Source organism: Siniperca chuatsi, linkage group LG18, assembly GCF_020085105.1.
Source record: "Siniperca chuatsi isolate FFG_IHB_CAS linkage group LG18, ASM2008510v1, whole genome shotgun sequence".
Taxonomy (NCBI): Eukaryota; Metazoa; Chordata; class Actinopteri; order Centrarchiformes; family Sinipercidae; genus Siniperca; species Siniperca chuatsi.
The window spans coordinates 4418936-4679041 of NC_058059.1; the positions used below are offsets into that span (position 1 = coordinate 4418936).

General features: G+C 39.3%; 12 protein-coding genes and 1 long non-coding RNA gene across 17 annotated transcripts; 6 read left to right on the forward strand and 7 right to left on the reverse strand.

Annotated features, from left to right (window-relative positions):
* Positions 1-25196: 25196 nt before the first annotated feature.
* On the forward strand, positions 25197-70331 carry LOC122865752 (synaptic vesicle glycoprotein 2C-like). Its single transcript, XM_044174588.1, has 13 exons — positions 25197-25379; positions 34836-35750; positions 45116-45296; positions 49411-49562; positions 58164-58297; positions 58859-58948; positions 59035-59145; positions 59245-59333; positions 61638-61802; positions 62813-62946; positions 65103-65306; positions 65466-65625; positions 66604-70331. Exons 2-13 carry the CDS (start codon positions 35144-35146, stop codon positions 66785-66787), a joined length of 2211 nt encoding a protein of 736 aa, XP_044030523.1. The 5' UTR covers positions 25197-25379; positions 34836-35143; the 3' UTR covers positions 66788-70331.
* Positions 70332-71796: 1465 nt separating this feature from the next.
* Positions 71797-82945, reverse strand: LOC122865406 (proteinase-activated receptor 3). The gene is made up of 3 exons (XM_044173783.1): positions 82737-82945; positions 74075-74284; positions 71797-73279 (listed from the first exon to the last, which is right to left on the reverse strand). The coding sequence occupies exons 2-3, from the start codon at positions 74139-74141 to the stop codon at positions 72210-72212; spliced, it is 1137 nt and encodes a 378-aa protein (XP_044029718.1). The 5' UTR covers positions 74142-74284; positions 82737-82945; the 3' UTR covers positions 71797-72209.
* A 2729-nt stretch (positions 82946-85674) lies between these two features.
* Positions 85675-90369, forward strand: LOC122865403 (proteinase-activated receptor 1-like). The gene is made up of 2 exons (XM_044173781.1): positions 85675-85980; positions 87498-90369. The coding sequence occupies exons 1-2, from the start codon at positions 85881-85883 to the stop codon at positions 88754-88756; spliced, it is 1359 nt and encodes a 452-aa protein (XP_044029716.1). The 5' UTR covers positions 85675-85880; the 3' UTR covers positions 88757-90369.
* Positions 90370-91416: 1047 nt separating this feature from the next.
* Positions 91417-94037, forward strand: LOC122865405 (proteinase-activated receptor 2-like). The gene is made up of 2 exons (XM_044173782.1): positions 91417-91626; positions 92020-94037. The coding sequence occupies exons 1-2, from the start codon at positions 91563-91565 to the stop codon at positions 93090-93092; spliced, it is 1137 nt and encodes a 378-aa protein (XP_044029717.1). The 5' UTR covers positions 91417-91562; the 3' UTR covers positions 93093-94037.
* Positions 94038-95889: 1852 nt separating this feature from the next.
* On the forward strand, positions 95890-98649 carry f2rl1.2 (coagulation factor II (thrombin) receptor-like 1, tandem duplicate 2). The gene is made up of 2 exons (XM_044174659.1): positions 95890-96127; positions 96782-98649. Exons 1-2 carry the CDS (start codon positions 95905-95907, stop codon positions 97870-97872), a joined length of 1314 nt encoding a protein of 437 aa, XP_044030594.1. The 5' UTR covers positions 95890-95904; the 3' UTR covers positions 97873-98649.
* A 2859-nt stretch (positions 98650-101508) lies between these two features.
* Positions 101509-102988, reverse strand: ch25hl2 (cholesterol 25-hydroxylase like 2). Its single transcript, XM_044174660.1, has one exon. It carries the CDS (start codon positions 102847-102849, stop codon positions 101950-101952), a length of 900 nt encoding a protein of 299 aa, XP_044030595.1. The 5' UTR covers positions 102850-102988; the 3' UTR covers positions 101509-101949.
* Positions 102989-110908: 7920 nt separating this feature from the next.
* s100z (S100 calcium binding protein Z) lies at positions 110909-115462 on the forward strand. Its single transcript, XM_044174970.1, has 3 exons — positions 110909-111004; positions 111122-111292; positions 114316-115462. The coding sequence occupies exons 2-3, from the start codon at positions 111152-111154 to the stop codon at positions 114469-114471; spliced, it is 297 nt and encodes a 98-aa protein (XP_044030905.1). The 5' UTR covers positions 110909-111004; positions 111122-111151; the 3' UTR covers positions 114472-115462.
* An 8166-nt stretch (positions 115463-123628) lies between these two features.
* Positions 123629-128443, reverse strand: LOC122865940 (corticotropin releasing hormone binding protein). Its single transcript, XM_044174990.1, has 7 exons — positions 128308-128443; positions 128114-128207; positions 127434-127591; positions 126703-126913; positions 125825-125970; positions 124483-124600; positions 123629-124396 (listed from the first exon to the last, which is right to left on the reverse strand). Exons 1-7 carry the CDS (start codon positions 128395-128397, stop codon positions 124242-124244), a joined length of 972 nt encoding a protein of 323 aa, XP_044030925.1. The 5' UTR covers positions 128398-128443; the 3' UTR covers positions 123629-124241.
* Positions 128444-139562: 11119 nt separating this feature from the next.
* pde8b (phosphodiesterase 8B) lies at positions 139563-193265 on the forward strand. 3 transcript variants are annotated; one of them, XM_044174045.1, is made up of 22 exons: positions 139563-139777; positions 160082-160138; positions 167805-167995; positions 170406-170465; positions 171451-171508; positions 171788-171876; positions 171996-172074; positions 172704-172844; positions 172932-173020; positions 173104-173158; positions 176366-176417; positions 177095-177172; positions 177825-177901; positions 180858-181022; positions 182215-182260; positions 183948-184077; positions 184743-184941; positions 185132-185349; positions 185511-185649; positions 186314-186481; positions 186716-186845; positions 189818-193265. In XM_044174045.1, the coding sequence occupies exons 1-22, from the start codon at positions 139724-139726 to the stop codon at positions 189925-189927; spliced, it is 2385 nt and encodes a 794-aa protein (XP_044029980.1). In that variant the 5' UTR covers positions 139563-139723; the 3' UTR covers positions 189928-193265. The 3 variants fall into 3 exon arrangements, with proteins under 3 accessions (XP_044029980.1, XP_044029979.1, XP_044029981.1); XM_044174044.1 differs by lacking the exon at positions 139563-139777 and adding an exon at positions 145819-146628; XM_044174046.1 differs by lacking the exon at positions 139563-139777 and adding an exon at positions 159585-159974.
* LOC122865517 lies at positions 183923-189795 on the reverse strand. Its single transcript, XR_006375492.1, has 5 exons — positions 188036-189795; positions 185068-185306; positions 184756-184920; positions 184231-184262; positions 183923-184064 (listed from the first exon to the last, which is right to left on the reverse strand). It is a non-coding gene; the product is annotated as an uncharacterized LOC122865517 (long non-coding RNA).
* wdr41 (WD repeat domain 41) lies at positions 193141-204073 on the reverse strand. Its single transcript, XM_044174047.1, has 13 exons — positions 203627-204073; positions 202740-202855; positions 201859-201907; positions 201639-201767; positions 201462-201524; positions 199373-199484; positions 199171-199233; positions 198956-199060; positions 198634-198818; positions 198412-198533; positions 196852-196937; positions 194580-194713; positions 193141-194491 (listed from the first exon to the last, which is right to left on the reverse strand). Exons 1-13 carry the CDS (start codon positions 203672-203674, stop codon positions 194351-194353), a joined length of 1353 nt encoding a protein of 450 aa, XP_044029982.1. The 5' UTR covers positions 203675-204073; the 3' UTR covers positions 193141-194350.
* Positions 204074-214966: 10893 nt separating this feature from the next.
* On the reverse strand, positions 214967-219882 carry otpa (orthopedia homeobox a). 3 transcript variants are annotated; one of them, XM_044174217.1, is made up of 3 exons: positions 219670-219882; positions 218707-219167; positions 214967-216371 (listed from the first exon to the last, which is right to left on the reverse strand). In XM_044174217.1, the coding sequence occupies exons 1-3, from the start codon at positions 219704-219706 to the stop codon at positions 215850-215852; spliced, it is 1020 nt and encodes a 339-aa protein (XP_044030152.1). In that variant the 5' UTR covers positions 219707-219882; the 3' UTR covers positions 214967-215849. The 3 variants fall into 3 exon arrangements, with proteins under 3 accessions (XP_044030152.1, XP_044030153.1, XP_044030156.1); XM_044174218.1 differs by having other exon boundaries at positions 218707-219119; positions 219631-219878; XM_044174221.1 differs by having other exon boundaries at positions 218707-219119; positions 219670-219873.
* A 4969-nt stretch (positions 219883-224851) lies between these two features.
* On the reverse strand, positions 224852-238381 carry tbca (tubulin cofactor a). Its single transcript, XM_044174222.1, has 4 exons — positions 238216-238381; positions 230735-230840; positions 228428-228514; positions 224852-225817 (listed from the first exon to the last, which is right to left on the reverse strand). Exons 1-4 carry the CDS (start codon positions 238266-238268, stop codon positions 225737-225739), a joined length of 327 nt encoding a protein of 108 aa, XP_044030157.1. The 5' UTR covers positions 238269-238381; the 3' UTR covers positions 224852-225736.
* Positions 238382-260106: the final 21725 nt, after the last annotated feature.

Below are 260106 nucleotides of genomic sequence, written 5' to 3' on the forward strand. Positions count from 1 at the left end.
TTGCTTAATTGCTACTCCCCTATGAGCCAGAGTGCAGCCTCAGATCCTAAGGCAGGGCTCTGCTGGCTGTTCCTGAGTCCCGGCTCAAGACTAAAGGTGATCAGGCTTTTGCAGTCAGTGCTCCTCAGCTTTGGCACTCCTCACACCTGCCTGAGGATCTGAGGCTGTAGAATCAGTGACATCTTTTAAATCTCTTCACAAAACTTATCTAAAAGCTTTTTTATTAATGCTAGCACATTAATGCTTATTATTATTGTTTTTATTTTGTATTATTCTTTATTTTATTTATTTTAATTGTTTGATTTGATTTGCCTCATTGCAGTCCTGAAATGTTTCCTTGTTTGTGGTAATTTCTTTAAACACAAATATATTCCATTTAGGAATAACTTTGTCACCATGTGCATTTTTACAAGACAGGTAATAATGCAAGACCTGCCTTAAGGCTTGTGTCATTTGAGTTGATATTGTGCTTTAGAGCTGTATATTCCCAAACAAATTTGCAGTTAATCAAATTACCAAAAATAACTGACTGGGGGCCTTGGGACAGCTGCCCGCTTTGCCCAGTTGGTAATCCGGACCCGCTCAATTTGTTACATGCAATTAAAATATTTCCTCATTACATAGTGATTCTTTTTAGCCTTAAAGCCCCTGAAAACTTGGTTTATGTCTTATGTATTTCTCTATAACATTTAACATTCATGACTAAATAAGCAACAGTGAAAGTTAAAGTTTGGAAAACAACACTACTAGAAAGAAGCTGATTGAGAAAATAGGTTTTCAGGGCCTTTAAAAGCTGTGTATGTTTCACACTTTTCGTTAGTGTGCACCACATTTTGATAAGATTTCGTCCTAAGGAAGAGTAAATTACTCTAACTGATTTAGAGATCATCGGTTTTATTTACACCAGGGGGAGTATTTTTTAATTAGATCATTATAATGTGGGCCTCTAGAGCCCCAGCAGCACCCCTGTGAGTCTCCAGAGTCACTTTAACAACCAGCAAAGACTGCAGTCAGGATCAGCACTTAGTATAGACATTTATGAGGCCTGTCCACTGGAACATTAGCGAGTATATGTGAAGTCAAATTATAAGAAGGTTTCTTTTGCAGGGCAAAGCCAGAGATATTATCCATTGAAAAATCTACTGATGCACACATACATCAGAATAAATTACCACTTTGCTAACATATATTTTTTTTGTTTGTTTTTCGGTTGTCTTACTGTTTATGATGTCAATGTGGCAATGTGTAAAGTATAAAAGTTAACTACAGCATCAGTCATTTTATCATGAGTTCAGCCAGGGCTCAAAGTAATGAGTAAGAATTTCATGTTTCCATTATTTTGTAAAATAAACAGCTCAATAAAGAGACATAATAAAATAAATAAAGTGGCTTAGGGATGGAGAGGGGGTGGGGGGGGAGTACAGAAGGCATTATACTCAGTTTAACACATCATAATACTAAGTGACATAACAAATTCATTCATGAAGAATGTTCCCTCTCTCCGTCTCCTTTCCTCTTTTGACATAATCCTGCACCAGGCCTGTACTTATGCTAACCATGAGTCATGTGATAATCCTTGTGCGATTGAGCACAAAGACACAAACCTCTCACACAGCAGACACACGCCTTGTCTCCTGACATTCAAACACCAGTGTTTCAGTGAGTTACAGGAGAGGAGAGGAGCTTTTAGCCATGTCATGGGTTTTGTGAGTCTGATGCAGTTCCATGAAATCATGAGACCTGGAAACGAAGAAACCACAAGACTTCTATTAGCTTCGCAATCCAACTCCTCTCTTCCATTAAAAGGAAAAGTTGAAGTGGCAGGAAACTGCAGGTCAGTTAACAGATTTTTGAAAGCTGTAGCCACAACAATATAGTGAACTCATTAATCCAACTTGATAGAAAATGTATCCAAGAACTTTATTAGTGATTTCTGGAAATAATGTCTGTTTGACTGAATATTTCTTTCTTCAAAGCATTTATTTTCAAGCTCTACCAGTCATCAGATGTGATAAACACACTCTACAGGAGAGGGAAGTACAGTGTAGTAAAAGGCAAGGCCCTTATCTCTCAGACTTTACTAGTGAAATCAGCTCTGGTTTAGCACGGCAGTCCCTGAAAGTCCCTGAAAATCCTGACAGTCACTCTGCAACATGGTGGTACTGCCTGGGGAAGGGCTTGTACATAACCTGTTGTTTGAGTGGATAGGATTTAAGCAGTTGATTTAATCATGGTGACATACAAATTGTCCCTGACTTAGTGGATCTGTGATTCATTTAGAGGCCAGGAGTCAAGGACCATGACTCAGGCAGGGCTGATCAAGCGGTAATGTGATTAAATCACATCCTCGTTCGAGCCGCATATTCCTCATGGGTCAGCAGCTCCAAGTGGGTATAAGGGAAAGAAGCAGCTGGCCCACCAGGATGGATTATTTTACTTCATATTAGTGTTACACACTTGGACAGGAATATAACTGCACAAAAGTGCAAGTTCAGGGAAAGTATTAATTTGTCTGCTGTTTAAAAACAGGCAGCCATTCTGATTACAGCAGTTAATTTAAGTCTCAGAGTGGTGCGTATTTCAAAAGATATTTATTAGTAATGGGCTATTCTACACAAGCTGCATGTGGACGTGACTGCCGAGCAGTAGTGTCAGGGAGGACAGTCTCAGGAAAAGCCTTGCATAAGAAACCTCAGTAAAGGTTGGAACAGATTGTGACCTGCCTCAGTCTGCCAGCTTGCTGTGCCCTCTGCTGGTGGCGCCAGTGCTGTTAGAAACATACTGTAGACAATAATAAAGTTGTGTGTGTGTGACATAGGTGGAAAGTAACATTTACTCGAGTACTGTACTTAATTACAATTCTGAGGTACTTTTACTTTACTTTACAATTGTATGCTACTTTAGCCTTCTACTTCAATACATTGCAGAGGGAAATATTTTACTTTTTACTCCACTACATTTATCTGAAAGCTGGAGTTACTCGTTACTTTACAGGTTAAGATTTTACAAACAAAACACGTGATCACTTTATAAAATATGATTCTCCACCAACTGTAACATTAAAATGCTGCTTAAATGTCAAAGTATCAGTAATAATATTTCAATAATATGCTACAGTATATATAATAATATAACTCTCTGAAAGGGATCATTCTGCCCAACAAGTACTTTTACTTTAATACTTTAAGTACATTTTGCTGTTAATACTTTTGTACTTTTACTTAAGTGAAATCTTGAGTGTAAGACTTTTACTTGTAACAGACTATTTTTACAGAGCGATATTGCTAGTTTTTCTTAAGTAAAAGATACGAGTACTTCTTCAACCACTTGTGTGTGTGTGTGTGGTTTTATCTCATTAAGGTGCAACAGCTGTGACACTAACCCTGACACCATGACAACCCTTACTAGATGACTTGGAAAGAGTTGCCAGGAGACCAGGAAGAAGTGTTAAAATGTTTGCAGGCTGCATGTCATGTGCACGTGTGTGGCTTCATTGGAGGGAACCAAATGCTACCCAGTTTGACAGCAAAGCATTTCGTAAACATCCTGCATTTTCAACATATACACTGTAATAGTTAATCTGCTGGTAATGGATAAATCTTAGTGTAGTTAAAGCTGAATTCCTTGTTGATATTTTGTGACATGTTGTGAATATGGTTTTAAATTTCACTACAAAAATAAAAAGTAAAACATGAAAATAAAATAGGTCAAAGTTTTGTACTTTTACCTTAAGTTTACAGAACCGTCTGAGTCTAACCCCAGTGTAATTTCTTCTAAAAAGTTCAGCATTTAGTCACAGTAAATATACAGCAAGTGTCAATTATTATTTAACAATAATAATAATAATAATGCTAACTTTATTTATACAGCACCTTTGAAAAAACAAGTTTCAAAATGATATACAGTAAAAAAACAACAAAAAACAGTGACAGGAGATAGGAAATGGCACCCTCTGGTGGCCGAGGCCAGTACATACAATATAAACCTTTATCCTGCTGCAATAAAAAAAATAAAATCCCATCATTTTTAAGTCTCAAGCATACTGTCAGCTACTTTATACAAGAGGCGTCTTACACCTCTTCGATGCTTGACGTTTATTTCTTATTTGGTATGCAATGCCTACACTGTCTACACTGAAATCAAGCAGGTTGGTTCTGTAGTCAAATGTCATAAACGGTCATATATGGACCAGGGGTGAAAGATTGAAGTTCTCACCGGGACAGGACCTGTAGTGAATCTTTTAGTGGTACGGAGTAGTGGACCGTACCGGCCTAGTTTCACCCCTGATTGAGTATAATTCTTCAATTAAACGCATGACTGTCCATGGAGCACTGTGAGGTAAGAATAAAGAGATAAACTATATAAAGAAATGAGCGGTTTCAATGGTTTTGGCTGAGAAACAAGAACATTTAGAAATTTCAAAGTGTGCCCAGCCAGATAGATCAGTGTGGACTCATGCATTATGGATGTTGTCTAGCCAGTTTTTGTCCTTGCTGTTCTCTTGTCTAGACAGATGAGAAATATTTGCCTTGAGTGGCTCCAATTTCCTCCTCAGAAACAGAATGGGAGCACCGTTGAATATGATTTCAGTTGTTGCAGTAGGCCCTACATCTTCTAAATTCACACACACCGGCTCAAGAACGTGTGTTGGACTGGTCAGGTAAGTCTGAAGAGTTGAGATTAAAGATTAAATTAATATAACATACTATTTTTTTTTAAACCAATAGTGTTTTTTTAATCTTATGAATTAGTTAATCTACTTCTTCATGTTATATTTGGTATTATTATTTTGTAATTTGATGTTGAACCTCAACATTGAAATCCTTGTATATAAAATCTGCCAAAATGTATGCTAACAATATAGTGCAGTATGACCAAGTAAGAATCAAGTAAAGCATTGGCAGAAAATCAACTTAAGAAACCTTTGCATGATACAGTTTTTCACCCACATTGACAGATTAACCAAACTCTCAGAGACATGGCAGAAGTTGATTCCAATTTTGAGATTTTTGATTATAAATCATATTTTTAGTATGTTTTAGATATATACTATTATGATCATCATAAACTTCCATCATTCTACATAGACAAAACACAGATTTTCTCGCTCAAAACTGGAATTAAATGAACAGATTTCCAATACGTTATCATTTCTACTAAAGGTGTGAAGTGGAATGATTTCTTGCGCCTCCACAGAACACATTTGTTGTATTTTAACACAAAAGAATTAAGTACCAAAATGTGACAAGCATTATGTTAGGTTGCTTGTAATATCACTGAATCCACTCTATACTTTCAGCACTTTGTTCTTCTATAATCAGATTTATCATGTCCACACTGTGTTCCCCTCATGACTCTTTCATAACTCCAAGGTTAACTGGTGTCTGTGTGACTGAATCAAATATAGTATGTCAATGTCATTGTTTTACGGTGATCCAGTCCATACATGTTGTCAGTAGAAATGTCGGTGGATAAATGATTTGTCAGTGTGACGACATGAACTTTAAAAAGGTTAATTTGATTAGGCCTGCGCATATTAATGTTATTAAACTAGTGTGATTTCAACACTGTACATGCTCTGTTTCTTGCAATGGGTATTGTGTAATCTTAGTATCATTGTTCAGGCTTCTCAAAGCTCAACTGAAGAGAGTCCTTCAAGTATATACAGTGTATCAAGGACTCTATGAAAATGACAAATCAAGTGGATGATATTTCCCTTACTGAGCATTTTCAGACAGATAACCAATAGTCTCTAAGATTTTCTTTAGAGACTACTTCAGCCCACATGAAGAGAGGAAAGATGTCTGCAGACAGCATATTTATCACACAAATGCAGACATCCCAGCTCATTGGGTTTCACTGCTTGTGCTCTTTAGTTATGAGTCGAAAAGATATCAGATGAGCAGTGAACGAATCCGTTTTTCTGGAGTTTCTTTTTCGTCTTGACTGCAGTGCTGCAAATTGAAAAATTAAACTGTATATTCAATAGTGCTATACTTCAATTATGTGAACTCTCATCTCCAGTAAGGCATGATAAAAAAATGTTGGGTCAACCTGCACATTATGTTTATGAACCAGAAACCTCTGTAGAAATAGTGGTTTTGTCTCGATAGCAACAGAAATGTTCATAGAAAGTTATAATAATAATATACTTTATTTATAAAGCACCTTTCATACAAAACATGCAGCTCAACGTGCTTTACATTTAAAAAGGAATAACAAATTAAATTGAAAAGAAAGCAGGAAAAGATAAGGTGCTTCGCGTTGCAGAGAAAGCAAGCCATTTGAAAGATCAAAGAAGGACATTTAACGGCATAAAAGGTCATTAAAAACAGCAGGTGGGACTCCACGTGAAGTGGTGCTAGAAAAAGGCAAGGTTAAAGATATATGTTTTTAAGTGCCGTTTAAAAATGGCTGCCTCTCTAATATCTTTAGATAGGCTGTTCCCCAAGTTGGGAGCATAGCTGAATGGAGCTGCATCTCCAGTTTTCTTTTTGGTGGGGTTTTGAGTAACTAAAAAACCAGCAGTAGAGGATCTAAGGGCTTGTGAAGGAACATAAAACAACAGGGAATCTGTAATGTAGGCTGGTCCTAAGCTGTTGAGAGTTTTGCACACTAGTAGAAGGACTTTAAAATCAATTCTAGAAGCTACAGGGAGCCAGTGCAGTATAGCAACGACTGGAGTGATCTCAATAGCTAGTCTACTGCAATAGTCTAGTCTACTTGAGATGAAAATGTGAATTAATTTGCTGGGTCAGAAATGGCAGTACCGTGGCAATGTTTCTGAGATGAAAGAATGCCCTCTTGTTTACATGGGACATAAAACTTAAGTCGGAGTCTAAAATAACAGCCAGACTTGTTACTTCAGGTTCGATCCAGGGAGTCAGATTACTAAACTACTACTTTAAACAGCTCATCCCTTGTCGATTTGGGGCCAGCTATGAACTTCTGTCTTATCCTCATTTAGTTTAAGAAAGTTATTATTCATCCATTTATTTATTTCTGACAGGCAGGCAGTGAGGGAGCTTGAAGGCATCTACATCACTTGGCTCAAAAGATATGTACAATTGTGTATCATCAGCGTAGCTATAGAAGCTAATATTATGTTCCCTGATGATATCACCTAGAGGAAGCATGTAAAGTGAGAACAACAGAGCGGCAAGGCAGCTCCATTGTGCAACACCAAAGGTTATGTCATGTTTCATTGACACATGGTCCCCAAGACGAACATAACATTTTCATCCTGTAATGTATGTTCGGAGACATTTGGAGAGGCCAACCCAGTTCTCAAGGGGGTTTAAGAGAATTTCATGGTCAAATGCTACTGTGTCAAATGCTGCACTTAAATCTAAGAGAACCAGAACCAAAACCTTACTGGCATCAGCAGCAAGTCTCAAATCACTAACTATCTTTGTGAGAGCAGTCTCTATGCTATGATTAGCTCTGAAACCTGATTGAAATTTCTCTAGAATATTGTTTTTATTTAGAAAGTTATTTATCTGGTGGAAAACAACTTTTTCTAAGTATCTTGCTTAAAAATGGAAGGTTTGATATGGGCCTGTAATTGCTTAGAATACCACAGTCTAGGCTTCTTCAGCAGAGGTTTCATGACAGCAGTTTTGAAAGCCTCAGGGCAAACTGCAGTTTCAAGGGAAGTGTTTATAATATTCAGGACAGAGTTTGAGATTCTATTGAAAACACTCTTAAAGAGTGGAGAAGGTTGAGATAACAGGACGACGGTTTGCTCAGAGTAACGATCTTACAAAGTTCTGGGGTTGAGGTGCTGGTGGATTTCCTCATGGTTGCCTGCCTTTCACGAGGTTGAGTGCAGGGGTTGCCGGCAGTTTTAGCAATGCCAGCTCTGATGGTTGTGATTTTATTGCTAAAGAAAGTTGTAAATTCCTCACATCTAGGGCGAGGCTTGGCTTAGAAGGTCAGGTTAGAGAGAGTTGTCTGTTGGATTGGCGAGCTATACTGTTAGTGTGCTATTGATACTGAAAATAGGACAGTGGTGTGGCTCTGTGAGTAACTTCATAATCTACTAGAATAAGCCCACATCACAGGGAGAACAACTACAGAACCCCTTTGTATCCAGTATGATCAGTAGAAGGCAGTGTGGTATTTAGGTTAAGAAGACTAAATGATCCCTTTTCACGCTCTTTTCTCATCTTTTCACCTGTTTGACATGATGAGGAAGTGCAGAAGCAGAAACAATACCAGTAGGTGTTCAGGCTACAGTTCATATTATTTGTGACATTTTGAGACATCATAACTTCGACTTGAAACATTGCAACTGGTAACATTTTCTTTACATTTAGCATTTTATTTATTAAGTTTTTTATAAAAATAAAAATAAAGCTTTAGTTAGCAACTTGTTTATATAAAATAAAATACAAAATACAGCTGGCAAACACTGACTGTATAGGAGCTGTATCAGCTGAAATAGAGGGATTGAATGTGTTCACAGAAAACCAACAACACTGTCAGAAGTAGAAGAAGTTTGACACCCAGTCTGTGTATGAGATTATGTGCTTGTACTATATCAATATATTGCGGTCCAGATATACTATATATAAAGAGAAAAAAATCTCTGTAATTGGCATGTAACACTGAATATGTATCGGAAGACTTTTGTCATCTTATTAATACAACTTAAATATTAGGTTTTACAAGTTAAATCACTGATTTTTCAGTCTTGCAGAGCAAATGAAGAGTACAGTAGACACTGTGAATTTAAGATGGTGAGAATGCAGTTATGCCAATAATAGTAAAACCTTGGTTTCAAAGAAACAAACAAAAAAACCTTATGTCAGGTTGCCTTATAGAAATAGTTGACATTTTGAAATACTCTCTCACCTTTAGGCCACCACTACCTACTAATAACAATAAAAATAATAAAGTTTCGACCACTTATCAAAATCAGCAATAACAAAGTGCTGATAATGTCAATTGTGAAATGGGTTTCTGGCTCTGGTGTTCAGCAATGCATAGCAGGCACTGTTATGCTGATAATTATATTATGTTCTTTAAATGTAGGGAACTGAAGTCCAGTCTCTTTTCTCATGCGAACATAACAGAGCAATAGCAATTTCTGCATATTAAACTTAACTTTTAAGACTACTTTTTAGGTCTCTGCATACTGTATACTGTATGTCTGGGTGAAGCAGTGGGTACAGGGAGGGAGGAAAACATTTTTAGTACATTTTTCACAGTATGCCTGCTCATGTGTGTGTCCTCCCTCCATCCCTGTTTTAAAGACAACAGAGCAGAACGCCGGCGAGCGGCAGCCTGAAAAACAGCTCATTTGTCAGTGACACGGGAATGCTTTGACCTTCCCAAGACAGGGAGGCTTTGCCAACTCAGCGGTTTCTCTTTCTAGCCGAATTACAGTCGTCATCCGCATGCGCGACAATGACTCCCCTCATACACAGCAGAGAAGCACAGCACACAACAAGCAGTACAATAATCATGAGCTGTGGCAAAGCAGGTGGTCTGGGAAGAATAATACTTTCTATGGATATTGCTGGAAAATAAACTTAAAGCAGGCAAAGCTGATACTTACACTCCCCAAAAACTGGACAGTTGCATAGGTAAAAACATTAACATCTAGGACTGTAGGGCCACCTTCGGTCTTCAGAACAGTTTCAATTGTCCTGAACTGTGAATAGCCAAGACATTGGATTTTTAATAACTAGAAAAGGCTTCAGTTATTTTTTAGATAAAAAAAGAAGTCTGTTGTGCTATCGAGACTCCAGAACATTTCAGTAATGACTTAATGATGTTTAGTGGAGAGGACATAGAGAGCAGTCCTGCCTTTGAAGACACTCTTGACTTTCGTTGACAGTGTGAATGGAGGAATTGTCATTTTGAAATATTGGAAAATGATGATGATGATCCAGGATTGCAGCTGTGTAAAATACATGGACTTTCAATGTCTATTACAAAAACACATGATTATACAGAACTATGAATAAACAACCAGTAGGCTACACTGCTGCACTGTCCTCAGATATAATGTTCCTCCTCGTCTGTCTCTGTTAATTTCCATGGTTTGTTTATTTTTACCCTGCTAATAAAACTATAGAGTTAAGTGCTATGAGCTCTACTTGCTCACTGATAACACTGTAATCACTGCTGCTGATCTAATTGCTCTTTTGTGGCACATGTACTAAAAATATATTTTTCTTATTATTGATTATTCGACTCTTGCTGCTTTTGCACCATTTCCTGGGTCACTGTCAATAATGATAAAACAAACAAAAATCTCAAGTGTGCAATGCATGAACAAACCAAAAAGAAATAGGCCTGCACCCAGACACTTTCACATTTAAACATTGGAATTTATTTATTTATTTAATATTACCAAAGGTATAAAGTAGACCTTTATACATAGCAGACATTTTCACCTGTCATAGCAAGAAAAGCACAGGTGTAACTAATAACATTAATGATGGATCTCCTCCACTCAAGTGTCCCAATACGTCATGCCAGTGAGGCAGCGTGCACAAGAGGGCCCTGGAACTGTCAGACAAATGTAATGCAGCCACCGTTAATGTAATTAATTACACCTGTGTTGACAAGTCAAAATGTCTGCCATGAGAAAAGCCTAATGGGACAGACCCCCAGTCTCTCTCAGATTTTTGTAGTCAAGCACAGGTGGGATAGAGACTAATAACATTAACATTTAAGCACTTTGAGAAGCCATGCAAGTGAGACATGATGCACAATATCAGACCCTGCTGGCCAAAACAGATTCATGTCAAAATGTGAAAAAGGGTTTTCTAGTGTGAAGAAGGTCTATTGACTAATAATAGCACAGCTAATTAGTGAGCTTCAGAGGTGCTGGTAGGTGGATTTACCTTTTGACAGAGTTTCCCCCTGTTTACAGTCTTTCTCAAGCAATTTCTTTAAACATATAATTGATTTATAGCTAATAATGTTGACCTTTTTATAATGTAAAGTTAATTTTAGTCGGAGGTTAAAGGTCACATGCATGTGGGTCACGTGAAGAATTATTTATGAGCTTGCTTTAATGTAGCTCACAGGAGTACTGCCTACATAAGATGGAGCACTGTTGTAGACATGAAGTGTTCCTCGCTCATTCTATATTCTGAGAGAAGACTTACTATAGATTTTCTCCGAAAAACAGTGTTCTTACTGCTGTCGCTGTCTCTGTAGATGACACAGGCTGTGAACATTAATAAGAACAGTCATTCACATGCCTGTGTACAAGTCTCGACAGCACACTGGTCTTAAGGAAACTTGTAGGAAAACTGTCTGAAATGTATTATAACAATGATCTTAGTTTTGACTCCTGTCATTAATGCTTCTATGCCCAAAATGACTTGCCTACTGATTCTCTCCCATCGTCAGTCACTGAATCAGTCACAGGAGTGTGTACTGGAGATGCCTCTTAACCTTCAGAGGACCGCTGGCAGTTCATCAGAGGAGAGGAGGACTTCTGAGTTGGAGCTGCTGAAAATGATGTCTGAATTTACAGATCCACAGTTCACATGCAGTCATACAAAAAAAGGAAATAAGAGAGATTTTACAAATTTAGAGTCCCACAGTTTCCGTTTCTCAATGATGCATGTACAGTGTATCTACAGTATGTCTGTATGTATGTCTGACTGTGTGCTGTGCTCACTCAGTATAGCCTAGGAGACACTATGAGATATGCTGTACAGGCTTTTCTTCAGTCTGAAGAAAGACCTTTTCAGTTCTTAATTAAATTACATAGAGGACAAAGACAAATAGCCTGAGGGGCAGAAGCTGACTCTTTCACGACAGTTTGCTGGACTGTTACCAGAATGGTCATAAATCCAGTTACTGTTTATAGCCTGGTTTTGGGATAACTGTGTACTACTATCCTGCAGTATGTGTCTAAGTGTGAGGAAAACTTTACAGAAATCCCTGTCTGCCACAGTGCTACAATGTCCACATGTCCTTCTCTGACCATATCCACTCCACTCTAAAGCACATATAATCATTGCTCATGACATTACATTTAATTTTTAGAAACATTGTTTGCCTAATTGATGCTATGAATTATCTGCTTTTGTACTTTCCTTCTACAAGGTTTGTATTTTCAAAAATATGGCTCAAAAATAGAAAATGGGAAATTGAAGGTAGTTATAAATTAGATGACATGCTCCAAACAACGTTCAGACATCTGAATGTTTGGTTATATAATTGACAGCTTTTTACATGATTCTTTACATTTGAAGAAAAAAGACAGCATTTTAACGTTTTGTTTTGTTGTTCATTTTAATATGCCTCTAGTTTAAGCAGTTTAAGCTTAAGTGGTTGGCTGAGAAGGCGGCAAAACTTTTTGCTGTTGCTGCTTACCTTGCTAGACTTATAAATTATGGTTTTCAATGATGCACACCAGCGCCATTATATATATATATATTTTTTTTGTCCACTTGGGGGCAGCGGAGCAAGCCATAAACACAACACTGACATACAGTATAATTACTTTAAAAGTTAATATGGCGAGTGTGTTAGCAAACAGTTGCCTATTTACACATCCAGCACATACGGTGCAACATCGGCATTGATTTGGGGTCGTGTCTCTGGCAACCTGACGAATGCGACCTCTCCTTTTAGCTCCTCTTTTGGTCTCAACCAACTCCTGAGAAAAATACCGGACTCTTGCTAAATTCTGCACTATGTTCACTAGCTAGTTGCTAACTTTGTCTGTCTGCTGTTTGGTGAATTTTTCAGAGCTTTTTCACTTTAAACAGCTGCCTGCTGCATCTGAAAATGAGGTAGATGAGAAAACAGAAAAGGTGCAGTTTGTAAAACCAAGAGATGTGAAATGGTAAAGTGGATAATGGCTCACAAAGCTGCTGAACTGGTTATTTTATTGTGGGAACCAACTGTGTTAATGTAGACATTTTGTTTTCGAGCAGATAGCAGGCATTTCTAGCACCTACTGGATATGATTAGAAGGATCAAAAATACTCAATAGAGCTGAAAAGGATGCTACTTTTAGTGTCTTTTCTCCCATACTCTGCAGTAACTGGAGGTCTGCCAGATTGTGCTGGGCCAGTAGTGGCTGCAGTGCGTCTGGAAGCACATTATCTGTACACTAACTACAGCAAAAGTAGCCCAGATGGATATGACAAACTAGTATGCAAACCAATAGGACAAAGCAGTGCCCTCTCCTCCTGCCTTGCACTAATGGCTGCTTGTTTTGGAAGTAATGAAGAGAGGGATTCATTTATGGATTTAACCTGTCAGATCAATCCAGATGAAAAGTGCTGAACTAAGAATATACTGCAGAGGCCAGATTCACCACCCGAGGAATTCCCAGCTGTGAGTCATACGATGGTTTATTGTTGTGTGAGACATGCGGGTGTGGGAGGGAAAGCCGCCTTGCAGGAATCTCTGATTCCCTTCACTGCTCATCTAGATCATTTTTTGAAAGAGGGATCCTCAGTGTAATGCAAATCAGCTCTGATCAATGTCAGTGAAGATATGATGTCAGAAAACAAAGACGGCTCACAATATTTCCATCTCATACATCTTTCTCCCATTTTCCACATGTCTGGCTGTGCATTTCTGAGTCTCATACAAGCTTTTTCTAACTGCCATGATTTTGTTTCTTCCTTTTTTCCTTTCCTTCCTTTGCTTGCAAGTATAAACAAAACTGTCTCCTTCTGCAATTCTCGGCCGCACTTTGAAATCTTTGAAAGGTTCATGCTGTCATGAATATTTACAAGTATTCAATTTCACATTTATTAGACAATAGTGCAACATAATTACACAACAGGTTTCAACATGTAAGACATCTTTATCAATGCATTTGTCAAAACTATATGTATACAGTTTATTCCCTGTGCCTTTACCTTATTGCTAAAACTGTGACATTGTTGAGTAGAAATTATCGCTTGAGGATCACATTTGCAATACATCAAGTAGAGTAAATAGTACCTCCTTTCTTAAACCTCCCTGTCGAAAACAGATGTGTCGTAGAAGAGTTTATGGATCCGATTAGTTACATGACAGTATATTTGATTTAAAGACAATTAAAAAAAAAAAAAAGACAAGACATGGCATGATGTTGCCTCAGCTGTTGAAGGACATTGTAAATACAGCCTTCTTGGGGTATTGTGCATTGACTAGTGGACCATGTAGAAATGCACTCCTGGTCTGAATAGCCCAGCTGCTACTTGTGCACATAGATCACGTATCCCTTCCATTTCTGGCCTGAACACACCCTTCAGCATTTAAGGACGACCCCCCAGCTCATTGCCTTTGTGGAACTTTAGGGAACTTTCTAACTACTTCAGTGACCTCTGCCAACACTTTATTTTAGTAGACGTAATGGCTTCCTGAGAACAGGATGAAATACAAAAAAGAGCAGAGAACACTGCACAATGAGAACGTGTCTATCAGCTAAGCTTTTATTTTTTTTATCATGATCAGAGAATCACTGCAGAGATATGGCCCACTTCCTGTTGTGTGTGGGTGTCTTCACTGCCAACATTGTCACTGCCATATGGTCTGCAATAAATGAGTGTTCCTGATAGACCTGCAGGAATGTTAATGCTGTAAAGCACATTAGAGCATAGTCTGCAGAGTATAGGATTTTTATTCCAGGATCTCATGTTCAAAGCCACAGGTAAGCTATGAAGTATCACATTTCTGTTGATATATTTTTTTTAAATTATAAAAAAAGCATTTCAAAGATGCTTCCCTTTTGCCTTTGGTGAAAATTGGACCTTGGCAGGTTAACAAACAAACCAGAATTTTGTCCAAGCTCAAACTGGCAGTTGAATAAACTGATAAATGTTCCATTCAGATGAAAAATTGTTTATTGGGGAATATCAGCGTCCATCTGTGTGATGAGGTTCACTGAATGAGTGGGAGCAACATGTTGAGCATTTGGAAATACAGGAGAAATATTGGAGTCGCGAAATCTGTCCAGTTATCCTTCATGTCACTGTGAACTAAGATAGGATGACTCAGCTCCACTGACAGACACTGGCAGACACTCAGTACCTGATGTCAACATGGCAGTCTGCCTCATTTAAAATGCTTGTCATTACTTTTACCAAAGCAGTGCACGATGACCAGAGAAAGGTCAGTCAAAAAACATCCATTCAGACTATCAGATTCAAACACGTTGGTCCAGTGTGTCGGATTTAGTAGCATCTAGTGATCTATAAAGAGAACTGGATACAGCGTTGGAGGTGCGGCTACTAGAGTTTAGGATAACGTCGGTGGCTCTTTCCTGCTCTTTGTCAGATTTGGGGAAGTTTACACGCCACCAACCCCAACCAACTTTAGATAACGTTAACATTTGCCAAACACAACGGTTAGTCCTCCTGCTCAAGCCTTTTGTCTTACAACGTTTAAAATGAAAACATACGAACAAGTGTGTAAGCTAAGCAGACAAATGGATATGTTAGAAAGAAAAAACAGTCTGATCTTACATTTTTCCTTATCATACTGTATTCCTTATAATACTAGGACTAACTACTGGAGCTCTACACTGTAATACAAGAACAATGCTATTTCTTCTACTCAGATGATCAACTGGTGAGGATGCTGACTTTTTTTCCTGGGACTTGTTAGCTTAAGCCTCAGTAATTTAGCGCAAAGTGCATATTGAAGACACCTTTTACAGGGTTCTCGTTTAAAATCGAGTACCAGCATTTTCAACCAACTCATAAAGCTTGTGTTACCTAATTTTGCTATAGCTGGCTACAGCAGATAAAATCTGCCAGCAACCGTCTTCATTTCTGCCGAAAAAATCGACGGTCACTGGCTAGAAATCAGAAGTCTGCTTTTGTCTACCTCTGTCTGAACTCAAGGAACCATTGTTTAAAAAACAATTCAAATTTTAAGTGATAAATCTGCTCGTTATCATTGTAAACTTCATTATGAACCGTGTGAGAATGGAAAGCTTGACAGGCGGTCAATTTCACCTTTGATCCTGAGTCATGAGTCGTCTCTCGGATCACCTTCACAATGCTTCGTTTCTCCAGTGAAATGAGGATTGCTGAATGGTAATGATTCTAGCAATCATATTGACTGTATACTGGCCCTGTCTTCTTCAAAGATGACTCTGCTGTTTTTACATCTAGCTCTTGCTGAGCATCAATGACAGCAGATGAAGTAAAATATCTAACTCACCAGGACATTGGTCAGTGATGCTTGCAAAATATAACTGCAGATTGCTTTTCACCTCTTGTTCCTCTAAGCTGGTGCCATATGACATTGTCAGACTGTGAGGTTGTTAAAAGAGGGGCTGAGTGGCATTGTAATAGGATTAGCCTTGTCATATACAGTTATTTTTGGAAGAGCTCTGCACTGTAACACTGGCCCCTGTGCATTGATTCAATTACATATATGCATAAAAACTCACACCACACACACACAAGGACAAATACACACCTGCTTGCAACCAAATGTGTGTCCATTTATGATATTCACACACCACCACTATAACCACTTTACAAGGGTGGTGGCTTACAGGAAAATGTAAGTAATGGATTGACAAGGGCCTCCCCTCTCCACTTGCTTCCAAATCACAACAAATCAAACGTGAATCCCTGCGAGGAGTGGTCAATACTTCATAGTGCTGCCGTTACTCTGCGCTCCATATTTCACCCAGAGGTATGCAGCCTTCTTGACCAAACTTCCATGAATAATATCTAGCCATAACATTGATTCTATTCAGTTGTTGAACAGGCTATTCAATTATTATTGATATTCAGTAATCGTATTGATTGAAGCTTCTGTGTTGGTGAAGTGAGTATGATCAGTATACAGATTAAGGTGTAATAATGTGAGGCAAGGGAACAGTATTTAAAGTCAAAAAGGAAGAAAAGTACAAGGCACTCTTCTGGCAAAATGTTAAAAAGCCTTTATTCAGACGACTATTTCATGGTGAAATTCTAAAAACAGCATCCTTCTACACCTTTAGTAGATACAAGATGATTGCAAACACCTGATAATTGCAGACTCCTGAACAAGAAGCCAATGAACTCACAGGTGACAAAAAAAAGTATGACCACTAGATGGCTCTACAAGATGTATAGAAAGAAAAAGGTATAATAAGAAAAAACTATTAGAACAAAATAAGACAACATGGATGTACAGACAACAAGACAGAAAAAAAATACATATTAACAATATATAACCATTTACAGCAACAGCACCAGACTGCATGCATCAGAACAACAACGAAAAAGGACTGAAATCAGTTTCTTCATTTAGTACTGAAGGGTGTTTGTGCTACTATGTGTATGTTGTTACCCAGCTCTGTTTTAACATGTACAAGCATTGTCTATGTTTTTAGAATTTCACCATGAAATAGTCGTCTGAATAAAGGCTTTTTAACTTTTTGCCCGAAGAGTGCCTTGGACCTTTCTTCCTTTTGGAACTTTTGTGTTCCCTACCAAAGAGCACCTTCTTAAACTTGTTTGAACTTCTGTATTTAAAGCTAAATGGAAATTTGAATCCTCTTCATGTTTTATGTAAGGAAATATAAACTGTAATTATACTGCAGGTATTGTGCGTACTTTTCAAATTTTTAAAAGAGGATAGGATTTTTAGGACGTATTTGTGGAAACACTTCAAGGCCCTTGGTGGTGGTGAATTTGTCAGGAGCTCGCTTATTTTTTCAGAAAGACTGATGAAAGAAATTCTTATTGAGAAATTGCACAAGTTACAGAAGCTAGTGGACCAGAGGTTAGCCTGGACGGGACGTCAGGACTTCAACTTTCTAAAGTCTATGAACTTTGATACAAGAAGATTTTTCAACGAATCCACATAAAATTGGCTATGTAATGTTAGAGATTTAAACTGTCTGTCCTTTTACAGCGTTCAACATTTGGGAGGACCCATTGTGGTATTAATTTTGTATTCCACTTGGAAAGTGAAAGCTAATAAGCTAGCCTTCACTTAGCCTAGCCTTCAACAGGAAGCTGAAGCTTGTAAGTGCAGCTTGCTAATGTCAGCACTTACCACGAGACATTAGTTATAAGTTATTTCCTGCTGAGTCATTGGCAGCTCCTGCACTCAGAGTTGTGTTTGACCCAAATTATAGAAAGGAGAGGGATCTAGTTAGCGTTAGCGGTGTCTCTTTAATCGGTCCAGATGTGGTGATGGCAGACGACCAGACTGTCAAAACTCTCCGTCCTGTAACCTCAGCACACGCAATGTACGGAGTAATGTAAGGAGTGCTGGAATCAGATGGGACTAAGCAATGGCTAACGTCAGCCCACATGTCAGCTGGAACCAAAAATTCACACCCACTGGAGAATAATAATGTAATGGGTACAAGCACTGCTGCAGTTGTAGTTTTTTTTCATGGGAGCTGTAGTTTTTTCTATGCTCACAAAGTAATCATTGTTTATCGTTGCTAAAATCACGAAGGTTTCAATTTCTTATGCCGATTTGTCTTATATGTAAAGTAAACCCCAGGAACGCGCTTTCAGAAAGATCGATGAAAGAGATTGCACTGAGTTACAGAAGCTAGTGGAACTGAGGCTATCCCGGACGTGACTTCTGCTCTCTATACAGTTAGTATGACAGTGTAATCAGATGTGTCTGGAAATGGCAAACAGGGACAATATGTTCTCTAGAAATGCAGAGAAGTCATGCACAGGATCAGTTATGAGACAATGTGATTAAAAAAAAGGCACAAGACTGATGTAAATGGATTTAGCTGGCAAGGCACAACTAAATCAGCTGAAACTGAATGTGTGGAGAAAAAAAAACAAGAACTGGAGGAGGAGAAGAAGAAGAAAGGTGAAACTAAATGGATAATCTAGCGTTCTGGTGGAAAATGTTATGTACAGTAAGAGTGGAAGAGTATGGAAGTTCTTTCTTTCTTTCTACCTCTCCTGCTGTCTCTTCACTCAACCTCTGGCAGACAAGGAGGGGGAAAGCAATTAACATCACTGTCAGTATCCATCTATTATCCTCCATCCTAATGGAAGATGACAAATTATGGAGTGCAATATGGGATGCCATGGCCCACCTCCTACGCCCTCGTGTGTGTGTGTGTGTGTGTGTAGGTTGGTGACAGAGAGAGAGAGAGAAATGGAGAGAATAGGGTAAAGTAGTTACCTCCATTCAACCTGAAAGTGGTTCAGAAACTATAACCAGAATCTAGGCCTGTGCAGCTGGTGTTACTGTATTTACGGCATCAGAAAGGACTCATAAGGGATAGAGAACGACATTAGCTTTCACTTCAGTGGTCACATGACATAAAATGTCATCAGTATCCTGTACAGTAACTTACAGTTACCTTGGGCATGAGCTTGACAGGGAATAAATGTCATAAATGACAGCTGGAGTGATGTGAGGTCTTCCCTGTGAGCTGCAGTATATACTTTGATGCTCTGATATTTTCAACCATTTGAAACTCAAGTACTGTTAATGCAAACTATTTAAATGGTTGGTTCACCCAAATTATTGTGGATTATCCAGAGCTGGAAAGAGATGTTAACCATTTTAGTTCAGCATGTTAACATGCTAACAGCCAATTTGCAATAAACAAACTGGAGCTGTGGCTTAAAATTCTGACCTGATAATTGTGCTAAATCAAAAGTCACAGGGTCACCAAAGTTATTGCAATTCATCTTGAGGGGGATATAAATATGTACACCAAATTTCATGGGAATCCATCCAGTAGCTGTTGCGTTATTTCTGTCTGGACCGGTGTTCAAACTGACCGACCAAACAACCTGGGCAAACAACTCCCCTCCACATAATGACATACGACCAGATGGTTCTGTACCTGAGGGATAAACTGAGTCAGTGTTCATTTCTCTTGCAATAGAAAGGTCTACCTCTACTTTACCTTAGGCACACTGTGGTTCTTGGTGCGGACCACAAATGTTGTTTCTCATCTTGGGGACCATCAACCTCCAGGCCTCCACCCCCTCTTCCCTTCCAGTTTTCTCTCCCTGACTGCTCTACTCTCTCATCTCTTTCCCCATATTTAACATTCAGCATCTCTCCACATAGAGTGTGGACTTCATTCCAGAAGATGTTGCACAAACACTCCTTTTCCCCAACTTTTATGAATTACAATTTGTTAGTCAATTCATCTCTTGTCTGTTCTCACACGAACTCCTACTGGTCCATAGGTCAACTCAGTGAACTGAGTGTGATTACATGTTGCTTTGTCTGATGTGCCCTGGCTATACTGCCACCCACACTTGCCTCATTGCATTAAGTTTCACATGACACTTACTCATGCATGCCCATGACGGCATCTATACACCCCCACACGCATACACACACGTCAGTTCACAAGTAGCAAAAAGGTGGCACACCACCAAAGTAAGCTTTCCATTTTAGGCAAATATCATTGCTGCTATTGCCTTCCTAAGAGCATGAAGAGTGTACTTGCAAATCACTTATATACAAGACAGTAAAGGCAATGACCTAATTCAACAGAGGAGTCCAGATAACAAAACCCAGAAGGGGTGTAAACACTCAGATAGCCAAAGCAAAGGAAGGGACTAACCCACTAAGACCAATAAATCTAACAAAATACAATCTAGTATATAGAACAGGAATACAAAAACACAACTGTTGTATCATGCATCAAAAGTCATTCAATAAGGCCTGTGGGGACCTGTCAATCCAAAACATCTCTCTTTGGAAAAGATATTTTGGAATATGAGACTTACTTTATCAAGGCCGATGAACCCAAGAGAGGATGGTGGGCCATGTTTGGCCTCTATGTAATGCCTGGCCATTGCATAGTCCAGATTTCCTGTTCTGATGGATGTTTTGTGCTCAGAAATACACACTGATGTCGCACAGATGTCATTTGCAGTACTTGTAATTAGTACACAAGCAGTTTGTTAAGAGTAGAGAGCTTCAAAGATGGTACTTTTCTCTTTACTAATCCTCAGTCTTCCATTTGGACTTCCTGTCATGGGAAAAGAAAGTAAAAGAAGACAGAAAGGTTACAGCTCTGAAGCATTTTCCAGCACCATCAGGTTCATGCCATACTGGGTAGTTTGGTCCTTTTAATGCTCAGAAAATAGGCTGTTTCTTTGTGATGCTGTATTTGTACCTGAACAGAGAGGAAACTCTAATTTCTCAGAAGAATGATTTTGGTAAGATGTTATAGTAAGATTATGGTGAGCAGTAAAGTAAAAGGAATTTCTTATACTCAGTGCTTGTCTGATTGCTTTGTACTTGCAGATTTTCTCTTCATCTACAATCATACCACAATATATAGTCTCTTAAAAAGCCCAGTGTCATAATATATAAATATTGTGATTGTAAACGTTTTGCACCTAAGCTTCGGGTAATAAACAGATCCAAAGAGTAAAAAGCACATTAGTTGGTTTCAAAACAGCAAAAGAACAAAATCTCAAACTCTCGTGCCTCTAAATAACCGCTTGCGTAATTTTTTCTCCAAGGAGCAAAATGACTTGACACTTTGGCATTTGCAGGTTTGTAGACAAAAGTATCTGCTCTCTGTGGGGTTTGGAGACTTGACACATAAAATATCACAGGGCGAAGGCAAATCAGGCTGTTGTCATGGAACTTTCCAGGTTAGAGAAAATGAATAGATGTCAAAAATAGCGTTTCCACTGGCTCATTGACTGTATTTATTTTATCTCCCATTATTTTCAGTACAGCTCAGGTGTGATAGAAAGCATAATGGCATTGCTCTATTTTGTTCGCAGACACAGAAATAAACAGTGTCATATTAAGGTGTTATACAGAACCACATTTCAGAAAACACATATTATATGGATCACTGTGACACGACTGGAACATCAAGACACATTTCAAGTAAAGCCACTAAGGACTGATTTTATTAGCAAGAGGCCGCAAATTACTTTTCACACATTGGATAAAACCTGGTGATATCCAGTGATATACAAAAATAAGAATAATCGTTTTGCTTAACTCCTCCTCTCTGTCTTTAAACATGGCCACCTCTCTGAACTGATACCCCTCCTCTCATCCTCCTGCAGTCTACTCCTCTTCTGCAACCCTTTACCCCTGTGTGTTAAGAAATGCTATTAACCTTGCTTTAACCTGCCGGACTATTCCAGAGGCCATTTGTCTTCTTACTTACTCAACAGCATCTCATCCCTCACAAGCTCTTTTATGTAGCTTTATGGGAGGGAGGAGGGGGGGGGGGGGGTGGAAACAGAAGCCAGAGATGAGCCCACTGTGGTGTGTCAGGCTGAATAAGCTGTTATATTCAGCATCTTCTTTATGTGTGTGAAGGGTTAAAATGACTGATGTGTGAGTGTTTTGTGAGTGAAATCGCATTCATTGTTGATATCATCATAACAAAATCAGCATAGCTGATGATTTTAGAAAAGTTTAGTAATGTTAATTGCTACTAGAGTTCGTCCATTAGTTTGTATGAATCAGTCTTGTTCCAAAGTACTTACTCGGTGGTTTGGAAGTTATAGCATAAAGAAGCAATTACCTACCTCTCAAAATACATTTTTCAAAGGTGTGTGTGTGCAAAGTATGAGCGGAGTGGAGTGTGTAATTACAGGGAAAACAAAGCAGTGCATCTGATGCATTCTGAAGCAGACATTGCTAACAACACCCTTTGCTTTTTATGCATGAAATTATGCGCCCACCAGGGCGTATAATTAGAAATCAATTAAACTCCATATCACACATCCAACTAAATTGCTCAAAACAATTTTGCAGTATACTATCTAAGTGCACTCCCCAAAGGCTGTAATATTGAGAGGTTTGGAGAAGATTGCAAAAATGTCAAGTTCATTCATAAGTATTGAACAGGATATGGGGACAGTCATGTGCATGTGTTAGTGCCTATAAAAATGAGAGTTCTTAAAGTGGCACTGGCTATGTTTACAGTAATATTCCTAATCAAAGTATTTGTTTGAATGCTTGTGTAACAGTCAGTTGCCAAAAGATATACACACAATCTTTCTTGTTTTTTTCCACAGATTTGTTGTGAGCAGTTTCACATAGGAACTATTTTCTTTCTACCAACAGTTCCTACAAGAAACTGTTCACAACAAGGTCTATCTCCAAAACTCGGCAACTCACACCAAAGCAATCTAAATGGATAAATAGGGCTACAGATAAGAGGCAAAATATGTATTTTTGATTTTGGTGTTAACTGTCCCTTTAACAATAAAGCTTTGCTTTAGACACAAACACAGTGAGCTCCTCTTTATCTTGCCTCTCTTGCTGCTTTTTCTCCAGAATTATTCTCTGCGTCCACCCACTCACCTACTCACATCCTGCAGGAGCATTTCTTTGATTGATCAAAGACTTTTGGTGAAGGTTCATGAGAAGGAAGAAAAAGAGAAGATAATAGACAAAGAGAGATAATTATGTGAAGAATGATCAGTTTGCATGCCCAGATCATGATTTCTGACATCAAGAACAGAACTCATGTTATGTTAATGCAGCAGCAAATTAGTGCTAGTTGAGTACTTTTGTGTTGTGCATATGTGTGTGTGTGTGCCGGCATGTCCTGATATGAATAAAGTGTGAGTGAGTGTGTTTGGTTTTATTCATTTCAACCCTCAAATTAAACAACAGCTGCTGGATAGAAATGCAAATGTATCTGCATTTTTATTTGACTGAGTAAGAGGGACGTCCTCCCAGGCTTCCTTCCTCGCTCCTTGAGATTTCTCCTGTAATGGTTATTTCTGAGAGCAGAGGAGAGGAGTGCTCATTCACTAGAGTTCATAATGGCCCTTCTCCAGCAAAGCAGAATAGGATAGCTTTTTGGGGATTGCTTGCTCTCGCTGCCCAGACGTCCGCATTGAACTCTTTTAGCCTCAAACTTTTTTGGGATCCGTTTGGCACTGACTGGCACCCTTCAGAAGGCACGAATACAAAGACACTAGATACAGACATGCAAAGAAACATGCACACACATACAATACATACATAGGTTTTATCATTAGCCCATAAGGGCTATATGCTAAAGAAAGGACAAGGGGGAAGTTGGATATTTTAGCAACTGACACACAACCTTTTTATTTAAGTAGCTTTCATTATTACAATGTCTGTACCATGAAAAAGACAACCATCAACTTAAAAACCATTTAAATATATTTGAAAACAAATTCTTGACTGCCTTAAAAGTGTGATTTGGCTGCTACTCAATAGTTTGGTCAAAGACTGTCAGTTGCTTTAAAAAGGTACTCCACCAATCTTTATTGCACGGATAAATGTCAGATTCATGATGGACAGTTTAAAAAAAGATCAACATTGATGCAGCAGAACCAGAGATATCGACTTTCTTTCCCCACACATTCTTCTTCCTGGCACCTACATTCGTGGTAGAAGTAGTATTTCATTCAAACCAGCAGAAAATGTTTTTTGGAGTGTAAACCCCCAAAACCAGCTGGTTTAGAACAGAAACTAGAGCTGAAGCAATTAGTTGATCTGCTTATTAGTCGGCCATCAGAAAAATAATTGGCAAGTATTTGGAGAGAAGATTTTTTTTTCATTTATCAAGCAAAACCGGCAAACCTTTCCTTGTTCCAGCTTCTCAATTGTGAAACTTTAACTTGTCTGATAGCAAATTGAATATATTTAGGTTTTTGGAGTGTTAGTCGGAGAAAACGAGAAGTTTGATGCCATCACTTTGGGCTTAAAGAAATTGTGGGCATTTGTCACTATTTTCTGACACTTTATAGATCAAACGATTAATCGAGGAAGTAGTCAGCAGATTAATCGATAATGGAAATCATCATTAAGTGCAGTCCTACATGAAGAGGACTGATAATCTAGCACATAACATTTCATAGGCTCAGTTGAGTAAATGCAGGTCATTTGAAGTAATAAAATATCGATTATAATCCAATAAACTGTGTGAGATTGTTAAATGAAATCAATAGCAGCCTATATTATTTCATTTAATTAAATTGGACTCTGGGTTTTGGCGGTGTAATTGCAGATCCAGCAACAGTCCGTCATCCCTCAGTAAACTTCTTCCCAAGAGCCACATTTCAGCCCTCACTCGTGCTCTTTGTTCTCATGCTGCGTTTAAACTCAGCAGTCTGTGGTTCTGCCAACCGTCCTGCATCACTGAGCCTTGGCCAGATACTGTTGTACTGTATTATACGGAAATGCTCACTGTTGTCCGTAGGATACAGGCCTGCTATTGATTCCAGTCTGCATATTACTCCTGCACCCCCCCCCCCCCCACACACACACACACACACACTCCCCCCCCCATCACACTCACTCTTCCCACCTCCCCTCAGCCTCTCTCGTCTTCCTTGGACTGCAGCAGAGAAACCGGTGCATCGAAGAAGACAAGAAACAACAAATCTCGGCGCGATGCTTTCAGTCTCTGTGGCTGTGTAGAGAGGGGAATCAGGGAGACTCATCGCGCTCGGTACGATGCATCTGGTCCTCTGTGGATTGTAAGTATTTATTTTCTTTTTAGATGTGCCAAACTACAACTTCCTCTCACTCCGCTGTAACATATATTGTATCTCTATCTGCCTGTTTGGTTCATTTAATATGCAGAATGGAAATAGGACATGTTGGATGCACATGGTGATTAAAAATGCTCTTTTTTGTAATGTCAATAAAATTATGAATAAACTCGCTGTGCGCATGATTGAAGGAAAAGTTGTGGAACTTTCTAAGAGTTATCCAGCATGAGCATCATTAAGTGTGCTTGGAATAACACATTCCCAACACATAAACTATATTTGATCAGAATATGTCTTCTGCTTTTTAATCAGACAATATTCTAAGACACGCACCTGATTCATTTTCATTTATTCTTTTAGCAAAGTTTTTCTTTGCAGCAAAAAAGGACCTTGTGCACAATTTAACCAGCAATTTAGTGACTTGCCAGGTCTTACAGGCATATGTGGTGGTTGTGGTGATGGTGTTGCGGTTGGGGTGTTACCATCCTGACGTGCGCAATGGTCGTGGAAAGATGAGTTGGTACACGAGCACGGCGGAGGTAACCCCGAGCTTTCCCGTCCGCCGAGTGCGCACATGCAGGCATAGTGAATCTGCAGTGAGAGAGAACAGATCCATCCATTACTCAGGATTTAATGCTCGATGCAGTGTGCGGATAGTCATCTAACTGTACAGCGCACTGTGCCGCCGCTTCGCGGGGAGGATTGATTCCCAGGCAGCAGGACAGCCCGAAATCTAATTATGGGACGCGTCTTGCGTCAAAAGACTGATTGATGTTCCTTCCTGTACGTGGTCTGTGGGCTGTGCTCAGCCGGTGGAGCCGCTGTGTAGGCTGCAGTATCGTGAACGGTGCAAGTGGAACAAAGAGGAGGAAAGTGACAGATGAGTTTTGCATAAAGCTGCCCCAGGAGACTGAATGTGAAATTTGATTGGATCAAACATGTAGAAATTCTGACCAGGTGTTTGCTTCAAGGCAGTTCTATGACTGAATAAAGGTTCAGTTTGAATAGATATTTGTCAAAGTCAAGTCAGTAAATTAATGTTTGCCTAGGCCTGTATATAACTCAGTGTTTGCTTTAGCTCAGCAGACCACAATTCAGGCATCTATTCAGTCTATTTAACCATTTTCTATTGTGTGTTATCTCGGCTTCATCTATATTTCATAGGAAACTAAACACAAAAGAGGGTTTGGCTTGCATGGATCTGCACCACATGTCATGGGGGGGCAGAAAGACAGGATGCAATATGTCAGCCAATCACTAGCCTGGAAAGAGGAGAGGGGGTAACATCATCAAGCCCTTCAAATGTGCAACCACACCAAGAAAGATGGTCGCAGAAGACGACAGAAGAGCACATATGGATTTTTAATGGAAACGCAGTTGAGAGAATCCCCCAAAGTTACTGGTGTCGATGATTTTGGATGGCCTTGTATTGCACTTTATCATTTCTCAACTGTCTGCTAAATAGGATTCAGTTTTCAGTTTATACATGCCAGCAAAGGTGAGGATGTGCGATAGAAAAATTAATCCTATTCAGTGAAAATTTGAATAACGTTTGGAAAATTTGCTTATTTGCTTCCTTGCCGAGAGTCAGATGAGAGGATCGATACCAGTCTCATATCTGGTGCTCCACAAAGTCGCTGTTTTGCTGTGTGTTCCGACAGAATGCAAGGCCAACTTAAGAGGCATTTAGGGTTAATGGACAGACGCAATTAGATGCTGATAAATAAATAATAAATACAAAATGTTTCAACTTGAGCGAAAATTTTGCAGCTTTATGAATCTGCTTCATAAACATTTAGAGACGAGAGGAAAAAGGAAAGACACTAGAGGGAAGCAGTTGGTACATTGGCTGTTTTGGGAGAATAAACACAAACAGTCCAGCAGTAAGTTCGCTTCACAGACCTAGGCTAGCTGTTTCCCCCTGTTTACAGTCTTTATGCTGAGCTAAGCTAACAGGCTGCTTATTGTAGCTTCATGTTTACCGTACAGACATGAGAATTATCTTGTCTACTGACTGTCGGCAACAAAGTGAATAAGCACATTTCCCAAAATGTCAAACTATTCCTTGAATTCTGCAAAGAAAACTGCAGGTGTAATATTTTCAGTAAAAATAAATATCAAAGAAAAGAAAAGCACACTTTTCCTTTGAAGTTTATGATTAAGGTTGAGTTCCAAATGAAGAATACACTTATATTGACAAAATATAAGTTTGACAAAAAAACACAGAAAAGACAGGCACACACACACACACACACACACACACACACACACACACACACACACACACACACACACACACACTCTCTCTCTTTCAATCAAATCGTGATTTGGGCATCCACACAGGGACCCCCACAGCAGCTGGCTAAACTCCAGCAGTTGGTAAACCCTCACAGCCATCATTATATACAAGCAATCAGGCAGCTGTGTGTGTGTGTGTGTCTGTGCACATCAGGAGGAGAACCCAAATTAAGTGCTGTGATGTTTGATAGTTCCCTTTGCAGCAGAGCATTTGTGAATATGTGAATTTATGTGTTTTTGCTCTTCATTCGTGTTCAGTGGATCTCTGAGCTCTAAGGCATGATGCTGCTGTATAATGTAGTGTGTGTTCATTACTTTAATCTGAACCCCCACTCTACTCCTCCCCCAGCAGTCATGCTACTTCAACAGCCTCTCGAGGCTGCGTGTTTAAAGTGCTTGCTCATCATCCCGTTTCCCCTTTTTGGAAAAGCAGAGCACATGGTTCCAATGCCTAAAAGTTCATTTTCATCGAAGAAATCAACTTGAGTTTGCTTACAACGTCTCCCAACCTGCAGTCAGTTGTAAAAAGCGGTCACTCTCCGTGTTTTGGCCCGGGCCCAACATGGGACCTCTGCACTACTATTTGCATCACCTGTGTCAGTCTTACGGGAAAACCTATTTTCCAGCACTCGGTTTAGAACTTCAAAACTATGCTCTTGAATTCACAGATGTCTCCTGTCAACTTGGGATGACAAAATGTTTGCCAACAGTGAAGCTTAAAGGCAGAATAAGTAGGATTTTTCAGTTGCTTTTTGCAAACACACTATTCAAAGTTGGCCCCTCCTCCCAATCTCAGCGAGAGAGAGAGAGAGAGAGAGAGCTAGAGAGAGTGAGCGAGCTAGAGAATGAATGAAGAGAGGGAGCGGCGTTGGCGAGATCAAAGAAGTGAATCAGAGAAATAAAACGGTATTTTCTGATTGTTTCACGGAGGTTACGTTCTAAAGCCAAGTCAAGGGGCTTTGCTGAGTGATGAAAGGTAACATTTCTGCAAAATGTACACATTAAAAAGTATTTTTTTATAATTTGCAATGTTTTATGCATTATATTGAAATTCAATTCAAATCCAAAAACAACCCTGCGTTAAAAAAACACAAGAGGCTGTGAAATATGAAATAATCCAGGAAGTCCTGTTTGAGTTATAGATCCATGAGGTTGAAGGCTTATCAGACATCAAAACACTGCACAATATTTTATAATGAGACAGGATTTACAGCTCTGGGACGTTATCACGATGTCAGTAATTTTATCTTTTGTTGCAACAATCGTGAGGGAAACAGTAGAAAGAAATCATTTAAGTTACAAAGTAATCTACTAGGAATGCATGCTTGCAGGTATTTGATTAGCCAACTTGGCGCCTTGCTGGATGACGTTGCGTTGCGGCCAAAGTTGAGACAGGGTCAACTTTTTCGCCTGGCGACCCTGCATTTGTTTTGTCAGAGCCCTCTGTGTTGGCACCCATTCTGCGTCAACCGAGGGAACTCATTTAAATGAATGACGGAGCTGTGTTTTTTCATCTAGGTTTAAAGTCGGTCTGAATAGTTAATTCAAGTGTAAGGCTTGTGCCAACAGACCTAAAGCTGATCAAATTTCTCTTTTAGGATAGAACTCATGTTGCACATCCTGCGTTATTTCTGTCAAAACTTAAACCTCACTTGTGTAGCATCTGCTGAGCTTGGCGTGTAGTTTTATTCACATGATGTGCATTAGCAAATGTTCACTGCAGCCATCTGTGGGCACTGCAGAAAACCTGTAGGGCTCTGCACACACCGCTTGCATTTACATATTGTCAACCAGTATGCCGCATGCAGATACAGGATCTTATCTGTCTGATTTACATGTTAATATTGCTATTCCACACTTCAAAAACACAGCTCAGAGAAAGATTTTTGGAATACAACAATGTTCTGCAGAAAACATTTTCCCCATTTCACCCTGCACAGTATGAGTATGTCTTCCTGGGTCCCAGAGTATGCACCTGCAGAGTGTACGCGTGTGTGTGTGTGTGCATGCATCTACTGTATATGTGTGTGTGTGTGTGTGTGTGTTTCTGTGTGTGCGTTTGCGTGAATGATTAATGAACGTAGCTGGATGGCGTCAGCGGGCCATGACAGCACGACTGCGAGGAAATCATTTCTTCTCTCTCCGTGGACTGCTGATTCAGAGCGCGCAGGATTTTTTTTGCTGATAGCTAAAATCACATCATAAGGGTGCTGTTATAATAACCTCAGTCACAGCATCACAGCGGAAGGCGAGGGGAGTCGCCATCAAAAAGGAAATAAAAACGGCCATAAACAATATTAGCTTGTCTGTTTATGGGGGAAAGGCCAAGGTTGTGGGCTGAAATGTGGTAACTTCTTGTACAACTATATGCATCCCTTACATCAGCAGTATATGTTGTGTGAAAACACCATATAGGCTGCTTCAAAAAAGGACAGGACATTTGGACTGGACTTTTAAGATTTATCTCTGTAGCTCAAACTGCATGAAAAGACTTCTAAATGTCAGCATTAATGACCATTTGCATAAGGAGAACGGTTAGCCTATCATGAATAATGAAATGTCAACACAAGAGGGATATCTTTCATATTCTGCATTTCCATCAAGGCGATGACTTTGAAATTCTTGGCGCACTCAGATGAGAGAGACGAGAGGATGGAGAAAGAGAGAGAGAGAGTGATAGAGAGAGGGAGCAGGAGGAAAGAAAGAGGGAAGAAGTGAAGAGAGATTGACAGTCATAGTGGGGAAACCACAGATCAGCATGGAGGAGGTGAATTGAAACCAGGGATTAAACACAGACCTGGCTGCCTGTTATGTCATTATTCATTTTCCCTCTGTTATAAAAAGTTCTCTCAGTGTTGCAGTGTAGTGAGTTGATTGGCTATTTTCTTCTTGGCCATTTCGTGCAGAAACTCTCAGAGCATATCATGAGGTTTATCACAGAGTTTCGACCTTTAGTCTCAGACGTCAAGCAGGAGCTGCGTCGCTGGAAATGAGTTCGGGGAAGTTTGCAAAGAGGACTGTGCTTAGGTACTCAGAAAACATTCCTATTTCTGTAATATGCTTTTTGAGACTATTTTCAGCAATATAAAAAGTACAAAATCTTAAGCTCTAAATAGGTAACCAGCATTGTTGTGTATGGATATAGGACACAGTGTTACTGTGTATGAGCTCCTCCATCTTACAGCCTACCGTCTTTTTAAAACCATGTATTGCAACAAGTCTTCCTATCTAAACGACAAAACATTTGGTGTATGGTTATGTTTTTCTTTAAACCTGCAATAACTGATTTTGTTGGCCACTTGCTGGCAGCAGAAACAAGTTGTGAACACAACAATATCACACAATATTATCACCTTTTAAGCTGATATAGTCAACTGTTAGCAAACAGTAGCCTATGTACACATCCAGCAGACACACAGCAACATTATCATTCATTTGAAGTTGTGTTTCTGGCAAATTAATGAATGGAAGTCCAATATTCTCTCTCTTTTAGCTCTGTTTTTGGTCTCCACCAGCTACTGAGGGAAATATCTGGCTCTTTAGCTGCTAAATGCACCACTATGTTCACCAGCTGGTCTCTGACTGTGTCTGTCTGTGTTTGCTGCTGAGCAGGTCGTGTACAGTGGGTTTTTAGAGCTTTCCCCCCGAAAACAGCTGCCTGCTGCAGCCGCAAACAACGCTGTGAGAGTGAACTAAAACAGTAAAGTTGCTAAGCTAAACAATGAGCTGACACTCACTATAAAGCTCCGATAAAGCCGAGGGGAGCTGCAGAGTGGGTGATCATTCTCTGTGAGGACAGTGTCATATTGAGCACTGAATGCCCTTTCAGTACACTTATTTGAAATTTTGAGAGGTGATGAAACCAAGTTAGATATAAACATATGAACCCTCAAGCAGCACTCATTGTACTAAAATACTGACTTGAAAAATGACTCACTCTCGCCTTCATGCTTCAACTAAACAGACAAATTTAATTGTAGGAAATGATGCAGTGTAAATCCCGATAATGACAAGTCTTTTAATTTATTGCCCTTAAGCCATAGGATGGTGAGATTTTTCTCGTTGGCCTTGTGTCTAGACGCATCCATGGCCAGGCGGAGTCAGCATCTCATCATCTGGCCGTGCACAAAGTTAGTTAGAACACATTTCCCACTTCATGTCATTGCTGCATTGCACCAGATTTCTTGGGCTGTAGAGCCCCGGCGCATACGTTCAAATGACAGATCCCAACTGATGTTTTATCTAATCCCGCAGAGCAAAGGTGAGCAGAAACACCATACATCAACCTGCCACGATCTATTTGGGCACTTAACCCAGTCTCAACACCTCAGTGTATGCTTTCCACTCCAGGCCCTACAGATACAAATAGAATAGCATGTAAGCCTAATGTGAGCTTAATAAAATGGATTTTATTCTTTTTATTTGCTGATAGACACAATCTTATTGCAAGACTATATGGTTGCATTGTTTCATCTTACCAGTACTGACACTGAGACACTATGATATTGAATGTTACTAGAATACTCATATTTCCTCTTTGGCTAACCGAAACCATAGACAATTGTGCTGAACATGTCAGTTATCTGAATCATTTCACAAATTACATCATTACTGTTTCAGTTAGTCTAGTGTTTGTGTTAGTGTCTTTGATTAGCAGTTTTCATTAATAGCACTGCTGTTCTTCTTGAGATCATCGGTTAAGTTAAAAAGATGCATTAAACAGTAAACACGCAATCCATCATTTGTAGACATTGTTGTAGTCAAGTTTTTTTTACCCTGATCCAGATCCACGTCCTTTAATATTGGGTATATCTCCGATACCGAATACGATCCAATACTTTGCGTAATTTATTTGCTTAAATGTGCACCTGACACTTTGAAATAACATGTGTAACCTTCCAAATATGGCACACCTTATTTTTCATGAGCCCTGGTTTAAAACTATTACTTTTATAAGCTTAAATGATTGATACATGGTATGAACGAAAGTTTATATGGGAAAATGCGACTCCTGAAATTTACGTGAAGCGTTCCGCTAGAGAGAATATGTATCGCTCTGTTGGAGTTGTTGGGACTACTAAGACACTCAGTCCACTCGCAGTTGCACAGTGGTGTTACAACATCAAGTTTTTTTATTTATTTTTTGTTTATTTGCATTAATAATGGAGGATTTAACGTTAGCTAAAATAATGTTAATGCCAGACATTAATAAAAGAAGATGCAGAGTATATTAGATCAGTGTTTTCCAGTCAAATGGCTAGCCATGAAAATGCTACTTCACATGTGTTTTTCATGTGCAGTATATTTCTATTTGTTCTGTCTGTATTCTGTAATTGCCCTGTCAATAACAGTGTTGCTAAAGGGCTTTGGAGTGTAATATGAGGGCCCAAAGCTTTTTGCCCTGCAGCAGTCTTTGGGCCTGGTGACTGCTGGCTGCAGTGTGGCTGGCTGATGTGTTGACAGGACTTCGGTGAGGCCATGGCAGTGTCACAGTAGAGGGAGCCCTAAGGGGAGTCAGTCATACAGAGTGACATGTATTCGAAGCCAAGAAACACGACCCAGAAATGAATTAGCGCCGACAGAATACATGGTCACAAAAGCCACATTTCCAAGAATGTAATATTTCTGAATGCATAATACAAATGAATAAATGATGTTAGGTATAAATAATATTTATTTAATTCAACTTAATACAGTTCTATTTGACTTGACACAAATGTACACTGAATCTAAAAAAAAGGTCTTTGTGTCTTACCACATACAATGCAAGCCTGATATTAGAATGATATAATACAAAACAATGCAATAAGACAACCTAGTGCTGCATAACAATGTATGATTCATATAGTAAGAATTGTGAATTTAAATTCTTCAACAGTAACAAAGTAATAATGACAAAAATGAGGTTTTACTGAGTTATGTGCTGTGCTATGTCTTGGCCGGGTGCAATGACTTTCTGGAGTCACTTGGGGGCAGCGGAAACAACCTGTAAACACAACATTGACATATTATCACCTTTTAAGTTGACATGGCGAACTTGTTAGCAAACAGTTGCTTATTTACGCATCCAGCAGTTACGGAGCAACATTAACATTCATTTGGAGTCGTGTTTCAGGCAAACTGATGAATGTAAGTCCAGTATTCACTCCTTCCTTTTTGCTCTGTTTTTGGTCTCCACCAACTCCTGAGGGAAATATCTGTCTCTTTAACTGCTAAATGCTCCACTATGGTCACCAGCTAGTCTCTAACTGTGTCTGTCTGTGTTGCTGAAACCAGTTGCCCGCTGTGGTCGAAATTTCAGGACCTGGATCAAATGCCTTCTGTCTGATGCTGAGGGTCACTGATGATGTTGCGATCTTTCTGCTTCCACAACTTGTTTTGCTGTGTAGGGCTGAGAGAGGAGCCAGAGATGCACTGATGCATTTTATCACCTTTTGCAAACCACTGCACCATGAAGTCCAAACCAGTGTTGTGGAGGTTGAGGGCACCACCATGACTTTTTTCAGACTGCTGCTGTCATTTCCTGCACAATGCAGAGATGTTACAGAGGTCACCACCGACTGTGGGCCTGTTAATGAGTACAGTAATGACAACAAACTTTTTTTTTTGTATAACGACTGATGTCTACAGTCACTATACTTCAAGGACACAAGTCTTAATTAAATGGAATTCTGTTCTTGGATTGAAGTTCTTGGTTGACAGCTAACAGACTTATTACCATTACAGTGTATAGCTTTTCTCATCATAATGTGTCAAAGATGTGCTTATTCAACTATTTTTGGAGGCTTTAGCTTGTGGTGCTCATGAATTGCATTGCATTATATTCATGGGTGTCTAATATTTTGTCCACACTTATATTATATTATATTATATATATAAACATATTTGTAGTCTTGTTACAAAAATAGGGCAGTTACTTTTTGTTGGATATGATGCAAACATTTGTGGTTCTCCTCTCTTAGTTGAACATTTCCACTTCATTAGTAGATTACAGTTTGTATCAACTTCAATGGGAAATTTGGCTCAGTGTCGAAATGTTCTTTTGAAGTTCTTCGTAGTGTGCCAAGAAATACTGCAGTCAAGTATTTATGACAGGCAGCTTTTAATCAAGCTAAACTTGCTTTTCTCCTTCTCTCCCCACAGGCTGATGGTCTCTTCTACTGAGTTCGGACAGGACTGAAGATCTTTCCAATTTAAAATCAACTTTCTGCATTTCAGCACTGTCTGGCTACTCCCATCCAATGGAATTAGACATCATTACTTAATCATTAGTTTCCTGGCAGCTGGCTTTTCAGCACTAATAAACTGCCTTAAGTCTTGCTCTGTCTGGGAATAGAAGACCAGAAAGAAAGAAAAAATAGGTAGTTTATATTTGTAGCACCTGGTGGAATAAAAGCTCAATAGAGAAATTAAATTAAAAGACTTTTAGTGCAGGCTACCCTAGTGCCAAGATGGATGAAACGCATAACAACAGGACTTCCTTGGTTAAAGGTGCCAAGGACATCGCTAAAGAAGCCAAGAGACAAGCTGCCAAAAATTTCAGCAAAACTGTTGATCGTGCCACAGATGAATATTCAGCTCATCGCAGCTACAACCGTTTCCAGAACGAGGATGAAGAAGAAAACAACTACAATACTTACGCTCAGCAAGATGGTCACTATGCTGACAACGCAGCCAACGACGAGGATGAGGCCTCTAGTGATGCCACGGAGGGCCACGACGATGAAGATGAGATCTACGAGGGGGAGTACCAAGGCGTGCCCGCCCACAATGATGGGAAGCTGCGGGACGGTCAGGTGGCTCTGGGCCAGCCGGTTTCTGACAGCCTAAAGAGCCGCAAAGAGCTGGAAAATGAGAGACAGGCAGATGAGGAGGAGCTTGCCCAGCAGTACGAGCTGATCATGCAGGAGTGTGGCCATGGGAGATTCCAGTGGCAGCTGTTCTTTGTACTTGGGCTGGCGCTCATGTCAGATGGCGTGGAGGTGTTCGTAGTGGGCTTTGTCCTACCCAGTGCTGAGACAGACATGTGTGTTCCCAACTCTGGTGCTGGATGGCTTGGTAAGGATTTGCATCACAGTGAAGTATCCACACTTTTCCAAGTTGTTTGTATTCTTACACAGATACATTACAGACACTACTGTGTCTCACCTGTTGATACTGTGACAGGGGATCACATATATGGAGGCGGGATAAAATGCAGAAGCCTAAAGAGCAACTTAACACCCCTTGAAAATCTTGTTTTTGCTGAACTCCTGTGGTTGAACTCCTCACCTGGCTACAGTGATGTAGAGGCGTACTCCAGTTAGAAAAAAGGTGATGTCATATTTCCTTGCGCCAGTCAGAGTTTAGCAACATTTGAATCAACAAGAGAAGACTGTACTTATGCACAACGGTGCTTTAAGCTAAATGCTAACATCTGCATGCTAACAATGACAATGCTAACGTGCTGATGTTAAGCAGATATAATGCTTACCATGTTCACCCCCTTAGTTTAGCATGTTAGCATGCTAACATTTGCTAATTAGCACAAAACACAAAGTACAGATGGGGCTGACCGACATTGTCATCCCGAGATGACAGCTGTGTTTATGTTGTCAGCCGTGATTGATCAAATCTGATCAAACCGCACCCTCACAAACATCGCTAAACTCTAAGAATGTTTTTCCCCCCTAACTTTAACTTTGATTGTTTCTTATTTAGTCATACATATTTAATGCTATAGACAAATACCTAATATTTGAAATTAAGTTTTCAGGGGCTATAAGAAAGCATCTGACCTGAAAGCCTCAAATTTACAGTAAAAGACACAGTGCAATTGGATTACAGAGTACTTAAAGTGACAACCAAGCACAACATGATGGAAAACAGTAGTGTAGCCTGTTTTCAGTGGTGGAAAGAAGAAGCAGGTTGCAGCCAAAATGTATACTGATTTACTGAGTGGAAGCGTAAAGCACTTCACTTCATCGGGCATGTTCTGAATCTGTATGTGACATAGTCAAGACCCTGACTGTCTTATTGGTAAGTGACGTTGAGAAATCCAGACTTTTAGGTATAGTAAGCCATCTGAAATTCATCTGGCTCTGATTGCAGAAGCCATGAAAGCCATGAAAGTCAACTTTGCGTGCATGGAATTTGATTCTGATTGATGCAGTTAGATGGAAGTAAAATATGAAATATGAAATTTGTTTCCCTGCTAGCAATCTGCTAATGATTTGTGTTGTTTGTGACATGCAGGATTGTGCATGGAGTGGTGGGTGACACTTTCAACTGAAATCTCATTGCTTTAGGAGCTTGCCAATGGGTTGTCATGGCACCAGGTATTTGGATACATGAGTAGGAGGTGCGTTAAGCTGGATGGATCTCTCCCACACTAGGGAAAAGTTGTGTGTTTGTGTGCCACTACTGTGACTGTATGTTTGAATGTGTGTTGTGTGCGATTTGGCTTCATTATTTCTCTTACTAATATCAAAAATATATCAGTGCTGCAAAGCACTGGCCAGTTTTTTCAATATTAGTGTTAAAGTAGAGCATTAGTCACTTGTCATTCCCATACAAAAACAAAAAGACTTTTTTGTGTATGGTTGTATAACCAAAAAGAGAATGCTAACCTTGTTTGTTTTTTGGGAGCAGGATGGTTTATTATTCACTCAGATTTCACCCGTATTCTGACTCATCTCTCAGTGGGAGACAGGAGGGAGAGAATAGAAAGAATGAGTCATTTTACCAACACACTCACACACCGCGTAAATAAAGGATGTGTGTATGTGCTCACTTGTGAGTGCACTTAGAGGAGTAAACCTTACACAATAGAAGTGATTGGTGTTTTTACCACAGTTTCTCAGTTAGCCAGGTCAGTGATTCAGTGGACATCTGGTGGAAAGAGACTAAAAAGAAGTGAGAGAAATAATAAAATAAAGAAAATGATACAGAGATCATCCAGCACAGTCAAATTTTTAGCTCAAATTGCACTGCATGACCTAATGTTCTGAGCATTAAGGGGCTTATTACAATCATTATAATGAGTGCAAAATTCATTCACATTAAATAATTCCTTATTGAAAATAACTGAAGTACAGTGTATGTGCATAGGAACACAACCAGCTAAATTAAATAACATCATAAAGAAACGTTATAACAGCCATCATGACTCTGTAGCAGCAGAGTATCTAAAGTAGCATACTGGTAGATGAGATTCATTTTGGCTGAGTCATGTTCTGTATGTTACAACAACTTACACAAAAATAGATAATGATTAGGTGGAAAAGAGTTTTCCAGCCATGTGCAGCTGAATCAGAAACAATTATTAACACTAACACCTGCCATGAGTAGTCTAACTATCAACCAAACTCAGCAGGCAGCCAGGAATACTATCCACAGGTTAACAAGCGCTGAGTGTAGTCTGACTCTGGTACATGGCGACCCGCAAAGTCCCCAAGTGGTCAACAGCATTTCCAGGAAGTATCGAGGGCAGCGAGTATGTACGAGAGCTGGTAACAGTAGCAGCAGAGTCGAGTCAGGTCGAGTCGAGTATACAGTCCTGCAGTACTGAACGGTCTCAGCAGTGTGCGCATACGGCTACTGTGAGCCCAGACGAGAAAATATGTATCGATCAGTCACCAGCCGCACTGCTTAAAGCAAGCTAAACTGTGTCACAGTAATCAAGTGAGCTTGTCTATTACTACAGCATATTCACTGAACATAAGTTAAAAAAAACCTAGTAATTACCAAACATGATTCACCGGTTAATTAAGCATTGCTTTAATATAAAGTGTTTCCTATACAATACAATACATGACACAAAATAAAAGGGACAAATATCTTCGTGCCTTTACTCAATCTTTTAAAAGGGAACTAAAATGCTGCAATATGATACCTTTTTATTAACATTTTTACTGTATATGTAAATGTAAATAACTCATTCATTCAATAGCATGCATTACTAGCATTTCTCTCCATAATCTACTCCAAATACTGTGCCTTTTACCCAAAATGGCTTTCCCTTTAATATAATATAAAAGGTGAGATGCTATCCAGATATGGGCTGTTCCAATTTTTTTCTCCCTGCTCTGGTCTGTCCTCTCTGTTACCCTCCTGCTGTAATCCCTCTCTTACACTCTCTCTGTCTCATAGCCATGCAGGCGATCTGAAGATATGGGCTGGAGTTAATCTCTGCAGCATTGTGCTTCACTGCAGTTTAGCCATGGTAGACTGGCTCACGTACCTCCCCAGAGAAAGAGAGGGAGAGGGAGAGGGAGGGCGCCGCTTTCATATACTTCCTATCAATGCCCTCCCCTCTCTTTTATGGCATATGGCTTTAATTTGTCTGTGGGTGTTATCCTGCAACGCAGTTAGCATTTTGAGGATGTTCGGTAAAATGCGTGCTTGCTCACGTGAAGCCGTGCTGCAGATCCAGCATAGAGTGAAGACCTCAAGGAGTACATCTGCACGAGGGTCTGCTTGGAGGAGCTTTGTGTAATTGATGCTAATCTTCTTTGCTTTGTGCGGTTACTTTACGTGTACGATCAAAAACAAATCGACAGCTGAAGTTAACACAATGCAGTCAAATTGGCTCTTCTGCAGCCTGAGGTTAGCTAATTAAAAAACTCAGAGACAACAACATTTGGTACCATTTCTTCATTCACTGTCCTCCTCTCTTTCTCCTTCACAACAAAGCACCACCACAGGATCTATTCACCCATTCACTGTCCGGTCAAAGAGGTCACAATTCAATATGGATTTACCATAAAACATTACGTCGTTGTGTGTTTCTTGTAATATTGAGTATTGATTAGAGTGGGAGCGACTAAACAAGGAGCAGAATTCACCTTGTAAGGTCTCTCTGTCAGTATGCTGATGATGATCAAAACTTTTTAAAGGAATATATGAAGTATTTAGGAGACTGACTGATCATCCTGCTGAACAACTTGTGTTTAGTTTTGGATTGGACAAACTGAGTATTGGACAAATTAAAATTCTGACCGCATGGTGGTGTTAGAGTAGTCAGAGGATCACCAACATCATTAGGACACATTGTCTGGGAGCTATGTATGCCTGTACAAAATTTTGTGCCACTCCATGTAAATGTTGAGATATGTCACTGGACAAGTGAAAATTCGAACCTGCTGGTGATCACCAAAGTCAGTCCATCCATGGTGGCTGACTGACCGACCGACTGACATTGTCATTTCTAGAGATACGCTGTTGGTGTGGCTAAAAAAAGTAATATTAACACCAAATAGATGCTAATTAAAAAGCAGCTATACACTGTTTGTTTGTGTCCGGTTTCTCTCTCTTGTGACTTGATTTCCATTTTGGAGTAACCATCTTGAAATAACGCGTGAACAAGTTAAAATAACGTGAGGCCTTCCTGTTCTTTCCATCTTGCATGTGACGCAGCTTGAATGGAAATGCTGTAGCATTAATTCAGTATGAAAGCAACTTGAATGCAACAACTTGGACATATATTGTTTCCATAGATGTTGCGCAATCAGACAACAGTTAAAAATCAATCCCACTGGAAAGAGTTTCAAATACAATTCTGGCTTGGTCAGCTACTATTGATTTGATTACATTTTAAAAAAGAAAAACGTTTCATCACTAAAATTCCTCCATCTAGGAATATTACTTCTCTCTTATATCTCTTCACTAAATTTCCTAAAATTCCTGTGTAATTTTTCTCACAATTGCCACCAAATCTTATTAAAAAAATTTAAAAAGAGGGTCAATAAGGATTCTGTACCCTCCAAACCAGATGTGGGATTGTTTCCAGTCTCCATTCTGCAGCTGAACACAAAATTCCTGACTGATCCTGAACTCATCCTGATCTGCTGATTGGAGTGAAGAATTAATAATTTTGCCTCTATGATAGTTGATTGCAGCCAACCTGGATGGAGCTTTACGTGGTCCAAATTTGTGTGTGGATCAGGTGACTATTCCTCGGTCTGAAGATGTTTTTGATGTTACAGTTTGTTCTCATAGTATGCTGTGAACATGTACAGTAGATGAACTTAAATGAGAGTATTTTGAGTCAACTCCACCATTACGAAAACAAATCAGCAGGTGTTGATGTAATTAATACCCAAGGAATGTGCTTTGCTCCCGGGGGTCTACTCTCCCCCCCTGCTCTCATTCCCTGCTGCAACCCACCTGTCAATCACACCCGGTCCTCTGGGAAACCCGTCTTCTGTTGTAATCCTGAAGCTCTCACATAACGTCCTGAATGTTCCCGCTGAGGAAATTAACGCTTGATTCTACTGACTGCTGTCTGTCTGCCTGCCTGCGCTCTCCTCTCATCCATGCCTGGACACTGCATGGAGGTGTGGAGAAAAACACAGAGCAGAAAGGTGTCACGAGAGAATTACACTTACACATAAGAGCTAATTACTGTAGAAAAAAGCAGCATGCGTGGAGACTGCTGGAGACAACTTAAGAGTTTGCTGAAATAATCCCCCTGGATGCAGAAAGAAGTTGCACAGTGTACCGTTAAAAAGAGCATTGAGACTGCAATACAATGGCTGAGAATGGAATTTAATTTGTGGTGCTTCTAGCTTTTAAGAAATTTCCGAATTGTATGTCTTTGTAGAAACGGTGTCCTAATCACTCTGGATATCTATATTAACAGTTTTAATTCAATTACTTTCTGCTGAGGAAATAGTCTGCAGCAGAGACAGAGATCTCAAAATCTGACCACATATAGCAAAACCATTCTGCATGGCTTGATACCTCCTGGGCTAAGTAGGAAAATATGTTTTTCTCATGGATGGCAATGTTGGTCTGTCGGTCCTCCACTCCAGCCTGAAATATCTCAACAACAACTGGATGGATTGCCATGACATTTTGTACAGACATTCATGGTCCCCAAAAGGGGTATCCTATTGACTTTGACCCCCTGAGTTTTCATCTAGCACCACCAGCAGGTCAAAGTTTTTACTTATCCTGTAAAATATCTCAACAAATACCAGATGGATTGGCACAACATTTTGTACAGACATTCATGGCTCCAAGATGATGTATCCAAATGACTTTATTGATCCAGTGACTTTTCCTATAGCACCACCATGTTTCCCTCAGGATAAATTGTAATCCCTTAACTTTTCCTCTACCGCCATCATCAGGTCAAAATTTCTGTTTACCTAATACTTTGGTTTATGACCAAATACCTGCAAAACTAGTGTTTAAGATTAGATTTTTTTTTTTATATAAAATCATACAGAATAATACCACATATGACTTACAACATATAACTTATATTTAGTTGTTATCCTGCTATTAAAGGACTAATCCGTTTGAGGTTGATAGCAGGTTTAAAAGCTGCTATTGTCCTTATGCTCCACTGCTTTTAACTGAGCCTCTCTAATTTACATAATTTACGTAATCTCCAGGCAAGTGGAGGTTTTAAGGTCTGACCTGAGTTTGAACCCTGTGAATCCAATCTCAGAAAGAGTCATACTGCGACTCCGATGCCCCATCACCACCGCTACCCTCCCCCTTTATTACAGATACAAACCCAGTGTAAGGGGAGCCATAAAACAAATGAGCTGGTGTTACCAGATAGCATCTTCTTGAGTACATGCGTTCAGATGCATTGTCTGTGTGTAGCTACACCAATCAAAAGATGTCACCAGTTTCTGCAGAATGCAGCAGTGTTGATATTCAGTTTGATATTTGTAAGCTAGCGGCAGTGCTGCTTGCTCTTTATATCCTGCAGCCTATAGGAGAGCCTTCTCTGCAGTAGCTGTGAGTAGATAGATCCAGTGGCTGTCACCTGTAATGAATCACTAGCTCTCAGCATCATGTCTGCAGAGCTTGATAAGACCCTCTACTTTCAGCATATCTGTCCCATCACCTCAAACACGGAGGGAGAAAAAACAAAAGAGGAAGAAAAAAAGAAAAGGTTTCCTTTCCTCTGTCTCTCCTTTCTTTCTGGTGCTGCCTGGTCAAACAATCACATCTCCCCTCTGCATGCATTAGCATTTTTATTAGCACGTAGAGAGTAAAGTGGATTATTTACTGGCCTGACAACCCCCACCCCTCTCCACCAACCCTTCCTGCATGCTGCATGTTGCCGGGGACAGGAAGAGAAATGACCCCGACTTCCTGCGGAAAAAAAGCAGCAGCAGGAGACGAATATCTGGACTTTAAAAGCAGGGCTGCGAGGTCATCTACTGCTCTCCCCCACAGTCACTTTATTTTTTCATTTTACCTCAAGAGATATTTGGTTTACAGAAAGCTGTTACTAAAGACATATCAAATTACCATATTAGATACCAGTCAATAGATGAATGAAATTCAAACACATCTCCCATGCAAAGCCAGTATTGCCTGCGCAATCTAACAGCAGCTGTTGTAACTTAATCCTTTTACACTTAAGTTTTATCATGTAATGTGGTTCCACAGTGTTTGTTATCAGATACTGACCCTGCCTACCATGGACTGTCTAAACCCAGACACACTGACTATCAAAGTTAGATGGAAAACTATGCCTTCAGGCCAGTCAAAACACATTCAGGTTGATCTACAGTGTTGAGTTAATCGATTCCATCTCTGCTATTTATATAGACTTACATTTTATGTGACCTCTCAGTGTTCTGTCAATAGCTGGGAAATAACAGAACCAATTTCAGTCTGAGCTCTGTTACTCCACTGATGCACTTGGAAAGCACCACTTAATGCTTCAGCTGATGTTTAGCAGCTGTGTGTGTGTGTTTGCATGCAACTCTATATGCATGTCTGTGTGTGTCCAAGACCAATGCAATGCTAGACCACTAATACCTGCGATGTCATCAGGTGTCATACCAATCTAACAGTACAACAAAAATGTTATCTTTAATAGATTGTAATGTCTTTCATTAATGTGTAATGGACATGTAGCTTTTATATACTGTACAAGTGGCCCAGAGTGCCTGTGCTACAGCTATGCTCCACTAGGTTTACTGTGTTGAAATGTAGAAATTTGGAGGATACTGGCACTTTGAAACTGATCTCCAGCACCTGCATTGAGACAAAGGCAAATCCTTATAACAGAATTACTAAACACACTACAGAATGTACTGTTTTGGTTCACTCTTACCACTCTCATCAGCCTTTTTTTTCAGGCAGGCAGCTGTTTTCAGCGAAAAAATCTATGATAAACCCACTATGCACTACCTGCTGAGCACCAAACAGCAGACAGACAAAGTTAGCAAGTAGTTGGTAAAGAAAGAGGAACATTTAGCTGCTAAACAGCAAGATATTTCCCTCAGGAGTTGGTGGAGACCAAAATAGAGCTAAAAGAGAAATACTGGACTTCATCAGGAGGCCAAAAACACGTCTTCAAATGAATGATAATGTTGATCTGGATGTCAGCTGGATGTGTAAATAGGCAACTGTTTTCTAAGTTTGCCATATAAACTTATGAAGTGATAATATCTATCAGTGATAATAGCTTGTTTCTGCTGCCCCCAAGTGGCCAAAAAAACCCACAAAACAGTTAATGCAGGTTTAAAGGGTAACTACATTGAGACAAATATGCTCTTTCCACGCCCAGCGCAGTCGTGGGTGTCATCATAAGTACAACAGAATACACCTGGCCACACCTAGCTGTGATCACGTGTGTGGTCAGAGGTACAACAAACATACACCTTTCAACCCACAGAAGCCAGTGCAGCTATGGTTTTCCTCCATCCAAGATGTAGTGTGGTTACTCTTTGACTCTACATTAGGTTTAAACACAGAGTGTTTGCAAGCATTCTCATATTTCTTATTCTTGAGTATTTTTTGGTATTTTTGTATTTTGAACCAGGTGTTATTTCAAATAGGCACCTGTGTAGACATGTTTAGAAGGTACTTGGTTGATGTATTTTAAAATGGGAAAATCCTCTAACACATAAATCATGAAGTCTGTCCAATATATTGGCAGTGCTTATCGATCAAAGATATATTGGTATTTGTGTATATGTTGGCTAATAAACAACAAGAAATTGCATTGCACACGTGCTAAATATTTGTTTGAAATACAAAAAAAAAAACTGCATCACCATTACATAATTTATCCACCAGAGAGCACCGTAAACTCTAAAATGTTCCGCTCAGTCAAAGGGATCTTTGTCAAAGATGTTTGTTTCATATTATGTGTTCATGTTGAACAAAAATATCAGTAGTTGTACTTGCCTAAAATAAGCGTAAAAACCCCCCATCAGTATCAGTCGGGCTCTAAATGTAAGTCAGGTTAGGTGCAGCGAGTCCAGTTGCCTGGTTCTCTGACATTTGTTTGAATTTGAATGCTATGCTATGTGTGTTGGGGGAAAGCATGCATGAATGAGTGTGAAAAAAGTGTGATATGTGTTTTATTCACTCAGCAGTTTCACTAAAAAACATTTGACTCCAGATGGTTGAGATCATTTACATCTTTCTCTGCCCCTCTGTCTCTCCCTCTCTGTTTCTAGGTAGCATTGTGTATCTGGGGATGATGTTTGGAGCCTTTTTTTGGGGCGGCCTGTCAGACAGAGTGGGCCGTAAACAGTGCCTGCTGATATCCATGTCTGTCAATGGCTTCTTCGCCTTCCTCTCCTCCTTTGTCCAAGGCTACAGTATGTTCCTCGTGTGCCGCATGGTGTCTGGCTTTGGGTGAGTTCACTCTTCTCTTCTCTTCTTCCTCCTCAATGTGTTTGAGAGACTGAGAGACCCTCTCCAGCCTGATCTGTCCTCCCACCGGTTCCTCTGCTGTCTCCCCACCTCCAAAGTCAAAGCACATGACAAAAGGTTATTTTAACTGCCTGGCACCAGCCCATCCTCGTCCCCTGAGTGTGTGTGTGTGTGTGTGTGTGTGTGTGTGTGTGTGTGTGTGTGTGTGTGGGGAGGGGGCACAGCAAAACAAAAACGTTTGCAGAAATGAGCCGAGCACAGTCAATGAACATCTGTGCGTTTTAGCGCTGGTGTGATCTGCTTGGCTGCCCACATCCTTCATAAATGACACCCTCCCATCTCAGTGATCTGACAACCCTGTTCATATATGACTTATAAAGGTCACCTCTATGTCAAACGTCAAGCTACTGAGCAAGCCAATATACAGTAAAATATATGAAACAAGCACAATTGTGGGACACAGTTTGTACCATTAAATTTTTAATTGGACCAATGGTGACGACTGTTACCAGTACACTCATTTTAATCTTCCTGTTGTGTCAGTAGAGTTACCTGATTTGCACTTAGCTCACTTCTCTTGTGTTTAATTACAGTTGTGTAAGCCTCTTGTTGTATCTTAGTCTAAAAGAACAGCTTCTATCTTAATGACTTTGCGTTACATATTTAATTAGCAGCTTTAGCTTTTATTTCCTAACTTAATTCTCAATCTGTATGCAGGTGGATATTTATGGTGGGGATAAAAGAGATTTATGATTGCACATATACCTGTGGGAATATGTAACATTTTTGTGGAAATCTGCCTGAACAGATTTCTAAGGGAATGCTGGGTTTCCCATCTTTTTTACAACCTCAGTCTGGGAGAAACATGATCCGGCATAAGATTTTCCTTACCTCATAAACTTTGCTACCAGAATCTGTCAACAAAGAGAAAAAGAGAAAAAAAGAAGATTCAAACTGACAATTTGTCAAATCACACAGAATGGGTTTCAGTGGCCTTCTTACAGGAATGACTTAAGCCAAAGTATATGGTAACAAATTATATATTTTATTATATTCATCATTATATTATATCATTAGTCTATGTTAAAATTTTCATTCTTAGAAATCATGTATTTGATCTGAAATCTAAATATTTCCTTCCTAGTCAAACAAATTTGAAATACAGTGGCAGAAAAATCCAAAGTCCAAATTGCAGGAAAACCAGGTTGAGCAGTGATTTGTTTAGGCCTGCTACATTCAGATCTATTGGTTTTTGTAATATGGATATTTTTGTTAAGAAATAGGAAGAATGTGGTTGCTCGGTCTCTTTCCATGTGCCTCACGCTCTAAACGTAGCTCTTAGTGCATAGATGCAGTTAGAAATCAAAATGTCTGCTCAAGTGAGCCAGCTCAGATGCAATATTATGTTGACTTATGGATGTTTTGGATATTTTGTGTGTAAGGGAACAACAAAAACTAGACATATGTTACATAAAGAGCCTCCAAACATAGGGAATTGCCTGCAGAACTTTATATTACAATCTACTGAAGCCATAGACTGTATTATTATTGATTACTTTGTGACCGCCCACTGATGTACGGAGGGGACCTTAAAATATCAGAAGTAGATAATAATGAATACTTCTTTGACACAATCAACTGTATGTTAAAAAAATAGCACTGTTCAAAGGTATTGTACTTTAGTATTCACTACAAGGCTATTGTATCCAATTGTGTTATAATGTACAGAAATGAATCAATATCTTCTTCAACAGGTTAAAAGTGGAATGGATGGAAACCGATCATTCAGCTTTCATAGTGTTTGCACCAAGCTGATATTAAAATATTTCAGCAAAGGTGCGCTCGCCAAAACAGAGCAACTTGTTGCACAGCACAGATCAGACTTTGAAGCTGCTGTAATGAAGATTTTCATGTTAACAACAGGACAAATGTGTAATGCTCATAGTGACAAACACGGCCCGAAAAAAAAAAACCCAACTCTGCAGCTCTTAGCGTCTTTGAGCTCCTTGTTTTGGCTCACTCTCACCACTCTCATCAGCAGGCAACTGTTTTCAGTGAAAAAGCTCTAAAAACTGACTGTATGCTACCTGCCCAGCACCGAACAACAGACAGAAAAAATTAGTTGGTGAACATATGAAGCATTTAGCGGCTAAAGAGTCGGATATTTCCCTCCCTGTGTTTCTTCTAGTTAGCACATTTCTAAACCTGTTAAAACTACTCTGCAGACCCAGAGGCCATCCCCCAGAGAAATAATGTTGAAAAAAAGCTATGTTTTAATCTAAAGCTGTATACTCACACAAACTGAAAATTGTATTGGTTTGTTTTGTAATGCATGCTGAATGGGCTCCAGAACCCCATTAGCTAAATATGAAAGCATAAATACAGTATCCCTTAACACAGTGGTTCCCAACCTAGGGGTCAGGTCCCTCCAAGGGTCACCAGATAAATCTGAGGGGTCGTGTGACACCATTCTGCTACCCAAATCTGTATTCATTTTTTTTTCAATTTTCTTTAATCTTTGCTTTTTGTGAAATATTGCCAGACAGCTATTTAAATGAAACCACGTGAGAAGTTTAGAGTCTCTACTTGAACTGCTAGCCACACAAAGACATCTGAAATGTGACAAGGGGCCGCAACTAGACACTGCTTTTTATAAAGGGTTACAAACCCCAAAAGGTTGGGAACTAGTGGCTTAGCAGGTGTAAGTGATCCACACTTGGAACATCCTTTTAAATTTGCCACTTCGCTGTGGTCCAGCTCGACACTGATCTCTTCTTGTTGAATTCACTAACTTGTCAAATGGTTTGCCATTTGGTTTTTCATCTTCTAATTTGTTTTTGAAACTCTGGAGCTGTTGAACATTGAGGGGGGGTTGAGATCTTCACCCATGTAAGAGGGTCCAGGGAAATCCCCCACCCCCGGAGATTTTTCATTTTCAAATAGGCTTTTAAATGTCTGTTTCACATAAATCTTAAGAGTATACCAAAACAACATGCTCTCCATACCCCAACTAGTGCAGTTGTTAAAATCATTCACTTTGTATAAAAGCACCAAATATGTAAAGTTTCAATATGTTGTTCCAGTATTAGTAAATTCGATATTTATCACTTCCTCATCACATCTTCAGCCATTTGATAGTTATGCCACCATTTAACTGTACTTTATCCCTATTATTCTGTGACAATTATTGAATTACATTAAATCGAGAAAACCAACTACTTTATCATTTTTTAATTAATTAATAATTTACGCCTATGGTCACTGCAGACACAGGGCTCCTGCTGACTCTGCTCACTGATGGTCCAGTTCAGTGCAGCCACACCTCACATCAACAGAATGACATGACATTATTTAACTGTATTAACTTCGGTCGATTGTATATAATGTGAGACAATGTTACTATATCGAAAACAAGAAAGGGAAAAGTGAAGATGCATCAAAGATTAAATTACAGACTTGTAATATCCTATGTGATACAGTATGGTGCTCTTTCATTTTCTTTGGTCAGCAGACAACAACTTGGTTTCATCCAACAAATGTTAAATTCAAATGGACTGTGTCGCTACTTCCTGATTATATGTTTGAAAATAGGTCGAAACAATGTGTTTCATTTAGGAGTCTTTCTTGTGACTTATGATTGAATTTCTTCTGTTCATATTATTTTACACATGGTAGCCTTCTGTCTGAGCCAGGCTCATTTTCAAAGTTATGACAAGAAGAAAATAAATTTCGAAGCATTGGGCAACGAGATACACTGGCAAAATCACATTATTCCTTGATGATGATCTCCTTGAAATGTGTTGAAATCTAACATGCCCAAAGGCTTGTTAGATTTCAACAAATTTTGTTGTCTAACTTATGCACAGTATTTTGTCACATGGGATATTGAGTTGTGTGAATTTGTTCCACATTCACAGTTCATGTGCTCATTTTTTCAAGTGACAAATGGAGAAATGCAACTCTTTACTTTTTCCTAAATGTTTTTCTGTAACCATGAATCTGTTCTGCATGTTCATAAATGTTTGTCATCACATGATTAAAATGAAGTTTGGCGACTGAAGCATACATAGCTAATTACAGCAAACTATATTTGCAGGATTGGTGGAGCAGTACCAATAGTATTCTCGTACTTTGCGGAGGTGTTGGCTCGGGAGAAGAGAGGAGAGCATCTGAGCTGGCTGTGCATGTTCTGGATGATCGGAGGAATTTACGCCTCAGCCATGGCCTGGGCTATTATCCCACACTATGGTGAGTGACAACTCTGCCCTAATGTACCAGTCATAACAATGCCACACTAATGTGAGTGCCAAACAGCACTTTTGAGTCATTAGTGACTTTTTTCCTCATCAGTATTACAGTGATATTCTCCTTATCTTATCAAATGGCCTTAAGTTTTGGAGACTGGATCACAGAATAATAATAACTTTATTTATGAAGCACAAAACAGTGTTTCAAACTGCTTTACAGTAAAACCAGGATAAAACATTTACAGAAGGATAAAAGTTAAAATCGTAACAGTTAAAATGAGAATCAAAACAATTACAACAAATTACAATTGGTTGAAAGAAAACTATAAAGAGATAAAAATGAGTTCTGAGTTTGTTTTTAAAAGAGGTTACTAAAAGAGGCTCTTTCATTGTGACGATTGAGAGGTAAACAGAAATACGGCATTCACGTTGCAAAGTAATCTACCAGGAATGTGCTCTTGCATGTGTTTGATTGGCCGTGGCAGCACCTTGCTGGATGACGCTGCATTATGCTATGATAAAGGTGGAGCATGCGTTTTCTGTTGCTGATCCAACGCAGCAGTTCCATTTAAATCAGTGAGAGGATGCACGCAGTGCTGGATGGAGTAATATGGTCACTCTCCTTGTAGCACATTAAAGGGGCACTCCACCAATTTTACACATGAAGTTCAAGATCAAGTTTCCTCGTCATGGTTAGTACTACTCAGCCTGTGAAAGCAGTTGTATAACGCGTTCTATGGCTCTGGAAGTTTTATTAAGTCAGAGAAAATAACCCTGATGATGTCAAAAAGGTTATTGCGACTTGGCTTTGAGACTACAAATTTATAATAGAAAGCCGTTATAAATTTGGGGCATTGAGTTTGAAAGACATGAGCATTCTCAAAGCAGGGACGATCTAATGAAAGATGCTACTGGGTTACATTATGGGGAATGTAGGATCCAGTTTTTTGGAGCTTAACCTATACTAGAGACTAAAGGTTGGAATATCTCGGCCTCTGCTGCTTCGATTTTGATCAGTCTTTTTTAATCTGTCTGAGTCCCTCAACTTTATGAAAGTGCAATACTAAATCAGTGGAGTACCCCTATAAAATCCTGGCAGCTGTAGTCTGTGGATATATCATCTGCTGAGACCAGAATAAAGTGCATTACAATAATCATGTGTGGAGGAGATAAAAGCATGGATATCTCTAGTTCAGGGAATGAGAGGAACGACCTGATCTTGATTATTTGCCTCAGTTGAATGAAACAAGACTGCACTACTGTAGTCACCTGAGCATCAAATGACAGCTCAGAGTTACAAATTACACCAAGATTACAGGCTTCTAGCTTAATATTTTTAGATAGTGCACCTGGACTAGAAGTTACTGTAATAATGCAGGTACCGGAACCAAAGGGCACAATTATAAGGATCTCCTATTTGGAGTCATTCAAGTGTGGGACATTTTTGAACATCCAGCAATAAAGTATTGGACATAAAGTTCGGGAACAGATAAAAAAAAAGAATGATCAAAGTCAAAACGGCAGAGGCCCTACTATGGATCAAGCACCAAAAAATGCTAGATCCTACATTTCCTATATTGCAACTGGACAGCATCTTTGAGTAGACCCCTCCACCCCCTGCCTTCTAAATGCCCACTTCTTCCAGTTACTAAAGCAGGCTTTCTTTTAAAAATGTTAAGTCTCAAGACCAAGTCAAAGTAACCCTAATGACATCATCAGGGTAATTGTTTCAATCTTTGGAAAGCTACCTCCAGAGCCACAGAGGACATTTATACAACTGTTTTCACAGGCTGAGTAGTACTCCTCGTGAAGAGTAAACTGAACGTCATGTGTAAAATCGGTGGAGTGCCCCTTTAACATCAGCAAGGCAAGAAATAATGGAAGACATGTCAGCAGTGCCAGGCATACAGTTAATGACCAATATACAGAACAGTTCATGCTCCATGTGCAAGAAATGATGGATGAGATATATTTTTTTACACAAAGGACACAGAAACAGATACAGACAATATAAGCTGAAATTGCATAGTGGAAAGTAAGGACAAAATGACTCAATGTACATCTGCTTTCAGCTCCAGCGACCCAGGTTCCAAACTGCAGAAGTTTCCTACTGCCAGGAATCACTCGCATCACTAGTTTAAACTGCAAATAGAGATGACAATGAAGTTTGACTTGGCAGTATGGTTCTATTCTTGATGCTCCCTGCTGTAGTGATGCATATACATCGCAACATGATAGATAACATGCAGGGAGCATTGCAAATAATTTCCTAATCATGGGGCTTCATTTAGAAATCAAGACCCTCCAGGGTACACACAAACACAAAGCAGGTGGCAGTGTAGGTGGAGGCTCTGACAATAGCAGCAAAAGCAACAAAGCATATCAGCCTACATGGTAAATATGCACATGAAAGCCTTTTAAATTGGTCACAAAATCAGTATATTAAGACACACAGGAGTGTGGCAGGCAAGTTGTCAGCTGACATAGCAAAGAAGGATGAAATGTTCAGCCAGAACTATGTCATTTTTTAATTAAACTTTTTACCATCTGCGAAACCTCACAGGACCATACTGTAATCTTTACATAATCTGCATAATCAGTATTTGTGTTCATTTCAAGCAAATGTATGTGACAGTGTTGGAGGTAAAACAAATAAATATATACATACAAGAGGAGGAAAAAAAATTAAAGGTTGGCTGATATAACAGGGAGACCTGGAGGATAACAGAGAAGGGAGGAGGTGTATGTCAGAGGATAAGAACAAAATGAGTAAAATAAAATCAATCTGGTGTGGATGAAGAAAGAGGAGCAGAGAAAGAGATTAGGAGGACAAGGGGGAAGGAGAGGTGGAGAGTGCACTTGATTTATGTGGCCTCTGTCAGGGATAATCGAAAGGTGAAGGGATACAGCAGAGGGCTAAAGGGAGGCGGTGAGAGAAAACAAAGAGAAGGGACAGAGTGAAAAAGTATTAAAGGAAAGAGAGAAAGGATGAGTGAAGAGGAAAGGTTTCTTTGTTTGCCATTTTCAGGGCAATGTTGATCCGATATAATGAAGTTTGCTCTTGGACCCTGGAGAATGACAATTCTCTGAGTGTGTGTATCTATAATGCATGAGCCCCAGGTTGATGAAGAACCTTGACCAAGTGGTATTCTTCTCTAGAATAAAGTCACAAGACCAATACAAACTTCACTACAACATGTAAAGAAAACTAGCTGGTGAAGTGTACACTTCTTCAGTTTGGGCACGAGACCAATAAAGAGAACATCCATGGCTTCCTCTGAGGAAATTTTCAGAAAATATATATATCAAAACATAAATATAAAAAGTTTGATTATCACTTTCTATTAAGTCCCTCATTTAAAATTCTTTAAATCTTTAAGATTTCTGTCGTGCGTGAGTTGGCAACACCCGTGGATAGTGATAGCTAGCACTCGTTGAGCAGCTACTTTGTCAGGAATATAACAGAAGAGCAACTGGTGTATCTGTTTACAGTGCAGCCAAACAGACTCGCGTTGTTTTCATACAGAAGTCAATAAAGGGCCTGTTTTCCATCATGCCATGAACAACTGCGATCTGATTTCATGCTGCACACGGCGCAGGACACAGTAAATCTGGTTACCTTGCTGAGGAGTTGGAGGTGTGCAGCCTGTGGCCTGCAGCTCTTCATCTAACAGCTCATTGTGGCTGCTCCTTCTTGTTCCATTACTCCCTTCAATATTGAAAACTATAGTATAACTATAATTTGAATTATCAGTCAAGAAGCCCCCAAGTTGACTCACATTTTGTCAGTAAAATCACTGCACTTTTTTTTTTTTGGCTGCGTCATTGTACACAGAGCAACGCAGAATAACAGCACGGCAGGCTGTAGACTTTTACAAACCGCGTCTTGGCTCAAAATTAGCAAACTGTGAAGGAAACAGAGGGTAGCGCAATGCAGTTCAGTGTGACATGATTTGTTTCTCTTTGCTGCTCTGACACTCTCAGCTCCGCTGCTGAATGATAGCAAACTCAGCTAAACTCATTTTGAACCAGACGCTGGTACAACCTCCTCTAATGCTGCCCAGTGTGAGTGAGCCTGGCAGGAGAGACGCTTTGTGGTGTGCTAGGGTTTTAGAACTGAACTATAACCAGGACGCACACATTTGATTTCACTGTCACATCACAGAGTCTCACAGGTAAAACATGAGACTCATGTAAAGTAAGTGCAGTAACAGCTGTTACAGCTGTTCAGGAGAGTGAATAGTGAACAATGATGCTGATATCAATGACATAAAATTACAAATTTGTGTATTTGTGTGCCATTTTATGTACTAATATGTACTGATACTCTGATCACATTTTAATCCTGTTCTCATTAACCCCAATTGTTGTTGATTATGTCCTGTTATCTTTGTGACAAGCAATCACTGCAACAACACAAAACATATATTTTCACTTACCTCTTGTGATATCTAGTCACACAGATTTGGTTTTATGTGTTCAGGTTTGACATATCCATCTCTGAAATTTCTGCTCCCACTCCCAATACAATGGAAGTGACTGGAATTTCATGCTGTTGAAAAATTTACATTTAAAAAATTTAGACAGCAGCATCTTTTTTTCTCTGGATAATCCACAGACCTCACTGTCAATAGTTTTCTTGGGGCTATTTCTTTGGTAGAATATAGTTCCAGTGAAAACTCTCCCTACCCTTTACATTAACTATATTAAATTAAGTATTCATTTCAATTATTATTTTCCTTTTGTTGATTATTTTCCTTCAGTAATTACTGGATAAACACCAAAATAAGAAATTATTATTTCATGAGTAAAAAGAATGTGTGTGCACACAGGCTCACAAGCACATGGAGACTGATATTTGTGTCTCTTGCGCCATAACTGGCTCTGAAGCACCTAAAGATATGTTTCCATCTAAAGGGAGATGTGTTAGAGTGCCGGCTGAGGCTCATAATTGAGGTCAATTGATTAGATGCCAGTGTTTTAACAATTTTTTTCACCAAGATGCAGTGGTGTGTGGGTAATAGGTTCCGCCGCAGTGCTCTTTGCATTGACTGGACAAAGGCCAGATAACTGCCTGTGTGTGTGTGTGTGTGTGTGTGTGTGTGTCTGAGTGTGAGTGTCATTTTGTCTCTTTTTAAGGTGTTAAGAATGTGATACAGTAAAAGAACTGGTAAATTCCAACAAAAGAGAATCATGCAGCCATTGTGAGTCTATGTGTGTGTGTTCATGCACACACCTTTGCTTTAAAATGTGTGCCACAGCATTGAACAATGGCCAAGGACAGTGTGTGTGTGTGTGTGTGTGTGTGTGTGTGTTTGTGTGTACTTGTACTTGCTACATAGTGAGGACTGAAACACGTTTTTTACCTACAGAGTGAGGACATTTTTGGAAAGTGAGGACATTCTGGCCGGTCCTCACAACTTCAAAGGACTGTTTGAAGACTTGGTTTTAAGGGTTAGGGTAGAATTAGGTTAGGGTTAGATATTTAGTTGTGATGGTTAAGGTTAGGGGCTAGGGAATGCATTATGTCAATGATGGTCATCACAAAAATAGAAGTACAAGGATGTGTGTGTGTGTGTGTGTGTGTGTGTGGACATGTATTACTCATCACAAATTTTAGGGTGAAGACATGGATTAAGGTTAGGGCTAGGGTTAGGCAAGTAGTGGTTAGGGTTAGGATAAGTCTCAAGGAAATGAATGTAAGTCAATGTAATGTCCTCCGAAGTGGTGGAAACACCATTGTGTGTGTGTGTGTGTGTGTGTGTGTGTGTGTGTGTGTGTGTGTGTGTGTGTGTGTGTGTGTGCTGTGTATGTGTGTCTCAGCCGTGCTCACTTACTGTAGAGTAGGAACATAAATCTCGCTGAGTATCTGAATCAGTCAGCCATCCCCTCCAGTCCATTAAAGCTATAATCCCCCTAATGAGGTTTGTACTGGTACAGGATGGAGCAGCCCCACAGGCCACACACACACACACACACACACACACACACGCTAACATCCTCCAAACACACTTAAAGTGCTCCGTCACATGTTGTTACTCGCGACTTGTTGATGATCTGTGTGCTATGACTATTGCCAGCAATCTAATATATAATGTTCATAGAATTTGCAATAAAGCAAAACATTTTTTCACATGAAGAATAATGGAAAGGCTTGTGGACAATTCTGTAAGCCACTCGTAAACCTTAAGCAGGCATTAGGCTAGAAAGTTCTAGAGGGTGACCCTTTGGAATTAAATCCTGTAGTTTGAATCAGCTTTTTAATATTTTTATATACTTGACTCAGTGGAGGCAGCTAGAATGAGCATATGTCGTTGTGGATATCACCCACAGAGCCATTGTTAATGTTATTAGTAACATCTGTGCTTTTCCTATTTTGACATGTCTGCTGTGAAAAAGGCCTATTATAGCCAAAGTATTGTACTTGCTATGGACACAAAATTTTCATTTCATTATGAGATATTTTTAGCACACTATATAGTGTGGAAATATTACACTTAGAATTTGGAAACACAAATAACATGGCAGAAAGTAAACAAAGTGTGCTAGGTAGCAAATATGGACACATTTCAGACACAGTTTGAGTTTCCTATTCTCTCCCAGTGTAATTCAATTCAATTTCATTTATATAGCACCGTTTCATATTCATTTAATTCATGCAACTGACATTTAAAATCCTTCACTGGACAACAGACATAAACATTTTTAAACTGCTGTAACTCTTATAATTTGAACACAGTGTACATATATTTCATATTAACATATGCATTTGTGTCTGCTACCTTTCACAGTGTAACGTTCTAGGTATATTTGTTTTGAGTTATAACAGTTTAAATGCTTCAGATGTCATTCCTCCATTCAGAAATACAAGTCACTGGTTGACTCAGCACTTTTTAATAGTCTCTCACACACATAGCTCTCTGTCTCTCCCAGTGGCAGTGAGCACCGCTACTGCTACTAATACTGATTAGCGATTCTTGCATTACTTATTGCTATGCTTCATCTGCTGTATGTAGTTCATTTTTTGCCAAATTCATGAAAAAGCAAATGTGGGTCGTTTATTTCGGAGGACCTGGAGGCTCCTTCTCAAAAACTAGCCTCACAGGAACTAAACTAATGAGGCATTCGAGCATTCACGCCTTACCAATTTGTAAAGTTTAAAAACAATCATCAACATACCAGTGATTACCTGGGATACGTTTCATGATACTGAGTTTGGAATATGAGTTCTGATGTTTAACCAATACAACTTCCATTTCTCTGTAATGTTCAATGATTAACAAGATATCAGGCTGCAAAAAAGAACAGACAATATAGTGTATGCCTAGCGTTCATTATTTACATCCTGCAAAGGTTTTTCATCGGTCTATTTGAAGTGAAATTTACCAACTTAATTCAATTCTTTAATTCTTAATAATCAACTGAATTTAACTGATGACAGCATAAACACAAACACCTGGTAAAAAATAACATGGTCAAATGATATTTCCCAGACATACGCACATCTTTTCCAAAACAGTCCAAAACTGTAAGTGTGATTTTTCCCTCCCATGGGCTCGCAATACTATAGAACATTCCCATTAAATTTTGTACTTTTTGTAATGTAATATAATCGGGCGAGTACTTGAGAGGCAGAAATCACAAATTATTAGTATTTCCTGACTTTAGCTGACAAGGATTGATTGAACACTGTATTAAACAAAGGCACATATTGAAATTGTGTCTTTCTTGACTGCTTTTGGATAGACCATCCCAGCCCTTTATGAATAATGCTAGAGATGCAGACTTCTCAGGATCTAAAGCCTGAACACAGCACTTGTCTCTCTCCATGGTGCTGAAAGGTTCAAACCCAATATCTTTTGAGTCTCTCTCAATGGCGGCTAAACATTCAAACTCAGGCTTAAGCCACTGTACCCTATAGCAACTTCAATGAACACCCTAGCAACCAGTTGGAGATGCCCTAACAGTTGCGCCGATCACCCTAGGAACCCTCTGCCACACCCTTCCGCAAAGAGCAACAACCTAGCAATAACCTAAAGTATCTACCAACAATCTAGTGGCCATGTAGTCTCCACCTACAGTAGCAACACCTTAGCGACTAAATATGCTGTCCCAAATATTTAGTAACACCTCAGTAATAACCTAGTTCAAGCATATTTTACTCAGGCAGAAAGCACACCTCTTCTTTGAAGAAATGTGGCCTTTTCTCATTTCTGTTGCAGTTAATAAAAAGATTCGGGTGAGAAAAGGACAGGGTGAAATTGAGAAAGACAACAGGAGAGGGATTAAGGACTATGTATCTACAGATGCGATACTGTGTGCACAGACACTGGGGAAGTAGTTGACCTGCAGGTTAATTCATTTCATTAGCTTGTGGCAGAGAAACATCATGTATGTTTGTCCATCTGTCCAACCTTGAGGGAAAGAAATAAATGAATGAAAACACATTGAAATTACAAGAGCTATAAATTAGTTTTTGTGTGTTCGTTTCATTCAAGTTTGATGTCTTTTCATTTTAGCAGGACTGCACTCTGGCCTGATGCCTTACCACATTATTTCTGACTATATGTGTGTCTTTCTATGCGACTGCTTCTTTGTGCAGGCTGGAGTTTCAGCATGGGTTCAGCCTACCAGTTCCACAGCTGGAGAGTGTTTGTGGTGGTGTGTGCACTGCCGTGTGTCTCTGCAGTGGTAGCTCTCACTTTTATGCCTGAGAGCCCCCGCTTCTACCTGGAGGTAAGAGAGAGACACAGTATATTGTGAAACTGGCAGCCCCATTATTACTCTTAATGACAATGACAGTGATTCTTATGGATATCAGAGAATATCAAAACCTGTGTGGAATAAAATTTGGATGCCTGTGGCGTTGTTGGTGTGGCATTTATGTTTAGATAATATATGCCAAAAAATGTTTATATATCACAAATGCATCTTTGCATTAATGCTGAGGTTTTCAAACAGTGTAGCGCACCTCCCCAGGGGGGTGCAGTAGAGTTGAAGTTGTTATGAAGTGACTTTGAAAACCCCTGCATTAATGTAATTTGCAACTCAAAAGCACATATGACTTGTGCAATTACTATAAATATGCATTGGTCAAATTTGCCCAGAAATATTGAAGCAATGATATGATGAGTCAATGAGTCATGATATGAGGAGAGTATAAATAGAAGTATAAATCCAAGAGACTTACTGGGAAAAAGCTAGTATGGTTGACAGGCTCCACCCACTCGAGGATGAATCGGGAAGATCCTGATGTGTATGCATACATGCGCATAATATTACTTATCTGTCCCTTAGATGGGTAAACATGACGAGGCCTGGATGGTGCTCAAACAAATTCATGACACCAACATGCGAGCCCGTGGGGAGCCTGAGAGAGTCTTCACTGTGAGTACACTCTGGCCTCTACATCTGCATCCTTCCTACTGGTGCAGTGCCATCAGCAGGTGACAGATCAGTGTCTCCCCCTGCAGGTGAACAGGATAAAAATCCCCAAACAGCTGGATGAGCTGGTGGAGATGCAGAATGAGTCAGCCAACCCCGCACTCAAGGTCCTCTTCAAGATCAAGGCTGAACTCAGAGGAGTATGATTGTTTTTTTTTTTGGTTCTGGTTCGTTTTATACAGAATATTTATGGTTGTTACGATTTAAATTGAGTAAAAATATTTTCCCTTTTATAACAGATCTGGTTGACTTTTATGAGATGCTTCAACTACCCAGTGAAAGACAACACTATAAAACTGGCTGCAGTCTGGTTTACTCTGTCTTTTGGGTAAGAGATTTTCTGTGCACAGATTTTCATCTGCAGCACTACTTCTACAGCTCTCTATATTGTGATTCTATGCTTCCATCACATTAAATTAAATGGAGCCCTCTGTAAGACCTAACTGAGTCACCACCACTACTTTCCATTAACAGTTTCAATGAAGTACTTAGCACTGAGGCAGATGCTCTCTCACTTATATCCTCTTGATGAATGTCGGCAGGTTAGATTGGAAAGCGAGACCCTATTTGAGAGAAGGTGTCATGTGGCTTTTTTTCCGCAGGCTGCTTTAATGAATTACAGCACGTACAGTTTTACCCCTTATGGGGTCTATTCTGGTTTCATTTTGTTGATATTGTCTTAATTTTTTGGAATTTTCTTTGTCTTGTCTGTTGTTTTGTGACTCTTGCTTCTTGCTCCAACACAGGAACAGGTTCAGGATTGTTTCCTTTCCTATTTAATTTGACTTCCCAGCTCAAAAATTCGAATAAACTAGCTGCACCGCTGACAACATCTTGCCCTGTTCTCCTCTGGAGATGTACATCTCAGCCATTTACACAATGAGCAGATGTGTCATTTCTCTCTGACTCATGCAACCCCCTGTTTTTAGACATGTACCAACATTTACATACACAAATACACACACACATTTAGCTGCTTTGACACCAGAGTTAATTAAGATGATGTAAAATGCAGTCACAAATTCACTAGTTGGTAGTGCTGCAATAAACTATCAAATTCAGAGAATGAGTGAACAATGAGTGAATGAATATGTTGCTCAGAACCACCTCAGGCATATATGATACTGCGACCATTGCACTGCATGAAAAGAGTCAAATCCAGAGGAGGAAACAGCAGCAAACAACAGACTTCTGGACTTTTGCAGACTTTTTCCCCACCACAAAATGTATGTTGTACTGATCTGAATACATAAGCATGTTTGGGAATATACAGCATTTTCATGTGTGTGTGAAAAACAGTCTTTGAAAAAGGCCTGGTCACACCAGAAAGTGTCACAGTCAAAATAACCTGCACGTCGTAGTGAAATATTTGGTTCAAGAAGCTTAGTGACTGCTCACAGGGCTAGTTGGTAAACTACTGTGGCTGGCTAACTAGCACTATTCAGTCACAATAGCTCTCCGAACTTTTATTTTCTCTATACTGGGTTGTTTACTCCTCTCTGGCATTGTGTTCACCATTGTGCACCATTTCATTCAAGACAGAATTATTGTATAGACTATTCACTAATGATGCAACACAGCTAATAAGCTATGATAGATTCTGCTGTTTTGGACTCCCTGTTCCCTCAAAGATCAGCACTGTCAAGACATCTTGCTATTGGTCACTGGCATGCATTTGTGGTCCAAAGTTGAACTTGAAAAAATTCATGCACATTTACTTCACCCCTGCAAGTAATGATTGATTGATTTCCTTGTAAAATCTTAAAGGTTCTGTAAATGACGCTATTGGTTTTACGTAATAGCGTCCTGAGCAGTGGATGACGTCACACCCCCTCTGCCTGTGTTGTTATCGCAGCCTCTCTGTGCTGTGTTTATACAGCCGCAGCTGCCGCGCGTGCATGTGAGTCTGTGAGGAGAGCTGTTTTTGTCTCATCTAACGCGATGAATTTAGGATTTATTTCGACCAAACCAGAGATGGTGATTGTTGGAACAGTGGAAAGACTAACAAAGACGGTTTTGGTGAGTTTTATTTTGTATAAATTGTGTTTTACGATGATCTGTGAAGTAAAATTACTGTTTTTCTAAATGGAATCTGGTGCATTGAGCACCCATTTGTTTTGATCTGAGATGCTAGTGCTCTAGTGCAACATTTAGTGGCAGTGAATGTCGCTTACAGCTCCTTTAACATTTTAAATGCTGGTGTGACTGGGCCTTAATACCAAAGACCACAGGGGCAACCCTGTCAGGAGAATTTTTCATCATCAGAAGAGATGTGATTGGCTGCTCTGAAACGGAATCCATTCCTTAACTATGAAAATCTTTTCCGTATGGATCCATGTCCTCAGTTGCGATTGCTACATGTTATATTAAGCCTCAGATCATATACTAAAAGTTCAGGACTAGGCTAATCGAACAAATAAACTGAGAACTGAGAAATCATGTCATCAAATGTATCAAAGAGCAAACAAATATAACAACAAATCTAACACTTCACACAAAATCATAGCATCTTCCATTATCAGACGTGGTGATGAATTCAAAGTGACGAGTACCAGAATCAGCTGAACTAGAGTGGCCTATTTCAGTGACCACATGTTACACACTTTACTACAGAAGCTGTTGCTGTGTCCAGGTTCTACGGACTCTCTGTGTGGTTCCCGGATGTCATCAAGCACCTTCAGGCCGATGAGTACGCCTCCAGAGTGAAGATTCACAACAACGAGTGCATTGAAGACTTTACCTTCAACTTCACTCTGGAGAACCAGATCCACAGAAACGGGGTCTTTCTAAATGACAGGTAAACTCTGGGTGCACAAACTGACATCTATTTTCCAGTGAGTTCCAGCCCCCCAGGTTTGACAGACAAAGGGATTCATGATTAAGAAAGGATGAAAATCAGCTGCAATATTATACATTGTGATCCAAACCTGTGAGCCACAGTGTTGTGGTTAAAAGCCTCTTGTCCCGTTGTAGGATAGCAGTACTATTTGTCATTCCGCCAAACAACACACCACTGCCGGTAATATTAATCCTGCCTCCTTTATCTCCCACACCGCCAGGAAATTAAAAGGCTTATCTCTCTCTCTCTCTCTCTCCTTCTTCCTCTATCTCTCTCACCAATACACACACATCTTTTCCTGCTCCTCCTGTTATGATTCTCACTTACACAAGGGCCAGAAAGAAGACACAGCAATATGCTGTTTTTGTTCTTTTCCAACATCATTGGAAACCAGGATGCACGTTTATTAAGAGATTAAATCCAATACCATAAGATGCTGTGTGCAGCAGCATGCAACAGATCATATAGATCAATAACGTGTCATGTCAGTGTGGACATACTAAAGGATGGACATGCTGGTCTTTCATTAAGTAGAGGTGGAAGAAGTACTCATATTTTTTACTTAACAGTAGCAATATCTGCTATAGTCCTGCATTTAAAGTTTTACTTAGATAAAAGTACAAAAGTATTAGCAGCAAAATGTACTTAAAGTATCAAAAGTAAAAGTACTTATCATGCAGAATGGACCCTTTCAGATTGTTACGTCATATATTATATTATTGTATTCTTATTACTGATCAATTATCAGGTTCTGCTGCTTTGAGTATAATCTGTTTTGTTTTAAACTATCCATTTAGCATTTAATAATGAGAAGGGAAATAATTCAGTATCAACACCTTAGCTGTCAGAAATATGTTTCAAATCCCTGTTAATCCTGCTTTAGTGGTTCATTCTTTCGATCCTTTTTATGTACAGTATATTCATTTCCTCCCCTGCCGCCTCCATCGCTTCTCTCTTTCTCTTCCCAGGTTTATCGGTATGAAGTTCAAGGCGGTCACATTCATCGAGTCATCTTTCCTCAACTGCCAGTTTGAAGATGTCTCCTCTGTCGGAACCTTCTTCAAAAACTGTACCTTTGTAGACTCCTTCTTTTACAACACAGGTGAGCGTACACCTGTGAAACTCACTCACATTCAGAGTTCCCTGTACTGAGGTATTTCCTTCCACCCCAGAAAATCCTATTATACCGTAGGTGCCTTACACATAAGTCTCATTCAGTCTCTCTGTCTCTTTCTGACAGTTCATTGTGGGTCCATTGTCCAAGCTTCTGGGGAAGAAAGAATGGGTTTGAGCATTTATGGCTATGGCTTTATGCCACCAAATTACTGCTTAACCTCCCCTGCCCCTGCGCAGATTGCCTTTCTGAACTCAGGCGACTAGTTAACAAAGAAACTGAGTCAGGCTGGGCAGCAGAGCACTGAAAATGGCAATTTCTAACCACACAAACACTCCTGGAGTGATGCTTTTGACCTATCTGATGTTTGAGATGCTTGCAAAAATTTAAGCCACTAAGGTACATAAACATTCTGTGAGCAGCTGAATTTTATCTTCCAAAGTGAGCTTTCACTTGCTGATTCATTCATCATAGCATGTTTTGTTTTGATAAATACATTGGAACTTGAGCCCTGCACGGGCCAAAAACGGCAGCCCTAGCCCAGCCCCAGCCCGAGACCAACACCAATATCACTTTAAACGTTCTCTGATACAGCTCAGTGTGTCGGGGCCAGTTGGGTCCCGACGGGCATGCAGACCTCTAACTGGAACCAAGGCATCTGCATCAGTGTCCGAAACAAACCTTTAATAAATCCAGGCTATGTTATAAATGTGCAATCCAATCATTTTGGGGCTGGCAAAAACACAAGCAGGAAGAAACAGAAAGGCAGGACAGGCATTTTAAATGTTCTGAGAGGAACTGGAGCTGAATCAGACCTTATGGGAGCGCAGGGTGGAAAAATAGTTCCCTCCAGCACTCAGGAAAGCGCTGAACATGGAAACAGTAAGGGCACGTCAGGTTGCCGGTAATGCCCCATGGGAAATAAAGTCTCTTTGCCCCCGGCAACGTGTCTCTGGAGACCAGAGGATAAAGAGAAACAAGGAGGGACAGAATGAGAAAGGGAGGGAGGAGTGTGTCGTGAGAGCAGGGAATGTTTTCTCTTTGCTGCAGCTGCTGAGGTTTATTAATACACCAATTCTATTTAGGGAGAGAGCACGCAGACATTTAAACTGTACACAATATTTGTAGAGTATGTACTATTAGTATCCCATGCATATAGTTGAGAAGGGGGAAACAGCTAGTCTGGCTCTGTCCAAAGTTTAAAAAAAAAATCTGCATACCAGCACATCAGAAGCTTATGAATTAACATGTTATATCTTGTTTGTTTAATCTGTACAAAAACAAAAGTGGAAAAACAATATGTCTTGGTAGTATGATTATTTCTCGGTCGGTGGACAGTTACTTCCTGGAGTCTTTACATCACCACAAAGTTGCCAGGCAACCAGCAGAGACTCCAGGACAGAGCAAGGCTAGCAGGTGAATAAGCACATTTCCCAAAATGTCAAACTGCTCCTTTAAAAATCTCTTTTTACAAACCATGTCTTCTTCAAGATAATAGAATTAGGCTGCCCAAAGACTTGCAACACCGTAGAATGCTCTCTTTAAGATTTTTAACTTTTTTACCTTTAGAGAAAGTACATTCCAAGCCCAAACTGGTTCCTCGTCAGGTACAGAGGTATCAAATTTGATATCAAACTTGATACCTCTGTACCTGATGAAGAACCCAAACTTGAGCCAAAATTGGCTCTTCATCAAATTTGATTGGGCTTTATTGTACTTTAGTGGTGAATTAATCGAATTACCAAAACCATTTGACACGCAGTGAACCTGGGACTTTTGAGTCCCTTGGGAGTCAGGGGCCCTGGGGCAGTTGCCTGCTTTGTTTGGTCAGTTATCTAGCCTTGCACCTCAAAGAACTTAAGAAGAGACTAAAACCATTATTAAAAAATAATAAGACCAAACTAAACCCCCAGAAAAAATTAATTAATTAATGAGATAAACACATCCAGGATTTAATATACCCCATCAGCTGGAGCCAGAACAGAAGACAGAACATTTAGATTCTGCAGCAACGATTTAAACTCACGGAAAGAGATGCGTTTTTGCTATTTTAACTGTAGAAGGTGCCAGGCAGATAAAAACTTATCCTAATGCATTATTAAAACACAGTGTGAAAACTGTGCTCTTGTCTCTCACATTTACAGATATTGACGACACCAAACTAACAAATTCAAGGGTGATCAACAGCTCCTTCCACCACAACAAGACAGGTTGTCAGATGACATTTGATGATGATTATAGTGCCTACTGGGTCTATTTTGTCAACTTCCTGGGAACGCTGGCTGTGCTGCCTGGAAACATTGTCTCTGCCCTCCTCATGGACAAAATAGGACGTCTCAGCATGTTAGGTATGACATAACCATCTCTCTGGTCGTTGAGGACCTGCTCCGACTTTTTGTTTGGGCTACGAATAGCTTCAGTTGGTGTATCTGCAGTGACCTCTGGTGACGTAATTGAGGCTATTTTGTGTCTGAGATGTAAAAGATGTGTCGTGTTGTGTCATGCAGGAGGCTCCATGGTGCTGTCAGGCATCAGCTGCTTCTTCCTTTGGTTTGGCACTAGTGAGTCGATGATGATCTTCATGCTCTGTCTCTACAACGGCCTCAGTATCTCTGCCTGGAACTCCCTGGATGTGGTCACTGCTGAGCTGTACCCAACAGACAGGAGGTGAGTGCTGCACTCACTACATATAGAACTCAGTTACAGCATTAGCTTTAATGAATGTATAAAGTATATATAAAGCATTTTAAACGTATATAGCATTATTACACTTCCCTTATCAGTAATATAACACTAGGGCATCTGTCCTGTATCACTGGACAAACCCATATGTGTATAAAATTTTCATTATATCAATCCAGAACAAAGCTAATAAAAAAGGCAACTTTCACTTTGCTAAATTTGTACTTTGGGTTGACCAAGGAGAAAGATTTTAGTCAAATCATTCATCAACTAGTTTTGAAAAAGCCTACGGCTAACGGTTAGTGAAATCTGAGATTTCGAGATTCAAGTCAAACTCTTTTGAGAAAAAAGTCTACTACTACCACTGCTTCTAAACACATCTGGTTATTTGACCTGATAAATAATGTCATTTAATTTCATTTGATTTCAGTATCCTGAAATCTCTGCTGTTTACTGGTGAAACTTTTAACTTCAGTCTTTCACATCCCTCATCTGACAGACTGCTTTCACCTGTTAAAATGCTGTATTAATTATTATCTATATGAGTATTAAAATCTTGAAGTATTATGACATTGCAAATTTATTCTTGAAATATTTGGACTTAGTTCTCAAAGTCTCAGGTTTGTTTTTTCTCCAAACTCTGGCTCTAATACTGTTGTAAAAGCCAGACAACATCTCATGAGCTCAGTCTTCGATGTGAGATTTAAGCCTGGAAAACATCCAGTCAGATCCAATCCATTGGATCCTCTGAGCCCGGCCAGATACGTTCTGAACATTCTGTATCAGTAAATAAGGAGTGTTAAACAACCACAATGCTTGAACAAGTATTAGAAAACGTTTGTTGTAGATATGAAAATAAAATACTGCAGCATAGTAACTACTTCGAGGCCTCCAGAAATGAAATGACATATACATATATATCTGACTCCCTCTTCTGTGTCTTCCTTGTCTCCTTGTTTTCAGGGGCACAGGCTTTGGCTTCTGTAATGCCATGTGTAAGCTGGCAGCGGTGCTGGGCAACCTGATCTTTGGCTCACTGGTTGGCATCACCAAGGCTATCCCCATCCTGCTGGCATCGTCTGTGTTGGTTGGCGGCGGGCTTGTGGGGCTCCGACTGCCAGACACACGCGCCAATGTCCTCATGTAAACCTCAACACAGAACAGTATGTTGTTTACCAGGTATTTACTCCGTTTACTGAGTAATCATTCATTAATGGAGCATCATTTATTTGAATATCACTGAAACAGGCTTTGCTGTCACCCTTCTTGTATTTATTATTTAATAAATAATGTTGACAATGTTCACAAACTCAAGTACAGGACAAGTGATTATTTTTCGCTTTTTTCGGAGTGAAATACCTGGTAAATAATAAAGGATGCTGAAATGCAATTTAAGTTAACAATGAGCTGTAGATATAAAGAGTTTGAAGACTACAATCAAAGGTTCGAAATGTACCAAGTGTCATGGCTGGTTGCCAAAGCCCTGGGCATTCTTGCAGTATCTCAAGATGAAAAGGCTACTATTCAGAACCAATTAAACAGTTAGAATTATCAGTGGTGATAAAACTCTGTATATCAGCAGCTCATTATCTACCATGGGCTGTTTCACACATGCAAATGCGTGTGTCAAAGCTGCAAAAGGCTTAGACTTCTGACAACCTTCCCTTTCCAAATCCTTCTCAGTCTTGCTCAGATTAAAGGAATAGTTTAACACTTTGGGAAATGTATTCAAAGCTACCACTAGCAACCGGTTAGCTTAGCTTAAAGACTGGAAGCAGGGGGAAACAGCTAGCCTGACTCTGTCCAAAGGTACAGTAACAAAATCCGCCTACCAGCACCTCTACAGCTCTACAACTAATTAACACATTATATCTTGTTCATTAAATACTTTACAAAAAAAGGAAAGTTATATAAACAACAAGTTGTGCTTTTATGAGGGGCTATGTGCTTGGACTATTTCTTGGTCAGGTGAAGTAAGTTTGTGGTGCTGTGCAACAGGCAGAGACTGCCGGTAAAACCACAATTGATTGTTTTCACACTCTTTTTTTGTACGGATTAAACAAGGTGTAACGTGTTAATTAGTGAGCTTTAGAGTTGCTGGTAGCTAGATTTTACCTTTGGACAGAGCCAGACTAGCTGTTTTCCTCTGCTTCCAGTCTTTATGCTAAGCTAAGCTAACTGGCTGCTAGCAGTAGCTTCATATTTATCATACAGACATGAGAGTGGTATCAATCTTCTCATCTAGCTCTCAGCAAGAGAGTAAATAAGTGTGTATAGTTCAACCAAATGTCGAACTATTCCTTACAATACAATACAAATCATTTTGTAACAGTGTGGATGTGATTATGCTTGTATATCTATATATTTAGTCATTTAAGTATGTTATTTATTGCTTCAACAGTGTGCTTTTATGTTTGTAGGCCAAACATTGAAGGTGCTTTTGACCTCAGTTTCTAAACCTGTGATCAGTATTCCACTAATGGTTGATGATGTTCAAGCCTTTTGCTGCAATTTGCAAGAATGACAAGGCCATAGGAAAAAATAATCTCTAACGATATAGTAGTTTAGTCAAAAATGGCAACTTCAGCAGCTACATTTCTAAAGTGAAAAGAAGTTTACATTTTCTGCTTTTTACAGTAAGAGACTTTTGAGATTGGAAACCTTTTGTCTGAATGCTTCCTCTCTCCCTCTCTCGTGTCCGTGTTGTGTGTCGTCTCGTGGTACCGAGCTCCCCATGACGGGCTTTGCAATCCGATCTGTCAAGAAGAATTCATACTCTGCTGTTATATTCTGCTCTTCCCCTTGTTTTTTTCTCTCTCTCTGTCTCACTGTCTTGGTTTCCTCATAGTGTCTCTCATCTAGTCTTGTCCTCTTGCTGCTGCTCCCTCCAAAACTCAAAGGCCTTTCTCAAATGTTGTGCCTCTCTCTCAAATCTTGCTGGAAGCTTTGCTACTCTGTCCTGCTTTTTTTGGTCTATCTCTTGATAATGCTGTGTGTGTGTGTGTGTGTGTGTGTGTGTGTGTATGTGTGTGTATGTGTGTGTGTCTGTGTGTCCAGACAAACCCTTATAAGATACAGTGACCATCTCATATGTAGAAAGCCAAGTTTAGTTTTTTTTTCATGTTTTTTTTTTCTATACCAAGGAACTGGGGTTTTTTGGAGTATTTGAACTATGTGATAAAGTGAAATTAAAAGCCATGCTTAAAGGATCACTTCACCCAAATTTCAAAAAAACATATTTACCAGCCATGCAGATAGTAAATGTGAACCTCATCGGAACACAAGATGAAAAGTCAGGGGATCACCAGAGTCAGTAGGATTCATCCTCTGGACACCATGAATGTCTGGACAAACTTTCATGGCCATTCATCCGATAGTTGTTGAGATATTTCAGTCTGGACCAAAGTGGTGGACCAACCAACCGACATTGCCATCCCTAGAACAATGTCGCTTCTGTGGCTAAAAACTGCAACATGTCACTGGATAATCCACAGAACACACTGTCAACAGTTTTCATATTTCCTTGGTAGAAAGTAGATTCAGTGAAAACTGTTAAGAGTGAGGTCTGTGAATTATCCAGAGTTGTTTCTGAAAAGACACAATGCCGCTGAGTTTTTCAAATTACATTTTTTACTGCTGTGAGCACCACAAACAAAATTCCATTCACCTCCATTGTACTGAGGTAGAGGCAGTAATCTTAGAGACGGATATCTGGGCAAATAAAACTAAAACTATCTACGTGGCTAGATACCACTTGAGCTAAATAAGAAACTCTGGTTTTTGTGATTTGGGTGAACAAACCCTTTAAAACCTCTATTGAATGGGACTCCTGCTGCTACAGTGTCAGTGCTGTGATGTTCAAATGCATTAGGACATTTGTAAAATAAAAACCTGTAACATGGTCTCTTCTGGGTTTGTTCAGTTATACAAACGTACAGTACTGTTTCATTCAGTTACTTTCGAATCAGTTTTATGATGATGATATTTAGTGTCAACATACAGTATGTGATGTTCTAAGGCTTATATCATTTATCTTACTCTTGAAAGCAAATGCGTGCAGTGCATGACCTCCTACATGCAGCTACTTCCTTTTAAGATTACTGTTTCAAGTTATGAATCTGGTTTCCTGTTGAGTATGTTTTATGCTTTATTTCTGTCCGTCTGCATCATCCCTTCCACCAAACACCTCCACCTGTGCTGAACAAACTTACTATACGGCACTGTTTCCAAAAAGAAATCCTGCATGTTTGCTACTGAAGTCCTTCTGTTGTGTGTGCTTCTTCCATTTTGGTGTCTTCGCTGTTCCTCTGTGGGGGGAAACATCATGTCATGTGATTCCTGGGTCAAAGGTGAATGTATCATTCTTGTGTATTGTGAGTTTTGTTGTGGGCAGGTGTTCATTGTACTGTGTTGACTTCTAGTCTGGTCAGATCTGCTGTTGGGAAGGTTTACAGTCAGATGAATCACTATTGTAAAGTCACTGAAGCAGAAATGAAATTGCCGGTGTTGTGACTTTCAGATTTGAAAACCTCTGCTGTCAAATCATATATGGAGGTGTGTGTAAAAAAAAACAAAAAAAACAATTACCTGTCCTTGATATGATTTATTTTGATAAGAAAAGGCTCAAGTGAATGCAGTGTAAAGGTGGATTCCTCTGGTGTCTACATGTTGAATAAAGAGTTTCATTTGAACAGCTGTGGGGCTTTGTTTGTTTTGTTCAGTCTAAGTATGGCTGCATCCACTTACACCAGCAGATGGCACCATTTACACAAACTTAACCAAGACAGGCTTGTAGGTCGGTCAGGTTTTATGAGTTATTCAAAGAATGTAATGGAGCCTCATTTTATAACTAACTTCTGTTTGAGTGTTTTTGAGGCCATTTTAGAGGAAAGGTCACAGAGATTCTTAGTTTTAGTTTAAAATGTGATATCAGTGGTGGTTCTGGCCCATTTGAACACAGCAAGACTGTAACTTTTACTGGACTGTGGCTACAAGTGGAAGGTTACAAGATAATGGTACAAGCTAAAACAAGTAGACAAGAGCCAGTTACATCAATATCTTGCGGTTTGCTAGCATTTGCTAACATTAGCCACCAGGAGCTACAGGTCAAACATAGCATCAAAATCCCTGAGGAAGATTGTGTTAATTCTTCTTTCAAAAGTTACAGTCTCACTTGAAGTCAGAAACTAAGCGTTCATTTTAGCAGTGAAGTTGGTTAGAAGCCAAGTCAGACACGACATCTAAAGAAATAAGGTATAAAATGGGACAATGTGTCATTTTTACCAAGAAAATAAACAAATGCATCCTTGTAATACTATTCCACAGTGGTGTAATACAGCATCCACTACATTCATCAGACAGATTAAGTTATTCTTCAGAATTTTTCATACCCTTCCTGTCCCGTGAAAACCAGGTAATGGTGAATTTTTCTGATAAACTGAAGGATTAAGTGTTGCTCTATGGGTTGACCAACCGACATTGCCATCCCTGGAGCCAAAATCCCAGCGTGGCTATAAAAAAGTTCTGTTTTCACTTACTGCTACAGATACGCACTGTCCTTGTGAATGTCAAGGCTTCATCAGTACTGATGTTCGTGACACCGATTAAATGTGATACTTCATGGTGTCATTGGAGAAATTATCTTTTCTTTCGACAGAATATTAGCCTGCAGAGCTGTGAGGATATAGTGTCAGTAACACTTCAGTAGGGTTACTGCTACCTTAAAAAGTAGTCGATTTTCTTAAACACAGTTCAGACCCTTTATCAGAAATTTTAGTACAATATTAACAAAATCGTACCATTGGCAAATTTAGATTTTAGCCACAGACTTTGCATTTGTTTCCATACCGATAAAGTCATGTACAAATCACTCAGGAACTTTTCGACTTCTATATATATCTGGTGGTGTGTCACCCTACATCCTGTCACAGGCTAAGCAGGAAATACCAATTCTATGAGATAGGAGTAACTGCTGGTAGGTTAATGGTTAATCTTCTTGAGGAGTTGACATGATACGATAAACATAGCTCTAGATTCAGAAATACCTAAATATAAATCTGAAACTACTATATATAGTGAGACTTTACATTGTAGAAATTGTTCATTTAACTTGGCTGTAGGAAGAGATGGTAGACATTAAACACAAAATAGCTTAGACCAAGTTAATTTTATGTTTTAATCAGCAGACATTATAACTTCATATGCAATAGCAGGAATACACAAAGGCTTGGGAGACTTATTTTCTAAAGTCAGTTTCACATTATTCCTTGTCAGCTATACATTTCAAGCGTTTGTGTTATTTTTTCCCTCCAAACTCTACAGAATGAAAATATTAATATCAATATACGCTGCTTCCATCTTTTACATACATAAATATATACAAACATATTTACCATCTATCTTCTTATTCCCTCCCTTTGACTCACTCTATTCTACACATCCTGTTTATCATAAATACAGTCAAGGTCCTTTTGCTTTCTCTTTGGATTCCAGCCACAGAGACAATTTCCCTCTTCATCAGAGGCAAAATCAAAATCAAAACCAGTTTTCTGGTAACATGTAAATCTCTCTTAGTGAGATATGCTCAGGGTTTTGCCTTTAATGTGCCTGAAATAAAGCCCAGACCTTGCAGACTTGGACATTAAGAGAAAGAGGAAGGGGTCTAAACAGGCATGGAGGCAGCACAAACACACCGCCACTTTAAAGTACACGTACAAACTCTCTGTTCCATCCACAATCAGTTGCCCATAATGGAGCAAGTGCAGGGCTCCAGCTGGAGCAAAACACACCAGGAAGATGACAAACACCAGTGAGCTGGTCTTGATGTACATCGCCCAGTCGAGGTGTGATCGGTTGAGCTCACAGACGATTCGGGCGTAGCACACAACCGTGACCACCAGCGGCACCAGGAGGCCAAAGAAGGTTAGAAACAGGTTGTAGTAGAGCAGGAAGATATGGGAGTCATAGTCCAGAGGCAATACGTCATGGCAGGTGATGCGGCCCACCTGAGGGAGCCAATAGCTCTGTTGGATGAGGAACTCTGGGACAACGGCAGCACCAAACACCCCCCATACAGCCAAGCTGACCCAGGCAGCGAACATCCTCTTGGGGAGTCTTTTATACATGAATGGGTGCACTACAGCCAGGTAGCGCTTGATGCTGATGCAGGCCAGCGTCTGGGCCGAGCAGTAGAGGTTGCCATAGAAACAGGCCGTGACCACTCGACAGGCTGCCTCTCCGAGCACCCAGTGGTTTCCATGGAGATGGTAGTGAGCCTTGAAGAAGAGGGAGAGGAGGAGGAAGAGGTTGGAGACAGCCAGGCTAAGGTAAAGGATGGCAGAGGACACCTTCCTAACTTTAGTGGCCATCGTGCACAAGATGGCGACGTTGGCTGGGATCCCGACAGCTATAACCAACATATAAATAATGGGGATGACCCGCGTGCTCAGAGGGCTGCGGAGGTACCGTACTGTGCTGTTGCTTAGTGACTGCAGTGCTGGAGGGGAAGGAGATAAAATGGGAGCCTGTGTCCCATTTAGGACAAGAGAGAAATTTGTCTTGACTGGGACCCCTTTAAATGTTCTGGGCACAGGAACGAAAACCTCAGAGCTGTTCTTGAGCTTTTTTATTCTCATTTCCTCTGCAACAAAAACAAGAAAATGCTAAAGTTAATGATCATTTTATTCTGAAGATTCATTACACGCCAATATATTTTTTAGAATTCAAAACTTCAAATTTATCTCTGAACAATATACTAATTGGACAGCAAATAACAATTATTTTCATTAATGATACTGATATGTATAATATGATTATCTCCTTGTTTAATCAGTTAATAGTTTTGTGTATAAAATGCCGGAAAACAGCAAAACAATTTCCTAAAACCCAAGGTGACGCCTTGAGATACAACCAACAGTCCACAACCCAAACATGTTCAGTCTCATAAGACAAAAAACAGCAAATCCTCACAATTGAGAAGCTGAAACAAAGGAATGTTTGGCTTTTTTGCTTGAAAAATGACTTAAACGATTAATTGATTATCAAAAAAGCTGCCTGTCGATTATCTAAGATCTATAGATTAACTGACCAATCGTTTCAGCTGTAATCCTGATAATGAACCATCTTGTGTTGTAATAATTGGTGTTATATTGAATCAGTGACAGTCACTACTGTGCAAGTTGTAGCTTGTTGTCTGATTCCACATTAACTAAGACATCAAGTCAACCAGAGATCAATTATTTATTTCATTGAGAGCTATCAGAAAAGAATATACAGTTAACACATTAATAATATATAGTTAATAATACAGTTGGCATTATCACTGCAAGTCTTCAAGATAGGTGAATGTTTAAAATAAGTTCATTGTAAAGTAACATGAGAAAATATGATAACAGAAGGCTTATTCTTAAACTAAACTTTGATAAGCATCTCTTACCTTTTTTTTGAAGTGTACCACTTAGACAGAGAACAAAAACGAGGAAAAAGAGAATGCGTTTCCCCATTTTTTCTTATCGTACTCAGATCAAACTTGAGGCAAATCTGACTTCTCTCTGGTGTTGTATACCCTCATTTCCTCACCACTCAGTGTCACCTCTGTCTGCTGCTGCTCTGTGCAAGTACTCAAGTCGAAAACACCTCCCCAAACCTACAAAGTAAAAAAAAAAAAAACCTTGACATCTTCTCTGATGCAACAGGAATGTGGGCTCCCCTTGGTTTCTGTTTTAACATGCACAGTGTGAACTTCTCAACTAATGCCTCCACACATGATCTTAATCTATTGCACCATCATTTGTTTTATGAGGCTCAAAGGTGACATTAGTGAACAACACGTTTATGTATCTTTGCCATAATATAGTGTGTGTTCTTTTTTATTTCATTTAAAAAAAAAACTTTCCCCCTTAAATGTCCCCTTATGTATTACAATATTTATTCTGTACTGTATCTACTTGTTCAGACACTGACTGAAATGTTCAACCTCCAAGTTGCTGTATGCTACATTAAACAGAAATCTACAATCTACATGTCTTCATTGCCATAGATTTCTGCCTGACATGTGGCACATTTGGAAACTGTGGGTGCTTTTTGTCCCAGCAATATGTTGCATGGAGTGATGTGGAGTGAGGTAATGTGCGGAAAAGGGGCCACTGGGAAAGCAAGGAAGTGTCTGTCTGAAAATGATAAGCTTGTCTGAACATGAGCAGTTTTGTTTAGTCTTCACTTCCTCTCTTTTTGTCTTTTCAACATGGAGATGTTTTAGTAAAGACCTGTCATATTTTGGTTCCTAAAAAACAGTCTCTTTCAAAAATACCACATGTATGCACACTAACTTCACTGGTGTGAATTCAAGCTGAAACATGTGCATATTTTTCTAAATTTCCCTACAGCTGTAGGGGTAGATGTCTTTTATGATTAGTTAAATTCAGGTTTTCTGCTTTTTTTTTAATCTTACTTTTCTATTTACAGGAAACTTCTGCTTGAATAATACTGTAACCTTCAGGACATATACAGTTTGTTTATGTATTATTTAAGTATTTTTATTTGCAGATTCCACTGACCATTTTATTATTTCAGCTTTATCTGAGCACTAACCACCAGCTGATCACAGATGTGACCTCTATCTTGTTTTCATCTAATCTGTTTATCAGATATGTGGGAAGAGATGTTTAAAGTATCAACGTCCGTTTGACAGTCATGTGGTATCCACTTTCCACCTGTGATGTCATTGCTGTCATGCAACTAAAGTAACCACAGATGACTCAAACTGAGAACAGATAAATGCATCTGCTCCACACTGCAGTTGAAGTTACCACTGTCACAAATTAAATATAAACATTTTGTCTGTAAGATACAAAAAGAGTCATCCTGGGTCACATGTTCGACGCAACTAATTTGTATTTAGGCAAGGCAAGGGAAGGCAAATTTATTTATATAGCATGTTTCATACCCAAAGGCAACCCAAAGTGCTTTAAAGAGTACACAGGCAGAAGCACAAAAAACTAATAAAAATAACTAGTAAATACAATAGAAGTAAGCAAGAAAAAGCACACAGAATAGAAACAATAAAACAAACAATCAAGAGTCCACAGAATAAAAACAATAAAACAAACTAACAAATAAATTTGATTTAAAAGAAAATGAAATAAAAGCAATGGTAAACAGGTAGATCTTAAGCTTGGATTTGAAAGTAGTCTGCAATGTCTCAAGTTTTAGCTCTTCTGGCAATTTGTTCCACATTTGAGCAGCCTAGAAGCGAAAGGCAGCTTCACCATGTTTAGTTTTGACTGAGAACAACGAGTAATCCAGAACCACCCGACCTGAGTGGTCTGCAAGGGTCATACTGGGTCAGAAGGGCTGATAAGTTTCTTGAAACCTAAACTGTGATTTATGGACAAGCAATATAAATTTGAAGTTGATTCTGTGAGAAACTGGTAGCCAATGTAATGATCTGAGAACTGGAATTATATGTTCAGCCCTTTGGTCCTTGTTACAACCCTGGCAACAGAATTCTGGATCAACTGAAGCTTTCTAATTGCTGTCTTAGACATACCTGTGAACAGTCTATTACAGTAGTCCAATCTGGTAGCGATAAATCCACGTACAGGTTTCTCTAGATCATGTTTTGACATCAAGTCTCTGATCTTTACAATATTTCTAAGGTGGTAGAAGGTTGGTTTTGTTATTGATTTAATGTGACTACTGAAATTTAGGTCTGAATACAGGCTAACACTAAGGTTTCTAGCTTGATTTTTATTCTTCAAGGTGAGCACGGACTTTAAGTCTTTCTTCATTGGCCCCAAAAACAATTACTTCAGTTTTGTCGTCATTTAACTGGAGAACATTTTGGAACATCCAGCTACTAATTTGTGTAATGCTCCGTCCCAGGGAGTCTATTGAACTGTATTCGTTTGGTAACACAGCTAAATATATTTACGTGTCATAGTCTTAGATAATTGAATTTAACGGGAGCATGTAAAGATTAAATAACAGATGTCCGAGAATCGACCCTTGCGGAACACCACATGTTGTTGGGAGACGCTGTGATGTACAGCTACCAGTTGATACAAGATAGTCTCTGTGTTGAAGGTATGACTTGAACCTATTTAGGACCATGTTAGAGAGATCAAACCAGTGTTCAAGTCTGTTTATTAATATATTGTGATCATTGGTATCAAATGGTCCAATAACATGAGGACAGAGACTTTATCAGAATTTAACAATAATTTGGCAGGTTTGATATTGGCCTGTAGTGGTTTAGTACAGATGCATCCAGATTAGTTTTTGCTAGATTGGAGTGCCTTGATTACTACAGTTTTCAGGGCTTTGAGGAAGACCCCGGAAAGCAGTGAATTATTGACAATCTATAAAACATCTGTTGCTAGGCAACTAAAAACCTTTTTAAAAAAAACTCTGAAGGCAGCGAATCAAGACAGCACATGGAGGGTTTGAAATGTCAAACAATTTCTTCAAGAGTTGTGAGGTTTATGATCTCAAAATGAGTCATCTTTACTGGATAAGTTCTAGCTGATTGCTGAGGCATGTTATTTAACTTAAGTGAGGTAGCATTGATAGTTTGAATTTAGAATTTTTTTCTGAGAAAAAAGAAGCACATCCATTACACAACTTCGTAGAATTGAATTCAGGAGGCATTAGTACTTGCGGTAAACAGTGTGAGTCCATTATTATAGTCTCCTTCCTTTCTGTTTAACTTCTTTAAATGGACAGCAATGCATCTGCAGAAAACACCTGTTTCCTGTAGCAATATAGTAATCACATCGTCACTTCATATGAAAGAGGATTAGGGCCACACATGAAAAATGTATTGTTTAAAGTCAGAATTCTGAGAATAAAGTCAGAATTCTTACTCCAAACCAACTCAGAACTCAAACAAATGTTTCACATGTGGTCCTAATCCTCTTCTGTATGCCACAATAATGCTTTATGTTTCTTATTTTCTAAGGAAGCAGAAACTGTTGTACATGCTTTTATCTCCTCCCCTTATTGTAACAGCCTGTTCACTTGTCTTAATCAAAAAACTTTGAAACGGCTGCAGACTGAACAGAACTCAGCTGCTCGGCTGTTAACCAGGACCAAGAAGTACGACCACATCACACCTGTTTTAGCCTCTTTACATTGGCTCCCTGTTTGTTTTAGGATTGATTTTAAGATCTTGTTGATTACTTTTAAGGCTCTTCGTGGCCTGGCTCCAGACTATATTTTAGACCTTGTAATCCCTTATGAACCTTGACGTAGTTTGAGTCTTCGGGCAGGGGTCTTCTCTCTGTTCCTGAGTCCAGGATGGAAACTAAGGGGGACAGAGCTTTTGCCATCAGGGCCCCGAGGCTCTGGAACAACTTGCCTGAAGATATGAGGTTGTCTGAGTCAGCGTCTTCTTTTAAGTTTCTTCTCAAAACACATTTTTATCAGAAAGCATATCCTGACTTTATTTTATTGCTTTTGTGTATTTTATGCATTTTATTTCTTTATGTTTTGTCATTCACTTTGGTATTTTATTTCTCTTGTTGTGAAGCACTTTGTACTTTGTTTTGATAAGTGCTCTATAAATAAAGTTTTATTATTTATTATGAAGTTTATTTTTTATAATTTTTATTTCATTTGGGGTATGAATTTCTGAGATGAAGCACTAATCAAACGTGTAAGGAGAATTCTTTTTAAGCAGTTTTTCAAACAAACTACAAACACTGACATAACTGATATATAGAAGACTATAGCACATGTCCTGCCAGCTGGATTTGCACTTTTGCCCAAGGATGTTATCTTCACACACAGACTGTGAGGCTGTGACCCATTAGAGGTGACTGTGTCTCTGTAATGATTCATTCATCTCCCAAACCTCTTTCAGGTTAATTAAAAAGAACTGCCAGTTCCCCACACGAGGGTGATATTTCCCTTTATTTTAGGACTATTGCATTCCATTGCTTTTTGTACATTTTATGACTGTAGAAGCCACTTAATACTGTCATCAATGTTCCACTTGCTGTCCAAAGCTCCCAAGAATACACTACCAGCTACAACAGCATTTAGATTGCTATGTGGACGAAATTACTCAAGTATTTCTATACTCCCTCAAGACACAGTTGTCAGGGTCATTGCTAGTAATCACAGATGGCTCAGATAAGTGGACAATTTGGATGCATTCCTGTACTGGCCTTTCATGCTTTCTGTAGTAGTCATGTAAACACCATTAAACCTTGTAGTGAATCTGGGCCACATTTGAATGTAAAGCTTCTTGCTTCTTTTCTGTCATCAGAATAATTTTAAAAATTACTCTTACTTATGTTTTTACACACTTATTTAGAGGGGAAAATAGTAGGTATATAATGTTAAAAGGAGGTTAAAGATACACTAATCAATAATTTTGTATTAACAATGAATCAAATGTCTTTGAGTAATGTGAAAGGCTTCTCTCCTGGTGATGAACCCACAGATAATTATCTTATCATAGATAGTTTTCCTCAGCTCTACAGAGCGTTTTAGCATCTTTCTGTTTGTAATGGTTTAACTGTTTTGTTTCACTCTCACCGCTGCTGTCAACCTTGTTTCCAGCTGCAGCTGGCAGCTGTTTTCAGAGAAAAAGATCAGATAGACTAAACAAAATTAAATTAAACTAAACCAAAAGGTAGACACACGCTTTGCAAGTTAGCAACTAGCTGGTGAACATTGTGGAGGATTTAGCAGCTAAAGAGCAAGATATTTCCCTCAGGCGTTAGTGACCAGAAACACGACTCCAAATGAAAGATAAGTTCACTATGTCCACTTAAAAGGTGATGATATGTCAGTGTTGTGCTGATAACTTGTTTCCATTGCCCCCATGGCCAAAAAATGAGTTATAGCAGGTTTTACAAACAATCACTGTCTACTTACAAATGCATATTTAAGTGCCATTAATGCGGTGTCTCACTAGCTTGACCGTGTCTCTATCACCCGCTAACCTTGGTAGTGTTTGCGCAGCTTTCTTACTGCTCTTTTCACTCCACTAAATCTTTCTGTAAAACAATGTAAAGAAAAGTGTGGCTAACAGGTGCCATGTAAATGTTCCAACCCTTGTGCAATACTACCATGGAAGCTGGATTCATTGTGTAATTGTTAGGTCATCAAAGTGAGGGAGAGTGTGAGAAGCGAAGGAAAAGTGATCAATGTTGCAAAGCACTTTGTCATAACAGTGTTGAGTCACTGTTTGAGGTGTGCTTGAATGTCAACTTTGTCTTTGGGTAAGCGTGACATGGAAGTTTTAACTAGTGAGTGTGAGGTATGGGATTTAAAGAAAGGAACAAGAGGATCACCTCCCAAAATTCAAGATAATTAATCAAAAACTCTCAAGTCAGCACTCCTCGCTTTTTCCTAGACTTCAAACAGTGCTGGCATAGTTTAATGTGTATTCATGATCATTATCATGCAAGGAAATTAATCTTCTGCAACACAACCTTAAAGAAGAACAGATGGCATGACTTTGCAGTGACTCTACTAAAAAGAATGGTACTGTTTTTTTTGTCAACGTGTCCCTAGCAACAATGGAAGAAAGTAATTTACTCAACCACAGTACTTATGTACAGTTTTAATGGTATGTTACTTGAGCATTTAGATTTAATGCTATTTTACACTTCTACTCCACTACATTTCAGAGGGATATATTGTACTTTTTATTCCACTACATTCATTTCACAGTGTCATGAATTCTTTCAAGTTTCAGACAAAAAAAGAAAAGAATGTTTAAAGTAAACTATTTTCCAAAAACAATGGAGTGTGAAAATCAGTGCAGGTGGAGGTGGAATACGTGAAGAAATAGTGTAGTGTTCCGCAAGCATAAAAGTCAGTGGGGGAGAAGAGAAAACGTCAGACAACCAGCTTTAAATGGCACCAGCCATTCTCTCATATCTAATGAAAACCATCACTTTGCCTCGTCACTTCCTGAAAGGGGAAGAACTCAGGCGGAACAAATAGAAACCAGACCGAGCAGAGTGAACAGGGCTGTCACATCAGCTATAGTTACTAGCTACTTTACAGGTTTTACATATAAAATATATGATCAGCTTAATCTACCCAATATTATATGAGGTGAAGAAGATGAAAATAACCTACATGGTGAATAGGAATCGTCGCACTGCTTCCCCGCCATGACGCTACGTCCCATGATGCTAACATGGGATTGTCGATCTCATGATTTCCGTGAGATTGACAACCACTGTCTACTCATTCTCCCTCCTCGATTTTCTGTTTTCATCTCTTCCATCTCCTCAATCTTCACTCTTTTACTTAACTACTCTGTTACTTTCTCTGTGCTATATCCATATGATACCTTTTACTTTCGGAACGATAGCGTTTGGGGGTAGCCTGAACCCTGTTCAGCCCTGTTGGTAGTCCTGTTGGCCTGGTCAGAGTTAAACAATGCAATGCGATGCTAGTCATAGGGGACTCCATTACCTGCAACGTTAGATTAGCATCACCAGCCACTGTTTGCTGTCTACCCGGGGACCGGAGATTCCAACATAGAGGCTAATCTGAGGGTGCTGGCATCACGTAGGGACAATCAGGGGACCCAGGCACTGATGCATTGTGGCATTGATGAGATGTACAGTAGGCACACTTCACAGAACCACTGGCTGGCTCGTTATTGTAGTGAGCAGGATTTGGTTGGGTTGACAGTTGGTCCTCTTTCCGGGGCCACACTGACCTGCTGAGAGTGGACAGCCTAAACCCTACTACACCCTAACAGGCGCCACTATTTTATCTAGGAACATAGACAAATGTTTAGGTGAAGTTTCAATTTGCGACTTAGCGCTCGACAGGTCACGGGTGATTAGAGAGCCTGCTAAATATGTAGTTAGTGTGGATTTGGAGTCCACTAGCTTAGTAATATTTGTCCAGCACGGGAAAACTTCAGAGTGCAGAATGATAGCCTGGTTTACAACATCCCTCCCCTGCCATATTAATCATTATTCCCTAAATATGTGAATCATAAGAATGTAATTATTATCCCTACTTCTGGTGGTGGCAAAGTGTCCCACAAAGCACCTGATAAAGTCCTACAAAACAAAATATCTAAGGTAATCACAATTGTATCCCCACTCCATCGCGTGTGCAGGCCACCAAAATGTTTTACTAATAATATAAGGTATCTTAATTAATAACTCATCTACTGGTCGCTCTACAGAATGGGCCTATTACTGAAACTACAGACCCTCAAATTTGTTTTTTATAAATATCAGATCACTGTCTACCAAAGCCATACTGATTTTTAATTTTTACACTGCGGTATTGCTACTTTAACTTAACTAAAGGATCTGAATACTTCTTCCTCCACTGTGTCTAAATAAGTCACTAACTCATTAAAGGCATTAATACAAACATACTTCTGCTTAGCATGTTTGACTGTAGGTTTTCTGCACTGTTGCATTAACCTCTCTAAAGGCCATCCTCACATATATTGTTAGCTCTCTGACTGCACCCCCAATTTAAAATTTAGGTTCATCAGTAGTGACATTTTGGTCCGTGCATACTAAATGTTGAGACACACTGTTGAAGAAGTGCTTTAAAAAGTGCTACTTTTCCATTAGGACCGCAGTTTGCCAGTTGTCTTTTATCTCTAAATATTACTGGTATGATATTACTGGAAGGTTACTGGATTTTAATTTGAATTTAGGCTATATAATACCAGACACCTTCCTCTGTCTGATGGGCCAAAATACACAAAGTTCCTCTTTCAGAAGTGTTTTTATTCTGTCCTACACATACACATATAGACACACTGATGCATCCTATACCTGACTGCTGGTTTTTGTTTTCATAGTTGTAGATCTAATCATACACCAGATGGTAAAATCTGAGATTGTGTATGTGGGTGTCACAGCCTGTCATGTTCTCACCAGCCAGTAGTCACACTCAGTCATTAACCTCACACACCGCACTCCCTCACCCGAGTACTAATTCCCATCACCTGTCACCTATCACACACCTGCACCTAATCATTCACTCCAGTCCCCTATAAAACACAATCCCTCACCACAGTCAGTGTCTGGTCTCGTTTGAATTAAGGATAGAACTCTTTATCCTGCTTCCACAAACGCCACGGCATCACCTACGTCTCAGCAAGACGCCTACTCGACTCCAGTGCCCCGATCCCGGTCCCAACCATCTCCAGCCTCCCGTGTGTGTCGCTCCAGATCCCGGTCCCATGTGTCTCAACTCTGCAGTGTGTGTCTCCTCAACCCCAGAGCTCCTCTATTACCAGCTAAAGGACAATAGCACTATCACCTTCACATTTCCATTGTTTGCAATAAACTTTCTCAGTCTCTTCATGGTGTCTCCGGTCTGCTCTGTCCGTAACAGTGGGAGGGTGATCAGACTCTCTCTCTCTTTCTCTCTCTCTCTGTATATCTTTAACTTCTTCTATAGAATGAATTAAAAAGAACATAAGATGTTGTAATTCAGCCAGTTTATGTCAACCAGACATTTTGTGGATTAAGAGATCCTTGTTAACGAACTCAGACACTTTTTAAACTTTGACCGAGAACACAGCATAATATTGTCTGTGCTTGTCGCATTGTTAACCACCATGTTTTTCTGTTCCTTTTCACAACAGTTTAATATCCTATTGTTGAATTCTGGACGATTCCCAGAGAACGATAAAACATGCTAAAGTGGACACAGAAAACAACATGAATTAAACTTGTGCCCTTGACTTTGCTCTGGACCTAATCTCCCACAGTCTGTATCCTGCCTCCTCCTACGAGAAGGAATGAGCGTATGTAAGTTTAGGAACGCCCAAGCTCAGCACGCTACAGGAACAACATGACCTCTAAAGTGGATATCATGTCCAGCTGCACTTTCTCTCATGGGAAAATTTAAAGCTTTAATCAATATTTCTACATTAACAATGGATGGCATGATGCTTCCTGCCCAGCACCAAACACCTGACGGGCATAGTTAGCAATATGAAGCTACAGCCAGCAGTTGGTTAGCTTAGCTTAGCATAAAGACTGGAAACGGGGAAAAACAGATAGCATGACTGTATTCAAAGGTAACAAAATCCATCTACCAGGACCTCTAAAGCTCTCTAATCTGCTGTTTCCAGTCTAAAATAAGCTAACTGTCTCTAAGCCCCAGCTTCATATTTGTCTTCTCATCTAACTCTTAGCAAAAAAGCAAGTAAGCATATTTCCCAAAACTATTCCTTTAAGACAGAAAAAAAGAGCTTAACGAAAGGATCTGATATCTAAAATGAAGTTTAGTTTGCGTGTTGCATAACAAAATACGAAACAGATCATTGTGACAAATATTTTTGTGAGGAAACAGGTTTAGTCCGGCTGTCTGTGAGCTCAGATACTGAGTCCCAGTGGGTATAAAGCTCAGGATGAATGAGTCAGACGACTCCCAGCCCATCCTGCCCCCATCATCTCTCTGTCAGACACAGTCTTTATAACTACACACCACCCAGGCGCAGACACATGAAGGGAAATGCTCCCATGACTTCAACTTGTTTAATCTTGATCTCTACCAGAAGCAGTGGAAGCTTTCTTGCCATGTTCAAAAATATGTAAGCAAATATGATGTGATCTCCTGGAATGAGAGGCTATTAGTCTGAACAGCTTGTTTACATGAGCACACAAAGAATGTAATTCCCAGAAACAAAAAAGGAAAAAGACATAACGGCCTGTTTCTGTCCTCTGCTGAGAACAACATACACTTTCCAAAGAATGTTTTGATGTAGTTAAATTAAATATAACTACCAAACCCATCACAAAGGGTCAAATGAAGTGTGCACTTCATCATCCAGAATTACAATATGTTCTAAAATATGTTATCTTACTGCCTCTCTGTAGTTCACTAGTCTATCTGATATGTATCTGACTGCTGTAAACAGAGGAAGCACTTTAGCATCTCCAGGGATATGTAGCTTCACGTCAGAAACAAATAATGTTGTGTTTATTTACAATCTGTACTCCTACGTCCCCTGACGATGTGTCGGTGAGTGTTTTTATCCCAAAAGTCCAAAGAAATAATTAGACCGCAAACACTTTAACACTCAAATTTAACTCTTCACATATACAGAAACAACACTGACACTTTCCCCATAAAAACGTATTTATAAAATGTAGTTGCATTCTGCTGTGCGCCCCAGTGCCTGGCTAAGCACTCTATTCAATTCTCTTTTCTTGGTTACATTACTTCAAATTACTGAATGCATGAATGAATGAAAGACGTGGCTGCATGTAGTCAACCTGAGTTTAAATACAAAACACTTCATGTGAAGAAAGTTTTACCAAACAAGAACTATTTCTAAGGTCAGACATATTTCCTCTTTTGAAAGTGATAAATTAATATATGCTTTTGTGTCTTCACTACTAAATTGTATTTCATTAGACTCTTGTCTTGACCAAGGTGCTGTACTGTATCTACGTCCACAGATGGTTCAAAATGCCGCAAAGACAAAGTGCAGGGACACATTACACCAGTGTCGGCCTCTCTCATTGGCTGCTCGTGTTGTTTAGATTCCAATATAAAGTTTTAGTTAGGCTATTACCCATAAGGCACTAATGAGTACATTTTCTGAATGTATGTGTCCATATGGTAACTTTAGTCTATTTGGCTAACCAACTGTCTGTCCGTTTGATAAAATCTCCTTTGTGATAAAATTGGACAACTGAAAGGCTATATTGAACTTTCAGACTAAAATAATGAATGAATGAAGGATGGGATGGAAAGGTAGAGTTAGGTCGCCATTGGCAACCCTACTGTTGCCATGACATCCATGTGGCCCATGACACCATCTCCTAACTTTGAGAACACGTAATTCTAGATTACTGATTGAGCCTGCTTGACTGAAATTGGAAACATAATGTATTGAATAATTCACATTTTCTTTCAGCACAAGGCCTATTAGTTGTCATTTTATTGTCTGTTTCAAAAGTATCACAATTAAAAAAAAAAACAAAAAAAACATTTGCCAGGAAATGGCTATGGTTTTGCTGTGGTTCATTTAGCACATTGGTTTGATTAGAGCTGGCTGCTGCTGTGTGACGGGAAGGTGACATCAGACAGTAGGAATTCCTCTCTGTGTGCAGACTGCAGTTGATTGGTGGACGAGGGCGTTTCGGACCGACTGGACTGTGGGCGGAAACTAAGGACACTTCTCCATTCACTGGATGAGAAATAATCTGGGAAAGGCTCGAGAAACACGGAGAACATAAACGCGGATTAACGATATTTAATACTCTCCTGTTGGTATGGCTTTATTGTTCGGCAGCACTATGTTTTCAATGCGTCCACAAACTTTGCTGCTGGTTCTGGTGTGTGCGCGTGCTGCCTCGGCTGCAGCCAATAACGGTAAGAAGACTTCAAGTCACTTTGTACTGAACTTAAAACAACGTGGATGCGTCATGCACACAGCAGTGTAGTGTTTTTTTTTTATATAGGTAGCCTATCTTACTACAAATATGTGACTTTAATATTATAATTTTAACAATCATAAATTATGGTGGAAAGTGTATGGCATGATGTAATTTACTGTAGGCCACAGGATGATAGCGCTGAAAAGATTATTTGATTATTCGATCGACAGAAAATTAACTATTTTGATGATAAATAAATTGTGTCAGTACATTTTCAAGCAGAAATAGTGAAACAATGTCAAACAGTCTCCGGTTCCAACTTCTCAAGTAGGAGGATTTGTTGATGATGTCACCTTGGGCTCTGGGAAGTTGGGGTGGGCATTTCTTAGACCAAAAACAATCAACAGATTAATCGATAATGAAAATAATCGTTACTTGCCGCCCTATAACATAGTACTTCTGGTACTAATACTATTACTTTGTTAACAATGTGGTATGATCTTCTCTAGTTGCGTCTAACAACTCTGAGCTGCATGGCTGATCTGGTCTATGTGTTACCATTTTACTAACTTGAAATCTTTTAACATTTTATCAAGATCAGCATTATGATTGTGGAATTATATTTATGTCTTATTGCTTACTGCTGCTCTGCATGTCTGCATGTGTGAAAAACTGGTTAGAATAAGTATTGCTCGGCTCTGTTTTGCTGTTTCCAGTTGCTCTGCATGGCTTGTGCTTATTTTGTTGCTGTTGCTATCTTGATGGCGTCTTGTTGTCTTCTGTCTGTAAATTTTAACCATCACTTCACTGCTTTAAAAACATCTCGCCAAAGGACTGCAGTTGAAAATTAGCCAGCTGGCTTACACTGGCACATTTACAGAAATGTTGATTGTGTGTTGTCCTTAAATAAATAAATAAATAAATCAAGTCAAGTATAATATAAAGGGGCTGCAAATAACGATCATTTTCATTATCGATTGATTTTTCGGATTTCAATTAATCATATAGTCTATGTAATGTCGAAAAATTGTGAAAATGTGAAAAAAAAAATGCAATCACAATTTCCCGGATCCCTTCAGATGTCTAGTTTTGTTCAACCCAAAGATAATCAGTTTACAATGTAAAACAGAGAAAAGCAGCAAATCATTTCATTTGAGGAGCTGGAACCGGAGAATATTAATTACATTAATCGATTTATCAAAGTAGTCGTCATTCTTTTTTTCTGACAGTTGGCTAATTGATTTAGGGCTGCAACTACCAATTGCTTTCATTATCTATTAATCTGCTGATCATTTTCTCCATAATAATTAAGAGATATAATAATAATAATAATAATAATAATTTGAGAATCTGGAAATACTAGTTGCCTATTATTTTTCTGTCGATTGATTAATCGACTGATTGTTTGGTCGATTCATTGATTATAGAGCCTAATTGTTTGAGCTCTATAATATAAATATATATAATACATAATATATGTCTCGGCCCTGACACGTTGTTTTCTCTCTCCAGTCTCCACTGCCCGAGGGAAGACCTTTGTCATTTTTGACAATTCAGTCACAGATGAACCAATAGACTATAACCCTAATTCAGATGATGACTTCTCCAAAGTTAACCATTCTACAAGTGGTCGGGGGCGTAATGTAACCAACTCCCATAGGCCGGAAATCACCGAAGAGGCGCTGCTGTTTCTAACGGGCCCTGTGTCCACCGTCCTCATACCTTCCTTCTACACACTGGTCTGCCTCATCAGTGTGCCCATCAACATCTGTGCGCTGCTGGCCTTCGCACGGAAGATCCGACCTAAGAAGCCAGCAGCGATCTATATGCTGAACCTGGCCTGCACTGACCTGCTCTTCGCCATGCTGCTCCCCTTTAAGATCTCCTACCACTTTGGCGGCAACAACTGGATATTCGGCTCGCCCATGTGCCGCGTGGTCACCGCAGCCTTTTACTGGAACATGTATTGCTCTGTTCTCCTCATAGCTTGCATCAGTGTGGACCGGCTTCTTGCTGTAGTCTACCCTATCGACTCCCTGACTTGGAGAAGGCCACGGAACGCAATCATCGCCTGTGTAGCTATGTGGATACTATCCTTTGCTGGTTCGGTGCCCCTCGTCCTCTCCAACCAGACTGTTCACCTTAGAGAGTTGAACATCACCACCTGCCATGATGTCCAGTACTCACATGAGCTAATCTGGAAATACAAGATCTACTTCATCACCCTCTGCTGCGCCCTCTTCTTCCTGCCTCTGCTCATCACAGTGGTGTCCTACACTTGGGTGATCTGGTCGCTGAGCAGGGTCCCACACGGGGTTCCAGGACGCTCACGCAGACGAACAAGAGCAGTGGTGATTGCTTTAACGGTGCTGGTGATGTTTGTGCTGTGTTTCACGCCCACAAACTGTCTACTGCTAGCGCACTACACGCAGTTTAATGAGGGAATAGAGAAGAGCCGAGTGGCCCCTGATGGCTCCTACGTAGTCTATCTGGTGTTTATGTGTTTGGGAAGTCTGAACTGCCTCCTGGATCCTCTGCTCTACTACTTTGGATCATCCCAATGCCAGAGACAACTGTGTAGTATGCTGAGGTGTCAGAAGATTACAGAGCGCAGTAGCATCAGTCATTCATCATCTAATTCATACAGATCCAGCAGAAGAACAATTCTGAAATCCAGCCATACAGAAAGCTCCAAAATAAACACTCCAGTCACCAAAATGGACTCTTTCCAAAAAAGCCTCAACAGCCAATACAACAAACTGCTGGTCTGATAGACTGTCACATTCAGCAGGCATTAATCAGAGTGACTTAACTGAGTCTTACCTGTGATATTAAAGCTAAGAAACAGTAGATATATTTTATTTTGAAGTCCAAGTAACAACAAATAAAGAGCACAAAGTGAATCTGTAAGGTTTTGCCTATTGTATGTATTTTCCTTTCATGATTAGAATGGAGGATAACTGATCCTATCATGCCAACAGAAATAGCTACAAATCTAGGTTTCATAACAACAAACGTGTAGCGACAGACGTGCCTTTTGAGTGAAAAACAGTAAAAACAATGCACGGAAGGAAGTTGAGATGAGATAAGAACATGCTTTCTAGAACAATTCTGGTGAATACTGTGATACTATGAAATGCTTTTATTTTTGCACTGTATGTGTAAGAGCTTATGAGTTGCTGAAAGAGAATCTGTAGCTAATACATTTAATGAAAGGAGATGACTTGCTATTTTGTTTTTTGTTTTTTTTCTGTATATATGTTTACTGAAAAGCTTATTTTCAAGCACTTTCAAGCTGTTAATCATGTTTTACTTTGCACTTATTTTTTTTTTTTTTTACTACTTTTGGTATCTGAATTACTATATTATCATATCATTGTGATAGTGTAATTAAGACACAACTGTAATGGGCCGAGCAAACATCCTACAGTGGCATATTTAGTTTAATGCTGCTCTCTGCTGGTGGGAAATGTGAAGTACTGACAAGTCATTTTACACCATTGTCCGGTTCTTTTCTCCTCCAGCAGGTAGAGCTGCTGTACAGTTCACAAAAGCTAACCTGGAGGATAGACTCTGGCCACCTCTTTCACTGTGTATTGGTCTTGAGAGTTGTGTGATAGTGTAAAGGAACTACTCACTGAATAAATACTTTTTGAATTATTCAATATAAGCTAAAATACCTGGCTGTTCTGTAGTTTATTTCTGATAGTCCACTTACCCCTAACCCTCTACTGCACACATTATGGTTTTGTGTTGCCTCAGGGTAACGTTGTGCTATAAGGGTAGGAAAACACCAAGGAAAATCTGATAGTTTCAGAACATTTATTGAGTGAAATAAATTAGAAATAAGCACTATTTTCATTTGTTTTTATATAGTATTTGTTCAGAACATTTGTATTGTGCAGCAAGCACAATCGTATTGTAACAGATTAATAAAAGATTGTGCAGAAAGTACAATTTTAGGCCATAGCAATGTCCCTGTGTCCATTGCCTGTGAATTTCAGTGGATATGTTCATAAAAAACATTGACCAAGATCCTCTTTTTACATCACAAGTCATTTGACTCCATCGAGCACATTACTACTCTGAGAAGTAGCTTAACTGCACAACCTTGCCCTGAGGCAACAAGGAGAAACCCCCTTTATTATATACATATATACGTTTTTTTTTCTCAAAAACTTATCAAATATGATTTTTTTAGAGGTTCATACACATGTAGCCTACATATTTTAAATGTTAAAAAAAAATAGTGAAAAATTTCTGAGAACCCATCTTCAGATGTCTTGTCCGACCAATAGTCCAAAATCAAAAGATGTTCAAGTATAAGTGATATAAGAAAACTTGACAATGTCTGGTATTTTTTATTAAAACGTGACTGAAATGATTCATTGATTATCAGAATTGTTCCTGATTTATTTTCTACCAATGATCAACTAATTAGTTCAGCTCTACTGCTGCATGTGCCTGACTGTAAACACACAAAACAGTCCAACTGGTAGACCTGACTTGGTTTTTGCTGCTTAAAGCTAGGGTAGTTCATGTGATTCAGAAGCATTTTTTGTTATATTTGTTGAAATTCTCTTTACATCCCGACAGCAATCAATAAATCAAATGCTCTGAAAAAAAGAAATCCGGGTGTCTGTGGCTGTCGCAGGACTGTAATGAGCCCGTCCAATGATTGGCCGGCCTACGCGCCTACCTGCCGCACTCTGCCCCTGCACTCTCTGCGCATGAAGATGTGTTTTGGGGGAGTGGCTTTGGAGGGAGGCCTGAAGGGGGGAGGTGGGATTTTTTTTTTCATGCATTTGCATGACTCATGACACACTGCAAATCTTATTGAAGGTTTTTCATCAGTATTTCTAAGACTTTTTTTCTAACCCTAATGTTCTTTGGGCGGTCAGAAGACTCCTGGCCCTCATTGACAACTAAAAAAAACATACTTAACATTGTTTTATAAAATGAATTAAAATGTTGCACTTAATATAGCATAGTCACATAACATACACACTCACCCTTGTGCATGTTTTCACTTTTGCTGGTGTGACGTAGCTTCTGTTCTGCATTCTTCAAAAGGTCACAAGGACGTCGGACTATGATCGTTAGTATCATTATGATACTTTTGATCAGTTTGATGTTGTGATGTGTAGGCTACACTAAATATATTTTCATTAAGTTTCATAAATTAGTGTCTTCTAAAATAACAGGCCAGTTTACAGTAGATTGGAGGAGATCATTTGTCTAATTTTTGTCTAATAACAATGTTATATGATGTCTAATGTTATCAGACATGATCAGTGAGCGTTCCTGCAGGTCTGCGGAGATTTCATTGATAACCGGGCTCTGAAGTTCTATTCCTGGAGTGCAGATAAAAAGAAACGTCTGTTCCGGGTAGTCCCGACTTCAACCTGAGGTGTGTCTCGGTAAGCTACGCGCGGTCACCTGACTGGGTGACGTCACGCAGGTGTCAAACCCGGCTTCTTGAAAAGGGCATGGCAGTTTAAGCTGCGACGAGGAGAAGCGACGGAGCCGCACCCGCGGACGTTACCTGTGGATTGTTTTTAACCTCCACCTGCAGTCATGACACGATGGTTTCAGCTGTTTCTCCTTTTGTGTTGCGGACAGACTTGCCTGTCGCAGAAAGGTAAGGTTCCCCTCTTCAGTTCCATGTCTGTTGTTTTTATCGTCTTAACGGACAAGATATTCAGCTCAGCTATAGGATCCAAAAAGTGCTTTACTGAACTACATACGTCTAATATAGGCCCTGTTTCTTTGATGTTTCGGGCCTGGTTGCCTTTATATAGGCTGGATTAGTCTTTTAGAATGAGTAAATAATAAAGTTATAATTAAAGTGGATCGTTGTAGTGCAGATGACTCAAGCTCAAAGGCCTAACTACAAGTTGAAAACTGGTCAAAGTGGACAGCTGACAGGAACAGAGACTCCAGTTTCAGAAGTAGGCAGAATTTAGTGTGTTCCTGCATGTAAACCTGTTGTACTTCTGCTTTTCATATGTTTTCATGTGGTGACCTGACACAGAGGACAGAGGCTTCACTGGAACAGAGACCGATGATGGGGTGTGGGTCACCCCCCAAGCCAAAGAAGTCCTGAGCAGTCGTCTTACAACCGTCTTCCTCCCAATCATCTACATCTTCGTGTTTGTTGTGGGGCTGCCCACCAACACCATGGCAATCTGGGTATTCCTCTTCAGGACCAAGAAAAAGCACCCGTCATCGATCTACATGGCCAACTTGGCTCTGGCTGACCTGCTCTTTGTCATCTGGGTCCCCTTAAAAATAGCGTACCACTTCAACGGCAACAACTGGATCTACGGAGAGGGCCTGTGCAAAGTGCTGGTGGCATTTTTCTACGGCAACATGTACTGCTCCATCTCCTTCATCGCCTGTATAAGTGTTCAGCGTTACTGGGCTGTGGTCCACCCACTCGACCAGCAGAGGGACAACCGTGTAGCTGTAGCTGTTGCCGTCTCCGTCGCAGTCTGGGTGGTGGTCTGGCTTCTCACGATCCCTCTCTACCTGTACGATCAAGAGGTCTATGTTACAAACCTCGACATCCTCACCTGCCACGACGTCACCAGGCCCAGTCAGAGGAAAATAGCAGCTGGCTACTTCTTGACGATGGGAACTGTGGGATTTGTGGCTCCCACCGTCGTGTGCATCGTATCCTACGTCCTCATGCTCAAGGCTCTCAGGAACAGCATGGCGGATCCAGCCATCGCCAAGAAGCGACGAAAGGCTGTGGTCTTGATCATCACCGTGTTGGTTATGTTTTTAGTGTGCTTCACCCCCAGTAATGTCATGTTGCTGGTGCACTACATCCTCCTTTTGGGTGAGGTTCACAACAGCTTGTATGGATTTTACATCATCACCCTGTGCTTGGCGAGTCTCAACAGCTCTTTCGACCCTTTTGTCTACTATTTCATCTCTGAGGACTTTAGGGAGCATGTGAAGAACACGTTCCTCTGCAGGAGTGAGAGGACAGTGGAGAGGATGAGGGTCTCCTTCAGTGCTCTGAAGTACTCCAAGAAGAGCAACACATATACATCAGACCCAGGGAACACTCAGAGCACTGACTTGTGTGAGGAAAGTTAGGAGAGTCATCTGTGGCAAAGACCACCTAGAAGCTTTGAGTTAAGTTAAGTTGCTGCTTTTTTATTTTTGTAAAAAAAAAAAAAAAAAAAAAAAAAAAAAAAAAGGGTATCTTTGATAATACAACTTTAATTTAATGCGCTTTGTTTGATGCAGTCTTCTGGAGTTTTATTTGATTTCATTTGAATATGAATGATGAATGGTAATGTTTAATGTGTCTGATATTTTAGCCCACGCTGTCATCTTGAGATGAATTCTTATTTAGCTTTTTGACGTGCCAGACGGCTTTGAGACCCAGACCTAAGATGGGCAACAAATAGGCAGGTTGTATGATACATGATACAAGCTTTACGTATGTATATATCGTGTATATATGTGTTTTGGAAGTAATAATTTTTACTTGTATAACTACATTTTAAAGTTTGTCAATAAAAGTAAATGTCCGACTAACTGTATTTTTCTCCCGACACACTATCTGCAGGTCTTGCAAAGTCTCAAAAAGCATTGAACTAAATTCCCTAAAACAGGTCTTGGATGGTATACACCTATAAACTAAAAGTGGGATTGTTGTGACAGTGGATTCTGCTGTTCAGTCCTTTTTTTTTTTTGTGGAGTTTCAGTCAGCACCGTCAGACCTACTGCTAGCTACAGTAGGAAGCTCATCCTCTCATAATGGGCAAGTGTTGACTTTGGCAAAGACTTAAATGAACTTAAAGAATGAATCATTTTTAATTGGTTAATCCATCCATCCATTTTATGCCGCTTATCTGCATCCAGGTTGAATCAATTTAATTTATTAACTCATTAGGAATTATTGTTATATACTGCTGGGAAGTACTGAAGAAATGTGATATAATAAATCATTCCCTACTGGTTTTCCATCATACTTTGAGAAACAGGTTTTAAATTGGATTCTATGCGATAATAAAATACTTTTTACTATCATAACTTGGTGAACCCTGCAGAATCCTTGTATTTGGTTTTTGACATTTTCTCTCACTTTCTTGTCAGGCGGGCATGTGGAAAGGTCAGGCTGGGTGTTCATTGTTTTCAAAACAATCCTTATTTAACCGTTGCTGTAAATTCAGGTTTGTGTTGGTCTTCCAAAACTACAATGTTCTAAGCCAGAGTATAACACCATTTGATCCCAAATAAGAGATATACAGTAAATGATTTGGTCAGTGAAACTTTTCATTGAAAGATTTTTCATATGTGACTGGCATAATGTCAGTTTCTCTGTCTGACAACAGAAAATATCGCCTGAATTGAAACAAACTATCTCAATGTCAAAATCCACTCCTTTTAATGAAATGGCATTAGAGCGCTGAAGAGATTCATTTTTGCTCCTCTAAACTGAGAACTGAATTTGTCAACATATTAAATGTGCAGTTGAAGTTTGTGCCTCTAATTTGAGGCTCAACAAAACAAGTCAAGAGAGTCGTACAAATTAGTTTCCCTGAAGTGAAACATATCTCACAAAATTAGCCAGATTTTCTAATGTTTTATACTTTTCTAACCTGAAAAAAAAGCTTTCCATACTGAAATCTTTCCTTGTTTAGTCTCCTGCAACTCTGTATTCCTGCCTCAAAGGTCCAAAAGGCTTTCACAGAATTCAGCAGTAGTACTGTACATGGACACATCACTCAGTGACATATTTACATTGCTTTCTTGTCAGCTTCAGCGTTGTTCACTGATCACCTTACATGATAAGAGCAGTTCTGACACAACGGGGGAGGGAGGGAGAGATCACATGCTCTTAAAGCTACCAGAGAGGGTGTCTTTGGTAAAAGACAAATATATGCAAACTGAATACATACCAGAGGATATCTGGTCTAATAACATTTATTTGTTAAACATCTATAATTGTTGTCACCCATAGTGCCATACTGTGTGAGTTCTGTAATAATAACTGATTGTTTTCAAGCAAAAATGCCAATAATTTGATGGTTACAGCTTCTCAAATGTGAGGATTTGGTGCTTTTCTTTGTCTTACATAAAAAATGAACTGAATATGTTTGGGTTTTGGACTGTTGGTCAGACAAAAGACATCTGAAGACGTCCCCTTGGGCTTGAGGAAATTGTGTTGGACATTTTTCACTATTCTATAATGTTTTCAAAAAACCCAACAGTTACTTAAGAAAATAATCTGCATATTTATCAATATTAAAAATAATCATTAGCTGCAGTGTGGAGGTGAAATTGACACAAAATTAGCAAGTGAATTGTCTAAAAGGATCTTCAATTCCAGCCCATAACAACATGACATCGAACACATCAGTGTGCACATTATTTCCACAAACTGTACGTATGTGTAGTACGTATCCAAAATAAAGACTACAGAGAAGAAGAAAAAACCACAGAAATCAACAGTCTAATCTATACTGAACTGGAACACTTCCTTTAGGAGGGGGATTTTACCTCTCTGATAGTATTATTATATATATCTTATTATTATTATTATTATTATATTATTATTATTATAGTAGTAGTATTTGAAATGTAGTATTTATATTAAATACAGCAATCCTTTTTTTAACTGCATGCCACTGTATGTAGAGGAGCAAAAGAACTATGCTGCAGGAAATAGTGAAATAGTTCAAAGCATATTTCCGTCTGTTGCTGCAAGATTTGGATTGCAAATTCAGACCAAAAAAGAAAAATATCCGAATTAAATGAATACCTGTGAGGTATTTTATAAATTCTAAAATTTTGATTCGAAAAATAAAATGCATTATTCAAGGCATTCAAATTCAAAAACTCAAGACCATCTTGTCTCTACTGCCTTGAATTGCCTTGAGCTCCATGGAAACCTCCGATGGGAAAACTAACACAGAGCAGACAAGGCAGGCGGGTCAGACGTGACGTCCGAACAGTTGGTCTCGGGGTGTGTCCTTCCAGCTGCAGGTGTTATTCCACATATAAGAAGTTGTTGACGGTAGACGGTAACAAAGAGCGGGAGAGCGTCGCAGACATGGATTTTACTCGGTTATTGTCGCTGCTGATCCTTTTCTGCTGGTTTTCCGTCTCTGATGCCAAAGGTGAGGTCGCAACCTTTCTGGGTTTCTTGTGTCGAAGAGCGAGGTCGCTAATACCGAGCTGATGAGACACAGTCAGTCTCATCCCAAGAGAGTGTATTAATACACACCTACTCTGTTAATATTTGAATATATTAAGCTAATTGTTTTAAAACATTGTTATCAATTAATTAGAGCGATTTTTTTTGACGGAAGTGATGTTTTTAACCTTGGGTTGTGGTCAGCTGACAAAGACGGAAGTGGTCGAGAAATGTAGGCATAGCTTCTTTTTTACAATTATTTAATAAGAAAATAATATATATCAAGAGTAACTTATACAGATATTGTTTAAGGGCATAGTCTGTCTAACCTCGTGAGATCATTAGCCTACATTGTACTGCTCGAGTTACAATAATAGTGATTATTTTCATTATAGATTCATCTGTCAATAATTTATCTGCAATCTTTTAGCCTGTCAGAAAATAATCGCAGTTATAGTTATATAAAGCAGCAAATCCTCACTTTTGAGAAGCTGGAGGCAGGAAATGTTTAACATTTTTGTTAGACAAATGACTTAAATGATTAATTGATTATCAAAATAGTTGGCAATTAATATTTTGTCCATTTGACCAATCATTTCAGCCCTAATATGTATTTAATTTTGTCATATTTGTTTAGGTAAAGGACGGGGGTTCATCGGGTTTCAGGACCCTGAAAACTCTGGACAAGTTGTTGTGGACCAGGCAACATCTGACACACTGAAGAGTAGCCTCACCACAGTCTTCCTCCCAATTACCTACATCATTGTGTTTGCGGTGGGGCTTCCTGCCAACGGCATGGCCATCTGGGTATTTCTCTTTAGGACCAAGAAGAAGCACCCATCATCGATCTACATGGCCAACCTGGCTCTGTCTGACCTGCTTTTTGTCATTTGGACGCCCCTAAAAATTTCTTACCATTTGAACGGCAACAACTGGATCTACGGAGAGCCGCTGTGCAAAGTCCTCGTGAGCTTCTTCTATGGAAACATGTATTGCTCCATTCTTTTCATCACCTGCCTCAGTGTGCAGAGGTACTGGGTTGTGGTCCACCCTCTGTCCCAGCAGAGGAAGAACAACAAAGTGGCTGTTGGTGTCTGTGTGGTCATCTGGGCTTTCATCTGGCTCACCACTACGCCTCTGTACCTGTATGACCACACCGCCAAACTCAAAGACCCCAACATAACCACGTGCCACGATGTCAACTTTATACAGGACCCCCTCAATCCATTCCCTTCCGTCCAGTTCCCCTACTACTACTTCACATTCATGGGTATGGTTGTGTTCCTCGTCCCTTGTATAGTGATCATTGTGGCCTATGTTCTGTTGCTCAGGGCTCTGGGGAACCGCATGGAGGACAGTACGGCAGCAAAGAACCACCACAAAGCCGTGGTTTTGATTGTGATCGTCCTGGTGACATTCCTGGTGTGTTTCATCCCCAGTAACATCATGCTGGTGGTGCATTACTCTCTACTTAAGGATGGAGTGAAAAATAATGGCTATGGCTTCTACATCTCCACATTATGCCTGGCCAGCCTCAACAGCTGCCTGGACCCGTTTATCTACTACTTTGTGTCTGAGGACTTCAGAAACCACGTGAAGAACACTCTGCTGTGCAGGAGCAGCAGGACTGTGGAGCGGATGAGAGTTTCATTCAGTTCCATGAAATATTCCAGGAAGAGCAAGTCATATGTGTCGGATAGTGGGAACACACAGAGCAGTAGCTGTTAAGCAGATAAAAGAGAGCAAAGAAAGACTCTGATAAGACATCCCGCATCATGCCTGTGCTTGTACTCTGGTGTACTCAAAACCTTACGGCACTGGGAATCAGTAAATAGGTCAGGCGCAACCAGTTTACCTCAACGCATCAGATAACCAAAGATGAATTTTAAATGTGAAGATGACTGTGTTGGGATGGGGGCAGAGTACATTTTAAGATGTATATAACTTCATTATGAACTGTTGTTAAAATGTTAAACATTTTAAATGTGTTAAAATGTGAAACATGAATACATATTTTTATATATATATATATATATATATATATATATATATATATATATATATATATATATATATATATATATAGAGAGAGAGAGAGAGGCCTGTTAAAAACTGACATTTAGTCCTCCCTGGCTTCACACAATGTCCGATAAATGTGTTTTTTGCCAAGATTTTGACTGCCTAGTTCACTGCACTAAAGACCATCTAAAGCAAATGACATCGGTAATAAAATAACCAAATGAACAAGCGTGTATAGTGTAAGTTATGACTTTGATGAAGGTGTCAGTGTAGCTTTAGTCAAATCAATGACAGAAAATGTGTACTTAATATTCATTCCGTTTTTTTTCTTCTTGCCTGCTCAGCACATTCCTGCACCCAGCAAGTTTTATCTTGTCATTTTAAACCACTTGTGCGAAAGTTTTTTTAATTTAGTTTTGAGTTTGAAAGTTATGAGGAAAAAATGTGGTATTGTTGCTAGTTTCTTAAATAAATGATAAAACAACAGGATGCAGTTTCTGTGAAACTCCTTTTTAATATTGCGTAACCAAAGTCCTGTGTCCAGTGAGTCACCGGCCTTGTTTTTATCATACAGCTGGAGAGGGATGTAGATGAGACTCATTGTCATGGATCATTCTCTACACCTTGTGGAAATGTTAGGAAAATTGTGGTGTTTTTATGTTTTACTTTACTGTTGTTACTCAGGGAGGGTGATGCGTGACGAGGCATGTTATGAGGAAGATCTAAACAGGTTGTCCTCCCACTAGTTTCAGTGTCAGACCTTTCACCTATATATGAAAGGCAGAAAACGCCACACAGCTCACTTTCCCGTTTATTTTTATTTACTGATACACCACAGTTAGTGATCTTTTGTAATGGATTTCTCTCTTGATAGTTGATTTTGGTCTTAAATGCAGCCTTTCTCTTTATTTATTTTTTAAACTGGACAACATACTGTCTGAATTTTAGTCATACATTTTATTTTCAGTTAACGTTTCCTGCTTAATACAACATGTATTTTCTTCTAAAAGACAATATGCTGTCAACAAAGGGGGTATTGTGAACCAAAGAGAATGTTCCTGGGTTTTTTATCTATAGATAAGAAGTGAACTGATGTGTTTCAAGCAATAACCCCACCCAAAGAGTTAACCCCCTTCCCCCAGGTACACACACAGACCAGGAATGGTGATAACTTCCTGTTTAATGAGTGGTTGAGGCAGCTCTAGGCTGTTTAAAGAGGTAAATGATTGTTGTGGAGTGTCATCTTACCTTTTGTCAGAACTCTGAGTACAATAGCTTCTTTTCACATGTTGGGGACAGAGCCACTCCCTGGCCATGTTACATTTACAGCTTGTGACCAGGGCAAACAGAAATGTTCAAAAATCACACGTTTGAGCTTTCTAAGAAAAAATTTCAATAAAACACCCTGTGGCTGTCAAGGATAAGTGTTGTTGAAATACCACCAAGAGAAAGGATTATATTTATTTAAGACTGATTATATTTCTGACAGTTTTATAAAACAGAGAAAGGAAAAAGAGTTGAAGGTAATTTAAGACCGTCTAAAACACTGATTTGTAAAAGTTGGGAAATCATTTGTTGTTTAATGATTTGGGTACATCGTGGATTATGCAGGGCGGGACACTTCCTGTAGCAGAATACATGACCACTAATGAAAGGCAGATTACTTAAAGGTGTACATGATACAAGTGTACACACATCCAAAAAAATCTGTTTTCTTGTATGCTAACAAGTTTTCCTCATAATAGCGAACTTGGAACCTTTTCCACACAACATAATAACATCATATTTCTCTGCACAGCTTTGTTATGACAGCCATGAGAGGCGGCGTTGGTATGGCAAGAATGGAAAGTCTTTCATTATTTGTAGGGGCGCACCCATTGTGAAAATCTGCGCCGATGCCAAAGGTTTTTTTGTAGTTGTTTATTTTATTTTTGTTGTTATTTATTCCCCCTTTTGTGCCAGGGAAACAAAGACATCTTCATTATAAAAATAACTGAACTGAAAGTCATTAAGCCCTTCACTACACTATCTTTGAATGATACAAATTTATGAATCAACCTTTAATATAACTTTCTTTCACATGAAAAAGATTCTTTTTTGAAAAATAGCTGCTTCAAAAGCCTTTTTAGCTGCTATACAACAAATACAAATAACCAACACAAAATTTAGCCAGCGCAAAATTGATGCGACACAACAAACATCGGCCACTGCCATCGGTGAATGTCATCCTTTTTGCCAATAGGCCAATAACAGTCAACCGAACGTCGACATATTATTTGGGCTATGATTGTTAAAAATGTACAGACACATTTACAGTAGCTGCACTCCAAAGAGCTCAATGCAAGACATAGTTTCAGTGTTCAATGTTATATCTTGTTTGTTTGACATAAGAGATGCCATTACCAGAAGCAGGGATGAAGTCTGCTTATTTAATTCATACTTAAAATCCCAGTAGTAGAATAATTGTAACAAAGACACACAGTTTTCTGAAATCAGCACGATCTGTTGCAACACTCAGTTCCCTTGTAAAACAGAAACAGGCCAAACCAGTTCTTCTGCCAGTATCATTACAAAGTGACTGACAACAGAGAGAGAGGAGTCACAGAGTGTGGGACTAGATCACCACTACAGGACTATGACACACCACATCTCCTGTGTGATATTAATAGTTATGATACTGCACAAAGGAAAAAGTGTGTATCTTTTGCTCTACTAGCGATTATTCTGTCAAAATAAGTCTGTAGAAGCTGTTGATGACCTCTGCTGGTTTGTTTGTTGAAATGCAAGTAATACCACATATAAGTAAAAAACAATTTTCTACATTTTCAAGTGAAGTGGTCAGTACTTCTTTAGAATTGTATTTGATCTACACAAAACAGCCGCATGACTTTATGTTTTGATTTATTCAGAAAAATCAAATCAGTGGAAAAATCTGTTAAACCTCACAACAATCAATCTCTATTGGTCCCAACATAAGATATTTCAAAGAAAAACTCCTGCTGCTGTGAACAAAAAGACATCCTTGAAATATTGATTTTTTATTTTCACACTTGAAGACTTAATATATTGTCTTTGGGGGAGTTTAATGAAGAACTCTTCCAGTAAGAGCATTTTGTCTCAAAGGGAGGATGATAGATTAGTATTACACCCACGCATCATACTGGGATGCAGCTAAAAGGCTGCTATTCATGCGTGTGAGTGAGCGGGTCAGTGCTGAGGAGGGAGAGAGGGAGAATGTACGTGCTAACGTGTGTGTAATCACTCTGACAGATCGCACCATCTACCATCAGCAAATACGCAATAAGATCTATTTAGTGACATATAAAGAAACAGCTATCAAGTAAGTGGTTTTATTTTTTGCTTTTATTTTTCAAGGTAGCTCAAAACATGTTACACATGTGTGGAAACTGACCTGAGAATACCATGGAGACAACATAACAATACACCAATACATAAGAGAAAATATACTATCATTATACAAGAAACACACATAAAAGATCATTCTTCTCAACAACTTACCAGACAGAAATGTTAGACTGATAATAAAAACTCCTAAATTGTGAAGAATATCCAAGTTCTGTTAGTGAGCAATGGAAGATATCAAAATAGGATGAGTCAATATAATAATATCAAAAAGACAGGAAAGGCAGACAGACAGAAAGGAGATAAACTGGTCTGTAGGAGAGAAGAGAGAAAAAGCAAAGTGTGTTGGAATGAGAGCAGGTGCAAAAAGAGGCAGTTTGAGTAAAAGAGAGAGAGAGTCAATGAGAGATTCATTCAAGCTCATTACTCTTTTCTACCTTTCATCTCGTCTTGCTCTCCCGTGGCAGCGTGGCTGGAGGGAGTTGGCCCAGTGTGGGTGCCCCCCAGCCAGTCCCAGTGAGAGAAGAATGGGGCAAAGTTAGTGTTGGGACGCTGGTGGTGAGCATCGTGCTTGGGTGCACCACCCCAGAGGCCAAAGGGCACCAGGTTATGCATGGACCACGGGAAGTCATAGCCGGAGTGGTCCTCGGTGGAAACGTAGACGTTGAAGACCATGAAGCCCCAAGTTGTGAGGCAGTGGCACTGGAGCAGGATGGGGTCTATTGTAGCCCAAAATCCCACGTTGAATAACTCCCAGCCAGACAGGTACTGGGTGACTAGGCTGAAAGGCTGGTTGTACTGGTGGTGCACGGCATGGAATGTGCGGTATAACCACGGTACCCGGTGGTGCAGCAGATGCCACAGGTAATACTGGAAGTCAAAGACCACCATGCAGCCCAGGATGCCCAGGCAGAAGCTCCAGAAAGTGGGTGCCTCACAGGGCAACGGGGTGGGCGGCCTCCACAGCCACTGGGCGACTGCAGCGGGAAAGATGTAGAGCAGATGGTTGTAGATGGTGACACCCAGGGTAGTCCAGATGTGAGGCCAGGTGACGGGTCTGTCAGGGTGGAGCCTGTAGCGGTTAATGCAGGGCCAGGTGGGAGCCAGCAGATCCAGCACAGTGTAAAGACCAACCAGGAAGAAGTAGGTGGTGACGGAGAGGGCCACGGGAAAGAGAGGGCTCCTCAGGAGGTCGTGGTGGTTCTGGTAGAGGTAGTCCCAAGCGGGCTGCAGGACCAAGCCCCGGGACTGGCCCCCAGTCACGTTGTCCTCATCCGACATCCAGGATAAAGCCTCAGTTCTGAGTAGCCTGTCTGTGCTCATCACTAACGTGGCGTTTCTCTTCCAAAAGAGGACCGATCTGAGAGGATTATTTTCTAACAAGCCCCGGGAGAGGAAAAAGAGGGTCTAAATGAATGGAAAGATCCAATCAGCTTCCTCGTATAGGTTAAGCAACAGCAAATTGTCTGGTAATGTTGTGCCAAATTGGACTGGCGGACTGTCTTAGCCTTTTATGTATGTTCAAGCCCCACCTCCACCCACCCCTGTGTGTTTTAAAAGAAGGCCCTCTGTAAAGGCCCTTTTTCATGGGCACAAGGACCGCAGCCAGAACTCAGGAGCCGGGCCGCCGCAGCTCTCATTTTTGACCCAAATCATGCAGAGAGAGCTTCCGTTTACTTGTGAATCTGACTTTGTCACAAAAAACTAGGGGCGGTCTTGTTTAGCTATTAACATTAACAGAATGGAGACATTAAGTATACCACAGCAAGTCATATACTCACTACTGTATGTTAACAGGCCGGTTTATGTTTCTGTCTTTCTCATTCTCAGATCATCAAGCATACAAACACACACACACACACACACACACACACACACACACACACACACACACATATACCACAGCATGAGCCCTAAAGAGTAATTAATCATAGCAAAAGCTGTCAAATGAGACATGAATTCAAAAGCACTTCCTTTCCGATTCTGGATTGTTGTTGACTTATTGCTCAGTTTGAGTTTCTTTACAGAAAAAAAAGTATTTCATTGTTGAAAACTGAAGTGGAGCAGCGACCACAGCTCTTGTTTCTATGGTGTGACACAATCATTTTGTAGAAAGGGGAGGTTTTAATAAATAACGTGATACCCTGTGCTTCATAGTCAGACATTAGGTCATTTGACTTATCATTTATGTTTGATTAGATTCTATCAGCAGCAGTATGTAGGCTTTCAACACAGACGCCGTGAGAAAGGGGCTATGGCACCAAATGTTTCTTTCGAACAAAAACATAATAAATATATGAGTTTCAAAGTTCGTTCTTAACCTCAGAGAAGCAGTTGAGAAAACAATTTCACCACAAGTTGCATTTTATAGCCATTCTGGAGCTTTCAGTCATATCACACGATCTTCATCAGCAGATGGAGTTTGCCCAGTTTTCATGGAATTGTAGATGTTCATTTGTCATTCATTCATTTTTTTGGAGCATTTAAGGACTTCTTGTCCTTAAAATGGCGGCTCAAAAGCCGAGGTTCAAACTTTATTCTTGACCTTGAATACAGAACATTTTGTTATAATAAATATAACTTCATAATTGGTTGACATTTTTCCAAGGCACATATACAGTTTGTCATGGAGAAGAACAAACACATTTCAGTGTGGACATTAGTGATACACTTTATAAAGAGGATGAATTATAGCAACAGGATGCGAGAAGTGTTGTGTGCAGTGTAAACAGTGTGGACTCACTGCAGGCAACACAAAACGTAGAGCATTAGCAAACACATCCATACTGTCCCAAACAGGACAACTTACAGTGCACAGCTTGCTCACTGAGCAGAGGACAGGACTGACTGGAACTTGCCACACGATCAGCACTCTTTCTGATACCACTCATCAGCCAATAGAGGGCAGTAAAAATCCAGTCTTCACCAAAGACACAGTCGCAGATGACACTGCAATAAAACAATGAATGAGGAGAAATCCAACTGGATTTGAAAAATAATTTTGCTAGCTGCCTAAACTTAATCTGATGTGTCCTCATTTAAGGAAGGATTCTAAAGTTGGGACAAGGTAATGAGCTCAATATAAAAGACGGCAACAGTTTCACCTCACAGTTGGCAGTGATGGGTGAGCAGAAGTATTGTGTCAACACTTCAGCTGATTAAACTTTTTCCTGTACTCTCTGGATGGAATATGTACCGTATAGAAGGCTTCTGTTTCAACCACCAACACTGTTCACAAGTGATTCGATTTGAATGTACTGATGATATTTATCTGAGCAACCACTATATTGGTAACAATTATACCATTCATTAAAATATGTGAAGTGACTGATTCAATATACAAAAGGCCTGTGAAATTCTAGAGGTCAATGATTCATTGGCAACACAGTGAGACTGTAGTGAAGGCTGCAGGCGGTCTGGAGACTCTTATTATCTGCCTCAGGCGTAATGTTTCCCGTGGGACTTTGATATCCCTCTATATCAAACCCAGAGGAAAAACTGTGAAAGTCACAGAAGTCACATTAGCTCGAGGTAGAAGATTTGGCCACCAACCGACTGACTTGTCAGATCCAAAAGTGTCGACCCTTTCAAGAAATAGAGTATGACTATTGGCACATTTTCAAGTACGATAAGAAGAAGTTGCTTCAGTGCCACAATGATCAACTGTTTGAGTGGATACGGACGATCACAAACCATTTTTGGTTCTCTGATACCACTTGCCAGACAAGTCTTGGTAAAATAAATGAGAAGTGGAAATCAGTACTTCACCACATCACCAGCATGCACCACTAGGTGTCTGAGGAGACGATGACAAGGTGTGAGACTACTCCCTTCACTCCCGAGGGAGAGCACACATCCATTGCGCTCCGCTGCCACTGCACGTCCAAGAAACACTGTGCAGGTCCAGAGTGCTCATTTCCTTACTCTCTGTACTTCATTGACTGGTTTTAATGTACTTTTGTTACTCAACACAATAAAGACGGTTTTGTAGTACAGAACAACAATTGTACTGCACATGTCACTCAACAATGAACTCTTGCCACATACAGTACAGTAGTTTGTCTATTTGTTTGTTAATTACTGGATCTCCAGTAGTTGCTAATCTTCCTGTGTTCCACACATTCAAAAATGTCCAAATAAAACATTAATATTAATACAATCATGAAAGCAAGGTCCAAATAAATTAAAATAGATGAAACAAAGCAGCTGATCCTAATACAACACAACCAAATCAATAACAACACAACCATCGTGGTAAGAGCCGTGTTAAAATTTGGGCTAAAATATGTTGTTTTGACTACATTTAGAGAATAAAGACTAATGTCACTGTGGAGAAAAGGCCTTTATCACTCAAAAGTCATCTTTATGTCAGCAGGTAACTAAGTTTGTCAAATTCAGTCACTGAAGTACAGACAGTGAGAAATCCTCCAGCAGCTATTTACACTGATCCTGACAAGGTGAGAGCCACAGCTATGGTAACGCCTGGTCCCTGTCGAAAAGCTACACTTTACTTTAACATTCCCATATTTAGCATTCATAACCAATATACTGTAAATCTTAATAAATGGTTTATAACACACTATAATGTAGTTGTACGCAGATATAAGAACATTTTAAATGTTTATTAATGTATTTGTGTATATACAAAAAAAACAGTTAATGAACAGTAAATGTGGAATTATAAATGTGGCCTTCATCAGTGGATGGAGTTTGCTCAGTTGTCATGGAGAGTGCAGGAGTATTTATAAATAACTTAATATCCTTCATTAAAAATATAAGTAACATAGTAAATATAACTAAATATTTCATATTTATATCAAATATGAAGATATATTTCATATTCTAATAATATAGTTGGAGTTATGCTGTAGTTTTTGAGACATAAATAAACGCTAAAAATGTCCTTTTGTACACTACATCATAATGTGTTAGTTTGTTAATAAGCCATTAATTAATTGTTTATATGGTGCTTAAAATAACTAAGTAGGGAGGGGTGGCTGGGGTTAAAATAAACTGTTACCAAAACTTTTGCATAAACTGCAGTATCTCAAAAAGAATTCACACTAGACAAATGGAAAGACTTCACTAAATACACCACAATGGAAAGGTTTTTCAGGGAAAGTTTTGATACCTGAATATTGCTGCATTACATGCATAATATGTCAACAGTCAGTTAGCAAATATGAGATAGAGCATATAACCTGGAGAAAAGGCAGAGCAGACCTGGTATCAATTCATGTATAAATACTGTATGTCGAGTTTAGATCAACTCCAATACAACAGCAAGTGTAATGTTTCTATTACCTGTATTCATGTTCAACTGTATATGCAACAGAAAAGACAGTTTGAAAAAAAAATAGTAATTGTCAGATATGGATAAAAGTTGTTTCACCAGTTGCTCTCAGCAGTGGAAATATGAGAGGCTGAATTAAAGCTAAAGAAGAAGAAGAGATAGTCATGAAAATAGGCCTTTATTGTTTCTTCCTGAGTACATTTATTTCTCTGTGTAAAGGCTGCTTAAGGCTGTGTGACAGCATGTGTTAACACCGCTGAAGGTATGAAAGGAATAGGAACAGAATCATGTCAGGGCTCATCAACAGGTGCAGGTCTGCATCCACTCAAACAGCCTCTGCGAGAGTGGAAGACAGAGCCTCCATTCAGCCTGGTGCAGAACAGAGGAGTGGAGAGACCTGAGAATACAGTGTGAGACTTCAGCAGGTTTGATCTCACACGTTAGTGAGACAAAAGGAAACAAGAATAACAGCTCTGTGAGGCTTGTTACGACCTCTCGCTTTCTGCCTGCGGTGACTTACCTGTCGTGTCTTGCAGGAGCATGCATGCCAGGAAGGTGGTTAACCTCAAGTGATGGCACCTGTTAAGGCCTCCACCAAGGTCTCTCTCTCTCTCTCTCTCTCTCTCTCTCTCTCTCTCTCTCTCCCAGGCTCCAGATCTCCAGGTTTTGGTTTGGTTTGGTTTGATATTTCGCTGCCTGCAACACAAACACACACACATTCCACTCACCATATGCAGCTGCACACACCATGTTTATCTTTTGGCACTTTAACTGGACTTGTCTCCCCTCCTTGTCACATGCATTGAGCCAGTTTGTGACAGGCTGTACTTGGGTACAGTGAGCTTTGAGCTAAATGCTAACATGTGCATGCTAACATGCTGATGTTTAGTAGGTGTAATGTTTGCCATGCTCACCATCTTAGGTTAACATGTTAGCATTCTAACATTTGCTAATTAGCAGTAAACAAAGTACAGCTGAGGCTGATGGGAATTAAAGTGTCAAAGGGCCAGAAGTACAAGAATAGATACATAGTATAGATAATTATTATTACAGGAGTGCAGAAGGTGAACAGTTGTGTAATGTGATTAACTTATAGTCCAGTAGTTGATTTATACTTTACATTAAAGGTTCATACATGTAGTACTCATCATTTCTGACTGCAGTAACGTTTATCATAAATATATTTTTATGTCTTATTGCAGCAAGACATTTCAAGGCTTAGGTGCAAACAGAATGGAAGCGTCATCTCCTGTTGTCTGGTAGTGACCTTGAAGATGCTGCAGAGGACCTGGAGACATAAAATGATACATCATCTGTCATGTAGGTAGGAGGCAAGCTTTATCCCCTTTAAGACAGTGAGCAGGGCTTTAAAACCCCTTCTAAAAGAAACACGTACCCTCATGTAATTATGGTGGTGTTTTCTCTCAGTTTTGTCTCAAGGTATTTCAGTGTATCTCAAGAAATGATTGTGAGGACTGAAGTCTTGTGTTTTTAAAAAAAATACTGCTTAAGATATATTCAGTGTTGCTGTCAACCTCTAGATGGTAGACATGTATAACTGAGATATATGTAATAAACACGGCAAACAATAGTCTTTTATTTGAATCAGAGACTGACCTGTGATTGTATTTTTTGATAAAATCTAACTAAACTCAGTTTCAGTTTCATAAGACACAATTATTTTAGTATTACAGTCTACAGTATGCATTTTTTGCTACTGTATGTGATGTGAAGGTAACATTCACCGCACTGAAATCAAATCCCATTGGTGTGGTGTCAGTTTGTGTTAAGGATTTTACAGGTCACCTTCCTGCACAACATTCACTATTAGCAGTTGTGAGGGAAACTGTTTCATCACCTTAATAAATGGAAACGTATTTTCTCCGTGGTAGTGGCTGCTAGTGGGAGAAAAGTTGCTGGCACACCTGACAACTAACATCCCTCAGGTGTTGTCTTTGGGGGCTGAGGGCTGAACGGAGTGTTATTTTCCACTGTCAGTCGTGACACTGTGACAGAGGAGGGACAGTCATTTATGAGAGCGACCGTCGGCCACGAAATGACAGAGGATGAAAGCTGCTGTTGCTAAAAATAAACCTTACGATAAAAACATGACGATTTCGAATCACAAGATGAAACTGACAGAATGGTAACCTGCTGGCAAGCAAAGCAAGTCTCCACAGGTTTGATTTATCTCACTGAAATGAAATGAAACCAGTGGTTGCCTGGGAGGCAGGAAAACACGTTAACAAATCATGAAATGCTCTTTGTCAAAATTGTTCCGTAAAGTAAAGTATACACCACTCGAAGTAAATGGGATATGAAGTCCTGGACTTTGTACCCCCGCCATCCACCCGACCACCTCCATAGCACTTCCAACACTTAAAAAAACACATTGCCACCAAACGTAATGCAAGCAGCAATGACGTTTCCTTCAATGCGTATTTTGACCAAAACAAATGAGTGGCATATATGTCATTTCTACCAGACAGGGATGTTTTTCTCATCCTTCTTGTTTGTCTTGGGACTATCCACGAAAGCTGAAATGCCAAAAATGCAATTCAGTGTACATTTACAGTACTTTTAAGTCTTGTATTGCTTTATCTAGTGTGACACATGGACATCTGACACAAGTGATACTGATTTGCTGTTTGGCATAGTCTGATGCATATTCAGTTTACAAAGATAATGTATTTTAATTCCAGACCTGTAAAGCAGTTAACAACTCTGATACTCTTCACTTCTGTATTTTGCCAGGATCATTTGTCTTGTACCAATATTCTGCTAAGATGAAGCGTCATCACTGGTATTGTTGTACTGCTGCATACTTTCATTCTGTTCATGTTCTTGGGTGTGTCATACTAGGAAGAAGGATATTTTATGAAGATAAGAACACATGAACACATTGTGATTCAGACTTCTTACAGGGCGTACTTCAGAGATTTAGTTTGTCACCTTTGTGGGACTTTTGAGAGACAGATTTTTAAAAAGAATGGTCAAAACTGGTGCAGCAGAGGCCAAATAACCAAAGTTTTAGTCCCTGATATGGGTCATGCTGCAAAAATGCTGGATGCTACATTTCCCACAAACTGGATAACATCTTTCCCTTCCCTGTAAACACCCACATCCTTCCAACTCCACGCAGGCTTTTTGTTATACATTTCAAGTCTCAAGGCCAAGTAGAGATAATCCTGATGACATCTCTGTGACATAATCTGGGTTATTTTCTGAGATTTTGCAGTAAAACGTCTCTCCAGAGCAACAGAGGACAATATACTACTCAGAGGCTGAGTAGTACTCCTGGTGCTAGTAAACTGATCTTTCTTTGGAAAGCCCCTTTCCATAGAAAGCAACAGAGAACAGAGAATGTTACCCTGTTATGCTCAAACAATCAGACTATTGTCATGGAGAGTCATATTTTATATATAACATGCGTTTTTTGTATAGTATTGTATGGTAGACTTTCTATTGCCTCTATGGTCTGTTGCTGATCAATTATAAGCCAGTTGAAGTAAACGAAGAGTCAAATGGAAAATGCCATACTAGTATCCAGTATTTTGTTTGAGGAATGTTTCACTCAGTTATGTGACACAAACTGTTTCAGCTTCCTTTCAGTGAATGTTTTCTGTCCACTCATGTAAAAGGAAAACAAAAATCGAAACCTTTAGTGTCCCCTGAGCAAAATACATGACATTAATTTCAGTTAATATTTTCTTTAGAATTAAAGGGCTAAACAAAACAAAATGATGTTACCCGTGCAGTGCCGCACATAAATAAATGCATTTAGAAATGGCTTTAAACGCTAAAAGTCAGATATAAATGAAATAAAATGTGCCTTTAGCATTGTTAGGAACACATTAAACAATTAGATTATCCACATTATTCTTTCTTTAAGATCAATGCAAATAGATTTCTCTGACAGGTCTCAACTTAGAGCTGGAGTCGCTTCAGGGATGTAAGTGATGCAGACACGTGTGAATACCCAGGGGGGCTCCCGGGTTACACAAGTACGTGTTTTGTTTTTCACTTAGCAGCCTTGATTAAAACCTGGAGGTTACCATTGGCGTCTCACCTGTGGAATTAATTATCGCCACAAAGATAGAGAATGGCCCACTTAGCTTCTCCTCATTTCCTCATAAACAAGCTGTGCCGCAGTGTCTCTTCACATTTCTACGAGACTCTAAGAAGGTAAGAACTCTTCTTCCATAGCCAAATACTCAGATGACAAACGTTTCTTACTCTTATGTCAATAATGTTAGTTTTATGATATTAAATGTTAAATAATTAAACCTTTTTAACTTTCAGGAAACTGCAAGTTATCATCCTTCCAGCAGAATGCCGAGCCAGCTCGAGGGCGCGATGGATGCACTGATAACAGTTTTCTACAACTACTCTGGAAATGATGGAGACAAATACAAACTCAACAAGGGCGAGTTAAAGCAACTGTTAAACAGTGAGCTCACTGACTTCCTCATGGTAAAGTAAACATTACAACATTATGATTATGTTGTTGTTCGTTTAGTTAATTTAGTTTATTTAGAGTATTTAAATTGAAGTTGTTACATCGTGAAGCACTTTACTTACTGGGAACATAGAGCGGGACTGTGGGGCTTAAACCCTGAATATTTTCAGCAAAGCCCCGAATCTTTACTGTTTATTGTGTGTGACATTTTTGCACTAAACCCCGATCATAGCTGGGCAGGAACCAATGTGTTTTAAATGGAATGATTGGAGCAATGCGCTGACGGAACAGAAAACAGGGCCCCTCCTCCTCCCCTCTGTAGTCTTTTTGCTCAGCCCCTGTCACTGGAGCATCAGCAAGGAGACTTTCCAGTGGACAGCCTTTATAGCCTTTATGTCCTGACAGCCAGGCCACCAAAATGAAGCAAGAAAAGTAGATACAAAAGCTTAAAGTCTTCACTCAAATTGGTAACTTCACCATAGTATCACAGTTGGCAGCGCTGCTGCTGCGTGCATTCAGCGTCTGATATACTACGACAGCAGCTCAATAAGCAGCTCCTGGACTGAACCTGGTACTGAAGGCCTAGTCAGACGCAGTCTGCCAGTGATGGAGAGATCATAACGTAGTGATCTTGAATTCAAAACATTTACTTTGGCCTCATTTTGGTGAAAAACTGTTACTTTTAACTTCAAATATTATTCCTAAAATTATGATATTACAATCTGTAGCATATATCTCATTAGTGATAAATTAGGAGGCAATAAATATGTTTATGGTAAACAAAAAGGATATGAAGTATATAAGACAAATCAAAGACACACAAAGTACACATGGTACACGTGACACCACGAGAGAGAGGGAGAAAATATGGGAATGTGTTGGTGCACCAAAGTGTGACCTTTACTTCTCCCTTACAAAGCACTTTGAATTGACTTGTTGTTGAAAGGTGCTATACAAATAAACTTGCCTTGTCCTGTATTTCCTCAATTGATCTAGAATGGCCAATAGTAATTATGGTAACTTACTGATTAAGGATCTTTCCTACTGGAAAGATGGATGATGGATGATGCTTTGCTGTTGCCTGACTCACTTAAACATTAAATGAGATGTTTTCAAATGATTTAAGAAAGAGCCTTCTGACCTTGTTTGAGGGTAACTGTTTTCTCATTGATTGCTATCCTGCTGTCAGAGTGTAACTGCTGGTGGCGCTCACATCATAGCACTGTGGGAAATAAAGGATGTGGAGGAGGGGATAGATAAGGTCATTTCAGATAAGCCTCAGCCCCTGAGTCTGTGTGATAGCAGTGTGGACAAGCCTGTGATTTCAGATGATTGAGACCAACACATCAGCGAAACAGCCGAGGTCTGCGAGTCAAACCTCTGATGCCCTCAGATATATTTATTCCTTTTCTCTTCTTGTCCTCCCTCATGCGGATGGGAAGCCTCAGGTGCTCACACATCATCATCAGTGGCCCATATCGCCTCCAAATATAGACACTCCCATGATGTCATCACATCCCCTTGGGCTATAGTCACCTCTGAGAATAGACGCAGCCCCAGCATAACATTTGCCCTCAGTTTCCTCTGACAGAAAACTTTGACACTTGCAAACCAAGGCTTGATAGATTACTGGATGTGTAATATTAAAAAGATGCTCCCCAGACTGAAACTCCAGACAACGGAGGAGAGGGAAGCTGTAAAGGAGCCATGTCTGGAGCCCCTTCGTTTTTTATTTTTCTCTATACTTTTTAATTATTATTTATTATTTCTATTTCAGTTTAGTTTAAATTGGCTCTCAGTTTAGGATTGGTAGTTTTAATTTAGATTGTTATTTAGATTATTTTACAACTTGTTTATTTTATTTAATACATTGTATTTAAGTTTGAAATTGGTAATATGAAACAATTTGACAAAGTTTATTCTTCAAGTGTCACTGTCTCTGAAAACCATGTATCTCCGAATTTGGGGGTTTTAAATTTTTCAGATAAACTGAAGGATTAAGTGTTCCTTTGTGTTAAAAGTGTTAAAATTCTCCTTCTCTTAAAGCTAAATAAACCATATTTTTTAAAACAACGAAATAAAAACTAAATGAAAAACAAGTAAAAGTTTTGGAGATACATGGTGTTCACAGGACAGCAATATAGCTAAATAAACACAAACTTTGCATATAATATGTTATTTTGGGGAATATACATATGGAAGTTTTCCTATTTAAATTTGTTTCTTTTTCATCTAGGTTATTTTTATTTATTTTATTGCCTTTTTTTCAATATATGGTGCCATTTGACTGTGAAACAGGGTTTTGCTGGAGAGCAGAAAGCATGAAAGTCAAATTTTAAAAGTAAATAAAAAATAGGCCTATATATAGTTTTTGTTTACTGATAAGACATGCAGGATTTTGTTCAGCTGTTTGTCTTTTCATGTCTTAGGTCTGTGTGCTGTCAACTTTCACTCTACACAATTTAGCTCTATGCTCAAATATAGCTTTGAGTCTTTTTGACCATTAAAAAATCTACACTGCACAAAAAAATTCAGCAGTACTGTGGTGATATTTTCCTAATAAAATAAATCCCATCTAAGTTTGCCCTTAGTGTGGACTGGATGTTAATTTCAACCTTTGCTAACCTGTTGACTTAAATGAGCGCCTCAACATAAAGATAGCGGTTGCCTCTGAGGTTAGAGGGTGGAAAAGGAAACCACGGCTTGTTTTTTCAGTCCTGTAGGCAATGAGCAAAGCAATAAATGTCGTGTGCAATCAACTGCAGCTCATGGGTCATTTAGCAGCAACATCACTCTGCTCTCCACTGGACACGGATTGCCTTGAGTCAATATTAAGCGTCAATATCAATCAAACGACTGCATGTGTGTTATTCATCCTACATGGACAGACTGATATTTCCTAAATCATCACCTAAATCTAGTATGTGTCCATGTCATACAGGAGAATCATTAAGCAATGAAAGCTACAAAAATATCATTCCCAAGGCTGCTTGTTTGTTGGATTAATATTCTCATAATTTCTGTTTTTTGTTTTCAGTCTCAGAAGGATCCAATGCTGGTGGAGAAAATCATGAATGACCTGGACTCTAACAAAGACAACGAGGTGGATTTCAATGAGTTTGTTGTGTTGGTGGCCGCTCTGACTGTTGCCTGCAATGACTTCTTCCAAGAGCAGAAGAAGAAAGGCAAGTAGATGTGAAAGAAAACCCACTGTAAACTAACTGTAAATCTTTATCAGCAGTTTAAAAATGTTTTAAAATGTCATCACATTAAAAACAGTAAATGTCCCATCAGTTGAATCATTTATATTAGCAATTCCCACTGTGTAGGATTGTGAATGTAATATTTATGAACGTAGACGCTCATAGCTGTCATGTTGTCACAGATTTTAAAAAAAGATGTTGTTTTACCAATTTTCAGCCTGGAGCTGTTAAACAATGACCTTGTGATCTCACATCGAGCCTGTCTGATCCAAATTATAGTCATTTTTTATATCAGAATGATGTTTGCAAGCAGAAAATACAAAGTGCCCTTTTCTTAAATTGTCCATAGTGTTGTCATTGTCTTTTTTTTTTATAGTGTTTGGAGCTGCATTTAATCCCAAACTTGGGTGCATTACAGTAAAAACTCACCTCTCCTAGTTTTGTCTATAAAAGACAGCACAGGACGCTCATTACTGGCGATTCATTCAGTAGCATTAACCTTTAAAAAGACACCCTTGTCATCTCAGAACTTCATCGTCATTTATTTTTTTGTCCCAGTAGACATCCTAGCTGAGGCTGTCCCTGCTCTATTATAAATGTCAAAAGTTAAATATTTCATAATTGTCTTTTGAAGCACAGTCACAGCCTGATGGTGCATTTAGTAGGAAACAATTTTGTCCCTTGTCAGTTTTGCTGTCAGTTTATGTTCCCCAAGGAGAAATACCTTTAACATTTAATGCTTTTAAATGTATTTTGTGTTGCATGAGAAAATCCTGGCGAGTTAGATGTTTCTTCTTTCCTGAGATGTTTAGAAACCTTTTAAAATTCTGACCACAAATCTGTTTTTGAACAATATTTGACTTTGAGCATTCTGTTTTAATATGACAGTTTATATGGCAAAATAAAACACACCTATTGGGTGACATCATGTAAAAACTGAATGAAGCTACAGGAAATAAACAGCACTATATCCCCTGGAAACTGGAACACATGACTTTTTCTTGGAAGTGCCGATGTATTGTCATGTACAGTATGTTTGGGCATGTGTGCATGTGCAGTGGTGGAAGAATATTAGACATCTGAAATGTGACAAGGGGCCCCAAGTAGACACTTGCAAGGGGTCAAAAACAAGAAATTGTAGTGTATTTTTTAAGATCATCAAATATTTTCATGCAAAATCATAATCTAAAAAAACCCAATATAACTGTCAAATAAAAGTAGCAGAGTAAAAAGTACAATATTTCCCTCTGAAATATAGTGGAGTAGACTTATGAAGCAGCATAAAATGGAATTACTCCTCAAAATGTTACTTAAGTGCAGCTTAAATGTACTTTCCACCACTGTGTATGTGTGAGTGTATGTGAGAGCAAGTGTTCTCTCATTCAGCTTTCACTTACTGGACATCTCACAAGGCGGGAGGTTGGGCTTTTGGGAAATGACTGTGTACCGTGTCTCGATGATGCATGGCGATCCCAATACGCACAGGCCACCTGGGTCCAGCAGCATCCGCCAATCACACAGACACGTCTTCCCCTCAAGCAGAAATGCTGATATTCTCACCTTGGGGAGGACGAAAGTGGAGACTCAAGCTGCATTTTCTAAGGGTTTTCCTCTGTACGTCCCTTTTCCCAAAATACCCAACTAGACAGTTCATTTGCGATGACATTCTCAGCTGTGACGTGGAGGAAAATTACTGAAACAAAATACAGTGGAAAGTCTGAAGCTTTTATGCACGCAGATGGTGCTTGCACAGACCCTCACCATTACAATGCAATTTGTCTGTGATTGGCTGTAATCGAGCAGGATAATCACCCTATCTCCTGTGGGAAGATGCCATGCAGTAATTATGTTTTTTGTTCAATTTTTAAAAGGTTGCAATCAATCACAAGTGTCATTTGATCATTTTTAAATGTGGATATTTATATTCTCACTTATAAATGCCCTCCACTTCCACACACACTCTTCAAATTGTTCATGTAACTGTCTCTTCATTTCCTGGGACTGAACGTCACGTTCAGGAACTGGCTTTCAGCAGAGGAGACTTCTCCTACAGATCGTAAAGTTTGAGTCATCTGTCGTGAGTATAATCATGAAGTCCTGTTGGTGTTGGGGAAAATTACTAGCAATTAAGAAATGCTTTGGACAAAAATGCTTGCACCTGAAGTGCACATGCAACTCCTCAGTATCCAGCCGGCAGACATGATGGGAGAGGCAGTGTTGTAAGTTTCAAGCAAATTGCGTTTGACATAAACAAATTATCAGGCTGTTTTTTTACGGTCATATCAGAAAGTGAATATAATGATTGGTCTCTTATTTAGTATAAAATTTATAGTCAAAAGTCTCCTTCATGAAACTGAATCACGAGGAGACCAGAAACTCCGATGGCAGAGAGAAAAGGGGGTGAAGGCTGCTTGAAAAAAAGAAACATGTGACAAATAAGAAAAGATGAAGTTTGTGTATTTTTGACACCTCAGCGAGAAGGAGGATGGGACATCAAGAGGGATGAAAAAGGCTGGGGAGAAAAAGAAGAGCAAAAAGCAGGGAAAAGACTGATGAAGTCCAAAGAAATTATTATGAAAAACCTGCCCCAAACACAAAATACATTGCCTGAAAGAACACATATAGTTATTGATAACATTATGAAATTAATTTAAAAAGAAATAGGCTAGAAAACAGCCTCTGGAGATTTTCTAATGTAATTAAGAAACATACAGATACCACATTTATTATTATTTCTGTATGGTTTGTTTCAGGCACAGAACGATTCTCCTCAGTTTGAGTGTCACTCATCCAAATGTAGCTGCTATCTGCGACGAATGTCTTTATGCCTCAAGCACTTATCTCCCACATGCTGTCCGTTCTCCCGTTTCGTCACTTTGTGCGTCACTGTTTGTGTCATCACTCCTCATTTGGAGTGACCTGTGTGTGTGTGTGTGTGTGTGTGTGTGTGTGTGTGTGTGTAATGGTTTCAGTATTTTCTAAGCCTCAGCTGATGATGAGGAGAGTGAAAATTGAGTGAAAATCAAATGTGATATGGACCTTGTGGATTAAAGTGTTAACAAGGAGTATTCAAGTTTGCTCTGTATTTATAGTGTGTGTGTATCTGTCTGCACTGTTAGTGTGGTTTATATTTTTGTCTGATGTGGCCCACATACTGCACATCTTCACCTTTCAGAACCAGTAAAATGGCTTCACCACTAACAGAACAACAACAATATAAAATAAATGAAATAATAAAGATAGACAAGATAAATCAGACATACAGCATATAAAATAAATATACAAGAAAATCAAAAAGAAATCCAATCCAATCAGAAGCATGCAGATGAAAATAAATGGGAAAAATCAGTGAAAATATTGATATGAAACATTCAGAAAAGATGTTTTTAACTTTTAATATTTATTCCCTTTTAGATTTAAGTTTCAAGTGCATGGGTGTGATGAAGTACAGGAATCAGGACCCAAAGGCAAACAACAGAAACAGGACAAGTATAATAAAAGGAGACTTCACTCAATTGTGCAGCAATTCAGTTTTCTTTAGGAAGGCAGGACACTGACCATCTTAAAATAGCTGTGGATGCAGGCCGGGGTGAGGGATTTGTATGCAGTTGTTAGCCAGGCAGCGCTAATAGCATCCAGGAGCTCACTGATGAATCTCGCAGGGATAATTATAAAGATGTTTAGAGGATACTTGCATTGAGACACTGTCTTGACAGGCTTTGGACACATTTGTTGAGCAAAATGGGAGACAACAAGAGAGCTTTCTATACTTCAACTCAGGAGGCGGTGGCGACATACACTTGTAAAAAAGAAAAAGTATACAAAAATGTAGTTTCACAAAGTATACTTCCATGTGCATTCATGAGTTATGCACTTAAAGTGTGATTTTTGACATACTAACAAGTATTAATATGGTATGTATGTAAGTATGTAATACCATTAAGTGCTATTTTGAAACACTATTTTGTACTGTAAAGACAGTACTTTGTGTACACTTCAATTATATTGCCTAAAAACTTTTGGCCAACCACTAAAATAAATTGAATGTATTAGAAATACTTGTTACATATACTTTAAATATGTAAATAGCTTACCTGGATGAGTATTTTTAGTAAATGGAAGTTATATTTCAAGTATGATTATATTAAGTACAACAAAGTATATTTAAATACAATTAATCATAAATGGTTTCAAAATAGCACAGACAAGTGCACTTGAATGTAGTCGAGTATATTTTAAGTATATAGTCAGTAGTTTAAGTAGAGAAATCATAGCACACTTTTGAGTACAACCAAAATAGTATTTTTACATTTCTTACATAATATTTTAATAATATACATCCTTTTCAGTATGTATAAAGTCCAACAAGTACAACCAATTGTATTTAAAAACACTTACTCCAAGATACTCAAATTATCTTTATTTTTAACAAATTGTTAAGGAACTGAAAAAGAAGAAAGGTCAGATCACTGAAGGTAGATAAGAAGTTTGACACATTAACAATTACACAACAACAATACAATTACATGATATAGTCAGGCTTCAGGCAGCAAGAATAGTTGTGGAATAGTGAAGAAGACATTTAAGAATGCTTTCACAATCACATGGATTATCATTTTATGTCTGAACACCTTTAGTGCTGCTTAGTAACACATGGAGGATGATCCTATTATGAAGCGCAGCACTCGAGGAGCCAGATTTTCTACAGCAGCTTGCTTTAACCTGGGAAACCGTGTGGTCATCCCTCGTGGGATGATGACAACACACACACCCTGTTGGGCAATGTACAGCCTGATCTGTCTCCCACACTGGAAGAAATTAGAAAATGAAATGTAGTTGTTTGATAATATTTATGAATTATAGTCAAGTTACTCACATTTGGGCACAAACAATATAATAATGAACACAATATTTGAAATGTTTGCATTGTTTCATCTGAGATTTCAGACCACCTTCCAAGTGGAAATGTTAAGATATATTTAACAGATTTCAGCCAATATGGGTGTCCAAAGACCCAGAAACCATGACATAAAGACCCTAATGCTGATAAATTTGCATTTGAAGTATTTCTCTTGAAACAAGACTCTACAGCAATGCTAGCCGTTCTGTGAAGCTGTACTTAGACACAGCGGTGCTTTGAGGTAAATGCTAATACACTGATGTTTATCAGGTATAATGTTCACCATGTTCACCCTCTTAGTCTCGCATTTTAGCATGCTAACATTTGCAAATTAGCACTAAACACAAAGTACAGCTGAGGCTGATGGAAATGTTACAGGTGTTTTGTCATAAACCAAAGTACTGACAAATGGAATTGTTTGACATGATGACAAATACGGGATCACCAAAGTGATTGTAATTCATCCTGAGGGGGACATGACTCGTCTGTACCAAATTTCATGGCAAGCTGTCTAATAGTTGAGACATTTCACTAAAAGGCAAAAATGTCAACCTCATGGTGGATTGACCAACTGACAGAGCGACATTGAGGATATTTAAATTAATCTGCAATAAAAACCAACAATCAAGTCATTTCACAAATATATTTGCAAGGAAAAGGAAAATAATTTCCATACAAAAACCGTACCTATAAAAGACATATCAAGAATAGCTTTTCTAAAATATACAGTATATTATTTAAGCAACAAATATTATTGCTTTAGAATTGTTTCACGAATACGAAGGTGTGATGTGTTGAGAGGCACAGCACTCAAAATATTGAGTGTCTGTATCCGGTTTAAGCCCCTGCTGAGTGATTGACAAAGTATTGATTGAGTATTTAACCTCTCAGAAAGGCCAGATTTAAATGTCACGCTTGATTTTCTCAGTCTGTAGCGTAATAGAGGAGTTCAATCAAACTGCCAGTCCAAAACTCACCTCATTTGAGCAACATTTCAACTGTTTTGTTGTATAAAAGAACGTGAAGTGACTGCTGCACAGGGTGGGACCAGGCCTCTACTGACAATTTATAGAAGACATATATTTTATAATATACTGTATATAACAGTCCATAGTAAATAACCTATAGACCATGTTGTCCTAGATAATTCATTTCCTGGAGTAAACGCATCATCAGTCTTGTTCATTAATTTCATCACTGAGCACAGAGGAGATACATAGGAAGCTGCCTTAGAGAGTAACACAGTACAACAGATTTTCAAGCATATGAGCACACAATAACAATATAATATACAATTATGAAATAAAACATACAAGGATCCAAATGTTAGTCAATACAGTACAATATTAAATATAAAATGTGAAACTATCAGGCATGACATAAAATATAAAATACTAATAATAATAGAAATGTTTTGCAGGATAAGTCTGGTGACGTTCGACATTTTTCTTATTGTCAACAAATCCCATCCTACTAACAAGTATTGTATTCAGAGCCTGATATATCTTATTCCTCCGTGCCATAGACCTCCATTGTTGTCCAGAAACACATCAATGAGCCACACTGTTGCACTGGGTGTCATGTTCCTTCCTCATGATAAATGTGGATACTGTAGTTTACTTTAAGTCAGTCATACACTGTCCTGCTCCTGCTGCTGAAAATGCTCACTAGCGCACAAAATATGCCACTGAAAATAGTCTCCAACAAATGCACTATATACACTTGCTTAAGTAAAATTTTTAACAACTACAGTGCCCAGGTAGCCACTTTCGAAAATGAAAGTATATATGTGTGAGCCTTTTTAAAGAGACTTTCCTCCCAAGACGAACAACAGCATCAGTCATTTCAGTAAGTGCCCCAAAACGACATCTGTTTATGTTCAAGTGGCAAAGCCCCCCTAGTGGCTGTAGCAATTATGACGGGAGCAAAGGAGGAAGTCAGGTTACGTTATAGGGAGGAGGTCAGGGTGGATGGATGGGTCAAAAAATACCAGACGTTAACAGTGGAGACAAGTGTTTGTTTCCCGTTTCCAACCGACAGTATGTCCACAATCGCTTCTGATCTTTAACCACGTGTTTATCATTGTAACCATGACGACAAAGCTCCACTAATTTTAACATGGTGGTCATTTTAACCCAAACCATGATCTTTCCATTAAATCTAACCAAACCAACCAACCACAGCATTGTCATATCATAAAACTGATTTAGGAAGGCACAGACAAATGGTGTCCTGCTGATAGATCAGAAAACACTTCAATGCATCGTTCTGGAGGGCATGGACGAACAACACATTTTATCTTTTAATTTGATGGACTTATTGGTTTTTAAAGATTTACATCTTCAGTGGGAATGAATGGGCTTGGTGCCACCAGCAGGCTGGGGAAGTCGGAAGATATTAAGAGATGATCTAACACATTGTTGGTTTTGGTCTTTTCGTGGGATGTGATGACAATAGGAAAAATATAGAAAAATGCCTCATACTATAACATTAAAAAAAAAAGAACTGTCCCACTAGACAGCTATACAGCTGTTTTGTATTCACACCTTCTTTTCCTGTAATATTCTAATTTAAATTAGTGAAAGACCAGTAGAGGTGCTTATCACTACAATATGTATACACACACATACACACATCATCATCACACACTCGTTCATCACCGGCTGTGGCTGCAGCTGTCTGTCAATGATAATACACCTGCAGGCCTTTAATCAATGGCCGCCCCATTGGTTTGTACCATTCAAGCCATTCATTTCAGAGATATCGCCTGCTGTTCTCTCTGTGCGGTTATATACCAGAGACAGTCATCAAAGACAGTGAGATCATCCCACATCTGAAGGGGTGATGAAGTGGTCTCATGGTCGTTCACCAAGACATGAGTCTGTGACTTCTGAATTATTCTTTATAAACAATCATCAACATCAGAAATGTAATGAAATTTAATAGTGGACGGATGTTTATTTGTATATTATTGCAAATAACTGATAGGACTACCTGCATTGTCAGTGATGAGTGACAGCCTGCTGTTTGAAAATGGTGGTGCTGCATGTTGAGCTCTCTAACAGGCAAGGATAATGTCATCTAGAACCAATCTGAAATCATCTCCCTGTTGCGTGTCAGGTGAGTGAACAATGATTTAAGAAATGCCTGACATGCCCATAAAAACATAACCTGTGACTAACTTTGTACTTTGGCACAGTAGTGTTTTGCGTTAAATGCTAACAATTAAACTGCTGGTGGCGCTAGAGGAAAAGTCAGAGGATCACCAACATCAGAAGGATTCATCCTCTGAAGACCATGAATGCCTCTACCATAGACTGTATATAAATATGGACGCCGCTGCTCCACTTCCTCCCACTGTACAAAGTTAAGTCAAAATATCCCGGATACGGGAGCAGCCATCTTGTGCTTTTGACGTCATTTGGAGTCTGCGCAGTAGTGATCGGGGTTGGAGCTGCGGTGTTGAGGTCCCCCCCATACACCCGACTGACTCAATCGCAAGCCGGCTCCAGCTGTCAATCATGATGCGACCCCCCCTTTTCATAGCATCAAATAAGTAATTAAAACCAAACTTATCAGAAAAATGAACACTTGAACATTCATCAGCATGATAAAAACTATCTAAAATATCAGAAACCATCTTTGGGGTACTTTGATTTTTTAGTTTGACTCATATCCCATCCGCTAACATGGAGGGTGCAGGGTTTCTGACCGATACTGCTATACTGCCTAATTCATCACGGATGGACTGATACCACAAACAGACAGTGGCTTTGTCATTCAAACATTTCAAAAGTATCACAGAATGTGCCTTTAAAGTTTGTGTAAGTGTTTTCCCACTACTTTATCACACTACTGGGAAAACAGAAACAGTGCTGTCTGGAAAGGTGGAGCAATAAACACCTCCCATATGTGTTCCTCCACTGAAACTAATGAATTGAAAGTAATTTAATGGAGCAGTGCACAGAACAGGAATAGTTGCAGGAATTTCCTTTGAACACAAAGAGCAAGAAGAGGATATTTATATATCGTGTATATAACTATAGGCCTAAATGTACAGAAAAAAATGTACATGTATTTATCTGAAAAATGGATCAGATCACAAAAGTAAATGGAAATGTAACATAATTGTTTCATGTGGAAGGTCTTGACTGTGTTAGAATGAGCTTTGTTTTGTCACTGGGGCACAAATTAAAACAGGAAACACATTTTGGCACAACTGATGCAAGAGCAAAACCACAGTTGAGTGCTTTGTCATGCGGTATAATTTTATTACAAAAAAGTTTTATACAAATTTAACTGCATAATGGCAATGAACACTTGTATTTATTATATTGAACACTTTACCTATTGCCCTCTGTGTCATCTGTGACAGGAAATGACTCATTCTGTATCATTCAGCAAAATAAACAGAAGGTAACATTCATTTTAGCATCATTCCTTTTCAAGAATGTTGACCATGAACCCATATATAACATAATAACAATATCATAAGTCTTGTCTTGATAAGTACACAGAAATACACAAAGCAAAAATAAAAACAATAGCGGTTCCACCAAACACAAAAGGACACTTCATTAAGCTTTATTTAGCAACAACCAGAATGAATGGGAAAAAATGGGGAGACAAATAAAAAAAACTAACCAATTGAAAGTCCAGTGAATTTGGAGTCTGTAATAACATAATATCACTGTGAATGTATATCTTATTTTTCATACACTTTTATGTTTATGTCTTTGGATTTAAGACATTTTGTCTAATCAGAGGGACCGACCAGATGGATCTCTTGTTTTTAATAAAATAATTTTAAAAATGTTTGCAGTCAAATGATACATTTGTCACTTTATGATCCTGTCAGGATCAGTAATTGAAACAGAAATCTTCCACATTGTTGAGTTTGATTGTCTGCAGCTCCTGGCTGTCCAGTAGCCTGTAGCTGAAAGACACTCGGTTAACAAACTTTCCGCTGGACACCATCCTCACCACTGTGTTATCGCAGCCGATCTTCATGTGGGCTGCAGGGGAAAGGTGAGGAAACATTAAGGCTTAGTTCAACCGGCAGGGTTTGATAATGTGGAAGGAAAGAGATCACTGTACTCACTGGGTCCTGTGAAGGAGATGCAGAGGTCTGTGATGGGCAGCAGCTTCGATGTGTCGATGCCATTTCCTCCCAGAAGCTGCACAAAATCTCCTGATTCTGCACAACCAGGAATGGACCTCTGTGGAAATCAACACATGGCGTTGTAACATGTGGTAAATACTCTCCATCAACAGGATTCAGTGGAGCGACATTCAGTCCATTGACTGGGTAGGATATGCCAGCATCTGTAATAATACTGGTGAGCGCATTGAAAAAGTCAAATCTAATAATGAAACAATAATTGTTTTACATATTAAAGAAAAGATCACACAGATTTTTTCACGCATTAGCTCAGACCGAGTTAATGCGTCACAAAGAGTACAGCTCCAGATGCAGTGGTTTTGTGTGTTTGTATCCTAAGATATCATTTTGTCTGTCTTTGTTTAAATTTTTAGAGCCCTCTTCTATTCAGCTCTTGAAACGGTTTAAAATGACCCATCTTTATACTTTCTTGACAAACGACCTCGTGCAGTCGTTTGAATAATGACTTTGTTCACCAGCTAGTCTCTAACTGTGTCTGTCTGTCGTTTGGTGCTGGGCAGGTAATGTACAGTGGTTTTTAGGGCTTTTCACTAAAAAACAGCTGGTGAGAGCAGTGAGATTGTACCATAACAGTAAAGCTGTGGGCCATAAAACCAAAACAACGAGCTGAAAGAAGAAGCTAAAATGCTCTGTAGAGTTGAGGGGAACTGCAGAGTCGGGTGATAATTCTCTGTGGGTTCTTTACTATGAGCCGTAGTCATGTGATCCATTGTTAATATAAAATTTTAATTTTAGACCTGTTTTGTCATACTGGTATGAGGACTTGTTGCTGTTCTGTTTACTTGTGTACTTCTAAAGCATTAACAGAATTTTTTTTTTAAATTGCGAAAGGAACATGTGAATTAAAGGTCATGATATCAGCAAGAAGGCGCAAGCTGAAGGTAAAGAATATAAATTTGACAGTCTCCTATCAAACAATGGAGCTTAAGGCAAATCACGTGCAATTGAGGTAGCATAAGAACTGTACTTAACGTTAAGGTTTTAGGTTCAGCTCACTCAAATCACAACAACAGCTTCTTTATATCGAAAGTGGGTAATAGTATGTAACTGAGGCAATGTTTCTGGAAAGACATATTGCTGTTGTGTTTTCCTAATGTAATTTTTGGCCGCTTTGAGCACCCTGAACAAATTCCAGTTCATCTCCACTGTACTGGAGTAGTGGCAAAGCCTTGAGAAAAATGTGGTGAGGAGAATAATTAAGAGCTAAGGCAATATTAAAGTGGACATTGTACCGAAATCAGTATTTTATGCATTTGTTCACCTTGGGGAAGTTGTTGAAGTGTCCCAGGCTGAACTCAGAGACGTCGATCTCCACTGGATATATGATGGAGAAGCTGCAGTTCCTGTGCTGCTGCGGGATCACCATTGTGTAACTGCCCTCTGGTGACTGAGAGATGACATTACAGGCTGCAACGAGACAAGAAATGGTAAAAGGAGGGATGTTAAAAGGATTTCCTCGATGGATTCTCAAATGGAAGCAGGTGAAAATACACAGAAGCACAAGCACAGTGACAAGCAAACTCACAAACAGTTTATTGCAAAGGAGTGACAAAAGGTAAAAATAACAAAACAACAATGACAAAATCTAAATGTGATTTAATAATGAGCACCTGTTCTGTGAAGTGGAACAAAACTCATATTTACAAAGTGCTAATTTTATTTCTGATTATTTGAGTTGGTTGATGGAACCAAATGTACAGGTGCTATAGCTGCAAAGGTATTAAACAAATGTGGCTATCTACAAAATTCAAGTCTAGTATCATGAAAGCAAATTAGGTGGTGATTTTTAAAACTGAGGAAATTGATGTGGATATTGAAAAATAATTGCACAGGTTTAATAGAGAAATCATCTTATTTTGGGTTCAATTTGTCCCTTAGATTTAGCTTTTTTGTCTTGTCCTTACATGTCACTGTAGGACAGCACTGGCCATGTGATCCTGGTCCTGATCCAGAAACGTAGTGATGGCAAACTGTCCCCTGTTGGTGCAATTGATGACTAAAAGCCCCCTGCCAGGCTTATATCATCACCACAGACTCACACATGAATCGCTGCACAAATGGACTGAAATGGACTGAAAGCTGCATTTGTGTGCCTCTGTCCATTTTATAGTTAATTTATGAATGTGACAATCTACTCACGGAAAGGATTGATGTGTTTCCTGACTGTCAGGGTGAAGCTGCTGCCAGCGTTGTGAATGCGGAAGAAGACCATGGCCACGTTCTGAGAGGAGCGCACGCTTCTCCTCAGTGATCCCGAGTCACAGTAATCCACATAACGCTCGTACAGAGGTACCGGGTGATCCTGGGAGCTGGGGAACTTTTCTCCTTTCATCACCCAGCCGTCAAACACCTTCATGGGACACATTAACAGTCAAATGTGATTTATGCAGGGTTTGCATTTTGTTTGATCTTGCTCTGCAGGAAACACGCTGAACTTAGTGCTAATGGTTTAGACCATCATGATAAGTTCAGCATGTAGAGAGCATCAGCGTGCCATGGAAGGCCACCTAAAGTAAGCAGGTTATGTACAAATGCCTTATGTTAAAGGAGAGTGTTGCCTAATCAGGAAGTGTTTCTAAGCTTATAAGCAAGTTGACTGACCCCAGTTTGGTGGCATGAAAAGAAGCACGGGCTATAGTACAAAACCAAAACCACATTTTATCACCAGTGATAACTGAATATATACAGAATTATATAATAGACCTAAGAAACTGTTGTTACATGCAGCTAAAAGTCTTTAAATAAATAAAATGTTTTAAGTTCATATTTTAGCTCCACTTACAGGAACTAGATGCTATTGCACACCTGATGGAGATTTTTTTTTTACATGTAAGAGGAGGAAAATGGTTATTTGTGGGACAAGTTGTTACCGTGATGAAGTCCCCTCCCCTGCAGTCGATGTCAACGTTGTCATAATCCACACTGATCACTTCAGTGGGCTCTGCCATGAAGAAAGCAGCACAGCTGAGCTGAGGACGCTCTGCTGTGAAGGTGAACTGACCCTCCACTGCAACCATGTCCAGGCAACCTGAGAGACAATCACATATACGTCTATTTGTACAATTAGAATAGATGAGCATATCATAAACAAAACCACCAGAAAATAGCATGCATAAGATGCATTTTTATTTTGTTTAATTAATACTGTAATTTTCATCATTATTATTATTATTATTATTATTATTATTATTATTATTATCTACTTTATCCACTATTTTGATTCTCTATTCAAATGAATGGTACATGTCATGCCAATAAAACAAACTGAAACTTAAAAACTGAAATATATATACATATATATATAGAGAGAGAGAGAAAGAGAAAGAGAGAGCGAGAGAGAGAGAGAGAGAGAGAGAGAGGAGTCTAAGAAATATCACATGTCCTGTTAAAACTTGACATTTTATAATTTTGTAGCAAAGTACAGTATATTACAGTGTATGTGAGAGATAAATAAATGAATTCACATTTGTTTTTTTTTTATCTTTTTCTTTCTAGTCTTTTTGCAAAATATAATCTATATATAGAGAGAGAGAGATTTCAGATGACTTACGTAAAGGTCGGCGATACATTAATTCCTCAGGTATTTCTCTCTTGAGTTCCGAGTTGAAAAATGAATATAATTCATCTTTTGACATCTCGTTGTTCTGCAGAAGAAACATGTGTGTACACAGTTTAACGGGAACTTATGTGTGACTCTTTACAGAAGTGTATAACAATAAAGTTTAAGTGTGTCCTGACACTTACCTCAATGTATCTGGAGTCTCCCTTGAGGACAGACAGACACAACACCAGAAAGAAGAGCTGCTCTCGGAAAGTGCGCTCCATAACGCGCATCTCTGTCTGCAAGGCGCACCTGAGCGGAGAAAGTCTGAGCTGCTCTGCGACCAGCGCTGCTTTTTATAGGACCAGGTTCTGACATGGTCGCTGTCACCCACCGTGGACCCCCCTCCCTTACCCAACCAATTGCGTATTTGTGACGAGAGAGCAAGGATGGACAAGCAAGTTGAGAGACAGAGAGGGAGAGAGAGAGAGAGAGAGAGAGAGATGGCAGCTGATACCAAAAGACGCTCAAACAACATAAATCAGACGTCGACTTTCCTCAGATTGTCTCAGGTAGCTGCAGTCCTTCCACAGTGCTGGTCGCTGAACAGCTGGTCCATGATGTAAACTTAGTTTAATGTCACTACACACTATTTTCATATTGACCATTTTTCTTTTGCAGGTAAAACTGAACAGATGATTGATTGAATCCAGTGTAGTTCCAGTGCTCATTTGTACTTTTGTTTGTTTACAGGAAAACTTCACAGGGCACCTTTAAGAGATGGGAAGTGATGATGTGTGTGGGAATGTATCATACATTCATAAAACTCTTTGTGTTTATGCATTTTTCTATGAAACTGAATTCCTCCTTCTGTAACCTAGGCTACACAAATTCTACTCTACCACCCATTTCTGACATTTCAATGATTTGCTATAACAAAATAATAATAACAATAATAATAATAATAATATTAATGTGCGAAAGAGGAACAATCTTTTGCCAAAACTGCTCTTTGGTATATCAATAAGTTAGTACTGTATGTCAAAACTGCATATACTGAACACAAAGACACAGTCAGAAGGAGAGCTGAAGATAACACAAAACACACTCACACCTGTAAGTAATGTAGAGTTTCCAGTTCATCTTCAGTCTTTGGACTGTGGGAAGAAACCAGAGTAAATCCATGTAAACATGAGGAGAACATACACGAAGATGAGGAAGAGGAGAGGAGGTGTAGATGGAGGATGGAGATGGAGGATTGTGTGTGAGTATGTGTTTGGATTGAGGTCAGTTTGTCACCTATGAGATTCCCTTGTATCTGTTTGACTGTCTGATAGTAAAACTGGACGATGGGAAGTTTATATATTTACACAACAGCAACGTCTAACTCATGTAACAACCTGCCGTGATTTATACAGCAGTCACTTCACACCTGGAGTACATTCACTAAGCTGCTTTCACGCCTGCCTTGTGTGACGCGGTGCTAACAAACCCTGGAGCCTTCAACGCTGTAGTCTGGCTCATTTCAGGGAGGGCGAGAAAACGCCAGCAAAACCTGGCTGAACGGCAAACAAACACTACCCAGTTTCTGATAGATGGTTCCATGTTTTTGTATCCAGGAGAGGTTAATATGAAATGTGAATAATAAACTGTTTGCCAAATCCAAATTATGCCATAATACCAAACAAAGAACATGCCAAATTGTATACACATAATCAGTTGTTGATTATGAACTGGACAACACAGAGAGTAATTTCTCTCATCATGCAAAATGGATATTGTGATTGAGTTTCTACACATCTGGCTCATCTTTCTAAACTACATTGCAGCATCTGTAAAGCATAATTTGCTTGTTTATGGGCATGAAAACAAAATCAACAGTTCAATTAAATTAACTAACAATGAAATACGTGATTGTTGAAAATGTTTAAGTTACATTCACAGACTTTATTGAGCGTCAAGGACACAGAGTACTCATCTTCCACCTGTCTGAGCTCAGTCCCTAAGGTCTGCAGGTGCCTTAGGCTGTTGCAAAGGTCAATCCATTAAAATGCAGAAATTGGGCTTCGGTGTAATCCACACTCTTGGTGGTGAGTGGTATGAAACAACATGTTTGTGTCTCCAAGATAGGCAGTATATATATATATATATACACTTGACAAGTCGGAGCTTGGAAAATCCATTAAAATATTTTCATACACCTGGTATTGGTATAAAAACGAATGAACTTCTCAGGACTCCTTCAGCTCATAACAGAAAGATTATGTCACTTATATAAACCTATAATTCTTTTTGTCCCCCAAAGTATCACTGTTTAATTCAAAAACTCATTTTCAATTTCTTCCTTATATTGATGCTGGATAGTTCAACTGAATAGAGAGGCAAAGTTCTGCTCCTCTTCCGGTTAGATTCAGTTCGATTGTCTTTTGGTTCTCCACGTATTAAACAATAGGGGGTTTCTTTCACTGGCCTCCTGACAAATTGAAACATGATACTAAGGTTTTCTGTCCAGACTCTAAGTTAAATAAGTATCTATTACTGTACTGGACAGAAATATTTGAGGTTTTCATCATTTTAATCAAGAGAAAATGATCACATGGTTAGCATTTAACTACAGATCCCATGAGTTTTAAGGCCGGGGGAAAGCTTGAAACAAACTACTTTGTACGACCTCTCGTCTGACCACGTCTAAAGCCAAAAGCTGCCCTGAACAACCACACTCAAAGGTGAGGTGAAAAACCATCCATCAGACAGAGGGGTGCAACCCTATTGCCAGACAAGAACACTGATATTGGACGATTCTGCCCTGGATTACATTCAATGGCAACGTTATTACAATTCTCGCTTTCTACAATATTTCCACATGGCAACTTTCTTTCATTCTTTGACCTTAAATGAAGTAAAGCCTGCAAGCTAGTTCAGGCAGCCAGCTTGAGTATGCCACTACACTCATATGGCATACTCTTCTCACTGCAACATACATCCAACGCACCCTTTTTAATCTTAAACTCTGCTCACTCTTGCTGCATGCCTGCTGCCACACCACTCACCTGAAAGCTACACTTGCACTGGTGCCACCACTGCTGCTGTTCATATATAATTTCATAAGTACCACCTCCAGCCCAGCATCCATCTGAGGCAATGTGGCCAGAGCCAAACATGAACACTGTATATATTCTACATTCACATATAATCTATTTCACAGGAGTTGGCTGACTAAACTATGGTTAAGGTTAGGGAAAGATGGCGGTAATGTTAACTAAAGTACTACTACTATGGTTAATGTTGTAATGTGTCAAAACACTTGGTTAATGTCAGGGAAACATTGTGGTTATGATTAATAAAAATGTGTGACAGGTGACAAACTAGTATCCTGTATTCAAGTCAGACTTGTTACACGCCCATCCACTGTCACGACCTCCATACACTTACTCTCTGCCTCGCCATATAAATGCTATTTTCTGCATTGGCACTGAATGTTGGTACTGATGTAAATATGACAGAAGGTTCAAACCAGGCTCGGTTTGATGATCCGACAAGCGCTTCATCCAGCCATAGGCGTACTATTAAAAACTAACCAATCAAATCCATCCAAAGCTTTGAAAAGGGAGCAACAATTGTTTGGAACATGCTGAACATACAAATCAACAGTGTAGAAGTGGTGTATGCTGCAGGAGGTTTAGTATGATTTGAGATGTTTTTTAGTTTAATTCACGGCCATTGAATGTGATTTCAAGCTGACTGTAAGCTACAAACTTTTCAAAGCTACCTTTCAAACCAACAGACGGTGAGCGTTTGACACTCAAAACATAGATTTTCAGTTGAGTAGTCCTTTAAATTTGGCAAATATCATCAAGGCCTTCTTTTCTGACCAAACACTTCTGGGAAAACCAATAAAACCTTATATCTTCGTAAAAGTAGCCTACTGATGTTTATGTTTAAAGTAAGATATTATTGCCTAATCAGATTTTTTATCTTCTCCAAGTGGAGTTTGCAGACTGACCTTTCTGTATCCCCATGTTGACCAAATAAAATTTTAATCTCAGATATGTATGCTGTCTAACAAATCGATTTAGACTTTCCCCTGTTGCGTATACTCCCTTGTGTTATTAGACTTCAATGTTTTAGCATAGCCAATTTTTGACAAATGTCTAATATGATTTACAGATGCTGAAATAAATTGTCTCTTTAAGACTTCCTTCCATTGACATTTTACAGGATGCAGTTAGTAATTAAAGCTGATGACTTACATATAGTGTCATTTACTGCAGCCCTCAGAGAGAGCTGGCTGTGTTGCACTCCACACTTGTGAAAATGTATTCTTTATGGGACTCTAAAATTCAACCAAACTACATGTTCATTTTCAGTGTCATTCATTTTATCCGTCATTAGTGCATAGGCATGAATGTACATCCACTGCATTTATTTTAAATGTTTGCAAATAGTATAGGATGTAGAAACCACTCACCAGGTTAGAGGTGTAATGGCCCCTAAATAGAAAAAGTAAAGCCAACAATTGCTCTGTGTGAAGAGTCACTTTGTTTATTTTTATTAATGGTATGTCACACATGTCTTCCACTATATGTTCCTGTACAACTTGGTGAGATTGGCAGGAACCAAGTGTTTTCCATCACAGAAAATATAGCAGTTTTACGGCTACATTATATTCACTTGTGAGCAACTTATATTTTTTAATTCACAGACAAACTTTTCATTATGCTCACTAATTTGAGCTATTTTGAAATTTGCATACAGTCCTTTCCATTTGAACGCTCATTAAAACTATTTTCTGCCTCTTTGAAGCAATGTGCGTAGGGAGTTTTATTTGGCTTCTCAGTGAATTTGCAGAGAAGCCGGACACTTGAGGGATTCTGTAGCTTTTCATTTAGCCCTGAGAGATCTGACTCAATAGGAGAAGCCATTAAGTACTGGTGATGAAGCTTCATATGCTCCATCAAATCAGATGTTTCCCATTGTGGCCTTTCTGGAAGTTATGTACATTATCTTTTAGTGGAGTGGACTCTGACATAATTAATGTCCACTTTAGCAAATGAGATTTCTTAAATGCGCTTTCACCATTGCAGGCGGAAGTATTCACATCTGCATGAGTTGCAGCTCTTTGAACAAAACTGTCAAGAGTGCCACTCATGCTCGGCTGTACTCTCAATTAGGCAGCTTCATATTATAGTACAAAACTATTCCTTTTTGTGTATTTCTTTCAGGATCATTTCTCTGAAAACATTGTCTTCTTTGAAACGTTTGAGCCAAATATCTTAAAACATGGCTAACTGTGTGTTCTGACAGAACAGAGGGAAATTTTAGACGGAAAGAAGCGAGTGGCCGCAAAGACGTCCAGCGTGGCACAAATTGAGGCGAAGAAGCCTCAGCGGCAGTTATAAATGTTTTAAATTAAGTGAAAAATTCATGCTTGGGGATTTTTTAATCTCAGAAAAGTACAAGAACAAGAGGAATCAAGGAGAAATTTGAGGAAAATATCAAAGAACCAGAGTTCCAGAGACCAGTCAGAGGCTGAGCTGCCACACTAACACACTAAGGTATGCACCCACCACACACGCTAGCTAGCTCACAGCTAATGTCTGTACATTTTGGTATGTTCAATATTTATCTACTCATTTAAACACAAATGGTCAAATTTGTGTGAATAACATGAAACTAAATTCGCTTTTCTTTCTGTCTGAACACACAGCTCCATGCTAGCAGCTCTTTTAGGCTGTAGGCCTTCTGAGCTAAATGCTAATGTTGGCATGCTAACATGCTCGCAATGACAATGATAACATGCAGATGTTTAGCAGGTATACTATTTACCATGTTCACTATCTTAGTTTAATTTGTTAGCATGCTACCGTTTATTAATAAGCACTAAACTGAAAGTACAGCTGAGGCTTAATGTCATTAGAGTATTGGACAAATCCAAATTTTGATCTGATGATGGCGCTAGAGGAAAAGTTAAGGCAACACCAGAGTTGTTACTTCATCCTGAGGAGCACATTTTTCAAAGCAATCAATCCAATAGTTGTTGAAATATTTCAGTCTGAACCAAAGTGATGGGCCGACCAACAGACAGATTGCCATCCACAGAGTCATGCTGCTAGTGTGGCTAAACGAAAAACAAACCAATCTGATAATAGTGATTCATCAGTTATAGCAACTGGAAATCCGGCATCTTGACCCACCTACCCTCCACTGCATCTAACCCTTGCCTCTTTTAGTAAAAGGTCAGGCAGAAAGCCTGGAGCTTTGTGCTACTGACATTTCACCGATGTTTTCAGTTTGACGTGTCCTCCATCTGACATTTTTGAGACTAAAACCTAAGAGATTTATCTGAAAAACAACCAAAACCAAAATGTTGCTTTTCAGATGGCAATGTTTTATTGTCAAAAGTTTATTAAAAATTGAAACAAATAAATGCAGACAACAGATAACAGCACCACACATGCCAATATAAATTCTGAACATGCTGCCTCGCAGGGTCGTGAGCCAAACACTGTGCCTGAGATGCTGTAACTTGACTGTGAGGTTGCTTTGTATCTGCTCCCCCCCGACACAGATAAACAGCTCTCGCATTCAGCAGAAATGACATTTTAATGAAAACTTTTGTAAAATTTAAATTCTTCAGGTGTTTCCAGATGTTCAGTAATAAGAAAATTGCATTTCTTATCACACAATAAACTGTCACGCCTTATTGATAGTCTCCTGTCGATACATTTTGATGCTCAGACTAATACAAAAGGTGGGTGAGGTAAGAAAACAGCAAACAGCTCCAGGTTTGATCATATCATTTTGAGATTTGCTCCGGTGCCATCGCCTTCCATCAATGCTGACGTGCTAGACGTGCAGAGGCCTGCAAGAACAATCTTTGTCTTGACATCCAGCTGCTCTGGTGGATGACAAAAGGTTATTGGATCTTTGTTCAGGATGTGAAAAAAATCAAACTTAGGTTTCATTTCATACATCACATGTCACATAATTACAATAAAACAAGAATCAATTCATTAAAATAATTAAATTATGTAGGAAAGACAACAAAACACATGTCGCACCAATGTTAAGTAAAATAGTATGTTACAGCTAAAGGTCGTCTGCACGTAACAGAGGGCTGATATATTGAATATTCGGCTAAATGTTCAGCTTGTCTGTCTGAAAATTGCTAACAAACAAACCTCTTTTGTGCAAGCCAAAGCAATGCTGCAGTCGATGACATATAAATTATACTAATCAGTGATCAATGTAGTCAGGTTTCGCTCACATTATCAGTTGAAACTTTATTGACCTTGATAGTGTAAAAATAGTCAGGTTCAGCACTAAAAATAATAATAAAAAGAACAGGAAATATGTGGCATGAACAGTAGTAGAAATTAAAGAATAATGCTAATATTATTTCGTCTTTTATTTCTGTTATCATCGACATGTTAGCCACATAAGCTTTACATGTTAGCAGGATAAATTCAGTTGGTTTGGCCTTTTCATTGGATTTGCAACATTTGAGAAAAATGTGATTAGATGTGAGAGAGTCATTAGATGGTACAAAAGCATAATGAATTGTGACTATTTAAACAAAGGGTTACTGGGCTTCCAAGGGTGTGAGGATGTAGATACCTTTAGATCTGGGTCAAAACATAAGGATGGATTGTAATGACTGCACAGTTCAAATTTACTATTATATAACTTATATTTTGTTTTATTTGTAAGGGACCAATTACAACATTAAACATAGATGTTACCATTTGATGTATTGTAATTTTCATCTGCAGTCCCTTGGCAGGTCACGAATAAAACATACACACAGTGACAGAACAGCACTAAAACTGGACAAACAATACAATACAAACACATAATACACAACTACACATAGCAGCACATGACACACACCACAATATACCCTGTGAGCATTGTAAGTAATACCAAATAAAACGGATAAACATTACACTACCATTTTAGTGATCTCCTCATTAGAATCAGCAAAATTATTCTTTCATTGTTATAGTCAGAGTTATTTTAATATATTAATATTTGTTTGAGACAGTCAAGGCTGGTGAAAAGACAATCTTGCAAATGAGTGAGCTCAAATGATTCTACAATAAAGGTTACATGAAGGTATACTCATATATGACAGCCTCATGACCTCAGACACATGCATGTATGGACAAACACGTGCACACACAAACAAGTGTGAAAGCCTCGTTCATGCATCAAAGTGTACCATAAGCAGTCTGTACTGTGTGTGTGTGTGCGTGTGTGTGTGTGTGTGTGTGTGTGTGTGTGTGTGTGTGTGTGTGTAAGACGGATTCAGTTCAGCCATGCATAATTCAGATTTAGGGAAACAAAGGCCTGCTTATGTCATAACAGGGTAAGCTACACATTCTTGCAAGTTGAGCAGAAGAGACTGAAATCCAGCCTCCTGGTAAACAGGATGAGAGCACATTCAGCATATTTAGCTTTTATGTGTCGTCCAAGAAAGGCTTTTACCTTTACCTTTATTTAACACATTTATATATCTGATAAACACACAATTAATGCTAAGCATTCAATTTATTACTTCATAGAAAATGATTTTGCCCATAACGCAGAAAATGTTGCTTTGTTTCCTCTTTATCTGTTTATTAATTTTATTTTATTTACTGTTCAGATTATTGTCTCGTATGAAAAAGTATCATTGCAATAACTCCATTGTTGCATGATCACTGATCAATATGACACACTTTCGTTTAACTAACATGTTTCTTTTCAGTTTTTCTTTGTTGTGATCTGCGTCCGATGCCTCTTTTGTTTGAGAAAACAGGGCCTCACTTTTTCATCAAGACAATTTTCATTTGTCATTTTTTTACTTCCTTCCACACTTTGGCATCCCCTCTTTTTCATACAACTCCTAACAGTTCCTGATCACAATACAGAAGAAGAAAAACTACTGACTAGTTGTAAAAAAGCAAAACAGCCTGAAGCTCAGTCATATGGAGCTGATCTACTGTACTTCTCATGCCCTCTGCTGGCCAGCTGAGGGGTCTGCAAAGGAATTGCATCTTTTTTCAAACTGAGCACTTACAGGCTTTTACACATTTGTTGATCATTAGACCTTTCACACACCCATAGTGTTAAACCTTCTGATTAAACAAATCAAACAAATGAAATACAAGTGCAGAAAATATCTGCCACTTCCTCTAATCAGGAGGCATAAAGTCATAATGCCTTGTCTTTGTAAAAATAAATAAATAAATAATAATAAGTGGTGCACAGGGTTGTGTAGAAGGGCATTGCATAGTAACTGTGCAGATTCATGGAATTGCATTTTATGATATAAACTGTCAAATTAAACAAAAAATATAATAAAGAATTGTTCATCGCATGTGAAAAGAAAGCAGTTCTTTCACAACTGTGTGTGATAAGTAATTTGATGGGTACAGTTTACAGTACAAATAAAGTACAAATGAATTGTTTTCAAGGTCAACAATGAACTGTCAAGCTCAATGGACGAGAAGTCCTAAAAGTGTTCAGCACTGTGTAATGTGGTGTATGTTTACATATGCATGCATCGATAACATACCTGAATCCATGAGTCCAAATCTCAGCAGTGGTGAGAATAGTATTAGATCTTTTACTTGTGTAGAAGTATCAATACTAATAATAATATAATATAATAATAACTAAATGTATTCCATTACAAGTAAAAGTCCTGCATTTAAAGTAAGTAACATAAGTATTATCAGCAAAGTGTACTTTAATTTTCAAAAGTAAAAGTAATCTTTATAGAGCAGAATGGCCCAGGTCTGTGTTATATTTCTGTGTATTATATTACTGGATTATTATTAACTGCAGTTCTTATATATTGTCAGGGTGTTAACCCAACAATGTATAGCTAGAGCAATACATTGTATTTTATATGCTAATTGATATTTTGTATGTAAAACCAACAGTTACAGTCAGTTACAGTCCACCACTGTCACTCAGTGATGGCAAAGGAGAGTTGATTGAGCTACTCACATACATTTACAGTATTCCAAGTACTGTATAGTACAATATCATTAATATAAACGTTTCCTCCTCAAGTCAGCTACACACTTAAATGCTGTGTTATCTTGCAATTTCAAACTGCTGTCTTTCAGGTTACAGTTCTATCATTACATATATTTGTCATCTCTCCCTGACAGGTTTAAAATGCAAACTTAAAGTTGCTACAATTAATCATTTTATATAACAACCATATATAACATGACTACTTGTGAGTGATGAGCCAACAGAGGACTCACTCAGCTCTGAAGTTCCCCTCAGCTCTACGGAGCGTTTCAGCATCTTTCAGCTCTTTGTTTTGATTTTACGACCTACAAATTTACTTTCTGATTCACTTTCACCGCTCTCACTTTCCCACAGAACATAAGTAAAAGTACATTATCAGCAAATCATACTTATGATGCACCCTTTCAGAATCTTCATTATATTTTGCATATTATGTGATTGGATTATTATTACTTATATACTGTGTTGACATGTACTGTAAGCAGCATTTTATGGTTGGAGCTGGTCACGATGGAGCTAATTTTAAATGTGCTGTTTGGTAGTTTAATCCGTAGCAACACATCATATGAGATGACTGTAAATTTTAGATGTAAACTCTCCCGTCAAATTCACGAAAAGGAGTAAGAAGTAGTATTGGTGGAAGGAGTATATTCAAAGTATGAATACCTCAAGGTAAAAATACGCCACTATAAGTAAAAGTCCTGTACTCAAAATTTGACTTAAGTAAAAGTGGCAAAATGTAGTTAAAATATCAAAAGTAAAAGTACTCCTTCGGCAGAATGGCTCCTGATGCATTTTAATGTGGAAATAATTTGTACTGCTTTTAATACAGTTTGGTAGTTTCATCTATAACAATCCATTGGTATGTTTTGTGTGGTAAATGTTGTGGTTTAATAGGTATAATATTTCACTCTAAAACACAGTGGAGCCAAAGTATAGTAGTATAAAGTAGTTTAAATTTGGAAATAATCACGTAAAGTACAATTACCTCACATTTGTACTTTAGTAGTACTTGAGTAAATGTACTTAGTTACATTGCACTACTGCTAATATACAGATATGATCATCTCAAAAAATAAGATGTTACAGATTAAAATTACCAGCAGTATATAAAGTGGTTAAAACTAGCTCCAACTTGACCTGCTACAACATTAAAATGCTGCTTACATGTCAATAATAATAATTGGAGATACATGGTTTTCACTGGACAGGAAGGGTTTGAAAAATCTTAATCTAAAGCTGTAGAAATATAAACTTATATAAAATGCAAATAAACTACAAGTACCGTGAATTTGTACTTGAGTACAGTACTTGAGTAAATGTTCTTCCACCACTGACCGTGAGGACACTAGGGCCGCACGGACACCGAGCCTGGCGGGGCAGCTCAACCAAGAAGGTTGTGAAGTTCAGAGGCCGACATCCAACTAACTGTCCCCCAGTCGGTACCTGTGGGACACCTCCTATCTCGGCAGCTATTAATACGGTTATCAGATAGAGTAACGCATATGTATGTTCAGTCTAAACAATACTGCTTATATTCCCCATTATTTTGATTTCATATTGAAGGACAAAACATCGTGGCTTTAAGATATGAGTGGACTGTCAACAGAGGAATGTGCTGCATTTCCCAATGGACCACGAAAGGTAGGAGCTTACTGCAGTAAATAACGTGCTGCTGCGTGCTTCCAGTGAAAAGCTGCGATATAGGCTACTCATTGAACTTTAATAGAAATAATTATCCAAATAATGTGTGTTTTGTGGAATTATTAGGTTAACACATACACACCCAAACCACTGCCACACTTCGTGCCTGTAACTTAGTAGGCTTACTCATTAATGAGCTAAAAATAAGTAAATAAACTAATAAATAAAAATACAGTTGAGGACGGATTTCAAAGTAGAATAAATGGAAGAGAGTGTTTAGTGATTGCATGAAAAAATATTATATTTTAGAGCTAACTAAGCAAGGTTGTCACCATCACCTTTATATATTGGCCTACTGTTATTTTGTCAGGCTATTCCTACTATATAGCCTAGTCCTAATTGCTGAAAATATATTTGCTTATTCTTTTAGCTCTTTAGACTGACAAATATTTAAAGAAAAGCAAAAACTCTAGAGCTATAACTCTAGAAAAAGCACAAGTGGAGTTGGTTAATATAAATAAAAAAAAGCAGGTCTATGTGCTCTCAATGATGGGAGGAAGGCTATAATGTGTACAACTCTCAAACAGGTTAATTGATATAGCTTATTGTGTGATTATAGCTGCTGACAGCTTGCTGAAATTTGTATTCATGGTTTGACAGGCTGCCAACTAAAATGTTTAAAGTATGTAGAAAGATGTGGGGAAAATTGTGCAGCTGTGAATGTGAACTCTGACATGTATAAGGATATTTTAGGTATATCAGCCTGTCGGCTACAGCTAAGGGCCGGCATTAAACACTCTATGCGGTCGGTTAAGGCCACAACCACTAGGAGGGCCACACTCTCAGTGTGGCTTTCTGTGTTGCTCGTTCCTCACACTTTGTAGGTTGTTAAGTTGACTGACTCGCTCACTTAAAGCAGCTGTATGCAACATTCACTGCCACTAGATCTCACACTCGAGCACCAGCATCTCAGACCAAAACAAATGGGTGCTACGGCCCACCAGACTCCATTGAGAAAAACTGTAATTTTACCTCGCAGATCATCGTAAAACACACTTAAACACACAAACTAAAACCTAGGATCCTTTTTGTTCAACCAGAAACTATTTTTATATGCTCTTGCTCGCCACCAGACTCCCTTGCAGATCATCGTTAACCAAAACCATCTTTGTTAGTCTTTCCACTGTTCCAACAATCACCAACTCTGGTTTGGTCGAAATAAATCCTTAATTCACCGCGTTAGATGTGAAAAAAACAGCTCTCCTCACAGACGAACAGTTTCATAGGGAGGGACTCACATGCACACGCGGCCGGTGCGGCTGTATAAACACAGCACAGAGAGGCTGCGATAACAACATTCAGTTCTACATCCTCCTCCGACGTGACTGCATCTGCAGAGGTCATAACAGAGGTGCCACAGCCTTCTACATCCTCCTCCGACCTGACTGCGTCAGCAGAGGTCATAACAGAGGTGCCACAGCCTTCTACATCCTCCTCCAACGTGACTGCGTCTGAAGAGGTCATAACAGAGGTTACCACAGCCTTCTACATCATCCACTTATATCCCATCTGCCACCTCACAATATCCAGTTGCAGCACAACCGCAAGATCCATTTGACTGGCCATCTTGTATGCAGAGGGCCGTTTCAGGTTGACGCAGCATTCACCTTTCCCTATTATTTATTATTTTGAATACTTTGCAATTGTTAGTAGTTTCTTAACTTCTCAAATTTGTATATATTTTAATATACATTTTTTTCAAATAAAGTAAGAGATTTGTTGTTACTTCATTTGTCCATCTCTATTGTGTGTGTGTGTGTGTGTGTGTGTGTGTGCGCGCGCGCGCATTCATTCAGTTATGAGCAGTGTGTGTGATTTGGTGGTTCGTGGTGTTTTGGGGCCACAAACAAAATCTTGTTTAGGACCGCCAAAATCCTTGGGCCGGCCCTGAGTGCTCTGATCTACAATTTGAGCACCAGTTGAACATGTGTGAGGCCTGCCACCAGGGGGCTGTCTACAGTCTCAACAGGAGCTCATTTAATAATGCTGAGCATGTTAAATAAGATCTATTGTATACAGTATACAGTGCTCTCAAATACAAATAACCCCACAGACAATAGTTTATACTTAAAGACAGTGGTGAAATAAGTATTTGGATACTTTACTTAAGTAAATGTAGCAATACCATACTGTAAAAATACTCCATTACAAGTAAGATTAATGCATTGATGATGCCCCATAAGTAAAAGTACAGAATTAGCTAATTGTACTTGAATTATCAAAAGTAAAAGTACTCAGTGCAAAAGCTCGAATGGCCCCTGTCAATATTACACTATACCATATTATAGGAGTATTATTACTGATGTATATACAGTATGTGTGCTCAGCCTTTTAATGTTGTAGCTGGTTGAGGTGGAGCTAATTTTAACTATTTTATATACTGTTGGGTAGTTATCTGCAACAATGACTCATATTTTATAAGCCAATCATATGTTCTGTATGTAAAATCATAATTTGGAAAGTAATTAGTAACTAAAGCTGTCAGATAAATGTAGTGGAGTAAAAAAGTATAAAGTAGCAGAATATGGATACTCAAGTAGTAAAGTACCTTAGAATTGTATTTAAGTACAGTCCTTGAGTAAATGTACTTCCTGTTACAGCACCAAGAAATATTTTTCTTTTAACAGTGCAGCTCCTTGTGTGGCTTTTTCCTCCTTCACTTTGTACACTGGAGTCATAGAAATTGTTGGGACAACTTTTCCAGCTCTTACTTCTAAAGTGTCCCAAGGGATCCCAGGAAAGTCAGTAAATCAACTCGGACTCTTGATATGATTATGTGGTGCATGTGGCTTAACTGGGGATGAAGTGATTCTGGTGTCACTCACTGAAATTATATGCTTTGCTAATATCCCAACCTGGACACTAGCCAGGCATGCTCATACGTGCAGTGTTAAAGTACTTCTCTTAACTTGTTTCAGGGTAGAAAACATTGCCTAATAAAAGTGTGTATACTTAAATACACGCTTAAATGTGCTGACGGATGGACTGTGTCTATACTGAGAGGCAAATTTCCTAAGTTGTTCCCTGTGATAGAGGAGATATTTAACAGCTCCAAAGTTAGATACCAGATCATTCAAGCACCACTTTATAAAAAAGGGATACTTTCTAAAGGGTTTATACATTTGAACTACATTTATTAATCGTTAATAACTCATTTATTAATGCTTAATAGATAAGTAATAAGCAGGGTGTAGGGGGGAAACGGCTTGATGGCTTATCACAAAGTGAGAAACCCATGACCTTTGTTAACAATTTACTAACATTCATGACTACATGAATACTTAGACAGCAAATACAACATAATTACACAGATTTTTGGGGGGCAGCGGAAACAAACTGTAAACACACCACTGACATATTATTGCCTTTAAGTTGCAATGTGGGGAATGTTTTCTTATTTACTCATCCAGCAGATACGGAGAGTCGTCTTTGCGTCCACCTGACGAATGGAAGTCCAATATTCACTCTCTTTTAGCTCTGTTTTGGTCCACCAACTCCTGAAGAAAACATCTGGCCCTTTAGCTAATGGCTAACTGTGTCTGCTGTTTGGTGCTGAGCAGGTAGTGTACAGAGGGTTTATCAGAGCTTTTAGCTGAAAACAGCTGCCTGCTGCGTCTGAAAATGACACTGATGAGAGCGCTGAGACCAAAACAGTAAAGTAAAAACCAAAACAATGAGCTGGAAGATGCTAAAACGCTCTGTAGAGTCAAGTGACAATTCTCTGTGAGTTTGTCACTACAAGCGAAATCCTTTCACATTCATGTTGCCATGTGATCCATTGCTGATACAAAAACATTAATTATAGCTGCTTTAAAGGGTGAAAAGGAAGCTGGAGCAATGGTGGAGCCAAATGGTGGTCAGTAACCATGGCAACCCAAAATAAGGACTGTTTGGCCTTCAGCTTCACGCAGCGCAGACAAAGCTGAACAAGTCTCAACTAAATACTGGTTTCAGCCTGGCTCCACCGCTGTTCTGGAGGTGGATACACACAAGCCAAAGGAATTTTTCACAACCTGGCAACCTAAGCATTGTTAATCTGCCATTTTCAAAGAAGAGACATTTAGGTGACTATGTTCCAAACCATGTTTTTGATAAGTATTGTTACATATGAATTCATCCTAGCATTGAGAGAAACAGATTAGTTCACGAGGATAAATTCAACTAGGGTTGCCGGCAACGATTATTTTCATTATCTAATAATCTGCCAAGTATTTTTTTGATTAATCGATTAATCTATGAAATGTCAGATATTGTGAAAAAATGCCCATCAAAATTTCCCAGAGTCCAAAGCCACATCTTCAAAGTGCTTTTTATGTCTGACCAAATGCCTGAACCCCAAAAAAGATATTTAATTCACAATGATATATGACAAAAAAGAACAGAAATTCCTCACATTTTGAGAACCTGGAACCAGCTTCCAACCAGTTAACGCTTAACCATTTATCCAAGCACTGTTAAAATTTCAAAATGATTCAACACGAAGGCTATCGAATAACTAACCAACTACTTTTAAGGCTTCTTCTAAGTAACTATTGAATATTTGTTTGCTTGTTTGCTCATTTGTTTATTGTCGCTGTCCACTCATTTCATTTCTGTTTCTTTTGTTTTTTTAAATGTGTAACTATGTCCATATACCTCCTTGAGCGTTCGTCATGGAGTAAAGATTAGTCAAACTGAAATAAGTAAACAATTTATTTACAATTAATGTAAACCATTTGTTCCAATGTATAATTATTAGCATGTGGTACCGTAATTTATGGTAAAAGTCAAAGAGCTGAAACGTTTGAGTTGATTTTTCGATGAAGTCATCTTTCAAGCAAAAATGCCAAACTGGTTCCAGCTTCTCAGTTGTGATGATTGTATGCTTTTCTTTGTCATGCATAATAGTAAGCTGAATATCTCTGGGTTTTGGACTGTTGGTCAGACAAAACAAGCAATTTGAAGACCAACTTGTGGTTCGGGAAATTGTGATGTGCATTTGGACAAGCTGACACCTCTGGTGAACAAATAGGTTTATAAGGGATAGTTTGTGCAGTCAATATAATTTTCTGCCCTGGTGGGATCTGTTCTATTTTTTGTTTATGATGTTCTAATTTCTTATATTTGCTGACCAAACAATTAATCAATTAAGAAAATAATTGGTAGATTAATGAATAGTAAAAATAATCGTCAGTTGCGGCCCTGTTCATGTTTATTTGTTTACAATCTTGGTGCTGATGTCTCCCTTTCGTAACTGTCCACGGCAAAGTACCAAAGTACTGTCAGACCCATCCTGCTCTACTTCTCCACTTGTCTCTTCAACATGCTCTCTGTCACAAACTGCGTCAAACTCACATAACCAACACTGCTTCCCAAGATTATAGGTCTCCCCACACCCACCCGCTCAGAGCTCAATTGTAAGGCCATCACACACATTGCAAATACAATAGCAGAAGACATCACACACCCACTCAATTGCCACTTCGCTGTACTGCCCTCTAGGCACAGGTACAGGTCCCCGAGTTTCAGAAGGGCTCGCTTTGGCAAAAGCCTGATACCCACAGCCATAGCAGCCCTAAACAGGTAGCGTGTGTCTTCCCTGTGATGTAGAGTGCTGTGAAAAATGATTTCCCCTTGGGGACAATAAAGTCTAACTAACTAACTAACTGCACTGCCAAAGGTCAAATGTCAAAGATCATCCTCTACAACAAAACACAGACTGCTGCACAATATTGGCAAACAAATACTATTAATATCTTTATCAAGAAGTCAAAATAAAATATGAGCTAAGATTTAAAAAAAAAGTGTTTTTTCATCAAGCCTCCATTACTTCTTTGATAGCATTATGTCTAATGTGAGGCTTTGAATGACCCCTGGAGTCAGGGCATGGCCCCCGGGACATTAGAGGGTCATGATGGAAAGATAGAAGAGATATAATGTTAGTGTGGTGTAGAGGGGGGGGGGCGGTGGACCGTGGCCAATCATCGGCAAGCACAATAACTAAAGTAGAGACACAGAAGAGATTTCATCAAGCCAGTAACTCTCCACAGGCCTAAAATATGAGCATGTCTCAGAGGATGAGCGGAGATACAAAGCCGGATATGAAGAAAGAGGTGATCAACAGCAGCCAGGTGGTTTAGTCCATTTATTAATTGTATTCATTAGTCCGGGTCATTCCATAGATGCGTTAGCGGGTGGTACAGGCCATCATCAAGGTTTAGATTATAGCCTGAAACACCTTTTGTTTTAAATATGATATCGAAATCCAAGATCCTACAATAGCGGAGGCTGAGGAGGAACCGGATTTACGGGACGCATGAATTAAACAATCACCAACACTTCACGTCCACCCCCCACCCCCTTAATGTGCTCAAACGGAGGTGTGTGGAGGAGAAAGCGATTCGAGCCCGCAGCCGATGCCCGGAGAAAACAGCAGCCTGTGTGCAGGCAGCTGTGGACGACAGGAAGGTGGTACCCAAGTGTCGGTGTTTATTATCTGGGATCGGACTCCGGAGGCGCGTCGCTGAGGTATGGGCTGCGCTCCCAGTATCCACGTCTCTCAGAGCGGGGTGATCTACTGCCGAGACTCAGACGAATCCAACTCCCCCCACCAGACCACCACCATCTCTCAGGGCACCGCGGCCACGCTACACGGGCTCTTCATCAAGACCGATGCGGCCGAGACCATCCCCTCCGTCATCACCTACCAGAACCGGCACTCGCGCAACAACTCATACCGCGATCGCAAGGAGAACAGCGGTGGACACATCCGCATCGAGGCCGAGACGCAGACCAGCCACACCAGCGTCAAGGTACAGTACAGCTGGGCGCGTTTAAATGAACCCAACACGGTATTGGCACAGCCACAGCATCATCACCGGGTCGCGAGTGAAAATCACACGTGAGGAGGCCTTTAGGTTTGTTTGTTTGTTTGTTTATTTGTTTGTCACCGGAGGCCCAAGCCTTCTCGGGTGCTATAATTACAATTATGTAATGACTATAGTTCATTCAGCCTGCTCTCATTCACTGCCTTTATCAATCCCTCCCTGCAGCCAGCCATGTGTAATAGTGATGATAATTCAATGTAGCCTATAGCCTATAATATGGACAGGGGTTGTTTTAATAAAAGATCTTGTATATTACTGTGATCCTCACGTTGTTTCAAGATGTTTTTCAAAGATGCATGTAATAAATGACAGATGGGCTAACAGAATAAATAATTTATTAATAAAAATGCTATGCAGTTAGTCCTGGATCTCACTTGTTTTACTGTAAATAATGCCACAGATGCATGTTCACTTGTACTCTGGTAGGATTTTGCCTTTTTTTTCTCTCAAGAGGTCAAAAACAGGCAACACTTTACTTTAACCCCACATTTAGCATTTATAAGCACTATATTAATATTTAATACATGGTTTATTAGACACTGTAATGTAGTTGTAAGCAGATCTGAAGACACAGTGGCATGTCCAGACTTTTTTTGAATGGGGTTGCCCAAGTGGGGCACTGACTTATGCAGGGGTGGCATGAATTACATGCGCACACACACATTGGAATAACATCAATTTACTATCTACTTTAATTACTAACATTACATTATCTTACAGTTTCTTACATTCCAGTGTTTACAAATTTAAATAGACCTACCAATCACAACACAACCATGCAAATGTAGTACAAAGCTTCCATACCTCAAAAAGAAATTATACCTCCAAAAGTAGGCTACATATAAAAGAAAACAATGCGCATTCAAATATAAAGTCACAGTATAAAGTACCAACAAAATTAAAATAAATACACCTGTGTGGACAAAATATTGTTTTTACAAAATTGTGCAAAACCTCAAACCTACAATACAAATATCTTATAGAAAATGTGCTATAGTGCCACAAGTTGCCTCTTGCAACATAGCCCAAGATGAAATGAAAGTCCTGTTTACAGTTGGTTCAATCCAATGTCCTGCCTCTGACCAGGCAGATAGCCATTCATAGTTTAGGATAATGGGTTGGCACCTGGGGTGGCCAATCAGATTTCAGGCCACTCCCTGGACACGCCCCTGTGAAAACAGTGTTTATTAATGTACAATATTTGTCAACAATTACAACTTCTCCTATCAAGACATATTTTATATTATTACAACTTTGTTTTACTATATTGTCATTCGTTATCATGAGGAGTTGGTAAACACTTATGTCTGCTTACAACTACATTATAGTGTGTAATAAACCATGGGGGTGGGGGCGGGGGGCGGTTACAGTAAAGTGTTACAATTCAGTTCAATTCAATTTTATTGAATTTCATTTGTCCTATAGAGCAGGTCTAGACCGTACTCTTTATAATATTATTTACAGAGACCCAACAATTCCCACCATGAGCAAGCACTTGGCGACAGTGGCAAGGAAAAACTTCCTTTAAAGAGGCAGAAACTTCAAGCAGAACCAAACTCAGGGTGGGCGGCCATCTGCCGCTGCTGGTTGTGTTGAGCGAGAGAGAGAGAGCAGGAGGTAAAGAGCATACAGTAGCACAATGCAAATTCCACACAGAATTTTAAAATAATAATAATGTAATGGTAGTGGTAATATTAATATTAATAAAACAATAATAATGATAGGAATAGTAATAAGAATAAGAATAAATGTAGTAACAGTTGTTGAGCTGTAACATGGGGGCAGTAGGAGGCCCGCAATTAATCACTCTATAATAACTTCAGTTTATAATCAGAAAATTGCAGGTCATCCAGGTTTTTATGCCTTTAAGGCATGCTTGAAGTTTGGCTAACTGGTTAGTTTCATCTGGCTTGATCGAAGATATAATTGGGTATCATCCACGTAACAATGAAAGTTTAGGGAGTTTTTCCTAATAATATTGCCTAGAGGAAGCATATATAAGGTGAATAGAATCAAACTTTGTGGAACTCCGTGACTAACATTGGCGTGAATGGAGGATCCATCATTAACATGTACAAACTGAGATTGATCTGATAGATAGGATTCAAACCAGCTTAGTGCGGCTCCTTTAATGCCAATTAAATGTTCCAGTCTCTGTAATAGGATGCGATGGTCAATGGTGTCGAATGCAGCACTAAGATCTAACAAGACATGTATAGAGACAAGTCCATTGACTGATGCAATTAAAAGGTCATTTGTAATTTTCACCAGTGCTGTCTCTGTGCTATGATGCACTCTAAATCCTGACTGAAAATCCTCAAATAAACTATTGTTATGTTGAAAGTCAGACAACTGATTGGCGACTGCTTTCTCAAGGGTCTTAGAGAGGAAGGGAAGGTTAGATATAGGTCTATAGTTGGCTTAAACCCCTGGATCAGGAGTGGGCTTTTTAAGAAGAGGTTCAATTACAGCTACTTTAAAAGACTGTGAGACATAGCCTGTTAATAAAGACAGATTGATCATATCCAGTAGAGAAGTGCTAACTAAGGATAAAACTTCTTTAAGTAGCCTAGTTGGGATGGGGTCTAAGAGACAGGTTGATGGCTTAGATGAAGAAATCATTGAAGTTAGTTGAAGAAGGCCGATAGGAGTAAAGCAGTCTAGGTTTTACAGCTGTTGAGGTTTGCCTCAAAGCTAAAAGTTACCTGGGAGACACTGTCCGATTTAGCATGGGAAACGCTGTACATAATGGAAGGGATAATGTACAGCGAGCTGGTCATTATTCGGGGTGATTCTAGACCCTGCATCACCCTGTCAGGGTTAATTTCGCAATAATGGCCAGCTCCCTGTACATTATCCCGCTTATTACACGGATACTTACTAATGAAATCAATAATTTCACACCAAATATTGATTGAATTGATTTAAAAATGATTTTGAAACGTCTTTTTGCCACAGGACTTCTTTCTGCGGATTGATATGATTGGACTTGAAAGTCTATGATCAGAACTGCGTCCGAAGCAATGGTCTGTTCTTCAGAAATAACAGACTTTAGAATGCCGTAAATGATCATTCAGAATCGAGTATTCAACAAAGCCATGTAATAAAAGCTATTAACCTAATAAACTAAATGATTAAGCCATAAAGTTAAAAACAAGCTTGTTATTTAGTTAATAGCTCATTACATTCATCATGAGAGATACTGCATGTAAATAGCTTTTAATTTAAACAATTAATAAGCTATAAAACAAAAATCAAGTTGTTTGACCAAAAAAAGGTAGGTGCACTTCCTAGCTTTTTCAAGAACTTTAAACTGCATCTCCACGTCTTAGTCAGTGGATGAAGTTTGTGATGACAAATTAGCTATCTGCATGACAAAGAAAACTTTGAAAAAGCTTGTAAGTGGACCTTGAGTTAAGATTTTTTGCTTAGCAGTTTTCATTCAGAACCTCAGAATAAAGATCATTAACTTGTGGAGTTGTGTACATGTCTTGTCATGAGGGAGCATGTGAACAGATACTTCTTCATATTTATGATCAAGTCCCAGAGGATATAGCTGTGTTTTGTTAAGAAGTAGTATAGCAGATGATCATGTCGTCAGACCCTCAGAATAGATTAACCCATTCAGGCCTGGATGAGATTTGGACAATTTTACAAAATAAAATAGACACATTCTATTATTATGACCTTTTTTTGTTTTTTTAATATTGATTAATTTAATTTAATTTGATTTTGGTAAACTATACCTCTGGACCTTTTGGTTTTAAAAATGGTCATTATCGGTCCTAATATGGAAGAAAATTGGCACAATATGAGTCATTGGATTGAATGAAAAAATCTAGTCACCCTAAGGATACTTCAGCTGCCGAAATCATAGAACACGTTGCAACAGCTTAATAATATTTCGGTCCACCAATTTAATACCTTTTATAGATTTGTGTCATTAGTTTAGGGTGGCACAGATAGTGTGTGTGTTTGTGTGTGTGTGTGTGTGTGTAGACTGCTGGTTTGTCAGCTGTTCCTTCCCTAAGTTCCCCTCTATCTCTAAGGACTGAGAGAGGATCAATGATACCATTTATTATTTAAACCATCTGCCTTTCCCTGCAGGATCTTGATAATCTGCCATGGTGTTGATCATGCTCCTGTGTGTGTGTGGGTGTGTGTGTGTGTGTATGTTTATATACACAAGTCGGTTGTTTACCCCTCTGGTCAGTATGGCAGGGGTGTGAACAGTCACATGTGAAGGAGTTGATGCTGGTGGCCTGTACAGATATCCCCCCAGGGCCTCTTACACAGAATATAAAGACGAGAGCATGAATGAGCACTTTCTCAGCATCGTCGCAACCACCTCTAGACATACAGAAGTTCAGTTATCATCAACCACACAGGTTCTGTGTTTTGAAAGAGAAACTAACACCATACCAAGTTAATCCTAATTAACACAGTTCTTCTAACCTGATAATAGCTTTGCAGAAAGAGTCTTTATTGGCTTTTCTTTATTTGTTTATTTTTGCAAACAAACTCACATTATTGAGAAACGTAATATAATAATAACAGTATGCAGGACAAGTGACAAAATACAAGGCATCCCCCTATAGAAAATATGAAGTTGCAGGTCAGCAACAAAAAGCCTATGCAACAAGGATGACAGTCCTTGTTGCATAGCTCTACACATTACAATTACTGTATAACTGTATATCAAAGCTGAGTACGCAAAGCCCATATCCTTTGTGACATCTCAAGAGGCCAGAGCAGTACAGGCATCACTCCCTTACACATTTACATAATTATTCTCACCATACAGATTATTGATCTTGTTTACACACATCAGTGGTATCATGCACAACAATACCGTATGAACTGTACATGATGTAACTATTCCTTGTGCTGTTTGAGAGACCTCATGTAGATATAGTACATGCACGTCCACACTACACCAGCCAAATCTGAAAACTCATCTCTCTCTCATCGTTTCCGTCCTCACTAAGTTTTTCACACTAAAGAAGGAGTTCATTTCAAAAATGCTCTCCAGAGTCAATATATTTGAATATGTTTTCATGTGGACAGGGAAAAAAGATCTACAGCGTGTATCTCTTCTCACACATGGTTGTGGACTGTTAAGCTGTAATGTGAGGAAGATAAATTTCTGTTGCTTCTAACCCTTTCTGTGAGCATCATTTTAAATGTCAGTGTTTTGGTAAAACCACAATCCTGCCCAGAGGTGGGCGGGACCCAACCTCAGCCTAACAAGCACACCTGAAGAGGCCTAGCTCAGGCCATGCTCAGCCCTTTGATTGGTGGAGCATGCTTCAGAATCAGTCTCTTGGTTATTTCACATTCATTCGAGGACCTTTTTTAATCAATTATTGTTTTCATTTTGTCTTGTAGCTTCAAAATCACCTGTAACAGTCATCAAAGTAAAGAGAAGTGAAAAATAAACTAGCTGAATGGCTCTCATGCTTATGGTTATCATGCTTTAACTGGTGTGTCAGTACAGAGGCTTTTCACTAAAAACTACTTTCTTACAGTCGGTCTTACAGTTTGATTGACATCTCAGTGCAGCAACTGTTAAACTGGTCAACAATATGAACTATTGTTTTAGCATTTGAGTGTGAATGGAGATCTTTATGAAAACAACCTCAAAGCACTAATGTGAACGCACATCATTTTAAACAACATTTTCATATTCAGCCAGCTTAGTGTGGACGTAGTCTGAGCTTGGATGTAAGAGGGGGGGGGTGTGAGAGCAGGAATGTCATCCAGGCTGTGAAGTGGAAAATAGTTTGAATGTTGGACTGGGACAACTGTTTACATACAAAGAAGTTCCTGTAGGTGTGTGTTTACATGCATGTTATCTCCATGGAGCATAGTCTGAACTTTTATTATGCACAGTCATGTTTCCATGCTCTTTTTTGGTAGTTTTGAAATGTAGTACATAAGAATAATCAGTAGTGATAGTGGCACTTAAATGTTTGAGAAAAAGTGAGTTCTGCATCTCAAATTGTAGATTTGATTTTGAATATGGAAATCTAATAGAGTACATACTTAACTGTACATAAAGCCTTGATTGAAATTTCAGCCTCCTTGAGACTTAATTCAGATGCTGCAGGATTTCGGGGGAATTCCAAACCAGATTCATGCAACGCAGTTGGGGAATAACACCCAGTATCGAGTTGTATAAAAGAATACTGAAAGAGTATGGATACTCATTCAAAAAGGAGTTATAAGTGAGTGAGTGATCTCTCTTCACAATACTTTTTTTATTTTCCATGCCAGTGGGCAAAAGGAATACAATCAACAGGTCACCAATTAATCGCAGCTCAAACACACTCTGAGTCACAACTTTGGCCAAATTAGACTTTCCAGTCCACCTGATTTGCATGTCTTTGGACTAGAGCCGGACCGATACTGGATTTGTGGTGCTGACACCGATGGCATTATTTGAGAGTTTACATAAATGTTCATAAATCATGAATGTCTGTACCAAATTTTATGCCAATGGTTGTTGAGATATTTCAGTCTGGTTAAGTGTTGGACTGACCAACATTGTCATTTCTAGAGCCATGCTGCTAGCATGGCTAAAAATTAACATGTCAGTGGTGAACAAACTATGTGGTGGAGACATTGTTTCTAAATTACCACACAAACATTTCTTTGGCATGTCTGCACTGCAATTTCTTGGTGTTTATTGGCTCCATATACACAGATACTGATATATCGCCAATAAGCTAATATTGGTTGATATATCGTCCCAGCCAATTTATCAGTCTTGTTCTACTTTTGACTGTGGGAGTAACTGGGAGTAGAAAGTGAAAGAATAGGAGGACATTTGCACAAGAAGTTTGAACTATTTTCAACAGTGAATGTTAAAATATATAAAAAAAAGGGGATTTAATCAACTACTGTTACTATGCACAATAATGGCCTCTACAGTGTGCTGTAATTGGTAGCGTGAACGTCAAATCTAAAGGTTGCAGTCAAGAAGCCTGCTCACGTGACAAAGTTAATATATCAGTTGATAAGTGTGAGCTTATCATGACTTCATGCTGTGGAAAGAAGTCAAAAGGAAGATAACCGTAGCAGTGTACAGACTGAGGCTGACCTCAAGACCATCTAGGCACTCCAGAAGGCCATCTGCACTGCAGATAAGATGAGGACTTGTTGCAAGGTCTGTGATTCATGTAAACACAGAGGCCTGCTGTTAGCAATGATGAGTAATATAATACGATGACAGCCAAATACTTGGTATTTATCTGGCAATATACAAAATAAATCAAATAACATTTCACTGTGGTTCAGATACAGATGAAAGTCACATCATGCATAGGATCAGAAGATTAAGCCCTGCACTGAAGGCCACAATAACGTCACGTTGTATCATTTCTGATTGATAAACAGTCTGTTGAATTTCAAAGTAAGAACCACACACAAGATCAAGTCTAGATGAGAGATACACCCCTCTGTCACTTACTCAAAATGATTAGACATTGGCCTATAAGTGTAAACAAGACTTTCTGTTCTCCAGCCATAACGTAAACTTACTTGTCATCATTATAATCTAACATTATTGTAAACAGTGAAAACACCTTCAAAAGAATACATTAAACATACCGTAACTTTGTTAAGTTTAATGCATTCTGAAGAATAAACTGCTCTATTAAATGAGCAATGAAACGGTGGAGTAAGCCTTCACAATGAAAGCAGTGTTTAATCTGTATCATAACAATGTGTATACAGTATATGTCTGTTTACGTCTGTTTCTCATGCCAATAAAGCTCCTTTTGAATTGAAATGAAGTGAATATGCAATGACATGATGTACCTGGGCCCCAGTAAGTAAATAAGGGTTTATTTATATAGGACCTTTCAAAGTCTGTTACAAAGTGCTTCACAAAAACAAAGACAACAGCATTAGCTAAAATGACTCCAAGAGGAAGGGCGCTCCACAGCAAGAAAAGCTTTATAAAGTTAGAAATTAGTTGAAGATCTAAGTCAGAGGTTTTCAAATTGGAGGTGCGGGAGAGTTTAAATGGGGGTGCGGGGGGCGAGACGTGAGGCAAAGCTGCTGCTTGAGGTTAAAGGGGCAGTGTCATGTTGATGAAAAGAACAGGAAGTTAGATATTGTAGTTTGGTAGTGGCTGGGACACACAGCTTAGTCAAATCTGAACACAGAGATGAAACATATTTTTAGATTCAATTTGAGTTACATTTCCCAAGGATATTATTGTTATATTATATTATTATCTCTGATGTCCATTGCAAATTAACAGAGAAAAAGATGCTCCTTATAACTCCAGAACTTGCCTGATAATCATCTGGTTTTTAAAGTCTAATAGCTAATTCGGCATACTTTTAATAGTGCCAAAATGTAAACATAGGCTAAAACAACAGGGCTCGAGTTGTAGCCCACAGCTAAATGAATCCATGGCAACATTATACTTCCTGTTTACATCCTCCAAATTATAGGAACAGTGGTTCCAAAACTTAGACCATAATTATCCCCCAAACAGAAGCAAAACAAGTTGTCTGGATTTTGTCTGAGAGGGGGCCCACAAATCAAATCAAATGATCAAATAGGTTAGTATAGGGTCACAACTATGTAAAGTAGCCTGTCTGACCATACCATTTCTATATTGGGCCCCTGAAGTAGAGAATATCAAAGTGTCAGATTTGTTTGATAGAGATTTTTCCTCCTTTTTTTCTCCCCAATTTATAATGGCCAGCTTCCTTATATTATGGCCCTTGTTACTTGCAGTGCAGCAACAAAGACTTGATCCCTCACCGGCTTCCCACATGCAAACACAGCCAATTGTGTTCTGGCCCACGGTCTCTGCTGTGGAAGAGAAAAGTGTCACAATATTGGGAACACAAAACTGATAATGACAATAGTTTTATACATTTAATAAAGGGGCACTCCCCAATTTTACACATAAAGGTAAATTTACTAGTCATGTTTAGTACTCAGCCTGTGAAAACAGTTGTATGATGGCTTCTGTCAAGTCTGAGAAAATAACCCTGATTATGTCATAGCAACGTCATTAGGCTTATCTCAGCTTGGCCTTAGAAACTACAAATTTATAACAAAGTCTGTGTTACAAACTGAATATGTAGAGTTGTTAAAATGTGGCCGTTAGCCAAGCAGGAAGGGTCTCATGAAAGGATGCTATTAGTTGCATTATGGGAAATGTAGTGTCCAGTAATTTTGGAGTTTGAACGACACGAGAGACTAACAGTCAGGATGTCTTGGCCTCTGCTGCACATATTTTAACTTTTCCCCCCAACTTTAAAGAATTGCAAAACTAAATTGCTGAAATACCACTTTAATTGAGGGAATAATTATGATTTTCTACTTTCAAACACAGGATAGTTGATGTTAGGGCTGCAACAAACAATTATTTTCATTATCAATTAATCTGCAGATATTTTTTTTTATTAATAGACAAACACAGACATTTTGTCTGTAAAATATCAGAAAACAGTGAAAAATGTTTGTCAGTTTTCTAGAGCTCAAGGTGATATCAAGGAAAGAGCAGCAGATTTTCATAGTTGAGACCCTGGAACTGTCAAATGTTTGGCATTTTTGAAAAATAACAATTAAGAAATGATCTAAAATAAATATAAAGATAAATCTTTCAGTTGACTAATCAATTAATCATTTCAGCCATAGTTTACTTTTTTATCAGTAGGCCTGCCTCATCTATTATTGATGTTTTGCCATAACAATACAAGAAATCAATGTAAAAATATATTCAGACTTGCACTACCAATGTAGAGCGTATTGCCAGGCTTTATTATTGTATATATTTAGAGACTACAGTTTTAGTTTCAGTTCTAAGTTGGAACTTATCCCAAAATCACGTCTTTGCAGTACTTTATACCCTGTTTAGTTCCTCTTTCCTCTCTTTATTCTCTTCATCTCTTTCCTCCAACTTTATACAAACTCTCACATCTAACTTCTATCCACTTTCTCATCTCTCTTTGAATATTTCTTTTCTCCTGTCTGTCCTCAGCTCCCTGGTTGTCTGAATACTTATGTATCAAGCATACAAGCAAGCTTTCAGCCTTTCTCATTCTTCTCCACATCCATCCATCTTGCTTCCACGATTCATCTGAACTAGGCTCTTGTCTGTGTACTCTATCCTAAATCGTCCTTCACCTATTTCCCCTTCCTGTATTTCTATGAGGATTTTGTCACCTACTTTAAGAAGAGATGGCGTCCTATGACAACTTCACCCAACACTTCCTCCATCAGCTTCTAACTCCACTGATCTCTCTCCAAATGGTTCTCTCAGCTGTGAGCTGTTCCCATTTCTACCGCCTTCCTTCCTGTTCTGGTTCACATCTGGCTGTGTCGTCCTCAAGTACAACAGAATTACTCATTTTCTTTTGAAGCCAACCCTCAACCCCTCTGACATCTTTGGAGTCTGTGCTTCTTGTCATCACTGAAGCACTCAATAATGATTCAGTCCCCTCAGTCTTTTGCGTTAGAGTCTGAACCATTAGATGCTCACTGTCTTTCTTACTGACTTGGTGGATCTCTGGTTCAGCACTCCCTTGGGTCATCTCTGATTGACCTCATTTCTTTGCCCCGTTAGACCTCACCATGATCGCTGACAACATGAGAGTGATTCCTGCCAAGAATCTCTTTGTACTCAGAGACAAACAATTGTAATGTGAGGTCCACATGACTGACAACACAATCCCGCAAGTCTGCTATGGTCAACAAAGTACCATAAATAGACGTACTGTATCCTTTGGCTTCTTCAGCACTTTAAATTCCATACAGCCTCTCCTGTTCAGGGATATGTTTTCTATATTTTGCAGAGCAACCTAATAGAGGCCCCAAAAGTGTAATTTGTTCCTATAGCTCTTCTTCTAGAGCAACACAAAATGTTTAAATGAACAAGTCTTTCAATATAGGATATCACTGTAGAAAATCACAAAAAGAAAAGTGTTTTCTGATCTTACACTTCTATGGTTAAGGTTTGGTTAGGTTTAGGAACAAAAACAACTTGGCTTGGGTTAAAATACTTAGGTAAGGTTAGGAAAAGATCACCCATTTCAAAGTCTCATGTTTTTGTTGACCGAACCAACCACAACCCCCTCCCTCTGCGATGACAATGACTCACTACCTCCTTTGCTTCTGAAGAGTCATAATTCATACGGCTCTGTCACTTGAACGTAAACATACTGTATGTTGTTTAGTGGCATTTGCTGAAACAACTGACGCTAGCCTGTTCTATTTTCTTGGAAGGACAATCTCCAAATGGACATTTAGCCTAACTTCTGATCTTAAATAAAAATCTAGTTTACCTGTGATCAGGTGCTCCCAGTCACTTAACATTTCAGCTGCTTCACAGTATAAGAAGTAATTATCAATTGACTTTACTTGAGGATGGAGCACAATGCAAATTCCACATGGAATTTTAAAATAATAATAATAAAATGGTAGTGGTAATATTAATATTAATAAAATAATAATGATAGGAATTATAGTGATAGGAATACTAATGATAATAATAACAATGGTAGCAGCAGTTGTCGAGCAGGAACACAGGGGCAGCAGGTGGCCCACAATCACCTTGTAACATTTGAATCAGAATCTGATGACAGTAGTTGTTGTTGTTGTTGTTTGCTAATGTTGCCAGCACTGTCAATCAAACTTGATCTAACCACACCCACACAGCTCAGAAGAGGCAGATTAGGTTTTAGAGGATTAAACTCTCAATAAATAAGGATGGGCTTTTTTCCAACATCCAACTACACTCATTTTGCATCTACTCTTTAAATCTAAAAATGTGAATGCCCGACATAAGACAACATGGGACAATATGCTTGTCTGTATAGCCATAGTATGTGTGTTTTTGCGTGTGTGCTTTGCCTGCAAGTAAGGGTGTGTGGTTGTGTATGTTGAAAGGAGACAGGAAGTATGGAGGGATATTATTCTGTGCTTACTGGCAATTTTTTTATGTTTCAACAAATAATCATTCCTTTAAAATGGCATTGTGTTTTTGTGCCACACTACACACCCAAGAGGTAGACAAAAGAACATGAACACAGAAAAAAGGACTTTGAAGTAACTAAATCACCATCACTTTGGGTCATATTAGGTTACATGCCAGTTACCAATATTTCTAAACCTTACATAGCCTATACTGTTATCATGTTCTCAACACTGATGCTCACAAATACTGCACATTTTTTTTGTTATGTTGCTCTATTAGTTTGTTTTTGCCTAAAGCAATCTTAGATGCTTGTTACCCAAACTTAAGCTATTTCTTCAAGTGTAGCACCCAAAAGCTCTTGATGACGTTAGTGGTTGGTAGTGACTAGTTGAGACTAGTTGTGGGTTGAAGTATGTCCACCTTTAAGCCTAATTACCACTGACAAATAATACTGATGTGTGGTTGACTCACCAACTCCTGTCTACCTCACTACTTTCGTCAATCAGCGGCTTCTGAATGAGTGAGTAGAGTTTGTGCGTGGTGTGCATTATTATGGAGCTTGAGCCTCTTGTAGAATTACTGAAATCCCCCTCCCCTTTCTTTCTTTATCTCTCCTCTCTGTTTTTGTGGACACCTCATAGATATTTTTCTTCAGCTGGAAAGAGACCATAATCTGGAACACTGCCCTGTGGGTTATGAGTGTGTGTTTAGCAAAAACCACATATTCTAACAAAGACCTTTCAGCAAGAAGAATGTCTCACCAACACAGAATTTGCTCAAAAATAACTGGTTAATTCCCGGGCATGACACACAGGTAATGTGGTGTCCACTGTGATACAGTATGATATGGCACACCGCTGATTCATTGTGTGTTTGAAGTGTGGTGTAAGCATGTGACGCATGGGGTTAAGAAGCCTGCACACACACATATACAGCACAGAATGTGATGCTCCTGCAGTAGGATTATGCAAGTAAACCTGTGAGTTCAATCTGTGACTGGCTGCTAATACCTTCTAAAGATGTTTGCAGTGACAAGCTCCACTCTGGGCCACTAATACTGCATGTAAATATCCATGTCTACAGCGTAGGAGAGGCGATCACGAAATCTGTAGTAAAGAACCCAGATGTACAGATATTTGTTGTTTTCAGGAGGTTGTTGCTGTTTTACTCCAGACTTGTAAGAGGAAATACTTGTCTTGTTGCTCCCTGGACTCTTAAAGATGAAAGAGGGAGGTAAGAAAGAAGATTAAAGGGGGTGAAGTGACAGACAGGTCGTGCAAGAAAAAAGCAATATGCCAGTATGCTTCTGGACATCAATGGTAAAATGGTAAGAAGTGTTCACAGCTTTTGCGTGTGTTGTATTTCTTTGTGTGTTTGTGTTTTATGTGCTCGGTTTGTGACAGTGATTCACATAGTCTCATCTGTTGCCTGCAGGTTTCAGCTACAGAGGAATGTGTAGGACCTATGAGACTCACTCAAGAGCCAATTCAGGTAAGAGTACAATAGATTTTGTAACATCTGGAATCATGTTACTTTTGTCATGTTTGAGGGGCTTGATGTTCAAATGCAAGAAGCTGATTAGAAAATATTTGTTGTCTGTACAAAAACTTGGATTATGTTTGATAACTGCATTTGACCAGGCTGAGTTTCCGCCACACCTTTTCATGAATGTAGGGCTGCAGCTAACCATATATTTTCATTATCGATTCATCTGCAGTTTATTTGCATGATTAATCGATTAATTGTTTAGTCTCTGAAATGTCAAAAAAATTGTCAAATGCCCATCATAACCTCTCAAAGCCGAGGTGACATCTTCAGGTGTCTTGTTTTGTTCGTCCAAAAGTCCAAAAAACCCAAAATATTCAGTTCACAATGATATATGACAAAGAAAAGCAGCAAATGCTCTCATTTGAGAGGCTGGAATCAGAGAATATTTGGCATTGTTTCACAATTTCTGCTTGAAAAATTATTGAAACAATTGATTATCAAAATAGTTGCCGAATTGTTTTCTGTCAATCAACTAATTGTTTCAGCTCTACATGAATGATAATGATAATTTCAAATTATTATTTTAATAATAATTTTCAATGTTATTTTCTAGTTTTTGCCAATCTATATAATTTTTTTCAAATATCGTTACACTGGTTAGTATGTTACTATATGCTTTGTGTTCTTCAGTTCAATCGAAATGTAGTAATCCATACATAGTTACGGGAATAATACAATCTCTGACATCTGAATGAAAAAATTATTTAAACATTTTATCAATGCAGCTCTTCCCAGTGGTTTATACAGTACTTGTTTAAATACACTATGCCATTTAAACTAGGGAGCGATCACCAATAAGACTGTTTGTACTCTTGTGCTATGTTCGGGTCACATTGGGATTTTCTGCAAATATGAGCTTTCTGCTGGGAAAACCAGTCACATCAACTTCCTAGTGGCAACTGAGCTTTAAGTATATTGGAAATGGTTTTGCTAACCTAAACATTTTCCACCTCCTCTCTTGTATTGCAGGAGAATGTTTAGATACGCTAATGATACAATCTTAAAGGATAGGTTCACAGTTTTTCATGTCTGTCTTAAAACAATAGTCAGGTGCCCATATGAACATTGAAACAGGTTTTACTTGCTGTAATGATTCATCCTGTTCATACTGGCCATTAAGTGATCACTTCCTAATGTGATTCCAATGTAAGTGATGGGGGACAAAATCCAGTTCTTGTTCTTTGCAAAAAATGCACTCAAAAGTTTAACTGAAGCTAAATGAGGCTTCAACAACCTGATTTAATCAAATAAATAGGATATCTTCCAAAGCCACAGCCTTTTTAGTTCAAAATGTCCTCTTTTGTGAACTTATCTATTAAAGAATATCTCCCATAGCTTGTGTGCTTTGTGTTGATTTAAAATGCATAAATTATGACTAGATTTGGATCTTCCATTTCTTCTAGTAAAACTGGAATCAATCCTAAAATCCATATTACACTGTATGACCTATTTGCTGAGCATACTTTCATTCACTGTGTGTTCATGGCTTTGAGAGGATATTGTATTTGAGACCCCTTTGTCTGTACTCTGTGGTGTCAGTCCTGCTGGGATCTCATCTTGCCCGTCGAGAACTTGGGAATATTACAAGGTTGGGTAGGGCTGAGTCAGGGATTGCCTGTGCTCATCCTCTGGTTAGGGATTAGGCCATGTGCTAGTCAGATTTATCCTTATGTAATGAAGAAACTAAGAGTTCCTGGAGGTTACCGGCTGGTATGAGATGCAGGTAGCATTCCTCTGTTCTGGCAGTTCCTACCTCATTTATCAGCTACTTTATTAGGTGCTTGTTTATTGCTTTGATTTAATTTGCTTTGGTTTGAGCTTCGCTTGTTTTAGCGATCTCCAAGGGTTTCTGAGTTCAGCTCAGTTCCTACTCCAGTGCAGTGATGTGAGAGGCCTGGCATGCCGAACACTCATGTTCATGCCGAACTACAGTATCCTGCTCTATCCCTTCGCCCTCCTCCTCCTTATTCACCATGCCAAATAACATCACACCAGGAATCTGTGGTAGCGTGCAGGCAGGTGGACGGACCAGGGGCTTTATTAAAAAGCCTTCTAAGACCTCATCTCATGCCCCGTAAAACCCTTAAACTGCTCTCCCAAAGCAGCCCACTAAAGTACCTCCAGTCTTCTGCTTCACTCCTTCCACAAGAACGGAGAGATGAAAAGAGAGGGATAAAGTGCTCTGCAGAAGAGAGTTATATATAGTGCATTTTCCTTGACATTTACTGTTACTGGCTCACAGCCCTGGAGAGTTTCAACCTCTCCAGATACCTCCTGATTAGAGATTAAACTATGAGTCAATTAATTGATTAGGGTTAGGGTTAGGGTTAGGGTTAGGTCAAATTGGCAAAAAAAAATTAAGATTTTCAAAAATTATTAAATAGCATTTTTATACAGTATTTTTTAAAGGAAAAATGTCACAAATTCACTGGTTCCTGTTCTCACGTGTGAAAATGTGCTGGTTTTCTTCTATGATACAAAAATTGAATATCTTTGGGTTTTGGAGCCTGTTGACTGAACAAAAGAAACCATTTGAATAAGTCAGCTTCAACATTTTTCACAATTTTCTCACATTTTATAGACCAAACTATTAAAATAATCAGCAGATTAATCCAAGAAAAAAAGTAAAGATCTGTAGATGCAGCCTAGTCTGTTATTTTGGGTTATTGTGCTCATTTTCTAAAAGTACACAGTGTCTTAAAAATATTTCAGATACACTGCACAGCAGAGTAAATAAATGAAACCTTAAAAATATAGTCTCCATTCCTTCAAAGCATTCTGGCCGCCCAACAATGTCACATAGTCTGGGAGGGGGGTGTTAAAGGGTTAATAGCTTGATTTATATCTAAAGAGCTTTATAGACTGTACAGTACGGTACGTTATGTCTTACCTCATGTGGGCTTTTATAAAATGTTTGAGCTTGAAAGTCATTCTTGACCTTTTAGAAAATAATTTTAACTCAAGGTCTACTTGCTTTCTTATAGCTCTACAACTAACAATTATTTTCATTTTCGATGAATCTGAGGATTATCTTCTCGATTAGTCATTTGATTTCTTTAAAATGTCACAGTTAGTGAAAAATGCCCTTTACAACTTCCTAAAGCTCAAGTTAACACATTCAAACTGCTCATTTTATCCAATAAAGTCTAAAACCCAAAGGCATTTGGGTTTGTTTTTGTTTGTTTGCCTTAAACAATTAATCAGTTATCAAAATTGCTGCAGATGAATTTTCGGTCAATCATCTAATAGATTAATTGACTCTCATTTCAGCGCTACTCTAGAAAAAGCTAGGCTTTGAGTTAGGACTTTTTTTTTAAACTTTACATGGTTTTTTACATGCTTAGCAAAGCACACAAAATGTACACATTGCACATATTCTCAAGTGTGCATTGACGTGATAGTGAGCAGCTGTAATGAAAGAGTTTCCCCTCAGGGATCAATAAAGTATTTCTGATTTCTGGTTTCTGATAAAGAAAACTAATTATTAGGTATAAGGTAGTATGAAGGTATGTGTTGCATAACGGCATAAAAACTTAAATCCTGACACAGGATCTCAATGGCCCTCCATATACTAGCTGGTACGCTCCGACTCTGTTACTCTCCCACACAGATAAAGTGCTCAAAGCTAGTTAGCCCCATGACACCTCTCTGTGTTTGGGAATCTCCCAATGTTAGATGGCATCTGGCCTGGTTGTGCAAACATGGCGGATTAACCTCTGAACTCTGAAAATGTGAGTCAGCTCGCAGCAGCCGTCAGAGATAAGTCTGTGTTCCAGCTGAACACTAACTGTACAGTGTTTTCAACAAACCGTGAAGCCAATAAGAGACTGTGCTACAAGCTAATTTATGTATTTACTTTAAAGACGCTGTTACCAGGTAATTATGTACACATACATTGGTTTTTGTATCATTAACAGTGAGGTACATTCAAGGAAGTGTGTGTCGAAGACAGATATGATGGCGGTGTGATGGAGTGCAGCCGTGTGTATGAATGTGTTTGACTGTGTGTACATCAGACGGGGGTTATTAAGACCAACGGCGCCTCCTACCAGGCTCATCGTTGGTGACATTTTTGGGTGGCAGGTCAGAGATCTGTGCAGTCGGCATCGTCCCAGGGTCAACTGGGTACTGTGTGTGTGGAATTTCACATGTTAGCACCATGGTTACACAAAGCAGTGCCATGGTTACACAAGCCGGCATGGGATCAAAGACTGTGGACCTTTCACAGGCACTCACCAATACTAGCTCATTTTCTCCCTCTGTCCTCTTCTTCTTTTACATCGTCTTCTTCTGCCATTCTCACCTGTTCTTTTCCATATTTTCTTTATATCCTATCTCCATTTGTGGAGGACTGTGTGGATAGATGTCACACTATGAACTACTCTCTTCCTGATTTAAAACTATACAGTAAGTGTGGGGAGTCGTGACTTTAGGGCTCTTCTACTCTTTTCACCCTCTCACTCATTCTCTTTCCCCTCTCCCTCTGCTGCACCTCCATGCACTCCCTCTGTCACTCTATCCTTTGTTGTCCTGTAGAGGGAGTCAGGAGGTGATGCTGAGGCGAGGCAGAGCTGAGTACTGTTGGTTCTGGCTGCAACCCAGCTGCCTGTGTGTGTGTATATGTGTGTGTGCATGAGAGCATGTGTGTCTCTCCTGTATGTGTCTCTTACAGTGTTGTATTTCTTCACCACTGTACCAAAGGTGGCTGGTGTGTTTGTGGTCCAAACACAGTGTGGCATCAAAAGCACGAGTCCACCCTCAGCACGGTTCATGTCTATTTTGGGAGGACAGAATTGTCCCTACCAATATTTGAGCAAACTCGTTCTCATTATCTCTCTCTCGCTCTCTCTCTCAACCCAACCGGCAGCGGGGGATGGCCGCCCACCCTGTGTATGGATCTGCTCGAGGTTTCTGCCTCTTAAAGGAAGTTTTTCCTTGCCACTGTCGCCAAGTGCTTGCACATGGTGGGATGCGTTGGGTCTCTGTAAATAACATTATAAAGAGTACGGTCTAGACCTGCTCTATAGGAAAAGTGCAATGAGATAACTTCTGTTATGAATTGGCGCTATATAGAATATATTATTATTGAATAGATAATTCCAATGTGCCCTCCCAGATGCTACAGCAAATTATTGGCGCCCTGCCAGCGCTTTTCTGCCAGAGAAAAACACTATATGTACGCACACCCTTACGTTGTTGTTATTTAGCCTTTCTGAGGCTACTGCATGGTTAAATTCAGTGCTTAATTTGTAAATCAGGAGGTCCCGGAACACAGAGAGGGTGCTGTCCTGGCGGGTCGGGGGGAGAGAAAAAGTCACAGAACGCATTGGACAACGGCTAGGTGCTAGCTGTTAAAACTAAACAATACTGTCATCACAAACAACGCATTATTTATTTACATTTATTAATCAGAGCAATCACGGTAATCACTCAAAATCAGCAGGGGGAGGCGCGGAGAAACAGCTGTCCTCACTCTCTCTTTCGTTGACTGTCCCTTCACTTCCCTGTCGTTTCCCTTCTGTCTGTGGATTGCAGTTACAACGGGGGGGGGGGATGGAATCAGGGCAGAAAGTTCTCTTTACAACCATGAAAAGCAAGCAGGCTAAGAAACCAAACTAAGTGACGTGTTCTGTCTGTCTGTCCATTGACCTCCTCCGCTCAGTTTCAGTACTATGGACAGCACTGCACCTAAACACGCACCCCCTAATTTTGCCATTAGTAATTTCACCATTTCACAGCACAAACGCCCACTTGCTTAGCTGTGGGGCTTACAGTAATCATATGCCAAAATATTTAGACATCAAAAAGGGTAGGGAAGGGGGTTGGTTGTTGTGTCCCTACCAATGTTGAGACCAAACCTACGCCCTTCACTGGACCATAATGTTTACATAATGTGCTCTGTTTAACCCAGGTGTTTTATCCGTTCTTGTTTAAATACCCCCTATTCAGGGTTCTAGAGGGGGTGATGTCTATCCCAGCATGCAATTAGCAAAAGGCATAGAGGCACCCTGTGCAGGTTCCCAGTCTATCATGGGGGGGAAAGAAGATGGATGAATATGCTAACAATTATGGACAGTTCATAGTTTTCAAATCCCCTGAGTTGTGTGTGTCATGAGACTAGGGGAGGAAATCCCCAAATAATCAGAGAGAAGATGCAAACTCCATGGGGAAAGGAGCAGGGCAAATCCACCCTCTGCCTCCTCATGGCGAGAGGATTTGATGTCGTTTCGATACATAGAAAAAATTGAATGCATCTTGAGAGGTTCCACTGATAACTTCTATAAGAGATGGTGTTCTGTAATTGCTTATGTTGAGTCACTTATCTCCCTGTTTTTATTGTCAACAATTCCATCGGTTCCAGTGTGATAAGCATGAAATATTAAACCATTTTGCAACATTAATAATACCAATACATTTTTATGTATTGCTTTGTTTAGGGTTTTTTGCCCTTTATGCCCCTTTTGAATGTATTTATCAATCTTGTGAGGGTGGAGTCACCCAGTTGCTGTGTTTAATATGACCGTGATGGCGAGGGTAGGTGGGTTGAAAAAATGTTTCTGTACTATAAATATTGTTGCTGTCACTGAATATTCATGTTTCCAAAAAAAAATACTTCTTAAAAAAAGAAGAAGCAAGGCTAAGATTCATAAACAGGACTTTCTTGCTGTGAGACAACAAAGCTAACCACTTAGCCAGTGTGCCTCATGATACAACCCGTGATATCTATACTTCACTGGCACTTATTTTTCACAGTTTTTGATTGTCTCAAACATTATTTGTATTTATTATATACAATGTCTCCCTTTCTTCAAAGCAATCTGGCATCCCAACAGTGTAATGAATCCTTGAAAACATTGTGTCCAATTTCATTGCAAGGGTCTAATGATTAAAAATAGTCCACCCTCAACAGGGAGGTGGGTGTTTAAGAGTTAAATATCTCTGAGAGCTGCTGTCACACTGGAGTATTTTGCAATGAGCTCAGTCTAAATTTACATTTTCTATGTCTTAAAGAGGTTCAGCAGTTGCACCAGTTACAGTATTATTCAGGCCCATAAATGTCAGTAACCTTGGTGTCAGAAGTATGAAGTCTGGTTCTTGGATGTCTGCTGCTCTGGAGAATGTCCTGTCTGAGTAGTAAATGTAGCACAATGGCAAGGGCGTGAAATTTGATCCTAAAGTGAGCATGCTCCTTTTATTTGGTTTTTGTGGTTTTCTCAGGTTAAAAGCTTTTAAAAAGCACCCGTAGACAAATAAATAGGGAACAAAACATGTGTGTGGTCTTCTGACATCTGATCTAATCAGCTTGAACACACCATGGCAATCATCAAGAGTCATAAAATCAGTTTTCTGCAACATTCAGGAATATTTAGCACCTATTTGGCAGCCATTCAGGGGCCAAATTTGCAGCACCCCAATATCTATATCTTCTCATGACATATAAACCTACACCTCTGCCACATGCGTTGCTTTCATTGCAAAATGCACAATTGTTATGAATATTTCAACCTAGCTGCCTCACTATGTAGACCTACTAACAAAGATATTCCACAATTATCACCTTAATAGCAGCACTGTCTCACCCAGGCGTCCATTCATCCTGTCTCCTCAGGTCCTGCTGGTGTTCGCCAAGGAGGACAGCCAAAGTGATGCCTTATGGTGGGCCTGCGACCGTGCTGGGTTCAGGTGTAACATCGCACGGACGCCAGAGTCTGCCGTTGAGTGTTTCCTGGACAAGCACCATGAGATTATAGTCATTGATGGACGCCACTCGCGCTACTTTGAGCCTGAAGCTGTATGCCGGTGAGCCTTGCCTGTGTGCCTGCTGTCGCTGCTTCTGTGTGGTTGTTTATTTCATCTTTGATGGACTGACATTTGCAGAATGTCTCCTCCTAGAAAGGATGCTAAAAGGAATACTTGGACATTTTGGGAGATACGTTTATTGGCCTTCTTTCTGAGAGTTACAAGAGAAGATTGATTCCACACTCGTTTTTGTACGGTAAATATGAAGCTACAGCCAGCAGCTGGTTAGCTTAGCTTAGCACAAGACTGGAAACAGGGGGCAACAGCTAGCCTGGCTCTGTCTGAAGGCAACAAAATACACCTTCCAGCACCTCTAAAGCTCAATAATTAACAGACATCCAACCAAGAAATAGCCTGGCACACTGGTGATTTTTACACTTTTAGTACGGATTAGCAAGATTAAGTAAGATGTAACATGCTAGTTTGTGAGCTTTAGAGGTGCTGGTAGGTGGATTTTGTTACCTTTGGACCGATCCAGGCTAGCTGTTTCCCCCTATTTCCAGCCTTCATGCTAAGCTAAGCTAACCAGCGGCTGAAACTGCGAAATACAGAGAGATTTACCTGGCGGTGATAGGCTTAATCAACATTGTGTGTACTCGTTTGGCAAGGGCTTGAATGTAATGAACGTTCATTTATATGTAAAAGTCCTGAACTCTAACAAAGAGTTTGAACAGGCTTCATCTGCCAAAAGGGTCAGAGAATTTCTATTACAGAGACCATGTACTCCTTCACTTCAATCCAAAATAATCAATTCTTAAAATTATGAAGCTTCTACTTGAAAACCAGTAAAATACAAGAATGAGTTCAGTCTGTCTTAAAGCAGTTGTACTGTAAAAAGCTTTGGGACACTGTAGTGGAGGGCTTGTTGGCGCCATCTGGTGTTCACTGGAGACACCACAGGCATCTGCAACCTGAAGCTGCATGCTGTGAAGTGCTGTAGTCTGTTAGCTGCTGTTCTCAATTCAGTGTGTTGCTCTAAAAGGAAGCAGCAGTGGATACTGGATGTCACAATTCATGAGAGGCTATTGAAATAGAGTGGCACTTGAGTGAGCCTGAACTACAAATTGTGAGTTTGTTTGTTGACATGAAAGCTGGACAGTGGCCCAGGGTAACCAAGAGTAGTAAACATGCAGAAGCATGAAAAAGACGTTGTGGGGTATTTTTTTCTTTCTTGTCCATTTTTCCACAACAAAAACCCCTGGCCACTTTTCAGAAACTTCTTTGATTGTAAAATAACCTCATTCACTCCTTGTTCTTGCCAGGTGTGAGTTGAGTTCATACTGGCAATACTGGTCTGTGCTTTTTAGTTTTTTAGTCCTAAATTTTGCACAGATGTGTAAAACTGTTTCCTCCTCTTCATGCTAAGTCCCTCAAGAATATTTCAAACATGTAGGTTTTCATGTCAGATTCCTTCTTTGTGAAATATAATGCTGACATTGACAAGACAAGCAGTTACTGAAAGTTGAGCTCATTGATAAAAATGAATATCTTGCAATTACATTGAAATTATAACCAATCTCTGATTATTGCAAATAACTGATAAAAGCTGAATGTTGTTCTTCTGCTTTTTTACATCTATGAACAAAGGACTGGTGTTTAGGACATTTGAATGGGGATTCCTATGGATCAAAGTGTTTAATGTGTGTCCCATGGTTGTCTTAAAGCCTGTGTGAATACCTTCTGGGCATCATTACAAGGACGTCTTAAAAGACCTTTTATTTATGTTTAAACATCCTTGCTTTTCAGTTTTGGTATTAAGCTGGTGAAATGGTACATATTCCTCATTATTTTTAGCTAAGACTACTTCTGTATTTATTTCTGTCATGGTTTCTGCAGACCTTTGGGCTGTAGTTAATGTTAGATACAGTACTAGCCCAACCAAAGTTCTTGGAAGCACTAAAAGCCACCACTATATATTTTGTAGAGTGATTTATTATAAGTGCTCCATTATTTCCCCAAGTAAAGGAACAGATCCATTCGTCTCTCCTGTCTCCTGATTACCACAGTTTGGCTTCTGCTCCCTGTTTGTCCGTTGCTACTTCACTCCTCCTCCCCTCCCCTCCTATCCTTATCCCCCACGAGGATCTCTGCCATCATCTGTTCCCTCTGTTCCTCCTTTCGTCCTCCATCACTGTCTTCTTTCGTCCTCCGCCTCCGGGCCACTTTCCCGTACGTCCTGCCAGCAGTGTGGCTTTGTGGCCAAACCTCTGAAGCAGATGTGTTTGGTGTTTCTGTGTAAAGCACAGAAATACTCTGCACCTTCTTTTGTGGCAATGACATCACCCCCAATCTGCCCACATGTACCTGAGTCTGAGCCACTTCTCATGAGCTCAAAGTGTGGATGAAATGAACTCCTGTTGACACTCCTGCTGACTTTTAATCCACTAATCCACATTCGTTTTATTTCCAGGTTGATCCGCGCCACAAAGCCCTCTGAAAACACAGTTATTCTAGCCGTTGTGCCACAAAAGTAAGTTTGATTTGACCTTTTGTGGATTTTAATATCCTCTGTGTTATAGGTGTTTTGTGTGATTATGCCTTAAAGTCCCTGAAAACTTGGCTTGAAATCTTAGGTACATATCTGTAACATTATCGACAATCAAAGTAAAAAAAAAAAAACATTTTAACACTCAAAAACTCAGCTACTGTAAAATCTGTATTTACCTCAATGAGTTAATGCAAACTCAAAACCTCTTTCATGGCACCTGTTGTCTTGATGCATTCAGTGTAATGTCCATTTGCACAATACTAATTTTCCCTATTCCCAGACAGATGGAACCAGTGCTGTGGAAATGTACATTATAATAAATTTACAATGTGAGCTGTTGTAGTAGACTACACGTAATTTCCCGTTTTTTTACCGTGCCTGTATTATCAGAATCAGAATCAGAAATACTTTATTGATCGCCAAGGAGAAACTCTTTAAAAAAAAAAAAGTAAGATGATGAGACGGAGCAACGGCAACAGGCAGCATACACATTGGTGCATGCGCACTAATCATAATCCCTAGCAACTGGCCTTGATTTGTTTGTGCTGGCCACAGCCCTGGTTATTGTTTGATGATAATTATTTCATCAGATTTTTGATTGCCAGTGACCAAACAACACACCAACTGTCATCAGATTCTGATTCAAATGTTGCTGAATCCTGATTGGTGTAGAAGTATGTGACGACACATTTTTCCAACTGAGCACCGCCCATGTCAAACCAATGGGAAGAGCAAAAGGAAATACAGAAATCTGTCATGTGAAATAACCAAAACTGTTGTAACTTTGGCAGAAAATACTGTGTTCATGTAGATTTCCATCACTACTAGTAAAAAGCTGATTGAGAAAATTAGTTTTCAGGGCCTGTAAAACTGCATAGTTTTCTATGTAGGTGTGGGCCACTACAAGCATGTTTCTGAAAAATGATTTTGTTGCAGATGGTAATGATTCTCTTCTGTCATTGTACAGACCGGCTGACCAGGATGAGCCATCTGTTCTTCCTCTCCTCTGTGCTGGATTTAGCAGAGTACGTCCAACCACTTGCCTTAGCTTGTGACTGTGTGTTTATAACAGACTGAATGTGTTGTCCTTGATTCTGATAGATGATTTTTATTGGGCCTCTAAGAGACTTCAGATACTAAAATAGCAATACCAGTTTTGAAAGAGGTACTTATTGTCAGATGGTGTGAAAATGACGTAGGAGGTAGCAAAACAAGTCGCTACTGAGTAAATCCTGACTCATTCAATTTTCCACTCCTCTCTCTCCTTCTCCTTCAAACACCACTTAACCTTGTTTGGCCTCCAGAGGTTTGTGGAGAACAGCAGTGTGTCAGCCTGCTATAATGAGCTCATACAGATTGAACACGGAGAGGTGCGCTGCCAGTTCAAACTCAGGTACAGCGGAGGAAAAACACCTTATAACGCACAGACCATGCAGTCATACAAACATGCACAGACACATATACAAGGTGGTGTTACTGATCCTGAGTTGCTGTGGCTTTATTCATCCACAGGGCTTGTAACTCTGTCTTCACTGCTTTGGAGCACTGTCAAGAGGCTGTGGAGATCACAAGTGAGGACCACATAATACAGGTAGGGATAATACACACACTTGCATACATGCACATGCATACATACAGAGTCAAAATGAGCAAAATCTCAAGCTTTTTCTTTATAGGATAAGGCTGTTGATATTCTAGATTTTTGTTATTTGAAACAAATCCCATGAAAAAACCTTCCCCAGCCTGTCTGTGGCACTGCTCAAGATGTAAATCTTTAAAAACTGATCACAAATATATAGTTATATATATATTTTTTTATATATATATATAATTCTAAATCAGCTGGGCACTGTAGTTATCAGTAAACGTTACTCAACACACATATGGGCAGATATGGTGCGGTAGTGCATATTTGAAGCAGCAGGATGGTGTATGTGGAATCAATTTAAAATAAACTACAGTGTCCATGTTCATCATAATGAAGAAATATTTCACCCAGTGCAACAGTGTGGCTCATTGGTGTGTTTTTAAATAGGCTTTGGACAACAATAGAGCTCTATGGCTCAGAGGAATTGGTTATATCCGGCCTTGGCTACACAGGCAGTACTTGTTAGAAGTATCAGTTCATTGTTGGTTTGGTCTTTTAATGGGATTTGTCAACAATAAGAAAAATATAGAATATTGCTAGACTTCTTAGACATCTTCCTGGTTTTGTCTCAGTATGTGAACCCAGCGTTCGAGCGGATGATGGGCTACCACAAGGGGGAGTTGATTGGGAAGGAACTGACTGAACTCCCCAAGAGCGACAAGAACAGAGCTGACCTGCTGGACACCATCAACACCTGTATCAAAAAAGGAAAGGTAAGTCCCACATCCATCCATCCATCTACCCACCTGTGAAATGAGATGATACTGTATCATTGCCTGACTGTTCTGTTGTCTCTGAAGGAATGGCAGGGCATCTATTATGCCAGAAAGAAGTCAGGTGACAGCATACAACAACAAGTGAAGATAACACCTGTCATCGGCCAAGGAGGGTGAGTTAATCAACCCAAAGTGGTCAATGTACATTTCCAATAAATTATAAATTTCTGACAGACTCTTATCTCGCTTCCAACAGGAAGATTCGACATTTTGTAGCCATCAAGAGACCTCATATTGACAACAATAATCAGGTGAGTCAAGTGATAATCTAATGTGTTACACAGATAACTGATCTATTTCCTTACAATCATCTTGTAGTTTTCTTTTTTATAATGATGAAATTCAGTAATCAGTTTCACTAGCTGTGGAGCTATGCTCTAATACAATCTGGAGGCCCCCTGAGAGCAGTAGAGGTTCTTACAAGAAGTCACACAAGAGCTTTGACCCTCAAGAGTGGCAATAAAAATCTTGATCTTTCATCACTGACTCGTTCAGGTACCTAAGGGAAAAAATTTGGACCACCCGTTCTTTGCCTGCACTATTCCAGCCCAAAATGAATAGCGCCTGCACATTAGCAACACTTTGAAATCTCTAACCGCTTACTCTCAAATTTGCCCAAAATGCTGATTTGCAGGCTCAAATGATAAACCCTTAGCTTACAAGCCTACTAGCAGCTGTTTGGAGGGAATAAAATTGCTGCTACAAAATTTTATTTACAAAAGCCTTACATACGCCCACTTTTGAAGATTACAGCGAGTTGGTTTTTCTGTTTTTCTGGAGTTTGAACAAATGTCAGTCCATCAGCAGTCCTAATGCTACAGCACAGCTTGGCCCAATCAAGCCTGGTGGAGAAATGAACGATTGAGTCCAAACTGGACTCAGGCATAGATTGCAAACTCTGCTGGCAGTTAGTTTTACATAAATACTTCAAATGAACTGCAGGCTAAAGTGTCAGATTTAAATGCTTCAACAGGGCATGTACCTCATAGGCTTCCCGCTCTGTTGAGCTGTGTGCACACTTACTCGGAAGCAGGTGTGTCGCCGCTCTCAGCCGGGTTCCAGGCCAATAACGTCATACTATGCTAAGCTACGGCTAAGCACCAGGATCCCCCGCTAAGGCCTGGGAGGGCAAGCAGCCAGGCGCCAGGGCTATTTATACTGCAGGAAAAGCTGCACAGAGACTAGCTTTAGCTCATTGCTCTCTTTCATCGTGTGTACATAAAGTTAGTCGGCCGTTGGCATCTGCCTGCCAAATCCAAATGGCATTCATTCCTGCTTGTTGGAATTGGGAATCCTTAGACATGGCAGCGACTGATCCCATTCTCGAAACCATGGAAGTCATCCCCACAACCTGAATTGTGCAGTGTCAAACTGAATGGTATTATCAGGGTGTCCCCTTTTTAATGCATTTTCACCACACATTATAGAACAGAACTGATGCAAAGTAGGAACAAACGTTTAGTATTTGATGACATTTTAAACTAAATGATGTTCTGAAGCATGAAGTGCATCTTCACTGAGACACTATTATCCATTTGACAAGCCAAGGCCACAGAGTTTCTTTCAGGATAGCGCTGATGTGATACTGTATCCTTGCTTAGGACATTTTCCTCTGAGCACTTTAAACCACACATTATTCCACATCTTTTCCCACCCAGACATTTGGCTGTAGACCACAGTTTCCATTTCATTGTGTTGTTTAGTTAGCAGTATTTGTCTAAGCACTCCAAACTTACAGCAGGTTTAGGGTCAGTTTTGTTTGTCTTTCCCTCTCAATTAAGGGCCATCATAATCTCAACTATTTCCCAGCTTTAGTCAAGTTAATTCAAAAGATGTTTTTTTAGATGTCTGTTTGTGCTTTGCAGCCCAAGAAGCCCATTAAGATGTAGCCAGCTAAATCTGGCAACCTTGTATGTCATTAGAAGTGTTTACACTGTCTTAATCCTATTTACTCAGTATGGGACGCACTGGAGACCTGAGAGCAAGCGACTTAAAAATTTAGAAAGAGAAAATGAGCAACTGTGAGAGTGAAAAATTAAATGTAATCGACAAACACTTCAGGAACCCCTTTCTCCGTATCAAAATGAATTTTATCTGATTTTGTACGGAAAAATGAATACATTTACAGCATGTTTGGATGTACGCATTCATCATCACATAAATGTGCAGGATGCACTGTCAGCAAGATGTAAAGGTGCAGTGAATCACTGGGTGAGGAAAATCTTCTGTAACCGGATTAGAGGCTCTACATATCCATATCTACATAACCTCAGTGTGACTAACAGGATGTACTGTACAAATTGTCACCTGTATGAAAATATATTATTATGAACGTAGAAAATGTGCTGTAAGGTTCACAGTTATGGTAAATGTAGCTCAGAACCAACATATTAAAATAAGCTGTGTTTTGTTTGCATTTTATTACATTTATTAAGTATCATTCTTTCAATCTTGTAATCTTGTAAAGTAATGTTTTTAAATTAGATAATAGTAAATATTTTTGTCATGCAAAAATATATCAGAATTAGAGACATAATCTCACAAATTGGTATTTGGTTTCCGCTTCTAGCGTTCTGTTTTGTGCTCAGCTCCTCACACGGACGGTCACCTGCTGCTGACTGAATACAAACAGTGACGACGAGGGTTTAATGTCTTTCAAGCTCGCCAGCAAACTGTAACAGAGAGAGGTTGCAGTCCCGTCACTGTGGGCCTTTTAAGGCTGATTATTGACCATATGACCATAATGATACCAAAAAAATGTAGATATTGTACAATCTTCAGGGAATGCAATATAACAAAATACAGCATACAAACAAAGGCTGTACTTTTAGCTTATTTGTCCATTTGAACTGTTTTTTAAGAGAAACAAAGGTGCGATAATTTTTCTGATTTGTGCAGTTTAAGGCACAAAAACACCTTCCCATGATGATCCTCAAGCTGTCAGCCATTCTGGTTTGTTTTCTACCCCCTGCCTGCGTACGCATCTCACTGATGAGGCCGCTCGGAAATCCGTCTATATGTAGGTGCTGCGTTTTGGCTTCGTAGGGCAGTGCTGTCTCCACCGTTTCATTCAACTACTTTCTCTGTATTCATAACTGGCTTCATCAGTCACAGGTTGTAGTTTCAGATTGATTCAGTTGATCTTTCTACTCACACAGGTTTTATGAAAAAGAGAAGGAAGTGTTAAAATATCAAACATTTCTGTGCTGTATTTTTAAAATACAATAGGTTGCTGAGGTGAGATGAAAAGAGATCTTCAAAGTATAAAGAACATCAAATCGCTGGCTCACATGAAGTCTTTAATCAACAGAAGTAATCCTGCCAGCGTGTTGCTTTCAAGGAGCAGGAAATTAGGCTGATTATATTCCTCACAGCGAAAGAGAACCCACAGTGACTCTTGGTTGTAGTCCAAACCTCGACTTTAATCAGCTCCTGCTCTCTGTCTGTCTGTCTGTCAGGTCCACAAGTTCAACAAGGAAGAGAGATGCAGCGGGGAGTATTCTCAGTCAGGTAACTTACCACACCACATTTTCTAATGTTGCCAGAGTCTCTTAATTGGACAGCTATATTTTTATGTAAAACCTTATAATTATAGAATAGTATGATTACGATTATGATTAGCCCCAGTTTGTGACTCCTGTGTAATACCATTACATCTGAACCACAGCGCTAAGCTATGGAAACTGATAAAATATAGTAAAAGGTTACTACATAAGTTTTTTAAAAAAGTGTGTGTGTGTGTGTATGAGCTTGCTTTTCCTTACTTACTATCAATTGTTTTAAAAAGCAAGAAGCAAAAAAAATATTTTTTAAATCCTTTCATTTGACTTTTTTTTGTGGTCTTGGCACACATTTAATTGTTTATCTATTGCACGCAACACTTCATTTTCCTCACCACATTTTCAATTTTCCTTATGCATATACCAGTATAATGAGATGGGCATATTCATGCACGTCCAAATGTATTTCTTTTTCAGAAAAATGGATGCTTACAGTAGCTCTGTGGCCTGAATTTAATGATAATACGTGAGAGGAACAAACTGGGGCAAGAGAAGTGCTTCAGAAGCAAAATATAATATCTTTGAAATTAAACAGTGAGCACTGAGACCCTCCTGTATCAATCTAAATATGACCCTCCATCAGTCTAAACATACTGTACATGTAATGTTCATTACTTCCCTCTACAGAGTGCCATTCTCTACGTCACCGGGACAGGAGGAAAGATTCAATTGATGCCAGATCGCTCAGCTCTCGCGGTAGTGACGGTAAGACCATTCAAAATGCATTATCTTTTATTTGAGCTTCTGTTTGAATGAATGGAGCTCCAGTTTGTGCCATTCTGAAGGGAAGATAAGCAGGAGCGGCAGAAACCGATAGGGAAAGAGGACGAGAGGAATGAGATAACTGCAACGATAATAAAGTAAAAGCAGAAACACAAAGGAAGAATGGGGCGAGGAAAGAGATGAAGAATGGGGAGATAATGGGACTCAGTCAGACTGTGTTATGTACTTGAACTAAAGAGATCTTAAAGAGCGATGTCGTGGGCTGATGACATTACGTACCTCCCTCCTCAGCTCACTTTGACAGAGCTGCTGCTATTTTCAGGTATCTCAGCTGAGTGCTGCCTCTCCCCTGCTTTGTCTGCTTCTCTCTTCTTCAATCAAACCACTTTCCTTCTTTTCCTCCCATATATTAACATTTGCTCAACATTTACATTTTCTTCATTTCCTCTCCTTTTTTGTACATTTTCTGCCTTTTCTGCCTTCCATTCATAAGCCTTTTGATGAGGGCTAACAATTGCAGGCCCTGTGATCACATTTTTTGCAGTTACAGTATTAATGATGTTAAACTATACTGGCTGACGATCAATTAGCCACACTATCATAATACATAAAATCATTATTTTCTGAATTACAGCTCCCAGTTTACAGAATCGAAGATATTCCTCCATCGCCAGGATTCACTCCATGACTATCGAGGCTCCCATCACCAAGGTATGCTGCTTTCAGCATTCAGTCATTTTGCACTCCTGAAGGTACCACCCAGAAAAAAGCGATGGGAAACTATTTTTGAAACTCTACTAGGCGCTATAGATGTCCATTTACAGTAAAACAACTTTCAACTGCACTTTCAACAATCTGCATATTTTCTTTCTCTATTAAGGTGAAATAAGAGACATTTTTTTGAATTACACACATCTTTTATGGACAAGAGAAACATGAAAACTTGAGAAATAAAACATTTTACATATATTCTTTGTAAAACTAGATCAAACTTGCTCTTTTGGTGCAGCAGCTCAACAGTGTTTTTGTTTGATGAATACTCTTTTGGGTGTTTTCTGCAAACCATTGCTGACTTGAATTCAAACGCAAGAAGTATTTCCTTTTCAGTTTCCAAGATGTAGCACCACCCCCAGTGATCAGAGTGAGGTTTCTTAATGTCTACAACTGTTATTGTGCTTAAATTTGGCTAATCATTATTAGCAGGATTAGCAGTATCACCCTGGATTTACAGAATTCATCACTGCATTGAAAATCCATTTTCATTCAAAATGTCTGAAAAACCATACTGATATAATAATTTTAACAAATACAGTGAAATACCATTAGATTTATATTTTAGATATATTTGTATTTATATTGACAGTTTATAATCAGAAAATGTTTCATTCTGCTTTTCAGCTTTGTTAAAAAAAATTGTTAGCAATACTACTTTTACCATTAATGAACATAACCAATTGCTTGATCATGTTTTTAAAAAATGATTACAAAGTCGTCAGACCTGGATAATGGATTTACATAATTTTGTTCAGTAAACTCAGAAACTAAACTACATCAAAAAGATTTTTGGGGTCTAACATACTTCAACCAAGTGCAAGCGATGGCTCAATCAGGTTGAGAACAACAAATTCAAATTCAACAAGAGATGACAACTTAAAATGTTCTCTACCAAACAGCTGAGAAGACCATGAAAGGGTTAAAGGAAAATTATCATCTGCAGGGGCCGACTTCCAATTAACAATTTCCTACTGAATCCTTTATGCAAGTTGTGCCTTAAGCACTTTAAAACATGAATGTTTCTTCCAGCGTAGGAATCGCTCCGCAGAGCTCATTCCTCCACCAGCTGTCATCAAGTTGCACTTGTTGGATTTTCATCAAGAATTAAGTTCTTTTATGGCCCATTACCAGCGTGTTTCACATCAGGGGATGCACACAGGTTCATGGCAGCACCGAAACGGGAACATAAGATCTGTCTGTTCAAATTCTAGACACCTTTAATAAGCATTTTAGTACATTATTCCAACACCACATAGCCAATCGGTGGCCATTAGAGCTGCCTTTACTGCCTTGGAGTTGTTTGACTGAGCCAATAATGGATTTACCTCTTATGTTACGGCCCCTTCCATTTGATATTTAAACTTACTTTAAATAAGTATCAAGACTTTATGGAAATCTATTCATACTGTAAAATATTTATTATAAAGTCTTACTGATAAAACAGTAGACAGACAGAAAATAAATAAAAACCCAACCTCCATCCAACCCCACTTTCAGCGGTATTAGATCTATTCTGCGGAGTACATTTTACAGAGGAAAGGTCATTCATTCTGACTGACTACTATTCTTGAAACAGGAAGTCACATTCGGCATCTGCTCTCTGTGCATGAGTGTGAGAGTTTACAGCACATAAAACATGAGATTAACATGACAATGTTTTGGGGTGAAACTGAATATTGAACTTATTTAATAGACCATTTATTTCTTTAAATTTAAATAAAATAATTTGCAGTAAAAGAAACTTCTCATTGTTTCTGTGCATTCTAGGAAGCTAAATTTCTTAAGACTGCTTACAGCATGGTTAATACTGTTGCAAAAGAGCACCATGACTTTGGATTCATTGGTCCACACCACTATTCACAGCTGATGTTTTTTTACTGTGTGTATTTGCAAACATCACATTTAAATGAAAATGTTCAGAATTGTTTTGGTGATCGGAGGTGGTCTCTGAATTCTTCATGACCCCGCTGTCATGATGTGAAGATGCTGTGAGCAACAATAAACCCAGGTCATTTATAATATATAGTATACAGTATCGTAGAAAAGGTTTCAGTCGTAGTCATCTGGACACTGTTTTCAGAATCAAGACGTTTCGGCTCCCATCCGGAAGTCATTCTCAATTGTGAAAAAATTGGACGGGAACTGGAAATTTAAGCTAATCTGAGTTACATAAGCCCTGCCCTCAGGAGGGAATCTGCCTGAGTATCTGTTAATAGCTAGTTTCACCTGAAACTGACCTAATAGTTTCAAGATGGCCCAGTGATCAGTAATCAGGCCTATTGTTCTCTGGCTGCATCTACTTCATCACTGTTAAGTGCCTGATTAGCATGTGATAGGCGCGACCAAGGTGATAATACACTCTGATAGACTTTGGGCAGATTAAATCTCAGACCACCATTTCTGTTCAAAGAGGGGTTCTCTTTCTTCACAAAAATGGCTTCCTTTGACTTCCGTTCAAACCAACTCTTCTCTCTACTAAGAATCTTCACCTAGCTGTCTTCAAATGTGTGGTTTGTAGCTTTTAAACCACACATTTGAAGACAGCGAGGTGAAGATTCTTAGTAGAGAGAAGAGTTGGTTTGAACGGGAAGTGGCTACGACTGAAACCTTTTCTACGATAGAACACTCCTGGACGAATGAGGGACTACACTGTCTCGCTCTGCCTCCTACTGCAGGTCCTGTGATGCTCTTGTGTGTCTTGAGAAGCAGCTTTATTTAGCTGTTTTGCCCCAGACAAGATTTGTCCAGCATCACATGCACATCTCCATGACACATGCACAAAGAAAAGAACACTCTGTTACTGCATATCTTGCAGAGGACTCTTTGTGCATATGTTTGTATGCAGTGTCTGTTTTGCAGCAGAATAGGGACTTTTCTATTTCCTCTTCCCCAGGTAATAAACATCATCAACACCGCCCAGGAGAGCAGTCCGGTAACGGTGGCCGAGGCTCTGGATCGTGTGTTGGAGATCCTGAGAACCACTGAGCTCTACTCCCCTCAGCTCGCCTCCAAAGAAGATGACCCCCACACCAACGACCTGGTTGGGGGGCTCATGAATGTAAGAGGCAGTGTAGATACTTAGTATATGCTTTTGAGCTCATTCATAAGTATACATGCTTCAAAGTCTTTATAAGGAGAGGTTGGAAAGATTTTTTTTTTTTTTTTAAATCACATTGTAAAAATGTTCTTACCTCATGCGTATGAAATTGAACATGCATTCTTGTTTAACCAAGAAATTTTTGGCTTCCAAAATCAAATCAAATCAGTGTTTTCAAAGTGCCAACAGAGTCTTTGTTTATTTTTATTTTTTTAATTTGTTGAATAAGACCAACTATGAGGTGAGTCACTGCACACAGATGTTTGTCTTTCTGAAGACAGAGTTGATTGTAAGTTTTCAGATCCATCAGTTGACTGCAGAAACTGCCAGGATGACTTTTGTATACCAAATTATACATTTTCTATATTCTTATATTCTGTCTAATATTATTTTTGTCTACAGATCCCATGAAAAGACCAAAACCAACAATGAATGGGTCCTACTAACAAGGATTGTCTGTGTATCCACAGCCTGATATATCTTCTTCCTCTGTGCCATAGAGCTCCATTGTTGTCCAAAACTATTAAACAGACATCAGTGAGCCACACTGTTGCACTGGGTGACGTGTTCCTTCATCACCATGAACACACACACTGTAGTTCATTTTGACTCAGTCCCACACACACCGTCCTGCTGCCCCAAACACTCACTAGAGCACCGAATGCGTGTTCATTCGTGGCTGGAAATAGTGCCTAACAAATGAACTACTTCCTCCTGTTTAAGGAACGTTTGCTAAAAACTACAGTTTCCAGCTGTTTTAGGAAATTACTGAGCCTTTCTTAAAAAATACAATTATATATTTGCAGGCTTTTTTAAAAGATTTATGTCTTCAGAGGAACCAATGGGCTTAGGGCCACAGACAGGGTACAGAAGTCAGAAAGTATTGAGACATGGACCAACACATTGTTGTTTCTTGTCCTTTCATGGGGTTTGTTGACAATAAATCAAAATAATAACATCAACCTCTTGTCCATTTTCCCATTTTTAAAGATTTGTGTTTTGCAGAAAAATGAATAAAGTAAAATGGAGCTATGGAGCTAAAGCTTTTGTGGAAAGATGTGTTATTATTAGCTTTAGATGAACCAAAGGCTACTCAATGTTTTTCTACAATTAATTCAACCATGTCCTGTTGTTTGTCTTTTTTTCTCTCCAGGATGGGCTGCGGAGACTCTCTGGGAATGAATATGTCTTCTGCAAAAGTAAGTTTTATATAACCAATAAATTACCACACTATATCAGTGTGTAAATGTTTTTCATAATAATAATCAAGTACTCTTTACTCACTGTACAGCTGATATGCTCTAATAATACACACAACAAGTCAGTCGTAAACTTTGCTAGTGCAAAAAAAGAAGAGGTGAGAAGATCGATGCCACTCTTTTATCTGTCTGTTTAACTTAGCTTAGCATAAAGCCTGAAAGCAGGGGGAAACAGCTAGGCTGGCTCTGTCCAAAGTTCAAATATATATATATATCTAACGCTCACTAATTCACAAGTTATATCTTTTGTTTTTAATCTGTATACAAACAGAAATGTAAAAACAACAAGTTGTGGTTTTACAGGGAGATACGTGATGTAACTATTTCTGGGCGACCAGTGGCTGGGCACAGCAATTTTGAAGAGAGCCAGGCTAACTGTTTCCCCCTGCTTCCAGTCTTCATGCTAAGCTAAGCTAATCAACTCCCAACTCTAGATTTATATTTAACGCACATATGGAAGAGTGGTATCGATCTTCTCATCTAACTCTCGACAAATAAGCCATTTCCCAAAACGTTAAGCTATTCCTTTTGCAGGTGCAGTTGACAACATAGTAGGTTTCTGCATGTGTATCCTTTCCAACAGGATATATTTTTAAAGTCACAGTACATCTACACTAATGCATTGCCAGGGTTTCTGGCGTATTTCACGTCAGCCACAGAAATGTTTTGTTCCGCTGAATCTTGATTAACTGATATGGAAGAATCACCTTGTTAATGTCAAACCAAACAGAGAAATAGAAAGGGACACAATGGGGACTATTGTATACTACCCACAACTGAGTCATGTATTCAGTCTTGTAATTACGTACCATACTGTGTATGACCCAACTTGAGTGTTGGTGGGTCAAATCTTAGACAGAAGAGTAATCATAACTGGTAATTGCACTGAACTTGAAATTTATGTGGACAAAAAATATTACCCCTTTTAAACAGGCTAGATACATTAGCAGCGCTCTTATGATGACTTACCTTTCCTCACAGGTTCACACTCTAAAAGATGACTAAGACAAGCCAAACAGTGTTGAGTTCATGTTAATGAGTTAAGAACAGGTAGGAGTGCAGACGTTTTAGCCTCATCATCACAGAGATTATGGAACATGAGGTCTGCTGCCTTGAGTGAATCTCATGAATAAATATTACGTTTAAGGTGGTTATTGTCGGGATGAAAGCATCACAATGTTCTTGTAGCTTTCTAGAGTGTGAATTCTTCCATCTGAGTTTATTATGTAACTCCCATTATAATGATTAAAGTCACAAGAGCACTTAACTGAGAGAAGATCTAAATCAAGTCTATTTTCCAATAAATGTTCTTCTTTTTCATCAAGTTAAAAGCAGTGTCCTTATTTCAGAGCAGCAGCTCTGTTCTGCTCTCATACATGCTTTAAACAATCTTATCACGCACCATCTTTCTACCATAGTCTGAAATTACCAGATTTACAAAGTCAGACACTTTGCCAGTATGTCAGCCAGTATGTTTGCACATGTATATAGATATTAAGGGGCCAAGATTGGTACAGCCATTATTTATCCGTCAAATCCCACACAGAGCTCCCTCTCGGTTTGCCCCTTTTATGGTCAAATCACCCTGAACTGTGTATGTGTGTGCACGCTTCTGTCTATCTGCTAGATATGAGCCAGAGCCAGCTGGCCATCCCAGTCACTCTGAATGACGTCCCTCCACCCATCGCCGAGATGCTGAATGATGAGGAGTGCTGGGAGTTCAACATCCTGGAGCTGGAGGCAGCTACACACAAGAGGTACGAAGATGGTGGAAACAGAGTCAAAATGAGGATAAAAACTGCCAATTTCCTTAGGTTCAGAAAAGGCAATATACTGATCGTTGCACTGTGATCATTTCATTTAGTTAACACTCCAGCAGTTGCTTAAATTGGCAGATGATATCTTCCTACCTTCAAAAATGTGGTTAAATCTTCTCTGTCTCCTGTGAATGGTAAACGAAACCAAATGTTTTCCTTTCCTTAATAAAATACAAGCACGAGCTTTAAAGGAATAGTTCGAGATTTGGGAAAATACGCTTATTCACTTTCTTGCTCAGAGTTAGAGAAGATAGATACCACTCGCATATCTGTACAGAAAATATGAAGCTGCAGCCAGTTAGCTTAGCTTAGCTTAAAGACAAGATATCTTTGGGAATAGATAGGCTAGCTGTTTTCCCCTGCTTCAAGTCTTTATGCTAAGCTAACCATCTCCTGGCTGTAGCTTCATATATAACGTGTAGACATGTTTAACGCACATGTGCAAAAAAGACAATTTTAAGTAGGGTGCAGGAAGAAGGGATAACAAAGATACCACGATGAAGCAAAAAGAATAGAACACATAATAATTGGATAACGTTTAGGAAAATATTCAGTACTCTGCGCGTGTTGTCCATTCACCCAGTCTTTTGTGTGATCCTCTGCAGACCGCTGACTTACCTCGGGCTGAAGATCTTCACTAGTTTCGGTGTGTGTGAGTTCCTGAACTGCTCGGAGGCCACGCTGCGCTCCTGGCTGCAGCTCATTGAGGCCAGCTACCACTCCTCCAACTCCTACCACAACTCCACGCATGCTGCAGACGTGCTGCATGCTACTGCCTACTTCCTACGCAAAGAGAGAGTCAAGGTTAGAAGAAAAACACACATTTGGAATGACTGATATATGAATCCATACTGATATATTGCTATACTTATATAAAACAAATATTGTACATGTATCTGTGACTTATTTTAGTCAGTCAGAGACACTTACTTCAAAAAATTGACCAAATGCTTCCAGTACTGACATCACTCTGTGTCTCTGCTGTTTTATTCAGAGCAGTCTGGATCAGCTAGATGAGGTGGCGGCGCTGATAGCAGCCACAGTGCACGATGTGGACCACCCGGGCAGGACCAACTCCTTCCTGTGTAACGCCGGTAGTGAACTGGCGATCCTCTACAACGACACAGCCGTGCTGGAGAGCCACCACGCGGCCCTCGCCTTCCAGCTCACTATTCGAGACAACAAGAGCAACATCTTCAAGAACACTGACAGGTCAGTAGTAGCAGTTTGTGGTGTTGTTGTACATACAATCTAAGCATGCTTTGTGTTCATGGAGTAATAGAATAGTGTGTGACATTATAATCCTACGGCGTATTAGTATTGGACGGATCCAGATCTTAACTTTATCCATTCCATCCCTTCACTGCTGACAGGAATCAGTTCCGAACACTGCGACAGGCAATTATTGACATGGTGCTGGCCACAGAGATGACCAGACACTTTGAGCACGTCAGCAAGTTTGTCAACAGCATCAACAAGCCAATGGCTGCCATAGAAGAGACCAGCACAAGTGTAAGTGTGGGTGTGCTTAGTTAGTTACATTTTAAGTTACATTAAACATCTCCCAGAAAAGATGGTAACGCTTCATTTTACAGGTTTGTTATTTCCTAATAAGTTCTTGAAAGTTTCCTGGAAAGAACCTTTTTTGATCTGTTTGGTACTAATTATCGGAAAAATAGAGACAAAGCTCTGAGACTGTTGTTTTAGTTCATTTACAGTAGTTAGCTGTGTTGATTGCCAGAGAAATTTCCTTGAAATTCATTTAAACCCAAGTAAATATTCATTGTTAATTTCTTATTTGAAACTGTATTCTCCTTATATGTTGAACTGTAAGCTTGCCTGTAGACAGAATTTACATTTTTGCATGTTCAGCTGACCTACTATGCACTATGTCTAAAGACTGTGGGTTACACTAGCATAGCAACTAATTGGAACTACGTAATTGGAAGTGTACCAATTAAAGCACTGTAATGAGTGCCAAATTACAGTTTTTTTTTCAGGAAACTTTCAAGGAAATTATACGAACAATTTAGGGACATGTAAAAGAAAGTGTTACCAAAAAGACTTAGTAAATATGTGTATAAGTAGACATGTGCCAACAGCATGTACTGAATAGTGTGCATGCATTATTTTTCTGTATGTGCAGATGCTTATGTCTTTCGTGTCTTCCCTACAGAGCGTGAACAGCGACTGTGAGGGTCAGGCAAACATCAGGAACTCTCCAGAGAACCGTCTGCTGATAAAGAGGATGTTGATCAAGTGTGCGGATGTGGCAAACCCCTGCAGACCGCTCGAGCTCTGCATTGAGTGGGCTGGACGGATCTCTGAGGAGTACTTTGCACAGGTGTGGAGACAACACTAATGCAGCTCAGTTTAATAGAACGATGCAGTTAAAAGCTGAGAACAGTATTGTCCCTGTAAAGGGAGGCAAGCATCGTTTGTTTCTTTTGATCATTTTCATTGTCTCACTTTGCATAATTTATCTCACTTATGGCCTCTCACATTCAAAGCTGCAGATTGTGTGCATTTACCTTCGCTATTGTGACTTCATTGTGATCTCTGTGTGTTTGCCCTGCAGACGGACGAGGAGAAGAGACAAGGGCTGCCGGTGGTGATGCCAGTGTTTGACAGAAACACCTGCAGCGTGCCCAAATCTCAGATCTCCTTCATAGACTACTTCATCACTGATATGTTTGACGCCTGGGATGGTAAGAGCATTTTCTGTGTACTCTGCTGCAGTGTTTGCACACCTGCTTGTGCTCTGGCTGTTGCCCTGTGGTATGTTAGATGTCTGGTCTCAAGTCAACTTATAATTAACAGTGTTAATTATAAGCAGTTTCATGTAGGAACAATCAGTAGAAATAAAATAGTTCCTACATTAAAACAGCTTACAACAAGGTCTGTGGATTATCTTGAGTACGTTGAGTTCAAATGTATTTTTTTGGCGCTTTGAGCACCACAAGCCAAGTGCCATGCAGTCCCATTATATTAAAAAAAAAACGCAGACATCTCTACGGTCGATATCTCCAAACCTCTGCAACTCACACCAAAACAATCTAGATGAATAAATAGCACTACAGGTGAGAGGAAAAACATGTATTTTTGATTTTGGAGTGAATTGTCCCTTTAAGCCATTTCTACCGTTTGTTTAAAGGAACATAACATTTTTCCATACCCTACCATTTATTAAGCAGAAGCTTTGACTTTTCAAATTAATTAATATATAAGAAGGTTCAAAAGCAGAAAAACAAGAGTAAGAGTCTACAGTCACGCTAGCAGCTCTGTGAAGCTGTACTATGGCACAGCAGTGCTTTGAGCTAAATGCTAACATCAGCAGTCTCACATGCTCACGATCACAATGTTAACATGCTGATGTTTATCAGATAATGTTTACCACATTCATCAGCTTAGCTAAGCTAATTAGCACAAAAACAGCTGAGGCTGATGGGAATGCCATTAGTTCAAAGTCAGAGGATCACCAGAGTTATTACAATTCATCCTGAAGGGCCCAGACATGTGTTTACAAAATTGCACGGCAATCCATCCAATAATTATCAAGATATTTCACTAAAAAACAAAAATGTTGTTGAGATATTTCAGTCTGGACCGAAGCGGTGGGCTGACTGACCGGTCAACTGGCAAATTTACTTTGGGGACTTCCATTGTTGCTAATAAATAATGGACGCATTGGATAAAATGGATCCCTGGAAGCACCCAGTGACCTGTGTGTTTCCAGTTAAAGAGTATCCCCTGTGGGATCAATAAAGTATTTCTGATTAAGTAGAAACAGTACTGGCCTGGTTCCTGCCCACATTTCCGATTTGTTCCGCGATTCATATAGAATGAATTAACCAAAACAGCAATTCAGTCAGACTATCAGGATTAAACAGAACCTTACACATTCAGATCTTCACTCAGTGATTTCACTCTTCATGGCAGATTGCAGGATAGGAAATGACAGGAAAGGGATAGGAAGGAGGAGGAGCCAAGAGAAGTGGGAACAGATAGTATGGTGCTTATAGCTCCTCATTCCCACTGAATTTCCCTTTTAGCTTAGTCTCCCCATGAGGGAACTTGTTTACTGTCAACCCAGCTCTGATGTCACGGAAAGATTTCAAATGCCAGTGGGAAGGAGAGAAATTGCGAGGGCGTCAGAGGAGGGGAAGTTGGGAAAATAGTAGGGGATGGGGGTTCACGATCACTCGATTTGGGAAGGGACGAGCGCATGAACACAAAAACACACATGCAGCCGCTTTCAATTCACCAGGGTCACTGTGGGGTCACTGTTAGTTCCAGAGATGTAGCGTAGGTCATCAACAAAGCCGGAAATGAGGATGTAAACAACACGGGTCATACACTGAGAACACACACTCTGCAGACTAGAAAGCTGTGTGTGTGTGTGTTTGTGTGTGAGAGAGAGAGAGAGAGAGAGAGGCAGAGAGACCTTTGACCCCAGTACTCCTATTATGTGGGAGCAACATTGCAGAGTACATAACATTAGCCACTGTACATGAACCACACACACACACACACACTCATACAAACACACATCTTCCTGCTTAATGGCTCATGTGGAATGATAACAGGAAGTGTCTGATCGCAGGTGTGTATAGTCAGTTGACATTTCACCACAGTTGTTTGTTCATCCCTGGATTCCTGAAACATTTGCATTTTGACAGAAGCCTTAAAGGATAGGTTCATTCTTTTTAAAAGTATGTCTTAAAACAATATTCACTTGCCCATATGTGCACTGAAAGAGTTATTGGTTGTTGTCCATACTGGCCCTGAAGAGATCCCCTCATGATGCAGTTTTAATGTCTGCAGTCCTCGTTCTGTGAAAATGTGTTTAAAGTTCAGCCGAGGTTAAATGAGGCTTCAGCAGTCTGAGTTAGTCAAATCAAGTGGTTATTTCCCTAAGTTACAGTCTTTTTGGTACAGAGCTGAAACGAATAGTTCATTAATTGATTAGTTGATCGAAATCAAATTTATCTGCAACTATTTTGATAAATAATCCTTTCAGTCATTTTTTAGGCAAACATGTCAACCATTCTGTGGTTGCAGCTTCTCCAATGTGATGATTTGCTGATTTTCTCTGAAAACATTGTAAACTGAATAATTTGGGGGTTTTGGACTGTTGGTCAGACAAGATGAGACATTTTAAGATGTACGCTTGGACTGTGAGAAACTGTGATGAGCATTTTTTTTTCACTTTTTTTTCTTTCACATTTCATAAACAGACTTTTTTGATTAATCGAGAAAATAATCTGCAGTAATCAGTAGTGAAAATAATCAGTCTTCCCTGGACGGTGTTTTCTTGCTGAGCCAGTGGAGGGACAGTAACACAAGGAGGGAATTTCATACTGAAAAAAATGTGATTTGACTAACAGACTGCTGAAGCCTCATATTAACTTTAGCCGAACTTTAAACACATTCATGCAAAGAAGGAGGCCTGTAGATTCTGTCCACCATCTCTTACATTGGAATCACGTTATGGAAGGGATCTTTTCAGTTTTTGGTTGCTGTAATCATTCCTCCTGTTCATACTGGCTGTTTCAATGCACAAATGGTTATGTGAGTATCGTTTTACGACAGACTTGAAAAAAGGCAAACCTATCAAATCCAATGTGGATGTCCAAAATCTTTTAATTCAACCCAGCTGAACTTTTCTGTCTCCTCTTAGCCTTCGCCTGCCTGCCTGGTCTCTTGGAACACCTGTCAGAGAATTACAAGTACTGGAAGAGCTTGGACGAGATGAAGTGTAAGAGCCTGCGTCCTCCCCCTCCTTCTTGACCAATTCCTCGTCGCCTCCTCTCATCCATCACTCCGGGCAGGGTAGGACAGCGAATGCAGCCCTGCGGTGGAACAATTAGTCTCTTCAGCTGTGATTCGACAGGAGCTCTGTGGCCTCCCAGACGCCCCCCGGACACGTTCACGGCACGAAGCTGGGTTAATCGGGGGACTCTGAAAGCAGACATCACTGACTGAACACTGAGACGCTGTTTCGATCTCAAATCACAGCCTCTTTTCTTGTTTGGTTCTCGGTGGAGGTGGTGTTCTGCCAGTGGAGAACAGGTTGTCATTTGAGGGCCCCGTCAACTCTCTGTTGCCACTTTATGGCCCTGTTCAGTATTCCTAATAGCACCGCCATAAAACTGTGTGGACCTCATGATTCACCTGACAATCTGTACCATACAGTGTAACACACCAGAAACCTGCACTTTAGCTAATCAAGACACTTTCATTTTTAGCTCCGTCTTGCTAGTTTTGCTTTTCCCAGTTTTTTCTCAGTTTTCTTTAAACAAATCTTTTCATTCTACGTCTGTCTATTGCTGTAAAAGGAATGTGGTGAATAAGGTGGTCACCAAAGCTAGATACACTGACTGAAAATAAGCACCAAGACTGATCTGTTAATGCTTGTCGGTGAATGTGTGTGTACTCAAAAGTCCCTTTTCAAATTGCCAACTTGTGAAGGTGCTCAGCTGGAATTATTCCGATCTGTAATACGGTCTACGGTATGAGACACACACTGACTTTTGTCTGGGACCAAATTCAATTAGCAATCGCTGTTGGCCCTGTACAGAAAGAACTTGTCGGAAAGATTTTAGAAAGAGGAGCTCGGGAGACGGTTAGCCAAGTACCAGGGTTCAATCAGAGAGGGAGAACCAGCCAGCACACGGGTTTTCTAAATGTCCAGCCCCGTATACAGAGGTGACGTCGAGGAAGGGCTGCGTTTGAGATGATTACTGGATTTAAAGATCATGTAGCTACACAACAAGTGGTGAAATATCTCACCCAAAAATCTACTGTTATGGTAACTTCCTCTACATCATCGTCCTTGTGCACTGTGAAAGCAGTCAGTGAAGACAGTGGAGATCTTTGTCAAACATGTATGTCAGAACAAAATGGAGGAACAGAATTGCACTGTATCAGAGCTGTTTAAGTTAGAGGTGATACTTTCATCAAACAATATAAAAATATCAGATGTTACTTACATAGCTTTGTGACACTAACTGTAGACATTTTGCACCCGAATAAGAAGAAATCTGACTTGCGAGTATCTGAACAATGTAAGTATAAGTGTTCTATGTGAAGCTACACTGACTGTTGTATGAGTCTGTTAAGTCCTGTACGGGCCATGCAACGCTATTGTCAAAGTTAGCGAGTAGCTGTGTTGGACCTCACAGCGGCTTGACAGATGTATGAAGGAGCACCAGATCCATGTTTAGAGCCAGCTTGTAAAAACAACAGCTGCAGAGCCAGCGTCTGTCTGCTTCTAACACTAATCAGCTCCGGCTCTCACATGGTTTTCATTAAAGCAAGTTTTACTGTATCTCAGATCCTGCAACTGCTATTCACCTTGCAGTCATTTGGATCTCTTTTGGGAGAAATATAGCTGCACATGATTTTCAAATAATTTGGATTCATAGAAATAGACAAAAAAGGCCATCAGATGATGAGATTTGTATGATGTGTCTGCCCTCTGGTGGCTACATGGTGGTGTTGCAGTGGTGGTACACACATCAGAAAATGGGATTTTAACACATAAAGGTGAAACAGTGTTGCAAAGTTGCTAGGAGCACATTGAACCCTTTGATATTATTTTATAAAATTGAATTAGAAATCAAAATGGTGATTAGTGGTTAAATCTGCAGATATCCATAAACTACCTGAGCTGCTTTGGTGAAATAGTGTAATTTCATTGTTATGTATTACCAGTTCTCGTCCTAAGACTCCATCTGAATCGTGGTCATGAATGAAATAGGAGGACATGTTGCTGTGTGTGTACAGTATGCGTGCACTAATCCAGGAAACGCACATTACAGTATTAACCAAAGGCACAGAGAGCTCTTTACAGGTGCCTTATTCTTTGGTCATCTTTACAGAAACAAAAGTATTTTTTTGTTGAAATAGTTCCTCCTATCCTCTCAAAGAAAGAATTTGAAGAAAAGCCATACATGTTTTAGATAGTTTTTAAAAAAAAATATGACTTTGGGTATGTTGTTTATGGTCTGAGTTAACTTGGTGAGTCAGTGTTAATAGTTCTGTCACAATGGTCCTGACATTTTATCCTTTCTGTTTTGTACAACTACGCAGTTTTTAAAAGACAGAAACTGAATCAGGTGATGTTGAATCAGATGTGAATTCCACTATTGGTTTGTCAGTTATCGTTTCAGTTCACTTTTAAGAGACAGAGCTGGTCACATCCATGTTCAATGTATTTATAATGATATGTAGTCCTTTTATTGATGACCAAGGTCTTAATGAACGCCTTAATCTTATCACATCTCAGTGTTTAGGTCTGCTACTGTTGCAATACACTGTAAACTTCCTAACGTACCTGCTGTTCTTGTAAATACTCACCCAATATATAATTTTTTTGCTTTGCATTTTACATAATTTGCTTGTGTAACTTTTGTTTTGGCTGTTTTATGTTGCAGGGGTGATTTCCAAAATCTATAAAACAAGATTTCAATTTTTTTTTACAGTGACTTGAAATGTGGCTCCACCTCTGAATGTTTCAAGACTGCTCTCACTGATCATGGGAAGATATTTTTGCTAGTCGATAATGAAAGATTTCTATTCAAAAGGACAATTTAAATATTTCAGATTTACATGTCAGACAAACATGCCTTTTTCTGTGAGCAGCAATGACTGGAACGTGATATCAATTAGATCAGATGACAGCCGCGCTTTGAGTCTACTGAGGCAGAACCAGATTGTATAAGTGCTTGTTATGTAATGATAAGCCTTCATCGCTTAGTGATTTCTATTCCCGCTCTCTTTCATCTCTGACACTGATGGCCGTGGCTGCGGACAACGTGCCAATCCTGTGTTGTTTTGTATAATTTATAAACAATAATTAGTAACTGATAATGCTATATTCAGTGCAAATTATTTTTCAAAGAAACAAAAATCATCATTATTGGCCATGAGAACTGTAATGTGTGTTTTGAAAGATTTTGATGCCTCATGCATAGTGAAAAAAAGCTTTCCACCAGTCAGTTAAAATGTTTGTTTGAACACTTTAATTTAGTTTGCTCTCTGGATTATGATGTCTTATTTTGATGTTCTCTGTCAAACACAGAAATGTATTGTGAGAGACAATTAAAGCATTCTTTAAATATGAAGTTGTTACATGAATGGCAGCAATACATTTATAGGAATAGTTTGATATTTTGGGAAATACACTTGGTCGCTGGAGTTACATCAGAAGATTGATACCACTCTCATATCTGTCCAGTAAATATAAGGCTACAGCCAGGAGAGGAGTTAGCATTATTTAAAGAGTGGAAGCTGGGGGAAACAGCGGCTCTAACCGACTCTATCCGAAGGTAAAACAAGCTGCCTACCAGCACCTGTAAAGCTCACTAATTAATGTTTAATGTGAACAAAAACCGAAGCATAACAACTACTCAGCTAAGTTGGGGTTTTACAGGGGGTATGTGCAGGTCGTAACATATTTAATTAGTAAACTTTAGAGGTGCTGGTAGGCAGATTGTATTTACCTTCGGCCCGAGCCAGGCTAGCTGTTTTCAGTCTTTGTGCAAAGTTAAGCTACCAGGCTGCTGGCTGTAGCTTCATATTCAGCAGACAGATATGAGAGTGGTATAGCTCTTCTCATCTAGCTCTCGCCAAGAATGCAAATAAGCATAAAAGTTTAACTACTCCTTTAAATTAGTACACCAATGCAAATGGTGATCAGAGTCTGATTGGGCAGATGTTATGAAGAGCAAATCTGCAGAATGATCACAACAGGGTTTTTGCAGACTGGGTGGTGAAAAAAGAACAAACATCCAAATCTCTACAAAGAGAACTGTGAAACAGGCTTATACACCAAATATGAAGCGGCACCGAAATGAGGACTGAGGCAGGTGCTTAGACAACAAAGTACCTGCTAATCCCTGACAGGCTTCCAGCATAAGACCCATAACAGGGAATGTCCCATACAAGATGTCTGACTTCACATCAGCATCACAGCACTAAAACACTCCAGGCTGGAAATAAAAATATTGCAAATTGTTTGTTTCGGAGATGAGGTATTTACTGATTGTTTTTAAAATGAAAGTTAAATACTGGTTTTCAGTCAAAAGGCAAACAACAACATTATCATTAAATGCAAAATCATTACAGTAAATTCAAATGATTTCTAAGCAACGACATCAACCTACGTCACATCTTTCCTTTTTTAAGGCAGCGATTCAGGGGTTAAAAGTCAGAGTCCTCCATTCTCCTCCAGTTTTTGGAAAAGTGCCAGGCTTCGAAGGTGGGACTGCCTTTCTCCGTTCTTCCACAGAATCAGCAGGTGGTCTGCCGAGCATGTGACCAAACCGTTCTCCCTAAAGCTCACAAACATCTGACATAAGAGCAAAAGAGATTATTAAAGCACTATTATGACACCGTTTTGAGGTAGAACATACGTTTGTACATCATAAAACCACCACCTGGACTGCCCCTGAGTGTCCAATCAGATCACCCGTCAACTCAAGTGTCCTGATGTTTGGGACGTCTATGACCTTCTTTGACGGAGGACCAGTCTGTTTGTTTGACCGGCCAAAAGTCCACATTCCAAAGAACCCTGGTTTGATTGACAGAGAGGGAAGACTCATATTTAGAATAATGGATTAAAGAAGACATAACCAAAACAAATGATGTGATGCACACTTGTTACCTACACTTTGGCTGCTGGTTGGTACTGTATGAACAAAATGTTTTCTGTATATTCAGATGTAGATGGAGAAGCCAGGTAACAGCAGTTGCATCATTAGAGGAGATAATCAACCAGAATGTCTGACGGTGAAACTACTTTTACAGTTGATGGATTGAGCCTCTGAATTTAAAGCTGCTCCAATCAATATTTTTATACTAACAATGGATCAAATGGCAATATTTACTTTCTGTGTTTACTTTCAATTGGAGGCAAGTGTTTGAAATGACTCATGTAAAAATCATGTTTATAGCTGTAGGAGGCTCGTGCAGCTTGCCCTGATATACATTGTTTTGTATGAGTCCTTGTTTACCTGAATCTCTACAACGGAGGTGGTGACGGCAAAATTAGCATGACCCACAGAGTCACGGTGGCAACATTTATGGGAAAAACACAGGTTGAAATGTACCCAAATGTTTCTTTAAACCTGCAATTACTGATTTTCTTTGGCCACTTGGGGGCAGCGGAAACAAGTTGTGAACACAACACCTTTTAAGTTGATGTGTCGAACTTGTTAGCAAACAGTTGCCTATTTACGCATCCAGCACTTACAAAGAAACATCATGATCATTCATTTGGATTCATGTTTGCATCACTTGATGGATGTAAGTCCAATATTCTCTCTCTTTTAGCTCTGTTTTTGGTCTCCACCAACTCCTGAGGGAAATATCTGGCTCTTCAGGTGCTAAATGCTTCACTATGTTCACCAGCTAGTCTCTAACTGTGTCTGTCTGCTGTTTGCTGCTGAGCACGTTGTGTACAGTGGCTTTTTAGAGCTTTTTCACTGAGAACAGCTGCCTGCTGCAGCTGAAAACAACACTATGAGTGTGGTGAGAGTGAACCAAAACACTAAAGTTACGGACCAGACAGATAAACAACGAGCTGAAACTCATTATAAAGCTCCGTAAAGCAGAGGGGAGCAGCAGATTCAGCTGATAATCTCTGTAGGTTCATCACTACAATTGACCCCTTTCACACTGTCACATTGTTTTTACATTGTCATTTCATACATCGTTAAAAATATTTAAAGAAAATATCAATTATAGCCACTTTAAGCTTCCCCTCTGTGTCTGAGTCTGTTTGTTCATCTTCTGCTTTTTTAGTGGCACTCATGGTGCTGGGCAGGTAGTGTAGTTTTTTTAGCTTTACACTGAAAAACAGATGCCTGCTGCTGCTGGAAATGAAGCTGATGAGACTGAACCAAAACAGTAAAGTTGTGGGTCTAATAACCAGAGCAATGAGCTAAAAGGCACAAAACGCTCCATTGACCTGAGGAGAACTCCAAAGTTGAGTGATAATTCTCTCTCGGTTTTTCATTTTTAGTGACCCCCTTCACATTTCATTGCCCCGAATCCTCCCCGAGTCCTCGTTTCCCCAAATCTGTACAACAGAGCCAGGTTGAAAAATACCAAAAGTTTCCTTTAAAGACCACAGCAAGTGATTGATTTCTGGTTTCCTGGAGACATAAAACAAGCAATAGACAAATAATTGGCATTTGGTGATGATTAGCAAGTGATGTAGTGTGCACTCTCCAGCCAAGATCTATTCAGAATCACCACAGCTCTACACTGACTGCAGACAGCTAGACCATCAAAGACAGCTCGACCACACAGACTCACACTGAACTTTAGACCACCCCACTTAAAGTAGAAAAAGCCTCTCTGAGTGTTGGTACAGTACACTTTCCTTTGATATACACAATACCACATCTGGACTGCATTACTGCACCTACTAACACCCACACATCAAGACACTCAACTATACACACAAAGGTTGAGTGCTGGCAATTTTCCTCAGTCTTTGAACTTTCTGATTCATATTTATGTATGTGATCTATCGCTGGGGATGCAAGTTTTCTTAAGATGGCAAATCCACAGGAGGAAATGCGACGATGGCCTACTTCTTGATATGTCTGCATGTTTGCACAGAGTATGTGAAGTACTTACCATCCTATCAGCACTGTGACATTTAAGATCAGACCTGAAATTGTATGTTTGTGTATGAGTCACCTGCAGAGGCTGGTTCAGCAGGTAAAGGCAGGTCTTGGATCTCCCACATCCTCACACTGCCATCTTCAGAGCAAGACATCATCTCGCTGAAACAGAGATGATGTCACACCAACAGTTTAGTCTAACAGCTGCTTTAAACACAAGCAGTTCTACTGTGTGTACATTGAGTGTATTGAATACACGTCTAGGAACAGGATATGACCAGGACACAGATATACACTTTATTGTTCCCAATCTCTTGTTTTTTGCAGGACACTTTATATTTGTATTGTCTGTTGTTGATATCTGGAATGAGCCAAAGATGAGAAATTACATTAAAAATAAGGATTATAATACAACACAGAATAATGGTGTGATAATAGTGATCTTGATGTTCCTGAGGAAGAAATTAATTTTGTGTTTCCTTGGCACATATACAGTGACCTTAAGAGTCCGCTATTTGAGAATATTCAGTTAAAATACAAAGAATCCTGATTTGTTTTGGTTGTCTGAAGGCATTATGTTGAGCTGGCTTTTAACGTGAAAACTTTTTGGAGGGATTTATTTTTAAAAAAGCATGCCGGCTAAGACAGAGAACTCTGTATCCTTCATAATAGGACACTTCTGTTACATAAATAAAATCTTATGAATGAATGTGTGTTATGTTATGATTTTCCATCTCGTTAAGCCTAGACAAGTTGGGCACCATTTGGTGCAAGACACTTAAATAAACCAATCAATCAGGCAATGTTTCTTATGTTAGCTGTTTTCTTTTGTAAATAAAAAGAGTTTGATAATTGATATTTTGCATGGATGCATCTGTTGATTTTCATTTTTAAATATATCACAATTCAAATCAAATACACAAAATCCTTCTTTCCCAAATTTTGGCTAACAAAAAAAAGACATCACATCAATTTTTGACAGGTGCACCAAAGATCCAGACAGCATAATCGAATTACTAAAACTACTCAGCTCTTTTTAGAAACCTGGGGGAACAACCTGGGGGTCGGGACCCGACAAGGGTCGCAAGATAAATCTGAGGGGTTGTGAGATGATTAACAGAAGAGGAAAGGAGAAAAAAAACATATGTATGCTACACAAACTTATGCTTTTTTTTAGACTTTCCTATAAAGTTTGTTTTTTGTTTTTGTAAATTACTGAATAATTTTACATATTTGAAACTAACATATAAATATAAATATTCTAATAAAAGGGGGGGAAAAAAATCAGTCTTTGGTTGAACTGGTTATGCAACCGAGGACAAGGGGTCGCAAGTACAGATTGTTTTGTTTAAAGGCAAAAAGGTTGGGAACCACTGTCATTCTTTACAACATATAGCGTATATCTCCAGAGCCAAGTGTGGCCACAGGTTTTACAATGCATACGTGGAGAGACTTCTTCTTGTGCGTGCTCTCAAAGTAGATCATTCATAAAAAGCAATCAGTGCCAAATACAATATTTATACAAAGAGAAAACTAATTATCATTTTAAATGAATCATACTGCAGCCCTGATTTTCTGTAACACTTTGGAGAGGTGAGAGACAAGATATTTTGAGAATATGTCTTGATATATTTACTTGTCAGATAACATCATGGTGTGTAAGACATTAGAGTCATGGGCAACCTTCCTGTAGGCCACCACTGTCTTGGTCAGAACGCTGTACACGTACAGACCGCTGCCCACAGCTGCAAGGATGTGCTACAAAACACACAAACAACCTTTTTTTATGGATCACGATAACCAAAAACAACATTTCATGAAACACAACAGGTGCATGCACTCATCCTTTCTTCCTCACCTTTCCATTGGTGGTCAGATGCTGAATGGACATCTCACTGGGTTTGGGAGCGGCCAGTCGTATCTCAGCCTGAGTGCAGGCTTGTGACTCCTCCCACAGGATGTGCTCATAGGCCAGGATGTTCCAATCGATCGCATCCCATAAGATCAACTCTCCCGCATGTGAACCGCTGGCAAAGAGCCCGTCTGAGGAAGACATGGGATATATCTGACATGTGTACATATGAGCCAAAGGGTACGACCTGCAATTTCTCAATATCTCAAAAACTGAATGCAGCCACTTTGATTTTCAAAGATGATTCAGAGTATCCTGACAGACTGACCATTGACGTTGATAAGAGCCCGAATCTGGTCCTGGTGGTCGGACAGACAGCGGACCTCAGCCATTGACAGAGAGGAATTAGTAGAGACTGTCAGCCTGTAGATCACTGCAAAGAAGACAAAATAATGGTCAATGTTCTTTAAAGCCATGTCATTTTTACTTATTTGCGCATAACATATACTGTAATTATTGAACACGTCAAAATCTGTCTCTTACCTATCTCTTTATCCATAGCAGCTGCTATGCAGTTCTTGGGCAGCTCTATTAAAGCAGTTATTCCTGCAAAATGCCAAAATACAGTGACAACATTAATCAGTTTGTGTGCAAACTGCAGCGTTAGGGATGCGTACCGTGGGTGCAACAATCAACACATGGTAGGTTTATTGTGACAGTTATTTTTCCTTTTGTTTCTCCTCACCAGTGTCGCTGTGGTTCTGTCTGTGACACTGCAGCTGAAAGTCTTTGTTCCACACACACAGTTCTTCCCCGCCGGAGACCCACACACACAGCCGCTCCAGCACCAGCAAACACTGAGAGAGACACACAGCGGGACCAGCACATAAAATAGATATGCTATTTTTAATTTGGACATACACACACACAAGAAAATAAATCACATATAATTAACCTATAGATGCTGCAATTAACCTTAATCTATGATCAAGAGGAGGCAATGAGCATTTTTATCTTAAATCATAATTAGCAGATCAACCTTTAGTGTCACTCATTTTAATTAGTATGTTACATATCTTGCTAACACAACTTTATTGCCCAGAGTTGGATGACATGATTGGAATATCCAAGAAAATCTAATGTGAGGGACGAAGACGTACTGTATATGTTCTTTATATTAGTATGTATGGAGCACTGAGAACAGTTCTGCAGCTATAACTGTTTCCTTCAAAACTACTTTCAATTTTTCATCTTTTTCAATTCTTAACAATACAAATATTTGCTTATAATGCATTTCAGACATGTTCTTGTCAGGGAATAATAAATAACACAGAAACCAGGTGTAACTGCTCAAAGCAGAAGTGTACAAAATAGCAATAAGAAAAGGTAACTTGGATTATGTACTAATTACCAATTACATAAATAGCAATTTTCTAAAGTCACTGTGGAAATAGAGCACCATCATAGCTGATGATATTTAAAGGCTACTGAGATGAAACTCGATAACATCATAACATTTTGAGGCCCTTCAACTACATATATTTGTGTAATATAAATTAAAACATGTTTTTTTAAGTGTCATAAGAAAATCAACTGTTTTGTGTGCCTAACTGAAATGCAGGAAACCACACACAACTGTCACAAACCGGCGCTGTGCCAATCAGGTTTTGGAGCGCACACATTGGTCATGCTGTTGAAAATCCTCCTGGAACCACATTCTCACAAGCACTATAGTGATGGCTTTCAGTCATGTGTGACTTTTACTGCTTTATTCAGACATGATGGGACCATTAGGGGGAGAGCCACAATGCTCGTGCAATATTTGGCATCTGGTGCGAGAGAGGGAGTGATGTCGCTGCTGAGAACAGCGGTGAGTTGGAAAGCAATCATCTCAGATCTCTCACAGAACTGATAGATATCAGCGCAGCAATTAACGATTATTTTCATTATCGATTAATCTGCCAACTATTTTTTCCGATTTATCGTAATCACTTGGTCAATGAAATGTCAATCACAACTTCACAGAGCCCAAGGTGCCGTCTTCAAATGTCTTGTTTTGTCTGACCAAAAGTCCAAAATCCAAAAAGGTAATCAGTTTACTAATATATATGACAAAACGAAGCAGCAAATCCTCACATTTGAGAAGCTGGAAGCTGAGAATGTGAAGCATTTTTTCACAGTTTTTGAAATGACTGAAACAACTAACTGATCGTCAAAATAGCTGCAGATTATTTTTCTGTCAATCAACTTATTGTTAGTGACAGGACGTTGAATTGGGGTTCATTCCTATTTGGGAACAAGCTGTATGTTTGATTTATATTCCAAGTTTCATCACTGCAGTTGGCACGAATGAAAATCATAAATACAGTGAGGGAGTGCTGGTCTGATTATTGTGGTTCTACGAGGGTTTTTTTTTTAAATCATTAAAATCATTTGTATTGACTGATGTGCCAGGAGAAGATCCTCCTCAACCACTTGAAATTGTCTCATTCACACTGGGTCTTTCATTTGTGCACAATGTAATAATTTAGTGAGACATTCATTACATTGCTCTTAATAAGGTGAAATAAGACGTGCATTTAATTTCCCTCTGTTCACGTGTTACCTCGTGCTGCTTTAGCCTCTATGTTAATCTGACGGCATTCAATTCAGACTGTGTTGGACGTTTTATGGAAATGTTTCTGGGTCCAAACTAGTAAGATTAGCGGCATGACTTAAACGTAAACTACGTAAAAGTGACTCAGGCGCTTATTCAGACATGAGACCCACATGCAAAATTGCCATCACATTTACGTAACAAGGTTCTGAATGTCTGAAAGGGGCTTATCAATTACCTTTACAGAAGACTGAAGATCTGAAATGGTCTGAACCCTGTTGCCTGTATCAGGGTCCCACAACTGACAAATAAGATTAAGGAAAGTTTGAATTACAAACACAACAATTACATATGAATGATTTTAGTGTGTGTATAAGTGTAGGGGTGTTTGCTCTGTCTTTTGGTATGAGGATACACTGAGACTGCGGTCTGAGGAGGCAGTGATGAGCGAGGTGTGCGATGTGAGTCCATTATTACAGGTAAAGGTGGTTATGGCTGTTATTTGCTGGGAATGGCCCCTCAGCTCCTGCAGCCTCTCCCCGGTCTAACAGTCAGAAAATAAAAAAAGAAATTAGTGCCACTGTGTTGTGTACAATTTCACAATGCACTGAAATAATCAACTTGCAATGTATTACCTCAACATTCCACACCAAAACAAGGCCATCATCCCCTGCTGAGGCGCATCTGGAAAACATAAGATGAAAGGTATGAGTTGCTTCTTGCAAGTACACTCATACGTGACAAAAATACTTCAGTGGGAGGTCTCATCTTTTGCGAGTTCATGAAGTGTAGTCAAACACGCCAAGTTAATCTCTATCTGTGTGAGGAATTATTTCCCGTAGGTCCATCTCCACCCGGGAAATCTTAAAAAAACATCTGTTCTGGGGGCTTTCCACCTTCGCTTGCCCTCTGACCCTCAACCATCCACACTACCTGTTCCCAAAATCAACAGACAGGATGAGCGGATAAAAAAGAGAGATAAAATGAGAAGAGAGGAACTGTCCAGGATACATTTTCGGACTTCAAAAGCAATCTGGAGAGAATTTTCTGGCCTTTGCCCCAGACCGTGGACCTGTGTGCAGAGAGGACGAGACCCAGAGGAGGGGGTTATTACTAGAGGAGACCAGGCGTGAAGCAACCCCCACTACCTGACACACACACACACACACTTACTTCAGTTATAAATCCCTATCTGACCACTTATGCAGACCCATTCTACCATGCCAGTGTGCAGCATACTTCCACAAAGCAGCGCAGAGAGGAGAGCAGGTGCACAACCTTTATATGTGTACGTGCATGTGTGTATGGACAGCATTAAAAGGCTTTTGTTATACTGTACTGTGCACACACAATCACATAGTGGTGATGATTGGGCTCTTGTCATGCTCTGTAAGTTTGCTGTAGGTGAGGATCTCCTGTCAATCACAGAGGGATAGAGGCCAGCCAAGGGTAGAGAGGAGAGAGGTTAGAAAGAGAGGAAAAAAGGGAGGGGAGGAGAGGGTTGTGGTCTGCTTACCTGAAGTCATCAATCTGCACCAGAAATCGAACAATGTCAAAATGTCCTTTCAGCACCTGCAGCTCAGTGAAGCAGTTTTTGGGCTGTTCCTCTCCAATGCACAACACGGGGCTTTTCTGCAGACATAAGAGGGAAAGTAGTGAGACAAACAGGCTGTGGTACAGAGGCAGACCGTGGTGGAAAGTACATTTACTCAAGTATTTTATATTTTTAAGGGACTTTATTTAAGTATTTCAATTTTCTAAGTAAAAGTAGCTATACCACAAATACTCTGTTACTAGTAAAAGTCCTGCATTGCAAATCTCACTTGAGTCATAAGTCATAAGTATTATCAGCAAAATGTACTTTAAGTATCAAAGTAAAAGTACTCGCTATGCAACATGTAAGCAGCATTTTAATATTGTAGCCTGCTGCCGCTGAGCTAATTTTACTCATTTTATATACTCTTGAGTGGTGTAATTCACTGTATAACAATGCTTTGTATTTTATATGCTATTATAGGTTTTTAAAATCTCCATCTGCAAAATAACTACAGCTGTCAGATAAATATAGTGGAGGAGAAAGTGCAATATTTCCCTCTGACATGTAGTGGAGTTTAAATATAAATTTGCATAAAATGAAAATACTCAAGTAAAGTACAAGTACCTCTGAATTGCACAGTAGTCGAGTAAATGTACTTTGTTACTTCCCACCACTGGACCACAATCTTACAAAAAAATGTGCAAGTACATGAATCTTGGAGATTAGAAAGGTATGTCAACAATGTTACCTTAAATCAAATAGGGATAAATTATGGAATAATGACATTGCTCAAACTTTGTATAGTAACGTTACAGCTGACACATAAAAATATTAGCTTTACCGAGGTAGCTACAGTTTCATCTTACCTCCACTGAACCCTGAGAGTCTCGACCACCAAGAATCCACCGAAGCATGACTTCGTTTATTAGCGATTAACGTTATCTGAAGGACCAGAATGAAGCCACTTTACATGTGTCTCTAAATATGAGCCAAAAACATCGCTTAACGTGTACGTTAGCATAACAAACAAGCTAACGTTACAGGCGCGTGCATTTTATTTTCCCAGTCATTAGCGTAAACAGAGAAACCCGAAACGCTTCCGCTTGGTGGAAATATCGTCCTATTTATCGCCTTGGTGAGAATATTTTGAGGTGTAACGCTTCGTGTTGTTGACCGGATAATTTCACCAAAGCGGACAAATGTAACGTTATAAATATAGAAGTGTGTAAGCTAGCTACATGATATTAAAAGTGCATTTCAGTCACGACCACAACAAACCATTCATGTGACTCAAACTACGGAAGCTTTGGTTGGACACGATTAATTCAATCCGATAGGTATTTGGGAAGTGAGTGCAACAAACTGCTGTACCAAACATTTTGTTTTAATGGTGGTCCTGTGCAGGTTTTAGAGAACTAATCAACATTTATTTGTGTGGTATTTTATTTATTTATTATTATTACATTGTATTATACATTACTATACTTATCAACCTGTAAATCCACTTTTGTACTTACACTTATTTTAGCTTTTATACTTTATATCCACTTTGTACTTAATTTATCTTAGCTGTATTATAGTGTATTATATTTTGATTTGCTTAGTACTTCTATTCCTGTGTGCCCTGACGTGACAGTGAGCAGCTGTAACGAAAGAGTTTCCCCTCAGGGATCAATAAGGTATTTCTGATTCTGATTCTGATTTAGCGTGTTTTCCTGAAATGTCCCCTCCAGACTTGTTTTAAAACAAAAATAATCTGCTTTGAATAATATTTTGAGTTTTTCCAGTCCAATTACCTTGTCAAAAATTCTTGAAATTACATCTACTCCTTCTCTCTCATTGAAAGATCCAGAATATATATAAATATTCAAACAGTATTGCCAGTTCTGACTGACAAAAAGTAGCCCAGTCAGAGCCTACAACCTGCCCAATTGTCATAGAAAGTAGCCTAATTTTTTATGTCCCCAGGACACACCTCTGGTCTTCTGCTTCATCACTTTAACGTTACATTAAAAGTTAAAAGTCTTCACTTACATGAACAGTCTTTTATCACAGAGCGAGAATAATAATTTGAAAAAGGAAAAAAAAAGTTTCAACCTAATAAAATGAAATGACATTTGGTTTTGATGAATATAAATTATCTGTCATTTTGTGTCAAGCCAAACCTATTGAACTCAGTGCACTGTCGATCTCAACGGTGGAGAGAATAAGCCGCTTTATTGAAATATATAGCCAAAAGTTGGGGGAAACTAACCAAATGGTACAAAAAGTAACCCAAATTATCACAACCCGCCCACAAGTCCATTCTCTGGCTGTGTGCACTGGATGTTTCCACACCACACTTGTATAAGTTGCATATTGGACTGCGATTGGCTTCCAAACTAGTTGTGAATGTTTGCAAAATCCTACTCGTACATACACAGATTGAAGGTGAGCGCATGAGAAACTTTCCCCCTTCAGCCGATGAATATGAAAACAGCCTTCTAGTGTCAAACTCTGCACATAAATGATTCTGCACAGTGAAGCTCAAACATAACCAATAGTTACAATAACCAAAACACATTTTTTAGTGGAGGGGAAATTTAATGTAACAGACTGAGCACTGTGAATCCTGTGTTTAAATGGGTGTCATTCTCCTTTATACTACTAGATGGCAGTGTGTAACAATCCCATGAGATCAGAGGAATGTTCAAACCTCTATTAACCAGGGAAAACCAAGCAGTTTTACCAAGTGTTTCACCCTGCATTTATCTAAATTATGACTAAAATCAAATCAAATAATTTGCTTGATTCTCTTGTATGATTTCACTTCTCTCTGCCTGCAGTTTGTCTCACTTCCCCTCATTTCCCTCCTCCTTCCCATGACTTCTGCATTCATGTTGACCTGCTCTCCCTCCATATCCTCTTCCTCCATTCTACATTCTCCTCCTCTCTGTGTCTCCCCTGTTAACACACAGATACACACATACCAGACACACACACACACACACACAGTCACACATCACCCTAGCTGTGTCTACCCCTGCTCCCCCGATTGAGACGACACGCAGTGTAGGGCCTGTGACCTTCATGGTGGCTCAGATCTGCGGCTGGCACTGATTTCTGATTTAGTGTCGATCCGCCACGCTTGTCAGGGGCTGCGAGGTGCTTTCCATGCGGTAATAGAAAAGCTCAAGGGCAGCTAGAGAAAGGAGGAGGGTTAGGGAGAGGGATTGGTTGAGGTGGAGTGAATGGGGTTTAGATTTGGGGATGGGTGATGCTCTGTTTGTTTAACTATGTGTCAGATGTCTGAATGAATGGGTCAAATATGTAGACTATAGATAAGTGTTCTGAGTCAGTATATAATTAATTCAAAGGATGTGAAGGAATGTGATCCAAGTACAAGACTACAGCAGCTTTGTGCATATGCTGTATGGACACAGTGGTGCTTTGAGCTAAATGCTAATGTTAACATGCTCATAATGAGATGGCTAACATGCTGATGTTTAGCAGGTGCCATGTTCACCATCTTAGTTTAGCGTGTAAGCATGCTAACATTAGCTAATTAGCATTAAACACAAAGAGCAGCTGAGGCTGATTAGTTTTGCAGGTATTTGGTCACAAACCAAAGTATTGGACAAATGAAAATTTTGACCTGATGATGGGCTAGATGAAAGGCCAGGGGATCATCAAAGTCATTAGGATTCATGCTGAGAGTTTCATGGCAATCTATCCAATAGTTGTTGAGATACTCATATCTAAAGGGTCGTGAACAGTGTCTTGTAATTAATAACATCAAGTCTGTTTTTTTTACAAAATTGAAACAGGTATCAAGGATCTCGGCTGGTTACAAACACACTAACATTGCTATCCCTAGAGCCACGCCGTTAGCATGGCTGAAAAGGACATAGGAAATGCAATAAAGCTACGATGGTGCCAAGAAATGAGGTGGGAAAGTGAAATTTTCAAAAACACATTATAGGGTGAAGAACAGGAAGAGTTTATAAAAACCAGGGGAGAACAGAAAGGGAGGTAAGGCAAAGATTCAGGAGTTCACCAGGAAGAAATGGGAGAAAACAGTAAGTGGTTCCTGAGAGCAGTGGTTTCGGTCTGGTGTAGACGAGGTGTCAAATATGACCAATGGTAGGAATCAGCTAAGAGGTGAAGAAATGATGCGATGGCCACCAAAACACTCACAGCACTAAAGACCAGAGTCAGAGCCAAGAAAAAAGTCTGCCTGCTCCCTCTTCCTCCGCTGTAATGCCTGATCTCATCCCCCTATCTCCACCCTGTAAGGAAAACAAATGGTTATGATGATGGAAAAGGAATTAAGCTGTAATTTAACAATGGGCCAACAACAGTATTCAATAACAGGCTCCCTCTCTCGCTGTTCGGAGGGGTCTTGTAGGAGAGAGAGTCTCATTCTTGACCAACACACTTCACTGTCCCTCTTCATCAGGTTTTCACTGTGTTCTGCTTTAACCGTGGCCTCTGCCTCACATGGGATCTGCACTCAGGCCTGAACACGCAGGGTAGCACCTTCAGCAATCCACTGCTATATATATATATACAGCTGATATACAGGATTTGTCTATAATTCCTGTTTCTTTACAAAAATATGACTTACCCTTCAGTTGTTTTATGTTAACAATACCAATATACTCAATATTTTCATACTTCCCTATCCTGTCTGAGGTACTCTGCCCGAATACGTTTCTTTTTTTCTAAGTCTAAAAAGAAATTCTTAAAGGAGCTGGGCACGGTATTTTTTAGCAAACATTAACATTATCCAAACTGGAGTAGTATATTAGTTGGGGACTATGTTCAGCCGTGGATTAATACACATTTGGTGTATTAGTGAGTATTTCTGGTAGCAGATGGTGTATGTAAGGTTGAATCAAAATAAACTACAGTGCCTGTGTTCATCTTGGTGAAGGGACATGTCACCCAGTGCAAAAGTGTAGCAGTTTCCAGTCACCTTCCTAGCGAGATTCCAATGTAACAGATGGACAAAAATCTGTGCAAAAATGCATTCAAAAGTTCAGCGTAAGCTATGAAACCTCAGCAGTCTGAGTCACACAAATTACCTGGGTATTTTCCACAGTTACAGTCTTTTCAGTACATAATTCCCTCATTATGTTCCTTGCAGCAAGGAAACACATTCTGGGAGGGAAAAACAGTCCAAAGGTCTCAGTTCGCTTCAAACGAACAAGCTCATATTATGTGTCATCTGACTACGTCAAAAGCCCAATACCTGTTCAGAATGGCCACACTTGAAGGTGGGGCAACAAATCTACCGTCATAGAGCGGGGTGAGATGTAATAATCGTTCAAATGGGGATAATGGCACACACTTTCAGACAGTCTCCCCTCAAAGGGATTCATAGTGTCGCACTCGGTTGTTCAAATGCAAGAAGTAGTTGTATAAAGAGGAAAAAAGCTTATGAGAGGAATTCAATTCTCACCTTCGCACACCTGGCCTGAGGTGGGCTCGCTTTTTGGATTGTTGGTTGGCCCCCTCCTTCCTGATCCTGATGTTGGAAAGGGGGGTTTCAGAGCTGTGATGACAAGTACTTTGTTTCAAGCATACTCAGACCTACTTAAAAAAAATCTGAACCTATCTTTTAAAGGGCCAGTCCCCCAAATGACCAGAATAAATCTGTCACTTCCCGCCTCTACTTGTATTTAGCCATGCAATTAGAATTTACAGATATGTTTTATTTGCATGTTTTGAAACATCTGTCTCTGAGAAGTTTCCCTCCATCCTGATAAAATGGAGGTGGATTGATTTATCTGTCTTTTGTCTTTCTTTCTTTATTAGTCGTTGTGCCAGTTTTTCTAATCCACAGACCTCACTGTCAACAGTTTTCATAATGACTATTTCTTTAGTGGAAAGTAGTTCCAATGAAAACTGTCCACAGAAAAAGTGGTTTTGTTTTGGTGTTTGTTTTTTTTAACTGATCCTTTAAACTCGTATAGTGACACTAATGCCATAAGAGCTAATTAACTCAAAGTGGATGTGGATCTGATTAGAATATATATGGCACATAATCCAGAGGATCATGGTCTAAAGCTGACCAGGGGAGATGCCTGAGTGTATTCAAGCTTGTCACTTTGATTTGTCACATGAGTATGACTGTAATTGCTGTGTTTCAGTCATCATAGGTTAATTATCAGCTTTGACCTATTACATACACACATACAGACACCCGCACACTTTAGACATGAGGATGGAAGGATTGTTTTTGTACAAATCCAAAAAGTTAGAAGACATACAGCACAGTAATGTAAATCTGCCAATTCTCTTTTAGTCTGTATTGTCTTCCTCTGATTATAACTGTCTGTCTCTCACTACTCCTCCCCCCGCCCCCTCCCTCCCTCATTTGATGACCCACTAATGTTCTGTTCATTTTCTCTTATGAATAGATAATGGGCAAAAATCAAATCTCTTCATTTGCATGTAATACAATTAAGACCTTTTCAAACAATGACAAATGGAGGGAGCAGCGAGATGTCAGTCAGCCCCGTCAGTAAGAAAGCAAAGACAGCATCGGCGAACCCCTCCATTTTAACGAAAATTAATAAAACCTTCAAATGGAATTTCTCTCTGCCATCTGGCATAACAATCACCATGACACTCCTAGACTCTGCCTGTCAAATAAAATTAAAGTTCTCATGAATTTGGATTCATAACGTGGATGTGAAGCCACCAACATACCTCTACCCCCAAAACCCAAAGGATTACATTTTTCTTCTATCAGTAATGATGGGATGTGTGGCCCAAACTGATTACAGAGATCAATTTCTATTTTTCTCACTGGTTGATTTAAGTACAGACATTGGAAACGTACACTTTGGAAAACATGTTCAGCCCAGGTGTTGAAAGTATTGGTTACTTCTGGCTTTATTCACAATAATATCATGTTAGTGTTACAACTAATAACAATCAATCAATCAAACTTTATTTCTATAGCACCTTCCAACAACCGAAACTGAACCAAAGTGCTGTACAACATTAAAAACAAGATTAAAAAAAAATAATGATAATAACAAATAATAATAAAAGTACAAATAGGTCAGCAGAGCACATTACTTTCACATTGCTTTATTTGTCCCTACTTGCCCTGAAGAGATCCCTTTATGCTAAGCTAAGCTAATCGGCTGCAGGCTCTAGCTTCATAATTAGCGAACAGACATGAGAGATCTTCTCATCTAGCTCTCGGAAAAGAAAGCAAATACAAAATTTCCCAAAATGACGAACTATTGGCTTAAAGCATAAATTCACATTTTTTGTGAAGAGATGGATGACCAACTCCCCCGTCAGCCACAGCTGCGGTGTAAGAATGCTAACAGAAAGAGGGAATTTTGTACAAAAAAGATCATAGCTTTGGATGCTCCCCACTTGATTTGACTAATTTTGACTGTATTTTTTTTCATGTGAACCTATCCTTTAAAGCAATAGTTCAACAGTTAGATGATATCACTCTCATGTCTGTTCGCTAATTATAAAGCTAGAGCCAGCAGCTGGTTAGCTTAGCTTAGCATAAAGACTGGAAAAAGGGGAAAACAGCTAGACTGCCTACCAGCACCTCTAAAGCTCACAATTAACACGTGTCTATTTTTGTTCTGTAAAAAAACGAAGTGTAAAAACAACTTGTGGTTTTACTGGGTGCTATGGCCAGATTATTTATTGGCTGGGTGCAGTGACTTCCTGCACTCTTGTCATCACAAAAGGGTTTTTGTACAGATTAAATAAATACAACATATTAATAGTGAGCTTTAGGGCGCCGAGAGGCAGATTTTTACCTTTTCACCTTGAGCCGGGCTAGCTGTTTCCCACTGTTTCCAGTCTTAAGGCTAAGCTAATCTAATCGCGTGCTGGTTCTAGCTTCATTGGCAGCAGACAGTTATGAGAATGGTATTGATCTTCTCATCTAACTCTCGAAAGCGAATAAGCGTATTTCCCAAAATGTCAAACTATTATTATTATTGGGGGTTTTTTAGCAAAGCATGGACCTTTGCAAGTAATTATTGTGATTTCTAAGACAGTACCCTAATGCTTATTCATAAATATAAATTCACATAATTTCATTCAGTCATCCCCTTATCAGACACAAATATAAATATGTGGACATAAACACAGTAACCATATGCACATACACAAACACACATGCATGCACACCTATACACAAAATTGTCTCTTTCTCACACAGACACACACACAACTCACGCACAGGAAAATTAATGAGCTCTCATTCATAATCCAGGATAGAGAGAGCCATATTCACCCTTGGATGGTTTATTGACTGATTTCATTTATTTGTGTGGAATAAATAGGAGGTAAACACTGGCTCGCACTCACATTTTCTGCGACACACTCGCTGCACAGCATTCTGGGAGAAATGATCCCACCAACAGCAGGGTCACTGATTGGCTACCTCGTCAGTGTGTGACAAATTACCCAATGCGAAATAGGTTACCCATTTCCACAAACTAATTAACCTGGGTGATAGTGAAACAAATTATTACATTTATGTAATATTATTTCACATCTGTCGCCAGACTACAAAAATCTTTATCCTTGTGTTTCCCAGCCCCCCGATCGCTTCTTCGTTGTGATTAGAAACACACCCAGACATCATGAAAGCCCTCACTATGTCTTGTATGAAAACATATTGTAACATTATCCACTTTTATATAATGAATAGTGTTAAATAACCTCCAGTTTAAAATCTATTCAAAATAACACCTTTGTAGCATGACGGGTGGTATCTATGAAGAGGTACTTGAGCTTGTCTGATAGGGTGGTGGGGGCACATCAGACAAAAACATTTTGGGAACCAGTGAACTAAAAGAGCCCCTTGTTGGTCTTTGGACGCTCACCTGTCAGCATACATTCAGTATCCCCACTAATAAGCTTAATATCCTGGTTTAAGCCTAGCCTGTGTTCCTACATTCCTGTTACCTAAGTTGCTAACAGCTACCAAAGTTGTTGAAGAAGTTGCTTCAAGACTGGCCAAGTAGTTTTCCTCAATGACCAAGAAAAAGTCTAGCAACACCAATACAGAACAATAACATTTGATCCTACTTGACCCTTCTGATTGGTTGAGTCCATCCATGTAGAGTTTATTTTATTCATCTTTGTCCCCCCTCACCAGCTTTCTTCTGGTACATTCTGCCCTCCACATGTTGGACTGACAATGACAGATCCTTGAGCATAAATTGTGATAAAGTTAACAAGACCTACCTGAGGCCCAGTTGCACCTGCGGATAGCGAAAGCCTCCCCTCTGTCAATTAAAATATACCTGGAAAAGGAAATATACAGTATATACAACCTAAAGCCTTACCTTACCTTAAACAGCTGCTGACAATATTGTGGAAAGTGATTACTTTAAAGCTAACCATGTCTACTCGTTAAACCAGTGAGCTGTTGAGATAAAATCAAGTACATACTGAAAAGTAAATTAAGGGTTAACTTTAATATTATCATAACATTGCTTAAAAGCCGGCTCATTCAGTCCTGACTCTGCGTTTTTATTACCATTATGACTTCAGTCCACTGGCTTCTTTTGTCGCAGCGTCAAGAGCAAACATTGTGTCACTGAGATTGTCTTGATTAAAGCTCAGACGGATGCAACAAGAGGGTTCACACAACAAGGAAACTGACACTGGGTGGGCAGGAAAAATGCAAAGTAGTAGTATAATCAAATAGTTGGCTTTGGTAGCAAACAGACAAAACATTTTCTCCAGCGATGATTGAACACCACCACCAAAACTTTCATCACAAAACATCTTTCTGTCACAAATCGTTTACTGTTTGTATCTTTCTACCAGCCAGAGCCAATGGAGCTCAGAAGAGGATGTACTGGTATTTAAACCATGACCAGTGTCAGCAGTAGCAATGTTGTTGTCCCCCTTTTCCCATAATTATTATTTTATTATTTTCACATTATTTGGAAAGTAGCAGTTGAGCGGAGGCAGTGTGAGGTTTAAGGATTAAAAATAGGTGCACTGTCATTGTAGGTTGCCTCTAATAGTACAAAGTAAAATTATGCCCTTACCTGTAGGTCGCACTAGGAAGCACAAGCTACACAGAAGCACTCGGACTCAAAGTCTGTGAGGCGCCTCAGCGACAGATCCCTCTCAACTTGACTGACTGAAATGCAAAAAAATGACAACTGAAACAGAAAAACCAAACAACGAAGCAAAAGAACATTAATGGATGATAAAAATAACAATTTTGCCACTGTCAGAGACCTAAACCTGTCTCTGACTTTATTTGCTTCCTGATAGAAAACCAAAGGTGAAAGATTTGCATTTGGAGAGCAGAGGTGTGGGGACGTACGTGTGCGTAGTCTGGGGATGGGGGGTTGCATACCGCAGCACCCCGTGGATCCAGCCTGAAAAGAAGAACTCAGCGAGACAATTGACTAAAATGAAAAGTGAATGAAAAGTTTTGTGTTCAACAACAGAGCTTTCAGTTCGTCCAGGACATGACGCCACAGCCCTGCCTTCATGTTTGAATCCACCGTCAGTTATTATATGTGCAAAGCCTGTTTGTCATTTTTTTTTTTATTATTAATACATAATCTGTGGAAATGTGATCAAAATCTTTTTCAAACATAAAAGTTCCTGAAATTCATGATTTCAGTTGACTAAATGTCACGGTTCACAGCCACTGAACGTTCATCTTCTTTCAGGCTTTATATTAAGCAGGTTTGGGATTATTATTTTGTGTTTTCAGATAAAAGATGATAAAATGACGAATAACGAAGAATGGCCCTTTGCTAATTTCTCAGTTTGGTCCTTACTGAGATTAAGTTTAACACCTCAGATCTTTTCTAAATTATTAATTGGGAAATGAGCATTTTATGTGGAGATATGTATTCTTACATGGTTATACTCCTGCTATTTTGTCCACCTAAACACGTGTCGGTGTCTTAGTTCTGTGTGGATAAGAACTGGGCTGGTCCTTTACAGGAAGATTGGTTTGATTCCATACAGTAACTGCAAAACCTGCAACTGCTTTCAGGTGCCAACACATGAATGATCTCCTCACTGAACCAGAGGCAGAGGTGGAATACGACTCTTTACTTAAGTAAAAGTAGCAATACCACATTGTGAAACTACTCTGTTACAAGTAAAAGTCCTGCTTTCAAAATTATAAGTGAAAGTACAGAAGGATTATCAGCTAAATGTACTTAAAGTAAAAGTACTCATAAAGCAAAATAACCCCTTTCAGAGTGCTATATTATTATGGACTGTATCTTATATTATTGGATTATTATTATTGATGCATTAACATGTAAGCAGTAGCTTACACTTGACTACTTTATATAATGTTGGGTTGTTTAATCTTTAACAATGCCTCTCTTATGCATATTTTATAAACTTCTCATATGTTTTGTATGTAAAATTTAAATCTGTAGTAGTGCCAACCAGATAAATGTAGTGCAGTAAAAAGTACAGTATGTCATTCTGAAATGTGAAGTAGAAGTATAAAGCAGCATAAAATACAAAAATAAAGTATAAATAGCACAAAACTGTATCAGAGGTTTGCATTTCTGACAACGCCCTGTTGCTAAAGTTTCAAATTTCACATCATTTGTTTAATGCTGTTTATTTTTGGCTTTAAAATGGGTTTCCACCATCTTTGCTGTGGCAGTCATCTTCATGTCTTCACTGACTGTAGATGAGGTCAGTCAAAGTCCTCATCTGATGATGTCATGACATGATGTCATAGATTGAACAGAAGATTTGCTGGTGATTCAGAATTTAGAGGTTTTAACTGGATGACACTGTGGAGTTGGGACATGCAGGCGCTACATTGATGTGTTGGATTAAATTAAAGCTGCATACAATATTTATTCTTTTTAATATTACATCTCCTCACTGTCCTGTGAAAACCATGCATCTCCAAATTTGGTCAGTTAGATTTTTTGAGAAAAATTGGAGGATTAAGTGTTCCTTTACGGATTGAGGAAATTCTTGTACTTCTAAAGTTAAATAAACCATTAAAAAAACAATTGGATTACATTTTAAAAAAGTGCATCGTTACAAAGCTGAAAACAAGGCTGTTTCTCTTAGCTCATGAGAAGTTAGCGTTTTTTGGAGATACGTGGTTTTTACAGGACGGCGACGCCAGTGGTCCAGTGTTTATTGATGCCTTTAAGTCTTTAACTTGAGCCCTTTAAACTGCTTCAAGAAAGGAGGGTTGATTCATGATGTGACATAATTGAAAATGATTTTTATTTGATCATTTACATTTAATTGATATAAACATGTCCATGAAACAAAATGAGTCAAACATTTAAGAAAGTCAAGTATTTGATAATAAGCACAGACATAATTTTGGAAACATAACTTATCACAAACTGACCAAATGGGAACAAGAGTGCTTCCTCTACACAAAACATCCTATATAACAGATTATAGTTAAGTCAGTTTCCATGTCTTAATTTATAGTATTTCCCTTATTTTTTTGCCTTGAACAGCACATGCAGTCAAGTCCTCTTCCATGTTGTCCTGATTCCTGACAAATCGGTTTCCTTCTCTCTTCTGGTGACTCTTTTAAACCTCCAGGTGTCTTGTTTCTGCACGTCCACTGTGCATCCCTTTGGCCCCTCAGAGTTGCATGCGGTGCAGCAAAAGGGGATCTGTGACCTAGTTGTGTGTTTTCAAAGTATCCACAGAATTTGTCTTGAAAACCCGTCAGCCACCAATGTCACTGAAAGCCCTGCAACAATAAAGGCCAGGGCTGCATGTGCCAAATAAATAAATACAGAACAAACGAATAAGTTAATTTAAATAGCCTAGACAAATAAATAGTTGTCATAGGCTACATGCGAAATAATAAATTACAGCTTAAAACAGAAGCAGTCCTATGCTTGATAAAGGCCAACAGGCCTGATAAATAGCTTCAGTTTTCCCTCTCGTTTGTGATTTGGGAGAAAACAATGCCACGTGTACAGCTCTGCGATTTGTTATCTGAACAAGTATCCTGGTTGTATTTTTCCCGGTGCACCGTTTGGATGTATTGGATGAATAAGAAGTAAATGCAGAAGAACTCTGTGTGAGTGAAAGAAAAGCTGTTTACGGCGGCCCTCGTTACTAAGTGAAACTCATGGATACTGTGTGCTCCAGCGCTTTGCGGCGCAGCGAGGCGATGCTTGTCCCTCTCCAGACGTCACTGTCCGGGGAACTACACAGCTGAGGCGAGCCGGTCACGTTGGTCGGGCCGGACAGAGACGCGGGTACCATCCCGGGGAAAGTGGGCTGGTAGAGGTGTGACTGAAGCCCGGAGCCGTTTGACGACATGTTGGCTAGACCCATGGAGTTGGGCGGCGGCCCGGCGCCGAGGCTACACTGAGACAGGGACTGCGCCATGGCCTGCTGGCGGCCCAGAGCCGGCGGTAGCTGCAGTTGAGACACGCCGGGCATCCCTGCCGTGGCCCAGCGGGTGTCGTTGGCGTGGAAGGAGCAGAGGCTGTCGCCCATGGCCGCTGCTGCTGCCGCGGCGGACGGGAACTGAGGCAGGCCGTGGTGCGTCGGCAGGAGAGTCCCCGGAGCCCGGAAGACATTGGTGGTCTTCTTGCGCTTCTTCCACTTGGCGCGTCGGTTCTGAAACCAGACCTGCAGACAGAGGTGCGATGAGTCAGGAGGAGCAGGTGTAAAGGCTGCTGGTGTACTGACAGGCCATGTTATCAGAGCTGTAAGCGCACATAAAAAGGTTATGACACCAGTCTGGGGATCATGATCATGATAATGCGAACAACCAACAATAAATCAGTTGCAGGAAAAACACTGATTTATGTTTTTCCATGATCAGATCAGCTTATAACAAAGTGTCAAAACTTTTATATTGTTAGGATTTATTGTTAGGGTTGTTCCCAATTAATAAAACATATAGGCTATACAACACGTGTGTGGATGTAGTTTGTTTTGGTTATGCTCTTCAACAGAGGTTACATCTCAATACGTGGCGAAATGTTTCAAACTTAGGGTGAACTGTAGAATCTTTGCCTCAATAAATCAGCAGTATTTTCATATTTAATATTACAGGTCTCAATATTATTATGTGATATTATCTCGCCTCTTCAGAGATGCTGAAATGACCTTTTTCATTTATTCAGTTTAATACAACATTTGTAATAACTACATTTGACCCCAAATGATTTTGACTGCTTTGGGAGGAGCCATTGAAAACCACGCAGTCAAGATAATAAAGATAATGTTATTGCTGTGACAAACACACTTTATTCCGGGAGTCCTTGAGCTTCTGTAGCTTTGCTTGTACGCGGGCGTCTATGATTAATGTGAAGATTTGGCTGAGAAAGTGGGGCGCAGTAATAAGAACGGGACAATCTCACTCTCCTCCCCTCCGCGTAGCCAGCCGTGAAATCCGGCCCGAAATGCATTACACTTCAAAGGAAAGAAAATGCAATTTCTCATTCCGTTTAAAAAGACAGAGTGCACTCTCAGCGCGTCCAGCATTAAGACGCGCGGAGCAGTGACAGGCCCATCGCCACAGCAGCGTCTCATTCCAGCCCTATAGCAGATGAGCGTCATTTCACTAATTCTTATTTTATGGAAATAGCAGGCTATATAGGAACGGAGTTGACCCATGCAATAATAATAATGATTATTAGGGTATTATTTCACATGTGAGCGACCCAAGTGCATTTGCCATTGCTAGTTAATAAGGCGGTGCTGCCATAATTCCTAATGTGGATTTTGTATTTGTGCAGACTGGAAGGCAGGGAGGAGCCGGTTTTATCTGAGGAGATTAAACGAGTGTAATAAAGGTGCGATCATCGTTTGGTTCCCCGCGGATTCATTACACGAGGCGGACAAAAGATCCGCGCCAACTCTGACTCAGGCACGATTTGGAGGTTAAAGTCTCGTCACCAGAAATGACAACACGTTCCCGCTAAACAAACTGCTGCAACGAGACCTTTAGGTAAATTAAATGACACGTGCAGTCAAAACGCGAGGTTTTATATTGTAACATTTTCCTTGAAAGGTCTCAAATCTCGTGACGGGAGAGGACGGCAGCCGGGTCTGCGTGATCTCAGGCCGGAAGAACTCCCGCCATGCTGAAGCCTCGTTATGATTTACAGCGTGTGGATGAAGCACGTGAGGAATCCACAGGGTCGCCGGTTTGAATCCACAGCCACTGCACTCAACCCGCACAACACACACACACACACACCCCGGAAGTGTTGTAAGCTTCGCTTTAGTGGTTATTGGCTCACTTATTAAAGCTCCTTTAAAAACTAAAATTACCTCAAGAAAATACATTTTATTTCAGCTGTGATAGTTTTTGTTTTTGTTTGTTTTTGTAAAATAAATTGCGAGCTAGAAACTAAATGTCTGGGATATAATGAAAGTCTGTATTTTATTTAGTTTTCCTCTTGTAGATAATTATTTCAGTGTAACCGAAAGTTAACTGAAGAGGACAAATTAGTTTTTTTGTTTTAACTCTAATAACTTACATTAAGTCATTAGCAGATGGGCCTCTAGCCTACAATTAAACACCACTTTTAGTTTATCGAGTAAAACGCTTTCAATCTTAACGCCGACGGCTACAATCACAACATTTAATTCTACATCCATGAAAAAATAAGTAGCAATTTTACTTATTGATTATTGATAAGAAATACCGAGCGTACAGCTGTCGAAATGCTCACAAAATGAGGAAGAAAATTTCGTTTCACTGAATGCAATTCTCAAAGTGTGTATTTATCACAGGGTCATGGCATCATTAGCAGGTTTTTATTTTGTCCTATTTATTTGTTTAATGGATTTTTCGAAGGCGAATCTGCTCTGTTTTATTGTGTCCTCGGTTGTGGCGCGTGTGTTTGATCTACAAAAGGCACGCGAGTCTCCGCGGGTTCGCCTCTTCTCTCTGAATTGTGTCGAGCTTCGTTTCATTTCCTCCCTTGGAGATTAGTTCCAGCCGCCCTACCTGCACTCTGGACTCCGTCAGACCGATCCTCAGCGCCAGCTCCTCCCGCATGAAGATATCTGGGTAGTGCGTTTTGGCGAAGCTCCTCTCCAGCTCGTTGAGCTGCGCCGGGGTGAAGCGGGTCCGGTGCCGCTTCTGTTTCTGGGACTGCTGCCCTGCAGACTGGTTGGGGTTGTTGTTCTGCTGCTGCTGCTGCTGCTGCTGCTGCTTCTCCTGCTCTTTGCTGTTGACCTGCACCGGGTTGGATCCTCCGCCGCTGCTGATATCATCGCCCGGGAGCATCGTGGCCCCTTCCACGCCGTCCGGGCCCGGGCCGAGCTCCCCGGAGTGTCCGGGGTCAGGTCCCCCACCGCCGAGCCTGCACTTCAAAGCCTCCCTGTGGCCCAGGAGCTCCGCCGCGGCATCCTTCATCCCTGCACAGACAACCACAGCTGGTGAGATTTGTACAGTAAACACTTGCGCTACGGGAGGAAAAAGGCACATGTTAGTCAAATACTGCGAGACTCTAAACTGCACACAAGCAAATATACTTTACAGGCAAAAGAGCGGAATTATGAGCAGGTGAAACATTATTTTTGCTGCAGTAGAAAATGATGAGAGAAAAGCTGCGCATGCATTAAACGGTCCAGTTCAGATTTAAAACACAAATGCAGAAATTAAAAAAAGCGACGAGTGCAGCTCTTTGACAGAGAGACAACCACAGCATGCACATTACAATCTGCTCCTTAAATACTCTTAATTCAATTCGATCACACCGATATCTTAGAAAATTGTTAAATCAAATTACGCAGTAATATAATAATAATGATTACTTTTCCAATGAATTAAGCGAGTTTAGTTCACTTCAGTCACATTAAGATAATATAAGAAGCAAATTGACAATTTTCTGAGCTTGATTTAAGATTAGAAGTTCCTCCAGCTTACAGTAGAGTTGAAGACCGGAGTTTGGTGATGATAACTCACCGAGGCGAGCATCCAGGAGGTCGGCATGAGATAGCATTGCGCACCGCTCCAGGGCGAAGTGCTATTCCAAAAAAAATCTCTATGACTTTAACCTATTTAAGAAATATATATAGCCTAAATGAAAGCAAATTCGGTTTGTGGTTAAAAGGGAGGTTCGTTGCATTATAATGTAGTTTAGAGAAATGGGGAGGCGCTTAACAACGGAATGAACCCATGAGCTTCTCCAAACGAGGACCAATCAGAGCTGAAGCCTGAGGTATGTCAGCTTTAGCCCGAGACCCCCAGCACCCCATCCACCCTCTCCTCCTCCCCACCTCCTCCACCCTCTCACATCCACAAGTTCATTCCTCCTCATTCCTGTAATTGGCTTTGATTTCTCCTCCAAATTACATCCAATAAAATAACCTGATTTAATATCTGTGTGAAAGCTTCGACCCGTTCAAGAAATGTTGGATCACCACAATATTTGTTTAATTGTGCATGCTGTTCGTTTTTGGAGTGAGCCACTCGAACAAGAATAGAGTTATTCAGATGAGGCAGAAGCACATGGCTGCATTAACATAAACCACATTGTCTGGCTAATATACTCTATGTAACACCTTGAGTATGAACTTGAGTCTATAATATGAAACTGCATTTATTATTATTATTGCATTTGTAGCCTCCATGATGATATTGTCGACTTCTTTACGACACTAAATGCCTCTTGGAGACCGAGTGAGCCTCCTCTAATATCCTTGATTTCCCAGTCAGCCAAACAACAAACTTTATATAATTCTAACCAGGCTCATTTTCAAGGCCATTAGGCTTTTATGTAATTAGTGCCAAATCTATACGCCTTTATTGCAAATAACAGAGTAAGATCAGTATAAATTAGAGGTAATTTACTAGTGTTTAGGCCCAACTGTCAAGAAGGGAGGGACTTGGTTTAAATGATGTGTTAGCAAATTAATTCGGCGGTAAGTGGAGGGAGTTCAACATGAGCTGTGGATGCTTGCCTTTGATAAAGGGACACAGTTAATATACCTGAATAACGTGACACCTGAATAGATAGTCTTACATGTTTACAACACTTGGAGGAGGCCTTTAGTCCTGGTTTTTCATAATCTGTCTAAATTAAGGTTATTTATTCTCAATGAGACAAGCAAAAGTTATTTTAAAAACAACTAAAAAGGAGCTCCCTTTGTCACTGAATAAACCACCATTAGGCTCAATTAGCACAACAGCTTTTTTTTTGTCTCTCTCTCTCTCTCTCTCACACACACACACACCAGTCTGCCAAATATTTCAGGACAACAACTAAAAAAAAAAATCAGACATGCTTTAGACAGATGTCGGGACGTTTTTGAGGGAGCAGGTTTATTTATTATGTGCTGGAAAAAGTGGCACAAAAGAGGCGTCCGAGCGTGAACCCGGGGCTCGTTTGGGTTCTTTTCTTCATCCATCCAGGCTTCAGTTGCCTCTGCTCATCTTTTATTTGTCTGCAATCTGGTGGCACGACCGACAGACCGAGCGGGCGGGATGATGGAGTGGAGTCGTGTGCGGGAGTCTCTTTCGGACGCATCGGGGATGTGGAGGAGAGTTGGTGTTTGCGCTGATGTCTGCGTCTTTCTTCAAAGGAGGAAAAGAAGAAGATGCGCACTTGGAGATATTTCTTGTCCTCTTCTTTATCAAGGCTGTGATTTATATAAAAAAAAAAAAAAAAAAAAAGCTGGACTTGAGGTAGACTTTATGAGGTTTAAGACTGGAACTAAGCGTTGTTAATTCAAAGTATTGTAGATATTTTAGGATATAGCCCAGAATTATAAAGACATTATTGACTATTTACGCAACTGCTCAGGCTTTGTCATTCGTATTAATAATTATGTACAACATGTGTAGACATTTTCTTGTGGCAGCCTTTTCGTTACAGCTCTTCTTGGCGCGCTGAAAGCTTACACGGATCATTCAAAATCATCACATAGAGGAATGATGGATTGCGCGACTCGTTTTACGACTTTCCAATAGCTCCGTGCTTTTATAGCTGTAAACAAAAGTGAATGACTCGTCTCGTCGCAGAAGCTCATATTTAACCCGAACGAGAGAAGGGATGAGGAGTTATTTGTACTATGGAAGGGCCTAAAAAAAAAAACACCAAAAACAAATATTAACTTCTTTCTTTTTTTTTTTTAACATTTTGTTTAATATTTGCAAGCCGAAAAAGGGACAACATATATATATTTTTTTAATGGTGGATAAGTGTTTTTTCTCCCCCAAAATAAATACGCTGTTATTGATCCAAACGTTGGCTGCCTGTAATACAATTTATTTAGCTGGTTTAGTTTGTATAGACTGAATCTTGCAAGATTTCATGCTTTATTTGGAAAACGTGGATAATAAAAGATTTTATTCAATGCATTTGGAGACTTAAAGCACAAGTTTTATTGTTATTATTACTATTGTTATTTTATATGAACCAATTTGCTGTTTGAACAAGTTGTATTCCTATTAGATGCAACATATTTAGTTTAACTAATTCAAAGGCATCTTTTAAATAGATTCTGTGTGTATATGTGTGTGTGTGTGTGCGTGTGGTGTGTTTTGCTGAGCTGATAAGGCTGTAATTAGGGCAATCAAGGAGCAAAGCTACAGTTAGCTCTCCCCTGCAGATCCCACTAACATGCTCACATCAATCTTATCCACGACATAAATAAAAATAAGACAAACAAATTCTCCCGCTGCAAGTTAATGCGGTGCATCTGAGTGGAAAGTAGACATTTTCACGCGTCGTGGAGATGAGGAGTGACTTTTAATAAAAACAACATCAAACTGTAATCCTACTGTATTGGGGCTGAAGTCTGGGAGGGCGTGGCTTTTTACCTCACGTCCGTGTGTGTGATTGTTGCTGTCGGATGCGCACTTGGAGGCTGGCGGGGCTTGAACCTGTGACCTCTCGGTTACAGTACAGGCTCTCCAAACCACTATAGGCCGGCGGGTGATTTTCATTCCCCTTCCTCTCTCCTTCTGATCCGGCTTTGCAGTCTGCATTCACGCAATTAGAGATTTGAGGAGAAAAACAATCGATCTTCCATCTGCACAAGCCCCAGTTTAACAAATGAGATTCTTGTTTCATGCAGCTGATTGGGTGACAGTCCGGGGGATTAGGCGTAATAAATGACCGTGCTGAAGAAGAGACGAGCGGCTGCCGCTGATGCTGCAACTCAGCTGCAACCGCAGCGGTCTGCTCTGCGTCCTGCAACCGGTGGCAGAAAGTCTGCCACGGCTGAACTTTGGCGGCAGAAAACCGCCACAGCGGCAACCACCGCTTCCGCGTCAAAATAAGGGCTCGTGTCGTCAACATCTACGAAGTTCTAGCCTATTTTTTCATATCAATAAACTTGTAAATAGTAAATTATTTAAAAAATTTAGTGGTGGAGGAAGTATTCAGATCCTTTACATAAGTGAAAGTAGCAAAACAAAATATTAAACACGCCATTACAAGCAAAAGTCCTGCTTTCAAAATTGTTGAATCGGCTATTCTCAGCAAATGTAGGCTACTTAAGTATACAAGTAAAAGTAGGCTACTCACTGTGAAGGCAAAATGACCTGTCAGTGTGACATTAAATATATATATTGGATTATTATAGCTGATGCATCAATATGTAAGCAGCATTTTATACTGTTACTGTAGCCTATATAAACGCGTTGTATCTTCATCTTCAAGTTATTAAAACCTTCATCTGCAAAGCTGCCAAATAAATGTTGCAGAGTGAGGAGTACAATAGGTCCCCCTGGATTGAAGTAGAAATAAAAAGTAACATGAAACATAAAAGTATCGGACTTTACTTAAGTACAGTACTTGAACAAATGCACTTAGTTCCCCTCCACAGCTGAACAAAGTCTCGCGTGCTTTATCCTCTCCATTATCCTCTCATATTAGTAGATTGGAAATGGCAGGTGAGCTTGCTCCGAGGTTATACACAGGCCAATTCGTTCATTTAGTGCTCTTTTAAGGAGGCCAATGGTCGGTTTATCCCTGCTAATTCACAGCAGATAAGTCTGCTGATGCTGGAAGCAAAGAGGTTGGAGTATAGTTTTGTTTGAGAAATGAGTAACTATGAATGACAAAGCAGCCCCGCTACATTACTCTTTAATCAAGTGAGTATTTATGCCATTTTAGAGACAATATTGTACTTTTTTACTCCACTGCATTTATCTGACACCAGCAGTCAGCTACTAAAGACGTTTTTCAGATAAAGTTACATGCAAAAACATCAGTGATCAGTTTATACGATGTATGTCAATAGACTAAACTATCCACCATATAAACTAGTTAAAATTTGCTCCATCTCCACCAGCTACAACATTAAAATGCTGGTTTCAAGTTTATGCATCAGTAATACAAATCCAATTATAGAATAAGGGGCCGTTCTGCTGCCTATGAGTGCTTTTATTTTGATACTTTAAGTCAATTTTGCTGATAATACTTGTATGTAATGCATGACTTGTAATGGATTATTTTACATTGTTTTACTGCTACTTTTACTGAAGTATAGGATCTGAATACGTCTTCTCATCCAGCCCACTGCACGCTCAGAGCAGTCAGCAGCCTGCACGGGTCCTCTGGTCACATAAACCAGATGTAGCGCCTCGCCGCCGCATCTCATGCCTCAATTAGCTCCGCTGCCCCCTGTACGGACTCGATTAGGCCGTGATTTATCCGAAAGAAATATAATTATACCTCCAAATAAAATAATCAGCATTGAAGAGCGATTTCCTTAACGAGATGGAGCGGGGTAGATGCCACGGAGTAGCAGCGCCTCATTAGGGCGGTAATGAGACTTTGGGGTGATCCCGACAATTATCGAAATCTGTAAAATAAGGATCAAGTCAAATGTAACCTTAATTTGTCTGGCAATTGAGTTCATTTATTAGCATGACTATTTAGGAAGGACTCTCTCAGCGTTAATACAAGGTGTCGTTATTTTAGGCCATTTGGATAATAGATGTAACTGCTGCAGGGACATCAGACAGGCCTGTTTTGTCATTCATGGCCATAACCAACATCTGTCATGTGACTGACGGGGGGCTGCCCAAAGTGCTCTTGTCTTTATTGTAGGTATCAGGACTCAATCCATTTTACTGCTCTTAACAGGAAAACCAGCAGGTGAATGCTGTGTGCAATTAAACCCATCAGTTAGTATTAGTGCTGAAACAATCAGTTTAATAATCGATTAGTTGAATGAAAGAAAATTACAATCCCGAACAATTTTGACATACTGATAAATCGTTTAAGTCCCTTTTCAAGCAAAGAAATGCCAAACATTCACTGGTTTTAGTTGCTCAAATGTGATCATTTGCTGCTTTTCAGCTGTTTTTTACATCACTGTAAGTTGAATATATTTGTGTTTTCACAAAACAAGCTCAGGAAACTTGTGATGGGTATTTTTCATTTTACAAACTACTGTTACTGAAAATAATCGTTAATTGCTGCTCTGGTTAGTATTCTGGGATGCATCATCATCATCATCATCAAGGGTTGGAGCTAATAAAGGTCCTGCGAGCTTAACTAAATCAGATACATATAAAAGGAATGCAAAATCAATTCAAAAATTATTAAGGAAAACTGTCACTTCATAAAACACTGGAGCTTCTACAGAGACCTGCAGATTTGCACTGTTTACAATAGCGACCAGTGTAAAGCTTTCCTACTTCAAATCAATCCAGCAGTGCACCCACACCATTAAAAGTGATGGTTATAAGTGCAGAAAAGACAACATGTGAGTAGTTCAATCATGCAAGTCCAGACTGTGTATTAATATGACGAATAAAATCTTAAAGAAAACCCTGCCTACTCCTCTACTGTAATAAACTGAATGTTTTATCGTGTTCTTGTGGGATTTGACTCACAGGAGAGGCATGATCAAATGTGCTGGCACGTTAGCAGTAAACAGTAGAAATAATTACATCAAGAACAGAGACTTTGAATGGATTCAGTTTGCCTCCACGGTTGCAAACAGAGCCTGACGAAAGGAATGGACATTTAAAGCAAGTGAATCTCACAGTGAGAACAGAAACAGATCAGAAATCATCCTTCAAGCTTCACTGAGTCCAAAATGTTTCTAGCCTCCTTGTACTCCTCAGACTCGGCCAAATCCTCTTCTGTTTCCTGAAAAGACACAAACACACACACAGTTTTGTTTTATTGCCATTTTAGATTTATTGCCATCTCCTATAAACAAAAATGAGGAATTACAGCTAGCTCCTTAAGAATAAATCCACAACTCTCCTCAACTTCTTTGTGTAACGGTCTATATAAAAAAATAAGATTTGAACAAAACTGTTTGGATGTCACTTCATTGTCATCATAAATTACATGATGCTTGAGGTCATATTTCCATCAGCATCATGTTATTGGGATCTAAACTGAGTAGGTGAGGGTTGGACCGAGGGATAACATGACTTGTGTGGTGTCCATGTCCTTTAATCAAGTGTGTGTGAGTTCCTGTGGTGGTCACCGCAGTGACAGCGCTGCTAATGAACTGTGATGAGCGTGTGCATAATGTGCATGTCTGTCTAAAGGAAGAAAGAAGGGAGGCTGAGTGATAGGGAAGGGGACATGTCGCTAATCCCAGGTTAGCTCCCTCTGCCTACAATTCAGCTCTCCTGTGTTGTGACTCACACCACCAGCTGTCTGACTGTTGCTCTGCAATAATTGAGATGACCCTGAGACATGCATGCTTATGCTTATGTTATGCTTCTCACCATATCAACTTAAGTCCTGAAGGGATTAGTACACTGCGGTTGTAGAGAAAGACCAAAATGTCACATCGACAATCTACAGCCACGCTAGCTGCTCTTTGAGGCCGTACTTAGGCACAGCGGTGGTTTGAGCTAAATGCTAACATCAGCATGCTAACATTTGCTAATTAGCACTAAACACAAAGTTCAGCAGAGGCTGTAGTTTTTCAGGTATTAGGTCATAAACCAAACTGGACAAACTAAATTTTTGACCTGATGATGGCAGTAGAGGAAAAGTCAGAGGATCACCAAAGTTGTTACAATTCATCCTGTGGGGAACATGAATGTATGTACCAATTTTGTAGCAATCTATCCAATAGTTGTAGTTGAGTTTCACTAAAAAACACAAATGTGAACCTCATGGTGGCGCTAGAGGAAAAGTCAGGGGATCAACGAAGTCAGTAGGACTCATCCTCTGGGAACCATGAACGTCTGCACAAAATTATGTGCCAATCCATTGGGTAGATGTAGAGATCTTTCAGTCTGGATCAAAGTGGTGGGCCGACTGACCGACCAAAAAACGGCCATTGCCATCACTACGGGTACGCCGCTAGCATGGCTAATAAAAATGGTAAACCGAGGCCTGTGTATTGAGAGATTTTTATGCTTTGAGTGCTGCTACCCTTGTTGATAACACAGCGAGGTCTATGGATTATCCCAAGTAACCACATCATTGTTTCTGGAAAGGCATTTTATTTTGTTATGTACTGTATGTGAAATAGTGTTCGATGAAAGACACATTTTAGAAAAATCTGACAAAACAAGCTCACCAAAGTTTTAACTAAAAATAAAGCATTGTAGAAAAGGTTTCAGTCGTAGTCATCTGGACAATGTTTTCAAATTCAAGACGTTTCGGCTCCCATCCAGAAGTCTACGACTGAAACCTTTTCTACAATGGAACACTCCTGGACGAATGAGGGACTACACCGTCTAAAAACAAAGCACATTTAAGAACATATATTTACACAATCTACTTGATCATGCGTCACAATTGACTGCAAACCATCCTATTGGACTTCTGCACTACAATTTGTATTTTACCAGAGAAGTACTGTATAAATTGGGCTTCAGCTACAATAATGTTTTGGACTCGATATATCGTGTGACCTGGTGGCACAAATTTACGCATCAAAGTTTATCAAAGCTGGACTGAATTGTTCGGTGTGTCCATATTAAACTTTAAAGCTGAATTAATCAATATATTGCTTTTATTTACACTTAATCAAATAACTATGCGTGATGTGAAAGAGGTTGCTCGTAGAGACAAACCCGTACAGACTTATCACCCAATTCGATCAGCTGGATTTGTCAGGTGGCCAGAAACTCGACTCCACATGAATTATAATGTTGCTCTTTTCCTGCTGGATGTATAAAAAGGCACTGTTTGCTAACACATTAGCCACAACAACTTTAAAAGACGATAATATGTCAGGACTATAACATCTGTCAGCCTTTTTTAATATTTTCTGCCCCCTAATGGTCAAAATTATTAATTGATACAGCTTTACTTAGAAATGAATTTTACTTTACTTTAATTTCTCACATTTCCAAAATCAAGGCAAAAGCAGTTGGTTGTGACTGCTGTCTGTATACTTTTAACCAGTCAAATGTCGAGCAATGCCCACTCTCTCCTTACGCCTATGAGCCCTGGGACTAGCTTAGTTCCAGATCAGCTTTGTAAAGTTACTCTCAGATATACAATAAAAACAAAATTGACTAAAAAGGTACACTGCATGATGGCAGGGAGAAACCCATTTTGTGTGAAACACAAGCCGGGGTTTAGGATAATTTAATGAAAAATAGTTGTGTTTGTCACCATGTGTCTATAATATCCCACAAATACAATTACACCGTGTAGTTTTTCAACAAGGCCATAAATTAGTCACAGTAATAGCAACAAAATAAATGGATTGAGAGTTTCATCAGTACAGTTTTTTCCTGTTGTGAGTGTTAACAGTTAACAGTGAGTGTTACTTACTAATAACTGAAGCAGATCTGCGTGTGCTATGGTCAGACGGCGGTGGCAGTCTGGGATCATCATTCTGGACTCCTGCAACACCTCTATCTGAAACCACACAGAGACAACATCAGTGCCATCACCATCTTTATTAATTTCACTTAACCCTACCACTGCTCCTGTTATCATTTTTCATTACCTGCCTTTACAAAAAAAATCAGCACATTATCGAACATGTATTTTCCAAGTATGGAACATTAATTTAAACAGCTAGACACAGGCATATTCATTCGCTGCATTTCGCTGTAGCCTTGTTCCTGACAGTAACGTGCAGGGTGCCCCACATACACTCTGCTGTGGTTAACATCTCCCAACAAGGCGGCGGTATGAAAAATGTTATTGAGTTATCGATCAGGCAGGGAGTTGGGCAGCAGGGGACCACCTCGATCTGACTGCACACCTGGATAAATGAAGAAACCCTGAGCCGAGGGCACTGCGATCAGGCGTAAAGAGGTATTACTACGCCTGGAGTGAAACTGTGTTAAAGCCTGGGGAACTTTCACAGCCGTGGCTAATGTGGAATTCCCCCAGCTGGCACCCTAAAGAGCAGAGAAGAGTTGGCTAACGCTGTCAGACACACTCACTCCTGACAGATGCTTCCTCACCTAGCCCTCCGTCGAGCTGGAAAGTCAAAACATGGACGCAGTTACACACATGTACATTTCACGGCTATGCACACAAACAGGCACTCAGATGAACTCATACACAGGCCGTCTGGCAGACTAACTGACACACTGAAAGACGGTAGACAACTAGTAGAGTTGGTTGCCATCTAGATGTGACAAGGTGAGCAAGACTAAGCAGAGGAGTGCTGAAACAGAGAAAAGTCACGGTGTCCTCCCAGTGCAGTGGAATGATCCCATCAGCGCTGGATAAAGATGACACTTACAGCGTATTGATTCCATTAAAATAAAAACCTCTAATCCATCCTGCCTCAGACCTCTCATCTCCAACCATAATCCATCTGGCCTCCCAATCCCCCCATTTAACTCCAGCCAAGCCTGCTGCTCAGCCTGAGCCGCCACTCTATGAATGAACAAACAAAACACACACAGAATTTTAATGTTAGCAGTAAATATAATCAGAAGCAACGCCTGCTCTGCAGTTCCTCCCTACCTGAAACAAGTGAAATCCTGGGACTCGGTTCTCTTGCTGGAGGAAGTGTACTGGTGGACCATGCCCACATATTTTGATATTGTCCATATATTGAGCCTTTTGGGGATAAAGTGGGGCATTTAATGTCAAGGATAGTGGGTTTTACATTTGATGTTTTGTTTCTCTCTTTTTGGAGATATGCCTAAAGGGTTTGTGTAAAAGTGGCATCTACCTCTCATCTACCTTTATGGCTTCAAGTGAAAAAAACTGTTGCCAAATGCTGGCTTCAGAGAACCAAATTGATTATAATTCATCCTGAGACGACCATGAATGTCTGAACCAAATTTCATGGCAATCCATCTAATAGTTATTGAGATATTTCAGTCTGGACCAAATAATGGCCTGACCAATCGACCAACAGACAGACATTGCCATCCCTAGAGATACTATATGAAATGAGATACTCTCAGGAAATAGACACTGATTAATGTCTTTTATTTAACATTCTTCTTAATTTCACCATTTTAGCCCAAATCCCTGTGTAATGAACTGTACTCGTGTATCTGTCTGTGTTAATTGATGACCCCATACTTGTCCTCATGTTTTCGTTCTGCAAAGTTAAAAATGTTAGTTAAAAAAGTTTTAAAAAATAAAAAGAAACATGTAGACGTGTAAAAAGTCTTCACAAACAGATAAAGCCCGTGTTAAAGATGATATCAAGACATAAAGCAAGTTAGCAACATGTGTGTCATACAAATTTCCAATCTCCAATGCACAGCCAAATGATGGAGGGCTTGCAGGCATAGTGACAGAGAACAGAGGAGGTTAGGGACACTAAATTCCCAGCATGTGTCAGTAATTATCAAACTCCTCTAAAGTAACATGATATAATTACATCTGCATCAAGCAAATTACAAAATCACTAATGATTCTCCTCTCAAAACCTAATTCTTCATTATCACTGTGGACTGACCTCATTACATGAATGAGGGGCTACTCAAATCATCAAGATAGAATTCACTTCCTAACTATGGGAAAGCAAAACCCCTTCACTTACTGGCTGAGATCAACGGGAAAACTGTCCGTGATAAATGGATAATGTAAAGGTTTTCAAATTAAGACGCAGAATTGTTGTATAGTATCAAAGAAGCAAAAAACATAGCACCCACATACCTGTTTCTTGATGACATAATGATCTCCTGCCTCTGCTTTCATGCGCTCAACCTTCTCCTCCTGCTGCTTTGCCTCAGTTTTGTATGAAATCTCCTCTTTCGCCAGCCTGCAGACAACGAGAAAGGAAGAGAGGAAAAGACAGTTCATAGTTAGAGGCAGTGACACGGTGTCGTTCCATCAAACATGAATAAACGCACAGCCTCCCAGACAGATAATATAGGCCAAACCATGAAAAGGCAGGCTGTGATGGTCACCTTTTACAGACAAGGCCATCTATCCTCATTCTCACCAACGTTCCTCTGACTGAGGGGACACAGTGAGATCATCTCCCGCAGGATGGCAAGATACACACCTCGGTAACAACCACCGAACACATCATTCCTCTTCACTGCTGCTACACGCAACACTGGCATCCAAGTGGAGCATCAGCCTTAAATTATGCTTTGATATGAAATTCAACTTAGGATAGGATGTACTTGCATATCTTAAAAATGTCCTTGAATATCTGAGACAAATGCTTCCCATAAATTGTTAATATGATGCTCATCTGACATGAAAAATGTTTTATTTCTGGAACAAACCTTCACTTTTACACTAAAATAGTATTAAACTGCAGCTGCTTCACAGCTGCTTTGCACAGGGACTCTGCATAATGATCACAAAATAAGTCTTTACAAGCCATAACCGAAGGTCACAACTAAACTGATAAAATATTTACTTTCATGCTATTCCTTTAATAGTAAATAGACAAAATAATTGAGCAATTATTAGTAGAGAGGCATTGCAATTAGCAATAATGGTACAAGCCTGATATTGAAATGAGACTTAATATATTTAACAGATTTCATACTGTATGTGGATAATTTATTTGTTAAGTTCATGTGAGTAAATGTATGTTTATAGGATATTTTATATTATTATATATTACTCAGATGTGACAGTTTGAATGGATAAAGTTGATGTCTAAATTTCTGAAAACCTCTTATGACTGAAGATGATTAAAGAGTAACTTAATACCAGGCTGAAAAGGCTGAAAGTTTCTGTCTGTAGTACCTGTACCCCCACACCCTGAGGCAGTGATGTCACAGTGTACTGACACACCTTTCAAGTACTCTTCTGCATCACAGCAGCAAAGTGAGAAGTTATATTCGTATTTAACTGTTGCACAGAGGGATCTTTGTCTCTTTCTGGCCCTTCAGTTGTCAGTCTGGTTGAACCATCGTACAGCGTTTTATTCACCTCTATTTGTAAAGAGGACTCTCTACAACCTAAAAGCATGAAAGACCATTAAAAAATACAGAGTAGTCCTCTCAGCCATCTCACTGTACCGAATCAAGCTTTTGTGGCAGGCGACTCCAAACTTTTGACCGGTAGTGTATATATAATCTAATTGTTAACAAAGCACTCCCTTTAACAATAATAAAGTACAAGATGATAATTCTGAAATATTATCACACAGACAGCTATATGTGCTTTGCTTATCTAATGTTAATTCAGTGTTAGGAGTTCCAGTGCCGAAGCCGTTATACTGTATAAATACTGTATTTAGTGACATAGCTGCCTTGTATGCTGTTAAATTTCATTCTTGTTTGTTTTCCAAAATATTCAAGGTGAGAGTGCAGTGACACAGATCACATCAAGATCATTTCAATAATGATAATAATCATCTCTACTGTAAAGCAAACTGAATTCTGATTTATTGTTACCAATGTACTTTTAAAATAAATGCGAATTTCTTCATTTTCAAGTGCTGAGAAACACCGAGTTTCAACTTTAACTTAAATTGTATCTCAACCTTTTCCGTGTTGTGTAAACATACAGGGGCCAGACAAACACAAAACCTTTTACTGTTCTTGTTAACTGTATCATGCCTTCCAGCTCACACCTCACCACCTCCTTTATCCACCTCTATAGCCTCCGACACACACATACATACACCCACACACTACTAGTCCTTTTTAGAGATTAATTGATCATCAATTTAGTCCCTAATTAGGACCAAGTCAGGTGGTAAATGGGCCTCTTTTCCTTGATTGTTAGTGAAAATGGCCTTAAGTACATTGATACATTTTGATTATTTATCAATTATGGGCCACATGGAACTAAATCTATTAAACAGATTCTGACCTTGATTGGCATAATGGAGTTTGAAAATATCGCTATTGATAATGATTCTCAACTATTAGTCTTTTTCCGGCTGTGCCTGCTTGTCGGAATGACAACACAAATTTAATTTTTCATAAAATCAGCTCTGTGTGCGTAAGTGAGTGATCCTTCATTAATCAGTCACATTACTGGAGACCCTTCCCTCCGTGTTGCACTGCTCCTTGCTTAGCCAAGGAAGCCAACAGCACTCTGTCATATTTTACATCAATTACCACTCATTCTAATACGGTTCCATCAAGAAGCTTTTAAACAGGCACCATATGCAATAGCAGCTCCTGCCTTCCACTCTCATGCTTGATGCTGAATGAGTGATGTCACCTGTTTAGAGTCAAAGAAGCCAGCAAAGAGAGGGGAAAGATGGAGGAAGGGAGGCTGGAATAATTTGAATAAAACTGAAGGACAGTCTAATAACAAAATGTCCATTCCTCCCCTTCCAGTCCTGATGTTAATTTCTTATTTCTCCCAGACTTGGAGCGCCGTGTGAATGAGGGGTGGGGTCGTGGCTGGTTTTAAATAGACCTGCCACCTCAGGCTTAATGGAAAAGGCAGCTCTCTGGAAAATAGAAAAAAAGGGAATTAGAGCCAGCCGACACACACATTCGGCCGCCTCCTCTAGCACTGTATTTTTGAGCCACGACGTAGTCTGTGCTGGGACCGGAATGACAAAGGCAAATTACTGTTGTCATTTTATTAAGGGCATCCGCCTCGCTAGGGCAGAAAAGGCACTGACTGGAATGTGCAAAAGCCACTGGAAATAGGCCTGGCTAAAAGAGCAGGCAGGTTTCCTCTAAACCCCATATATATAAAAGGGAGGAGGGAGTGAGCGAGGCAAGAGGAGAGAAAAAGGAGAAACAGAGGAGAAAGAGACTGAATGGGAGGGACAAGAGATTATGGAGACAGAAAGCAATGACAGTCTGTACATTTAAACCTAACGGCTTGATTAAGGGTCCGTGTCAACGTAATACTTTTGACCAAGAGGGGTTGAGATGTAATATCTCCTGCCTTATGTTCAAATAGTACACCAGCCTCAGAAAGTACAGTAGTTAGGGACAGTACTGGTTGATAAAGTACACTACTGTACTATTGCAGTGTTGTTTTTCCAACACTGTGACATTATTATCTATGGGAAATCCAGCCGCCATCTTTAGCACCTCAGGGAGCCTGTTAGTAATCTGAGCTTCATCAAAACACAATCGATAGCACATTACACTAACGCTATTGACAGGAGGGAATTAGAGGTCTGCCTGACAATAGATACTTTCAGTCCATCACACAGACTACTATACTGAGCCCATTACCTCACCACACCTCTTAATATCTACAGTATTTTCTATTCGAGCATGGTAAATCTGGCCATTGTACAAATTTAAGCTCAGAATAGATGCCAACTCTATTAATAGGCTGGCTTAAACCGGATGATGATCTTGAGAGGTCCTACATCAAAAAAACCTATGTTTAGTCCCAGATGTCATGTACAAAACAAACCAAATTTATTAGGGCACTGGTTTGGAATTTCTATTTCTATTATTCTTTTGTACTGTAAGACAGCAAATTCTTCGGCTACATCCATCACAAGCTAGAAAACTATACAAACAGTGAAGAAGCATTAGATTGAGGCTTAGGCAACATATTTGGAGAGTCTTTGGTTTTAGTAGTTCTCAAAACATCTTGTGGATGCACACTAATGACATATTTTGTGTTGGACTCATGGCTTAATCTGTTTTTGCTACAGATTTCTTTAGAAAAAAATGACACTTAACTATGTGGTTTGTAAAAGCATCAAAATTAGGAATATTTACTTATTACTGTTATTAATTCACTCGATATACTTTTAAGATTAATTAATCTGCAACTATTTTGATAATAAACTAATCGTTTAAGTATCTTTTTTTACCAAAAGAGCCATAAATTCAATGTTTCCAACTTATCAAATGTGAATATTTGCTGGTTTCTAAGTTCTCTTCAGGGTTTTCTGCAATATTTTACTATTATTACTAATACTAATACTAATATACTAATACTAATATTTTTGGAGGCGCCCTGCCTGAAATAAACCGCTTCCCGCCTCATGTTGCGCTTACCGCCTTTCATTGTGTTGTGCTGTTTTGGCACAAAACTTGTATAAAACTTGTATAAATGACATATGTTTAAAAAGGGAAAATTAAAGTTATTTGCTGTATAATTTTACAATAATTGTATTTCATACCTGTCTTTGTTTGCTGTTCCTTTTGATTTTCATATGACGACATTGATAGAAACATACTATATTTGTCCAAAATAAACATAAGTCATGAAGGGTGCATGTACACCTAAAGATCATTAAATACTTCTTCGGTGGATTGAACCAAGTATGGGTCAGTGGTGCTCATAGTTATTTTTGTTGAGATCATTATCCTAAGATAACCATTTAATTCTATTGTTATTGTCTAGACCGATCAATTTCTCATGATCACGACTCAAGCCTACATACGAGTTTAGCGCTTTGCCAGAGCAAACATTTCCTGCTATAAAAGGTTTTCAGGGTTTTTTTTTTTTTTTTTTTTTACTTATATAAAGTGTTTTTCATGCATGTCTAAATTTGATACAACATGCATTTTGTTCAAACAGCTAAAAAGCCAAGTTGAAAAAAATTGAGCACAAGCATTACAGGGACAAAGTGCTCCTAAAGGAAAAGAAAGAGCATGAGCGAGATGGGGCAGACTTTTTCAAATGTTAACATGCTCTTACTGCAAACTCCACACTTCATGTTGCTGCTTTTTACAGTAAAGGCCTTCAATTATGATTTTCTTTTATTGAGAAGTTGTCATGGTACAAGTGAAGCCACTGGCCTAATACAACTAACTTACACTATTCGTAGCACTTCTTTTGCATACTTTTAACAACTTTTGTCGGTGGATTAGTTTTATTAATCGAATTCAATTAAATTATATATATATAGCGCCAATTCATAACAGAAGTTAACTCATTGCACTTTTCCTATAGAGCAGGTCTAAACCGTACTCTTTATAATTTTATTTACAGGGACCCAACAAATCCCACCATGAGCAAGCATTTGGCGACAGTGGCAAGGAAAAACTTCCTTTAAGAGGCAGAAACCTCGGGCACAACCATACTCAAATGTGGGCGGCCATCCGCCGCTGCTGTAATCCATTGATTTCCCATCTGTTATAACACAAATAATTGAACAGGCTTTGAAACTGGTGTATTCTTCTTGAGCGTGAGCCATTATCAAAGCAGGACCTACTGTAGATTCCAGTCAAACAATCTGAAGAATACTGACTGTACAAGATTAAACTTGCACTACATATACCTTTGTGTTTGTCAAACGTAATAAAATATTTTCCATGCTCCCTGCAGATGTTGCAACTTTGTACCAAACTGTCACTCACTGGCATCACAGTGTGGCGACCGAGTGTCAACAAGTCAAAAAAGACAGTTTAGTGATGAGCTGTGGTCTCATTTGTTTATGGTAATTATACAAATGTCTTAATAATCTTGCAATACTAGTTGATACAGCACCTTAACAAAGACCTAGTTGAGAAATTGATTAAGGTGAAATATGAGTATCATGTACAGTATACTGATGGAAAAGAAATAGTTTCTGGGGTCAGAGAAACCAGAAGCCAATTTATACTAAATATCAAACTTTGCAGGCAAAGCTATTTACCAGATACTCAATATTAAATGCCTCAGAACAAAATTATGGGGGAAACATTTATCAGGAGATCCCTACTTTTAATTACTTACTCCTGCATGAGGATTACAGGTGTTGAAAACACAATTTGAAAGCCCTGATTTTAAAAAACAACATCTAAGTGACGTGAGAACTGCCGCAGAATGGGGTCACATGATCAGTTCAGTGTAAGTTTACTAATGGCACAAATTCCCTCACATCACTGTAATCCTTTAATATCACCCTTCAAGAGCTCGAAAAGAGAGAACTGCCTACTTAATTTGCACATAATGGAACAAACTATGTGACATAATTTTCTGTCTCCAGGAGAGTACAAATAATATATACTTAACACAACATAACGAACCTGAAGATAGTGCTGACATGTTTCCTCCTCAGCAGGTGTACCACAACACAAAAAACAGAAACCTCAGAGGTGTCTTTAGTGTTTTTAGGTTTAGGTTTACTGCATGGCCCTGATAAACCTGGTGTACATATGATCCTCTTGCCACACAGAGCAAGTCTTACAAGAAGTAATAACGAAAATTTGTAAATGTGGGATGGGACTTGATATGACACTGAGATATGCACATCTGTGCATAACACAGGATAAAAAAATGTGTGTGTCTAAAGAGGTTATGTAATATCTGTTTCAGCTAGGATACTACAAATCAATTAAGGCTCAAAATGCCATGTTTTAGTATGGAAAATCAAACAGCATCATATTTTACAACTTATAGGATATTCTTATGATGTGCTTAGTGACAGTTAACTTGTAGTCCTAATATCCAGATGACCTGCTATCTAGGCCATACTAACAGTAACAGTACGTGATGGAGACGTTCCCATTTACTGTCATGACTGTGCAGATATTTCCTGCAACTCTACAAATGTCCACCATCAGTTCAGACTGAGTGGGGGAAAGTCTTGTTATGCGGAGATAAAACCACAAATAAACAGCTAAACAGGGCTGCGTTAAAGACAGCAGTGTAACATGTAATGTTAGTATTTTTAGCCAAGATAGGGCAGTCTTCAGTGTTAGCGTCTCTGTAGCTAGTTATGGTTTCTTTTATGTTTACAACCACTTAAATAAATATAATATTATAATATAAGCAACGTTTAGGACCTTGGTTGCGAGTGACCTCTTCCTTAAGCATACATGGCAGTTTAAAAAAATGCAGCAAGAGTTACTTCACAGACGAGCCAAAAAGGCAACATATTCTTAGCAATGTGAAAACTAACACCTAGCAACAGTCGACCAACGTTAGCTACAGCTGTGAGTTACACTAAACACATTACAGTAACGTTACAACGCTATCTTTTCGAGTACAGTGAGCTTATATGATCACATCATAAGTGTTAGATGGGTACCGTCAAACAAAAATGAAGTGTAGCCACTTCAAACAGAACAAAAGAAAACTGCGTAGCCATCACTGTCCATAGGCCGCGCCAAAACACCGAAGTAAAGTTAAATCCTCTCAGACAAACATTCTTCCATGCGCGGTGTGGTTTAATGCCGAGCTAGCCTGTCCGCCCGGCTAAGCTAGTTAGCTCGCTATCCTTAGCTTAACGAAGCTATTATAATATTAATAGCTTGCTTGACATGCTAAATCATCTTTAACTAGAACGAAAATCCTCTTACCTCCTAACGATGCCAGCTTTAATCTTAATTTGCCGTATTCTTGGATCTGCCATGGCTGTAGATTGTGAGTATTACACAGTTGTAACGTGCTGTGGCTAACTGTGTGAACGGTGCGCAGGTGAAATTCAGGAATGACAAGCTGCTCGCAGATAAATCGATCTTGTGGAGCGGATGATAACCGAGTGTTTGGATCACACTGGTCCAGTAGGGAAAACACTTTGGTGGGGGGGAGCTCTGGTCCTTTATCCTTTAGGCTGGTCACCTATTCCTGACTTCATTATATTCCTTTAATATTAGTCATATACATTGGTGGAATGTAACTAAGTACATTTACTCAAGTAGTACAGTTTCGAGGTACTTGTACTTTACTTGAGTATTTCCATTTTATGCTACTTTTTACTTCTACTCCGCTTAATTTCAGTGGGAAATATTGTACTTTTTTACTCTACTACATTTATTTGATAACATTAGTTACAAGTTATTTTGCAGATTCAGATTATTAATGCAAAATATACGAATCAACACATACATTATGATGTATTATTATAGATTAAGCTACCTGGCAGTATGTTAAGTAGTTGAAATTAGCCCCACCTTCACCAGCTGCAACATTAGTGATGTACACTTTAATGCATCAATAATTATAATCTAGTGATATTACATATAGCCTATTATTCTGAAATGGGCCGTTCTGCATAATGAGTACTTTTACTGTTGGTACTTTAGATATAATTTGATGCTAAAACTTTTGTACTTTTACTCAAGTAAGATTTTGAATGCAGGACTTTTACCTGTAACAAAGTATTAACTGGTCTTATATTGGTATAATATAATATAATATAATATAGCCTAATACATATTTATCAAATTGGCAAGTGATGATGTGGTCCTGTTTTAGCCTTCGAAGACAGGGTTGGATGATGATGGCTACATGTACACCAGGTTTTATGTTACGCTGTCACATCTTTGGGTTCAGTGTTTAATTACTCTGTTTGACTCATAGTCAAACAAAGGCGCTATCTTTCCTCTCTTCTCCAGTTTGAACATGGACAATTGAGGGCATAGCAGAGATTGTTCTGTGACATTTGGTGCTGTCTTTGTTTGTTTGTTTTTTCAGCTACCCTAATGTTCAGACATCACGAAAAAAGCGCAGTAACACAGGTGTAAAGGGAGAGTTGAAGCACAGGGCCGTTTCATCCTCATCCATAATCACAAGTTTTGGGTAGAGCAAGGTGGAGGGCCTCACACAAGTTTAGTCACATGGGAGTTATTTATTGACCCGCTGCTGTTCTTCCACATTGAGAGAAGTGAGTTGAGATGATCTGAGTAAGGATATCTCTCAGGCATCTCACTTTGAAGGAGTTCTGGACACGAACAGCTATGGGAGGAGACCAGGAAAAAGATCCAAGACTAGTAGGAGCTCCATCTCTTAGCTGTCTTGGGATTGGTTGGGGATTTTAGGGATATCTAGAAAAAGGATATATAAACACTGTTACTAATATACAGTGTGGAAAATTTAAAAGACTCATGTTGTGTGTCTGCATATGTAGGCGTATTTAGTTTAGGGAAGCCTATCTATTGACTATCTATTACCTTAAAAGTAAATCTTAAACTGTATTCTAATATCAATAGATAGCCATCATAAGAAAGCTAAATAGGAGTTATAAACTTCAGTTTACAGCTACAACCCAAACTTGGTGGAGAAAGAGGCAAGAATAGCCTCATCACCATTTACAGTAGTCAATACAAAATTAATTCCAAGAAAAAAATAATTTTCTCATAATTTTCTCTCTTATATTATCTTAAAGAGATACAATTACCCTACGCTCATGAACTGGGAAGTCTTGTTAGCGATAGTATTTTTGAATATGCAATTAAGTAACAAGAAAAACAAAGAGCTGCACTTTCTGATCAGTAAAGTGCTTCACATTAAATTTACTGGCTACTAACTACTAACGTAGTTAAACAATGTATTTGATTCAGAAGAGGGGAAAATAGTGCACAGTGGCTCACGTATCACACACAATAATGTGGTAGTGTTGAATTAAATACTTAAATACCAAATATCAGTTATGTTAATGGGAAATCAATGCTGAAAGAGTTGTGTCGTGGTCATCAGGGAGTAAATATGTTTCTTTGTTGGTAACTTGGTAACACTTAGCTTTGAACTGGGGTCAGATTTAGCTCCTTTTGAATATATGTTTTTTTTTTCTCAGTGATATGAGTCTAATATTTGCAGTGGTGGAAAGTAACTAAGTAGGCTACATTTACTCAAGTACTGTACTTAAGTATTATTACTTTTTACTCCACTACATTTATCTGATAGCTGGAGTTACTAGTTACTTTTCAGTTGAAGATTTTGCATTAAAAAACATCTGATAAGCTTACACAATTCAGCACATTGTTAAATGTCTATGAGTTGTTAGCAATTCCATCAAAGAGACATTTCCCCTCCAAACTGCTCAGAAATTTTCATTTAAATAATTGTTTGAGGCTCAAAGAGGTAACAAAGAACAAGTACTTTACTTTTAATACTAATTACATTTCACTTAAGTGGGAATTTGATACTTTTACTTGTAATGGGGTACTTTTTCTTAAGTAAAGGATCTGAATACTTCTTCCACCAGTGAATATGTAAATCTTTACCAAGCCAAACAATTAAAGAATGTCCTTAAATTTTCCAGTCACAGAAACTTCGCTACAGGGCGCTCACCGTGGTCCTGATCCTGCAGCCGCCACCGACAAGGGAGCAGTCCACGGTACTCGCACAGGTAGTAATGCTTAGCAGGATATTCCAGCCAGTGACTGACATGTTTAATCATCGATTTCACATGTTTGTGAGGTTATACAGTATATTCCCTGTGCTAGCTTCTCCTGGTTGGTTTCTGACCTACTATAGAGCTATACTGTATTTAGCTTATGTAATAGACTGAGTTTTGTTATTGGCACACGCCCTGGATAAACTTTATTCCTTACTTTACGTTTGTTGTCAAGCCTAGCTGAGAGGGCCATGTTAGCTGTTGTGCTCATTGTTTCCCCACATTAAATAAACTTTCAAATTAACAGTGAATTCTTGTTTATTTTTATCATTATTATCCAATAATTTACTGTTGATGTATGTAGTATACGCACCTGTTTAATATAGAGAGAGATTCACGGTATAGTTATTACCAATACACCTATGCAGTTCCAATGAGGCACCTTGTTATATCAGCACAAGACAATATGCAGTATATTCTACACTTGCACTAACCATGTACAGAATATTATCAGGCATTATTGTTTTATATATTTAAAGTTAGAATATGGTCCTAGTTTTAGTTAGTTCAGCTAATTTTTATCATTCAATTTCTTATATTCCACTTTGTATGTCTTCATGCTGTTTGCTTTGTTTTATGAAATTAATTTGTGACTTGGCTGCTCTAATGCTTCAAGCTATCTATTGAAGTGCATGTACAGTCTCCTGCTTTTATAAATGTGGGTCATTATCTGACAAATGTAAAAATATACTTTTTTGCGTTTTGTCTTTGTTGCCACTTTGGATCAAACCATAAGACAACATCGGATTTAAAATACATTAACGTATCCACTGATGTAGTCCTGCTCTAAATCTTTTCTCCTCTCCTCTCAATCTGATCCAAAATCAGTTCTCCATAATGAGATCCCAGTAGTCCTACAGCAGACCCAAAAAAGACCTTGCTTTTAAAAGTAGCACTTATACTAGTTTTGTGTACATCTTGTTCACTGTAATATATAATACATATATATATATAATATAGATGTATTTGCAGGTCAGTGTGTTTAACTATTTTTGCATTAACTTGGATTTTAACATTTATTGTCAATAAGCATTAAACTCTATATACAGACAAATATTTGACGCTCTGTGTAAGTTAAGGTTTTATAAGCCTCAGAATAAGCCAATCTCTTTATTTACACAGTATATCACTTAAGCTAAACAATTGGCATGGCTTATAAAGCTGTATTACAAAGACAGCACATTCAATATCATTTGAATCTTTGTGCATCTGATATTGATTTGTGTGATCTATGAAAAAAGAATCAATTTCATAGTATTCTTCAAGGCTGCTTGTGTCAGAAAAATACATATTTTATTACAATCCAGTCTTCAGTCTGCCAAAACCATTCAAAGTTTATGTTACTCAACTACATTTCTGCACATTATGGTATAACAGCTTTAACACAGCTTTTGCATAACAGTAGAATAATGATATGCAGTATGTTAACGCAACGTAAATGTCTTAATTGCAAAATGTATCTATCGAATCTAAAGGTGTTTGAGTGGTGCAAAAATGATAAACAGTGCATAAAATGGCATACACACACGCAAAAAAGTGGGATAAAAAGCTAATATGTCAGCAGTTTGTTTGAAGTAGTGCGCCAAGTTGCAGAAGAAGCAGTCGTCAGCATTATAGTGGTGGTGCTGTTATACAACTCCACTTTAAGTTTTATTACATATCCAGCCTCAAATTAAGTAAAAATGAAAATATATACTGTGCATATTGTGATAATTCTCAGCAAATATCCCATTTTGCTGCAACATAAAAAAAATAATTTATTTCATGTGAATACATTCATTATTCCACCACCGGAATTTTCATTTAGACATGAAATTATTAAAGCCTGGCAAACAGAAAGACCCTCATTAAATGCTGCATCTGCTTGTTTAATACTGGAGTATACAAATCCAAATTCAATTCCACAATAAATTAAATATATTAATAAACTCGTCTTTATTACACACAGTGTAGTGTCCTCAACACTTTCTGAATAACTGGCAAACACAAGGTTTTCTGGAGGTAAACCAACATAAAACGTAATTTAGGCCTATTTGAATTTTATCAAGGTAAATAGAGATTATAACAACTTTATGCATATGCAGTTATAGGTATATGCAACTATATGTGACAATGATACAACATACTTAAGTGCAATTTTGAGGTACTTGAATACTTCCATCTGATGCTACTTCAGACTGCTACTCCACTACATTTGAGAGTCGAATATTGTTCTTTTTTTCTCCACTCCATTTATTTGGCAGCTTTAGTTACTAGTTACTTTGCAGATTAACATTTTGCACACAAAACCAATGATGATCTCATAAAATATGAAGCACTGTTGTAGATTAAACTACCCAACAGTATATGAAGAAGTTAAAATGAGCACCACCAACTAAAACATTAAAATGCTGCTTCACACAGAGCAAACGCATCAGTAAAAATAATCCAGTAATATAATATACTGTATGATAATGTCACACAGACAGAGGCCATTTCTCTGCATGAGTTGATACTTTAAATACATTTTGCTGATAATACTTTAACTTTGGTAACATTTTCAATGCAGTAGTTGTACTTGGAGTATTTTAACTTGATGTATTGCTTCTGAAGGATCTGAATACTTCTTCTACTTTTACTGCAGATCCACCAGCACAGCAAGAGGTTACATTTCCTGCACAAAGGCATGTTATAGAAACATGCAGGCCCGGGATTCCCTTCTAATGCAAAATAATTATAACGAGCTCCTATTAATGTATATTAAACCAAGACTAAATAGGTTAACGTAAGAGGGTAGAAACCAGTTCATTCTCTCTGCAACCGGAACGATCTAATGATGTTAGATTTGAGATTTGCCATGCATTAATGCAAGACATTCAAAAAATTACTCCAACGCGAAAGATATGAGCTTATCTAATATATATGTTTCTCTCCCACAGTAGACATGAAGAAAATACGGCGCAGGTTTCTGTGTGTCTGCATGCATTGATGCCCAGTCCAGGCCTGCATGCATGGGAGCAGCAGCAGCAGCAGAGAAAGCTCGTGTGATTGCATCTGAGAGGTGGGAAAACCCCGGGCGCTTTCCTCTGCAGCTTCATGGCCGTTGATTATTGGTATTTTCCGAGTTTTCCAAACTAATAAGTGGCACTATCAAGCATTTGGAAGCGCCGTGAGACTACAGACTGGCTGCTAGACTTAATTGATATTGAGCGAGGCGCTGGTAGGCGCGGACGGGGCCGCTGCTGGGTAATTTGCAGTTTAATCAGCGTTTGTAATGAGAGCCGCTGATTAGCGCGGGGTGGAAATAAAAGAGAGTTACAAGGAACGTCTGTCAGAGTCCGGTGATAATTCACGACTAATTGTAATGATTAGAGCAAACTGGATGACTTTGGAGTTTTCTAATGTGTTGCCTCGCCTGTGTGTGTGTGTGTGTGTGTGTATGTGTGTGTGTGTGCACTTGTAGTCTTTATATGTGTTGTATGTGAGCATGCGTGCGCTTGTGTGTGTGTGTGTGTGCGAGCAAGTTCTATTACTAAAAAATCAGATATCAGTTCACTTTGGCAATTTTCTCCATCAGAAATAGCTAAAGCGGTAGCAATGTGTGTGTGTGTGTGTGTGTGCGTGAGTGTGAGTGAGAGAGAGAGAGAACAAGGCTGAATCACAGAGATTTGATTATCAAACAAAACAGCTCATTTATAACAGGGGAGGGGGGAAACCGTTGATGCAGTAGTGAGGCCGAGATGTATTCCTCGAGACGTGCCTCGGCCACTGCTGGAATAGCAAATGAGAAATTAGTGAGAAATGTGTGTATGAACGCCGTCGGTCAATTAGCGCGAGGCCAGAGGAAGAAGAGGGAGGAGGCGAGAACATCAGCTGGTACTCCCACACACACACACACACACACACAGCCTTCTGTCTTTCTCTCAGAAGCTTCATGTGATTTCCTCTGAGTTATAATAAAGTTGGGGAAATAACATCTCTGACTGCGATGACGAAGTGTTTTATTATTGGCTGTTTATCTGCTTGTATTTCCTGAACCCACATTACTGACTTTCAAACGTTTTTAATCACAGATCTTAAAGGGTCAGTTCACTCAAATTTCAAAAAACACATTTTGGTGGTATGCAGATAGTTCTTGCTGTAGCAGGTTTTGTGATATCCATCTCTGAGATTTGCGCCTTTCCCGATACAGTAGAGGCAAATGGGATTTTGTTCCGCAAATATTATAAAATTAAATAAATCTCTTTACAGAAACAGTGTCCCTGTTACTCTGGATTATCCACAAACCTCACTGTGAACAGGTTTCTTCGTTAGAAAGTAGCTCTAATCAAATCTGTTCGCAGTCTGTTCTGCAGAGGAACCAGGACATTGTTTTTTTTTTTTTACTTTATTTTGTCAGTTCAGTCTTTATTATCTCACATGGGAAATATGGCTTGCAGCATGGCAAGAACACATCACTCCAGACTCACCCATCAGTTAAACAGAATAAAATAGAACTAACTGTTACAAAAAGTAGTAAAAACAATAAGCGTTGACAATAAGTGAAAACAAATTATCCCAGCCATGTCATGTTGCATGCCATGCCCCTCTCTCTCCCCACATGTCCTGTTGCTCTCTGCACTGATCGTTGAATTAAAGGCAAAAACAATAAATCAAAACAAGATAAAAAAGAAAACAATAAGACTATAAAACAGGGACTGTCTTGCCTGGTACCTACAGAGTGCAAATTAATTGCTAGAGTAGAAATAAAGTCTATAACTCCACTTTAACCCATTAACAAGCAGCTCCTGCGGCCATTTCAAACTCGCGTTGTGCAGCCAAACATTTTTCATACCCACAGAACTTTATCTGAAATCCTAGTGGCGCTTCACAAAGTTTCCAAAGACACCAAATATGATTTTTCTTTGGAAATGTGTCTACATTGATGCACAAGACACCTGGAATATTTCCATTTGATGGAACGGTGTAGCCGTAAAAACTCAGTTTAAGCACCATCTTGCCTCAGTGACAAGCTGGAACGAGCTGATACACAATATACATGTGATACCGTCAGAATGTGTGAAATAAGATGATTTTAACTATCTTAAAGCTACTTAAGGGGAAATAATTGTACTGGCTACCTTTTGCAGCTTGTTCAGTTGTTTTTCGGTTGACTTTCAGGTTATTGTACCATGCTATAAGACCAAAGGTTAAAACAGACTCAATCAATAATCAGTCAAATATGTATTTTTGTCATTTGGATGGGGTTAGGGTTGGATCTACACTGAGTATGTTGTATTTATAGTGACATAACTTTATTTATATATCATGTAAAGACAAGCTGAGAAAAACAGTTGAACGTGCTGATGTGGGGTTTTCACACAATGTCTCAGTTATGTCTCTAGACCATAAATACATTTTTGAAAGACATTTTAAAAACTCATATTTCACTCATTTACAGGCATACATGAATGAAGGCACCAATAGGAGTTGGGATAAAATCACTTTATATGTAAACGGACTGCATCATAGTTTTATTTTTTTTTTACATTTTTCTGCTGTATTTGTGCTTATAAATAGTGAAACAATTTTTTTTACAAACTTTAACTGTTCTATAATAACATTTTTGAGTGATTACCACTAAAGATTTGTACATTTTTATAGGCGCCTGTGTCATTTTTCTTGTATTTTGGGTTCCTCGCAGCTTTATACTTTGTTAAATTGACTAAATGAGCAGTGAGACTTAGAGCTGAGTTTGTGCTGAAATAAAAGTGTACCATGCATGTGGGGTAAGGACAGTTTGAAAGGTCCTAAACAAAGACAAAAGTCAGCAAAAGTTAACCAAAATCAGACTCTTAATGAAAGCATTAGTTAGTCCACTTTTTATTTCATCCTGAATCTTCTGCCTGTAAGTGTGATGACAATGAGAGCTGTGATTATAGAAGTCTTTCTCTATTTTTAGCTAAATGAATCAGTTCCTCATTATGTTGCCCAGACCCCCCATCTTGTCAGGAACCCTGTTGGCTCCCGGACCCCGTTTTGAGATCCACCAACCTCTCTGACAAAACCCCTATTAAAATGCATAAGGCCTCCCTGGGCACCGCAGCAGCAGCACAGATGACCTGTTTGGCATCAGGTGTGATGTGCCACTAAAGTGACCTTCTCCATCTGATCCTTTGGTCTGCTACACAGGGAGACGGAGCAAGACGGGCAGGCTGGAGCCCACGATCGATTCTCCAGCGAGAGGTTATCTATACGTGGTATTTTAATGTCACGGAGTCAGGCCAAATTGATAGTGATAAATATTTGCCGGAAGATTAGGTGAGGGGAGTGTGTCGAGGGTGTTCTATCTCAGACCTGTAACCCCGGCAGAGCTGTTCCTCTCTGTCGGATTAGCCCCATCCATCCAGTGTCAATGGCTGTCTTGTTGAGAAAATCAGTGAGTAAACATGGCTGACAGAGAGCGCAGTGTGTGTGTGTGTGTATGTGTGTTAGGTGGTAGATAGGCGGCTGATTACTCATACAAATAGACTCCAAACTCCGCCTGGTCCCTCCCGAAATGTGTTTTCCCTCTGTTCACCTCCTCTCCTCTCTCCTTTTTCTCTCCTCTCCTCTCTAATATTTACTCCCCTGCTGTCTCCAAGGTCCCCCTTTTCCTGCTGTTCCCACTTTGTCCCCCATCAATCACTGCAGCATTGTGTCCTGGATGTTATACAGAGTGACTTAATATCCCCTCCTTCATCTCTATTCACTCCCAGAACCATTCTCCATGATGGTCGGACGCTGCATCCGTGTGTAAAAAAGAGGAAACAGAATGAGATTTTACTGTAACACAGGAATCTACCAGACATAGTGTTCACTAGTTTGCGTGTAATTTAATGATTCTCACATGTAAATTTGATCTAAATGTGTGAAATGAAATTGTATGGTAAAACAGATGTGCTCGTGGGGCTACAATGTGTTCATGCAGATATTTAGGGCTTTCATTATTTATTTTTGTATGTCATACTGACTTAAGGTCGTATTAATGCCCTCTGAGACATGAAAAGCTGTGTAAATAAATTAACTTATAACATCCTCCAATTGTTAAAGTGGATTTAAAGAAATACGTTGACATTTTGGGAAATACGCTTATTTGCTTTCTTGCTGAGAATTAGATGAGAGGATCGATACCACTCATGTCTGTATGATAAATATTAAGCTACAGACCAGAGAGGGTTAGCTTAGCTTAGCATAAAGACTGGAAACAGGGGGAAACAGCTAGCCCGGTTATGTCCAAAGGTGCTCTTCGGTTTTTAAGATATGTGTTAATTAGTGAGCTTTAGGCGTGCTGGTAGGCAGATTTTGTCACGTTCAGACAGGCTAGCTGCTTCCCCCTGCTTCCAGTCTTTATGCTAAGCTAAGCTAACCGTCTCCTAGCTGTAGCTTCATATTTAACGGCAACCCTGTCTCCTAGAAATTACGTTTATACATTTCTAAATTGTTTTCCCAATTACATTGTGGTGACAAACATAATTGCTGCCTGGATTATGTTCACAGGCGACGTTTCTTTGAGTGAATGAAGCGCTTTATGTGCCGCAATCGCAGGGAGGTGGATGGGGTGGACGGTGGGCGTACAAAGCAGAGGACTTTGACACCAGAGACCAGGTTTGTGTCTCAAGTCACTTCAGACTTTTTCTGTATTAAATTAAACCACGACCTTTCTCTAACCTTAACCAAGTGCTGCCAGTCTCTAAACATAACCATAAAACAGCTACAAGCGGATATTGTAATGCAAGATGGGATATTTTTGTGGAAAACAAATTATATACATTGTCCGTGAACATTATACTGATACGTTCATTAACATTTCCTCGTTATGTTAATAGAAAACCGGTCGGCATTGCATTTCCCTCAAAACGCATTTGTTGTTGCAAATTAGCTAGATATAAATGTAATTTCTAGGACACAGGATTGTTAACGGACAGACATGAGAGTCGTATCCATCCACTCATCTAACTCTCGGCAAGAAAGCAAATAAGCAATTCCCAAAATGTATTATACTTTTTAGGAGCCCTGTCAAACATGGCAACAGGAAATTTGGCACAAAGACAATTCTAACAAGTAGATTTTCACAGGAAATAATAAAAACGGCTAAAAGACTAAAGTTAGTAAGATAAATAAACTCATGTTAGTCTCTATTTAGAAAACAAAAACATAAAATCATTCAGTTTGCTCTGTGATTGTTTACTACTTAATTTTGCTGGATGTAATCTAAAAATATTCTAACCAGGCAATTAACTTGAAAATACTTTCATGCCATCCACCGACAGAGTACAATTAATTTTTTTCTGAGCTAAAAAAGCCTTTTGTGGTTAAATTAACAGGAATAGTATTTTAGCCTTTTTGCCCTCTGTGTAAAATGAAGACATCACTTCTCCAACACCGTCTCCGTGTTTTATGAAGGGTCCCTGATAAATAGGGCCTCCCCGCTACGCTTGGGTGGCCACCTTCATTCCGCACTTGGCTTGTTTACATAGCACCAGGACCATTTCCACGGATTAAACAAATCACTGCCCGAGGGGGACATCTATAATCCGCTAACGGGTCACCAGCAAGACAGTTATAAATGCCTGTGTCTAGTATTAGGGGTAGAATAGATGTCCGTGTCCAAAGATGACCTTCCCTGAATGCAGCAGCCTCCGCTCCCTGCAGTTCATTATAGGACAGGGAGAAAAAAAAAAAAGAAAGGCTTTGTTAAAATGTTTTTATTATATTGTTATTAAATGGCTCATTTGAACAAAAAAAAGGGTATTTCTGCAGCTTCACTGAAGGAGGAAGAGTGAGGCTTGGTGATGAGAGCCCATCACCTTTTATCAGCTTCTATCTCTCTCCGAAAGACTTTGTGGCACCTTCAGTAATAGTGGGAGACATTTTGCACACAGATAGAAAGGCCAGTGAAGGAGATCAGTAAAATATTGTGTGGATCTTGGACCAATTTACTTCATCATTCCACATTACGGCCTTATGAATTGTTCAAATTTGATAACAAGCACTCAATTCACTTTATTATGTAAGTTAATTTAGACTTTGCAAAAAAAATAGTTGCAGTGGCATTCAGTGGATCCTTGAATAAAATGTAATTTGTGTGAGAATTTGTTGTATCTGTCACAAATATTCACAATTAGCGGCGGTAATTATTTGATAGTTTCTGCAATTATGACTTAAACGGTTAAATTTGGAACTGTGTGGAACCCTAATTGGCCTAAATGCGATATTTTGCATATTTGCATAATGAGGAAATTGGTAGAAAATTGTGTTCATTCATTTGTGAAAAATCCTATGAATTTTATGAATTTGAAAGGTCTGTTCCTGCAGTCTGTGACTTTGCTGGCTGCTCCCCGAGGAGGAGGTGGAAAGTGGGGCACAGGCAGTGGGCCAAATGGAGGAGACTTGGAAGAGAAAGGAGGAAGAATGGGAAAGGTGCAAAGGTTTTTATAGAACTTTGTGTTTGTGGTCTGGCACCAGTGAGAATGTAAGTTTATATAGTAATAAAAAAAAGATGTTAGATGTTATTGAAAGATGCTCAGAAGCCATTTAAAGGTCCAAGATGTTATTTTTTATGTTTTAGAGGGTTTTTTTAATAGTCATAAGCAGAAATAATAATAGCATTTCCAGAACTGGAACAGCACTAGCTTTTTCCTCAACTAAATATAACACCATTTCATTTGACACCTTTAAAGTGTAATTCTGGTATTTTTAAACCTTGGGCCCTATTTTTATTTTTGTTTTGTTTTGTTTTTTTACATATTTTGGGGTCTAAATTGGCACAAAAAGTTTTGGAACTGGTCCAGTAGATCGCCTCAGCCAGCAGCCGTGAAACCTGCTGCAATGGCTGCAAAGTAATCCTTGGGGGCAACTGCGCCCATCAAAGTACGTCCACTAAAAGTGCTTGTTTTTGCCACTGAGAGGCTCAGATAGTTCTAAGTGTCTGACGACATTATGGAAAGGATCCCTACAGAGACGGACCTTTTTGTTGAAGAGTAACATGATTTACTGACTCACGTTGCAACTCACCTCTCGTGAGATTTCAGAGCGAGACTTCTGTTTCTGGTTAAACAAAAAGTTGAAAAGTCTGTTGAAGGTTTTCAGAAACTCTGATGGTTTTGAGGAACCATTTTATGCCAACTGTGGCTTTTAAACTCTGATGTTGGTTATGAATAAAAAACAGAGGATATGTCAGTTTACATGAGGCACTATAAAGAGTTTCCCCTCTGGGATCAATAAAGTATTTCTGATTCTGATTCTGATGTTCTATTGTTCTTTAACAGCAGGCATCACTGTTTTAGCTCATGTCCACGTAGAAAATGCTGATTAAAACAACTGAAAATGGGCTTTACATACAGCACTCAAAACTTCAAAAAGTTACAATATACTGTATATGATTGATACCATGTTTGACAGGCATTAACAGATTATGAGACAATGAGCCCCTCGCTGGAGATGAAGAGACTCCTGTCCAAAGCTTCCCGCCACATCAGATCCAAACTACACAGAATATAAACCTGAGATGCAGGTGATAATATTTTCTTAGAGCAAAGCTATTTTGCTGTCAAACATATTCAAATTGCTACTATTACTATCACTATTATAATGTAGGGATATTGTAGCAGTAACCCCTACATGCTTACAGGTGAAGTTATTAGCTCCTTAAAACTGCCTGTGCCACATTTTTACAGTTTCCATTATCATGGAATATTTAGTCCTGTTACAAATCACACACTATTAACACTACCAATGTCCGAAGGCGGTGAGTTACCTCCTCCATGATCAGATCCGCTGTTTGGTCAGCAGACATAGTGCGGAGATTCAAAATAATTTGTTTTGTTAGTCTAAAGAACAAACACTTCGTTGTAAAGGTTTAAGGTGTTGGTTTGAAACGAGTAAAATATCACGTGATCTAGATGAAAATGTAATTGTAAGCAGATATGAGGACATTTTAAGTGTGTTCAGTATTTGTCAACAATGATAACTTCTCACATGAAGACATATTTTATATTATTGCAACTGTGTTTTACTATCGTATGGTCATTCATTATCTGTCTATACACCAGCCTCCACTTGGGTGCCCACAGGAAGAGTTACAGGTGTTGACAAATACATTAATAAACTAATTTTTGCTTACAACCATATTATAGTGTGTTATAAACCATTTATTAAATGTTTATATACTGCTTATAAATGCTAAATAAGTTAAAGTGTTACCAACAAATCCATCCCTCTGAAACATGGACAATATGTTCAGATGATACGTCACTGACTGTTTTCTGCTGTTTGGCCTCTCTGTTGAAAAAACGAGCCCCTCAAAACTCAGATTGCATTATTTTCATCGTAATGAGAATCTGGTTGTTTATGTTTTGTGTTTTGAGGATCATCCAGATTAATTAGACTTTGACAGATCCAATTAAAATTGTAGGCCCATAATGATGTGATGGGGTTGCCACCAGGGGAGCAGCCTCAAAACAAACAGCACTAGTTTAATGTAAAGGTTGAGGGGCTGGATCACAGAGCCTTGAAGAGCAGTGTGTGCGAGCACACGTGCACGCGGCCTATTTTCCCATAGAGTCGCTCTTCTCTGCCATTCCCCAGAACCTCATAAAGCTCATAGACAATAATGATCCTGCCATAGACTGTAATGATCCCACCATTTCATGGGGTATTACACTATAATGATGATAGTCCTCGACATTTGCATCCCATCCAGCCTTTAGCTGCAGAGCTGCACCTCCTTACCTGGCACGGGTAATTTATAGAGCAAAGGCGTGAATAAGCTGCTCTGGAATAATACAACCCACACTTAGAGTCAACCGCAGAGATTTATTATAGGAGTGTAAACCCAAAAGGCAAATAGAATCGGCCTGCTTGTGTGTGTGTTTGTGGTCGGTGTTCAAGAATGAAGACATCCATGACAACTCGCCAATGACAGCACATAAAGGATGATGGGGAGGTGGGTGCGAGACCTGGGAGGGGAGGGGAGGGGAGGGGGAGGTGAGGTGGGTGGGAATGTGGGTGTGGTTGAATCATAAAAATATTTGTCTGCAAAAAAAAAAAAAAGGAAAATAACTCCACCATAAATATGTTCTTGGCCCGAGAAATTTTTCACCACTATTCTTTACAAACAGAGAGACACCTGCAACACAGAAATGACACACACACAATCACTGGAAGGAGGGAGGGGAAAAAACAACAACCCTGTGCGTATTTTACTCTGAGAGTTAATGGGAATAAAATACCTTGGTGGATGAGTGCAGATGTGTTTGATACAAATAGTCATTTTCCTATTTGCTGCCTCATTGAGCATGATGAATGATGGGAGTCAGGGAGGCGGCGTGATGAATGGCAGCACCTTGGCTCCATTGCATGCCCTATTGATTCTCCTTCTTTATTACTCCTACAACCCAGCTGGCTGCTCCTGCCCTCCCTACACTCTCTCCTCTCCACTGAGGGGGGGAGGAGGAGGGGATGAGGGAGGGGGGGTCCTTCTTCCTACTGTAAGGCCCCACCTCTTACAGGAAGACCGTGTGTGTGTGTGTGTGTGTGTGTGTGTGTGTGTGCTCGCAGGCTGCTGGGAGTTCATGGATTGAGGAAAAAATGAGTTTTCTGAGTAGCAGATTAGAGACCAACAGTCTCTAATAGGGGCTTGTGTGGGAGCTGCTTAGTTAAAGGGAGCTCTCAGATGACACTGGGGGGGGGGGGAGTGGAAGCAACACAAGAAAGTGATCAGGCAGGGCTTTAAAAAGTGTGAATCGAGGGAATGACAAGGGGACATGGACAAGGACTTTGCACAACATCCCAGGGATGACATTATGACGATCACCCTCATGGAAGCGGTCAGGAAAGGAGAAGATGTCATTTTCAAGCGTGCAGTCCACACGTATAAGCATTAGGATGGTAGAAGTTAGGGGAAATAGAAATACATGCGTATTTGTACCAAATGTGTAAGTAATGATTGAAGCTAAAATACATTACTGTTAAAGAATTGTTTAACTTATTTTTCAAAGTGTAATATTCAGCGCATGTTGTTCTTTATGTATGAGGAAAGATGGTCTTTTGATGTTTAGTAAAAACCCAAATCATGAACATATCGTCTCATGAAAAACAGCGACATTGTAGAACCTTACGTGACGCCGAGTTTAACCAAAGTCAAACATCTCTGTGTGCACACAGTTCATGTTTTTATTGCTCATTATATGATGATTTGAGTGAAATGTCTTCTGGTAAATGATTCTAAAAAACTGTTGTTGTTTTAGGAGAACATTTTTGTGTCAAATTTTATTTGTGGAGTTTTTGAAAGAAGTGTTCTTTGTTTGTAGTGTAATGTTATATGTTGGAAGTTGTGTTCTTAAGTGCACGTGGGCTGGGCAATTATGTGCATAACACAATAAATAACATAACTAACTAATACTAAAGTTTATTTGCGCATGTTTAATGTACGAAGAATAAAATCACAGACTGAAAATTAGTAGAGGTGGGAAATTAATCAGGTTTTGTTCAAGCAGAAAACCGACTAACCAGAATTTCAGTCTCAGAAACGTAGCACTGGAAACATCAAGGCTTTTGTCAACAGTTGTCGATGACACGTACAGAAATGACCCTGATAGTCAGGTTAGCCTGGTGTGGCTGCTGGTCCAAATGCATGAATAACCGTGTGCTTGTCTGTCTGAGCTCCGCTATAGTCTACTGACTGCTGTTTGCTTTGTTAGGACCAGTGTGTGAAGTACAACTGCATCAAAACTTGTCATGAAATATTAAAACATCGTTGTTGTTTTTTTCAATCAGCTTTCCCAGTGATGATGAACTCTCTAGTTGGACATCCTGCACCTTAATGTGTATGTGTACAATGTAAGATATTTGATGAAATACCTCCAGTATTGTAAAAACTGGTCGTGTAACGTGTACTAGTGAACACTCTTTATTTATCAAAACATTTTTAATTGCCTAAAGATCCCCTCCAGACATGTTAAAACACAAAAAAATACTTTGCTTTGAATAATTTGTCTTGATGTTTTTTCCACAACTCATCTCCTCCTTCTCCCTTAATGAATATAAATACATTATTTCATCATACATATACATCATATACTGTACATAAACGTTTAACTGCTTCACACAAGATGTCTCCTACTTCACTGTAAAATCAATTCTCAGTTTTTGTGCACTGGAGGTTTCAAGTTTCCACATCACACTTGTGTAAGTTGCATACTGGACCACAACTGGCAACAAACTAGTTGTGATGTCCCAAAACGATGCTCTTACATGCATGCCTCAAGGTGAGCACAGAGAAACTCTCCACCTTCAGCAGATGAGTGTGAAAACAGCCTTCTAGTGTCAAACTCATTATTCTGCACAGTGAAGCTCAAACATCCAAGTGAAGTAACAATAACAAAAACACATTTTGAAATGTCTAAATCCTTATTAAACAGACAAAGACTACATAAATCAATAAAACAGAATGTAAAACTAATTATAGAATTTAATAGTCAAATATAAATAAAATACTGGTAAATGGAGTAATTTATGATGACACACATCTTCAACTTTTCTACATAACTAAGTAGCATTATAAAGTTATTGCAGGCTGATATTTTTCACACCAAATGACTGGTTTTCTCAGACTGAATGTGTATGGTTGATATATTTGACCCTCTTGTTTGTATATGAGCAGCATTAAAGGACAAGGCTGACAACTTTCATATTGACAACAAATGTCATTAAAAGGCTAAAATCAACTATCAATTGATCCTGCTGCCGCAAATACTCACTAGAGCACTAAATGTGTATAAATCCGCCACTGAAAATAGTCCCAAACAAATGTACTTTTTACTCCAGTTTGAGAAACGCTTGATAAGAACTACATTGACCAGCTGGAAATAACTGAGCCTTTTTAAAATGAGACTATATATTTGTGACCTGTTTAATTATTTCTTAGACCCACTTTATATGTACATGGTAGTTTAGAGTAGGCTTTGAGGTGTTTTAAGTCAGACGTAAAACATGTGTCATACACAAAGCCATTTGAGTGACAGCACTGTGTTTTCTCTCGGAGTGGAGCCTTCAGGAGATCTGAAAACACATCTTGCCGGGGACTGTAACCTCAGTCCCACAGGCTCTGTCAAAACAAAGGCCTGTTCATCCATCCGTCCTCTCATCTGAGTCCACATCTGAGAGACTGGGCCTCGGCCCGGACAGCGGGCCCATGGGGTTTGGACGTATGAGTGTGTTGTCACTAGTCTGCCCGTATGACAAGGGCTCATTCCTGGCCTGGCTCCAGCTTACCGTGACGTCATTGGCCAACAGGATGACACGCAGCAGGATTAGATAAAGGTCATGACAGGACAGACGTGGAACTTGGAGACACATTTGTTCCAGTGCAGAGCAGTATTCATTTCATCAGCGAAAACTGTGACGAAAAATATTCGTTGATGAGCTTTTTTTCACGACAAAAACAAGACTAAAACTAAATAAAAGGTAACTACTGAAAACGAGAACTATGACGAAATGTCAGTAATGTTATCTGATGTTGCCAGTTCTTAGAAGAAACAGATTTCTGGACTAAATTCATCCACAATCCACTGAGAATTAGACAAGAAGGCTGGGACAAACTGCGTAACCATGCAGGCCAACAAGGTAAGCTAATGTAACTTTATCAAGTGCTGTGGATGTGGATGTAACGAAATGTCGAAAGTCAACCACCTAAATCTTCATCTAGATGTTCGCTAAAGAGATATCACCACGTTATCCAAAGCTTTAGGTTCTTCTTTCGACAGTGAACAGTAAATGATAACTGGATTTACTGAGAGGAGTCAGTCTGTTGTATCACTGCAGACAGTCACATGGACTCTGTGGGCGTGAACGAGTTAACGGTGCCTTACCTCCACTAACCTCGACGAGAACGACGCCCGTAACCATGGTAACTGTACACAAAACGGCCAACAGCTGTAGCCTCAAAATGCTTAGAAGACATAAAACTTAAATGAAAAGAAATCACGGTGCCAAAATCAACACTGCTGCAGAGCACGTAATATTACCACAGTATTCAGCAGAAGGTATATTTCTGTGTGCATCGTGTACTGGACACTGCGTTCAACTAGTTTCAGTAAATCCAAATCCAATCCCTGATTTGAAAAACAATACTCATTGAAAATAATGGGCAATCTCTGCAACTGATGAATCAAATTTCGATTCATTTCCTAAATGGGCTGTGTAGAGATAGAAATGTTCCCAACCAATAATATGCATACACATATTACCCTCCGAGGCACACAGACACCAACACACACACACATGGTTGCGCTCTCTCACACACACACACAAGCATATACACACAAGCATCTTCCTCTCAGCAAGGCCTGCACGAAGCTTCCCAGACTAAATTACAAATGTTTCAGTGGATTGGAGTTGCAGGACATAATGAAGCAGTGCGGCACGCTGAGAGGTAATTACCCAGCAGCACTCCTGCCGTTCTGCAGCCCTGCGAGGTGAGAGAGAAGATGAATAGCCAAAGTACAAAATCACTGACCCCTCAAAAGTTTCATTTACTATCTCCCCCTTCTATCTCCCTCCCCCTGATTTTGGGGAGCTTGGAAGAGGTAATCATCTAGGGACAGTTTTGGTAGGTTGATGAATGGTGTGTGTGGCTTTGGTGCTCGTACACACACGCACACCTATTTATCTGCTCCGGCCTAAACCCAGCCAAGCAGGGCTAGAAATGCGGAGCATGCTGAGCCTTATTGAGTCACCAGGGCTAGCTGAGCGGAGAGACAGGCCAGGGGAGGATGAGGGGGAGGAGGAGGAGGGGGTTCGGGAGGGATGGAGCGATGGAAGGAGGACAGATCGCCTGGCTGGGAGACGTGGAGCCGATCAATTTTCCCCTCCAGCCTATCAGTCATGTCCTCTCACTCTGTCCGTTTCTGCTGATGACACACTTTCTCTGCCCATCGGCCCATTTCCAGGCCAAGAGTGAAAAAGAAAGTCTAGGTGTGTGTATTTGTCTTGAACGTGCATGTTTGTGTGTGTGTGTGTGTGTGTGTGTGTGTCAGCCAGAGGCAGAGAGAGAGAGAGAGCACACACCTGGGGGTTGTCCGAGGGGAGCAGTGTTGAAGACGGCGGGGGCCGGCTTCTGTCAAAGTTTCCTCTCCCAGTAGTGCGAGCGAGGACTGAGGAGCAAGGAGGGAAAAGCAGAGCAGAGGCCCCTCAGATGAGCCCGACTCAGCCTCCTCTCCCAGGCGTGCCAGCGAAGGTGGCAGGATCCAAAGCCTTGTCAATGCATAATGCATTAGAGGCCTCCTTCTACTGACAGCCCCCTCTGCTGCCTTCCACTCCAGCAGCCTGCCCGCTAATCAAAAACGACACATCCGAATGTCCAGACATACACACATGCGCACACCCAAACAGACACACACGGGCAGAAATTTACTAATCAAAAAGTGTATTTCCTAGAGGCTGACTCCCAAGAGAAATCCAGCTGGAAGAAATTGGAATAATTTATTAGCTTACAAGTTTTCGTTGACAGTTAGCCCGAGGCTATTTATCTCAGTAATAGAGAACGTCTCCAATGTGGCAAAATTGACCAAATCAAACAGCTTTGATCAGAAAATGAATCTGGCAAGGCTGTCTGTCTCTGGGTGTCCCATGAGGCGAGCGGGAAACAAACAAAACCAAGAGACAGAGAATAAGACTGAGAGAGAAAGAGAGAGAGATTATTTAACAAGTGACCACGGGGAGAAAAAAAAAACTGGAGTGAAGGATAGGCTCACATTGCAAGTGAAATCTCTCACTATAAATTATTATTAATTCAACAAAAGGGGGCTAGCGATATTTAAAATGGAAGATATTGCTGGATAAATAATGTGACAACGGCAGAACATCAAAGCAATTTGTAGAGTTTACAGTCTCTCTTCATTGAGTTTGAGATGACAAAAAATTGTCCTGCTTTTTCATATTACAGAAACAGAATAGCTAATTCACTTTGTCAGCTACAAAAACAGCGAAATGGAAAAGTCAAAGACGACTGTCTGGCAGAAAACGTCCCATCAACACTGTATACACCGCTGCTACTAAATGCTCTCCTGCTTTTATATGTATTTGGAAATATTTCAGTTCAGTCAGGATACAACAATCTGAATCTCTGAACTCCTGAAGGGGTTTATAGACACTTCTCCGCCAAATGTATTTCCATTCCTACACAGTATATCTCTGTCACACTGTCTCAGTGACAAAGACACTGAGGCGAGCTGTAAAACATGCTTTTGACATGATCCCGAGGCATGCCTCTCACAGTGAGGGACACATTCATTTGTCGAGGAGACTGACAGACAGTTCAAAGGGTCATCAGGCTGACATGGAAAGGGGACAGTAAACACACCACAACCGTCTCAATTAGCAGCCGGGCCTTTGATTCACAGCCGTCACGAAGAGATCCCGGAGATAGGTCTCATTATGTTAAATGCATGTCAATCACACACGCCTCAGGGCAACAACGAGGAGGAGGAGGGGGCAGCGGCGGCGGTGGTGGTGGTGGTGGAGAGAGTGAGTTGTGATGGTGGTGGTTGTAGAAAGCTGTTTGCCTGATGTGTGAGTTTTAAAAAAGAAAAAGATGAATTGCATATTTGGAGTGTTTGAAAAGATCAAATAAGTTTCACTCAAGCAGAATAGAAAACTCGACTTCCAGGCTGCGCTTTGACCTCGCAGCTGAACGGAGAAGTTTATAGAACAACAACAAAGTCTTTCCATAAGTGGAGCGCTGCACGGTAAAGAAACAATGATTGGATCACAGTTGGAAATTTCTCCATAGACTGGCATTAGCATTGACCCCCTTGTGCTCCACACCTCCTCCCTCTCTTCGTCCTCTCCAATCTATCCGCCTAATGAATTTTTACCTGGCACAGACTGTTTTAAACTCCATTTGGACTTGTGCCTACAATTACCTCCTCAGAGTCTCCAAAGTAACTGCGCACAGCCTAATTAGTATGCATTATCAATTAACAAACTTAATAGCTGGCAGATTGATTGGATCCTCTGTAGAAGGGGGGCAGAGCTGAAGCGAAACACAAAATGAAAAATCATCTCCCTCCGC

What these genes read in the sequence shown, in the direction of transcription:
- otpa (XM_044174217.1), bottom strand. Translation starts at nt 219,706, where the DNA reads ATGCTATCTCATGCCGACCTCCTGGATGCTCGCCTCG. An exon ending in CCTCCTGGATGCTCGCCTCG is followed by an intron (nt 219,168 to 219,669) that starts GTGAGTTATCAT and finishes TTCCTCCCGTAG; the next exon opens with CGCAAGTGTTTACTGTACAA. An exon ending in TGACGGAGTCCAGAGTGCAG is followed by an intron (nt 216,372 to 218,706) that starts GTAGGGCGGCTG and finishes CTCTGTCTGCAG; the next exon opens with GTCTGGTTTCAGAACCGACG.
- LOC122865405 (XM_044173782.1), top strand. Translation starts at nt 91,563, where the DNA reads ATGACACGATGGTTTCAGCTGTTTCTCCTTTTGTGTTGCGGACAGACT. An exon ending in GACTTGCCTGTCGCAGAAAG is followed by an intron (nt 91,627 to 92,019) that starts GTAAGGTTCCCC and finishes GACCTGACACAG; the next exon opens with AGGACAGAGGCTTCACTGGA.
- pde8b (XM_044174044.1), top strand. Translation starts at nt 146,347, where the DNA reads ATGGGCTGCGCTCCCAGTATCCACGTCTCTCAGAGCGGGGTGATCTAC. An exon ending in GAGCCTGAAGCTGTATGCCG is followed by an intron (nt 167,996 to 170,405) that starts GTGAGCCTTGCC and finishes TTTTATTTCCAG; the next exon opens with GTTGATCCGCGCCACAAAGC. An exon ending in ATATTGACAACAATAATCAG is followed by an intron (nt 173,159 to 176,365) that starts GTGAGTCAAGTG and finishes TCTGTCTGTCAG; the next exon opens with GTCCACAAGTTCAACAAGGA.
- LOC122865406 (XM_044173783.1), bottom strand. Translation starts at nt 74,141, where the DNA reads ATGGGGAAACGCATTCTCTTTTTCCTCGTTTTTGTTCTCTGTCTAAGT. An exon ending in TGGTACACTTCAAAAAAAAG is followed by an intron (nt 73,280 to 74,074) that starts GTAAGAGATGCT and finishes TTTTTGTTGCAG; the next exon opens with AGGAAATGAGAATAAAAAAG.
- LOC122865403 (XM_044173781.1), top strand. Translation starts at nt 85,881, where the DNA reads ATGGCTTTATTGTTCGGCAGCACTATGTTTTCAATGCGTCCACAAACT. An exon ending in CTCGGCTGCAGCCAATAACG is followed by an intron (nt 85,981 to 87,497) that starts GTAAGAAGACTT and finishes TTCTCTCTCCAG; the next exon opens with TCTCCACTGCCCGAGGGAAG.
- LOC122865940 (XM_044174990.1), bottom strand. Translation starts at nt 128,397, where the DNA reads ATGCGCGTTATGGAGCGCACTTTCCGAGAGCAGCTCTTCTTTCTGGTG. An exon ending in GAAACACATCAATCCTTTCC is followed by an intron (nt 125,971 to 126,702) that starts GTGAGTAGATTG and finishes GTCTCGTTGCAG; the next exon opens with CCTGTAATGTCATCTCTCAG. An exon ending in CATCTCCTTCACAGGACCCA is followed by an intron (nt 124,397 to 124,482) that starts GTGAGTACAGTG and finishes TTTCCCCTGCAG; the next exon opens with CCCACATGAAGATCGGCTGC.
- s100z (XM_044174970.1), top strand. Translation starts at nt 111,152, where the DNA reads ATGCCGAGCCAGCTCGAGGGCGCGATGGATGCACTGATAACAGTTTTC. An exon ending in AGCTCACTGACTTCCTCATG is followed by an intron (nt 111,293 to 114,315) that starts GTAAAGTAAACA and finishes TTTTGTTTTCAG; the next exon opens with TCTCAGAAGGATCCAATGCT.
- ch25hl2 (XM_044174660.1), bottom strand. Translation starts at nt 102,849, where the DNA reads ATGAGCACAGACAGGCTACTCAGAACTGAGGCTTTATCCTGGATGTCG.
- LOC122865752 (XM_044174588.1), top strand. Translation starts at nt 35,144, where the DNA reads ATGGATGAAACGCATAACAACAGGACTTCCTTGGTTAAAGGTGCCAAG. An exon ending in CGCATGGTGTCTGGCTTTGG is followed by an intron (nt 45,297 to 49,410) that starts GTGAGTTCACTC and finishes CTATATTTGCAG; the next exon opens with GATTGGTGGAGCAGTACCAA. An exon ending in CTGTACCCAACAGACAGGAG is followed by an intron (nt 65,626 to 66,603) that starts GTGAGTGCTGCA and finishes CCTTGTTTTCAG; the next exon opens with GGGCACAGGCTTTGGCTTCT.
- tbca (XM_044174222.1), bottom strand. Translation starts at nt 238,268, where the DNA reads ATGGCAGATCCAAGAATACGGCAAATTAAGATTAAAGCTGGCATCGTT. An exon ending in ATTATGTCATCAAGAAACAG is followed by an intron (nt 228,515 to 230,734) that starts GTATGTGGGTGC and finishes GTGTGGTTTCAG; the next exon opens with ATAGAGGTGTTGCAGGAGTC. An exon ending in CAGATCTGCTTCAGTTATTA is followed by an intron (nt 225,818 to 228,427) that starts GTAAGTAACACT and finishes GTGTCTTTTCAG; the next exon opens with GAAACAGAAGAGGATTTGGC.
- f2rl1.2 (XM_044174659.1), top strand. Translation starts at nt 95,905, where the DNA reads ATGGGAAAACTAACACAGAGCAGACAAGGCAGGCGGGTCAGACGTGAC. An exon ending in TTCCGTCTCTGATGCCAAAG is followed by an intron (nt 96,128 to 96,781) that starts GTGAGGTCGCAA and finishes ATATTTGTTTAG; the next exon opens with GTAAAGGACGGGGGTTCATC.
- wdr41 (XM_044174047.1), bottom strand. Translation starts at nt 203,674, where the DNA reads ATGCTTCGGTGGATTCTTGGTGGTCGAGACTCTCAGGGTTCAGTGGAG. An exon ending in TTTTGGTGTGGAATGTTGAG is followed by an intron (nt 201,768 to 201,858) that starts GTAATACATTGC and finishes TCTGACTGTTAG; the next exon opens with ACCGGGGAGAGGCTGCAGGA. An exon ending in GACACTCAGGGGCAGTCCAG is followed by an intron (nt 194,492 to 194,579) that starts GTGGTGGTTTTA and finishes CTCTTATGTCAG; the next exon opens with ATGTTTGTGAGCTTTAGGGA.